Source organism: Lygodium microphyllum, chromosome 3, assembly GCF_053477565.2.
Source record: "Lygodium microphyllum isolate KBCC chromosome 3, Lygodium_microphyllum_v1.1.10, whole genome shotgun sequence".
Classification (NCBI taxonomy): Eukaryota; Viridiplantae; Streptophyta; class Polypodiopsida; order Schizaeales; family Lygodiaceae; genus Lygodium; species Lygodium microphyllum.
Genome location: NC_141137.1, coordinates 67,852,349 through 68,140,706, shown reverse-complemented (window position 1 = coordinate 68,140,706; position 288,358 = coordinate 67,852,349). Strand labels below are relative to the sequence as shown.

At 41.2% G+C, this 288,358-nt stretch overlaps 4 protein-coding genes across 7 annotated transcripts; 1 reads left to right on the top strand and 3 right to left on the bottom strand.

Annotated features, from left to right (window-relative positions):
* Positions 1-151,400: 151,400 nt before the first annotated feature.
* Positions 151,401-152,828, top strand: LOC148038458 (uncharacterized). Its single transcript, XM_087675425.1, has 2 exons — positions 151,401-151,887; positions 151,987-152,828. The coding sequence occupies exons 1-2, from the start codon at positions 151,588-151,590 to the stop codon at positions 152,392-152,394; spliced, it is 708 nt and encodes a 235-aa protein (XP_087531551.1). The 5' UTR covers positions 151,401-151,587; the 3' UTR covers positions 152,395-152,828.
* Positions 152,829-156,970: 4,142 nt separating this feature from the next.
* On the bottom strand, positions 156,971-285,619 carry ALF4 (aberrant root formation protein). 4 transcript variants are annotated; one of them, XM_087672299.1, is made up of 14 exons: positions 285,220-285,618; positions 284,985-285,134; positions 284,818-284,887; positions 284,578-284,744; positions 256,691-256,750; positions 256,459-256,603; positions 256,301-256,357; positions 255,929-256,203; positions 223,182-223,253; positions 181,845-181,925; positions 158,130-158,315; positions 157,977-158,028; positions 157,636-157,863; positions 156,971-157,477 (listed from the first exon to the last, which is right to left on the bottom strand). In XM_087672299.1, exons 1-13 carry the CDS (start codon positions 285,424-285,426, stop codon positions 157,643-157,645), a joined length of 1,743 nt encoding a protein of 580 aa, XP_087528425.1. In that variant the 5' UTR covers positions 285,427-285,618; the 3' UTR covers positions 156,971-157,477; positions 157,636-157,642. The 4 variants fall into 4 exon arrangements, with proteins under 4 accessions (XP_087528425.1, XP_087528444.1, XP_087528416.1 ...); XM_087672318.1 differs by having other exon boundaries at positions 156,973-157,500; positions 285,225-285,362; XM_087672290.1 differs by having other exon boundaries at positions 156,974-157,500; positions 285,220-285,617.
* On the bottom strand, positions 239,285-240,325 carry LOC148038457 (uncharacterized). The gene has a single exon (XM_087675566.1). The coding sequence runs from the start codon at positions 240,317-240,319 to the stop codon at positions 239,285-239,287; it is 1,035 nt and encodes a 344-aa protein (XP_087531692.1). The 5' UTR covers positions 240,320-240,325.
* LOC148038456 (uncharacterized) lies at positions 240,443-241,507 on the bottom strand. The gene is made up of 3 exons (XM_087675565.1): positions 241,335-241,507; positions 241,010-241,200; positions 240,443-240,461 (listed from the first exon to the last, which is right to left on the bottom strand). The coding sequence occupies exons 1-3, from the start codon at positions 241,500-241,502 to the stop codon at positions 240,443-240,445; spliced, it is 378 nt and encodes a 125-aa protein (XP_087531691.1). The 5' UTR covers positions 241,503-241,507.
* Positions 285,620-288,358: the final 2,739 nt, after the last annotated feature.

Below are 288,358 nucleotides of genomic sequence, written 5' to 3'. Positions count from 1 at the left end.
CGCGAAGGGCGTCTCAACCTGAGACAATGCACTCTTGCAATTTCCGACTGTGCTGCCTGCAGAGATCTGCTCCCAAAACAGAAAATGAAAGCACCACTGCTCCTCTTACCAGAACATCGTGAGCTTGGCTTGCTTTCTTGAGCTCCTGACCACGAACAAGGCTCTGATACCATGTCAAGATTGTGGGAGAGAAGGAAGGAGTCTCACTTGTAGCTTTCTTGCTTGCACAATGGGGGAATACACACAGAGGTGGAGGGTGAAAACAATTTTCCTCTTCTTAGTTGTGTAAGCCAAAAGAACTCTCATACAAAGAAATAGAAGAACCCTATATATGGGTCTCAAACCAAACTCAACTAACTAAGGTGGCATACTAACTGAGCCACGAACTAGAGTAGATAAGGATAGCTGTCATGTAGCTATTATTCATGGGCGGTGTACCAACCGTATCTATAACTGATAAGTCGGTGACATAAATGCACAACGGTCACCCTGGCATATCACGAGTAGAGCTCGATATCTCAACACTAAGGAGATCGAATACCTCTTCAAACTCCCTTGCTTTCTACATATCTACCTCAAGCATCAGTTCGGGATGAAACCCTTACTTCGATGCTCGATTTGAAGTGCGCAAGTGTTCAAGCTTGAATCCATTGGTCATGACAACGAAACCAAAATGTAGAGGTGAGCTCAAGCTCAACCGCTAAGACCCACAAACCACCTATTTTTTCAAGCATTTCAAGCAAGTACTAATGGCTACATCTCACATAGCTGATGCGCTATCTCTCTCTATGAGTGTAGTGAGCTTATCTCCATGCCTGATCGAGTGTTCTCCTCTTCTGAGTACTCCGGTAGCTCCATGATCCAAGTGCAAGCTTCAAACAAGCTTGATTCTCAAGCTCCACGCTCCAAGCTCCATTGCTGCGAGCAAGAGAAGAGAAGAGAAGAGAAGAGAAGAGTAGAAGAGAGAAGAAGATGGAGAGCTTCTTCACCACGGTCCCTCACCCTCACACACTCACTCCCTCTCTCAAAAGCACAAGCTCAAGCAAGCAAGCAAGAAGAAGAAGAAGAAGAAGAAGAAGAAGAAGAAGAGAGCTACTTTTGGTCACATAGAAGAATGAGCTTCTCATTCACTTTTCAACTTTATATGCAAAACCCTAAATCCCTTTTGGGTGGTCATCCCCTTATCCCCTTTTTTACATGGGTGGTCGTGGCCTAGGCTTCACCCTCTTAGTCCCTCACCCTCACCCTCACTCACTTGTGTCAACTCACCTCTTTCTCTCTCTCACACTACAAAAGCAAGAAGGCAAGAATCAAAAGTTAGCACACACAACCATAGAATTTTCCATTATTTTTCAACATTTTTATACACAAAAATAGGGTTAGGGTTTCCCTATGCCCTTGGGCACCTCGCCCGTTGAGTTCCTAGACTTCACTTGAAGAGTAATCTCCTTTTCGTCCATCTTCATCTAGAATTTTAAAGCTTACTTCTCTACCTGAATGATAAAATCTTTATACTCCTCATAGGTCTCTTCTAGCTTTTCTTGCAACTTGTGCTTTTCTTTGAGTCTCTCAAGATTTGCCTCTTTTTAGTTCCTCGCACATCTTCTCTAAGGCCTCTAGTCCACCCACTTTGTTGTGTCACTCTGGATGGTAATGAATGCTCTTAGTGGACTCAAATTGTTTGTTGCTTTTCTTTTTTTAGGTCAATGGTGGTTTCCTATGAAGATTGGTACTTTGCAAGCTCAAAAACCTAAGTCTGCACTACTCCATTTGCTTCATCTGAGCATGCATTTGTTGCATCTGTTTTTGTATATCAAGAAGAAGAGCCATAGTAGAATGCACTTCTTTTGCCTTTTTCTTGCCTCTCTTTGAGTTTTTTTCCCTCTTTCATCCAAGATGGTGCTTATCTATTTACACATCAAGGATTCAATGGACTCTCAAACAACCTTCATATGGTCTTCCTTCTCCTATCTTGAAAGCTGCTCTTTCTCAGCTTCCCACTTGTCAAGACAACTTTGATATTTTCTCTACTAGTACTCTGTCTTCTTTATCCTCATCCCCTCCTCTATGGCATTTCCATCTTTCTAGTTGGTCTTTTGATTCCTTGTCTTGCTCTTCCATGCTGGGTGGTGGGTGAGGTACTATATGGGCTCGTACAACAATGTCAAGATGAACAACTATGAGATGAGACAATGCACCACCATAATTTATGATGGTGTTCTTTGCCTCCATTTGATTTAGTTTTGAGGTTGTATCAATCTCGCTCATCCATCTTGTGGGCCTTGGTGAGAGACTCAATGATACTTCCAACCATAATGCGTTGAGGTCCTAATTCACAATATTATCTGCTATAATGTCTTCCATAAACTACTTGGGAATTGTGTGCTGCTTAGTTGTGGGATTGTTGTATGTGAAGAGGTGGTGGAGTACATGTGCTATGACTTTCAACTCCTCATCTTGTACACTAGGTAGGAGCATCTCCTTTTGAGTCACAACTTGATCCTTTCATTACTCCAATATTGCTACCAACTCCTGTGTCTTCATATATTTTCTTGGTTTTCTTTTTATGCTTAGATTATTTTCTACCACTTTTAGGATAAGTTTGATGATGAACTCTTGAGTCTCCTACTGGTCTTTGTTCTTTACATTAAATTTCATTTGTGAAGGCTTTATTTTCTAGGTAGTAGTAGTAGATTATGTCTTCACATGCTATGAAATGAATGGGGTTGCATGAGGCTATGACATGGATACTCAATTCACATTTTGCTATTAACTTTCGGAGTGACTAGTGATGTGCTATTAGACTGTCTAGATTGCTTCTACTTTGGAATTGGATGTATTTCACTTTGCACATACTCACTTTGATGCCAAAGTTGGCCAAGAATATGTTCTTGTCTTCATATCAGAGGGTCTTTAACAAGGACATGCTTGTTCTTGATTCTAGCCCTGCTCGAATTCTTGCAAAGCCAAAGAAGCATTCACGAGTTACTTCTCATAAAATCCCAAATCATGCCTTCATAATTATATGCCAATTAATGTTGCATCAATACTTTATGCCTGGCAGATCATTGCCCAATCAAAAGTTACAACTTACCCACATGTTACAACTTTCTAATAATAACTATTACTTATTTGGCAATCTTGTTGGTTGGTGTTGATAAGTTGCTTATCGACATGGTCATTGTTGAAACAGTCATTGGTCTTCCTCCCCCTGTAAAAGTGAAGCAAGCTTTCCATCTTGGAAAGAGGCGGTCAAGCATGTGTTGTAATATTTTTAATGTTTTTAATTGTTATCATGTTATTGTTATATACAATATAATGTGAGATTTTATCTATGTATATCAGGAGAAGGGTTCGAATCCACCAATCATAGAAGTCTCGATTATATTCTAGGTTGACTAGAGAGTCCAAGTTGGTAGGTTGGACAAGTAGCTCACAAAGGTATGATGTAAGGTCATCTAGGAGCAATGGCCCATTGCAACGGCTTGTGACATGGAGCTCTTCCTTAATCAGCATCTTGTCAATGAGCATATGGTGAAGCAACTCTTTTGGTGGAGTTAGCATATGAGACTGGATAATTGCATGGAGGGATGTGGCCTTGTAGTAGGTGGGTCATGCTTCAAGATACTGATGATATTTTAGTGCTTGGTGGTGGTGACAAATTTTCATCTGAGGGTCAGAGCTCCATGGAAAAGAGTATACCATTTGTTCAAAAAAGGAGTATAATTGATCAAGGATTGCTAGAATTTTGTAGAAGAGGTGTTCATTATCTTCTCACATAGGACACCACTGAGATGCAAGTAAAAGCATCTCAGGATCACCTAATCCTAAGTTGATAAGAGTGAAAAGTTTGGTAAAGATTCTGAACATTGAGTCTAGTTGTGTAAAGCAATCTACGATCAGCTTTTTAGTGACTATTGACAAGTCCTTGGCCAGTTTATAGAGTGAACGACATTGTTGCAATTTCTTGATGTTGGATGGTGGAAGAGGTCAAAACTAGCTTATTCTATATGGGGCAGATGCATAGATTTCAAGAAGGATATCCTTGATTGAAGGTAGTGGACAGTTTGGCAAGCTTAAATGAGAGGTAAGTTTTCGCAATGCCATGTATATTTGTGCCCACACACACACACACACACACACACACACACACACACACACACACACACACACACACACACACACACACACACACACACACACACACACACACACACACACACACACACACACACACACACACACACACACACACACACACACACACACACACACACACACACACACACACACACACACACACACACACACACACACACACACACACACACACACACACACACACACACACACACATGTCTCTAAGGTTTCTTGCTCCTTCCTCACTTCCCATTGTCCTCCCTCCCTATGGATGCACAGTGTGTGCGAGGCAGTGGGGCCTCTTAAAGAGAACAGATTGATGCATAGTGTATTAGTGGGCGGATTCACATAATGGATGAATGCATAGTGCAATGAACTTGTGGTGTGTGTCACACACATGCCTCACTAGTTACCCTCTCCTTACCTCACTCTCCTACGACCCTTCCTTCCAATAGCTTGGATATTGGTTTGAGAAGGAGAGAGGTCTCCAAATGCACCTGATTGCCTATGTGCTTTTTATGTGTACACATGTATCCAAAACAATTATGTATGTGTGGGTGTGTGTTGTAGTGGGTGCCACAATGGACTGAATCCTTTACATTGTGCAAGGTGTGTCATCACGTGTGTCTATGCAACTAGTATGCATAAGATATTCAATACGTTGTGTGTAATTGTTAACATCAGAATTGAAACACACAAGTGTGATATATGCATATCCACAAGCACCTACGTGTGGCAATGTTGAGACCCAAACTAGGCGACATTGGCTCTAAGGCTCTACCTAGGCCTCTATGCTCAACCAAAACATCCCATGACCTCGTGGTGGGTAGGAGCATATGCAGGATATACTCTCTCATCTAACTTACACATGTGTTTATACCATTCATAGTCCAATGGATCTCTTCCCAACTCCTCATAGGGGTTACCCAAACATAATGGTGCCTAGCACCTTGTTGCACATACACAGGGAGCACCCCTTCTGATTGCCACAACCCCACTACAGCTCTCCTACACCTTGGGGATTAGCCCCTAGATGTGCCGTCTGAACGTAAAGCACATACAACACATAGTCCCCTCTTTATAAAAATCATTCCAAGAGATGAAGTATAATCCTCACTGCATTAATCCCCAAAGAAACGAACATACTAACCCTACATTTTGGGACTTCTCATGCTCTCAATGTGGGTTAGCATTTATGAAACTAAGTACTATGCAACCCAAGAGATGATACTCGTTTGATGCCATGTATATGGGATGCAATGCAAAGATGAATGCCCATGAGTGCACAAACAATTTATTCAATCAAATCAATCATGTAGATATGCACAACCAATTCTTTTCATGATTTTCATACTACTGGTGTATTTAGTTTTGCTGTGCAGTATCTGAGCATACTCGTACTACTACTGAACCCCTTAACTTTTAAAATAAATGCATCCTATATGTAAAGTGTATTATAAAAATTAGATTTTAGCCTATATTTAGCACTCATGATCCCCTCCCCTCCCTACCATTTAATGTTACGCTTGCGATGTAGGTGTAGAGAATGTTTCAATGTACTGTTTTTATATAGAAAGTAATAAATACACACTCTAACATAGAAATAGGGCTAAACTAAGGCTAACCCTCATGCTTTAGTTGCCCTACCATACATCCACAGACACATTTATAAAATTTTGTACTTTTTTGGTGCATAAAATCTATTTTTCTTAAATTTTCTTGATTTATTTTAAATGACGACTCCATTTCTTTGATTTTTCTAAGTCAACAAATTAAGCCACACTCTAATCCATCTTGATATTCAAATTTACCCCACATGAACACAATTTGATTACTTGAAATGACAAAACACCATTTTCCTTTAAAAATACACTTTTTGGAATTTTGAAAATTAAGAACTCATGATTATGAGTACAAGGTTTGAATTTCATGATAGATGGCCTCAAACATGTTGCAACCAAGCATCAAACAAATTTTTGTTGCACATGAATGAGAATTGCATTATAAATTGTCAAAAAAGATTTGAATTTTCATTGAAAAAAGGGCTTAACACCTTTTCTTGGGTTTCAATAATTAATATTTGCATTTTCGGGTGTCCATCGAACCTAGCATTGATCCTCAAACCATGCTAGCAATCACCATCATTCCTTAGCACATCCACATGATCCTATTATGATGGTGGCTCCATTTTGCACGCATTCGTTTGAAAAATAGGTCCCCCCCTCCAATTAGTCAATTTTTTTGGGGAAGCCCATCCCCTCCCAAAAGGCCAAAGGCCATGTCTCTTTCAACCTCCAACTAATTTGACCCCCCAAGTGCCCGGTTACTCACAGCTTCCACGTTCGGTGACCAATTTGAAGCTCGTAAATTTTTGTGTGTCCATTCTTGAAGTCTTAAACCACCTAAAACTTGTCCTACTTTGATCCGGTACCCTGAAAATTTATGTAAAATCCGCAACCATTATGAAGTTCGGCTTTTAGAGTAATTTGAATTCTCGTCTTTCACGACTACTTAAAATTGTTGGATCTGCATCCTCCACTTCCGTCAAGCTTTGAACTCTGCCTTAAATTCTCATCATTTGGCACTTATTTGGTATTTTTCCAATATTTAAATTCCTCTCTCATTGTCGACCATGGGATAGGACGACTTAGTCCATTGAATCCACAAACTGATTTGCATATAATGAAACTATAAATAGCATCAAGCTACTTCAAAGAAGAAGACACAATAAATCACAAACACAACTCTCACCCTACTCTCTAACTAAATCAATGCATGAAAATCCACAAGGGATAGGTCAAGTATAACCTAATAGGGATCCAAAGCTAGTCGCTAACCAACTGCTCCAACACAGATAGGCTGAAAAGAATTATCAAAGGAGTCATCGCAAGTTGTGGTTTGAACTGCCTACCTACCCTAGGATAACTAGACTAGGACCTCCTACTAGGTGAGGATTCCTATAGCCTAATCTTTTATTTTTAGATATTTTTAATTCATCACTTTTTAATACTTGAGGACTTATTACTCGGGTGTATAAAAAGGAGGGAGCTGAATGTAGTAACCCAAGAAGAACATGGCATTGACCTCGACCTGTCTTACCCAAGAATCTACCAGGCTCTCGCAAGGCAATACTTAATCATTTTTCCTTCTGCTCACTTTTATTTTCACTCCAATCATCCTTATTTGTTTTGTCCGGCTAGACATCACCCCTAGAAAGATAAGGCATTGGGTCTGAATCGTCCCCAAAAACCTACCATGCCTTCGCAAGGCAATGATTATTTTATCTTTGATTTTTCTCTCGTTCCATTTCTTTTTCTTTTGTTCAAGGGGTGGAACCCCTTTTCACACACCTCCGTATACTATAGTCTTCAGATATATGCATTGTTTCTTCTGTTTCTTTTATTTGGTAGGCCTCTCTAGCTGCCTCCCAACTAACATAAACTTTGTAACATACCCGCCTTTATTACGTGATGAGTAACGTTTTAGTAGTCACCCAGAGTTTACCTTCTAGCAGTCTCCATCTGTACTCTAACCAAAATGATCGAATTTTGTCCAGCTCTATAACCTTAGGTCTACCCCGTAGGGGACGCATCCTGCCGTTACCCACAGAGGACTAACCTGAAGGTTCCTAATGGACCTAGCAATCACCTATCAGTCAACTAGCTCATATCTGGAGGTGTCCTTTGAGAGGCTTCTTGTACAGAGGGAGCGACTGCCATTACCCTTGGATCATGGAGTACAATACTTTTTTTCGAGTAGCAGACTAAGGATTTATGAAATCCCTCACGGTGCTCCAGCATAGCTACCGTACCTTTCCCCTAAGATAATTTATAGTTTAGGTTCTAAAACAAAAGCCTAGGTAAGTCAGTGAATCAACCCTTCTTAGAGTTTCTTCCTAGCACTTGTTTTTGGGGAAACCTCTCTGCTAACCAAGACCAACCTGCCATAGAACTAGGTTCATCAGAAATCCATCCACCCAATTACCTACCACATTACGTGAAACATATAAAAACAACTTCATCAATTAAAAATAATCCTTTTATGCACAGTTGTTCATTTGTGTAATTTACTCACGGACATACAATTAGAATAAAACAAATTCATCGATTATGTTCCATAATGTGTGTTCTCCTGCCCATAGAGGAGAAAAATTACAATTTCACATGCTGCCTCATCCCATGTGGAAGGAAAAACGTAAGCGGACACACAGAGCACCAGGGACTTAGAAAATAACAGGACTTTTGCCAGTAACAAGATATGAGAAAATAACTCTATATTATATGAGTAGATTGAGTACAAGGAAGCAAGGGCTAGCTTATAGACTTCTCTCTGAGTTTCTGCTCTAACTCTCTTCTTGTATCTATTCTTGTATATCTTCTCATATATATAATACAATGGAATGGATGGTCTTTATATAGGCTCTCGGGCTGAGAATTTTCCCACGCAGGGGTTTTCCCGCCTTTACAAGTAGTGGGATAGAAGCTTTTCTTGCTTTAAGGAGATAAGAAGGTATCTTGTATTGCATGATGAGTTGGATAGAATCTTTTCATCATAAAAGGTATAGAGAATATTATACAGTAAGTGGTTATGATGACTTTCTGGATAGGAGATCAGCAATAGTGTTTTGTGCTCCTGGGAGATATTCGAAAGTCACATCGAGGGCATCAAAGAAAAGTGACCACCTTAACAATCTTTTATTCCCTATCTCATTGGGTGCTTTTCTGGTGAGGTATCCCGGCACATGTTTTAGATCAGTGCGGATGGTAAAGGGAACAAATTCAATAAAGATTCTGAATGTCTTGATTGCTTTTATCATTGCTAGAATCTCTCTTTGGTAGGATGGGTAGTTTCTTTGAGTTGTGGAAAAGATTCCTGAGGCGTATCTGCATGGATGTAACTCTTTTGATTCTTCTTCATAGAGACAAGCACCCCAACCTGTATCAGAGGCATCTGTGTATAGAAACAATGGAAGACCTGTAGGCAATCTGAGAGGGGGAAGATTTTTTATTATCTTCTTAATATTTTGTACTGCAATTGTGTGTATTGGTTTCCATTTGAATTTATCTTTTCTGAGTAGAGGGTAGAGTTCTTGGGAATAATGGGCTATATTTGGAGTAGAGGAGCTGATCCAATTTAAACAGCCTAGGAATTGTTGAAGCTGTTTGATAGTGGTGAAAGTATCTGACATATCTGTGATTTTAGTCAACACATGCTCCTATAGTTCTATGCGGCCTTGGTTGATTTTTATACCAAGAAACTCTATAGATGTTTGAAACATCTCTGATTTTGTCGGTGAAAGTACTATTCCTACTTCTTCCACTACATTTGCAAATTGGGTGAGATGCTCTATGTGTTCCTGCACAGTGTCTGAAAATACAAGAATGTCATCAATATAGGTTAGGCAAAAATGATATTTGCCAAAAATGGAATCGGTCCATTCTTGAAACTTGGTAGGGGCTATCTTTATTCCAAAGGATAGCACTGTCCATTGGTAATGGCCTTGAGGAACGCAAAATGCTGTTTTGTACCTGTCTTCTTTCTTTATAGGTAATTTTCAAAAACTTGATTTTAGATCAAATCTAGTGAAAATATTGGCTTTTTTCAATCTTTTCAAAAGAAGATCCTTTAAAGGAATAGGATGGCCATGTCCTATGAGATATTTATTCAATGGCTTATAGTTGATCACCAATCTCTTTTTTCCCCTTTTTTGTTCTGAATGTTTATTGACGTAAAAGGCTTGACATGCCCATGGTGAATTTGTTTTTTCTATTAAGCCTTTTGTCAGTAGAGACTGGATTTCTTCCTTGCACAATTGTAAGTCTTCATCTTTCATACTTGAATGAACTGCTTTGGTAGGGATTGCATTAGACTGAATAGGTAAAGATATTGCAAACCTTTGTCTTTTCTCCTGGTAGATCATAGGGTCATCATGCATAAAGGATTTTATGTGTTCTTGTATCTGTGTTGTAGCTTTTTCCTGTTTCCTCAATTCTGTTTTAAGCCACTGAGATCTTGAGTTGTCTTTTTCCTTAGTATTTGCTTCAGCAAAACAGAGTAAACAATTCTTCCAATTTTTGTGAGTAGTGTCATGTCGGCTTGTTTACCCTTGTAGGTTACTATGAACTTTCTGGCCCAAAAGGTATATGGTACCAAATGTTGTAGAATGTTTGTACAAATAAAAAAGTCATACCTCATTTGTTTCATGAGCTAAATTTCTATCGGGACTTTGATTTTTTCGAGCTGTAGATAAGCCTGTGTCACATGAATAAGTGTGATTTTTTTGTTGTTTGATAATTCCACTATAATGGGTGTAGAAACCTTTATACAATTTTTAGGAAAAATTTCATAAGGGGCTATTGTTAATGAAGATCATGTATCCAATAATACCCACATAAAGAGAGAATTGTGGCATGCTTTTGACATGTACACATACTATAGGAATGGGTCCACCTGTATCCAAAGCATTGAGTTTGTGGATTCTGGTGTGAGATGACCTTACTTGGTTAACTAGTTGTATATTGTCTCCTAGGGTTGAAGATTGCAATTCTTGTAAGATTGCAGTAGTTCCTTGGGCTATCTCTTTCTGGCTTAGCAAGATTCTTTTGTGTAGTTTACAGAGTGAATGTAATACATGCTGCATTTGTAAAAAGGCATTAGTCATATCATATCCTGCTTGTTGCATACCTGGAGAACCTAAATTTAGTAGTTGTGATGCTGTCCTGGGATGGTGTAGAGTTTCCAGCTTATGTGGAGTGAAAAGATTTGCCTGACTTTTTGTTTCTGGGCTTAGAGTACCCTATTTTGGTAAGTCATATGGATTTGAGAAGAACTCTTGTCTTATCTTATTTTTTTGTTTCTTGTGTTTTGACAAGGAGGTGTTTGTATCTTCAGAGTCTTCTGGGCTTGATAAGCTGTCTTTGATTTTCTTTCCTTTCATTTTTGAAGAGGAGGCAAAAGCATTTCCCATGAATTTCCATTTGGAAGGAAAATGAGCCTTGTGAGCATTTATGGCTTGAAAATTGTTTGGATTTACTTCATCATCAGAATCATCAGAGATATCAGATGGAGTGTCTTGTAATGCATTTGAGAATTCGTCTGCTGAATTTGTTTTAGAGGATTCTTCAGAAGATGTGTCAGAAAAGTCTGCTTCTTCTTCTTCATCTGTTTCTATTTCTTCATAGCTGCTATCATAAGAATATTCTTCATCTGAATAGCTGTCATAAGAGTAACAACTTTCATAATCAGACTTCAAACACTCATGCAACTTTCAAGTGATGATTAATCTCGTAGCAATCGACCTTTGAAATTCACACAGTGAGCTCTTACCCTAGGGTATCTAGATTTTGGAGTCTCTAACCTCTTAGTTTAAGGTTTATAATGACATTCTTATAACCAAGTTTCTTGGCCTTAAGTCCATTTTTTCAACTTAGAGATATTTCCAGTTTTAAAATCTTCTATCAAAGCTTAGATTAAACTATATCCTTGACTAATTTTTTTGGGGTTTGTTCTTAATAAATCCTTCTTGAAAAATTCCTCATGATTTCTCTTGAGTTTTAGAATTTTGTAGTTTTCCTAACAGTTTCTAGCCTATAAGATGTTCTAATAATTTACCAAGTGAATACTCTAAGATTGTAGTTTTTCTTAAGAGACTTATCTTATTTCTATGGAATTTGGATAGGAATCTTTTTTTGAAAAACCAGTGGTATCGCGATTGGTAAAGGGTTGTTATCTGTGCCTGTGACTCCGTTAGTGACTCCCGTGCTCGCAACTCCAATTGTTGCTTCCACGTTAGTAGGGTCATTTGCAATTTTCACTTTTGAATTCTTTTTCTTCGGGACCATGACGAAAATATGATTCATAGAAGAAAAAGAACACGATAGTAATACCGATTGGCAAGGGTGTAAGACTCTCGATGATGATGATGGTTATTGTGTGATTCAATGATATAGGCCTCGCAGATGGTTCTTCTTTCCTTGTGGAGAGCAATACTTCTCTCTCTCTAGTAGATGACAATAGTAGAGATATGACTTCTAATCAGATTGATAGAATAGGATAGAGTTCTTCAGTGTCTTCTCTTCTCGGATTAGAGTAGAAAAGGATGAGAGACCTTCTGCGCATCCCCTTCCTTGGGTTGAATGGAATGATCTCTCTTCGTCTCACATAATAGAGTCTCCTCCTTCTCGATTAGTGTCTCGTCCTTGTCAAGATTGCACTTGTCCCCCTTCCTAGCCATCCCCAAGCCCTCAATTTATAGTTTTGCGCAAGGGGGGATAAAAGAGAGTACACTTGCTTTTTAGCATTTTTTGATGACATCATCGATGACAAATAGAGAACACTTTCTTTTAGCTCTTTTGATGACATCATTGATGAAGTCAGAGAGGGAGCTCCATTTTTGTAGCACAAAGATAAAAATTTACAAATATATGGGTGAGCACCATGTGGCATATCGTCAGGCAACCGTCACTCTAAGGCAGCAACTAAGGCAGCGACCAAGGCATAGACCTTGGTATCTTGGCCTTGGCATACTTGGCAACGAGCTATGAAGGCTTCGTTGGTGCCATTGGCTGCGCACGAGAAGCTCCCACTAGCTTGTAGGAAAGTCTTCTCGGGAGGTTACCCATCCTGATAGTGTCATCACCCAAGTGCATTTAACTACCAAGTGAATATCCACTGGGCTAGTTCTTTTGTTGTTCTATACTACAAACATAGTTTTAATAACCTAGTCTTGGGAGGGTCTCCTAAGTCTTTCTTCCATGAATTGGCATATAATACCTCATGAATAATAATAATAATTTTCATAATGAGAGTCAGTTTCATAATTAGAGCTAGTTTTAAGAAATGTGCAACATAAATCAATTTTCTTTGGAATGTATACGCACATTAAAATAACAAAGTAATGGGGACATTACAAACTCCTACAACCCATTACCTTGTAGACTAGCAGAACAAGGTCACTAGGAGTACCTTCTAAAAACAATTCATGACCATGTCTTTATAGGAGGTTGTTAACGCTATCTCGAGATGGAAGAAAAAGAAGTGAAATGTGAATGAAATGAAAGAAGTAGGATGGAGAACAAGCAGAGGCACAAGTGTGGCCTCTAAAATCTAGTTAAAGGCAAAAGTGCATTTTTAAGTGAAAGGCACCCTGAAACTTTCGTAAAAGAGTGCTAGGCTCCCTCCTGTGAAAATTGTAAAAGGGTAGACGGGCATAGGCTAAAGAAATATGCCAAGTAGAAGAGAATGGAAAAGAGGACCTTGTCACAATGGCCGGTCATGTAAAAAAGGGGATGGGTGCCCATGGGATTTTAGGGCATGTATATAAAGCTCAAAAAGTGAATGAGAGCTCATTCTTGTGTGTGGCCAAAAGTAGCTCTCCTCTTTTTCTTCTTCTTCTTGTTCTTTCTTGCTTAAGCTTGTGCTTGAGGGAGGGAGTGTGAGAGTGTGAGGGAGTGAGTGTGTGAGGGTGAGGGACCATGGTGGAGAAGCTCTCTATCTTCTCTTCTCTTCTCTTCTCTTCTCTTCTCTTCTCTTCTCTTGCTTGCGGTAATGGAGCTCGGAGCGTGGAGCTTGAGGATCGAGCTCGCTTGAATCTTACACTTGGATCATGGAGCTACCAAAGTGCTTAGGAGAGGAGGCAACTCGATCGGGCATGGAGGTAAGCTCACTACTCTCATAGAGAGAGATAGTGTGTTGGCTATGTGAGAGGTAGCCATTAGTGCTCGGCTTGAAACGCTTGAACAATAAGTGGTCTGTGGATCTTGGCGGTTGAGCGAGAGCTCCCATTACATTTTGGTTCCATTTTCGGGATCAACAGGTTCAAGCCTTGAGTTCTTGTGTGCTCCGAATTGAGCATCGAAGTAGGGTTTTCCCCAAACCGGTGCTTGAGGTAGATAGGTAGGAGCGAGGGAGTTTGAAGAGGTATTCGATCTCCTTATTAGCAAGTAAGTTTTTGGTTTTTTTAATTTGGAAAAGAATGTTGGAGTAGTGTAGATGTTTTCTTTGTGATTTGGATGCATTAGGGTAGGAAAAAACAGAGAAAATAAAGGAAAACAAGTATTAGGGTTTTTGCTATCATAACAGGGCAAGAGGGTTTGATTTGTTTGCCAATTTACATTTTGGAGTTTATTTTCCATTCTAGGTATATACAATTATTCTCCTCTGTCCATAGCTTTGATTTGGAGATGCATGCTATATGTCGTGACCTAAATTACATGATTTGATCGATTCATTGTTGTGTCTACCAAAAGCACACCGCGTTCGGCCCGCCTAAGTGACAACAATTCTATGTTGAGTCCTAGAATTGGCCCCGGCCACTTTGTCTTTGGCCTACTCGGTCTAGCCTATTTTGCCTTGCTCACTCGGGTGCATATCCACTCGGCCCACCTAGACTCAGCGCAGAGCCGAGCTGCACATTCAGACACACTAGGTACTCGACCCACCCAATTTAGCCTCGGCCACACAACCCATTCCATTTGGCCACTCGGCCCTCGGACACAACATCCACTTGGCCCTTGGACATTTGGCCCGTAAACCATTCTGATCGTTTGAACTCCATATTCGGGACCCACTTGTGTCATGTGTCCTTCGACCTGTCCCAATTTGGCCTAGTTACACTTGGCCCTCGACCATTTGGCCCGTTTGAGTCATGCACTCGGCCCCTACAATTCAGAATGTTGGGTTGAATCTGATTTTTCCCAAAATTTTTAAATTTTGGACCAGATCCACCTAGACCCTGGTCGTACAAACCTCCGAAGGCCATACAGACACTTGAAACACCTTTTTGGCACGAGTAATAGAAGAATCAGCAAGATGCAAATGTAGAGGTGATGCTAGTCGACTATTTAGGGACCCAGCCTGTTAGCAGCATCAAGCGAAGTCGTAAACCTACAAATGAATCTTGACTGAGCGGAAGGCACAACGAAAACCCTATAAATCGGCGAGGACGTCTAGAAATCGAACATACAAGCCTATCAAGCCAAACCCATAAACAAGAGTGTAAGAGCCACTTAGACACTTTGTTTTCTCACTCACTCTAACTTCCAGCACTCAAAACACACTTAAGAAAATCGAAAATCCTGATTGCGCACAGGGCACAGAAAAGAGTACATGCACACATACACAAAGTGAAGGTAAGTTGAGGAGGTTGGTTGTAATTAACAAAGGAACTCACTCAGACATTAAAAAAAACTTGAAAGAACCCACCAGTAAGAGAAGATCCCAAGATGTAGATGGGTGATCGAATCCCCCAAGTGTAGGACCCCCAAGCAAAGAACACAATTGAAAAGCCAGACGCAACAAACCGACACTATCAGGGAAGTGGATCTACCTGACCTCATCAACTTGATCGACAACTTGGCAAAACATGAAATCTTAAACATGGCAGAGGGCAGCTCAGATCATAAAAGCAATGAAGAAATTGACCTAGGAGACTATCTTGAGGTGATCCAACAATTAGTGAGCAAATATGATGCTCAAACATGGTTAGAACATCATGGCAGACCTACAGAGGATGCCATAGCGGACCTTGAGGATGAGAGGAAACTAGCACACGAAGCTCTGCAAGGCATAGTCCCTTACAATCAGGATCATCAAACTAGGAGCTTACACCAGAGCATGGAAATGCGAGAGATCCAGAGAGTGCTAGCCCTAGTAGGCAGAAATCGAATAGAGAATGAGAGAGTACTAGAAGGAGACCTCACGCTAGCAACATCACTACTGGCAGGGTTAGGAGTTAGCCAAGGCTCTAAGAACCAATAAAAAATTCCCGTAGTAGCAAAGCAGCTGGACAAATACCAGTCGTGACCCGTACAACTTCATAGAGAAGTTTGAGTAGGTCTGCGAGGCCAATGGCCTCACTGATCTCACTCAACACTCACAAGCTTTCAGTCTGTGATTAGGCAATAAGGGTAGGACTTGGTACACGAGTCTAGATGTTGTTGAGAGAGCCAATTTCAATGGCTTGAAAAATCTCTTCATTAAGAGATTCTCCAAACTAGGATACTTTGACAACCTGCTAGTGCGACTCATGAATGTCAAGTAGAGAGAGAAAGAGGACATCCGAGATTACATGACTCATGTGAGGAGCCTCTTCAAGAGAATCCCTATGGTGAGAGACCAACCAAAAGAGCGGTTTCCACAGTGTTCATTGATGGAATACAAAGTGAAGAGCTCTAGAAAGCGTTGGTAGGCAACTCGATTCTGTAGCGAGAGGCACTAGCAAGGGTCCTTGAAGAAGCTATTAGAGTGGATGACTAGCTCAAGGAGAGAAGCTCTAGGAGCTCAAATTGAGAAGAGTTCAGCATTAGGAATTCCAAGAGGGCTTCAATTGCCATTGAGTGAGAGATCAGAACCAAGTGCTCAGGATAAAGGGAAGGGCATTGATTCAGGACAAGAGCTAGTAGAGATGAAGATGGAAATAGCCAAATTGCATGAGATGATGAGACGACCAACATGCCCACACATCCAATGCATGTATTGTGGCAAAAACCACTTTCCAGCCAAGTGTTAGGACCCTAGGTCATAGCCTTGTACTAATTGCAGTAGGTTTGCGGCCATGATGCCATGCATTGTCGATTACGTTGGAGACTCCCATACTTGCAGCCTTATGGTCAACCCTACCTTGCGAATAGGCCACTAAACTTCTTTGGAAGGGGAGCCCCATTGGCCCTCCTAGCACCTAATGACACTAAGCTGGCCATCGCTAGGATGGAGATAAACTCTACAGGCATCCCTAGACCACTTGGACCCTACAAAACCCATCCACCAAGTGACACTCCAGTCCACTATATATGGAGGAGCCAAACAGCGAAGAGCATTATATACACCCTTACATATTGTACGACAAAGAAGGCAATGCAATCCTTATGGACTACTGACTAGTACCAGTGATGGTGTTAGGAAGAGGGAGAGGTGGAGACCTAGGGGGCAGACCCAAGATCCAATCATATGTTGGACTTGAGGTCACCTAGGACACGTTTCTTCGCGTTGCCTTGAGAGGGAGAAAGCTAATAGAGACAAGGCTGACCTAAGATGCATTGAGTGTGGAATCACTCATTTCTTTGTCAATTTCCCTAGACAAAAGCCATCCCCTAGTTCAAAAAATGAGCCATCCGTCCCATTGGGGTTGTTCGGTGTCAAGGAACTCAATGGGGAGGCCACATCTATCCCATTGCATGCCATGACCCATGCATTAAAAAAAAGCAAGATAATGCACCAGGTCCTAGAAATCTCGACGCAACCTCAATCAAAAAGAAGAGTCGGAGATGGAGGAAGAAGAGACCAAACACTAAGGTCACACTCAAAATCAAAAGTGCCATGACATTGCTTGCTGGAAAGAAAGTCACTGACATAGAGGCAAAAATGTCAACTCCAAAGATGACTGAAAAGGGAAGAGCTATGGTTGGGGAGTACCCCAACCCAAAGCACCAACTCGAAGCCATCAAGAAAGTGAAGGAGTGGGTGAAAGAAGCCCAAGAGTACCTAAAAGAGGCTGAGCCCATACTAGAAGACAAGATCGATGATCTTTCAAGCATAAGCACACCAGTCTCACCCCCATGACCAAAATCAAGGGATGTGATAGCACCATAAGTAGCACTACTTAGACAAAGACTAAATGCTATAGGCCAACAAATTAGTCAAGGCTAGTGGCCAAAAACTGCAGAGTTAGGAGAGAGGTAAGCAACTAGCAACCTCCTTAATGCATTGGTGACCACCCCTATAACTCTAAGCTTAGGAGACCTGCTTAGACAACATACAATGCTATGGAAAGAGCTGAAATAGTGGGTCAAAGAATCAAATGAGCAAGCTAACCAGGCTTGCATGAGCACAACATGAAAATGCAAATACCGGGCCTAATATTGCACTCCATGCTTACATGTCAATACTTTTTGGGAAGGCATAGAGATGCATACAATCCTGGTGGTCTTAGCTCTTAGAGATGTCACAAGAAAGGGAATCGTAGACACAGGAGTGGGAGTTAGTGTGCTAAGCCATGCAAAACTCCAAACTTGGGGTAACCCACCGGTCGAGACTGCTAGGTTCAATATCACACTGGCTAACGGAATGAAGGTGAAACCATTTGGCATGTTAAAGAATTGGCCAACGAAGATAGTAGGAGCCCAATTCTCTGTTGACTTTATAGTCATGAAGGGAGTAGACTACGGCATCCTACTAGGCCGACCTTGGATGCGCAATGCGAGAGTCATAGAAGCCTAGGGCAATGGTCTCATCTTCCTAAGCAATCAAACGGAGGCTATAAGAGTAGAGATGGACACCTGGAAGACTATGCCAGTTGACCTAGATGCCATCTCCACCATGATGCTGAAGGGTGACATCCAGTTTAGGAAATCCTATGGGCTCTTAACCAAGTATATCCGGTGTCTTAAGGAAGAGCGAGACTGGATACATGTTATTGTACCATCGACCTACCATTCTCAAATAGTGAGGAGTACGAACAAGCCATCAAGACAATTGGAAAGCCCAAGACACACCCTCAGTACCAGTCTGTGTGGTGGCTGGAAGCCTATGCGGAAGACCCAACCGTGCCACATTCCAAGTCCCAAACAATAGATGAGAGCTCTTTGAGATCCTAGGATATCTAAATGGCTGGCAATCCAGCAATAAATCTCAAGCCACTCCAAGATCTCTTGGATGAGCCTAAGTGGCGATGGTCCAAGGTGCATGATTTAAACTTGATGTACAATTGGGCCTTAGTCCCTGACCAACAAGAAGAGACATATTAGGACTTGAGAGATGATGAGCACTTGGACAAAGATAGCTCCGATGCGATGAATATGAAGATTGCTATTTCTTCAGTGATGAGAGCAAAGGGAAAATAGACACTATAGAATACGATATGGGGGACATGTAATCGAATAAATATGAGTTGACTCTAGACCATGCAAGAAGAACGCCTTTAGGATAGAGAGAGAGGTCATCCGCATGGATTGTGACTAAACATGGTTGGAGCACATAGGTATAATTGACTATGAGTGAGCAAGCCTAGCCCCCCAACCAAGTGCCACACAACGGTTGAAAATGGACTCGCCTTCCGAGATCTACGACCACTAGTAGAGACTCCCTCTTCTAGCAAAGACGAAGAGCTTGATTCTGAGTTGGAAGTCGGCTCAGATAGTGATCCTGAGATACCTCGACCTTCCAAGACTAGACACACCAAGGGGGACCTACCCATCCACCTAAGGCACCGAGAGTTAAGGGAGGAACAACAGAAGCTGCCCAAGGATACGCAGGTAAAATAGCAATGAAAATTGCAAGACCTACCAAAGAGATTCATGAAACTCAAAAAAGGAGATAGGGTAGTGATCTTACTGGGAGCCAAACGATGGGGGCAAGCAAGCAAACTAATCTAAGGATCTGCTAGGGTCAAGGAGGTCAATTTAGCCAAGGAAGGTGAGACCCTTCGACCTGTCTATATAGTCGATGAATTGACTAAGGAAGAGGAAGCAAGTCTCATTACTCTCTTATGAGAGTATATAGATGTCTTTGCTTGGTCCCTAGAAGAGCTCAAAGGGGTAGACCCGAGTGTAGTGACTTGCAACATACCCATGACACTTGATGCAACGTTGGTTAAGTAGCGAGACTGTATCCCATGAATCCAAGGCATGCCCATGCCATCAAGGAAGAAATTGATAAGCTAATGACAGCAGGATTCATCTATAAAATTGAGCACATGGACTGGGTTCACCCATAGTCATCATATTGAAGAAGAATGGAAAGATTAGAGTGTGCGTCAATTACAAGAAGGTAAATGCTACTAGGAAGAGAGATAACTAACTATCCATTGCAATCAGGTGCAAGTGTATCCTAATGATAGGCATAAGACTGCATTTGCCACTGAGTGGGGTGTCTTTTAATACATAGTCATGCCTTTTGAGTTGATGAATGCTCCAACTACCTTTCAATGACTTATGTGCACTATATTCAAAGATATGCTTAGGAAGAAGTTAGAGGTCTTCATGGATGACTTGTATGTTCACTCTACTTAGAGGTAACACTTAGACAAACTCCGAGCGGAATGATGTCGACTATATCATCTCTTGTTGAACCCCTTGAAGTGCCAATTTTGGTGGGTAAAGCACAGATGCATCCTAGGGCATGTAATGTTGAAGAATGACATTGCCATAGACTTCTTGAAGGTTAGGGTCATTGCTGATCTTCCAACCCAATTGATTACAAGGCCGTTCAGTGCTTTTTAGGCCATGCAGGGTATTGTCTATGTTTTGTGTTGAACTATGCATTGATTGCTAGACCTCTATACAAGCTGTTGATCATATTCAAATGGGCTGAGGAATGCCAACATGCATATGAGGAATTGAAAAAGGCTATGACCCCATTGCACCAATTCTATGAGCCCCAGATTGGACACTCACATTCCATGTGCACATTGACGCTTTGAAATTTGCCGTAGGAGTTGTGTTGTGCCAGTGTAGTGAACACAACCTAGATTACCTAGTGAGCTTTGCTAGCAGACAACTCTCTGAGACCAAAACAAATTACTCAATAATGAAGAGAGAGGGTTTGACCATGATATTTGCTATAAAGAAATTTCAGCATTATCTTTTGGATACGCCTTTTACCTTCTTTGTTGACCATCAAGCCTTGCTATATCTTGTTAATAAACCTTATGCTATAAGACACATCACTCGTCGATGGCTACTTCTACTTTTAAAATTTGACTTCTCCGTGGTGGTACGTAAAGGGAAGCAGCACTACATGACTGACCATATGTCTTGCATCCCCATAGGAAAAGCTACTAGACAAGGCATTATAGACGAACCACCAGACATGTATCTATTCGACTTATCCAGTGAAAGAGATTTGTTTAGAGCTGACATGATGCCATATTGGGCAGATGATGTAGTCCAAGTTCTTGAGCACGGACTACCTGAATGACTAATAGAAAAGGCCCGACTTAGTTGAATCATCCTAAAGATCCAACCCTATTAGTTGATAGCAGGCCAACTCTATAGGTTTGGGAAAGACAAGTTGCTATGCAGATGCATGTGTGAGTAGGAAATGCACGATGTACTCATAGAAGCACACGGTGGAATCGTAGGAGAAAACCTCAATTGGAGACATGATAGTCCGCAAGGTGTTGTAGTCCTAATTGTGGTGGTCCACTCTTTTTTGAGAGATGCAACATGATTTGTAAAGCATTGTGATGAGTGCCAATAGACTGAGGTACCTATTTGTAAGGATCACATGGAGCTAACCCCAATCATTGCATGACAACCCTTTGAGAAACGGGGGATTGACTTCATCAAACCCATTAGTCCCATGGCACAGTATTCACAAGCTAAGTACATCATTGTCACCACACCGATTATCTAACAAAATGGGAAGAAGCACGCGCTACGAGAAAAAATGATGCTAGGACCACTGCCAAGTTCTTATGGGAGAAAGTGATCTCATGATTTGACTGCCCCATCGAACTTGTTAATGACCAAGGCACACATTTCATCAACAAAGTGATAGCTCATCTCCTATCCACCTTCCTAATCATCCATTGGAAATCTTTGCCTTATTACCCTACGGCCAAGCTGAATCCACAAATAAAATCTTGGTGAACATCCTGACCAAGGTAGTCTCTGCTTCACGCAGTGACTGGGACAATAAGTTGATGGTGTCCTTGTGGGCCTACCGCATGGCTTATAAAATGGTTTTGGGCCAGAATAACTTTAGGTTGACCTATGGAACTGATGCAATTCTACCCTTGGAGTTCTTTGTTCCTAGCTTGAGGATAGCCCTTCAAGAGAGATGGAAAGGGAAGACGGCATGGACAGAATGCTTGGTTGAACTCAAACACTTATCAGAAACTCGGCTTATAGCCTCCATGCACTAATATGTGAAAAGGTAAGATGCAAAAGCTGGTTTGACAAGCATGCAATGAGACTTTGAACAGGGCGACTTAGTACTATTGTACTCAGTCAAGGGACATAAACAAAAAATGAAGTTTAGGGGGTTAGGTCCTTTTAGAGTTTGGGCCATCAACCTAACTAGCAATGTAGAACTTGAGACCCTAGAAGGTAAGGGCATAGGATTCTTCAATGGCAGCCACATAAAGAAGTAGCCTTCAATGCTAGTGTCCCTTGTCAATGTATGAGTAGCCACTATCACTGAGATAGGTGATGAGGATGAGAAAGCTATAGAACTAGCTTACCTAAGTATAATGGTCACTGCCAAGCACACATGCGAGAAAGCCATGGATGAAGAAATGGATGCCTTGGAAGCAAATGCTACATGGGAATTGGTACCTTTGCCTAAAGGTAAGAATGCAATTGGCTGTAAGTGGGTTTATAAGGTGAAGCACAATGCAGATGGTTCTATGAATAGATACAAGGCAAGATTAGTAGTCAAGGGGTATGCACAAACATATGGCATTGATTATGAAGAAACATTCAGTCCGGTTGCAAGGATGGCAATCGTAAGAGCAGTCATTGCTATGGTTGCATCAAAGGAATGGTCTTTACATCAGATGGATGTAAAGAATGCCTTCTTGCATGGTGATTTGCAAGAAGAGGTATATATGGAGCAGCCACCAGGTTATGTGCATGCTGTTCATCCTGAGTTTGTTTGCAGGTTGAAGAAAGCATTGTATGGCTTGAAGCAAGCACCTAGAGCATGGTCTGACAAGATAGGACAATATCTTGTCACTATTGGCTTTCGGATTTCCAAGGCAAATTTCTCACTTTATGTGAGAAAAACAGAGAAAGGTATTATGCTGCTTGTCATTTATGTTGATGATTTGATTATCACAGGTGATAGTGATGAAGATATCCTTCATGTGAAAATGCTATTGAAGCAAAAGTTTGAGATGAAGGATTTGGGAGAGCTGCGTTATTTCTTGGGCATTGAGGTGATTAGATCACCAAGTGGGATATGGCTCTTGTAGAGGCAGTATGGATTGGACATGCTGTCCAAATATGGGATGACAGGCTGTAAGCCTATTTCAGTTCCTTTGGAGTAGAATGTGAAGCTGAGCGCAGAAGCATGTGAGCTTCTGGAAGACCCTACTATGTACAGACGCATAGTAGGAAGTTTGATTTATATGATTATTACCAGGCCAGATTTGAGCTATGCTGTTGGATTGGTAAGTCAGTTTATGCAGGCTCCAAGGAAACCTCATTTAGATGCGGCTAGACGCATACTCAGGTATGTGAAGTCCACATTGGAGTATGGGCTACTTTATGAGACTGGGGTTCAGATACAGTTGCATGGATACACTGATGCTGATTGGGCTGGTAGTATTTCTGATAGACGATCTACCAGTGGATATGTGTTCTCTTTTGGGAGTGCTGCAGTCACTTGGAGCAGCAAGAAATAGCCTACAGTTGCCTTGTCGAGCACAGAGGCTGAGTACAGGGGTGCAGCAATGGCTGCATGTGAGGTAGCTTGGTTGCATAAGCTACTTTATGATATGCATCAGCCTACAGATGGGCCAGTTGTCATTTATTGTGACAACATGAGCAGTATACACTTAGAAAATAACCCAGTCTATCATGCTAGAACAAAGCACATTGAGGTGCATTATCACTATGTGCGGGAGAGGGTTTTACTAGGTCTTATTGATCTAGTTTATGTCAGCACAGAGGATCAGGTAGCTGACATATTTACGAAGGCATTGGGTGCAAAGAAGCTGCGCAAGTTCAGAGACCTGCTTGTGTGCAGGAATTGGGATTGAGCTCGAGGGGGACTGTTGAGATATCGAGCTCCACTCGTGATATGCTAGGGTGACCGTTGTGCATTTATGTCACCGACTCGTCAATTGTTGCAGATGCGGTTGGTACACCGCCCATGAATAATAGCTAGATGACAGCTATCCTTATCTACTCTAGTTCGTGGCTCAATTAGTATGCCACCTTAGTTAGTTGAGTTTGGTTTGAGACCCATACATAGGGTTCTTCTATTTCTATGTACTTGACTTCTTTTTGGCTTACACAACTAAGAAGAGAAAAACTGTTTTCAGCCTCCACCCTTGTGTGTATTCCCCCATTGTGCAAGCAAGAAAGCTACAAGTGAGACTCTTTCCTTCTCTCCCACAATCTTGACAACAGCTTGCTAACAACAACTCCCCTTTCTTGAGGAAATGGTACACTCTTCACCTTCAATGGGAGCTTGAAGGATGTCAAATCATGACAAATGCAGAGCAATGATGCACAATTAAATTATCGAAGTATGAACCAACTTATGTCACTCCAACCTTGTATAGGGTATTCGTGACTCACCAACCCATGGAAGAACACATGCAGGGACACCCCTACTTAGATCGCATCCCCATCGAGGAGGAACTGCACATTGCTAGTCGCATAGACTCTGGTGACTTCTTGGTAGATGTCCTTACTTACATCACCTAGGTAGGCATCCGACCTTTTGACATGGACCAATAGACTCGTAGGGAATATAATCCAAACTTCTATTCTTGGCTCATGCGAAAGTAAAACACTATGCCCATGAGATGCATGCCCTCTATCCTCTAACCTTCAATCCTAGAAAGGATCCTTCTCAATTTCGAGGAGGAGGGAGTAAAGGGGTAAGGGGAATCAAAATCAAATCAAACACATAAGGAAACATGAAAATGAAAAACATACCTTGAAAGCCTCAATCCACACCTAAGAATAGAAAAGAAAGGAAAACATTAACTAGCGATTGAGGAAAATGTCACAAAATTTTGAAATAAAGCTTGAAGGGAAAGTTTCTTTCTGTACTAAAAACGTTTCAATTTAGCAGGCATGAAGTCTTTTCTTCTAGTAAGTAACTGTTTTGGAAAGCACTAATGATAAACCATGGTTCAGGACATGAGCTGAAGATGTCACAGCAAGACCAAGCCCATTGTCTTCCCTTCATGGAAGAGGAAATAGCAAAGTATAGCCTTTCTCTTGAAAATCGGCGGGCCTACAACTAGCTCAAACTTAGGAGCATTCACAATATCAAAGAGCTGATGGCCAATGAGGAGGCTGTCAAGAGGGTTGTAGAATAGTGCAACCTCACCAAGTACATCAAAAAGTTTGGACCACACTAAGTGTGTGGAATTCTTAAGGACATACAACCCTTACAAGGAGTGTAGGATAGTAACTATGGGGAGTAGAGAAGGAACCAAACAAGTGCAGGTCCCGCTCAGTAAGACCTTGGTAGAGAAGGCATTGGGATTGGAACCAAAGGTGGAAAAGAGGCAAAAGAGAGATGTTTATGCCATGCTAAAGATGAAAAATGAGAACACCTTGACAAAATGTGGCATAAGCATCCAAAACATCCATGACTCCGAGGTCAGATTGCAGGCTAAGGTGATCCACTCTCTCTTTCCCGGCCAAAGGTACAACTCACTTATGCACAGGATTAGCATGGCTGTGTTGGAGAGCATGGCAGTCCACTCATCACTGGATGAGATGAATTGGAATGGCTATGTACGGAAAACCATTGACCAATCCACTAAAGCACTAGCCCTTGGAAGCAAACCAATGGGTGGAGAGTCCCGAATGTCAAAAGGAGCCGAGAGGAAGAAGCCTTCAGCCAAAGCCTCATTCATTGGGTATGAGGAATCTTAACTGCTCTGATCTAAGAAGCAATAAAGGAGCCATGGGATGGAGAGGAGGGAGTGAATGAAACACTTGGCATGGCACCTCCTCATCCATGAAAAATAACAATCGAGTGAGAGGACATTTAGTGAAGAGGAGGGAGAGCAAGAAGCTTTTTCCAGTGGAAGGAAATCAAAGAAGTCTAAGAAGAAGATGATGCAAGAAAAGCAGGAGGAAGAAAGGAAGAAAAAGGAGAAAGAAGATTTGCAGAAAACCAAGAAAGCAAGAGGCGAAGGAAAGGAAGAAGAAAGAGAGAGAAGAGTTTGAGAGGCTGGAAGCAGAATAAAAAAGAGCCAAGGAAGAGAGGAAGAGAAAGGTTGTTGAAAAGGAGGAGGAGTTGAGGAAGAAGGAAGAGGAAGACATCAAGTTGGCCAAACGCAGGTCAATGGAGCAACAAGGTGAACAATGCAAGATGGACACCTTGAGCCTAAGGAGAGATGAGTGCCCGAGCTCAAGCACACAAGTACTTGAAGGCACGTCAGCCGCAATGTAAGAGGGCAAGGACAAAGCCCCCATCCACCCCATTCTGCCCCTCCTGGTACCTACCCCCAAAACAACAACGCCCACCTAGGGCACCTTGGCCATGGTCGATGCCAATGATCTTATGGAATGGGTGCAATATTTTGTTAACAAGGAACTGGCTTAAGCAAAGAGCGTGGAAACCCCAACTGTAGGGAAAAAAAGACAAGTAGCAGCAGATGTCGAGAGTCAAGGAAGAACCCTAAGTAGCAAAAGGTGGGAACTTCCACAACTCCCATCCCCACAACTATGACGCCACCCACTAACTATGACGAGCATGTCGTGGAGCTACTCTCTCAGCTAGAGAAAGCTAAGGAGGAAAAGAGAATAGCGGTGGCTAAGTTGGAACCTGAGAAAGTGTCAGTGGCGGCCTTCCTACAAGAAAAAACCCAGCACGTGGTCACGTACCAAAAAGAAATTAGTGAGCTAAAAGCAAAGCTTAGTACCAAACAAGGAATAAAAGTAGAAAACTTGGAGAAAACAACTTGAAGGTAAGAACTAGGAGCTGGTTGGACTTCAACAAGAATATAAAATCTTAATAATGCAACATGAGGACCTGGAAGCTCAGCTGAAGAGAGTCCAACTAGGCATGAATAAGCTTGCTACAAGAGAAGCAAAAAGAGAGCAAGAACAAGAGGAGCATCACCGAGAGGTCGAAGACCTGGTAGTCAGGGTTTTCCTAGAGATAGATGAGTAGGAGAGGTTGGAGAGAGAAACCGAGCACTTGGAAAAGGAGAATGAGGTGAGTAGGAGAGGTTGGAGAGAGAAACCGAGCACTTGGAAAAGGAGAATGAGGTGAGTAGGAGAGGTTGGAGAGAGAAACCGAGCACTTGGAAAAGGAGAATGAGGTGATAACTCAGAAGTGGAAAGAATAGGAATCAGCAATAACTGCCTTAACATAGAAGCAGGGGAGAGCTTTGGGGAGATGATGAAGAGAGAAAAAGAGTGGGAAACCCACAATGAAAGGAGGGTGAAAACCTTGGCGTGGTGTCTGGCTCAAGTGGAGAAAGACACAATACTCGTCGTTGAAAGCAGAGTAGAGGCTGACCAAGTGGGCTTACAAACTTAGCAATGTGCCTTCTTGAATACCTCAATGAATGTCATGCATGAAGAGGAAGCAGAATCCATAGAATCCATAAAGAAGAAGCTAGGAATAAGCTGACCTAACCCCACAAGAAGTTGATGCACTTGGATTCACAGAAGGGGCACAACAAGAGCCAAGGTAGGAGAAGGAGGTAGAAATGAACTTTAAAATTGGACCGTAGGAGGAAGAGCTTATCCCACCGCCTCCTTCCCCACAACGAGATGAACAGTGATGACAAGCAGATACCTCCGCAGAAAGAAAGGCGGCACTGACAGAAAGGAGAAAACAAATGGTGGAGGAAACAAGAAGAAGATAGAAAGCTAGAGGAGTAATAGCACCACTGGTATCTATCCCTCCATGTAAAGACGAATCCCCAGCAAGTTTCCATGCTGATCTTATAATCTGGGAACGGCAAGAAACGGCTAGGAATCCCTTCGATTTTAATTTCCAATTTTCCACCAACCTGCGTAGAGTTTTGCCCATCAAGGTGGTGGAGGAGGTGATTAATATCAGAGGCAAGCGTGAGGAAAGTGGCTGAAGGAGAGAGAATACAACCCCACACTATGGGGCACTGAAGATGCTGAATTTTGGCAAAACAAAGTTTTTGAAGTGTCGAGGTCTGTGCCCGATTATGAATGCCAACCTACATGGAGAAGATGGATCTGTGGCATCAACATGGACACTTGGATGGCATTTTGCAACACTCACCCCTTCAAGTGGAACAACCCAATATTCATGTCATACTCTTGAAGGATAGGAGTGTATTTTGACCCCAATGTCCACGGTTGGTATGATTTCGCGGCTGATAATCTATAATCCGCTTTGTACTACATATGAAGATGCCCTTATTTTCACATCAGAAAATTTGTATGATACCATGGTCCACTTCATCAATAAATTCTCTTCGTGCCCTGACCTTGCCTTTATTACCACCTATAATTACCTTAGATTACTTAGGATACTCCTTAGGCAAGACCCCACTCCGTAGGAGTGCGGTCTCCTAGCCCTTCATTTTGATCCTAATGTTATAGATAGTTGCACAATGGCTTGACTAATGATGTAAGCTGCACTATTACCCTCATTTTGGTTAGCTTTTCTAGAGGATATGAATGATATTCACTTCACCCACTTCATCCATTCCTCTCCACCACCACCCTTCAAGTCCACCTAGACCTCAAGGGGTATCTCCAAGGCCGCCAATTCCTTAACAAATCTATTAAGCCTCCTTCTCCACCTCACTCTGATGACAAAGACTAGCTTCTCTCATGTGACTATGTAACTCAAAAAAAAAGGGGGAGAAAATAAATAAATAAATAAATAAAATGCAAGAATGTACAAAACAAAAAGAAAAACAAAGAGAATGGAAATGGAAAGAGAGAATCACACAAAGACATAGTGCGCTCTGCACATAGACCACAAACAGTGCACCTAGGGGTTCTCAAGTTAGGCGCATTTGGTGGCCTCGGTCGGCCGTCTCCGTGTCTAACCCCCTAGTCCCCTTTGATCCCCCACTACACATGCTCAGAGCACCTCAAGGAGGACAGGAGATACCTAGGGAGGTAACACTCGCCTCCTACAGTTAGACTTGTCTCCCTGAGCTGCAACCACCGCACCTCACTTCCGCAGGCACAAGGTCCTCAAGTGTGAGACATCACCCAGGCTAGTCAGATCGAGCTCTCCATTCCACCAGTACAAGCATGATGCACTACACGGTGAGGTAGACACTCCCCCTAGGTAGAGCATATATTCTCTTTTCGGGTACTCCTGGATGCTGCAACCACCAACATCAGAGGCCCCGCCATCCACTCATTCTCAACATATCCTCAGCCTCCAACAACACAACCATCGCCAAGCTCCTCAACCACTACCAATCAAAACAAGGCCCCATCATCCACTTAGGCAACCACCCTTCGAAGCACTAGACCCTCAATAACAAAGCCCTGCAAGTGCCATGAGACTAGCACTATCTAAGAGGGGGGTAAGGTTAACCCCAGCTCAAGATGGAAGCAAAAGAAGTGAAATGTGAATGAAATGGAAGACGTAGGATGGAGAACAAGCAAAGGTGCAAGGGAAGCCTCTAAAATCAAGTTAAAGGAAAAAGCTCATTTTTAAGTGAAAGGTACCCCAAAACTTTTGTAAAAGAGTGCCAAGATTCCTTCTCTACAAATTGTAAAAGGGTAGATAGCCATAGGCTAAAGAAATAGGCCAAGTAGAAGGGAATGGAAAAGAGGACCTTGCCATAATGGCTAGTCATGTAAAAAAGGGGATGGGTGCCCATGGGGTTTTAGGGCATGTATATAAAGTTCAAAAAGTGAATGAAAGCTCATTCTTGTGTGTGGCCAAAAGTAGCTCTCCTCTTCCTCTTCTTCTTCTTCTTGCTTGAGCTTGTGCTTGAGAGAGGAAGTGTGAGAGTGTGAGGGGGAGGAATCAAGGAGGTGAAGCTCTCCACCATCTCCTCTCTTCTTCTCTTCTCTTGTCTCGCGCACGGCTATGGAGAATGCAACTTGGAGGTGGAAGCTTGAGGATGCTTGAGCTTGCATCAAGAATCGTGGAGCTACTGGTGTGTTTGAGGGAGGAGGCAACTCATTCGAGCATTGAGATAAGCTCACTACACCCGGTAGGATTTAAGGCATGTCAGCTAGGTGAGAGATAGCCATAGGTGCTCGCTTGAAAATCTTGAACAAATAAGCGGTCCGTGGGTCTTGGTGGTTGAGCTTGAGCTCCCTCTACAGAGGCAGACTGCTTGGATCTCCCAAACACAACTAACCTAAACTTGGGGACTTCATGCCTTGCATGCTTGTTCCTAATAAAATAAAAATGCCCACATACAAATAACCATTCATCATAAAGGGAAAGAACTCATAAAAGAAGGATATCACTTGGACTTGGCCAGAAGAAGCATCGGCGTAGTAAGAGGCTCCCGGCAGGTACTCCATCAAATCTGTATGGTACAACACTAAAACAAGAAAACATTCAACATGCTTGCACCAAATAAATACATGGCTTAATGAAATAAACCAAAAACCACACCATTCAGCAACTTACTACTGCTGAAAACAAACCCTTGGTCCCCACATAACTCTATTGAAGCAAAAAACTAGACCAAGTATATGGACTGCTCAGGCCCTACCCTAAGTGCATCGAATTATTGGTCAATTCCCCTACATATATGCAAGGGGTATTTGATGAATATGACATTGAAAAATTCTATGTGTCCATGTTAAAATAGGAAGGTAATCAAGTGCTACCTGACTCATAACCCAAACTAGCCATTGATAGCCAAAATAGGGCATGTGAGTAAGAAGTCCCCATAGTAGTCTTGGGATAATATCTAAAGGTAATTGCAAGAGCCCCTCAGGACCACAATTGAAAAAAACATTTTCAAAAAAAGCATAATTGGCTAGGGAATCCACAACGTGATTCCACTGTGTCGAGGAATTAGCTTGTCTCAAAAAGTTGCAACATATCCAAGGCTACACAATGATACATCTGTAGAATGGGATCCCTCAACTATAGGTCCTATTTAATTGGTTGATCACTAGTTGTGAGTCATCTTTCACTAATAAACGGTGGATACTACCATGTCGGGAAACCCCATGATTAAGGCCTTGTATTCTGCCATATTATTAGTGAAAGAGTTCCCTAAATATACTCCCATTTTCATAACAATTATACGTTGAGGATCTTTAATGACCACCCCCACACTTGCATGTTTAGTGGGTCCTCAAGAAGCTCCGTCAAAATACAAAGTATAAACCCATTCTTCATTGATAGGCCATGCCATGCTGATCAACCTACTCAAACTTTTGATAGTTAAATTCAAGCCGAGAGAGAGGATGTATAATAGGTACAATCCCTCCTTCCTCATCAAACTCAATAGGGATGCTAACAAGAACCCTATGACAATGGTGGTAATAGACCTTAATATCCCAAGTAAAAGATCCTTGCCACTCAATGATATGATAACCTTTACTCCACCAAATCACTCAACCTTGGTGGTAACACTGCTCTAAATATATATGTTTAAGATAAGGAATGATTCTGCCCATCTAATTGTCTTGGTACCCACTACATGTTTAAGTTGAATCTTGAAGGACTTGCAAAGGCACCAAGTCTGACATTAGCCCTTACACATAATAAGGCTTCAACTTATTAAAGTTCAAAGGGGTCTGGTGGACTGCACTTGGGATGGTAGGCCATAAGGGTAAAGCAAAGGCCCAGGAGGAATTTCAGCGTGAAACAAGGGACTCCCGTACCTCAATGAACGATCCTAGCTCAGCCCAGGAGGATCGTGAAGACATGTTTGAAGAGGGTGTCCCCAAGATAGACCCTTTGTCTCTGCTCAACCAAACCTTATGCCAACATGAGACCCGTCATGCTGAACGACATCGAGAGATGGAGCAACGCCACAGGGAGATGGAAACCTGCCAAGATCACCATCATTCCGAGATGATGGCCAAGATGGACTTACTCATAGAGCGCATGGGTGCCCTCATCCCCGCCATTGCCCCCCCCTCCGATCGACCCAAGGAGTATGTCCCTCCCCGTGAGGCTAACCGCCCTCCCCCCTTGGAGACCGAGCGCAGCCCACAAGGTCTCGGTGGTACCCATGGCATCCCCCATAGCACTTATGAGAAGGGTGAGCCCTCCACTCGACATGATGATCCCCTCCTTCCCTCCCCTGTTACGAATCCTTCAAGCCCATCATTGGCACCCCAACTCCCCCATAACGGAAGCTACTTGCACACTCAAGGAAATGGCTCCAATGCAAATCTTGGGCAGCATGGAATGCACGGAGTGCATGGGCAGCATGCATATGGAAATGGGCAGCATGCACATGGCAATGGGCAGCATGCACATGGCAATGGGCAACATGCATATGGTAATGGGCAGCATGGACATTTTGGACAGCAAGGTCCTAATGGGCAATTTGGTCCTTATGTAATGCACGGGTAGCATGGCCCCCATGGGAATTTTGGACAGCAAGGCATGTATGGGCAGCATGTAGCACATGGCATTCATGGGCAGCTAGGCTCAAATGAGCTATGTGACAAGATTGTGTTTACTAAATTCAATGGGCAGTCCTCATCCCCAGCTGAACTAGAGGAATGGATCTCTAAATTGGAAGCCTATTTTCTCATCTACCCCCGTACCGATGAGGCAAAGATCATTTTTGCCTCCCTTCATTTAGAAGGTTTTGCCCACACATGGTGGAGATTTGTTCAAAGAGAAAATCAATAGTTTCGTGATTGGGAAGAGTTCAAGATGCATATGATCCAAGTTTTTGTCTCCCCAATGGAAAAAGAACGCTTGGCTAGGCAATGGTATCAGTTTGATCAGCAAAATCTCACCATGAGGGAGTACACCAATCAATTTATGAACCTATCCATGTATGTTGAGGCAGTCAATGATGAGGCCAAATTGCATAAATATATTTATGGGCTAGATGTGCATCTTTTAGTTGATGTAAAGGCTCAAAAGCCATCCACCCTGTTTGCAGCCATAGAATTGGCCGAACGCTATGGTCAAAAATACCGCCGCAATGAGGGCATGCAGCCCATTGCAGGACATCAAAGATACCCTATTAGGCAACCCCATATGCTAATAATTATTGTAGCAACAATGTAGGGAATGGCAGCCTCAAAATCCCTACTTACCCCACTTTTAATGCTGAAAGGAAATATGGCAGTTTTGGGACAGCACCACCCTCCAAAAGTGACCCAAAGTATGCTGAAAATAAGGCAAGGAATGGCCTCAGTCCTAATGGTCAAAAATTCATTCCTCCTGAAGTTGTCAAGGATAGAAAAGCCAAAGGCTTGTGCTTTAAATGCAGGCATAAGTATACGACTGATCATGCATCCAAATGCCCCTTTAAGAATGCCACTGTCAAGTTTAATAGCATGTACATGCTGGAAGATAGTGACAAGTTGGAAGAGGACATGCATGATAACTCTCCAATAATGACACTTGCTAAAAATGCTGAATATGAGGAGGATATTGATCGTGATCAGTTTTATGACTCACCGGATGGGTTCCCTTTTGACCCCGGTGGCTGCCCCATTGATGACATGCTTGGGAATGACCCTTGGCACCTCTCATTCACCACTATATCAGCCTGCTCGATCTCCATGGATGCATGGACCGGCTCTAGGAGCCCGAACACCCTACGAGTGCATGGTAACATTGATGGCAAGAGTGTATACATCCTCATAGATAGTGGCAGCATGCACAGTTTTGTGAATAAATCAACTCTTGGCCATTTGACATGTGTTCCCACTGAATTACAGCAACCTCTTCGGGTTCAAGTGGCCAATGAAAATGAGGAAGTGAGCTCCCATGTATGCACACAAGTGTCTCATGCTGGCTGAAAATTTCACAGCAAAGGTGGACTTAATTACCCTTGATATGGGCCCCGTGGATTGGGATGTGATTGGCTTCAGCAGTTGGGAAAAATCTCTATGGACTTCTCTCAGCTATATATGGAGTTTGTAATGCATGGGCAGCTTGTATACTTGGAGGGAATCAAAGAAAATGCAGATTTTCAGCTTATAACAGCAAGACAACTCAAAAAAGAATTCAAGAAATGCTCCCAAATCTTTGTCTTGCATTTGCATAAGGATAATGATGACCAACACACCTTGGGGAAGCAAAATGCAGCACTAAAAGCGCTTTTGGCTGAATATGAGGACCTATTTTAGCTCCCCACTACCCTTCCCCCTCAGAGATCGGTGGATCACTCGATTGACTTGGAGCCCCATGCCAAGCCCATCAATAAACCCCCATATCAATCTCTAAATGTGAGAGAGAGGAAGTAGCAAAGCAAGTCAAGGAGCTCACTGAGATGGGATTCATTGAGTCTAGCTCTTCCCCTTATGCCTCCCCGGTTCTATTGGTTAAGAAAAAGAACGGATCTTTCCGATTGTGCATTGACTACTATGATCTCAATAAGATCATCGTCAAAAATAGATACCCCATCCCTCGAATTGATGACTTGCTTGATGAACTCAAGGGAGCATGCTACTTCACCAAGATTGATTTGCAATCTGGTTACCACCAAATCAGAATGATGGTGGGTGATGAAGTCAAAACAGCCTTTTGGACTGACTGTGGCTTGTACCATTTCCTTGTCATGCCATTTGGGCTCACTAATGCACCCGCCACATTTCAGAGCTTAATGAACAAGATATTGCAACCATGGCTTTTCCAGTTTGTGTTGGTATTCTTTGATGATATACTCATTTACCGCAAGTCACTGCATGAGCATCTGAAGCATGTCAGGAAAATTTTTGATGTACTGAGAGAGCACTGGCTATTTGCCAAAGAAAGCAAGTGTGTCTTCATGCAAACAGAGGTTGAGTACTTAAGACACATCGTTAGTGAAAAAGGCATCCAAGCTGATCCTAAGAAAGTGCAATGTGTCCGAGAGTGGCCCACCCCCACTACCACTACCTCCTTGCGTGGTTTTCTTGGCCTCTCCTCTTTTTATCGGAGATTTATTCGCCATTATGCCACAATTGCAGCCCCGTTAACAGACAAGCTAAAAAAAGACTTGCTCACTTCAGCCCCCATCCTCGTATGCCCCGACTTTTCAAAGGATTTTACCATCCAGTGTGATGCTAGTGGATGGGGTATTGGTGCACTCTTGCTGCAGGAACACGGGGTAATAGCATTTGAGAGCCAAAAATTGGATGATAAAGAGAGAGAGTTGCATGTCTATGATTAGGAGATTTTGGCAGTCATTCATGCTATCAAAAAGTGGCATCACTACTTGTATGGTAGCAGGTTTAAGATGAAAAGTGACCACCATGTGCTCAAATACTTCTTGACTCAGCCCAACCTCACTCCCAAACAACATAGATGGGTGGCTACCTTACAAAACTATGACTTTGAGATTACCCACACCCGTGGCAAGGACAATGTAGTGGCTAATGTACTCTCTCGCATGTGGGCATGCAAGGTTTCATCCATCACTGAACTCCACCATGATTGGATTGAAGAGCTCCAAGAGGCATACTTGCTTGATGCTGAATTCAGCCCTCTTTTCCAGAAGTTACAGCAAGGTGTCATGGATGACAATTCCCAATATCAACTCCACAATGGCCTCATTTGGATCCATGGCCGTATTGTAATTCCCCATGCCACTCCCTTCACCCAAAGGATCCTTGAAGAGATGCATTCTTCACCGATTTCTGGCCACTTAGGGGTCTTCAAAACATATGATCGAGTTTCAAAAAGCTTCCATTGGAAAGGCCTATGGCGGGATGTTAAAGACTTTGTGTCTAGATGTGTGCCTTGTCAACAAAATAAAGATAGCACTCTTAAACCGGGTGGATTGTTGCAGCCTTTACCTATCCCCGAAGGAAAATGGACCCACATTACCATGGATTTCATCACTGGTTTACCTACAACCAAGAAGGGTTGGGATAGCATATATGTGGTAGTTGACCGACTCACTAAAGCAGCCCATTTCATCCCTACAAAATCCCAGTTTACAGCATCCCAAGTTGCCACTTAGTTTATGGAGCATGTTTTTAAGTTGCATGGCTTACCCCAAGTCATAGTACATGACCGGGACACCAAATTTATGAGTCAATTTTGGCAGACAATTTTCAGCTCCATGGGGACCAAATAGGCTCCTATCATCCCCAAATGGATGGGCAGACTGAGAGAGTCAATAAGTGACTTGAAACTTATTTGCAACATGTTTGTCATGATGTGCAGAATTCTTGGGATGTATGGCTGCACTTGGCTGAATTTTCTTACAACAACTCCACTCATTCAAGCATTGGAGTCTCTCCCTTCAAAGCATTGTATGGTTATGGGGTGCCCCTTCCTACCGTGATCTTCAATGAAAAGCTCAACCCCCTTGGAAAAGAAGAGTTGGACCGCATGCAAGCTCTACTTCAACAATGCAAGTTAAACCTCAAATGGGCTCAAGAGCACATGAAGCTCCATGCTGATGCAAAAAGAAGACCCCTTGACTTTCAAGAGGGCGAATTGGTACTCCTCAAGGTCCCCAAGTCCCGTTATGCCACACTAAAGGACAGTTCTTGCAACAAGTTGGCACACCGTTACTATGAGCCCTACAAGATCATTAAGAAGGTCGGGGACTTGGCTTACCGTCTCCAACTCCCTCCCACCACTAAGATCCATGATGTCTTCCATGTGAGCCAATTGAAACCTTTCATTGGCACTCCCAAAGACCATGTAGAGGGGCTACCACCCATAGATGAGGAGGGCCTTATTCGGTACATTCCTGAAGCGGTCATTGGGCAACGTGAAAAGCAACTCTGCACCTATTCCATACATGAATACCTGATCAAATGGCAAGGCCTACCAATAGAGGAAGCCTCTTGGCGCCCAGCATCTATATTAGATGAATTTCCACACCTCAAGGAGGCCGTATTGGCTGGAACTTAACCATGACACCTATTTGGACTGCAGTCTGCATCTGGACAGCCACATGTTTTGTACCAGATTTGGTCCTGGTCCATTTTTAGCCTCATCTTCCATACATGGGCTGAAAGCACACCTCAAGGGCTCCGTGCCAACACCTCACTTGCCCCGATCAGAGTTCCCTAGTGGAAGTTATGGCTGTTTTTCTCCAGCCATACCATATGGGACTGCACACTAGTAATACCTGGACAGCCCCTTATTTTGTACCAGTTTTGGTCCTGACCTGATTGCAGCCCCGCCCCACCCACATGGGCTGAAATTACATCTCATGGGCTCCATAACAACACCTCAACTGTCCCATTCCGAGTTTCCCAAACAAAGTTATGGCTGATTTCCTACAGTGCACCCTTACAGTCCATGACTACATCCCTTGTTTTTTAGGACAAAAACTTTATGAGACGGGATGGTTTGTAATGAATGAGGATCACGAGAGAATGGCATGGGAACATACCAGTCACACTAATGGTATATATGTTGAGATATCGAGCTCCACTCGTGATATGCTAGGGTGACCGTTGTGCATTTATGTCACCGACTTGTCAGTTGCAGATGCGGTTGGTATACCGCCCATGAATAATAGCTACATGATAGCTATCCTTATCTACTCTAGTTCGTGGCTCAGTTAGTACGCCACCTTAGTTAGTTGAGTTTGGTTTGAGACCCATATATAGGGTTCTTCTATTTCTTTGTACTAGAGTTCTTTTGGCTTACACAAAAAACTAAGAAGAGGAAAACTGTTTTTAGCCTCCACCCTTGTATGTATTCCCCCATTGTGCAAGCAAGAAAGCTACAAGTGAGACTCCTTCCTTCTCTCCCACAATCTTGACATGGTATCAGAGCCTTGTTCGTGGTAAGGAGCTCAAGAAAGCAAGCCAAGCTCGCGGTGTTCTGGTTGAGACGCCCTTCGTAGTGAAGCAAGAGGGCAGTATATGCTGCGGGTGAGGGCTTTAGCCCTCGGCGACCCTGTTTTTTTGATTTGAGGCCATTTTAGGGCCTGTTTTGGAGGCGGAAGTTTTCTGCACGCACTCAGGAAAAGGCCCAGTTTTATGCTGTGCGACCACTGTTCTACAGGTCGGTGAAAAGTTACTGTAGAAATTGCATTGTATGCTTGTGTGCACAGACATTGGGAGTTACAAAATCATCCTTGGTTCCTGTTTATGCAAAATCGTCACTAGGAAGTGACTGTGTGGTCAAATACCACTTTCGCCAGTTTTTCAGATTTGCCCTTGTGAGGGTGAAGCTGTGTTTTTTGCAGTGACAGAATTTTTTGCAGTGTTCTGTAATGGCGTCTGATTCTCTTTCACAGATTGTAACTGAAAAGCTTGACAAGAACAACTTCCAAGCATGGAAGTTTAGAATGTCGAATTTCCTTATGGGAAAAGGATATTGGGAATTTGTTGCAGGAAATGAAGAAGAACCAGTTCTTCCTGATGTTCCCAATCAACAGCAAATGCAGGCATTTAAAGCATGGCATGAGAGAGCCAGGAAAGTTATGTATTGGCTGTCTATCAACATTTCAGACTCTATGATTATGCATATTCAGGATGCAAATACGCCAAAGGAGGCATGGGATACTCTGTCAAAAATGTATAGCACAAATACGCAAGCCAGGAAAATGCAGCTCAAGCAAGAGTTGCACAATGTGCAAAGTATGAGCATCAATGACTACCATATGAAGGTGAAGAAGATTGCAGATGCACTTGCTTCCATTGGAACGCCAGTGAAAGATGATGATTTAGTTTCTGTGACCTTGAATGGTCTAAGAAAGGATTATGCACAGTTCCGAACATCCATTTCCGTCCGTGAAAGATTTCCTGATTTTAAGGAGTTGATTGCTCTTCTAATTTCTGAGGAGCAGAGAAATGGTGGTGCATCTTCTTCAGGAGGAACTTCAAAAGAAGTTGTCTTCTACTCAAATGTTGGAAGAGGTAGAGGCAGAGGTAGAGGAGGCCGATTTGGAGGCCGTGGTAGAAATCAAAATATGTAGCAAACTCAAGAAAACCAGTCCTATGGAGGAGGACGTGGTAACTCTAGAGGCAGGGGGAGCCAAAGAGGTCGTGGTGGATGGCAAAGAGGCCAAAATGCAAACAGCAATGTTGAATGCTACTACTGTGGTAAAATGGGTCATATGGCTAAAGACTGCTATAAAAAGCAGAATGACATCATGAATGGGAAATTGCAACAAGGGAATTATGCATCTTCTAGTAGACAGGGTGATGACAGAAATGAGCATTTGTTTATGGTGCAGCACATAAACAATTCTGTGACAAGTGCAGAAGAAAGCAACGATGTGTGGTATGTTGACTCAGGTGCATCAAACCACATGACAGGTCATGCAGAATGGATGGAGGATGCAAGGAAAATGGAAAAACAAGGATTTGTGGAGATTGGTGATGATACTGCACATCCTATTGTGCAGATTGGAAAAATTCATTTGTCTATGCAGGATGGAAAAAAGAAATACTTGTCCGATGTATTTCATGTCCCGAATATCACCAAGAATCTGGTTTCTGTTGGTCAAATGGTTGAGCAGGGCTTGCACGTCAGATTTAATCCTCATGGATGCTTTGTTGAGGATATGAAAAATAAAGGTCGCTTGATAGCAAAAGAAAAGAAGAAGGGCAGAATGTTTACGTTGGATGCAGACATGCTTGAATTGAGTGCAGCAATGTTTGCACATGGGACCGGTGTAGTTGCAGATATTGATATCTAGCATAAACGCATTGGTCATGTTAATGTACAGCGATTTAAATCAATGCAGGCCCAAAATATTGTTGCAGGATTGCCTAAATTCAAGGTTGCAGAAATGCATAAGGTATGTGAAGCCTGCCAATTTGGAAAACGGGCAAGGAAACCATTTCCTAGACATGTTCAAGAGAGTGAGAAGCCATTGGAATTAATCCACTCTGATGTGTGGACTACTAAAGCTGCATCTCTTGGAGGCTATCATTATTTTGCCACTTTTATTGATGACTATAGCAGAAAACTTTGGGTGTATTTTATGAAAAAGAAAAGTGAAGTTTTTGGGCATTTCAAAACTCTTAAAGCTATGGTTGAAAAAGAAACAGGCCTGCAAATAAAATGCCTAAGGTCTGATGGAGGGGGAGAGTACCTCTCAAATGAGTTTGCAAGGTTCTTGCAGGAGCATGGCATAAAGCAGCAATATTCATGCAGTCATACCCCACAACAAAATGGAATTGCAGAAAGGAAAAACAGGCATACTGGAGAGGTATCTCGTGCCATGCTCAATGAAAAAGACCTGCCAGATTTTTATTGGGCTGAGGCAGTTGCTACAGCAGTCTACATAATGAACAGGACTCCCACTATAGCAATACATGGGATGACTCCAGAGGAGAGGTATACTGGTAGGAAACCAGATATTTCTCATTAAAATTTTTTTGGTTGCATTGCCTATGTACATGTGCCAGATGAGTTGAGATCCAAGTTGGATCCAAAAGCTGAGAAGTGCATCTTTATTGGTTACTCTCTGTAGCAAAAAGGGTATAGATGCTATAATCCTTCTATTCGTAAGTTTACAGTGAGCAGAGATGTTGTTTTTGATGAGATGAGTAGCTGGTATAAACCAGTAAATGTGATTGATGATGTAGATGCACAAAATGGTAATGCTGCACAGAATTTACAGCAGCAGTCACAAAATATTAGTGGACCTGGAGCGTCCTCTAGCAATGGTTCACATTCTTCGCCATGGGCAGGCAGATTGAGATCAGGAGAATCTTCTCAAAGCAATGCAGATAGTGGTATGCAGGTATCACGAAAAGGAAAAGAGAAGGTTGATTAGCCCATGTTTGATGTGAATGCAGGTCACTCTTATGTGGATGGTGAATCCAGTGGCTCAGAACAGAGCATTGATGATGAGTTGGGTATTCCTTCTATTGTTACACCTGGAGTAAGGAAGACCAGGGATGTTTTGAGAGCACCTGGGAGTGAACCTACTTTGCGCAAGTCTACGAGAGCTAGGTATCCTGTGGATAGGCTGAAATATGATGGATTTACAGCCATTCACTATGCATATATGGTCAAAGTGATACAGGAACCTGAACCCACTTCTTTTGAGCAAGCCATGGGAAAAGAAAAATGGGAGAAAGCCATGGATGAAGAAATGGATGCCTTGGAAGTAAATGCTACATGGGAGTTGGTATCCTTGCCTAAAGGTAAACATGCAATTGGTTGTAAGTGGGTTTATAAGGTGAAACACAATGCAGATGGTTCTGTGAACAGATACAAGGCAAGATTAGTAGTCAAGGGGTATGCACAAACATATGGCATTGATTATGAAGAAACATTCAGTCCGGTTGCAAGGATGGAAACTGTAAGAGCAGTCATTACTATGGCTGCATCAAAGGGATGGTCTTTACATCAGATGGATGTAAAGAATGCCTTCTTGCATGGTGATTTGCAAGAAGAGGTCTATATGGAGCAGCCACCAGGTTATGTGCATGCTGTTCATCCTGAGTTTTTTTGCAGGTTGAAGAAAGCTTTGTATGGCTTGCAGCAAGCACCTAGAGCATGGTCTGACAAGATAGGATAGTATCTTGTCACTATTGGCTTTCAGATTTCCAAGGCAGATTTCTCACTTTATGTGAGAAAAACAGAGAAAGGTATTATGCTACTTGTCATTTATGTTGATGATTTGATTATGACAGGTGACAGTGATGAAGATATCCTTCATGTGAAAATGCTATTGAAGCAGAAGTTTGAGATGAAGGATTTGGAAGAGCTGCGTTATTTCTTGGGCATTGAGGTGATTAGATCACCAAGTGGGATACAGCTCTTGTAGAGGCAGTATGGATTGGACATGCTGTCCAAATATGGGATGACAGGCTGTAAGCCTATTTTAGTTCCTTTGGAGCAGAATGTGAAGTTGAGCACAGATGCAGGTGAGCTTCTGGAAGACCCTACTATGTACAGACGCATAGTAGAAAGCTTGATTTATATGACTATTACCAGGCTAGATTTGAGCTATGCTGTTGGATTGGTAAGTCAGTTTATGCAGGCTCCAAGGAAACCGCATTTGGATGCGGCTAGACGCATACTCAGGTATGTGAAGTCCACATTGCAGTATGGACTATTTTATGAGACTGGGGTTCAGATATAGTTGCATGGATACACTGATGCTGATTGGGCTGGTAGCATTTCTGATAGACGATCTACCAGTGGATATGTGGTCTCTTTTGGGAGTGCTGCAGTCACTTGGAGCAGCAAGAAACAGCCTACAGTTGCCTTATCCAGCACAGAGGCTGAGTACAGGGGCGCAGCAATGGCTACATGTGAGGTAGCTTGGTTGCATAAGCTACTTTATGATATGCATCAGCCTATAGATGGGCCAGTTGTCATTTATTGTGACAACATGAGTAGTATACACTTGGAAAATAACCCAGTCTATCATGCTAGAACAAAGCACATTGAGGTGCATTATCACTATGTGCGGGAGAGGGTTTTACTAGGTCTTATTGATCTAGTTTATGTCAGCACAGAGGATCAGGTACTTGATATATTTACGAAGGCATTGGGCGCAGAGAAGCTACACAAGTTCAGAGACCTACTTGGTGTGCAGGAATTGGGATTGAGCTCGAGGGGGAGTGTTGAGATATCGAGCTCCACTTGTGATATGCCAAGGTGACCGTTGTGCATTTTTGTCACCGACTTGTCAGTTGCAGATGCGGTTGGTACACCGCCCATGAATAATAGCTACATGATAGCTATCCTTATCTACTCTAGTTCGTGGCTCAGTTAGTACGCCACCTTAGTTAGTTGAGTTTGGTTTGAGACCCATATATAGGGTTCTTCTATTTCTTTGTACTAGAGTTCTTTTGGCTTACACAAAAAACTAAGAAGAGGAAAACTGTTTTCAGCCTCCACCCTTGTGTGTATTCCCCCATTGTGCAAGCAAGAAAGCTACAAGTGAGACTCCTTCCTTCTCTCCCACAATCTTGACAATATAAGGTGTAAGAGGGTATTTTGAGGCATCACAGAATTTATCAAGAAACTCTCTTTTCACCTTCTCAAGCTTCCATGGCTTCTTCTTCTTCTTCCTCTCTCCCTCTCTCTCTCTCTCTTCTTCTTGCATTTCTCTCTCCTCTCCCTCTTCTTCTGCAGTCCTTCTCTCTCTCCTTCCCCTTAGTTAGGACAGTTAGGTCTCTTTCATTACACAATGTAACTTCCTAACTTTACACAATATTCAAGGCATTAGAATGAATATCTTGGTATGCATATTCAATTATTTGAAGTGACATGCATAGAAAATCAAGAGAAACCATAAAACACTATATAAAAAATAATGGAAGTTGTGATTAGAAAGAAGTGGTAGAATATCCCTAGAGAGGATATGAAAAATAGAACATTTATTGAAGGATTATAGGAGATGGCTAGAGAACATGTGAGTTCAAATTGGCCAACCAATTTGGTTGCAGCAAAGATGGAAGCTCTATGGTGAGAAAAAGTATAATTGAAAAAATTGAGGAGAAAGGAGTTATATACTATCCTTGGATTAGTTTCCTAGGTATATCTTCATGAATGGCAACTAATGTGCCTTAAGTAAGAGCCCTCTAGCTCCACAAGTTGCATATATGGCTACTGTAGGCATAGTAGAATGATCAAAACCATACTTATCGTATATGGTGCCTTTGATTTATCCAACCCTCTCAATGGTTACCTCTCCAGTAAGGACAAGTTTAGACAAGATTGAAGTGGTTGAACTAATAACCAAGTCATTGAAGGATATGAGGAAAGAGATTTTAACTAAGGTAAGTCCTAATGTGAAAGGAGTTATAATGCTAGCCAAGCTAGAGGATCAACAATATCAAGTCAAGCCTCAAGTCAAAGGAATTCCACACCACCAAGATTTAACACTTGGTGTGGTAAATGCAATGCGTTTGGTCATTTAGCTTATATAGAATTCCCAAAATTGAGCAAGATAGTTTGTGATCAACCAAGACATTTGTTTTAGGTATTGCATAAAAAAAGATCAATGTTGGGTCAAGCAAACCCACCTATGATAGCAAGCATCCCAAATGCAACAAAATCTCTTGGTTAGGTCAAGAAAACCCACCTATGATAGCAACCAACCCAAATGCAAATAAATCATACCTATATGGATAGTCAATTTGTGACGTATTTGATAGAACTTCCTAATAGGCCACTTTGCCAAGAGATATGGCTACTCAATGTACACCTCCAATGTAGACAAATCAAGGGTCAAGAGGATATCAAGGCAATGAAAGGAGACCTTCACCCTATAGGAATGCCAATTTTAGAATGAAAACAATGCAAGAACAAGTGTAGTTTGTTGGAGATGCAAGAAACTTGAACATGTTGTTAGATTTTTTCCTAATAAGAAAAAAAGGAAGGATCATGTCCCTTTATGTACTGAATGCAATCATGGAGGCCATTATGAGAAAGACTGCTTAGGTAAGGGTATATCTTTGCAAGGGTAGAATAAGAGCAAAGGTATTAGTAATTCAACAATGAATCTATTAGAAATTGTGGAGGACATAGAAATAATAACACCTAAGAAAAACCATGTAATGTTAAATCTAAATGTAAGGATTAGAGTAATTACATGCTCAAAATCTAATCTAGCAATTATTTCAAAAAGTCAGAAAGGATAGGGCTTGAATGGACATAATGATGAGGAGGTTGGGATTCCAAAGTCAGAGAGGACCTTATCAAAACATTCAAAAGATAATGAATAGAAAAAGAGGTGATAGATTCACCACCTAGTTCAGAATATCATGCCATCTTGCCAATTCTTTTAAATTACTCAAGAAGTAAAGAAGTAGTGGCTTTGTTTCCTGAATGATTCAGCACATCAAAAGTGTCTAATGACAAAGATTCAAATAAAGGAAAATCTTTCAACATATGGGATGAATTGGAAGACATAATTGTCAATTAACTTGGGATGGTTGTAGAAATTACCCCTAGTTGTAGAAGAAAGTTGTATCACAAACTAGTATGTCGTAAAACAAGAAGGAACATAAGTACATCTGATTTGACCAATGACAAGAAATGCACTAGTAACAATAAAATTTTCTAGATCTAGAAGATCATTGATTTATTTTGAGATCCATGAGCTTCCATTCATATGATATTGGGGCCTCAAGTGGATAGGGGAACTATAGTGAATTTAATGGTGACCGAAGAGACAATGCTGAAATTAGGATTGAATGATAGAAGGGAAGTAACAAGAATCATGTTAGATTTAGCAAATTAGTGCAAAGTGGCACCTATAGCTATCCTACATGGAATCCCAATTCTGATAGTAGGACTTGATTTTACCATTAACTTCTTAGTAATGCAACCTATTCAATGAGCCATGTCATACACAATGGTTTGGGAAGGCCTAGCTATTGCAATCATGATAACTTTCCACTAGAAATTTATCAGCTACTCACTAAAGGGATCCACTTACTAGACTTTCTTTTGATACAAGAAGGTTATTACCCCCCCTGGGATCATTGTTATCCACAATTTGCTCCAAAACGATGGGGGATACTCCTTCCACCTCCAAATTTGAGCATCAAGGTCTAAATTCATTTGCAATGTAGTTGATTTCCTTGATGAGGGAGTCCAAGTTCTAGAAGAAAAAGTAAAATCAAGGTAAAATCAACCTTGAACTTGATTTTTATTTTCTTGGTGCACATGGAGATCACAACTTGGAATGCATGAGGAATTTTCTATCGTAGCAAGCAATATGTCATATGGCATATTTTGCAAGCAACATGCCATGCACAAGGAAATTTCTCTCATAGCAAGCAACATGCCACGTAGCATATTTTGCATGACAACAATCGATGGGATGTACTATGTGCTCTTGAGCATAAAAATCATGGTGAAGCAAGGAAAGTTGTGGAGTTCCATGGGGTTTTCTTGTTTTATGCTAGGGGTTTCCAATGTGTTACTCTAGCATACTGCATTATGAACACAAAACCCCCATATCCATTAATGTCTTCATAGATATCATATAGCATTTGATGTGCCATTGATCTCTTAACTTTAATTAATCTTCCTCATATTTACTAATATTCACTATGTCCTCCTTAATCTTCCCATACTTCTGCTCTCTCTATGCTCCACCAATGGTTTTAAATGTGAGATCAATGGATAGAGAAGAGAAAGAGGGGACAAATGATCAAATAATATATTGTTGCAATACCCAATTGTTGCTTTAACATCCTAAAGGCTTCAAAAATGATGATCTCCATTTTTTGCATATAAACTTGCCTCTTTCTTCAACTCCTCCTTCACATGACATCCCCAAAACAACTTCTTAAACATCCCTTTATTCAAACTTACACAATTTTCACTTGACCTAATTCCATTGGTGCCTTTGCACATCTTTCAATTGTTTTTCATTCCACCCACCAATGTTATTTTGCCCAAATTTCATGCATTCATGCCTAAATTCTACTGCAAATGCCACAACTCATTCCCAACTTTAAATTTCCACCATTTCCTATAAAATTCTCATCCCATCAACTTGTTAATGCTTACACCTTTCCATTTTCTAAAACTTCCTCTAAAAATATTTTGATCTCTATTCCCACTTCCAACTACTCATTGGCATAATGAAATATGATTTTTTCCTTATTATTAATTAAATTTTGTGAAAAATATTACTTTATATATAAATGGAATCATCCATTTGTTGGCATGAAAAATGGTGTCAAATTGACTCTAAATTAGCATTTATCAAGGTTGGGGCTCCAAAATTAGAGCTTGTGCAAACATTGTTCTAGATTCTACTTTATGTATTAGGGCTTCAATGAGGGTGATGAGATCAAGCACCGGAACAAAGGTTATGTTTTGATCACTTAAGGAAGATGGAATAGTGTGGCTCTTAGTACTCTAGCAACGAGGATAAGGTCACCTCATTTGGTCTGATAGGCTAGGTAGGCACTATAAGTTCTATGATCTTTGTTTTCTTGCACATATTGCTATATGGGTTCTCCTCTTGTGAGAAGGTTCTTGGTACTAGGTTTTCATGGTTTGGCTTTTCTCTAGGCTGATGTGTAAGTGTAAATTGCATGGGGCTAACTAACCTAGTTCTTTTGAGTTCCTCTAGGTTTTAGTGTCCAATCGTATGTTTATGTCATGCCTTGCCTAAGCTCTCCAAAATCTTCTTTCTCTTTTCTTGTTATTTGTACGGTCTCTCATGGTGTTCATTTAGGTGCTAGAGTGATGAAAACAAACAAGAGGGGAGGTGGAGCACTCAAGAGAACACACACACACACACACAACCAATGGAGACTTGAGAACACATAGAGATAAGACTGAAATCCTCTTCATTTTCTTTTTTCTTCTTTCACACAAAATAACTAGGTCTACAACATGATAAAAGACTAATATGAAAGTGCCACAACATATGTACATCGGTCACTTAAGTGTGAACATGATAGGAAGGAAGAGGTGGCACAACAAATGTGCCATAACCAAGGATGAATTATGTGGGTGTAGTCTAGCTATAGAATCATTGGTGTATCCTCATGTCAATCACCTAAAATTCAAGTGAATAATATCATGCCACATTACCAAGGCATGTAGTGGATGCCAACTCATGTAGAGCTTGACATCTCAACAATCCCCCTCAAGCTTAGCATGAGCTCATACACTCTAAGCATAGTCCTAAAGCATTAAAGATTTTTAGCTCCCAAGGCATTGGTAAAAATATCAGCATTTGATCCTTTGGTGCTGACATAAACCAAGTCAATATCACTTGCTAGAACCCACTCTTGAAAGAAATGATAATGGACCTCTACGTGTTTGGTCCGCACATGATAGACTAGGTTCCTAGACAATTGAATACTGCTAAGGTTTTCAAAATAGATGATAACCTTCTTATCCATGTGCATCCCTAAATCACCAAGTAGCTTGTGTAAGGAAGCTACCTCACATGCTGTAATTGCAGCATCTCTAGACTCTGCCTCTGTACTAGACAAGGCATCTGTCGACTATTTCTTACTACTCCAAATAACAACACCATTGTCAAAGGGGAACATAAAATCACTGGTAGATCTCCTATTTGAAATACTACTAGCTCAATCTACATCTATGTAACCATGCAAGTCTAATGATATACATGCACCATATAGAATCACACATAGTCTAAAGTAGACTTGACATAGTGTAATGTGCACTACACTGCATCCAAGTGTGGCTTTCATGGAAGTTGCATAAACTAACTCTCCAAACCAACTGTGTAGTTTAGGTCTAGCCTAGTAATCATCAAATAGATAAGGCTACCCACAATTTTTTGATACATAGTGACATCCTCAATCAAGTCACCCTCATGTGCACTAAGCTTAGCATTAAAATCCAAATGTATAGAGATAGGCTTGCAATAAGCCATACCATATTTCTTTAACATATCTAATACATACTATCTTTGTGACAACCATATACCCTTTGGAGTTGTGATAATATCTATACCAATAAAATAGCGTAGCTCTTAAATCCTTCATATCAAATTCAGCCTTGAGAAGACCCTTCACATTGTCAATCTCTATCGCAGTGTATCACCCACAATGATCAAATCATCCACATATATAGTAATGACTACAATACTTGCATCACTCTCATATATATAGAGTGAGTGATTAGCGTATGCTCTGTGAAATCCAATGCTGATAAGATATTCTACAATCCTATCATGATATGCTCTATGTGCTTACTTTAGCCCTTACAAGGCCTTACAAAGCCTACATACATAATCTGGATGATTCTCATTCACATAACCAAGTGGTTGCTCCACATAAACTTTCTCTTGCAACTCCCTTGACAAGAAGAAGGCATTCTTAACATCCATTTGATGCATGATCCAATCTTTTGATGCAACCACCACCACTGCTATCATAGCCCTTATAATGGCTATTTTAGCCACTAGAGCAAAGGTCTCCTCATAATCAATACGATGAGTGTGTGCATGCTCTTTGGCCAACCAGTCGTGCCTTATAGCACTCAATAGACACATTTGATCTATGCTTGACCGTGTAAACCCATTTGCAACCAATAGCTTTTTTGCCTTCAGGAAAGGATACTAACTCCCACATGTCATTATCCATAAGTGTAGCCATTTCTTCATCCATATCATGATCCCAATACTTATTTAATAAAAAACAACATCCATGTTAACTCTCAACACACGTGTAATAGGGTTGTAATATCTATATCCCTTTTTCTCAAGAGAATATCCAACAAAAACACAATTTTTTGCTTTGGGATCCAACTTACTACGCAAATCATTATGAATATGCACATAAGCTATACATCCAAATACCTTTCAATGCATGAGCCACCTTTGCAATATGCTTGTTTTTTGGCTTAGTAACTCCATTTTGTTGTGGAGTATATCTACACATATACTATCTCTATATACCATTTCTTTGCAAAATATCAAAAAACTCATTGGAGAGATATTCTACCCCTCCATCCAACTTTAGACATTTAATATGCAACCATGTCTCCTTAACTAAAGCCTTAAAGATTTTAAAGTGAGCGAACACCTCATTTTTTGCACACATGAAGTAAACCCATACTTTGCAAGTAGGATCAATACCTGCAACCACTCAAAGTTACAATCTTTGTAGGTCTCCATTCATCAGAATGTATCAGCTCAAGTGGCTTCTTGCATACATGCTTTTTATGTGAAAACATATACCTTGCTTGCTTTCCAAGTTTACATGCTTCACATACTTCATGCATCCCATCAACTCTAAACTTAGGCAATCCGTCCATAAATTGTTTTGACTTCATGTCTTTTAGCCACTACATATTCACATGACCAATTCTCTTATGCCAAATTTCAATATTAGCCACAATACTTGAGCCTTGTGCAAACATGGCTATATCCATTTCAAGCAAATTTACATCAAGAGTAAACAATTTGCTAGTACATTTCTCTTTTGCAATCAACCTACAATCAATTTTTAGATCTTCTACATAACAACCATTAGATGTGAATTGAACCTGCAATCTCTATTCTAACATATAACCAATAGAAAACACTTTTTTTTGTAATATTTGGTACATATAGCACATCAGCTAAGTACTTAGTTTTACCATCCTACATACTTTAGAAAAAAATTCAACACGAGTAATGGGATGAGATGTATCATCCCCTATCTCTACATAGCCTGGAGACTCTAGATTGTGCATCTCTCTAAACCACTCTCCATGAGAAGTCATGTAGCTAGAGGCACTTGAATCTACATACCATACATCATTCTTTAATGAACCATCAGTAGTCATAGTATTCATAAATTGTTGCACAACAAAAAGCTATTCATATTTGTCATCGTTGTGTTTGCTACTAGATGCATAGTTACCTTGCCTCTTTTTTTCATTTCTAATTTCAACCTTTTTTTTAAAGCAATCTTTAGAAATGTGGCCTTTTTTACCACAATGCTAGCATTCTTTGTTATCATCAAAATTATACAACCTATTAGAATCTACAACTTATCCTCTTTGACTCCCCCTTCCTCGGGACTGTTCTCCTCTATTTTGCTGTGTATCATAACCTTGACCATGATCACCACATTGGCCCCTGCCACCCATGACCTCTACCTTTGCTCAGACTTGTTCTTGCTTTGAGAAGAAGAGGAATCCAAGCCAAGGTTCTTCTCCTCCTCAAGGATCAGTATAGAAATCAAGTTTGCAAAAATAGGGATATCGTCCCTCGTATTTATAGATGACCTAATGCTCTTGTATTCATCTCTAAGTCCATCTAAGTATGCATGCACAATATCATCATCATCATCATCAACTACCACATTGATAGATCCAAGAGCTTCCACAATACTCTTGATTTTCACGACATAATCATTAATGGACAAGTTCTCTCTTTTCACTTGGTTTAGCTTTAACTTGAGTTGTAGCCTTCTGGCCTTTGTATTTACTTTGAACAATCTTTCCAAATTCTTCCATGCAATAGAGGGGGTTTCAGATTCCTACAAATAGCCCATTGTACTATTTGTAACACTATCAAACAACCAATACATGACTTTACTCTGTCTGCTCCTAATTTTTCTTAGCCTTTAATTGTTCTGCAGTAGCATTTTGTACAAGAATTTCAAGTGCTACTACCATGTCTCCTTCCACGTAGTTCCAAACACCTTTGCCCTTTAAGAAATTTGTCATCCTGAATTTCCATGTAGGATAATTATTCTTATCAAGCTTCTCGTTGACAATATGTTTGAAGCTATCAGACATTTTGAAAAAATAGAGAACCTTGCCAAAATTTGCAATCTATAATCTATATGCAAATATCTTTTGTGTTTGTAACCCAACAAACACCTGAAACCTTATAGATTCAAAATCTATAACATGTGCACTTGTAAATGGCAATAGACACAATCGAAACTCTAGTATACCCAAAAATTGATATTGGGACCACTTGCAGATCTAGAATGGAGGCTAAAATGACCTCAGATGCCAAAATTCATATTGTAAAAGGCCCTAAAGTGCTTATTTATAGTGTATATACCATTCTTCTTGCTCACAAAGTTTCATTGCAATCAGAGACTGTAGCCTACCAACCTCAAGAGCCTCCTATGGGTATAACCTAAGGTAAATCAAGCAAGGTTGTAATGTGCCTGTCTATATCGACTATCCATGCATGTTTTTTAGCGGTCCATTGAGAGATGAATCTAAGTGACGTTGCTCAACACTCCCATGGAATGTTACGGGGTTTGTCACCTTGAGTTTCTCAAGTGCACCTCGCAATGGAACATTCGCAGCCAAACCCACTATGATTGACCTGAAATGTAAGTCCCTAGTGGTCAAGGTCTCCTAACAAAATTTTAGCGTCGGGGTCTTGGTCATCCTACTTTTCGCAGAGATACCCAAGCCAAAGCAGATCCAAGCTGCACTTAGTTCAAAGATAATGGGAAACAAGAGAGATGCATCGCTCAACCTCTCTACCTGTAGGGCATAGTTCCATTCCAGCCCCCTAAAATGGTATGAATTGGGGTTCTAACCTAACAATTACTAAAGGTAGGTCATCGGTAAAACCTTGTGAGAAGCCTCCTAATTCTTTGGGAGGACCACCCTACCGTAGAATGGACCCCTGCCCACCTACTTTCCTTCATAGCTTTAGTTTTCTAATTAGGTTCTACCACAATTATGTATGACATTTAAAATTAGCTTCCTTAATTAAGCCTTTTAGGGAACAGGGTTTGTTCATGTAATTTACAGCACAGACCTGAAAATAGAGCAAACAATCCTTTTGACAAACAAGTTCAAACAAATTCCTTAACTTATCTTCAAGTTAATCTTTGTCTCCTGCCCATATAGGAGAAATTATATATCCCCTTTGCCCTGCATAAGTAACTGGTCCAAATTGCATGGCACCACAATTACCATCCTTTATCTGGAATAGGATCTTCCAACACCACAGGCGTTGGGCTCACAGCAGTCTTCAACTTTGTTCTGGACTAGGTAAGGGGTGTCCAGAGCTCCACTTGACCCATAAGCGGCCTAGGAGTGAGACACCATTTCCGTTGTTGGCCTTTTCACCAGTCGACCTTCGGCCCGTGAATCGAGTAGTACCCTCTCGGGTTGAAGCGCGGTGTGACCTTGGAGATGATCCACCCATGCAAAATATGATTTCCTTAATTAATCCAATTTAGAATCAAGTACAATCAAGGCAATTAGTCCTAATATCATTTTCCAAGAAGACATTCCTTTACCCTCATGGCAATTTATCATCACCGACCCCTGCCATGAATTTACCATCAATCAAAAGTACTTGGAATAATCATCCAAACGATAAACTAACAAGTAGTTGAATGTAGAAATATTTAGGACATTGCTTGATCAACCAACAAAACCAATTGTATTTTCAAAAAATGCAAGAATAGACGTGATAACATTTCTGTTGCATATTCACCCTCCCCCTTGGGATCTAAGAGCGATACTATGCAAAATTTTGCTTAACACTTCGGCTAAGGCATATGTTAAGGGTTCAAACACTATACACGACATAAATTCTATAGGTCAATTACATTGATCGATAACCCAACCTTCTCTCCAACAAGTACAAAAGTATTGGTTTTTACTTTGTCTTGGGGTTTCCCAATCCTTGAGCTCTCCACTTGCTTTTGAAGCTGAGAAGTATTGTTTTTACTTATCCTAACCCCAAATTGAATTAAGAAAATGGTAGTTATCCCACGAATCTCAAGGCATCTTAGTTTTAATTCTTATGACCATTGTTGTACTAAGTACGCACATTGTGAAGATCCCAATCTATCGAACATGAGCTATCAGCTCATGATATGAGCAAGAGCTTGGGCAAAGAACTTAGACTTTTGAGAATGGATTTCCTTTAGGCTAGACTACCTACCATGCAATCTATCAAGCATGCAAGCTACAACATACCTTTAGTGGGGTGAAAAACATTACTACTAATTTGCAAGAAGGGGAAATCAACAATACCTTGGAACCTTATATGCTGTTTATGCTATGCATGAATTTTATCGCATAGCATCTAGTCGCAGTTTTACTTCTCTTGATATAAGTACTTTGCAAACTCTATCTTTCAAATATTTGGGATGAACTTTATCCTTTCAGTTAAACTATTCTCGTGCGGCATAGTACGAGTCTAATGCATCTCATGTGGGAATCAAAGCAAGCACCCATCAATTTGGAAACACATTACTTACAATCGGTACCATAGTTGGATTGGAAGTGATGCCCTCGCTCGAAACTTTCATTGCAGGATTGTCATCCGCATGTGACCTTTGCTTCTAGGCATAACTCGCACAAGACTTTAGCACCTTTTACTCGATTAGTGGGGCCAATTGGAGAGAGAATTAAGCTTGCGGGTGGAGGATATTCTTGCAGGAAAAGGTATAGGTTCGCGGGCAAAGGGGAAAGAAAGAATGCATGTGGACACCCTCTAGGGAGGGCAAAGGGGGGAACCTACTAGAAGGCTCTCTCTCTCTCTCTCTCTCTCTCTCTCTCTCTCTCTCTCTCTCTCTCTCTCTCTCTCTCTCTCTCTCTCTCTCTCTCTCTCTCTCTCTCTCTCTCTCTCTCTCTTTCCCTGCAGTGATGCTCAACGTCGAGGCCTTCCTCTCCTCCTTCTTACGATGGGGGGGGGGGGGGTTATAGTGGAAGGGGTGGCGTATTATTGCGGGGGGCATGGGGAAGAGATGGAGTGGTGGTGGTCTCCCCCACCCACCACCCATCATGGAGGAGCCGTTGCGGATTGGTCGTGGTAGGATCGTGGCCTCCCTCCTTTTCAAAGTCCTTGTCTTCTTCCTCTTCGTCATCGTCACACCATCTCCTTCTTCCTCCTCAGCATTGCCTGATGCCTCCACGTGGATGACTTCTCTCCCCCGCCACCTGTTCGGCAATGACAGGGGGAGGGATTGAATAATTTTGAATTACTCTTTAAAAGGGGGGTTTTCCATATCCCACGGGGAAGGATATTACAAAGGTGGAAGAGCTTCTTACCCGTTGCTTGCTTCCATTCTCCTATGCCTTCACCTCATCCTTTAATTGAGCTCTACATAGCCATGGGACAGCTCTGATACCATGAAAACAAACAAGAGAGGAGGTAGGTGAAACACTCAAGATCACACACACATACACACACACACACACACATACACACAATCAATGGAGACTTGAGAACACTGAGAGATAGGGCTGAAATCTTCTTCTTCTTATTTCTTCTTCTTTCACACAAAAGAACTAAGTCTACAACATGATAAAAGACTAATATGAAAATGCCACAATGTATATACATGTGGTCAACACATTAGGAAGGAGGAGGTGGCACAATAAATGTGCCATTACCAAGGATGGACTACATGGGTGTAGTTCGGCTATAGAATCATTAGCATATCCTCATGCCAGTCATCTAACACACCAATGAGTAATATCATGCCATATCACCAATGTATGTAGTGGATGCTAGCTCATGTAGAGCTAGACATCTCAGCAGTGGTTGTATATGTCATGATATGATTTGCCAAGAGTGAAAGGATCAATGCCAAGCATAAAAACCAAGTGTATAAGTGCTTGTAAAGCTGCCAATGAAGAAGATATGCTATAGGAGATGAAAAACGTGAGCCACTACTAAAAAAGGGCATGTTCCATGTAACATGATGCTGCACCAATGGGGTGAGGGATATGGTGGGATGCTCCAAAACTTGCTCAAGAAGGTTCAAAGAGTGCCAAGAAGAATGCAATCGATAGGAAGCTCAAACGAAGTGGCTTTAACTACCAACAAAGATATGACTATTGTAGGTATTTGAATGAAAGCTGAGAGTGTGTTGAACCAAGCTCGAGCAGCTCACAAATAAGAAGGCTCTGATACCAGTTAAAGGGAGATGAGCCCCGAAGTGGTGGAAGCACAATGGGACCAAGAGCTATGGTGGAAGGACTAAGAGCAAAAGAGAGAGAGAAAGACTCCAAATATGGAAACTCCAACAATCACAAAGTGTGTCTTCCCTTTATTCAAATGTCACTAAAATAATAAATAATGAAGTGACAATGATGGGCTCCCGCACCTACAGTAGTAGTATGCAGGCGTGGATACTATCAATGTAGTAATACATGGGCAGCTAAGTAGAGGTGCCTTTATCCCCAACACTTTAGATATTCACTCTACAAGATATAGGCCTTATACCAACGCTAAAAGCAACGAAAATTTTAATAAAGAAATTTGCCCCCGTCGTCACAAAAAGCATCGTTATTGGCGACGCCAAAGAATAGTCGATATTGGCGTCGTTACCAGCGTCGCTATTTGCATCGGTATTAGCATTGCATTTACAACGCTAATACCGATGCAAATAACGACTCTGATAATGACACTTTGCGATGCTAATAATGATGCTAATAGCGACGTGTGCAGTAAATTTGTAATGCTAATAGTGACAATAACAGGAAAAAAACAAATTTTGTGGTAGGGCAGTAAGCTGCCCTGCCACATATAGCACTATGTGCTTTATTTGGGCCATACAAAATAGTTTCATAAATGTGTACAATGCTCGTGTAAATAAAGACAAAGTGTACTTAAATCATAACACTGATACATGAAATAAATACATGATTACATAATGAAAGGAACTGGTACCCCTCCAGTATGTTTTTCCAATGATCCAAGACGTTGTGTTGAAAAACTTGTTGGCACAACTCTCTCATTCGAGCCATCACCCTCCTCCCCTCATCATTCATGATGATGGCTCCTGACCTATCATCTACAAGGTAGGCATACCCCTCTGGAGTATGCCTAAGATAGGTCCTCTCCCACCTGCGACCACGCTCCTGGGCATATCCAGGAGACCTCTGCACATCTAGTGTACCAACCGGGGTAGTATCTATCGGAGTAGCACCCATAGGGGTGCCACCTGCGGACGACTGTGAGCAAAAGCCAGAGTGAATGGAGTAGACGTCCCCATAGGTGTGACAAATCCCAGAAGTGATGCAACTCCAACAGAACGACGAGACAGAGACACCATGTATGTGCCTCCACAACAACAACTTGAGCCAGGCTCTCTGGAACCGCCACGAGAGCGAGGAGTAGCACATGTATCCTAAGCCAACCGCAGGCTCACTACATCTGGATCTCTGCAGCATCCCCCTGAAGCACTCCCTCTATCTAACCTAGGTCTAGAGCATTGACCTTGTCTGCTCAAAATTGAAGCATCAGATCGAGTCAAAGTAGATCTAATAGAGCAGCCTGACGGTGTCCAAGAGAGCTCCTGGTCCACCATGTCTCTAAATCTTGTCATCTGATCTAGAGACATGCACATGAAGATCTCCTACAGCTCCTCATTGCTCATCCCTTAACTCATCCTGATGATCTAAGTATCCACAAAGGTCACCCGCACAGACAAAAAATGATGTTAGTATAATCAATTTAAATCATACAAAGCACGGTAATATAAATCTTTAAAAAATGATCTTACTTAAAATGCATATCTTATGTATCCTTATAAGCCATTCATCAACAAATTGAGTAGGTGGATGCTCCAAGTATGAAGTATCATATGCTTCCATGTCAATCTCCTGACACAACTCGAAATACATTGGAAGGTCGATAGACATGTCACCACAAAAGGATGAGTCTACCTTGTTCTCAAAGAATTCTTGGACTCCTGTATTTCCATCATTGTTACCCGATGCTGGCTCCTCTACATGCTCCAAGATTTCGGTGGCCTCCAACCATTGCAATATCGACCCCTCTATTTGCATATTGTCCTCATCTATGCTTGGAACATCGCTTTGATCATATACTCTCACAATTTGGGGAGCTGAAGGTATAACATACCACCATCGAGGTTGTCAGGGGTTTGGATAGAAGATTACCTGTTCACAATCATGTACAAGAGATATTTAACTATTGTGACATGTACCATGTCGTAATACAATTAAAAAACAAACAAGTTTATGCACATGTTCCCAATGGGCCGGCAACACAAAGGTGTCGTGCAAATCTGTCCATTTTTTAAAAAAATCTATTTAGAGAAATCCAAATGAACCTCGTAGAATTGTTGCTCCAGCTCCTTCAAGTACTACTGTGAACCACTGCACATCAAATTGTTGCTCCAGCTCCTTCAAGTACCACTTTGAACCACTGCATATCGAATAGTATCATGGAGAAGCTACGATAATCCACCATAACAATACTTTGCAAGTTTCCAAAATACTCCATCTCATCTATAATTGTGTTTGGATCCATTGCTCGTCGTCATTTCTCTTGCTTGAACCTTGCCATGATACCACAGTCTATTGTGGAGTGCATTTTGTCAATAAGATCCACGCAGAACTGTTGTCCACACGACCACACTGTACTATATATTTTGTACTGTACATTGAAACACTTAATTAGTTGTCACATATAAAATATAGATATGACAAACCCTAAACACGTCATCACCTTTGGACTACATCCCCTTGAGAATTTCCACTCCTCGGTTGAGACCTTCGCCCCTTTACGAGACATGCTGCGGTCAAAGCTCCATGCAACCATCGTGTTGACATAAACCGCGGCATCTCCTCCATGCCTTGGATATCAAATCGGCCGATGGCATGTACTACGTCAAAATTTAGATCGTGCTTTCTCTCGATCTTGCCTAGCTTTGCTGGTACCTAGCGAGCCACATCTCCATAGAGGCATGGTGCAACATACAAAAGTGATTCACTTTCTCCTCCATTGCAGCATCCATTATTTTTTCTACCCCATTTCCAACCACCACATCTCTGGTCAGTCTATCATTGTCCTTCAGCGACCATTGCATACTATTGTCTAGATCCACCGTTGGTAGCCATTGTGAAATATGCACTAGCGCCTCAGACACCAACCAACCTTCAGCCATGCTACCTTCTGACTGAGCTCATTGTCGTACAAAGCCTTTCATGGTTTTCATGAAGCACTCCAAGAAAAACATCCATCATGTATGGATAGGTCCAACAATCTCCACTTCATCTACAAGATGCACAAGAAGGTGGATTTGTATCGTGAGCATGCTAGTAGGTAGGTATTTCTCAAAGAGACAGACCGTCTCCACTGCTCCCCACCTCGCGGATTCAATAGAGGACATCTTAATCTCCTTTTATGAGATCCATTGCACTAAAGTCGACAACCTATAAATTACCCCGCGTATTCCTGGAGTAAGGCCTCGCGGATTCAATAGAGGACATCTTAATCTCCTTTTATGAGATCCATTGCACTAAAGTCGACAACCTATAAATTACCCCGCGTATTCCTGGAGTAAGGCATCCTCGATCGCGATCGGTAGTACAAACTGCCACAAATAAGAAAGCATTATGAACAACGACTATGCAGGTAACTTACAATCCATTTGTAGTACAAACTTGACATATCTTATGCCAATCATGGGATTTTAGCCCTGATAATTGGTCGTCTTTAGAAAACACAGACCTGAGAGAATGCATCATACCCATCGGAGTGTGGATAGACTTGACTATTTGCTTCACAATGCGCTCTTCTTTAGTGGATACAATTCAAGGAGCATGAGGTAGCTGCAAGTGACCATCAGCACTTGACTGCGACCAAAGCACCTCCATCTTGTCTACCTCCTTTAAATCCATTCGTGCCCCTATAGTGTCTCTCTTTCCTATGATGTGGTCCCATAGCCAACGGCCCACGTTCTTGAAAATATGCATGGGATCCAACAAGTGGTTGATCTGTAAGTGGGTCCAATATGGTAACTCGTAGAAAACTGAGAACCATCACATTCCATTTGGATATGACTCTGTGTGGACCATTTTCAGCTCGTACCAACTTTGGGCACTCATAGGTGTTGAAGGTAATCCAAGAAAACCTTTCTTAAGTTCATAACCCTCTGGCAAGAAAGCGGCGTGTCCTTGATATACCATCTTCTTCATGGTTCGTGACCTTGGGAGTCTAACTGTGGCCTGCACAATAGACATGCATGATAACTTGAAGTAACTAGACTTGTCCCAACACCTCTATCCAGTGAATACAAACTTGAACGAGCTATGATAGATATTACCAATGAGAATAGAAGCCTACTTACCTAAGTACTCTCTGAATCCCGAAAAGTCATGCATCATCCACATGAGAATGGCTTGAATATTGGCGGACCATCAACCATTGCACTTGCTCATATCTTGCATGGTGACCCCCTCCTCCCACAAAATCTTAAGCTCATCGACTAATGGATGTAGATACACGTCCATATTTTTGACTTTGTAGTGGCCGGGAACGAGTAAGCTAAGGATGAGATGTCATTTCTTCATAGAAATCCATGGAGGGATATTGTAGTTGACAAGGACTATAGGCCACACACTGTAAGAAGTTGAGCACAGACCAAATGGGTTCACGCCATTCATTGCAAGACCAAGTCGAAGATTCCTTGGCTCTCGGGCAAAGCCTAGGAAGGTAGATTCAATGTGGCTCATGCGGTTTATGCGGAGGATAAGGGAAAAGTGTTTAAGAGCTTTTTGAGGGATGGTTTGCCCTTCCAAGTCCTACCTATGAGAACCACACTTTGGATATGTCTCCATAGTCTTGTATTCTCCTCGAAACAATATGCAATCGTTGATACATGCATGGATGTTGTAGTCTATGCCAAGCTTTCGTAAAACATGTTGTGCATCATCACGAGATTCAGGTATGGTATTTGCAAGTGGTAATATATGATACTTCAATAACTTGAAAAAAATCATAAAACACCTTGAAAGAGCACAAATATTTTTAATGATAGTGCCAAAAAGAAATCAACGAAGCATACGTATAAGGTACTGATCAACTCGGTCACACTCACATCGCTCCACCCGTATTTTGCTTGCACACTTAGGAGTGTAAGCAGTGTCTTCAGACAAGATACATGGCACCCATCATATAATGGTATGGATACTTCCTCTCTAAGTAGATCAGAAGTCTTGACATCCATGGGAATCAATGCATTGATCATTGCCTCCATCTCAGGCTCCAAGATTGTAGGTAAGTCTCGAAGGCTATCTATCTCCTCTAGTATTGGCGGTATAGATTGAATAGTACCTTCCAAGTGGTGGATTGGCTTAGGCACTCTATCCATCGCATGCCCACGAACTCTTCTAATTGGCTGCAAAGGGTGCACTCCTCCTTGGGATAAGACGTCACCTCCCTGGATAGAAAATTTACCAACCATACCCAATATTTTTGTATATGGTATGCAATTAGCTTGTGAGTACAATGCATGATTGTTTTTCTTACCATTTGCTCAAAATCCAAGATCACCTAATCAATGATCTCATATTGAAACTCATCAAAGCGTCGTACGTGTTCTATAGACAATTGACGTTTTCGTCTATTTGCCAGCTTACATTGAGAGCAAGGACATGCGACACGCTGATTAAGATATGCCTCATGATCTTGAACATCACGACCTTCATCATTTTCCATTTTGTCTATGTTACGATAAACAATTTGTTTTTGTTATCTTTTTTTTTCTTTCTTAAATTGTTTGAGAAGGGATTTCTTCTCTTGTAACTTAGCAAAAATTAACGTATGTAAAGTCTCCACCCACCTACCCACAAATTAACGTATGTCGGAGTGTTTCCCATCTCGTGGTATTGCACCGGACCTCGCCACCACTCTCTCTTTGTTTTTTATCCATTCATTATCTCCTCTCCTTCCATCTCTCTCTCTTTTTCTCTTTCTTTATTATGATGTATGTTTATTCCCTCTCTCTCGTTCCTTCTTTCTTTTTCGCTTCCTCCCCCTCTCTCATTTCCTTTAACAAAACATATCTCTCTCTCTACCACTACTACTACTACTACTACTACTACTACTACTACTACTACTACTACTACTACTACTACTACTACTACTACTACTACTACTACTACTACTACTACTACTACTACTACTACTACTACTACTACTACTACTACTACTACTACTACTACTACTACTACTACTACTACTACTACTACTACTACTACTACTACTACTACTACTACTACTACTACTACTACTACTATTACTACTACTAAGAAAAGAAGAAAAAACTACTACTACTACCATTACAACAACAACAACAACAAAAAACAAAAAAACCAGTACTACTACTACAACCATGACTATGATGATTACGACTACGTCTACGACCACGACCATGACCACGACCACGACTACCACTACCACTACCACTACCACTACCACTATAATAAATAAGAAAAGAAGAAGAAGAAAAAAAAAAACAACAACAACAACAATTACTACTACTACTACTACAAAAAAAAAGAAAACTAAACAACAATAAACAAGAAAAGAAAAAAAACCACTACTACTACAACAACAACAAACAAGAAAACTATTATTACTACTAGTAGTACTACTACTACAATCACGACTACAACGACTACAACCACGACTACGATTACCACAACAACAACAAACTAGAAGAGAATAAATTAAACAACTACTACTACTACCACTACCACTACTACGACTACTACAACAATAACAAACAAGAAAATAAGAAATTAAACAACAACTACCGCTACCACTACTATGACAACCACAAAAATAACAAACAAGAAAATAAGAAATTAATCTCCAACTACCGCTACCACTACCGCTACCGCTACCACTACCGCTACCGCTACCGCTACCACTACCGCTACCACTACCGCTACCACGACTACCACAACAATTAATCTCCAACTACCGCTACCGCTACCACGACTACCACAACAATTAATCTCCAACTACCGCTACCGCTACCACGACTACCACAACAATAATAAATAATAAAAAAAGAAAAGAAAAAATAAAACAATAACAATAATAATAACCTCTCCCTCCTCTCTCTCCCTCCCTCTCCCTCTCCCTCTCTTTCTCTCTTTCCCTATTATGTTTAATAATTTCTCCCTCTCTCTCTCTCGTTCCTTTCTTCCTTTTCTCTCTTTCTCTCCCTTCCTCACCCTCACCCTCTCTTTTCCTATTATATTTAATGTTTTTTCCCTCTCTCTCTCATTCCTTCTTTTCTTTTCTCTCTTCCTCTCCCTCTCTCATTTCCTTTTCTCTCTTCCTCTTCCTCTTCCTCTCTCATTTTCTCTCCCTCCCTCTCCCTCTCCCTCTCTTTCTCTCTTTCCCTATTATGTTTAATATTTTCTCCCTCTCTCTCTCTTTCCTTCTTTCCTTTTCTCTCTTCCTCTCCCTTTCTCATTTCCTCTCCCTCTCTCAATACACATGAATTTTAACAAAAACAAGTAAAAGAAAAAGAGAAAACACAAAAACAAATCAAGAAGGAACAATGCACTCACCGTAAAGGCTCAAGGATGGATTCGGCAGCTCCTCTTCACGATGTCGGCTCCTCTTTGCCCTCCGTACACTTCCTCCTCTTCTTCACAAACGACGGCGGTGGTGGTGAGAAGCTTTCCTTCTCCCTCTTTCTCTCTTTCTCTTCCTCTCCCTCTCAAATGCAAGATGGAGTTCGCTCTCCCTTTTGCTCTCCCTTTCGATCTCTCTTTCGTGTACTCGCGCAAAATAACGCGCTCGGGTTTTGGCCCGCGTTTTTTTCGTCTGAGCAACATCGCTATTAGCGTCGCATTTGTGGCACTAATAGCAACACAAATAGCGACACTGCTATTTTGCGTCGAAAAGCGCCGTCGCTATACCTCCATATCCTTGTGGTGATTTAACAAAACTTGAATGTTGCACTTCAATGCATAATCATTCATTTTTTCATGAAAGAAAACTTGGCATTTTAGCATTCATTACACATTGATTCTTTATATGGACCATTCTATACGTTATACAACATTTCTCCATATAAACACCCCCTAAATGGGCACTTTAACACAGAAATGGATGTAGATTGAGGCTAAGTCTCATATCCTATAGCCAATTATACATCCAAATATATTCTACTATTTTTTAAAATTTAAAAAATATATATTTTTTAAATTTTTCTTAATTATTTCTATTACAGATACTCATTATTTTATATGTTTTGATCACACAGCAACAAAGACTAACCATGGCAATCAATGTACACTATTTCATCCACATATAACATTTCTCTCTACCATTTTTATCAATTATTATCAAAGATACTTCATTTTACATGTTTTTTCATCTCTTAGATAATTAATTTCTCACTAATGTGATATCAACTTATGATTTTTCTTTATGAGAGCACTTGAACACATCACATACTACTCATATCAAATTTCATGGCATATGCACATCATTTTTATGATTAGATATAGAAAAGAACTAAATTTCCTTAAAAGACAGGACTTATCGAGATTTTTTGCTTTTTATACATACAACTAGCAAATTGGTCCAAATTTAGGCTCTAATTAGTGCTAGTCACCACATCTCAGCATGAGCATCATCTCATCTTCATTCGTTTCAAGAAGTCAGACATCCATATTTCATCTCGATCTTCTCTTGATCATTCCCAAAAGAATAGCCCACAAGAGAGAGAGAGGGAGGAGGGAGACTAGAAATGTAGATTTCTACTTGGGCCACCATTTGCAAAGCTAGAGGTGGTGATAGAAAGCAAGAAAATTCGGAAGAATCATGGTGTCATTAGATAGCATGGGTACATTGAAGCTCTCCTCACCATCTCTGTCCTCTTCTTTCCCATCTTGGCATCATGGTCCCCTCCTCCATCCTTCTTTTTTTTCATAAAAAACAATGCTCCCCCACTTCAGGTGAAAATTTGGGGAGGGAAGCCCTTTTGGGTCATATCCCTTCTCCACTTACCCAAAACCTTTTCATATTTTGCATTCTTCTTGGCCTCCTGCTTGGGTACCCGCAACTTCCCATCCGACCTCCAAATTGAGTTCTAAAATTTTTTGTTCGCCTGTCTGGAACTCTTGCTCATCTTGGCACTTGCCATGTTTGGTCTTGCTACTCAAAAAAATTTAGAAAATTTTGGAACCGCTACGAAGTTTGTCTTTGGATGCAACTTTAAAACCTGTCTTTCATTGGTGCTTAAAATAACTGGATTTGTCTCTCCCACTTCTAGTGGCCTTGCCTTTCCGCTTTAAAATGGTGAAATTTGGCATACTTTTGCCTCTTGATCTAACTTAAAATCCTGCTCTCAAGTTGTCTGGGTGACCTCATTCATGACCTCAATGTGGGTTCACCTAACATTCTCTCACTATAGTAAATGAGTTTAGTTTGCCTTCTTTTTCCACATAGACAGAGGAGCATTCCTATGAGATTAGTTGAGGAGTCTATTTGCAATACCCTCCCTAGCTCAAAACTAGGTTCATAAAAGATACTGAAAATATACAAAAGATAGGCTAGGTGGTACTCTCTCCCAGATAAAGAAAGGATTACATTTATTACATTGTCCAAGATTACTCAATGTGAATACATCTTGTACAATGTCTAGGATTATACAACATAAGTACAACTAGTAGAATGTCTAGGGTTACTTAACATGAATACAACTAGTACATTGTCTAGGATTACAAGTTATGGAGGAGTTACCAAATAAACAAGAGCTAAGCATTAAAAGTTTAATCAATAACAATTGGATTTGAGTAGGATCCGCTTGGAAAGTCTTCGACAAAAACTCCAGCACCGTACAAGCTCCAATTGTTGAGCTAGAGTTCTAATTCTTTTTGTCTTCTCCATTTTTTTGTGATCTCCCTTGTTCATCTTTTAATCGTGCCTCTTATCTTCTTCTTTTGAATGTATCCTATGTTGGTGGATTCCATAGAGCATGGCATTTTGAATAACTAAGAACAAGCTTGAAAAAGGATTCAAAATGACCTTCAATAGATTTTAGATAATCTAGAGATGAGAGAGAAGAGTAATAGTAAGCTTTGTGAAGTCCTGGCTATGACTGCCATAGTAGATCCTCTAAGTATTTTTCTTAGTGTGAGCTAAAAAGGAAAAATTTTACTGAGCCCTCCTAGATGGAGTTAGGCTACTATGAGGCCTATAAAATACCTATGAAAGCTTGCCCCATCATCAAAGCCCAACAGGGGGACTATTTGTCGGTTGTTTTAGGATTAGCAAAAACTATGCCAGATTTGGGTGTAAAAGCAATGCCATGTAGTCAGATAGCATGCAATGTGGTGGTCTAAAGTGCTAGTGTGAGGTGTCCGCTAGTCCCAATCCACAGCACACCTTTTAGTAGTCCATCAGTAGGTTTTTCCATAAATGATGCCGTCCGGTGCTCCCTTGGAACATCACGGGATTGTCACTTAGGCCCTACCGAGTCTACTTCGCAACGGGAGAGTTCTGGCCAAACCCACTAGGATCGACCTGAAGACTTGGGTTCCTAAAATCGGATGGGTCTCCTAGCAGCCAACTAGCGTCAGTAATTTCGAGTTCCACTTTTTAGAGGATTACTCAATCTAAAGCGGACGTGCCATTGCACTTGGTTCAAAGAGAATGGGAGACGGAGGGGAGTGTGGTACGTCAACCCTCCTACCCATAAGGCAAAATCCCATTCCGGTCCCCTAAAACAATACAAGTCGGTTCTACCTAATGACTACTTGGTCAATTTATCGTCTTCATATTTCTATATCCGATGTAGAAAAGCTCCCAGCTAACCGGGACCACCCTACCATTGGACGGACCCGTCGGGGGTTACGCCCACCCGCTTTCCTCTGATGATGAGTCATCTTTAGTTTTTTAATTACCTACAACACATTTATTGGAACATATACAACCAGCTTCCTTAATTAGTCCGTTTAGTCACACGTTCCTTCACATAATTTATCTCACTAACACGCATACAATTTGAACAGTAAAACAAACCTCTTTATTATATTGGAAGTCTTATTACAATTTCCATCATTCCGTCCCAGCGGAAGATACACAGAATTCCATAAGGACATTCTGTCCACCAAGATTCCGCCCTCATAACTAGTATTTAGGGTTCTAGGATCCCATCCTGGGTCACGAAGGGGCTCGTCAGATTCTTGGAACAATGCAGGATTTACAGCCGAGCCCCCTCTAGCACCTACAATTCCTACTGCCTGAGACTATCCCTATTGACAGACCTTTCGCCTACGGAGCCGGTCCAAGCCTCTCGTAGCGATAATCATGACCCCCTTGGAGTAGGGTCTCGCTGCTAGCTTGGGGGTAGCCTAGCGCGATCCTTCCTTTTATTCTGTTGGCAATAATTTCAATCAAAATCTAGATTCTAGCAAACACAAACAGTCCTTTCAAATATGTATCCAATAGTGCAATGACAATCATCCCAACATGTAAATCACAGTTTCACATAGCCAAGGTAGACCTTATCCTAAGGTAACCTTTCATTCTAATGAGGATTCTTCTCCCCATAAAGAAGTGTTGAGTACACCTCTTAAAACATGTTAAGCAGGGCATGAGTTTTCCATTTGGATTCACTTATCTAACATAAGCAAAATCTCTTAAGGAAATATATTGTGTCAATAAACTCAACGAGATGATTTTTAGGATTCCTAAATAGATAACTAGTTTCTATAACCTTCACTAATCAATTCTTAACCTTGTCGCATTTGATCATAACTATATTGAATGTGCATAAAGACATATATACAATAACCTTTGGCAATCAATTCTATCATGATTCTATGCCTTAGTATCCCAACTATTCTAGCTAGAAATCATAGTGATAAATCGTTTTATGCTTGAACTAATATGTCTTTCTAGATGAGTTATCAGTTTAATGTGTAAGCGAAGAATATGAAAGCTAATATCCTATGTAATTTATCTTATATTGTAAAATTGATAATCTAGTAATGAATAACTTGGTTTGGCGGCATGACGACATTAGGAACTTCATATTTACTCGCGCTCGCATTAGCCACACCCGATGTTCCAATTGTGGTGGCAATTCCCGCAACCTCGGGCACTCCCGTATTATTGGCAATACCTGTTGCTTGACCGGTTACGTTGATTTCCATGGTTTTTCCACTTCGTCGCTTTGGAGCCATCGTCCACGAGGAGTTTGAGAGATAGGGAAGGTGGGATAGATTTTAGATGAGAGAGGGTAGAGAATAAGGCTTAGTTAAAGATCGAGACAAGGGATTTGAGCTAACTCTCTTCCTCTTTCTCTCTCTCTCTCTCTCTCTCTCTCTCTCTCTCTCTCTCTCTCTAGCTTCTCGCAGCCTCTTGAAGGAGTATTCTTCCTTCTCTCTTCTTCTCTCTCGCAGCCTCTCGGGGTCTCCTTATGTCCCTTATGCCTCTCCCATGCCTCATATTTATAGTGAATTGGGGAAGAGGGCTTGTGGTTGAGAAGTGGAGCTCTTTGTGGAGGGGGATCTTGGAAAGATCAGTGATCTGATGCTCAGATCATAAATCTGATGGTTCCATTGGCTCCGAAAGGGGGGTAAAACCCCAAGACACTTGATTAGAAAGCTCTCAGTTCACTCCTTCTTCTTTTCTGTGTTCGAAGTGCTGTCTACTGCCTGTAATATGCGATCGCGGCGCGCGCGATTTCGCCAGTCACTTTTCTTTATTTTTCTTCTTATAAAATCTTCAAACTAACTAACACATCACTTGTTTTTTTCTTTTAAATGACATCTAGTTCTAGAAATCTCCATATCTCTTTTTTTATAAAAAAAATTAAGATAATCTCTAAAATATCTAAAATATTCTAGTCTTGTCCAAAAGTCTAATATTTTTAGACCATCCAAACTATACACATTATCCTAGTGATTAATATAACTCATAAGTTTCGTTCACGTTGTAATTTACGTGAAGGATGGCCACGGTCCTTGCCAATTCGAAAAAAATATCGAATTTACGACTCTTGATTTTTCTAAATAAAATATTTTAAATTAAATAAAAATTATTAATAATTAATGTTAGTTAGTTTTTACCTTAGTCTTTAGTTAGTAATCTTACTAACTTATTAATTAACTAACTAACTTTTGAACTAACCAACTAACTTTTATTGTGTGGAAATATTACAGCTAGGCAAGTGCACCCTGAGCTAATTTACACTTTCTTAGTTTGGAGCTCCAACTGATTAGATATGATTCTCAAGATATGGGCCCTCCAAGTTCTCACTCTAGAAATGATGAAGAGAAAGAAAAGACTATAAATGATGATAATGAGCTATTTTGACCTACCAAATAAACTTAGGCTTGATGTAGGATGCAAGTGGGTTTATTGGAGTGTGCAACTAAGCATACCTAGATGCATGAATCCTATCCTAATGGATAGCACCTCAAGTAGTAAATGAGATGATCATGACCTACATTAATGAGGACTTGCCTAAGGATAGTTCTTGCTTTGATACCATGTTAAAAAAAACACGGTGTCCCCACTACTCAGATCTCACATGCCAGCTATGGAGGATGATACCTATAGGTGCTCATGATGTGTGGATTAGAGAGAAAATGAGTGTGTAGAGTAGAAGAGAAAATGACACAAGCTAGATGCAACAAAGAATGATCTTCATTAGATCCAGAGTCTCAGTGATTGTTTCATACAAAGAGAAAAAGTCTCTTATATATAGACTAATACAAGTTGGCTTGGAGACCTCATTGATGACCTCAAAGTGGGTTCACCTAACATTCTCTCACTATAGTAAATGAGTTCAATTCATCTCATTTCTCCACTTAGATAGGGAAGCATTTCTATGAGCGAGTTCAAGAGTCTATTTCTAACATATAGATAATCAATTCATTGTGATTTTGTATATAAATAAATTTTTACTTAAAAAAGATCCACGTACACCATAAGAGCAATACTCCTAGAATACTTTTAAAAAATGTAAAATTTTTAATGTGGAAAAGGGAATGAGCTATGAATCTTGACACAGGTCATGTGCTGAAACTATAAGTTATGGTCAAAATTGTTCACTTGTTTGAACTAGAATCAACTATATATACTCTCAAGTTTATTAAGTGAATGTAGAACAAAATAGGTGACAACAAGTGATACGTGTGAGTCTAAAGAAGACATAAAGAAGTAGCAAAGCAAAAAAATCTTGAAAAGAGCTCAAGAACACAAAAGAAGGATGAAGACACAAGGATGCATAAGAGCTTTAACTAACATCACATGGGCATGCAAGTAGATGGTCAACATTAAGAAGTTGATTTTTTCAAGTAGAGTCTAGCTTGACATCCACCTCAAAATCAACAACATGAAAAGGATGTGAGAATCCCTTCTCCAAAAAATCCAAGCCTCATCAATGCATATGGTTCTTCCATAACAACACTTGCTATAGTGACAAGGTTCATGCTTCAATCATTTTGGCTTAGTATTCACTTTGTGAGTACTGAAATGTAGTAACAATGCAAAAAGCCAACATCATTCTTGTCTTTAGTCTTGTGATCTCTAATATTCTCCTATCACTTTTGTAAGGTTGAAAGTCTCATTGTATGGAACTTTTATATTTTGGTTTATTTGAAAAAAAACGAATGAAAAAGAAGTAAATATGCACACATTATCACTACACCATACTTAGGGTTCCTCAAGTTAGGAATGCCTAGTAGCCTTGATTAGCCCGGCCCGTACACTTCTTCTCCATTTCCCCAGACTTTCTCAAGGCACCTCAAGGTCACACGATACCTAGGGAGCTCAACTTGTAAACCTATCTTCCTAAGTCACTTACATGTCCTCTCTCTACTTCTCATTCACCTCTATGCCATCACATCAATAATGCGCACAATGTAGAAAGACACACGAGAAATAAACCAATATCTCCATTTGCCACAAGTAATTATATCCACTGGAGTGTTGAGATATCGAGCTCCACTTGTGATACGCCACGGTGACCGTTGTGTATTTATGTCACCGACTTGTCAGTTGCTGATGCAGTTGGTACACCGCCCATGAATAATAGCTACATGATAGCTATCCTTATCTACTCTAGTTCGTGGCTCAGTTAGTATGCCACCTTAGTTAATTGAGTTTGGTTTGAGACCCATATATAGGGTTATTCTATTTCTTTGTATGAGACTTCTTTTTGGCTTACACAACTAAGAAGAGGAAAACTGTTTTCAGCCTCCACCCTTGTGTGTATTCCCCCATTGTGCAAGCAAGAAAGCTACAAGTGAGACTCTTTCCTTCTCTCCCACAATCTTGACATGGTATCAGAGCCTTGTTCGTGGTAAGGAGCTCAAGAAAGCAAGCCAAGCTCGCGGTGTTCTGGTAAGAGGAGCAGTGTTGCTTTCATTTTCTGTTTTGGGAGCAGATCTCTGCATGTAGCATAGCCGGAAATTGCAAGAGTGCATTGTCTCAGGTTGAGACACCCTTCGCGGTGAAGCAAGAGGGCAGTATATGCTGCGGGAAAGGGCTCTAAGCCCTTGGCGACCCTGTTTTTTTGATTTGAGGCCATTTCGGGGCCTGTTTTGGAGGCGGAAATTTTCTGCACGCACTCAGGAGAAGGCCCAGTTTTATGCTGTGCAGCCAATGTTCTACAAGTCGGTGAAAAGTTACTGTAGAAATTGCATCGTATGCCTGTGCGCAGAGACATTGGGAGTTACAGAATCATCCTTCTTGCTTGTTGATGCAAAATCGTCACTAGGAAGTGACTGTGTGGTTAAATACCACTTTCGTCAGTTTTGCAGATTTGCCCTTGTGAGGCTGAAGCTGTGTTCTCTGCAGTGACAGAATTTTTTGCAGTATTCTATAATGGCGTCTGATTCTCTTTCACAGATTGTAACTGAAAAGCTTGACAAGAACAACTTCCAAGCATGGAAGTTTAGAATGACGAATTTTCTTATTGGAAAAGGATATTGGGAATTTGTTGCAAGAAATGAAGAAGAACCAGTTCTTCCTGATGTTCCCAATCAACAGCAAATGCAGGCATTCAAAGCATGGCATGAAAGAGCCAGGAAAGTTATGTTCTGGCTGTCTATCAGTATTTCAGACTCTATGATTGTGCATATTCAGGATGCAAGTACGCCAAAGGAGGCATGGGATACTTTGTCAAAAATGTATAGCACAAATACGCAAGCCATGAAAATGCAGCTCAAGCAAGAGTTGCATAATGTGCAAAGAGAAAGTATGAGTATCAATGACTACCACATGAAGGTGAAGAAGATTGCAGATGCACTTTCTTCCATTGGGTCGCCAATGGAAGATGATGATTTAGTTTCCGTGACCTTGAATGGTCTAGGAAAGGATTATGCACAGTTCCGAACATCCATTTCCGTCCGTGAAAGATTTCCTGATTTTGAGGAGTTGATTGCTCTTTTAATTTCTGAGGAGCAGAGAAATGGTGGTGCATCCTCTTCAGGAGGAACTTCAAAAGAAGCTGTCTTCTACTCAAATGTTGGAAGAGGTAGAGGCAGAGGTAGAGGAGGCCCATTTGGAGGCCGTGGTAGAAATCAGAATATGCAGCAAACTCAAGAAAACCAGTCCTATGGAGGAGCACGTGGTAACTCTAGAGGCAGGGGGAGCCAAAGAGGTCGTGGTGGATGGCAAAGAGGCCAAAATGCAAACAGTAATGTTGAATGCTACTACTGTGGTAAAATGGGTCATATGGCTAAAGACTGCTATAAAAAGCAAAATAACATCATGAATGGAAAACTGCAACAAGGGAATTATGTATCTTCTAGTAGACAGGGTGATGACAGAAATGAGCCTTTGTTTATGATGCAGCACATGAACAATTCTGTGACAAGTGCAGAAGAAAGCAATGATGTATGGTATGTTGACTCAGGTGCATCAAACCACATGATAGGTCATGCAGAATGGATGGAGGATGCAAGGAAAATGGAAAAACCAGGATTTGTGGAGACTGGTGATGATACTGCACATCCTATTGTGCAGATTGGAAAATTTCCTTTGTCTATGCAGGATGGGAAAAAGAAATACATGTCTGATGTATTTCATGTCCCGAATATCACCAAGAATCTGGTTTCTGTCGGTCAAATGGTTGAGCAGGGCTTGTAGGTCAGATTTAATCCTCATGGATGCTTTGTTGAGGATATGAAAAATAAAGGTCGCTTGATAGCAAAAGGAAAGAAGAAGGGCAGAATGTTTACGTTGGATGCAGACATGTCTGAATTGAGTGCAGCAATGTTTGCACATGGGACCGGTGTAGTTGCAGATATTGATATCTGGCATAAACGCATTGGTCATGTTAATGTACAGCGACTTAAATCAATGCAGGCCCAAAATATTGTTGCAGGATTGCCTAAATTCAAGGTTGCAGAAATGCATAAGGTATGTGAAGCCTATCAGTTTGGAAAACAAGCAAGGAAACCATTTCCTAGACATGTTCAAGACAGTAAGAAGCCATTGAAATTAATCCACTCTGATGTGTGGACTACTAAAGCTGCATCTCTTGGAGGCTGTCATTATTTTGTCACTTTTATTGATGACTATAGCAGAAAAATTTGGGTGTATTTTATGAAAAAGAAAAGTGAAGTTTTTGGGCATTTCAAAACTCTTAAAGCTATGGTTGAAAAAGAAACAGACCTGCAAATAAAATGCCTAAGGTCAGATGGAGGGGGAGAGTACCTCTCAAATGAGTTTGCAAGGTTCTTGCAAGAGCATGGCATAAAGCAGCAATATTCATGCAGTCATACCCCACAACAAAATGGAATTGCAGAAAGGAAAAACAGGCATATTGGAGAGGCATCTCGTGCCATGCTTAATGAAAAAGACCTGCTAGATTTTTATTGGGCTGAAGCAGTTGCTATAGCAGTCTACATAATGAACAGGACTCCCACTGCAGCAATACATGGGATGACTCCAGAGGAGAGGTATACTGGTAGGAAACCAGATATTTCTCATTTGAAATTTTTTGGTTGCATTGCCTATGTACATGTGCCAGATGAGTTGAGATCCAAGTTGGATCCAAAAGCTGAGAAGTGCATCTTTATTGGTTACTCTCTGCAGCAAAAAGGATATAGATGCTATAACCCTTCTACTCGTAAGTTTACAGTGAGCAGAGATGTTGTTTTTGATGAGATGAGTAGCTGGTATAAACCAATAAATGTGATTGATGATGTAGATGCACAAAACGGTAATGCTGCACAGAATTCACAGCAGCAGTCACAAAATATTAGTGGACCTGGAGCGTCCTCTAGCAGTGGTTCACATTCTTCGCCATGGACAGGCAGATTGAGATCAGGAGAATCTTCTCAAAGCAATACAGATAGTGGTATTCAGGTATCACGAAAAGGAAAAGAGAAGGTAGATCAGCCCATGTTTGATGTGAATGCAGGTCACTCTTATGTGGATGGTGAATCCAGTGGCTCAGAACAGAGCATTGATGATGAGTTGGATATTCCTTCTATTGTTACACCTGGAGTAAGAAAGACCAAGAATGTTTTGAGAGCACCCGGGAGTGAACCTACTTTGCGCAGGTCTACCAGAGCTAGGTATCCTGTGGATAGGCTGAAATATGATGGATTTACAGCCATTCACTATGCATATATGGTCAAAGTGATACAGGAACCAGAACCCACTTCTTTTGAGCAAGCCATGGGAAAAGAAAAATGGGAGAAAGCCATGGATGAAGAAATGGATGTCTTGGAAGAAAATGCTACATGAGAATTGGTACCTTTGCCTAAAGGTAAGAATGCAATTGGCTGTAAGTGGGTTTATAAGGTGAAGCACAATGCAGATGGTTCTGTGAATAGATACAAGGCAAGATTAGTAGTCAAGGGGTATGCACAAACATATGGCATTGATTATGAAGAGACATTCAGTCCGGTTGCAAGGATGGCAACCGTAAGAGCAGTCATTGCTATGGCTGCATCAAAGGAATGGTCTTTACATCAGATGGATGTAAAGAATGCCTTCTTGCATGGTGATTTGCAAGAAGAGGTATATATGGAGCAGCCATCAGGTTATGTGCATGCTGTTCATCCTGAGTTTTTTTGCAAGTTGAAGAAAGCATTGTATGGCTTGAAGCAAGCACCTAGAGCATGGTCTGACAAGATAGGACAGTATCTTGTCACTATTGGCTTTCAGATTTCCAAGGCAGATTTCTCACTTTATGTGAGAAAAACAGAGAAATGTATTATTCTACTTGTCATTTATGTTGATGATTTGATTATGACAGGTGACAGTGATGAAGATATCCTTCATGTGAAAATGCTATTGAAGCAAAAGTTTGAGATGAAGGATTTGGGAGAGCTGCGTTATTTCCTGGGCATTGAGGTGATTAGATCACCAAGTGGGATACAACTCTTGCAGAGGCAGTATGGATTGGACATGCTGTCTAAATATGGGATGACAGGCTGTAAGCCTATTTCAGTTCCTTTGGTGCAGAATGTCAAGATTGTGGGAGAGAAGTAAGGAGTCTCACTTGAAGCTTTCTTGCTTGCACAATGGGGGAATACACACAAGGGTGGAGGCTGAAAAACAGTTTTCCTCTTCTTAGTTGTGTAAGCCAAAAGAACTCTATTACAAAGAAATAGAAGAACCCTATATATGGGTCTCAAACCAAACTCAACTAACTAAGGTGGCATACTAACTGAGCCACGAACTAGAGTAGATAAGGATAGCTATCATGTAGCTATTATTCATGGGCGGTGTATCAACCGCGTCTGCAACTGACAAGTCAGTGACATAAATACACAACGGTCACCCTAGCGTATCACGAGTGGAGCTCGATATCTCAACACTCCCCCTCGATCTCAATCCCAATTCCTGCACACCAAGCAGGTCTCTGAACTTGCGCAGCTTCTCTGCACCCAATGCCTTCGTGAATATGTCAGCTACCTGATCCTCTGTGCTGACATAAACTAGATCAATAAGACCTAGTAAAACCCTCTCTCGCACATAGTGATAATGCACCTCAATGTGCTTTGTTCTAGCATTATAGACTGGGTTATTTGCCAAGTGTATACTACTCATGTTGTCACAATAAATGACAACTGGCCCATCTGTAGACTGATGCATATCATAAAGTAGCTTATGCAACCAAGCTACCTCACATGCAGCCATTGTTGCACCCCTGTACTCAGCCTCTGTGCTCGACAAGGCAACTGTAGGCTGTTTCTTGCTGCTCCAAGTGACTGCAGCACTCCTAAAAGAGAACACATATCCACTGGTAGATCGTCTATCAGAAATACTACCAGCCCAATCAGCATCAGTGTATCCATGCAACTGTATCTGAACCCCAGTCTCATAAAATAGTCCATACTGCAATGTGGACTTCACATACCTGAGTATGCGTCTAGCCGCATCCAAATGTGGTTTCCTTGGAGCCTGCATAAACTGACTTACCAATCCAACAGCATAGCTCAAATCTGGCCTGGTAATAGTCATATAAATCAAACTTCCTACTATGCTCTGTACATAGTAGGGTCTTCCAGAAGCTCACCTGCATCTGTGCTCAGCTTCACATTCTGCTCCAAAGGAACAGAAATAGGCTTACAGCCTGTCATCCCATATTTGGACAGCATGTCCAATCCATACTGCCTCTGCAAGAGCTGTATCCCACTTGATGATCTAATCACCTCAATGCCCAAGAAATAACGCAGCTCTCCCAAATCCTTCATCTCAAACTTCTGCTTCAATAGCATTTTCACATGAAGGATATCTTCATCACTATCACCTGTCATAATCAAATCATCAACATAAATGACAAGTAGCATAATACCTTTCTCTGTTTTTCTCACATAAAGTGAGAAATCTGCCTTGGAAATCTAAAAGCCAATAGTGACAAGATACTGTCCTATCTTGTCAGACCATGCTCTAGGTGCTTGCTTCAAGCCATACAAGGCTTTCTTCAACCTACAAACAAAATCAGGATGAACAGCATGCACATAACCTGGTGGCTGCTCCATATAGACCTCTTCTTGCAAATCACCATGCAAGAAGGCATTCTTTACATCCATCTGATGTAAAGACCATCCCTTTGATGCAGCCATAGCAATGACTGCTCTTACGGTTGCCATCCTTGCAACCGGACTGAATGTTTCTTTATAGTCAATGCCATATGTTTGTGCATACCCCTTGACTACTAATCTTGCCTTGTATCTATTCACAGAACCATCTGCATTGTGCTTCACCTTATAAACCCACTTACAGCCAATTGCATTTTTACCTTTAGGCAAAGGTACCAATTCCCATGTAGCATTTGCTTCCAAGGCATCCATTTCTTCATCCATGGCTTTCTCCCATTTTTCTTTTCCCATGGCTTGCTCAAAAGAAGTTGGTTCTGGTTCCTGTATCACCTTGACCATATATGCATAGTGAATGGCTGTAAATCCATCATATTTCAGCCTATCCACAGGATACCTAACTCTAGTAGACCTGCGCAAAGTGGGTTCACTCCCAGGTGCTCTCAAAACATCCCTGGTCTTCCTTACTCCAGGTGTAACAATAGAAGGAATACCCAACTCATCATCAATGCTCTGTTCTGAGCCACTGGATTCACCATCCACATAAGAGTGACCTGCATTCACATCAAACATGGGCTAATCTACCTTCTCTTTTCCTTTTCGTGATACCTGCATACCACTATTTGCGCTGCCTTCAGAAGATTCTCCTGATCTCAATCTGCCTGTCCATGGCGAAGAATGTGAACCACTACTAGAGGACGCTCCAGGTCCACTAATATTTTGTGACTACTGCTGTGAATTCTGTGCAGCATTACCATTTTGTGCATCTACATCATCAATCACATTTACTGGTTTATACCAGCTACTCATCTCATCAAAAACAACATCTCTGCTCACTGTAAACTTACGAGTAGAAGGGTTATAGCATCTATACCCTTTTTGCTGCAGAGAGTAACCAATAAAGATGCACTTCTCAGCTTTTGGATCCAACTTGGATCTCAACTCATCTGGCACATGTACATAGGCAATGCAACCAAAAAATTTCAAATGAGAAATATCTGGTTTCCTACCAGTATACCTCTCCTCTGGAGTCATTCCATGTATTGCTGCAGTGGGAGTCCTGTTCATTATGTAGACTGCTGTAGCAACTGCTTCAGCCCAATAAAAATCTGGCAGGTCTTTTTCATTAAGCATGGCACGAGATACCTCTCCAATATGCCTGTTTTTTCTTTCTGCAATTCCATTTTGCTGTGGGGTATGACTGCATGAATATTGCTGCTTTATGCCATGCTCCTGCAGGAACCTTGCAAACTCATTTGAGAGGTACTCTCCCCCTCCATCTGACCTTAGGAATTTTACTTGCAGGCCTGTTTCTTTTTCAACCATAGCTTTAAGAGTTTTAAAATGCCCAAAAACTTCACTTTTCTTTTTCATAAAATACACCCAAACTTTTCTGCTATAGTCATCAATAAAACTGACAAAATAATGACAGCCTCCAAGAGATGCAGCTTTAGTAGTCCACACATCAGAGTGGATTAATTCCAATGGCTTCTTACTCTCTTGAACATGTCTAGGAAATGGTTTCCTTGCCTGTTTTCCAAACTGACAGGCTTCACATACCTTATGCATTTCTGCAACCTTGAATTTAGGCAATCCTGCAACAATGTTTTGGGCCTGCATTGATTTAAGTCGCTGTACATTAACATGACCAATGCGTTTATGCCAGATATCAATATCTGCAACTACACCGGTCCCATGTGCAAACATTGCTGCACTCAATTCAGACATGTCTGCATCCAACGTAAACATTCTGCCCTTCTTCTTTCCTTTTGCTATCAAGCGACCTTTATTTTTCATATCCTCAACAAAGCATCCATGAGGATTAAATCTGACCTACAAGCCCTGCTCAACCATTTGACCGACAGAAACCAGATTCTTGGTGATATTCGGGACATGAAATACATCGGACAGGTATTTCTTTTTCCCATCCTGCATAGACAAGGGAATTTTTCCAATATGCACAATAGGATGTGCAGTATCATCACCAGTCTCCATAAATCCTGGTTTTCCCATTTTCCTTACATCCTCCATCCATTCTGCATGACCTGTCATGTGGTTTGATGCACCTGAGTCAACATACCATACATCATTGCTTTCTTCTGCACTTGTCACAGAATTGTTCATGTGCTGCACCATGAACAAACGCTCATTTCTGTCATCACCCTGTCTGTTAGAAGATGCATAATTCCCTTGTTGCAGTTTTCCATTCATGATGTCATTCTGCTTTTTATAGCAGTCTTTAGCCATATGACCCATTTTACCACAATAGTAGCATTCAACATTACTGTTTGCATTTTGGCCTCTTTGCCATCCACCACGACCTCTTTGGCTCCCCCTGCCTCTAGAGTTACCACGTCCTCCTCCATAGGACTGGTTTTCTTGAGTTTGCTGCATATTCTGATTTCTACCACAGCCTCCAAATCGGCCTCCTCTACCTCTGCCTCTACCTCTTCCAGGATTTGAGTAGAAGACAGCTTCTTTTGAAGTTCCTCCTGAAGAAGATGCACCACCATTTCTCTGCTCCTCAGAAATTAGAAGAGCAATCAACTCCTCAAAATCAGGAAATCTTTCACGGACGGAAATGGATGTCCGAAACTGCGCATAATCCTTTCCTAGACCATTCAAGGTCATAGAAACTAAATCATCATCTTCCACTGGCGACCCAATGGAAGCAAGTGCATCTGCAATCTTCTTCACCTTCATGTGGTAGTTATTGATGCTCATATTTTCTCTTTGCACATTATGCAACTCTTGCTTGAGCTGCATTTTCCTGGCTTGAGTATTTGTGCTATACATTTTTGACAAAGTATCCCATGCCTCCTTTGGCGTACTTGCATCCTGAATATGCACAATCATAGAGTCTGAAATACTGATAGACAGCCAATACATAACTTTCCTGGCTCTCTCATGCCATGCTTTAAATGCCTGCATTTGCTGTTGATTGGGAACATCAGGAAGAACTGGTTCTTCTTCATTTCCTGCAACAAATTCCCAATATCCTTTTCCCATAAGGAAATTCGTCATTCTAAACTTCCATGCTTGGAAGTTGTTCTTGTCAAGCTTTTCAGTGACAATCTGTGAGAGAGAATCAGACGCCATTATAGAACACTGCAAAAAGTTCTGTCACTGCAAAGAACACAGCTTCAGTCTCACAAGGGCTAATCTACAAAACTGACGAAAGTGGTATTTGACCACACAGTCACTTCCTAGTGACGATTTTGCATCAACAGGCAACAGGGATGATTCTGTAACTCCCAATGTCTCTGCACACAAGCATACGATGCAATCTCTGTGGTAACTTTTCACCGACCTGTAGAACAGTGGTCGCACAGTATAAAACAGGGCCTTTTCCTGAGTGCGTGCAGAAAACTTCTGCCTTCAAAACAGGCCCCGAAATGGCCTCAAATCAAAAAAACAGGGTCGCCAAGAGCTAAAGCTCTTGCCCGCAGCATATACTGCCCTCTTGCTACACCGCGAAGGGCGTCTCAACCTGAGACAATGCACTCTTGCAATTTCCAGCTGTGCTACCTGTAGAGATCTGCTCCCAAAACAGAAAATGAAAGCAACACTGCTCCTCTTACCAGACCACCGCGAGCTTGGCTTGCTTCCTTGAGCTCCTTACCACGAACAAGGCTCTGATACCATGTCAAGATTGTGGGAGAGAAGGAAGGAGTCTCACTTGAATCTTTCTTGCTTGCACAATGGGGGAATACACACAAGGGTGGAGGCTGAAAAACAGTTTTCCTCTTCTTAGTTGTGTAAGCCAAAAGAACTCTATTACAAAGAAATAGAAGAACCCTATATATGGGTCTCAAACCAAACTCAACTAACTAAGGTGGCATACTAACTGAGCCACGAACTAGAGTAGATAAGGATAGCTATCATGTAGCTATTATTCATGGGCGGTGTACCAACCGCGTCTGCAACTGACAAGTCGGTGACATAAATACACAACGGTCACCCTGGCGTATCACGAGTGGAGCTCGATATCTCAACACAGAATGTGAAGCCGAGTGCAGATGCAGGTGAGCTTCTGGAAGACCCTACTATGTACAGATGCATAGTAGGAAGCTTGATTTATATGACTATTACCAGGCCAGATTTGAGCTATGCTGTTGGATTGGTAAGTCAGTTTATGCAGGCTCCAAGGAAACCGCATTTGGATGCGGCTAGACGCATACTCAGGTATGTGAAGTCCACATTGCAGTATGGACTATTTTATGAGACTGGGGTTCAGATACAGTTGCATGGATACACTGATGCTGATTGGGATGGTAGCATTTCTGATAGACGATCTACCAGTGGATATGTGTTCTCTTTTGGGAGTGCTGCAATCACTTGGAGCAGCAAGAAACAGCCTACAATTGCCTTGTCGAGCACAGAGGCTGAGTACAGGGGTGCAGCAATGGTTGCATGTGAGGTAGCTTGGTTGCATAAGCTACTTTATGATATGCATTAGTCTACAGATGGGCCAGTTGTCATTTATTGTGACAACATGAGTAGTATACAGTTGGCAAATAACCCAGTCTATCATGCTAGAACAAAGCACATTGAGGTGCATTATCACTATGTGCGGGAGAGGGTTTTACTAGGTCTTATTGATCTAGTTTATGTCAGCACAGAGGATCAGGTAGCTGACATATTCACGAAGGCATTGGGCGCAGAGAAGCTGCGCAAGTTCAGAGACCTGCTTGGTGTGCAGGAATTGGGATTGAGCTCGAGGGGGAGTGTTGAGATATCGAGCTCCACTCGTGATACGCCAGGGTGACCGTTGTGTATTTATGTCACCGACTTGTCAGTTGCAGATACGGTTGGTACACCGCCCATGAATAATAGCTACATGATAGCTATCCTTATCTACTCTAGTTCGTGGCTCAGTTAGTATGCCACCTTAGTTAGTTGAGTTTGGTTTGAGACCCATATATAGGGTTCTTCTATTTCTTTGTATGAGACTTCTTTTTTGCTTACACAACTAAGAAGAGGAAAACTGTTTTCAGCCTCCACCCTTGTGTGTATTCCCCCATTGTGCAAGCAAGAAAGCTACAAGTGAGACTCCTTCCTTCTCTCCCATAATCTTGACATGGAGTCCCTATCCTTCAAAATTACTTTGTGTAGCATGGATACAATTCCTTATCCAACCTACTAATCTTGTTCAAGTAGTGCTTCCTTCAACATAAAAAATTCATATGGTCTACTACCAAGGTTCCTTGCTTCATAAACAAACATAACTATGAAGAAATAGTGGAGTTGTCTTCTAACTAAGCAATACATAAGCACACATATGCACTCACACAGTAATTACACAACCTATTTTGGGACCTCAAGTATGGGACAACCAATCATATATCTTACACATGAAAATGAAGACTAGCACTTTCCCTTAGGAAGAGAATGCACAAGAGGTTTTCCATTGTTGGGAGTTGAAGGCCCCTCATGTCTAGCCACCTATATTTACTTGTACTTACCACCTACACACTTGTACACTAGAAGTGCTAGTCGCCCTTCACTGTCACTTTGTTTTTTATTCTTACTATGACAACTTTTAAGAAAAGAAACGTCACATATTGTGATTGTTGGAGTTGTCACACACTGGTCTCTCTCTTGTTTGCTTGAACCTCCATAGCTCTTGCTTCCACTCATGCTTCAACTTTTGCTCCACCTTTCAATTGGTATTAGAGTGGGCTTTTGAGGAGGTTCATCACTCTTTGTTTCAACTCGATAAGAAGAGCTTGCATGGAGCTTTTGTAGCAGCCAGTGACTCATACTCCCAAGGTATGCATTGACCTTCTTCATTCATCAGATTTCTTCAGTGTGTTCTTCACTTGTCAAGGAGCTTCCCCAGGACCATGTGAGCCTCTCCAAGTGGATATTTATCTTAGCCACATTAGCTAGTGAGCAGCAATAGGCTATGTGAATTGTGCCTAATCTATTGCCCTCTTTCTTGGCATGGATAATCACTTGGGCTCTTGGTGGCCACTTGGAAAATATCTTGGCATTGTTATCTAGCATCAGAGACATGGTTTAGAGTATATTTAGAGTGGCATCGATAAGCCATTGACCTATTGTTTGAAACAATTTGTTGTATACTATGGTGGATAGCACCTATTGGACTCCATAGTGTTCATGTGATTCTTATGGGGTTATTTTGTGATGCCCAAATAATGTATTGACACTTTGGGAAGGCATTTGGAGTGATTTGATCTTGTTTAGCTCTACCATTGAAGGATTCTTTATTGTAGCAAATTTTGGACAACAAGCATTCACTATGTAGGTCTATGTATTACATCCCTATAAGTGCTTTGGGGATTCTACATGTGTATTGATTCTTGGCATTGATGCATATGCCTAGGTATAATTATGATGAGCTTAGAGCTTTGTATTTGAGTTCAGCAAAATGCATTTTTTCAATGGCTTATTAATATAGTGATTCTTCACTTGTAGGTTGAAGGTCTATTGCCAATTTATGCTCCTAGATGTATTGATCCATGTCTTTGGGCACCCAAATTCTTTATGCTTGATGTATTGAGCTTTGTTGTGTTCTTGGGATTTTGGAAATCACTTCTAGTGGAGCCATTTGTATTTACATTGCAAAAATTAGTTCTTTGAGTCAGTGGAAGACTCTTTATGCTCTTCAAATTTATGTTATATTGTTTATTACAAGGACTCATGACTGTGGACTGATTTGCTTTTGAGCTTGAATATCTTGTACCTATCATTCTCAGTGGGTTGTCAGTGTTGGTGGATACATGCTTGATATGGATTGTTGTATGCATCTACGTATTTGACACCTTATATGACTTAACAGTTCTTGGTACTTCTTTATTGCACTACTAGTTATATTTTATATATCTCAATTAGTACATGGATATTCCTAGTTGTGGGAGCTTATTTTGTTGGTCATTTGCCAACATATGAATGGCCAATTACAATAGTTTTATGGACAAAAATGCTATTTTCACGCAATTAAAAGTCAATTGGTTAGTTATTTTATTTAATTAAAAATATAAAAAGAGAGAGTCATAACTCGATTTTTTTTTTGAATTAACAAGAATTGTAGCCACCCATCATGAAAGTTACAACGTGAACGAGAGTTATGAGCCATATCAGTCATTAGTGTCAATGTGTATAGTATGGATGGTTCAAAAATATTAGATTTTGGACAAGACTAGCATATTTTTGATATTGTGGATATTATTTATTGTAAATATCCTAAAAAGGTATGGAAATTTCTAGAATAGGATGTCATGTAAAAAAAGAAAGTGATTTTTTAAAGCCAATTTTGGAAATTTAATGAAAAAAAGAAAGGATTGGCGAAATCATGTGTGTCTTCGCGATCGCAGTTTACAAGCAGAAAATAGCACTTCAAACAGAGAGAAGAGAAAGGAGTGATCTGGAAGATTTCTAATCAAGTGTCTTGGAGTTTTACCCCCCTTTCGGAGCAAATGAAACTATCAGATTTGTGATTTGAGCATCAAATTGCTAATTTTTACAAGATCCCCTCCATAAAGAACTCTTCTTCTCAGCCACAACCCTTCTTCTCTTGTTTAGCTATAAATATGAGGCATGGGGAGTAGTTTAGAGAAGCACAAGGAGACCTTGAGAGGCTGTGAGAGAGAGAGGTAGAAGGATACCCCTCCAAGAGGCTAGGACGAGAAGGAGCTTGAGAGAGAGAGAGACAGGAGTTACCTAGAGAGGCTGCAAGGGAGAGAGTTAGCTCAATTCCCCATGTCTCGGTCTTCAACTGTCATCTTCTCTTATGCTCTCCTATCTTGAATTCATTCCTCCTTCTTTATCTCTCGAATCCACTTGCAAAGGATGGCTCCAAAGCAATGAGGTGGAATGACCACCGAAACCACCGCAATCGAGAACGGGTATTGCCACAGATATAGAAGTGCTCGAGGTTGCCGGAGTTTCCACTACCAATGGAACATCGAGTGTGGTAAATGCAAGTGAGAGAAAGACAAAATTCCCAATGTCATCATGCCAAACCAAGTTATTCAGTACTAGACTATTATTTCACCACATAAAATAATAAGGTTTATACCGAATTTCTACAAAAAATAAATGTTAGCCTTTGCATCAAACGGTACAAGAGTACTTGTTAGATTGCACAGACATCATCTGTATAAGAATTAATTATGTAAAATATTATCTCTATATTTTACACTTAACGAATTGATAGTTTCATCTAGAAAGCATACTAGTACATGCATAAATAATTAATCACTATGATTTGTAGTTACATTAAGTGAGATTCTAAATCATGGAATCATGATGGAAAGAGTTACAAGAGGTTATTGTCAAACGTGACAAGGCTAAGTGTCACTTAAAAAGTGAAACTCTATTTAAAGGATCTATAAGTCATCTCATTAAGTTATTGGCACAATATATTTCTTTAAGGAATTTCGCTTATATTGGGTAAGAAAGCCCAAATGGGAAATTCATGTGTGGCTTACCATGTTGTAAGAGATGTACTTAACACTTCTTTATGGGAAGGAGAATCCTCATTAGAATGTAAGGTTACCTTAGGATAAGGTCTACCTTGGCTATGAAAGCTATGAATTGCACGATGGTGTGATTGTCATTGCATCATTTGATATACATTTGAAAGGACAATTTGTATTTGCTAGAATCTAGATCTCTAATTGAAAATATTAACAAGCAAGATAAAAGGAAGGATTGTGCTAGGCTACTCCCAAGCTATCTATGAGACTCTACTCCAAGGGGGTCATGGTTATAGCTTTGTGAGGCTTAGATCAGCTCCGTTAGTGAAAGGTCTATCTGTAGGGATAGTCTCGGGCAGTAGGAAATATGGGTGGCAAGGGGGGCTCTGGTTGTATATCCTGCATTGTTCCTAGAATCTTACGAGCCCCTTTGTTACCTAGGATAGGATCCTGGAACCCTAAAAACTAGTTACATGGGTGGAATCTTGGTGGGCAGAATACCCTCATGGAATTATGTGTACCTTCCGCAGGGTCGAAAAGATGGAAATTGTAATAAGCTTCTAATATAATAAAGAAGTTTGTTTTATTCAAGGATTGTTTGAATTGTATGCGTGTCCATGAGATAAATTACGTAAAGGAACATGTAATTTAGCGGGTTAATTAAGGAAGCTGGTTGTATATGTTCCAATAAATGTGTTGTAGGTAATTAAAAAACTAAAGATGATTCCATCATCAAAGAAAAGCGGGTGGACATGACCTCCATGGGTCCGTCCAATGGTAGAGTGGTCCCGGTTAGCTAGGAGCTTTTCTAAATCGGTAATAGAAATAGGAAGACAATAAATTGACCAACTAGTCATTAGGTAGAATTGACTTGCATTGTTTTAGGGGGTCGGAATCGGATTTTGCCTTATGGGCAGGAGGGTTGACATACTACACTCCCCTTTGTCTCCCATTCTCTTTGAAGCAAGTGCAATGGAAAGTTCGCTTCAGATCAAGTGATCTTGTAGAAGTCGAAAACTCGAAATTACTGACACTAACTAGCTGTTTGGAGACCCGTCTAATTTTAAGAACACAAAAATTCAGGTCGATCCTAGTGGGTTTGACTGAAACACTTTCGTCGCGATGTAGACTCAGTGGGGTCTAAGTGACAATCCATGTTATGTTCCCAGGGAGCGTCGGGCGCGGCATCATTTGGAAAACCTACCGAATGGACTACATAAAGGTGCACCTTGGAATGAGCTTGGCAGACACCTCACAGTTGGTATTAGAGCCCACATTAGTATATGATACGACGTAAGCTTAATAAATAATTTGAGTATCAAACTCTAATATTAATGCTATATAAATTTTGTAAAATTTAACTTGGGAATTACAGAAAACTTCCCAGAATTTCACACCCACAATAATTTGCAATGAAGCCCAAGAGAAAAGGAGTATTTTGAAGCAAGTCAAACCTTTGAAATTTGACAGGAAAGGTGATAATGTAGAAGCTGATGCTGAAATTTAGATTGAATCTATGGAAGATTATTTTATTATTGTTGGAACTGTCCCAGTCAACCAAACCATGATATCTAAGCTAAAATTAATTGGTGAAGCTTGACTCTGTGGTGGAAGCAATGGTGTCAAGATCAAGGTGTTTCTAAAAATATCATTACTTGAGATTTGTTGAAAGAAGCTGTAAGAGAAAGGTATTTACCTCCATCTTATCGCGTTGAGAAGATGAATGAGTTCTTTAATTTGAAGCAAATGGGACTAACCTTGGAGGCGTATTACTCCAAGTTTGTTTCTCTTCTTAAATATGCACCCCCCATGGATATTGTTCAACAAGTGTCCAAGTTCTGTAATGGGCTAAATTCTTCTCTAAACACTCGTTTGGAATCAATGCACCCAATAGAACTCCAAGATGCTTTGATTTGAGTTGTTCCTATTGTGCGGGAAGTATAATTAAAGCCTAATAATAATGAGTTCTGGAGCTACAATAATTAGAACAAAGAAGGATTCAAAGGTCAAGCAAGAAGAACCCAAGGCCAATTTTACCAAGGTCAGAAGAAAAAGGAAAAATCTAATGCAGTTGGAAATTTTATTCCTACCCAGGGAAACAAGGATGGTATTAGGTGCTTTCACTGTAATGAGCCAGGACATTTCAGGAGAGAGTGTCCAAAGATTGGTGGAAACCATCACCAAGGCCAATTTCGAGGTCAAGGGAGAGCTACCCAAGGCCATGGTCAAGTAGCTATGGCAAGAGGAAGAACATCAAATATTATCCTAAAATAGATTAATAGGGAGGAAGACCCTACTATTGAAGAAGATATTGAAAGAGCATCTATTCATGCTGCATTCCATAGGGGAAAGGTCCAAATTGTCAATATTCAGTAATACATATACCAGTTAGTCATCAAGGTAAATCATTTAAAGTTTTGATTGACTGTGGAAGTACACACTCATTTATTTCACCCAAGTGTGCTAAGAAGTTAGGAATAGGTACAATAAATGCATCAAAACTGCTTGTGGAATTAGCAAATGGAAAGGAAGTACTTTCTACACATCAAGCTGCCAAAGTAGAGTTTAATCTAGGAGAAAAACTTTCAAGTATGAGGTTCAGACTAATGAACTTAGGAGCTTACAAATGTTTACTGGGAATGAATTGTCTAATTCCCAATGATGGTCATATCCATTGTGGAAAAGTTCAAGTCACATTTCAGGATTTGAACGGTGAAATAGGAACTACACAAGGTGAAACAAGGAAACCTAAAGTTCAATTAGCAAAAGCTTCTCGAATTGTGAAAGGCTTGAAGAAAGGATTACTTGTTTGTTTGATCAAGGTGAATAAGGTAAATCAAGATGGTCAAACAAAAGAAGAACCATCCAGGTTAAAAGAGTACGCCAACATATTTCTTGAAGAGCTAATTGGGTTACCTCCGAAAAGAGAAGTTGATCATGAGATCAAACTTGTTCTATGAGCTGCTCTAGTTGCAAACAGACCTTACAAAATGTCTATTCCTGAAGCCATTGAACTAAAAGAGAAAATCAAACAACTACTAGAACAAGGTATATACAGCCAAGTAGTTCACCATGGGGAGCCCCAGTATTATTCCAAAAGAAAGATGCAACATTCGTTGTTGATCCAATTGTTGCTGTTGTAACTGCTCTGCTACTACTGAAAAGATAACTGCATCTGTTGATTCTGCATCATAATGGCTCAAGAAAGAGTTTTCAATAAATTCTTCATCTCATCATTGAAAAGGAAGAAGCACTCGATGATGAAGTGAGTGGAGTATTTGAAGAGTCTCCCATCTCGACAATCGGTTCACCCAATGTCGCACGAAATTCACCTGGGAGTTTGTGAAGTCGCTCACCACAGGGATGCTTTGCGAGATGGAAGTAAATTATGATGAAAAGCACTCAATTCAAGGTAAAAATGGAGAAAAATAATCACAATACATCATTTCAGCTTAGATGAGCATGTTCACATTAAAGTATGAAGAGTTAAGATGTGTGCAAATATATTTTGTCAGCATAGCTTCACAATTCACGTAGAAGATAAGATGATGTTATTATTCTTCACTATCCAATATTTTGTATAAATGTGTTTAATAATCTTTGACCAATTCTTATTCACAAATATATATATATATATATATATATATATATATATATATATATATATATATATATATATAATATTTTGGATAAAACAAAAGACAAGATTAGAGGCTAACTAGGGGTTGATTAGGGTCTATCATGATTGAAATCAAGTGAAAGAGTCGAGATCCAATTGGGTAAAAAAGAATACAAATATAATGAATCAAAGGGGTATAATTGTGTGATTTGAATATTAATCCAAGTTAAAATGATCATACATTTTTGTTTTTAGAACGGAGGTGTAGGACGTACCAATAGAAAGAGAGATATTCACTTTCAATTGGAGGATGAATATGCACCATTTCTCAAACGAATTGTGGAAAGGGATGATGCAATAAGAAATAAGATGCAACAAGAAAGAAATATGGAAAAAAAATATGGATCTTTGGGTTGATGGGTGCATTTATCCACCTGATCTACTAACTCAAAGGCCACCACAATTTAATGGGCTTACATCATTTGTAAAGTTTGTTTGTGAAGGTAGTGAAGGATTGTATGGATACACATATAGACTTGTGACACAAGGATGAGAAAGGGTTATCAAGCCTTAACAAATATGCAGACAATATTACAAGGATGTGTGCAGTTTTTAATGGAAAAAGATAGATTGTTGGCTGAGAAGGATAGGGAGAATCAGAGTCTACAACAAGCAATGTCTATTAGATGCTATGCATGCTACACAAGTACAGAATATTGAGTTACAATCTAAAATTATGGAGTTGGAGAAGGAGAACAGAAACTTAAAGAGAAAGCTCATAAAAACTATGGAGATTGGGCCCACTTTAAAAACCAAAGAAGCATGTCAATGTATCCGATTAGTTAAACCAATTCACCAATTAACCAAAGGAAGTGGACAATATCATAGACAGATATATGCTCAATCTCCTACAATTAAAAATATGTTTCCTCATGCTGTAGATAATGATGCTATTGCTAAAGTTCTTAGCAAGGATATGGTAAAAAATGCATTGAAAAATTGTAAATTTAGGGATATTGTGGATGGTCTCACAAAGTGAACGTCTTAGATATGTAAGCAACTTGTTTACTGCTATAGATGCTCAGGGATTATGTGACAAGGTGGGACTGAGTTTTAAGTCATACAGTATGCTTTATCAACAATTGGATATAGGTTTTAAGTAGGTCTTCAAAACTAAGCGAGTAGTGCAGAAGGCTCGAAAACAACTAAATGAGAAAATTTTAGAATTGATTGGTGAGCCTACACATCTAGGACCTTAAACTTGATGAGAGTGAGATTATCAAGGGGCAAAAACTTGAGCATGTGAGTATAACACTTATGAATTAAGCATTGGATCTTGACATTAATGAAAACCATCCTTTATACTTTAATGTACAATTAGAAAATGAAATATGGTAGCTTGCAGCATTTAAAGTACCAAAGGAGGATCATGAAGTACTTAAAAGCTTTTTAAAACCTCATAATATACCCAATGTTATTCAATAGCAAAATAATGGAGCAACTTTACATGTTGAAGGATTTGGGGACTATCAAGTTGAATGGCATCTTGCAGGTGATTTAAAAACAATGAAGTGTATGTTTGATTTATCGAATGCAATAAATGTAAAATTTCTATGCACATATTGTATGCAAACTAGGAAGAAAGGCAAAGATGGAAAGAAAGAATGGCTTGCCAAGACATGACAACAAGGTGCTCCAACATATGATCAGAAAGTCATGGGAAATGGAGTGCTAGTCCCAATGGATCCAAATTGGGGCCCTATTTTGGAAATATCATTGACAAGGGTTCACTTTTGCACATTGCATTGTTTGGTTAGAATGATTGAAAAGCTAGTATATGAATCTATATGCTTCACATACAAGATGCAACCTATGTGTCAAAAGTTGATGCTACATGCACAAAGGTAGAACAATTCCTCTTTAAAGTTGGATTGCATGGGGGCCAAGTAGAAATAAAAAAGAATGAGAAAAAATCAGGCAAGAGTGGAAATATCCCTTGCAAACCATGCTTTGGTGGACCCAAGGCTAGGAAGTTTGTATCTCCACCTTGAGAGATGAGGAAGGCAATATACTTGTGAAACAACCTGAGAGTATGAAGCATGGAAAAAGTTAGACCTCATTGTTTCATATTGGAGCAATGGGGGAAGAACAAGGATTGCAAAGACGGAAGTGTGGATACACCTAGATAGATTAGCAGCTCTGTTACAAAAGTTGAGGTTTAGGGATGATGATGCCAATACATTTAAAGAGACAGTGGAGGCATGGAATTCAAACAACATAACACACTACATGGTAAGTATTTTCACCATTACAAAAATATATCATCATTGCAAATTAGTTTGTGTTTCTAATCTCTCTTTCTTATACAGCATATACTTGAGCTACATGGTCCATACTTTGCAGATATCAAGGGACTTTAGCAGTATGGTCAACTCAAGGCATGCAATGATCTCACTAGCAAGCTCATTGTGCTTTTCAAAAGGCAACTGATCATGGAGGTGGCCTCAATGATTCCAATTATGTAAGGCAATTATTCCAATGGTGGTATAGGATATTAGAGATACGATATGAGGAAAAAAAGAAGAAGTCCAAAACCTCTCAAGAAGAATCTATAAGTAGGGCAATATATGAAGTGAGAAAAGAAAGATATGAAAATAGCACAGCTAGACACCACCATGCAGAATGGTTGGCAACCTAAGAGGGAGATGGCAAGAAATGGAGACCTAGATAAAGAGTACAATTTTTATGCATATAGAGTCAAAGAGAGAGTACATGTACTAAGGATATGACTCATCAATACTCCTATCTTAAACATGAGATGTCTTTAACACTCCTATATTAAGCTTTAGATAGTTTGTCTATTTGAATTTGGCTAAAAGAGCATTTTGTAAATTTTGTTTTAAATTTTAAAGGTTCGAGCTATGTTTTTCAAAGTTTTGATATTGATTGCTCTATCTTTTGGGTCTATTAATATTAAACCACACTTCTTGGAAAAAGGAACAATGTAGCAATGCATATCTTAGAGTGAAGTTTAAGGTTATCTCTACTTGAGTCCTTTATTTGACTATAGGTACAAGACATTGTTAGAAATTTCAAAAAATTGAATTTAAATTATGAAAAGTTGATTTTGAAATCCTTAAACAAAGATTTGAAAATTCTAAACCTTGGAAGAGTCACTAGCCTAGAGAGAGAGGGAATGAGGGTGGGGGGTGCAGGAGACAAAGAGAGGGAGAGGGAGGGATGGGGTCGAGAGATTGACAAACATACATACAGAGAGAAAAAAGTTCATTTATACTACAGTAAGTTTGAAAGTTCATTTATACTAAAGTTATTTTAAAGTTTGTTTATACTACAGTAAGTTTAAAAGTTTTGTATTTAAGTCAAGTCTCTCCTTTCAATTTTTTCCCATTACTCTTCACTCTACCCTCCACTTTTCTATCTTGCATCATCACAACCATGGCATGTTCCAAGCTTCCTATTAAGAAAGTGCATGCAAGAGCAAGAGCTCAACACTCTTCTAAATCTAGTGAGCATGCTGTGAGTGATAATAGCCCCCTTGTGGCCGACAATGGTGGCCCTACTATAGCTTCTAATAGTGGTGGTGCTACTGTGACCAACAATGGTGGCCCTAGTGTGGTCGATAATGATGGCCTGCCTATTGAGAATAATGGTCCACCATTGTCTAGAAATGGTGGTTCTAGTTGCTCCAGCTCCCACTACTACTCCAGCTAGTAATACACATCCTCCAATACATAAGAATTGAAGATGGAGACCAGGTACAACAGCTCTATGTGAGATAAGGAAATTCCAAAAGATTGCTAACTTAATTATTCCTAAGGCACCATTCTCTAGGTTGGTGCGAGAAATACTACAAGATTTATAGTCATCAGGGCATCATCACAAGTTCTTTTCAAGGAACCACACAAGGAATGCGAGGTGATGGTCAAACCAAGCCTTAGTTGCTCTCCAAGAGGCAGTTGAAAGCTACTTTATTGATCTCATGAGTGATGGTCAACTTCTAGCCATTCATGCCCAACATATCACTCCTAAGCCCATAGATTTGATTCTTGTTAGTAGGATTCGCAATAATAAGGATGCATTTAATCTTAATGTCAACAACATGATTTGAGAAGCTACCTTGTAAATGGATCTATGTTTAGCTCAGGTCTGGTTGTAGATTTTATGGAGCTTAGTTTTTGGTTATCCTTCCAATAGACCTTCCAATATTTAATGGCAGTGGCCTTCATAACAAAGCTGAATTTTGCCTAGCTCTAGTTGTACTTGGTGCGATGTACTATCTATCATGTATTTTGTGGTTTTGAATGCTATATCTAATATCTGATATTCTATTTTACCCATGACTTTCATTGTGTGAATTTTTAAGTTTCCAATTTTGCAAGTAGTTTCATTGAGGATAAATTTTATGTGCAATCACGCACACATCGATGCACAGTTGTACTTAGGCTGATTCACTATATCTTTACTGTAATTTATGGTTTGTCAATACTATATCTGATATATCATATTTTATTTTGCCCATTATTTATATTTTGTGAATTTTTAAGTTTCCAATGTCGCATGTAGTTTGGTCGAGAATACATTTAATATGCAAGTACACACACTCAGTGAATATTTTTTTGTTCTCATTGAAGTATAATCCAGTTAATGCATTTTTCAAAAAAATATTCAATTGTCAATTTTATAAATCAAAATCTGGTGAAACTTCACCCATATGTCGGGCATCATAAGAACTCATGAAACTAAAAAATTGGCCCCATTAGAAGTCTCTGGGACACCTGGGCAGAGACTCACATATGGAGCTCTAATTTCCTAGATTTAGGGCCCCACACGCAAGTCTCCGGTCAGGTATCCCAAATGCTTCTAATGGGGCCAAATTTTTTGGGGTGGTTGATGTGTCCTAGAAGAGTCCACATGTAAAATTTCAAGACAATCTGATCACTGGTAATATTTTTTCTGAAATCTAGATACATTAATTCAAGTTTATGGATTTTCAAAAAATTTGGTTATAAGTTTAAAGTTTCACCTCATTTTACCCGTTTGAGTTTGTGTGTTTCAAGTTCCCACTCCCGGAAGACATGGCATGCACCAAGCAAGTGGCTTGAAGATTCCCCCCAAGAACTCCCATGTAGAGGCAACCTCCTCCTGCTCCACCACCACACCATCGCAAGCGTCCATGGAAGCCACACACAATGGCCCTCTGAGAGATCCACCATTATCAAAAGACCACGTATCTCTTGATACCAAAGGCTACATTCCAAAAGGTGGTGTGTGAGACAATGTAGAACATACTAATTAGAAATAGCAGGAGGCACTTCCCAGATAGTTCAAGTGTGGATGACCTAATTGGTGGACTGCCCAGGCTTTCCTTGCACTATAGGAAGCTATTGAAACCTTCCTAATTGATTTTTTCAGAGACTCAGTCTATGCAGCAATGCATGCAAGGAGGGTCACCATCACTAATAGGGATCTACAAATATTGAGATTCTTTCGGTGCAATGGAGGGACAATCCTGGTAGAGAGCAGCAACAATAGGGGTCTATATCTATGGAAGCTAGATTCTGAAACAATTTTGTAAAACCCTACTTATATTGGATCCTCTGTAAATTGTTATGAATATGAATATAATTTTTTTATGCATCTTATTTTTATTTAGTCACTTGTTATTTATTTTATTTATTTATTTAAGTTACCCTTCTGTGTCTTTGGATAAATAAATGTCATGAAAGAATTCGATAAAGCACTGTGTATTAAATTTAAATAATGAATCATGTTGCATATAAATTTGATAAATAAGTATTAAATTTAAATATAAATAATAATAAATGACAAATCACAAACTACATTGCACACAAATCTAACAACATCAATTTTTATTAATACAAGAGAAGATTACAAACTGTGTTACATTGCAAAAGAGACATAATAAGGTAATAAGTACATCTAATCTGTCCTAAGCTTCTTGCAACTAGGCTCCCCATGGTTAGGGTTGCTCTTTATCATAGGTAGTAATACATTTTGCCCTAGAAGTTCTTGCCTAATGACACTAGAGGCTTTAACTCCAGCAAACCATACCATGGGCTACCATAGAGAAAAGTGGGCAAAACCTAGTACTTGTGAACAAGTATAGTAGCTTTGAACATCGAAGCAACATTACTTTCGCCAAGCTGCAGTTGGTCGGGATGGTCTTGAAGGGGCCTTTATCAATGCCCTCATCTTTAGGAAGTTCTTAGTGAAAGCAGGAGAATATGTCTTATGAAATACTACTATGTCACTGACAAGTTGGCCAATGCACTCTTTCAATGGGGAATCATGTATCCTTCCTTTGGCCACCAGATCAGCCACCTTGCCTAGATGAAAAATCATCTATATAGAAAATGTCATGTGTCACATAAGTTCAGTATCAGACTCACTATTCATGGAGTATTAAATATATATACTTCAGTTTTGTGTGCAACTTAACCCATAGGGCCTCGAGAGCATAAGGACCCACATCATCAAATTAGATTCAGGTCCCCCAAACACGCGAGCCTATAGATAGGGCTCCTGTAGGGGTCTGTCGATCCCAGTCAAATTTGATGATGTGGGTCCTTATGCCCTGGAGGCCCTATGGGTGAAGTTACGTTGAAAACTGAAAACGTTACCTTCTCTGTGTCATCTATCTGTCACTATAATGGAGCATCTAGGTCTGCTCCTACAATTGGGCCACCCTCATCTCTCTCTTGGAAAGGTATCATGTAGTCGGGTCGAGGACCAAAAAGGATTTCCTATAAGTGATAAAAATCTTGGTTGAAGATGTCATACTTTGGCACCACATCCTTAATTTTCTTTTGGATGCTCACAATGGCAAAGATGTCATCAACACTCATGGCATCATATCGAGCTACCTCATCCACATATGGTGGTGCATCCTGTATATTGAAATCTATAAAATCATCTGGTGCATCACACACCATGATAAAATATAGTTATTCTTCTCTTATCTCCAAAATCTCCAACACATCTTGCATGAATAGGTATTCAACCCCCTCGATGGTGACAGCATGGAGAAAAGCAAGGGGTGGCTCAACAGCATCTCAGGGCAAGGAGGTGGGTGTATAATAACTAAGCTCTATGCTACCTCCTCACTTAGATCTAGAGCAATTTCCTCATTCTCCCTCTCGAAATATTGTAGTTGTGGTGGCTAAGAGGGTGCGTTGATATCTTCCTCACTGTCCTCTTGCACAATAGTGCACAAAATATAGATGGCAAAGGCTACATCACGCTTGATGAGATCCATCATGATGTGGTCTTGGGATGAGGTGGGTACAGCTCTAGCGCACAAAACATAGATGGCAAATGCTACATCACGCTTAATGATATCCATCATGATGTGGTCCTAGGATGAGGTGGATACAGCTCTAGCATAGAGTTGTTGCCCCATATGCACCAAAGCTCAATTTATTACCTTTGCATGGCTCGATCCGGAACATAGACTATACAAAAAATCTATTGGAATCCACCTAAGAGTAGAGTTTGAGATGGAGCAAGTGAGAGGGTTCACCACATCACAAAATAATGTCAATATGCTAGAGCTAAGATCTACCATGGAAAGTGAGCTCTCTAGATTCAAGGTCATGCAAAACCTCGGGTAAATCTGGTCTTCTATAGGTGCATAGCATGTGGAGCTAATCCATGCGGCGAAGGCAGGAGTAGTAGCCATGGCACAAAGAAAGAGAGAATGAAGGAGAGCACAAGTATAGAGAATTAGAGAATGAAAGTGAAAATGAGTTTGGAGATCTAAATTTTATGTATCAAGGGTTTTAAATAAAGATTCTTACAAAAAATTTAATCCTAAAGTTTCAAATTAAAACCCTAACCATAGATGCTTTATTTCAATAATTGAAAGCCACCATCAAAATTACTCAAATAGACAAATGCTTCATTACACTTCATTATATCCTCAAATATGTTTAAATCGTTGAGTATGTTCAAGTCTAACTAGAGAAAATATTGGATTTTTTAAAGAATTTTTTCTAAAATCCCTTCAAACACAACAACTAGAAATCTAAATACTTTCAACACTTATTTTCATTCATTCCAACAACAGAGCGAGTGCTCAAAAAATGAGTAGAAGAGATGAGTTGCAATATATCATTATGCAAAGACAATATTCCAAAGGCTATAGAACTCTAGTCTACAATTTAATTGTGATTTGAACCAGCACAATTGACTAATTACAACATATATACTCACATGCTTGGATCATAGTAAACCAATTTTGTCAAAATTAAAAGTACATAAAAGATTTTTAAAAAGTTTGTATTTTCTCTTTATAAGAATTTTTACAAGGATTCCCCTATCTTAAGGATATGTAGAGAAGCACATTGCTTACATGTCAGGGGTTGTTCACCACGAGTCATGACCTTTCTATTATCTAGCTTGAAATACAAGTTGCACATGGGCTCATTGGACATTAATTGGATTTATTATCTCAAAAAAGAAATGGGCCAATGAATCTCTACATTGATTACAAAAGGATTATGACCATTCCACAAGATAACCACATCTATGAGAGCTGTATGTGTCTCATCTCGGGTATCTTGATCCAAGCTGATCCACTCCCTTTGCAAAAGCTTCCATCTTCTATATCGAAAGCGAATGCATAGAGTTTGTCTAGCAATGACATACCTATAATTAAAACCAAAAATATGGTAGGTAAAAGTGACTAACACAACAATTCATCTAAGCAATACCTATGTCAATTAAATCAAGGCATACAATTCAGTAAAAAAGATTTACTTGAATGTAAGATATGATTAGTTGAACTTGCACTTGATCGTCTCATCAAAATGTGTTCTTTTGACCTACTATGACTCACCCAATAGTTGACTTATCCATTTCTCAGATGGACACTTGGATTGATAAGTAATCTTCGTTTTCTTCATAACCTCACATGAACCAAACAAATATGCAAAACAATGAAAATGGAATAAATCAACTAAGATGCACATCTTTGAGCATGTGGTAAGTTTCATAGCACTATTGATGTCAAATTTTTTCTTCGACTTACATACTCCTGACAACTCCAAGCTACCAATCAACCATTCACAAACTAGATAATGGCAACAAAGGGAAATGCTGCAATCTCTAACTTTCTATTACATACAATGAATTATAAAAAAAGATATTTTGAGTTGCAAGTTGACTTGCAGAGTTATTATCATAGATCAAATGACCTATATCTTCATGCCAAACATGTATCTTGCCACTCAAACATTCCACATTCTGCCATTCATGCAAAGTCAATGGATATAGAGCTATCAGTTAAACACATTTGAATTAGAACACTGCAAAGATTAAACAAAACAACTCTGATGCAAAAGAATAAACAATGATAAAATTTAGAAACTTACTATTTTGTTTATATTTTGCAATGTAGTTCTTGTCATGCACACATATTTGTTTATGCTGTTGGATCAACACTACTGTTATTGTACTTATCCCATTAAACACTTTTTTGAAATCTAAGACTCTACCTTTCCAATGTTTGCTGGGGTCAACAACATCCTTATGCTTGACCTTGAAACTTCATCGAGTACTTGGATACATCAAAATCCAATCCAACTCATAATATTTATCATCACAAATCCAGTTACTGCTACCATCTTTCGTGTTGAAGACCTCCATTGCAAGTATGTTACTGATTTTTTCCTTCGTGAAGACATCTATATTAACCAAATAAAAAAGTTACCTATCAGTAATTTTTTATGTGCTTTTATTATTACATGTAAGTGAATTTTTCCATATATAAAATCATTAGTATAATAATATTTTCATGCATAAGCATCCCTTTGTCATTTCACATATACAATTCTAATGTTATGCAATGTTATGAGACTGCAGCACTGATGCTATCTCATGCTATTCCATGGTTTTAGAGCCTAAATAAAATTATCCTAACGAGATCAAAAACTGAGAAAGTCTTTTCTTATTTATAGCATTTTAATTGTGAACTTCTAAATATAAAATTTATTTACGTTGCAAACTTAATGTTCAAATCTATACTAGATATATCTTCCCATCGATCCTAATTAGATGTCAACAATAATAATTCATAAAAAATACTTACAGTTGAAAAAAAAATTACATTTAATCACTGTAGAGAGAAATGCGCTTGAGAAACTTTGTCGCCCCTCAATCCTCAAGCTATTCCGATTTCTAGACAATAAGTGTATCTCGCTGAGATGGAGGCCTAGGATACAATAGCAAAAGGTGATTTAACTTAAAATATGCATAATTTGCAAATGTTTTCTCCAAATGCAATGGTATTTAACCATGAACCATTTTAAAAAAGGTCAATGCACCTGTAATTCTTTTCGCAAAGAAGCCTAGAGATATTGAACAAGAAGTTGAGTTATTACAAGATAATTGTTCGTTCACTGTGAGATTCCTGGAGTATAAAAACAAAACAAATCTCATGTCAAAGCATGCATATAACTTACATAGGCTTTGTCCAAATGAGTTGAAATTTAACCATGGAGCAACATAAAAAAATAGCAATATACATGTGGCTCTCTTTGTAGGATGTTGAAGAAGTTGAATTTTTAGAAAATCATTGTTCTTCAATGTGGGAGATTCTTAGAGTACAAAAGCAAATGAAAGCTTAGTTTGCATATAACTTGCATAGATTTTGTCCAAACGAGATGAAACTTAACTATTGAGCAATAAAAGAACAAGACAACATACATGTAACCTTGTTAGTAGAGAAACCCAAAGATGTTAAAGAAGAAGTTTATTTAAAAGATCATTGTTCTTGACTGTGAGAGACTCCTAGAGTACCAAAACAAAAGAAAGTTCATGTTAGATCACGCGCACATAACTTACACATGTTTTTTTCAAACAAGATAAAACTTTATCATAGAACATCCATGGAAGAGAATAATATACCTATAAATTTTTGTTAAGAAAATCTCAAGGCTTTTGTAGAATAAGCTCTGCTCTCATAAAACATGAGAAACTCACTCTGTGTTTGTGTAGAGGCAATGAAATTTCACAGGGCTACAGACACGATAAGCAATAATGAGGCTATAAAATGTCATCAATCAGGAAAGAAGAAGCGGGGAAAGAGAAATTATAAATTTGAGTTCCGCCTAAGGAAGAGGGGGAAATGATAAATTTGAGTTCCGCCTAAGGAAGAGGGGGAAAGTGAAAAGGGGAGAAAAGCAAAATTCAAGTCACTAACCTTTAGAAAGTGACAGCCTTATATTCACCACATTTTCCCTTATTTTATTCTTGAGAGAAGCTTTGGGCCAAGATAAAGATTTATGCTACATGAATTTGGAATCCCAGTTCTCTCATTGGTTAGTCCTATTTTTTTTTAATTCACTCCTTAAGGGGAAAAAAAGAGAGTCCATATTTCTCCTAATGTATTCTAGGAGTACCCTCCTGTCCACCACAAAATTTGGAAGAAATTTAAGAAGGTGATGTTACAACTAGGATTTTATAGCCATGTCACCTTTAAGCAAGTAATATTAGGTGACAAAGGCACTAAGACAGAGTAGGCTTGGCTTTTATGGTGGCTAGCTATTTAAGCCATGATCTGTGGACAAGTCTGGTCCACCAAGAATAATCTAATTCATGGATCCCCCAAGTTTGGAAAGAATGATATTGAGTATGTTTATTTGCAATTTTTTTAAAATGTATCTCTCTCATCCTTTTGCTCTCTCATGCTCTCCCTATCCTTAGATCTTCTCATGCTAGTATAGTCTCTTGTGATAAGGATTATCTCCTCCTACCAAACTATTACCTTAAGATTCCCAATAGGTGGATGCAAATGATTCATCAATTTTTACTATTTTATATAGCATTTTTATGGGAGCTTAGTAGGTGTCTAGTACTATAATTAGGGAAATTTTGAGTCTCAAAAACACCCTCTAAGAGAGTTTGGAACTCAAGAAATGGGGGCATCATAAAATTTTTGCAAATGAACTCCAAACTTGTTAGAGATTGCATTTTTAGAACCTACTCTTCAAGAGCTTTCTAGTATAAATGGGTTGATAAGGTTTGGAAGTGAAACAATTGAATTACATAAAAGATTTCCTTTTGCCTAGGGAATATTACTATAGTGGAATCTTCTAAGAGCAAATAGGAATCTTTAAAGAATCTATCCTTCTCCAACCTTGAAACCCCACCATCAGAAAGCTTGTGAAGAGTATGTTCTAAAAATTCAATCTCTAATAAGTTTGTTAATTTGTAAAAATTTTACCATGCAGAATATTTTGGTCAACCTCCTTTGAGGGCATTTTCAAGACTCAAAATTTTCCTAATGTGGCCTTGTATCTAAATAAGATCTCACTCAACATGTAATTTTTTTCTCTCTCGATCTTTTTTAAGCTCTAAGTAATAGGATTGGCATACCTCCATTTGCTAAGAAAAAAAGGATATATAGTTGACATGTGTCACATGTGATTATTCCGTTACTAAGTGGTGTTGTACTTTTAGGGGTGGACAAGTTGAGTAGATAGGCAACACTCTAAAGGGAGCTTCAAGCTCAACCCCCGAGACCTACGGATCGCTTATTGGTCAAGTGTTTCAAGCCGAGCTGCCATGGCTACCTCTCACGTAGCCGATGCACCCTCCCTACCTATGGGGTGCAATGAGCTTACCTTGATGCCCGATCGAGTACCCTCCTCTCCCATGCACATCAGTAGCTCCATGATCCTTGAGGCAAGCTCAAGAAACCTCAATTCCTCCCCAACAAGCTCCATCCTCCATATCGCGTGAGACAACCTCAATCCCTCCTTGACAAGCTCCATCCTCCATAGTTGCATGAGACAACCTCAATCCCTCCCCAACAAGCTCCATCCTCCATAGTCGTGTGAGACAAGAGAAGAGTAGAGAAGAGAAGAAGATGAAGAGAGGAGATGGGGAGCTTCTTCTCATCGATCCCTCACTCTCGCACACTCACTCCCTCACTCCTCACACTCACTCACTCCCTCTCTCAAGCACAAGCAAAAAGGCAAGAAGAAGAGAAGAAGAAGAAGAAGCTTTTTTCCACACACAAGAATGAGCTTCTCATTCACTTTTCAACTTTATATACATGCCCTACTTCCCACGGGTGGTCAACCTCAATTTTTACATGGCCGGCCATGGGCTAGGCCCTTTTTCTCCATTCATTCTCTTCCTAGCTGGTCCTACCACCCTAGCTCACAATTTGCATAGGAGGGAGCCTAGCACTCTTTTACAAGGATTTGAGAGCGCCTTCGCATTTAAAGGTGCGCTTTCTTGCTTTTAACTCCTCAAGACTTCGAGACTTTTGGCAGTTGTATCCCTGCTTTTGTATTTTTTTCGAACTTATTATTCTTATGGGTGCCTTCTCCATGCCTACCCTATGCCTTTTCCTCCTTCTCAGATTTTTCTATTTTTTCCGCTTTTTACTGTTGCTGGTGTTGCTGTAAACACACTCCCTACCCAAGAAACCAATGCGCACTAATATGAAATGAGAAATAAATCTGTTTTCATTAAAAGATCCAATTGAATCTTTTCTTGCTTGCCACATGAGCTATATTTTGTCAAATGGGCAACATTTGTATCTTAAAACCATAAGGGCACATGTCAATCTACAAATCTAAGTGCAAGAAATCGTGTAAAATGAATAAATTGGTGGGTGAGTACTCAATGTATGAGTACCCTTGGTAAATAACCAATAGCCAATAGCACTTCATACTAACCAATGCTACACCTACTCTCTCTCTCTCTCTCTCTCTCTCTCTCTCTCTCTCTCTCTCTCTCTCTCTCTCATATCCCAACCCATCCCCCCCAACCCCAATCTAACTCAAGCTTCAACCCCAACCCCTCCTTTACCTCAATAACCTCATTGGAAGAAGTCACAGTTGAGAACAAGTTTTACATGTGCTTATTAAAAGGTAGAGCCTGAGTGGAAGCAAGCAAAGCAAGAGCTATGGAAAATGGAGCAAGTGAGCAAGAGAGAGAGACGTCATATGTGGAAATACCAATAGTCGCAACGTGTGATCATTCTTATTCAAATGTCATTAAAAGAATAAAGAATGAATTGATAGTGATAGACGCCCACCACTTGCAGCATACAAGTATATGGATATAGTTAGTATAATAAATAGACATGTAGTTAGGCACTAGCACCTTTATCCCCAACAACCTCCCACTTAAAGGCAAATGTCTCCCTAGTGAGAAGAAACAAGAAAAAAGTGAAAAAGTACAAATGTACATAAAGTACAATAGGATGACGAATAGACGTCATGTCATCCTACACCCATCATCTTCTTAGGAAGGCAAAACATTCTGTTGATAGATTTTAGTGAGTAGATCTACAAGATTCTCGTCAATTGAAAGATCTTGATAAGCTCAACAAACTTGTCCTCTACCATCTTCTTAATGAAGTAATAACACACCTCAATGTGCTTTTGTCTTTGCATGGAATATTAGATTCTTGGCGAAATGAATGGTACTCATAGAATTTGAATGCAGTGTAGAGACTACATCAGTAATACTAAGGTTTGTGACCAAATAGCCTAAACAAAGAGCCTCCTTGCAAGCCTCAATTATTGCGCAATATACTATGCCTCTATAGTGGAAAGAGCCATGCATTTTTGCATCTTGGATATCCAAGAAACAACACCTCTAGAAAAGGTGAAGACATAGCCAAAAGTGGACTTCCTAATTTTTGCATGTCTTACATAATCAGAGTCAGTGTACTCCACAACTCCCATCTCCTTGCATATGCACATATATGTAGTGCCCTTTTATCGCATGATACCCTTCACAACATCCCAATTTCACCTACTAGGTGTAACCATAATCATGCCACAACTCCCACTGCAAATGCTATGTTAGGATGAGTGGCTATCATGGCATACATCAAACTACCCACCACTGCACATGCATAAGGGATATTGGCTATCTCAGTCTCTTCAACTCATCAACCAATGGACAATTGACCAGACTAAACTTCACATGAGAAGGTAAAGGATAGCCAATAGGCTTAACATCCTCCATATGAAACTACTAAATGACCTTCTAGATATACTCCCTTTTGTGACAAGTAAAGGATCCCCTTAGAGTGATGTGCATGATGCATATCCCAAGAATATGTGAGGGGTAATCACCATATCATCCACATAGAGTACTAAAACCATAAGGCTACAATCACGAGCCTTCTTCCTGTATAAACACGGATCCATATCACTACAAGTATATCCTTGTGAGTGCATGAAGGTATCAAACTTGTGGTATAATTCCCTAACTACTTACTTAAGGCCATATAGGCTCTTTCTCAACTTGTATACTCGGTGCTCCCTACCCTTTTCCTCAAAGCCCTTAGGTTGTTGCATATAAATCTCATCATGGAAGTCCCCATGTAAGAAATTTTTCTTGACATCCATCTGATATAGGTTTTGATTGAATTTTGCAACCAAATCCAAAACCAAGCATAAGGGGTTTATCTTGATGACAAGAGACAAGACTTCATCAGAGTCTTCACCATGCTTCTTCTTAAAATTCTTAGCAATCAATCTAGCCTTATAGGCTCTAGCTTGGGACATATAGGGATACTCTTCAACTTGTATATTCACTCACATGGCAAAGCATGTTTTTCACTAGGCAAATAAACCAAATCCCATGTATGATTTTTCAGTAGTGAGTTATATTTTGAAGGCATGGTCTTCTAACAAGAGTGATTATCACCTCTACGCATGGCCTTATCATAGCTCCTCTTGAAATATCACCCTTGCGTACCTCAACGACCTGGTTAGGTTTCTTATGCATTTTCTCCTCATGGAAAACAATATCATGGCTATATAGATGACCTTCTAAGCCTATGGATCCCACAGGTAATAGACCGTCTCACTTACATCCCCATAACCAAGAAAGATGCATATTATAGACTTAGGATCTAGCTTGTTGCACTTGTCCTTAGGAACATGGCAAAAAATATTGCAACCAAAGACATGCAAATAAGTATATGATGAAGGTTTTCTAGACTATACCTCCTCTACAACCTGATAGTCAAGAGAAGTACATGGGGATTGATTAATCAAATGCACAATAGTAGTAACTACCTCTGCCCAAAAGTACTGTAGTAAGCTTGCTTGGTTGAGCATACTACAAACTTGCTTCTAGATCATCCTATTCATGCACTCAACCTCCATACCATTCTGGGGTGGGATACAAGGGATGGTCAACTAACACTTAATACCCCTCTCATTGCAAAAGTGCTCAAAGGGTTTAGATACATACTTGTCCCCATAGTCAGATCATAGGAATTTCAACCTATACCCAAACTAGTTCTCAACAAAAGCAAGTCAATGCTCAAATGTAGCTAAGAAATTTGATTTTTGCTTTATGGGGTATGCATAGACCTTATGTGAGTAATCATCAATGAAAGTAATGAAGCAACTTGTGCCACCTAAAGACTTGCATGGCATAGGCCCATAAACATCATAATGAACAAGAGTTAGAGGCTCACCCATGTGCGTAATGTCAAACTTCTTATGTGAACTACAAGTCTATCTACCATTGTTTACTGCAACATCAGCAACAGTAAAAAGTGGGAAAATAGAAAAATCTAAGAAGCACGAAAAGGCATAGGGTAGGCATGGAGAAGGCGCTCAGAAGAATAATAAGTCCAAAAAAAATCCAAAAGCAGGGGAACAACCACCAACAATCCAAGGCGCACGAAGTCTGGAGGAGTTAAAAGCAAGAAAGCACACCTTTAAATGTGAAGGCGGTCTCAAATCCTTGTAAAAGAGCACCAAGCTCCCTCCTGCGCAAATTGTGAACTTAGAAGGGTAGTAGGACCAGCTAGGAAGAGAAAGAATGGAGAAAAAGTGCCTACGCCATGGCTGGCCATGTAAAAATTGAGGTTGACCGCCCGTGGGAAGTAGGGCATGTATATAAAGTTGAAAAGTGAATGAGAAGCTCATTCTTGTGTGTGGCAAAAAGCTTCTTCTTCTTCTTCTTCTTCTTCTTCTTCTTCTCTTCTTCTTGGCTTCTTGGCATAGCTGGGTGCCACAGAGCCACGTTAATAGGACCCTGAAGTCCCCAAAGAGTTTGAAGACGACAGGATTGAGGGCAAGTCGCTACCCAAGTTGATTGGATTGATCGACAACCTAGTGGAGCGAGAGGCTGCAGAGATGTTAGGAGCAGACGCCGACCGAGAGGATAACCAGCTGGACTTGGGCAAATTCCCACTCGAATTCCAGCGTATGGTTGATCAATACGACCAGCTAACAAGGACCGTGATCCACGACAGACCGATCGAGGAAGTAGTTATGAGCCTTGAGGAAGAGAGGAAGGAAGCTAGCAAAGCATTGCAGAGCATCACGGCATATAATCTCGAGGAAAGGACGAGGAAATTGCGGCAAGACTTAGAGGTGCATGAGACATGACACGTTAGCTGGTAAGGCCATGATAGGGCCGAACGCAAAGAGGGAGAGGGAGTTAGAGACAAACATGACACTGAGTGAGCTTGTCACCAAGCGGCTCATAGACAACACAGCTGCAGAACAGAGTGCAACTACACTAGCCACCTCTTTACTCACAAGCTTAGGAGTCATGCAGGGGGCGAGGAGCCACAACAAGATCCCTGCAGTGGCCAAGCAGCTGGACAGCAACGACCCCTATAGCTTTGTGGAGCAGTTCGAGCAGGTTTGCAAAGCCAACGGTCTCACAGACCTCCCCCAATGCTCACAAGCTTTTGGGCTTTGCTTGGGTGATAAGGGAAGGACATGGTACACCAGTCTAGACGCAACAGAGTGAATAGATTTCAATCGCATGAATGATCTCTTTATCAAGAGATTTTCAAAGACAGCATATTCGGACAACCTCATGGTCCAACTGATGAATGTCATTTAGAAGGACAAAGAGGACATTAGAGACTGCATCACTCATGTACGTAGTTTATTTATTAAGAGAATCCCTACCAAAGAACGACCAAATGAGAGAGCGGTATCACCGTTTTTATAAACGAGATCCGCAACGAGGAACTTTACAAGGCACTGACAAGCAACTTGAGCTTGTAGAGAGATGTGCTAGCTAGGGTTTTCAATGAGGCAATAAGGGTAGATGACCAACTTAGGGAGAGAAGAGCTAGAAGCTCGAATCGAGATGGCTCTAGCCAAAGAACCACAGAGAAAGCCACAACTTGTAGTGAGAGATCAGCCTTTGACATGCAGGATAAGGGCAAGAGCACGGCACAAGACCAAGAGCTAGCCGAAGTCAAGATGGAGCTAGCACGGTTCCAGGAGCTGGTAAAGAGACCAGGCTAGATCGCATGTCTAGTGTGTGCACTGTGGAGGCAACCACATCCCTACTAGTGCCAGGATCCAAGATCTAGGTCTTGTGCAATTTGTGGAAGGTTTGGCCATGATGCAATGCATTGTTGATTGCCAAGAAGGTTTCCTTATGCACAGCAATACAACTCATCATACTACGGGAATAGGCTGCCTAACTTCTTCAAAAGAGGAGCCCCATTGGCCCTTCCAACACCTAATGATGCAAAGCCGACCGTTCGTAGATTAGAGATCAATCCCAGTGGCATACCCAGACCACCTGGACCCTTCATGATACATCCACCGAGTGACGCTCCCATCCACTACATGGACGAGCCCAATGGCGAGGAGTCCTATGTGAACCCTTACATCTCGTATGATGAAGAGAGTAATCCGGTCCTCATGGACTATCGACCAATGCCGGTGATGGCGTTAGGAAGGGGATGAGGTAGAGGTTTTTCAAGGCCAACCCAAGATCCAGTCGCATGCTGGACTTGTGGTCAACCTAGTCACATATCAACACGATGCCCAAAAAAAGATCAGCTATTAGGGAGAGAGCTGACCTTAGGTGTGCCGATGCAGCATCACCCATCTCTTTAGGGAATGCCCTAGACAAAAGCCATCCTCAAGCTCAGGAAATGTACCATTGGTACCTTTGGGTCTGTTTGGCATTGAGACATTTGATTGTGAGGATACACCCATCCCGTTGCATGTCATGACACGTGCACAAATGTGGTAGGCTGGCATATCACTGCATGGGCCTAGCAACCTAGACGCTATCTCAATAGGGAAGAAGAGTCGTAGGTAGAGAAAGAAGAAAACCGACGCTAAGATCACTCTCAAGGCTGACGGAGAGATGATGCTCGTGGCAAGAAGGTAACTGATGCTGAGGCTAAGACCACCACTCCGAAAATAGCTGAGAAAGGGAGTGCCAAGGTAGCGGAGTACCCCCGCCCAAAGAGCCAATTAGAAGCAATTGAAAAGGTCAAGGAATGGGTAAAGGAAGCCCAAGAGAACCTGAAGGATGCCAAGGCCATCATAGAATACGGAACTGAAGATTTCTCTAGTGTGAGCACCCCAGTCTCACCCTCTTGACCAAGGTCAAGAGATGCACCTATGCCACGAGAAACACCACCCAGGAGAAGCTTAGGAGCCACGGGCCAACAAAACACCCAAAGCCAATGGCCTGGAGGTGTGGGAATGGAAGAAAAGAAAATTATGAGTAACCTCCTTACAACATTAGTAACCACCCCAATAACTCTAAGCCTAGGAGACTTGGTTGGAACTAAAGCACTGGGTGGAGGAGCCAACGGAGCAGATTGCTGCTGACTTGCATGAGCACGATGCAATCACATAGATACCTAGCTTGATGCTACACTCAGTGGCTAAATCTCTCCATGTAAATGCTTTTTGGGAGGGCATCGAGATGCACACGGTGCTACCTATCATGGCCCTAGGAGACATGACACGAAAAGGAATCGTAGATATGGGCACAGGGGTTGGTGTCTTGAGCAACACAGTCTTGCAGGCCTGGGGTAACCCTCTTGTCAAGACTGCTAGGCTCAATGTCACACTAGCAAATGGAATGAAGGTAAGGCCGTTCGAAGTTTTAAAGAATTGGCCAGTAAAGATTACAGGTGTCCAATTCTCTGTACACTTCATTGTTATGAAGGGAGTGGACTATGACATCCTGCTAGGCCGACCCTGGATGAGGAATGCACGAGTCATCGAGGACTAGGGAAACAGTCTAATCTTCTTAGGGAATTGGAAGGAAGCAGTAAGGGTGGAGATGGATACCTGGAAGACAACACCTGTTGATCTAGATGCCATCCCAGCCACATTGAGGGGTGACACGCAACCAACCACATCGTATGGGCCGCTGACCAAGTATATCCCCTGCCCTGAGGATGAGCAAGATTGGATGTAAGTCCTTACAACCATCGATCTCCCATTCTCAGACGATGAGGAGGAGTATAAACAAGCCGCACAAGCCATGTGCACGCCAGATGAGGAACACTCAATACCACTCTTCATGATGACAAGGAGTGCGTGTGGTCAGCCCAAACCTATCACTTTCCATGTCCCAAATAACAAACTAGAACTCCAGGAAATCCTAGACTATTTGAGAGGCAGATTGGGGGGTAATCCTTCTGCTAATCTCATGTCCCTCAAAGATCTCTTGGGTGAGCACAAGTGGAAGTGGACCAAAGTTCATGACCTAAACTTACTGCACAATTGGACTCTAGTCACCGACGAGAAAGAGGCTAGAAAGGAGGACCCAAAAGACGACGAGCAGCCAGGGAGTGATAGATTTGATAATGAATATGAGGATTGTTCCTCCATCTGTGAGGAGAGCAAGGAGGAAATGGGTACCGTGGAGTACGATACTGATGAAAGGGTGATGGAGTAGATAAGAGCAAACTCCAGGCCCCAAGAAAGGAATGCATATGAGATCAAGAGAGGATCTATGAGATTGGATTGTGATCGCTCTTGGTTGGAACGCATAGGGGCAGTGGATTATGAGCATGCTAGAATTGCCCAACCACCAGTGGTACTTGTGTTTAGGAAAGATGCACCTACTAAACTACGACCATCCGAGGAGGCTCCTTCCTCCAGTGAGGCTGTGAGTTCAACTCGGAGTCTGAAGCCAGCACAGAGAGCGACCCTAAAATACCCATGCCATCCAAAACCAAACGCACCAAGGGGGACTTGCCGGTCCACCTAAGGTGCAATCGGCTAAAGGAGGAAAGAAAGAAACAAACAAAAGAGCCAGACGCACAATGATAGAAGAAACCGCAAGACCTACCCAAGCACTTCACTAAGTTTAAGAAGGGTGACAGAGTGGTGGTCCTACTAGGGGCAAAGAGGCAGGGCTAGACCAGCGAGCCTATCGAGGGACCCGCCAAAGTCAAGGAAGTCAACCTAGCAGGGGAAGGTGAGAAGCCTCAACATGTATTCATAGCATACAACCTGACCAAGGATGAGGAGGTTGACCTTGTTGCTCTCCTACGAGAGTACGTGGACGTGTTTGCCTGGTTTCTGGATGTACTTAAGGGGGTCGACCCCAGGGTTGTGACCCACAACATCCCTATGGTCCCTGACACTGTTCCGATAAAACAACGCCCTTACCCCATGAATCCAAAGCATGCCCATGCAATAAAAGAGAAGATTGATAAACTCATGAGAGCAGGATTCATCTACGAAATAGAGCACACATAGTGATCGTTATGAAGAAAAACGGAAAGTTCGAAGTGTGCGTCAACTACAAGAAAGTCAATGCCACTACGAAAAGACATAAGTACACATTGCCATACACTGAGCACATGCTTGAGAGGGTGGCAGTAAAGAAGCCTACAGTTTCCTGGACAGCTTCTCAGGTTACAATCAAGTGCAAGTACACCCCGATGATAGGCACAAGACTTCCTTCGCTACAGAGTGGGGGGTATTCACCTACATCGTTATGCCCTTTGGGCTAATGAACGCACCCGCAACCTTCCAATGCGTGATGTGCTTAGACATGAGCTAAAGGTGTTTGTGGACGATCTATGCGTACACTCTAGCTGGGCTGAACACTTAGAGAAATTGCGGGAAATCTTTGAGTAGTGTGGACTTTATAATCTCTCATTGAACCTCCTGAAGTGCCAATTTTGGGTGAAAATGCATCCTAGGGCATGTGGTGTCCAAGAATAGCATATTGGCGCTTTGTACTGAATTATGCACTATTTGCAAGACCATTGTACAAGTTGCTAATTGGTGTTCAAGTGGATGGAAGAATGCCAACGTGCTTACGAAGAATTGAAAAAGGTTCTTACCACTGCACCCATCTTACGAGCCCCAAATTGGACAAGAACGTTCCATGTGCATATAGATGCATCTAAGTTTGCCATTGGAGCTGTTCTGTGCCAACTTGGCGAACACAACTTGGATTACCCAGTGAGCTTTGCTAGCAGGTAGCTCACTGACACAGAGATGAACTATTCCACTATGGAAAGGGATGGGCTGGCCATGGTGTTTTCCATTAAGAAATTTAGACATTATCTTTTGGCCACACCCTTCACCTTTCTTGTTGACCATCAAGCATTGCTCTATCTAGTGAATAAACCTTGCCCTATAGGATGCATTGCACGATGGTTATTGCTTCTTCTAGAGTTTGACTTCTCTGTGGTTGTATGCAAGGGGAAACAACATTACATGGCAGATCACATGTCCCGCATACCCAGAGTTGAAGCCGCTAGACAAGGAATAATAGATGACCTTCCAGACACGCATCTCTTTGGCCTGTCCATTGACAAGGAATTATTCAAGGCTAATTTAATGCCATACTGGGCAGACGATGTCATCCACGTGCTCGAACACGGTCTACCCGAGAGACCTATCGAGAAGGCCAAGTTTAGGAGGCTTATTGTGAAGATCCAACCCTATCAGCTGATTGCTGGCCAACTCTATAGGTTGGGGCAAGATGGGTTGCAATGTAGATGTGTGTGCGAACATAAGATGCATGACATGTTGAGAGAGGCATAGGTCAGAATCGCTGGGGGCATTTCAGTGGAGACATGATAGCCTGCAAGGTGCTGCAGTCTCAACTGTGCTGGCCCACGCTATTCCGTGTGACGTAGCTAGATTTGTTAAGCACTGTGATGAGTGCCAAAGGACCAAGGTCCCCGCGCAGAAGGACAAAATGGAATTGACCCCTGTAATAGCACGACAACCTTTTGAGAAATGGGGCATTGACTTCATCGGACCCATTAGTCCTATGGCCCAATATTCACAGGCTCGATATATCATCGTAGCGACTGACTATTTGACAAAATGGGCTGAAGCCAGAGCCACAAGGAAAAATGACGTCAGGACCACAACGAAGTTCTTATGGAAGCAAGTCATCTCAAGATTTGGTTGCCCTATTAAGATAGTGAGTGACCAGGTCACCCACTTAATCAATGAGGTGATTGCCCACCTGCTCTCAACCTTCTTGATCATCCATAGGAAGTATTCACCGTACTATCCCCAAGCCAATGGCCAAGCAGAATCAACAACTAAGATTTTGGTCAACATGCGTGCAAAGGTGGTTTCCACTTCTCGGAGCGATTGGGATAACAAGCTCATGGCAGCTTTATGGGCCTATCAAACAGCCTATAAAATGGCTGTGGGACAAACGCCCTTCAAGCTGGCATACGAAACCGAGGCTATCTTGCCTTTAGAATTTTTTATTCCTAGCTTGAGGATAGCGGTGCAGGAGCATTGGGAAGGGAAAGAGGCTTGGACTAATCGTCTTATCGAGTTGGAACGCCTCACTAAAACTAGACTCATTGCCACCCACACTCTAATTTGTGAAAAGGCACGAAGAAAGATGTGGTTTGACAAGCATGTCAAACAACATGATTTTGACCAGAGCGACCTTGTGGTGTTATTGTACTCTATGAAGGGACATAAGTAGAAAATGAAGTTCCGAGGGTTAGGACCTTTTAGAGTGCGTGCCATCAGTAGGACGGGAAACGTCAAACTTGAAACACTGGAAGGCGAGGGCATAGGCTTTTTCAATGGCAGTCGCATGAAGAAGTACTACCCTCTGACACATCCTTTACATGAGCCCCCTATGATACAGGCCCATGTCAATGTCTATGTCGCAAACCATCACCGAGATAGAGGATGATGAGGAAGTTGTTGCTCCAGCTTATTTACGAATCACGGCCACAGCCCAAAAGACACATTATTTTGATGCTTTGATCGATGAGGGAGCTGACATCAATATCCTAACCCATGCTCATTGGACCCTCATTGGTCAACCCCAGTTGCAGCCAATTAACGCTAAACTTAGCCCATTTGGGGGTGAATCCTATGCACTCCTTGGGAAGTGCAAAGTCGTTGTCTCTATTGAGTTTGAAAGTTTGCCAATCATCTTCTATGTGTTGCCCAACATGAAGGAGGCACGCAAGGCATCGCTGCTAGGGTGCACTTTCAAAAAACAAACCCATTGTTACATCAATTACGACCTACAGTGTATCCACCTTGCCATAGGAAATGTGCGCGTCGTGACAAATTTCAGCAAGGGAAGTGCGGGTCCCTCCAAGACTGCCACTCCACCAATAGAGAAGACCATGCCTAAGGCTAAGGAGGGGGGTCGTGATGTGTCACACCCCACTCAGCTCACAAAACACCACCCCACCAAACCCAATCCTAAGGTTAAGCAACCTACATTTCAATGGGTACCTAAACATCAAGGCAAGCCTTCCCACAATAGGCAAACATGACCCCGCAGACCTAGGAACTCTCATGCAAAACCTAGAAAGCAGCCTAGGTGCCAAAGCCGTAAACACACAATAAGCAAACATGGCCCCGTAGACCTAGGAACTCTCATGCAAAGCCTAGAAAGCAACCTAGGCGCCAAAGCCGTAAACGCACCCTTAAACCGTGATGGGTCCCCATAACCCTATTACATGCTCAGGGATACTATGAGGGCAACAGCTGGATCTGGATGCCCAAGACATCAGTCCTTAAGAACAAACCCCTTACACAGCTTGTGGCCACACCTGCTTCAAGCAGCGTGTTCACTAAACAACCAGGCATACCTAAGACCCAAGCTGTCAAATCTATAACACCCACAAAGGCCGAAGCCCCAAAACATAAGCCCATCTATTGGCCAAAGACGCAACCCACTGGCTCTAAACCAACCACTACTGATGCCAAAGAAAAGTCTCTAGAGACTCTACCAATCAGTCCCGTGCAGCCTAAACTGACTATGTCTCTCAAGATCTCACATCAACTTACACAGTAGCTAGATGTCTGCTGGTCGCTTTGCACCAATCCAAGAGCTTAAAGAGCTCCTGAGTCTAGCAAACTCATGTCTTTTCCAAGTGCGCTTTGCTCTGCACCAATCCAAGAGCTTGAAGACCTCTTCATTCTTAAAGAGATGGTATGTCTTATACCTCCAATGGGAGCGAAAAGGTTGCCAAATTATGACAAATGCCAAGTAGAGACATGCAATCAAGGCTGCGGAATATGACCCCACGTACGTAGCTCCTACTTCTTTTAGGGTTATGGCCATCTTGTGTAACAAACTGTTTGACAACCATTTATTGGCCCATCCTTACATCAACCAAGTCCTTACAGATAAAGAGCTACAGGTTGCTAGCCACCACAAATCTGGCAATGTGCTCCACGATGTCCTAATGTACATCATGTAAGCATCCATTAGGTCGCATGAACTTGACCGTCATGCCCAATCGGAATATAACCCAAATTTATATCAATGGCTATTGTCAAATTAAACACACCACACTGTGCTTTAATTCCCTTGCCTCATCCTATTCAATCCTAGGAAGGATCTTCATCTTCCCACGAGGGGGAGGGGGTAAGGTGATCAGGAAAACATAACACAAAGGAAAAACATAATGAAGAGTGAACTACGCATAAAAACTTAAGAGCAAAGCGCACTTGGAAAATTCATGTATTTTCTTTCAAGTGTGTTATTTCTCAAATTTCACGTTCTCGTGCAGCTTTTCTAATTGTTCAATTCTTTTATAATGCCATAATTCAGGCTTGCCTACCCCATCAACACTAATTATGAGTATCGTTGCATGGTAGGTACCCACAATGGCATGACAGGAAAAAGGCGGTAAGCTTCTGTTCATGGAAGAAGAACAAGCCAAGTACCGGATAGGTGTGGAGACACGAGGATTTAATCAGTTCACCTTCAAGCACACTCTAAACCTAGATGAAGCCATCCTAGAGGAGCCAACAGTAAAGCAACTGGTGGACAAGTGTGCTCTCCAGAAGTATGTGGAGAAAGTGGGACAAGCAGTGGATCACAGCGCTTGCACAGAGTTCTTGAGGAGTTTTGATGCTCATAGGAACTGTGGCACAATCACAGTAAGAAGAGGGGATGTTGCCCACCACGTGGAGTTACCGCTTAACGCGGAAGTGGTGGAAAAGGCCCTTGGCTTGGCCCCCAAGGCAGTGAAGCATCATAGGAGAGACGTATATGCCATGCTGGGGATGAACAAGAGTGAGGTGCGCATAGTGGATGGAGTAAGCTTGGTAGACATCCCAAACCCGGAAGTAAAGATGCAAGCAAAGATGGTCCACGCCCTCTTCTCGGGAGAGCGGTACAATGCTTTGATGAACAGGATCAGTGTCCCGGTGTTGGAAAGCATAGAGGCAGGGTCCCCTAAAGAAGTGGATTGAAATGGGTTTGTCATAAAGACCATCGAGATAGCAGCAAAGGCCCTTGCTTCGGGTGCAGCAGCGGCTGGAGGAGAGTCCCCAGCCTCTACAGCGAGATCAGCCTACAAGAAGTCCTCTGCCAAGGCTTCTACCATCAGATACGGTGGTGTACTGATGGCCGTTATTCATGAGGCCACCAAGGAAGCAGGTGGAATTGAAGAGATAGTCGCACTCTCCCAGCCACTGCACCATGAGGAAGACAGATCCAGCAAACGCACCATGAGTGACAGAGAAGTGCCTAAAGCACCATCCACTCAAGCCGAAGCTAGGGCACAAGGAAAGGCGAAGACTGCCAAGATCCAAAAATAGAGGAAGAAAAAGATAAGTAAAGAAGAGAAAACTGAGTTGAAAAGAGTACAAGAGGAGTCTAAGAGAATGGAGGAGGAATGAAGGAGAAAAGAAGAGGAAGAATTTGAAAGAATCAGAGAAGAGTCAAGAAGAACTGAGGAGGAGAGGAAGAGGAGAGCAGAAGATGAAGTTGCAGAAATGAGGAGGAAGGAAGCTACGGACTTGGCAGAGGCAACTCACAAGTCCGTGTAGAAGAGACCCAGGGAGGGGGAGAGATAAGCCCACTGAGCCTGCATCATGAGGCTGGAGTTAGTGGGAGTGTAGAAACAGCCCCGGTGGTTGTAGGAAAGGGCAATGCCCCACTGTAACCCCCTCCCCTCTTCCCTTTTGCCACTCCCAGCTGAAACCACACCCACACAACACACGAGTTGGTGCCAGCTGTGGACATGGCTCAATTAATGGCAATGATATAGCTCCTAGCTAACAGAGTGGTGGAGATTTCCCCCAAAACAGGAACAAAGAGGCCAACCGCAGGCAGATGCAGAATCATGGCGAGACCCTAAGCAGCAGAAGCTGAAAGCATTGACCACTACGGCCCCTCTTACAGTGCCACTACTAGCAGACTACGACGCATACGTGGCTGAACTCCTCACTCAGTTGAGCCAGGTCAGAGAGGAGAAGAAAGCGGCCTTGGCAGAGTTGGACGTTGAAAAGGAAGCTTCGGCAGCTTTGAGGCTCAATGCATCCAAGCAAGCTGTAGCTCATCAAAAAGAGCTTAAGGCCCTAAAAGAGTAATTGGATGCCAAGACCAAGGAAGCTCAAGAAAGTGAGGATCACTTGTGGTTGGAGGAGGAAGAACATGATGCACTAGCCCTTCTAAACAGTCAGAAAATGTTAATTCAGCAATATAATGAGCTAATGGAAAGGACCGCTCGCTTGGAGACGCACTGGTAGGAAGAAAGCCAGGAGTCGGAAGAGCAACGACAAGAGTTAGGATGCCCTGGTGTTCTAACTATGGTATGAAATAGAGGAGCAAGGAAGACTAGAAAGAGAGATCCAAGTCCTAGAGCAAGAAAGGCAGGATGCCATAGGAAGAAGCACACATGAGCTGAAAGATGAGTTGGAAAACACAAAAAGTGATGTGGAAGCCCTCATGGCTATGGCAATCACAAAAACAAGAGTGCACTTTGCAGAGTTAGAAAGCCGTAAAAAATTTCAGGAAGAGCTGTCAAAGAGATTCACAGAGGTAGAACTACAATTTACCATTGCAGAACAAGGAAGGAAAATAGCCAAAGAGCAATTGAACCACTGCAATAAGGAGAAGATGCAGATGCTAGACTTAGTGAATGAGCAGCAACATGTGGTAATGATGTTGTCTCGAGAAATGGAGGGGAGGAAAAAGATGGAAGAAAAGGCACAACAATGGGAGTAGCATGACTTCGAAAGAGTGCATGGACTAACAGAACACCTGGCGGCGAGTGAATGCGAAAGAATATTCATGAAATCAAGAGCAGATGCTACAGAAGTGTGCTCAGACACTCAAAGACAAGACTTCTTGAGCATGGTTCTGAATGTCACCCAAGTTGAAGGCGAGGACTCAATGGAAAGGATGAAGAGAAAGTTGGAATTGATATTCATGCACACCCTTCCAACTGGCAGAGCATTACTGTGGCACAACAACACAGTTACCTGCGGTAAGGCCGCCCTTTCTGTTACTGAGCTTAGGGAACTAGGGTTTGAAGGACAAGTGCACTAGCCACCACCCTGAAGACCAACCAAAGGCAGAGCAAGCCATGGAAGAGGGGCCGGACTTTGAGTAGGAATTTGAGGAAGAACAACACAGAGAGCCCAGCCCGCCCCTGCCTGAATTGCCACCGAAAGAGCTAGAAGGGGCACAAATTCCTCAACACGTAATAGCAACCCGAAGAAGAAGGCAAGAGCTTGCGGAGCAAGCCTAGAGGAGAGCAAGAGTATGGCCATAGCAACTCCCTGAAGAGCCTATGCCGATGTGCGAGGATCCCCATCCCGTTGACTAGTCTCAGGAGTTGGCTATATGGCGACAACGGGAGTTCTAGACACGACCCTTTGAGCTTTCATTTTCCTACCCAGGAGCTTTGGATTATGTCCTACCCCTGGAGACAGTGGGAAAAATTGATAGAATGGCCAATGACCTCGCCAACAAATGGATAGAGGAGAGAAACATTGCAGTTACCAGATGGAGGTAGGAACTAGCAGATTATTGGCAGGAAAAAGTGAACAAGGTTCCCAAGACCATCCAAGGCTACGAGGCGCAATCGAAGTGGAGGAGGAGGATTTGGGATACCAACTTTGATGCCTAGGCTGCTTTCTGAAACTCATTATCTGAAGAGCGAAATGACCCTATCTACATGCCCTATCCCCGCAGACATGGAGTCGACCATGATAGGATCCTACATGGGGCCCTTGACTTCCCAATAATCTACAATGTCAATGCACTGACTCCCGAGGGATGCTTGGTTTTTAGACTGGAGGATATCCTTCCATCCATCAACCGCTTCCTCAGGATTTCTCCTCATGTCTAGACCTGGCATTTATAATAACCTATAATTACCTTAGGCTCATTAAGTTCTTGCTTAAGCAAAAGCCTACAGCTGAGGAAGCCCACCTTCCCCCGCTCTTTTTTGATATCAACTTAGGCATTGATAGTCGCGCCATGGCTAGACTCATGATGAAGGCGACCTTACTCTCCTCTTTCTACACGCAAATCCTAGAGGGCATGAGCGATACCCACTTCACGAGGTATAACCATTCCTTTTTGTCATCAACACCTCTGAAGGTAACAGCTAGCATCAAAGAATATCTACAAAGCCGCACATTTTTGACTAAGTGCCTGAGTCCACCTCGTGGACCCTCCAAGGATGATAGGAATACAACATAAGAACTCTTTTTGTATTCCAGTCGCGTAGTCATGATCAATACATCATGCACACAATAAAAAGGGTACCATGAATGAAAAGAAGAGGGCACTAGAGGACCAACAGGCGCAAGAAGAGAAAAACAGAGGGTTGAGCTCCCCATGAAACATCTTGAGTGCCACATTCATTGCACCTAGGGTTCCCCCCCTAGCCCCTTCCCCACCTCATGCTTAGGGAACATCAAGGGCAGGACTACCAGACCTATCACCCTAAGCTCTGCACCGCACACATGACAATGCATGAACCGGGTCCTCTAGTGTGGGACAACTCCGTAGGCTTGCCCAAGGTTCAGTTCGACCCAACTCCCAGTTCCACCACCACGTGCAGTGCACGCACCACGGAGAGGTAGACACACCCCTTAGGAAGTGCACAACTTTGCCTTGCAATTTAAGTTCGGGCCATATCAAGGAGAAAGCACATCAACCAATGGATCCGCCCCAACACCGTTTCTAATTTCAAAGGCATCTCGGTGTCCAGACAAAGCAGACCTTCATCAAGACACCTTTCCGGGGGAACCCCATTCAACACCATTTTCAATTTCAAGGATGAATCCCTCCAACACCATCCTCGACAAGGGCATCTACACAAACTCAAGAGGCCACGTGGCCACCAACACTACCATCTTCCAAGCCACCACACATCAATGCCATGGGACTGGCACTTGGCTAGGAGGGGGGTAATGTTTACTGCAACACCAACAACAGTAAAAAGCGGGAAAATGGAAAAATCTAAGAAGCAGGAAAAGGCATAGGGCAAGCATGGAGAAGGCACCTAGAAGAATGATAAGACCGAGAAAAATCCAAAAGCAAGGGAACAACTGCCAAAAGTCCAAGGCGTAGCCACTGAAACTTGGAGAAGTTATAAGCAAGAAAGCGCACCTTTAAATGAGAAGGCACTCTCAAATCATTGTAAAAGAGTGCCAGGCTCCCTCATGTGCAAATTGTGAACTTAGAAGCGTGGTAGGACCACAGCTAGGAAGAGAAAGAATGGAGAAAAAGTGCCTAGGCCATGGCCGGCCATGTCAAAATTGAGGTTGACCGCCCGTGGGAGGTAGGGCATGCATATAAAGTTGAAAAGTGAATGAGAAGCTCATTCTTATGTGTGGCAAAATGCTTCTTCTTCTTCTTCTCTTCTTCTTGCCTTCTTGCTTATGCTTGAGAGAGGGAGTGAGTGAGTGTGAGGGAGTGAGGGAGTGAGTGTGCAAGAGTGAGAATCGAGGAGAAGAAGCTCCCCATCTCCTCTCTTCATCTCCTTCTCTTCTCTGCTCTTCTCTTGTCTCGCGCAACTATGGAGGATGGAGCTTATTGGGGAGGGATTGAGGTTGCTTGAGCTTGGCTCAAGGATCGTGGACCTACCAGCGTGCACGGGAGAGGAGGGTACTCGATCAGGCATCAAGGTAAGCTCACTACACCCCATAGGTAGGGAGGGTGTGTCGGCTATGTGAGAGGTAGCCATGGCCGCTCGGCTTGAAACACTTGACCAATAAGCACTCCGTAGGTCTTGGGGGTTGATTTTGAAGCTCCCTTCAACCATAAAGACAATGATCACATAAATCAAAATGCTTATAGAGAAGGGGTGAAAGATACTACAAATGGGTAAGAATTTTCATTCCCTTTAATATCATGTGCCCAAGGCAAGGATACCATAACAATACATGTGGTACTCTAATAATTGCCAAAGCATGGTTGATGGACCCAAATACAAGTAAGGGGTAAATAGTGCTAGACTTGGCACTACATGCCAAGACAAGATTTCCATGGATATGCTTCCATGAGAAACCATCAAAAGAGATAGCTTAGCGGCCTACATCATCCAACTATCTAGTTGAAAGTAAGCTTTTATTCAGAGCCAAAATATGGTGCACATCATGCAAAGTAAACATATTGCACTTGAAGAAAACTATAGTTGGATATATCCAATACCAACAATATCCAATGCCAAGTCATTACCCAATCTAATAGATCCTATCATGATATGATAGGAGTGGAACCACTCTCTATGAGGGTGATATGGAATAAAACCCCCTTGAATCAAGCCACCAACAATGAGTATAAGTAGATGAGGCATCAGTCAACTATGAAACAGTAAAAAAAGAAGTTGCACGTAGTCATGATCAGAATCAACCCTTGTAGCATGACATTAATCTCTTTAATCTTAGCACTAGACTTACTATGGAAAATTTTGTGATCATCATTATTTTCTTGCACTTTATCCTTTCCCTTTTCTTTTGCTTGTCATCATACTTTTTATGGAACTATGGCTGAATATGACCCTACTTCTCATAATAGTAACAAGTTAATGCAGACTTACGATGGAACTTACTCCAAGTCTATCCATGTGACTAAGAACAAAACTTTTAAGAGTCTCTCCCATGGTGGTCATTACCATTCCTACCATTATTGCTTCTAATTGTTAGAGCATGAGAGGTGCGAGAAGCATCTATATTCTTTTTGTTAACCTCTTCATTCAAGAGACCACTCTCTACATCTTGCAATTTCAGCCCATTACTAGACATATTTACATACATAGCATTACAAAATGTGTCCCATGACTCAGGCAATGTAACCAGTAAGAACAAGGGAGGAAGATATTGAAAGCTATGCAAGCTCAATTCATCATACCTCATCCAAACCCTTGACATGAGAGTTGGGTCCTTATTTGTAATTAATGTGTGCTTCTTTGTAAATAAGTTGAGTTACAAGCTAACTCTAGTTAGTGTGCATGGTCACTTCAAACCTAGCTTAGTTGTACCTTGATTTTCAGTGTGTGATGAATAATGAAGAAAAGAAGAGAGTATACTTCTCTCTGAGATGTTTCCCATTTGTTTGTCTCTCTCTCAACTTAAACATGGTATCAAAGCCATGAAACCCTGAGTGCTTGTGAGCTTGGATTGAAGAAGCAATTAAGGATGAGAATTGGTGCAAGGCTATGGATGATGAATAGGATTTATTGAAAAATAGAACTTGGGATTTAGTTGAGTTACCTAAGGGAAAAATGCATATTGGATGCAAGTGGGTCTATAAGTTAAAATAGAAGCTTAATGGCTCACTAGAGAGGTACAAAGGCAAATTGGTAGTGAAAGGATATACCCAGCAATTTGGGCTAGAATATGAGGAAAACTTTAGTCCAATTGCTAACATGGAAAATGTACGAATTGTTATTGCATTTGTTGCATCAAAAGTCTAGAATCTTCATCATATGGATGTTAAAAAATCATTCTTGAACGGTGATTTGAAAGAAGAGGTTTATATGCATTAGCCAGAGGGCTATGTGCATCCCGACTATCCGTCATATATGTGCACATTGAAGAAATCATTGTATGGCTTGAATCAAGCCCCATAGGCATGGAATGCAAGGATTAGTTCTTACTTGTTGCAAATACTTGGATTTCAAATGGGAAAAGCTTATCACAATTTATTTACTAAGAAAACAGAGACACAATATGTGATTTTGGTGATCTATGTAGATGATTTGGTGATCATAGGTGATGACATGCATGGCATTGATGACATAAAAGCCATGTTTCAAAAAGAATTTCAGATCATATGCTTAGGAGAGCTGAACTTTTTCTTATGATTGAATTTATGCATACATCTTATGGGATCTGGATGCTACAAAAATAGTATGCACAAAATATGTTGGAGAAGTATGGCATGCTAGAATGCAAACCCATGGACAACCACAGGATCATAATTTAAAGGTGGATGCTATTGATATAGGAAATGTGATAGAGAACGTGACTATGTATAGATAGATGGTTGGGAGTCTAATCTATCTTACTATCACTAGACCAACAAACTTGAGTTATGAAGTTGGGTTTATTAGCTAGTTTATGCATTAGCCAAGGAAACCTCACTTAGATGCTATGATAAGGATCTTGAGATATGTGAAGGGTAAATTTCCTTATGGGCTATTCTATGAGCATGGTAAGCTTGTTGAGTTTACAAGTTATAGTGATATAGATTGGGCTAGCCATGTGTATGATAGAAGATCAACCAGTGGATATGCATTTGGTCTTAGAAGTAGCATGGTCAACTAGAGTAGTAAGAAACAACCTATTGTGGCTCTCTCAAGTATACAAAAGCAAAATACAGGGATAAAACATTAGCTACATGTGAGGATGCTTGGCTAGTTAAGTTGATGGATGACTTGGAAATTTATGTGGATAAACCAATCAAGTTGTATTGTGATAACATGAGCAGTGTGCTCCTAGCAAGCAATCTAGTTCATCATACCAGGTCAAAGCACATAGAGGTACATTACCATTTCATCTAGGAAACGGTGTTTGGAGGTAGGATAGACCTCATTCATGTGAAGACTAAAGAACAAGTAGCATACATATTCATCAAATCACTTGGTAAAGATAAGTTCACTCATTTTAGATCGTTGCTTGGTACAAGAAGTAACTTGAGCTTGAGGGAGAGCATTGATAGCTATACAAGCTCAGTCTATCATATCTTATCCGAAACCCTGACATGACAATTGGGTCCTTATCTGTCACTAGTGTGTGCTTCGTAAATAAGTTGGGTTATAGGCTAGCTCTAGTTAGTGTGCACACGATCACTTTAGACCTAGTTTAGTTGTACCTTAATTTTCAATGTGTGATGAATAATGAAGAAAAGAAAAGAGTATACTGCTCTCTAAGCTTTTTCCCCTTCATCAGTCTCTCTCTCAACTTGAACAAAAGATTGTTCTCAAATTCAATTCCTTATGAATAAAAGTGGCTGAAAATAGAATGAAACTCATTTAAGTGGGCGGATATGGAGGTTCTCTCCTTCATACGAAGGTCCATGAGTTGCTTCAACCAATACACTTGGGAGATAGGCTCTACTTATCATAGATATTTCAATGCTTATCCCATAATTACGAAGTAGAATAGTGATATCAGAGACAACATTATAGTAGATGTGCTTAGAGAGTGACAAAATGATTGTAGATTTACATAGCTCATCTAGTTCAGTCCAATCATCTACATCAAAGCATTCATGCTTTATATCTCTATATCTCAATGGCTTATAGTAGATGTGCTTAGAGAGTGACAAAATGATTGTAGATTTACATAGCTCATCTAGTTCAGTCCAATCATCTACATCAAAGCATTCGAGCTTCATATCCCTATATCTCAATGGCTTAATTTGTAATTTTTGTACTAGGACCTACCAAGTTTGTGCCTTCCAATAGCTATAATTTGTGCCATTTAACTTCTCAATGTTAAAGATAGCACTACCATGCAACCACTAGCCATAATGTAAGAGATAAAAGCACAATCCAAGACAAATAATTTGCTATAAATTATAGCAAAATACCCCCAAAATCACAACCAAATAAAGGGCTAACTAAGAAAAATTTCCAAAAGGATGAGTTGTCCACTAGTAGCTGTAATTAAGTAACTGCCAAATCCAAGTGATTTCCCTCAGATAGAATGCATAAAACTAAAATGACAGGTTGTTGTAACAAATTATAGCAATATGCCAATAACCAACTGTGAGCAACCAAGAAAGAAAGACCAAGAATAACCAATAGTGAAAGCTATCACAACTATAGTGTGTTTGTCAAGACCTAAAACAGGCCTGACATTGGCTCTAAGGCACTATCCAGGCCTCTACTGCATGCCCAAACCACCCCTCATGGCCTTGTGGTGGCCAATAGCATCTAAGGGGTATACTACCCTAATCTCTAATGCAAAACTTCACGTTTGTATGGATTGCAATCTAATGGATAACCCTTCCCACACTCCTTAGAGGGAGTCCCTATACATATCAATGTAATACACTATGTAAGCACAAGCAAAGGGAGCACCCCTCTCAATTGATCAGTGGCCCCACTACGACCCTTCTACACCTTGAGGATCGGTCCCAAGATGCACCGTAAACACATAAAGCATGTACGAAACATTCCCCACTCTTTTAATCAATTGATACAAGAGATAATAAATAGTCCTCACTGAATACTCACCAAGGAACGAACCACTAACCCTACATCTTAGGGTATCTCACCTTCTCAACATAGGTCAATTACTATGTATCCAGGATGATTCTATCTGTTGCATGCAATACAATTGTGTATGATTTATAGTGCTCAAACATTTTCCTTATTGACAACCAGCATTGTGAAGGTGAAAAAATATTTCTTTTCATGCCTTAATTCTAACCAAGATTGTTTTGTTGCTTACTTAGGGCAGCTAGCATCATCGAGCATGCTCGTACTATTGGACCGTCTTAATTTTAAACCACACGTGTCCTATATGCTATGCATCAGAAAGACATCAGAATTCAATGTATTTTAAGCACTTAACATCCCGCTTCTTCCTACTGCTTAAGATTGTACATTCAGAGGTAGGTTTAGAGAGTAATTTTTTATACAGTTTTCCTCAATAAAAGCAATAAGTGTCCACTTTAACATAGAGATAGTGTTGAATTGAGGCTAAACCTCATGCGTCGATCTTATCATACATTCACAAACATAAATATTATTTTCTTCTATTTTTCAGATGTAAAAACCTATTTTTTTTCTTATTTTTTGTTATTTATTTATTGATAATTAATTATATTTTTTATTCGCTAATTTATATTGATTGATCTTACTAAGAATTATTCTTCTATCATATTCCATCCCATACGAACACCATATGCACAACAAAATCCCAAAACCGCATGATTTTCCTTAAAATCGCAATGTTACAAATTTTACATGTTTACAAAGAAATTATTAGACAACTAATATTTCTTGATTCCTTTAATATTTCTAATAGATTAGAGCATTGGCAAATAAATGCAACCATTTCCAACCAAAATTTGTCATTTTAAAAAAAATCTACCACTTACTCATAGAATCGTGCCTTATGTTGTACATATCTCGTGATTGGAGGCTCATTGACGCTTTCCAACAACCATTGATGATCCTTCCAACCTTGATCTATGCTCCAACATCAACCCATGATCAAAATCTCTCATCTCAGCCGCCTCCTTCTCTCATAAAATCAAGCATGGAAACACATAACAAGAGGAGAGAGAGGAGAGAGAAGGATTGAAAATTAGTATTTTCATTACTTGCATGAAAATATGCATGTCCATAGTCAAATTGAAGCCCTTGAGTAGATTAGAGATGCGCAATCAATTCTTGATGATCCCCAGCAACCAAGAGACATGAAATTGACAAATTTTAGGGCACAAAAAAATTTGTGTCCCCTCCCTGCCCACGATTCAGTTTTTAAGTTGTTTCCTTTTAATTAAGGCTATTAAGGCTTAACCTTTAAAATATTCAGTTCAAGTTTTCATGTTCATACACTACAACTGAAGTGAATTTTTGCATTTTGGAGGGGCAAACGGACTCTGATTCGCAATCCCCGATTGGATGCGGCTGGCTCCGTGACATCAAAATCTATAAACCTAGTCTCCATCATGCTCTTTCTGGCTCCTGAATCACATAACTGCTTTATAATGCAAAACTTGCAGATATTAAATGGATGGTCAAATGACCTCTGATCGACGAACCAAGCGTTGCATTCCTAACAACATCGAACTCTATCTAGAAAAGCTCCAATTCATCGATCCACCACCGTTTCATTTTGCATGAAAAATTGGTATTTCATGCCTTGCATGCACTTTTCCCACTTCAAAAATGGGTCCCAAAATCCAACTCTCATTGGCGACCATGGAATAGGATGACTCAAGCTGTCGAATGCCACGAACTGATCTGCACAAACAACAATTATAAAAAGCATCAAGCTGTCACAAAACAAAATACTCAACAAAGCACAACAATAGCTCTCACCCTACCCCCCTAACAAAATCAAGACATGAAGATCACACAGGATAGGCCTAGTATAATCTAATAGAAATCCAAAGCAAGTCACTAACCAGCTGCTCCAACATAGACTGGCTAAAAATAAGTATCAAAGAAGTCGTCCTAGGTGGTGGCTTGAACTACCTATCTAATCTTAGAACAACTAGACCAGGAACTCCTACTAGAGGCAAGGACTCCTATAGCATGGTTATCATATATTTTCTTTTAACATTTTTTTATTTTTCAAAGCTTTCCATACTAGGATGTGTAAAAGAAGGGAACTAAGCATAGTGACCCATGGAGAACAGCGCATCGGCCTTAAAACCTGACTCGACACCCAAGAACCTACCAAGCTCTCGCAAGGTGACACTTCAATCTTTTTCTTTTCTACTCACTTCTGTTTTCACTCTGACCTTCCTTAGTATTTCTTTTCCAGCAAAATACCATCCTTAGGAAGACAAGTCATCGCCGCCGCCCCCCCCCCCCCCCTTGAGTCTGTGACTTGTCCCCACAAACCTACCAAGCCTTCGATGCAAGGTGATAATCAACTGCTCTTAAGATTTTTCTTTCTTGTTTTTTTTCTATGTTAGGGGTTAGAATCCTTTTTTACACACCTTTGTATTTTTATATTTTAAATAGATTCAAAATTTTCTCTTCTTTTTATTTTGGTAGGCTTCTCTAACTGCCTCATACTAGTAGGACTCCTAGAACAGTTGCCTAGCAAGCTAACAGTACAGGGTCACTAAGACTGCCTTCTAAAACACATCTTTTAATGTCAGGAAATGTCTTTCTAAGAGGTAGAAAACTACTCGAACCTCTGCTAGATATACCTAACCTAACCTTAGGACTTCATGTCTTGTGATTGACAGTCCCCAACAAAAGAAAAAGTCCCCACAAGTACATAAACACATATAGCACAAAGAGAAAGTTCTTGTAAAGGAATAACATCACCTGGACTTGGCCACAAGAAGCTTCTCTGCAGCAACAAGAGGCTCTCTCCAGGTCTTGCTAAATCTGTATAACATGGCACTAAAACAAAACCATTAACCGCACCTGCACTAAACAGACACATGGCCCTCTTGGCCTAACAAAATGTGACAGTGCACTATAGAATGACTAGCTCTCTTGGCCTAACACGATAATGCAAAAAATGACCATTCATCAGTATACTACAAAAACAAACCCTCGGTCCTGACATAACTCCATTAGTAAAGCATAAAACTGACCAAGGATAAGGGCTCCGTAGGCAGGCCCTATATTAAATGCATCAGGTTATTGGCTACCCCCTACATAAATAGCAAGGGGTATCCAATGAATATGATGATAAATGATACTATGTGTCCATGATAGAATAGGAAGGTGCTCAATTGCTACGTGACTCTAACCCAAACTAGCCATCAGCAGAGCAGCAAATAGAACGTGTTAGCAAGAAGACCCCAAAGTAGTCCCGAGCTAATGGTAGAAGGTAATTGTAAGAGCTCTTCCAAACCACAATTGAAAAAGACATCTTGAACAAAAGCGTAATTGGCTAGGAAATCTGCAAAGCGATTCCATTGTTAATGAACTAGCTAACAAGTCACCATCTCAAAAATATGCAACATATCCAAGGCTGCACGATGGTACATTCATAGGATGGGATCTCACATACAATAGGTCCCATTCAATATACTGATCACTAACTACGAGCCACCTTTTACCAATAACCAACAAATACCATCACATCAAGCTACATTCAACCCCATAATCAAGGTCTTGTATTCTACCGTATTATTAGTAAAAGAGCGTCCTAAATATACTCCTATTTTCATAATAACCCTGCATCGTGGATCTTTAATTACCACACCAACACTCACATCCTTAGTAGGCCCGCTAGAAGCTTCGTCAAAATACAAAGTATAGACCCAATCTTCACTAGTAAGCCATGCCATACTGGTCAACTCACTTGTACTTATGATAATCAAAGTCGAGTCGAGAGAGAGAATATATAACAGGTACAATCCCTCCTTCCTTGCTAGACTCAATAGGAATGCTCGTAAGAATCCTTTCATAATGGTAGTAATAGACCTTAATATCCCACGTGAAAGATCTATCTTACCACTCAATAACCTAATAACATTTACTCCGCCAGATCACTCGACCTTGGTGGTAACGCTACTCAAAGTATGGATGCTCAAGATAAGCAATGATTCTTCCTATCCAATCATCTTGGTACCTATTGCAAGTTAAAGTTGAATCATGAAGGGCTTACACATAGTCTAACGTCAGCACTTATACGTAGTAAGGCTTCACCTTATTAAAGTTAACTTTATTTTTAAACTCTCCCTTGCAAGTCTACTAAAAGAGTTGAAGAGCCATTCTTTCTTGTCCATACAATTTTATACAATCCATCTCATTTGGCTTCTAATTTACCAGAAAATAGCTCACGAGATGAGCATCATAGTACAACACCCAACTGACCTTTCACAAATTTATATTTCTTAGCCCGAAGGTCATGAAGCATTTTCATTCTCTTCTTTCCTACCTTTTGAAGTATGTTAACCCTCAAACGAACAAGGTGGAAAAGCCTAAAAATCTAAAGCACAAGACAAGGCCAAGGCAAAAGTGAAATAGAAGATCAAGGCGTGCCAAGAAGAATCTGGAAACACAAGAAGTGCAGAAAAGTCCTAAATCAAGGAAAAAGGTACACAAGAAAAAGCGTGAGTCTATATTTTTGTAAAAAAATGCAATGCACACCGTGATTTTTTTTAAGAGTGCCGAGCTCTCACCCATGCAATTTGTAAAGGTGGATGGGTGGTAGGAAGGAAGCTAGGAAGATAGAAGGACAATGGGACAAAGGGCCTAGGCAACGACTGGCCATGTAAAAAAGGGAATAAGGGGATGACTACCCAAAAGGGATTTAGGGTTTTGTATATAAAGTTGAAAAGTGAATGAGAAGCTCATTCTTGTGTGTGGCCAAAAGTGGCTCTCCTCTTCTCCCTCTTGTTCTTGTTCTTGCTTGCTTGAGCTTGTGCTTGAGAGGAGGAGTGTGAGAGTGTGAGGAAGTGAGTGTGTGAGGGTGAGGGACTAGGGAGGAGAAGCTCTCCATCTTCTCCTCTCTTCTTCTCTTTTCTTGTCTTCTCTTGTCTTGCTCGTGGCAATGGAGCTTGGAGCGTGGAGCTTGAGGATGGAGCTTTCTTGAAGCTTGAACTTGGATCGTGGAGCTATTGGATTGCTCGGCAGAGGAGGTAAATCGATAGGGCATGGAGGTAAGGTCACTACACCCGTAGAGATGGATGGTGCGTTGGCTATGTGAGAGGTAGCCATTAGTGCTTGTCTTGGAATGCTTGAAGCAATAAGCGGTCCGTGGGCCTTGGTGGTTGAGCGAGAGCTCCTACATTTTGGTTCCGTTGTCGGGACCAACAGATTCAAGCCTTGAGCGCACTTCGAATCGAGCATCGAAGTAGGGTTTTTCCCGAATTGGTGATTGAGGTAGATAGGTAGGAAGCGAGGGAGTTTGAAGAGATATTTGATCTCCTTAGCAAGTAGGTTTTTGGTTTTTAGACTTGGAAAAGTATGTTGGAGTAGTGTAGGTATTTCCCTTGTGATTTTTTCTTACATTTAGGTAGGATAGGAGCAAAACATTGGAGCATGCAGTAGGGTTTTCTGTTGTTGTATAATAGGCTGAAATAGGGAAAAAAAGGGCAAAAAATAAAACTTTAGGTTAAATATTGGTGAGGGGAGCAAGATTAAGGTGAGTACAGGTCTAGGCAGGGTCATAAGGGGCCAGGAGTGGCAAGGAATACCACAATTTGCATTGCAAGGTTTCAAGAGAGCTGGAGAGAGGGAGAGAGAGCTTCATTGCATGGACCTGCTTCGATCTGGCCATCGAGGAGTTCTTTGCCCACCACAAGTAATTCCACACCTTCCCCTACATGAGTAGCTTGAATTAGAGATGCTCGACCAGTAGGAAGGCCTTGATCCCTTAGCATGACGAATTCTGTGGAGTCTAGCGAAAAATGCATCATGCTCGGCCCATCTATGTGATGACAATTCTGGGCCGAGTCCAAGAATCAGCCCTCAGCCTGCCATCCTATATTCGGCCCTCGACTCAGACACCCACCGCTTGGCCCATTCGAATTGATAACTTAGGCAAACTTAATATTTGGCCCAACTTGGCACTCGACCCTCGGCCTCGGCCCTCAGACTGGCCGAATTCACCCTTTGAACTGCTTGCATTCGGCCCACCTAACTCCACCCTCGGCCCTCAGACGAGAGTTGAATCAGGCATTCCTCCCTTGCAATTTGGACTTGCTGGGTCAAATTTTTAACTTGTAGACCTTGACCAAGAGACCACATAAAGCCGAAAGCACATCATAGATCTATCATTGGGCTGAAATTTAGAGCAAGTAGTTCAAAATTTGGCTTTAAACGGTCCTTCAAATTGCGTATGGTATTTAGCATAATGGCCATGCGGGCCGAGGGAGACTACCCCTCCTCTCTCGGACCCCCGCAGAGGGGGCTCTGCCCCCTCCGCACCTCCCCCAAGTAGGTTGGAGAGAAAATGCATGCCGTGACATGTCCTTCAAATTATATCCTAGTGTAGTTATGGCTCTACACAAGCATGGATTCACACTTGCAAAAGACCAACCAAAATCCCATACCCGAACAAAGACAAACAGAGACCCTAGAACCTCAATGGGCCAATCTAGCCAACAAGGGAAAAAAGTCCACACCGCAAAAGCACATATGTGTTGCATTCGGATTGCATCTAGTCAAAACGGAAAGCAACAACATCAAGCTACAACTGCGATGATGACTAGATATGACAGTCCTGACGACAGATGCACCTTGAATCCAAGACATCAGAGGAGAATCCACATCTAGTCATGCAGTTGGGGACTCAAGGGCATTTGTTAGAAGAAGGCTTAAAATTATAAGTCAAGACCCGGAAGATGAAGACATAGTACCGCCTGCTTATCTTAGGGTCAAACTCGCTACGAAAAGAGAGCACATTGTCGATGCTTTCATTGATAAAGGAGCTGATTTTAATATCTTGACCTATGACGCATAGACCCTACTAGACCAACCAGAGCTCACATCGACTAGTGCAACTCTTAGTTCTTATGGGCACTCACAAGCACTTATAGGGAAGTGCAAAATCCTTATAACTATTGAAATGAAAAGCTTGCATATCCTCTTCCATGTTCCTCCAAATAGTGCTAATTGCGGAAAAGAAAACCTCCTAGGAAGACCCTTCAAAAGGGAGACAAAGTGTGAGGCTGATTATGTAGCACAGATGATACACTTGACACTATTGGGTGTGAGGATAGTCACAACCTTTAGCAAGGGTGACCTCATTGAACCTCAATGGAAAGGCAAGGAAGGTGCTGACATAACATGCAAGCCTACTAATGAGAGCAATGACTTGTTGAAAGAGTTGATACAAGCGCATGTTGAACAGAGAGAACCAATAAGCGAGGCCATGCTTGAAACAAGATCGTGTCAAAAGCAAAAAAGAAAAGGAGGAAATCTAGATGAAAATCCAAGTCTTCACTCAACAAGGTTGGAGTGACTGAGCCCCTCACAAAAATCAAGAAACCAAATGGGACTGTTCAAAGCGTAGATCCTTAGCCTAGCATGCTTAACAACCAAATATCATATGTACTCGTCGAGTATGCACAAAAGCCACTAGTTCCCAAGGATCCTGCTCGATCTGCACAGGTGAATGTGTAAAGGGCAACAAAAGACACGGCCACTTCTGATCTGCTTAAGGACTTGACACTGCAGCCTACCAATAGTGGTTAGTCCGCTAAACTAGCTGTTACTACTTCCAATCAGGAATCACATCAGTGATAGCCTTTGATTGTGATGATGCCCCTTGCAGAACGTGTCCTTAGCCATTCACGAGCGGAAGAGGTGTTGCAACCAACATCCTTGATATCTCCAACACTATTGAAGCACCTAAAGCCTAGGCTTCATGAGAAACCTCTCGAAGGTGTGGCCAAGGAGATAGTGCATCTGACCAATCAACCTAGCAAGGCTACTCAACAGGTTACAGCTAAGTCCCATGAGAGCACACCAGAGAAAGAGAGTGCTAAGGCCCAACCAAGCACATCGATGGGGCTGACCTAGTTCAGGGTCCTAATTCTTTGAGAAAGACAACTTCATTGCCCATGAACAAGAGGAGAATACAATGAACACAATGGCAGTTTACAAGTGGTTGTGGACGCTAAGAACATTGAGACCAAGAGCTCGGAAGAACTTGGGAATAAAGCATCGAGTCCACCCATTAAGAAACCCATTGCCATCTCCCCTAACAGCGCTCTGTGTATTCTGCTAAGTCAAAGCAACCATCACCATCAGTGGCGGTTCCTCACACCACTCAATCCACCGATAATAGAACTTGCATTGACCAATCAAGAGTGGATACAACACTATCACAATAGGGTGACAAATCTATATCAGTCGCATCCAAGGAGAACCATGACACAATAACAACAAATCCTCAAGAGAAACATGGAAACCCCGAGGACATAAGCAATCCTAGAGTTGACCAATCTTGCTCATCTAGGCCAAAGTCTCCCATCCATGCTAAAGCCTAGGGGAACTCCTAGAACCTTGCATGAGATAGCAACCGAGCAAGCCCTCATTGAACATAGAAGTGTCGCAGAATGCTTAATTTAGTTGGATGCTAAGCTCAAAGTGTTCACACGTGTCTACGTCTTGGCAAACATGGGCACATTTCCTAGGGAGCAGCTTGAAGAATACTTGCCATTTCCCCTATCCTGGGGAAGACCAAGAACATCTTGATGAGCACTATGACAGGCTCCTTCATGAGCGCATGCGACTCATCTCTAATGAGGAAGCCAACAAACTACGCTTAACTGTGACATTCAATTATGTGCTCTACCAACCAAATATTTTAGAGATAGAGCAACCAAAGTGAAAATCAAAGGGTCGAAGTCAATTTGAAAAATGTTGGTTTGAAAACCGTGTTACAGGGCTGAATTGGGAGCCCAGATTATGACAATCTCAGAGGAGTGATTGGCCAAATGGAGGTCTCAAAGAGATCCAACCTATGTGGCACCAACTTCCTTTTAAGTTCTGACTGCCATGGGGGTATGGACTTAGCCAAAACTAGCCAAGAAAACTCTCTAATTGATAAGATTCTCACTGAGGAGGAGCTACATGTTGCGAGTAGGCTCGGACAAGGTACCATGCTACTCAATGTTGCAAAATATCTATTATTATTGAGTAAGCTGCCACGAGTATTGAATGCTTATGCCACACTCCATTATAATTCTGAGTTCTACAATTGGTTTTTTATCCTCACGAAATGACATGGATTCATAAATGTGTACATAAATAAACAATGACTTTTGTGACCATGTATAGATAATACCAACACACACAAGCAATGTTAGTCAAGCGCAGGGAGAAAATTTTGGGTTTGACAGGTTGAGCTCCTCAGGTCCTCCTCTCATCACACATCTAGAAGTTGTGTGACCATTCCCACCTCCACATGGAAGGCATGCAGCCCTCATTGCCACCATGGGAAGCCCTGACCAACACCTTTGAGGGTGTAGACGAGGTGTCGTCCCTTTCTACAAGATTTTCCCTCATTTTTTATCTATCCTTCTAGGGACAAGCCTTGCTCCATTCCATCACAACCAGTCCATGCAACTTGGCGTGAGCAAAGATCTACTATTGGCTCGAATACGCCCCACAGTCTAGGCAGAACGAACATCATCACGGGGGCCATCCCTCTACAACAAACATGACATACCTCATCGCACCCCTCGTCATATGCGCTTGATAATCCATTATTTAATTCCTTTCATGCGAATAATTCTATCTTTCCTTAGGGCCTAACCCTTGGTTCACATTTTGCAGATTCCCCCACAATAGCCGTCATGGAGCACATAGTTAAGCTGGCCTGCAAGGAAGCTCTCCGCTGTCAGAGGGAGCATAAGGCACTAGCACCTCCACCAGAACACTATGTGCCTACTCTAAAGAGGTACACGCCGAAATGAGGCCCCAAGAGACACTGCCCAGGATGCAGGCCAAAAACTCCCCAAGTCAAGAGGGCGAAGGCTCAAGGGAGCACCCGCGGTGTAGCGATACCGACCGTGTAGGCCCTCACTAGATGCTCGGTCACACTAGGTGCTCGAAAGAGGAGAAGGTAGCTAGAAACAAGAGGGAGTTTGATGAATTATTTAAAAGCATTCTTGAAACAGTTGTGGCCCAAGGATTACACCATTTGGGTCCCAACCGATATCTTCCATGCCCGGCGTGATGGGAGCCCCTCACCGGCACGGCCCCAATCACCCAACCACCCGAACTCACCCTGCCTCATACAAATAGAATAGCCCCTATGTTGTATAAGCTGCTTAACAAAGTCCGGAGTAGAGAGAGGGGCTATAGTCTTCAGAGCCCTCAAGCGAGAGAGAGAGAGAGAGAGAGAGAGAGAGAGAGAGAGAGAGAGAGAGAGAGAGAGAGAGAGAGAGAGAGAGAGAGAGAGAGAGAGAGAGAGAGAGAGAGAGTTGAAAGGCCGCAATCTTGGGAGAGAGAGAGAGAGAGAGAGAGTTGACTTTCGAGAGTGACGAGCCCTCAAACTAGAACTTAGGGTTTTTGGGTGGGTGATGAGCTTAGAACTTTAGAAGTTGTATATGAGCCTTGTGTTGTATATGCCTATTGGCACACCAAGTTGTAACTACAATTAATCATTGTTTTAAATAAAGAGAACAGAAGGTGTGCCCCCCCAACCCACTGTCTAGGGTAAACCTAGACCTAAACCTTGGCTTAAGTAGAGGCCAATCTTAGTTCTTCTATAAAGAAACTCAATCCTAACTCATTGATCCTCAATACACTATTTAATAATGCTACATTTAATTTACTCTTTATAATTTTCTTCTTTTATCAATGTTAAACTTTTGCAAACTATTGAGCGTTCAAGTGTATATTGCTAGCCGAATTTGAGCACACTACTAACATGAGCAAACATAAACAAAAAGTAAAACATTCAACTCAAGCAACACCAAAAAATAAATATAGCCAAACAAAGCGATGTTGATGGTGATGTCTCACCACTTTGACGAACAATGGATGGATATTTAAGTAGTTTAAAGTGTCACTTGTACATTCGATGCAACTAAACTACTGAACCAAGCATCATGACTCAATTCCTTATCCATCTGTCATAACATTGTTATCAAGACCCATAAAAATAGCATCATAGAACAGGATCCTAGAAATTCATCACTCCTAAATGTTAGTTGGTAGTCAAATGCATGTAGCATGCTAGTGAACAACCACATTTATGCTAGGTAATAGTGAACTCAATCCGAATGTGGTTGTCCGAGGGCCGAGTGGCCGAGTAGGCCGAGGGCCAAGTCAGGTGGGCGAGGGGCCGAATATCAGGTTGGTCCGAATGGTTCACTCGGACGGGCCGAGTGAAAGGCGTCCGAGTGTAGTTGGCCGAGGGCCGAATATCAGGTTGGTCCGAATGGTTCACTTGAACGGGCCGAGTGAAAGGCGTTCGAGTGTAGTTGGCCGAGTGAAAGGCGTCCAAGTGTAGTTGGCCGAGGATCGAATGGTCCGAGGGCCGAATGACCGAGTGGTCTGAGTGGTTGGCATCAGAGTGATAGTGAGCCGAGTCAAGTGAGCCGAGGGTTGATTCTGGGACTTGGCCCAGAATCACTGTCACTCAGATGGTAGGGCGAACACGGTGCGATTTTGGCCGCCACAACAATAAATCACTCGAATCACACGATTTAGGTCACAGCCTATCGCCCGCACCTCCAGATCAAACCTATGGGTGGAGAGGAAGAATTGTATATACTTGGAATAGCAAATAAAGTCCAAAATGCAAATCGCAAGCAAATCAAACCCTCTTGCCCTGTTATGACAGCAGAAACAATGATGCTTATTTTTCTTCTTTTTCTTTGTTTTTTCCTACCCTAATGCATCCAAATCATAAAGCAAATACCTACACTACTCCAACATTCTTTTCCAAATCCAAAACACCAAAACCTACTTGCTAAGGAGATCTAATACCTCTTCAAACTCCCTCGCTTCCTACCTATCTACTTCAAGCACCGGTTCGGGGAAAACCCTACTTCGATGCTTGATTCGAAGTGTGTAAGCACTCAAGGCTTGAATCCGTTGGTCTCGGAAATGGAACCAAAATATGGGATCTTTCGCTCAACCGCCAAGACCCACATATCACTTATTGTTTCAAGCATTCCAAGCCGAGCACTAATGGCTCCTCTCACATAGCCAACGCGCCATCCATATCTATGGGTGTAGTGAGCTTACCTCCATGCTGATCAAGTTACCTTCTCTCCCACGCACTTCTATAGCTCCACGATCCAAGTTCAAGCTTCAAGCAAGCTCCATCCTCAAGCTCCAAGCTCCAAGCTCCATTGACACGAGCAAGACAAGAGAAGAGAAGAGAAGAGAAGAAGAGAGGAGAAGATGGAGAGCTTCTCCTCCTCGGTCCCTCACCCTCACACACTCACTCCCTCACACTCTAACACTCCCTCTCTCAAGCACAAGCTCAAGCAAGCAAAAAGAAGAAGAAGAAGAAGAGGAGGAGGAGAGCCACCTTTGGCCACACACAAGAATGAGCTTCTCATTCACTTTTCAACTTTATATACAAAACCCTAAATCCCTTTTGGGCGGTCATCCCCTCATCCCATTTTTTACGGCCGTGGCCTAGGCCATTTTTCCCATTGTCCTTCTATCTTCTTAGCTTTCTTCCTACCGCCCATCTACTTTACAAATTGCAGGGTGAGAGCCCAACGTTCTTTAAATTAAACCATGATGCGCTTGTGCTCTTTTGCAAAAGTATTGACTTGCGCTTTTTCTTGTGTGCCTTTTTCCTTTATTTAGGACTTTCCTGCACTTCTTGTGCTTCCATATTTTTCTTGGCGCGCCTTCGTATTCAGTTTTACTTTTGCCTTGGCCTTTGTCTTCTACTTTAGATTTTCCAGCTTTTCCACCTTGTTCGTTTGAGGATTAACAGCCACTCTATGCATTATATGAGCCATGCCTTACCTCACCCAGCATCAAGACGTGCATCATAGTCTGTGAGGATAATGGATTTGTCTATCAAGTCATGTGTGGGATGTCACTCACATTAGCCAGAAGATTTTATGAGTATGATCTAACTAGGTACATGCATATGGCATCCTAGTCATAGTTGTTATAAACACTAGTACAAGGAAAGCAAACAACCATAGCACCATCACTTTGAAGATAAAACCCAAACATTGGCTTCCTAGTTACCAACCTGGTCCATGAACAGCAAAAATCTAGTGATCGCTCGGCCCTTGAAAAGCAATCTTGTAATCAAAGCCAAGAAAGAGTAAATTGAGAAGATTGCATTCGCATAAACTAGAAACTTGCATAGGCAATGGTTTTTTTAAAAGAGAAAATGAGAACTGCAGTCTGCAGGTGAGCCTCTTCACGAGCAAGCATGCCACAGTCTCGAGGGCGGGGAGAGAGAGAGAGAGAGAGAGAGAGAGAGAAAGAGAGAGAAAGAGAGGGGGGGACTTGGGAGCCCAGGCCGCGATCACGGTCTTCAGAGAGAGAGAGATGAAAGGTGAGAAGGATCGAAGCTTGCACGCGAGCTATGGCAGGAGAGCAAGAGCAAGAAAGAGAGAGACAAGAAATGGGAACTCCAACAGTCACAATGTGTAACCGGGCCTTCCTTTATTCAAACTGTCACTAAAAGAATAAAGAATAAAGTGACGTGACGGGTGCCCACCACCTACAGTGTGCAGTGGCGGGTACTGTTAGTGTAGTAATACACAGGGCGGCACGGCGGAGGCGCCTTTACCCCCAACAACCTCCCACTTAAAGGTGAATCTGCCCTAGTGAGAGAGAAAAGAAAAAAGAAAAGACAGTACAAATGTACATAGGTACAAGGAATGAGGAAATGCAACATCTCATCCAATGCCCATCAATCTCCTGAGGAAGGCAAAGCGCTCAGTAGTGAGGCTTTTCGTGAGCAGATCTGCAAGATTCTCGTCAGTGGAGATCTTGACAAGGTCAACAGACTTGTCCTCCACAACACCACGTATAAAGTGATATCTCACCTCAATGTGTTTTGTCTTCGCATGGAAGACCGGATTCTTAGCCAACTGAATGGCACTCATAGAATCCGAATGCAGTGTAGGTATAGCATCAATCCCAAGGTCAGCAACTAGACGGCCTAGCCATATGGCCTCCTTGCAAGCCTCAGTGGCTGCAACATACTCGGCCTCAGTGGTAGACAAAGCCGTACACTTCTGAACCCTAGACATCCAAGAGACAGTCCCTCCAGCATAGGTGAATACATAGCCAGAAGTGGACTTCCTACTATCTGCATGTCCTGCATAATCGGAGTCAGTGTACCCCATGACCCCTGTATCCTGGCTGCCATAGCAAATACACATATCTGCTGTGCCCTTTAGGTACCTCATGATACCCTTCACGGCATCCCAATGTCTGCTGCCAGGTGTAGCCATATAGCGTGCCACAACACCAACTGCATGCGCAATATCTGGACGAGTGGCTATCATGGCATACATCAAACTGCCCACGGCTGAAGCATAAGGGATCTTGACCATCTCGGCCCTCTGCTCATCTGTCTGCGGACAAACGACCTGTGATACCTTCACATAAGAAGGTAATGGACAGCCAATAGGCTTTACGTCCTGCATGCGGAAGCGCTCAAGGACTTTATGAATGTACTCCCGCTGTGAGAGATACAAAAGCCCCTGATACCTATCGCGCTTAATGCGCATCCCAAGTATATGTGAGGCCTGTCCCAAATCCTTCATCTCAAAGCTCTTCTTCAGCTGAGATTTAAGAGCATCTAGCTCATCATGAGCTTTCCCTGCTATCAGCATATCATCAACATAGAGTACCAAGATAAGCAAACTGCCATCATGGGCTTTCTTCGTGTAATGACATGGATCCATAGCACTCCTGCTATAGCCATGTGACTGCATAAAGGCATCAAACTTATGATACCATTCCCTAGGTGCCTACTTCAAGCCATACAAGCTCTTCTTCAACTTGCACACTAGGTGCTCCCTGCCAGGTTCTGCAAAGCCCTTAGGCTGATCCATATAGATCTCATCATGCAAGTCCCCATGTAGAAAAGCCGTCTTGACATCCATCTGATATAGATCTAAGTCAAGCTGTGCAACCAAAGCCAAGACCAAGCACAGGGTGGTCATCTTAACCACAGGAGAGAAGACCTCATCAAAGTCCACACCATGTTCCTGCTTAAAACCCTTTGCTACCAATCTAGCCTTGTATGCCGGCTTGGGGTGTCCAGGGGTACTTTTCAGCTTGTACACCCACTTGCATGGCAAAGCCTTCTTGCCCTTAGGCAAGGCAACCAAATCCCAAGTCTCATTCTTATGCAGGGAGTCTATCTCAGACTGCATAGCCCTCTCCCAGGAGTGACTGTCACCCCTGCACATAGCCTCATCATAATTGAAAGGCTCTCCTGCATCTGTAACCAAAACATAATGCATAGAGGGCTGAAATCTGTCAGGTGGACGTCTGTCTCTAGCAGACCGTCTCACCGCAGGCTCTACTGCCTGTCTAACTGCCTGTCCAACACCCTGGCCCTGTGGAAGAACTGCTGCAGGCTGTACTACTGGCTGTACTGGAGCTCTAGGCTCCTCCTGAAAGATCACTCTGCGGATCTCAACCACCTTCTCAGGCTGCCTGTGCATCTTGTCTTCATGGAAGATGACATCATGGCGGCGTACTATTTTCCGCGCCTGCAGATCCCATAGGCGATAGCCCATCTCTCCTGACTCACCATAGCCAAGGAATATGCATTTAATGCTCTTTGGATCCAATTTGCTCCTCTTATCCTTGGGCACATGGCAGAATGCCTCACATCCAAAGACACGGAGATGCGCATAAGAGGGTGGCTTACCAGCCCAAACTTCCTCTACAACCTGGAAATCCAATCCACTGGAAGGCGATCGGTTTATGACATGCACTGCCGTACTAACTGCCTCAGCCCAAAAACTCTAGGGTAGGCCTGCATGGCTAAGCATAGAGCGCACACGCTCCTGTAGTCCTATTCATGCGCTCAGCCAAACCATTCTGGGGTGGGGTGTAAGGGGCGGTCAACTGACGCTTAATACCCCTGTCATCACAAAACTGCTCAAAAGCATGTGAGACATATTCTCCCCCATTGTCAGTCCTAAGTCATTTCAGCCTATACCCAGTCTGGTTCTTAACAAGAGCAAGCCAACGCTGAAAGACTGCCAAGACATCGGACTTTTGCTTTATGGGATAAGCCCACACTTTCCTAGAAAAATCATCAATGAAGGTAACAAAGTACTTCGCGCCACCCATAGACATGCAAGGCATAGGCCCACAAACATCGGAATGCACCAATGCCAAGGGCTTACTCATGCGTGGCCTACCCGATTTCTTATGCGTAGACCTATTCTGCTTACCATAAAGACAATGATCACACGAGTCAAAACGTGCATAGTCCAAAGGCGGAAGATAGTGCAAACCAGATAACATTTTCATTCCTTTCAAAGACATATGCCCCAAACGGGCATGCCAAAGTGATACATGTGGGATAGAGCCCACTGCCAAAACATGGTCTACAGAAGACCCAGATACAACAAGAGGATAGAGGCTGCCAGCCTTGGAGCCTCTAGCAAGCACAAGTCTGCCTTTGGTAATCTTCCAGGCAGAATCCCCAAAACAGACATGAAACCCTGCATCATCCAACTGTCCTGCAGACATAAGACTGTGCGTAAGCGCAGGTACATGACGTACATCCCTGAGCAAAAAGGAACTGCCAGTGGAAAACTGCAACTGAATATCTCCACAGCCCACAATATCAAGAGACCTGTCATCTCCAAGTCTGATTGATCCAGATACAGTACGGTAAGAGTGAAACCACTCACGGTAAGGCGTCACATGGAAGGACGCACCTGAATCCAATAACCAGCACTGTGCATACATACTAGGTGTCTCAGTCAAGTGTGAAGCATCAAAGGAACTAGCTGCAAGTATAAACTCATCACCACCATCGGACTCCTCAGTCTGCGTGACATTAATTTCCTCAATCTTGACGCTGGACTTCGCAGGTACTATGCTGCGATCAGAGGACTTCTCCTGCACTTTATCTTTCCCCTTATCCTTGCGCTTCTCATTGCGCAACTCATGACACTGTGGTCTAATATGGCCCTTTTTCCCACAATGATGACAAGTGACATTTGCATTGCGCCCACGCGACTTACTACGCGACTTGCCATGAGATTTAGACCGACCCTTCTGCGAGTCACGACCACGGTTATTACCACGATCATTCCTGTCATTCCTGCCTCTAACTGTCAAAGCATGACTACCACGAGAGGCATCCAAGTTTTTGCGATTCACCTCTTCCTGAAGAAGAGCACTCTCAACATCTGCCAATTTTAGAGTAGCACTAGAGGCACAAAGAGCAATACGGAAAACATCCCATGACTCATTCAGAGTCCCAAGCAAGAAAAGAGGAGTTACTTCCTCTCCAAAGGTGATATCCTGCGAAGTCAGGTTCTTCAGTATAGCATGGAACTGGCTCAAGTGAGCAGACATAGTCGCATTATCCTTCATGCGCAGATCCATAAGCTGCTTCAACCAGTACATCTAACTCGTCGGACTTTTCTTATCATAAAGATTCTTGATCTTATTCCATATATCCCATGCACTCTGTGCTTCCTCAAATACATTATAATGTACATGTTCAGTGAGAGACAATACAATCGTGGACTTGCATAGCTCATCAAGTTCAAGCTAGTCGTCATTGTCCATAGTTTCAGGCTGCTCCCCACTCAACCGAAGTGGCTTAATCTGAGATTTCTGCACCAAGACCTGCCAAATTTGACTCTTCCAGTAAGAGTAGTTGGTACCATCCAACTTTGTAATGTTAAATATGGCATTATCAGTCGAAGAGGATGCCATAATGCAGGTTGGAAATGCCCAAACAATCCAAAACTGCTTGATGTTTTACTGCAGAAACTGCCCAAAAATGACCAAAACGGGGTCCAAAGGGCGAGCAAAGTGTGCCAAAAGTTGCTGCCCACTTAGTACTAGGTGCGGTACACCAAATCAGGATATTTCAACATGAAAAGTACACCTCAGTCCACCAATAACTGCTTGCTGTAATAAATTGCAGGTATGCAGTCTAGAGAGCAAATTGTCCCAAAATAGGATCCAATGTCAAGCAAACAATGCTAGGTCCAAAGCCGGCATGAAACGGACATAAGCAAGGCCAATGACAGTGAAAAGAACATGAGCTCAACACTGAAGCATGTCAAAATAACATCTGCCAGTGAAAGGCACACCCCCAGACACTCTAGGCAAAGTGTTCATGTAACTGCCAAAACCTGACACAAATAGGTGTTTGCTCAAAGAGAAAGATCCAAATATGAGACTCAGCTCATAAGCATCCTGTGAACCAAGAGTACATCAATGCATATTCATAAAGATCGGAGTATGATCCCAAAGTCTCAATGCGTATGTAGCTGCTCAAGACATAAAATGCTCCAAATACATGTAAGTGCTCCAATAGCATGCAACTGTCAAAGGTCAAGCAAGCATGTAAAATGCTCCCACTGGCACAAAAGGCATACAAAGCGAGCTCAGAAGCTCAAACACCCAAGAGAAAGCACCAGTGATAAGTGACCCTGTCAATGCATCAAGCGCATCCAAGAGAGCATGACATACATGAAGCACCGGTCGTATTAACCATGAAGCAATACATAAGCCCAAATAAGCTCTCGGTCAACTCAATGACATCCGAATAGCAACCAAGATCAGTGATCAAGTGAGCCGGGAATGCTCAAATACATCCAAATCCAAGCTCCAAATGTCAGTATGGCATACACGAACCAAATAGCATATGTCACGAACCAAAGCATGTAATGCAAAAGCCTAACTGTCAAGCACAGACATGAGGCATAGGCGGTCCACGAGCATGCCAAGTCGGTCCAAATGCCAATGAGAAGACGAAGCTAATGCGAAGCTCAAAATCATCCCATAATCTCATACATATGCTCCAAAGCCGTCCCCAAATGTCAGAGACATCATGCCAAAGCTCAAAGCATACATCCGGTATTGATAGGTAAGTGCCAAAGCATGTAAAGTACCTTCAACCCACTGTTATTCCAGCATGTATTTACTGTTCTAAACAGTAGATTTCAGCCCCGAATTCAAGCCAAAATCATGGTCAAACCAAATGCATACATCCCCAATACATCCGGGTAGGAAGTAGACTGCATACGGGCATCAAATAAGGTAACCGGAGTAGAGTATAAGCATCAAATGCCAATGCCAAGTGTGGCTGCCCTATTTCCAGCACTGTATAACAGTAAATAACAGTCCCAAATCAGCCAATATTTCAGGCCAAAATCATGGCATAATCAAGGCACTAGGCATCATGTAGACCGCATACGAGCATCAAATAGCACAACCGGAATGGAGTATAAGCAACAAATGCTAATGCCAATGGTGCTGCCCTGTTTTCAGCCTGTTATGACAGTTTATGACAGTCCCAAATCTGAAGAGATCAGCCCCGAATGATCAAGACCAATGCCCAAAGCTTGAATGACATCAAACATGAAGTCTATAGCCCTCTTGATCAAGGTAGAGAGCAAGAAGCAATGGCCAAGTGTGGAGCTGAAGTAGATGAGTGCTCACAGCCTGGAAAAAAATGATGCAATCTGCCCTGTTGGTGCTGAACTTGCTGCTGCTCCACATGGGCTGAAAAGGGGGTAATGGGGGGCTCAAGAAGGGCCTATCAAAGGCCTATGACAAGCCTCTTTGAGCCTTGATAGGTGTAAGGCACAATATGAGGGGAATAAGCTTCAAGGGTTTGAAGCCATGGCTGCCCTTGCTATTTGCAACCTGTAGACTGAAATAAAACCCTGAAAGAATGATCAAATACCTCAGTATCAATGCCTTGAAGGTGCCTCAATAGGCTGGGGAGATCGGATATGGCTGCCAGGATGGAGATCCAATGCATGAAGCGAGTCGATGCGAAGGTCGGGAAGCACCGAGTCGAGCTCGAGCAAGAGAATGCCAAGCTCTGATACCAGTTGAAAGGTGAGAAGGATCGAAGCTTGCACGCAAGCTATGGCGGGAGAGCAAGAGCAAGAAAGAGAGAGACAAGAAATGGGAACTCCAACAGTCACAATGTGTGACCGGGCCTCCCTTTATTCAAACTGTCACTAAAAGAATAAAGAATAAAGTGACGCGACGGGCGCCCGCCACCTGCAGTGTGCAGTGGCGGGTACTGTCAGTGTAGTAATACACGGGGCGGCACGACGGAGGCGCCTTTATCCCCAACAAGAGATATATATATATATATATATATATATATAGAGAGAGAGAGAGGGGGGGAGAGGGGGGGACTTGGGAGTCTAGGCCGCGATCACGGTCTTCAGAGCCCAAAGGCCGCAAGCGGCAGTCTCTAGGGCTGAGTGAGGAGAAAGAGGAACCATAGTCTTTCCTAGGCTCTAGGCAACAGCCTCCACGGGGGATTCACTAGTAGTAATAAGGAGAGTCACCTGCATGCAAGAAATATATGAAAATGCCCCTTATCTACCCTTATTTATGGGGCCTTACCTTATAAAATGTACATTCCTTCCCTTAAATAACCCCCCTCCCTTACACTCACGTGATACCATATGGTAAACCCTAGTGGACCCCCGGGGCAGCCTCTAGGGCTGAGCAAGGAGAGAGAGGCAGTCTACAGACCGCAGAAAGAGGCGTCAACCTCCAGGGCCGAGGGAGGAGAGAGAGGGGTTGTAGTCTTCAGAGCTCTCAAGCGAGAGAGAGAGAGACTTGAGAGGCCGTAGTCTTGAGAGAGAGAGAGACACAGAGACAGAGACAGAGAGAGATTGAGTCGACTTTCGAGAGTGCTCGAGGGGTTTACCTTATATATATTCTCTATATAACGTGCGTTCATGGCCTATTTATAAATATCCTAATCTGTGAATTTTTCTTGAATAAAACACAACCCTTTTCTATTCAATTTGTAAGTAACCCCTTTATATGACACCCTTCTGTATGTAAAAAAAGTATAAAAATGGTGTTAAAAAAACCCCTTATTTTGAACTCACGTTATATATACATATATTCATGAGTGACCCCGCCCAAGCGAGAGTGACGAGCCCTCAAACTAGTTTAAAGGGTTTTTGGGTGGGTGGTGAGGTTAGAACTTTAGAAGTTCGTCGCCCTAGTTGAGACTTGGGAGTGATGAGCTTAGAAGTTAGAGAAACTTAGCCTTTAGGATTTGAATTTCGGGTCTGGGAATTTAAAGATTTTTGGAAGGTGGGTATCAAGAGTCGATCTTCAAGGCTCGGATTTATTATTTTGGAAGGTGGGTGTACCGTGTCATGACTCATTAACTACAACTACCATTGACTGTTTGCATATTAAATGAATATCAATAAAGATTTTCAATTTTTCAACCTTCAATATTAAAATTAAAATTCAAAATTATTCTTAGATTTTAAAATTTTATTTGAAGGGTTTCTTCGGAATGCACCCTTCTTTTGAAAAGTACAATTTTTTTAAACATTTCTATCTGAAGGTTGATTCCATTTGTCAACTTTGTCACCAGCAATGCTTGGTGTAAGTTGCCGAGGAGATCGTGGGCAAGGCTACTACCCAGGGCGCAGCGTCAATTAGCTGCTACAATCAGAAAAGAGAATGAGGAGCTTTGCGAGCTGCAGGTTTGCCAGCTATGGCTATCTCTGAGGGTGGTAGCAATGCCTGTTATAAGGGACGAGGAAGGATCTCCTGGATTTCGCCGATCTGAGTGTGGGATCGACTCTAGTTTGTGCAAGCCAAGGCAGCTATGCTACATGCCCAAGTCAAGGCTCGGCAGAGTCGACCTCGATAAGATGCATCTGGCTAGGGTTGGAGTAGTAGGAAGAACTTCTGGCCATGTCGGTCCAAGAGGTCTCAGAGGATTAATGGGATGAAGCTACTCGTCACTTTTCTGTAGCCTTGTCCAATAATCACTCCCAACTCCCGACGCTGTTTGATAGGATGATCAGGATCTGGATGGAGATGCCCAGTCCAACGCACCAACCAGGTCTGTCTCAGGTTCCCCATGTTCCATCCCTTCCTCCAACTACTGGCGGTGGGTCGGCTTTTGCTCCTACCGAGGCCGACTCGTAAGGCTTGGCGGCTCCGTCTCAGGAAGCTAGCTTACCCTTCGACCTGGCGGATCGTATTAAGCTGCCCTTCCGAGTTCTACTTTGATGGCGCCCACTAAGGATCTCCATATCTTGTGGGAGTATAAGGCGAAGGGGGAGAAGCCGGTCAAGGAGGAAGTAGCCATTCTCAGTGATGATGAAGCCAACCAGCCAACACTCAAAATCTGAATGTGGTCTTTGGACCGCAGTCAGGAGGGAGCATTGCCAAGCGTTGGAGGCTCTTCCTTAACCTAATCTGTCTGACCCCAACTGCCCCAGGCTCCCAACGATGCCAAGCTCGTCAAGCCGATGCTACATCGGATAAGGTGATGAGCAACGGTTGCAAGTCTCTTCTCTCCAAGCTGTCAAACAAAATAGGCCACCAACACTTTGTCGAGATCAACCTCGGCACCTCAGGATATTACCATTTGAACTGGACGTGCAAGTGAAATAGATTCAGTAAGAATGTCCCCTGGCAAAGTGTCAGTCAGGCAGAGCTTTGTTGTAGAATCAACTGGACCATCTAGTCTAGTCTAGCAAGTCGAAGCACATCACTACATGGCATATTGTTCATGATGTGCAGAGTCGGCTCCAAGGAGTGGTGTGGGAGGCACTATCTTAGCTCTTCTATAAAGAAACTCAATCCTAACTCATTGATCCTCAACACACTATTTAATAATGCTACATTTTCTTCACTCTTTACAATTTTCTTCTTTTATCAATGTTACAATTTTGCGAACTATCGAGGGTTCAAGTGTATATTGTTAGCCTAATTTGAGCACACTACTAACATGAGCAAACATAAACAAAAAGTAAAACATTCAACTCAAGCAACACCAAAAAATAAATATAGCCAAATAAAGCAATGTTGATGGTGATGGCTCACCACTTTGCCAAACAATGGATGGATATTTAAGTAGTTTAAAGTCTCACTTGTACATTCGATGCAACTAAACTGAACCAAGCATCGTGACTCAATTCCTTATCCATCTGCCACAACATTGTTATCAAGACCCATAAAAATAGCATCATAGAACAAGATCCTAGAAATTCATCACTCCTAAATGTTAGTTGGTAGTCAAATGCATGTAGCATGCTAGTGAACATCCACATTTATGCTAGGTAATAGTCTCTTGTATACAAGTTAATAGTCGCATGTATACTGAAGGATAATTGTTTGTCTGACAGATTAGTTTAACAAGTATCACATTACAAAAGAAAATAAACTGGAGTTACCAATTTGGTTCTAGTATGGGGTGGGAGCATCCATTAAACAAATTCATTTTAATGAGAACAAGGTCTAAAAGTGAGAAATGTTCATATCAACAAGAACAAGCTACAAACGTGAGAAAGGCTCATTAGGTGGGCCAAAGGTATGCTCACATCAATTGCCTCATAGGTTTCTAAAGTGATACAATACAAATTTCTCTTGTCTTGGATACACTCCATGGGTATCTTAATACATTGCATGAGATGTGATAATACATGGAATGGGGGCATGTTTGTAAGGATTTTAAACAAATACATATCTACTTGCTTGTAACATTACATATATCATTAATAGCATACTTTCCTTTAGAAATATCATGATACATGCATGCATGTAATCATCTTCAATATGCTCCTTCTCTGCATTACATTTTTTGAGATAAACCTAGAAAACTTCTCTATGTTGGTTGCAGCATATGGTTGTACTACAAATATGTCATCAATTTGTAATTGATTGCTCTCAATATATCATGATATCCCTCATATGACACTACATTGTATGTCTCTCTTATTCGAAAGGGATTCATAATCATCCATGGCTACAAGGTATGGTAATCCTAACAAGGAACATATGCATTGTTAAACACCTATTCAACCAACCATGAATGCATGCATCACAGAAGCAAGCCAACTCTCTAGTGACAAATCTAAGAGAATCATGTGGGTTCTGAGTATGCAAAGAATGTGTGTCTTATGAATGGGTATTGCTTCAATTGAGTTCACTAGCATAATCAATGCACTATTCTTTAAATATAAGTATTATCCTCTTGTTGGTTGTTTCACAATGGCCAATATATTGTGCACATTGGTCACTAATGCTACTTACATTTCCTACTCTCTAAGCAAATGATCTCATAATCCTAGCAGTACATGGTATTGTAGAAATCTATTAAATATTTCTCACCTTAGTTTCATTTTCGTACCTTTGATGCTATTAATGATTAATACCTTAATGAGTATATCAAACATGCTTCATTACTTTTTTGTTTTTAATTCATCAATCTCCTCCATATGAGCCTAGCCCTTGCACTTGCATTTCTCATACCCTCTATTCTTAGGCTAGGTATATTATGATTGATATTGATTACCTGACCAAATGGGTTGAGGCTAAGGCCATGTGAAAAGTCCATGCCAGAACAACATCAAAATCCATATGGGAGTTCGCAATCTGATGGTTTAGTTTCCCCATTCACATTATGAGTGATCAAAGCACACACTTCATTAATGAGATGATCTCATACGTGTTATCCACATTCATGGTCATACATCAAAAATTCCCCCCATACTACGCACAAGAAAATGGTCAAGCTAAAGCTACTAACAAAATCTTGATTAATGTCTTAACCAAAACTGTCTCCACTTCTTAAAAACAATTGAGACAACAAATTGATGGCAGCACTATGGGCTTATTGCTTGCAATTAACACACACACACACACAAACACACACACACACACAAAATGGCTACTTATTGAGAGATGAGAAAATGAGAGCATGAATGGAAGAGAGTGTCGTAAGTTTTTATGTCAACTACAAATAGACATAGATTGCTCCTCGAATATATGAGAAAGATAGATAGATAGATAGACAAACACACACACACACACACTGTGTGTGTGTGTGTGTGTGTGTGCGTGTGCATGTGCGTGTGCGTGTACGTGTGCGTGTGTGACAATGCACAGAGTGTGTGTGTGTGTGTGTGTGTGTGTGTGTGTGTGTGTGTGTGTGTGTGTGTGTGTGTGTGTGTGTGTGTGTGTGTGTGTGTGTGTGTGTGTGTGTGTGTGTGTGTGTGTGTGTGTGTGTGTGTGCATGTGCGTGTGCGTGTGCGTGTGCGTGTGCGTGTACATGTGCGCGTGTGACACGCATGTGCATGTGTGTGTGTGTGTGTGTGTGTGTGTGTGTGTGTGTGTGTGTGTGTGTGTGTGTGTGTGTGTGTGTGTGTGTGTGTGTGTGTGTGTGTGTGTGTGTGTGTGTGTGTGTGTGTGTGTGTGTGTGTGTGTGTGTGTGTGTGTGTGTGTGTGTGTGTGTGTGTGTGTGTGTGTGTGTGTGTGTGTGATACAAACCTAAGAGCAAGAATGAAATCCCGAGTTTCGAGATTGCACAGTTTGCTCCTCACACACACACATGAGTAAGAGACATGGGAGGAATGATCACATTTGCAATAGTTTTTAACTAAGATTTTCTTTATAGAACGGAAACACAAATAAATTATGCTTTCAAAAGGAATTTTAAACCAAATGAAGAAAATATAATTAATATATATTGCCTAGCAATGTCCATGGAGATGCTATTTGGTAAATGTTCATTTGATGATACCCTAATGTATGGTTTATATATTTTAGTTAATAGACCCTAAAGTGTAAGTTAGCTTGGTGTAAAAGCTTCCTAAACAAGAAGCAACCAAAAATTGATCATATGAAGTTTCAACATGCAATTTAACCAAAATATGAATGGATATTATTGAAATAGTGAAAATATATTATTGCATTAGCTACTTTGATGTAATGACTTCATATGAACCAATGGCTAACTAAGCAAATAAATGATTGTATGCCCTAACACAATGGAAATCAAGATCAAAGTCGTTGCTCAAGTGAATGCAACCTCTATCACTCAACATTGAATGATCCACAAAACCAAAGTATACAAAAGTTTGGATATATGCTATGGATGATTTCTTTGCACTGTGACAACCTCTATGCATAGCCAATACATAATGACCTAGTTTTATCTATCAAGTTTGGCAAAAGTTTGGAAACTCTACTATTGAAGTAAAAACTCAACTTAAGCTTATCATATCACTTGAGTTGGGTCAAAGTAGCAATCATGAGAAACACTTTTATATCACCCATTAAATGAATGCAACTGGAAAAGGACTCAAAACTCAATTTGTAGGGTTCTTTTTTACCTCAATTCCTTAGACTCTACAAAGTTTCTTTAGTGTTGATCCTCTTTATTTGGATATAGGAGTCTTAATTGCAAATTAAGAGGACATGCAATTGCAATTTCTTTATGATCTTGACTAGATTCATCTCATTTAGAAGTCCATACTTGACTTGAAATTTTGGGATAGAAAAATTTTATATCCTTGCCTAAGTAAAGAAGATAATAAGGCTACTCGACCTTGTCATGGCACCTACCATGTGTGACAATTACTTTGCTTGGAAAGTTCTCTAGAATGATGGTCATAGCCTTAAGAATAGAACTATTCTTTAAAGGTGCCCAACCTGAAATCGTCAACACTTTTGTCATGTTAATATGAGAGTCTTCGTGTGTTTACATGTGAGATATGTTCATGCATAGTGAAATAAGAAATCAAAGTGTAAATGCAAATAATTGTATCTCAACTCACATTAGATTTGAAAGCATAACAACATTAACATAAATCTAGTCTTCTTTCATTATTATCAAAATATCAACATTCTTCAATAGTTAATTTAGCACTAAAGTATTAAATTATATGAAAGGTGTACGTATAGGCACATCAAATGCATTCATATACGTTGTATGTGCCTAGGCAACCAAAAAAAAAAGGAAGTTTAGGTGTAGGTTTCTTAGTAGTTCAACCAATAATGTCCAATTAGGTCTTTAGTTGTTTCAAGGTACTAGTGTCCTTTGTGGAGTTTCAATTGTGCCAATATTAGGATTGAATATTCAATGGTAGCCCACACATTATTTCTTACAATTCACGTTTATTTCACTTGCCTGCAAAATGCACTTTGGTTTATTAAATCTTCCAAAAATGTACTTTACTAACAAGGTCGAGTATACATTAAATAAGATACACTTGAATTATTATTTATCAAAAACTAATCGTTGATGTGGAAGGAATTGTGTTTTTTTCAAATGAAGGCTTTAAGTTCTGAAGAAAAATGTTAAGGACATTAAATGTACAAAAAATGTTAGTTTTACACACGTGCACATGCACACACACCCACACACGCATGCGCGAGAACGACGGACCGAAAAATTGCCCCAAAAGCTTAAGGTAAATGCTTTCCATCTTCTAGCCTGGTAAAAATGTTGTGTGTGTAACATGCTAGGCAACCGAGAAGCCCAAAACACTAGATAGATGACTTACATAGGATGATTTTAACTCTTCATTAATAGCAATGGAGATTCCAAATTCACCTGGATATAACAAGAGACTCTTAAAAAAGTATGAAATTATATAAATAGATTTGGAAGGTAAGGGAGACGTTGACCTTTACAAATGGGTGGAAAAAGTCTCAATCATGATCTTAATAATAATAAATTATTATTAGTACACCATGGTCATGGAATTATCAAGGTCAAGGTAAGCTACCGCAACCCCTTGCACATCGTCTCTCTCTCTCTCTCTCTCTCTCTCTCTCTCTCTCTCTCTCTCTTTTGCAGAGCTACCGATATTTCCTTGTGTGTCATGTCCTCCTCCTGCATAATCAGAGAGCCTCTCTAGTGACGATAGCTTATATCCCCGCTTCTTCGACTTTCATCTTGCTCCATCATTATGTATCGTGGTCGTTGTCTTATCCCCGCTTATAACCTAAATTTCATATCCCCCCTCCCACATTCGATGGCCTCAGCTGATCACCATCGGTCAGTAATGATTGCCTGCTTGCCTCCTTGTTTCATATTTCTGTTCATGATTGTCAACTTGCCGGCAACAGTTCATGCGCTTCTCTCAACAAACTCCGTTATATCGTCACTAGCAGGCCAGCATTCCGCGCCGCCCATCTTCCTCCTATCAAGAGAATCTGATCAAAGGCACATTAAGCTCACCTATGGCAGCCCTGCAGAAATTGCCCGGGTATGATGCATACAATTCGACATCATTATCGTCAAATTAGTCATCAATGTCAAGTATATTGTGTGGTGTTCCTAATGGGTTGTTACTGTGTTGCATCAGAATGTGGACCCACAATTCATCAGTGAATATGATGATGATCAGAATCATGATACTCGAGAAAATCACGATCATAACCTGGAACCCATCTATGCGTGCTGGAGTACCATGAGGTCCCGGAAAATGCTTATGACGCCCACTGGTCATCATGAGAAGCACCCACATCACAGCTTCTTAATGTGCAGGCCAATCACAGGATTGAGAGATGATGTAATGGCTTTGCAAGAGAGGAACTATATTGTTAATTATGGGTCACCTCAATTATTCATCACACATCAGCATGACAATCGTGATTACCAGCTGATCAAGCGCTTCTACCTCTCCCACCCGCACTTCTTCCTGCATGCTGCCATCATATGCTTCGCAGTGGGCGTGGTGGCTGCGGCTTCATCCTTCTTCTTACCCGATTGATTGATGGTGCTAGGAGACCTGAGGAATATGTGCTTGGAGGCCATATCTGACCATCTATTTGAGCTCCTTGGTGATGTTTTGCAAAAGCTGCCAAGAGGCCTGAGGATGTGTCTTAGGGATCCTTTGTTCAAACATCATTGTAGCAAGAAATTAGCATACCAAATAGCTCCTTTCAACATTCACAAAGCTCAAAACAATGGAAGTATAACAAGTGTTGGTGTGAAAAAAAGAACACTTGAAAACTAGGACAAACTAGATTAGGATTAGAGCTCTTCTTGTGTGTAGCTCCCTTGACAACCACTTGGCTGCCTCATGTCATTCTTTATTCTTTTTACAGAGGGCTCTATTTCCAGCTTCCACATAATATACATGTAGACATTCCCCAAATTCATTTTACTAACATAACACTAATTGGAACCATCTCTCTTAAAAGACCTTGCATGTAAAGGGTTATCGAGTTTTCTTGAGATCACATATTCTTAATGGAATAATATCTTTCTCCTTTTAAGTTTCAATGGCAATCAATCATCTTAATATGTGGTGTTGGCTTGATGCATCATTATTTTCCTCTTTGCTTTGTATCAAATCACGTAGCAAGGTGATTGTGATGAGTGTGTTTTAGTCACCTATGTAATCCTTCTAAAGAGAGAAGAGACAAGGCATTAAGAAGTAACTCTTCACTCACATCATAGTCTCGAACTCACTTAGCCATGAACTATGGTGAACAATGCTTGATTTTTTGTCCATTAGGCAACATTCTTATTTTCATTCTTGGGGAAAGCCGAGTCTTGCCATCATGATTAAATTTTGGTCAATAGATGTAAATGCATGCAACATATGGTGTGTCACAATAAAGTTGGTGTCACTTATAAGGTTTGGATGGAGCTATAACTACTCATTTCCCAAAAGTGTTGGTTCATGCTTGATTGCTTTCTCATGACCTTAGCTTAATTCTAGTAATTTCATTCAACCCTCTACATCTATACTCTCTAGAATCAAGTACATTTTATTTTAAACTAGCAATCATATCCTGTGAATACTCATCAACTACAAATTCTTCTAGTAATTCAAAAGCCCACAGGCATTCCGCATTATTGATAGTAACAACCTCATAGGGCATTAGAGACTTCCCAAAGTCCCAAGTCTAGACCTCTCACGGATCCAAATTTGGTAGGTCCTCAAGACAAGCTTATTAGATATCTCTTTCAAGGTATGTATGTGAAACAGTGCAACCAAAACCAGATACATTTAATGGGGTGGATAGGAAAGGCCAAACAAACAAGGTGAGAATGCTAGCCAAACAAGCTATAAGAAGCTGAGAGAGATAAAAGGGCTAGTGGAAGGGAGAATATTGAAGCAAACATGTGGACTCAAGCCTTGTTGGGCAAATCTAGGTGTGTGTGGTGTAATCTTTGGGCAAAGAAGGCTGTGAACAGAAAGAGGGGCGCATGATCTACACTCATGCACGCGAGTTACTCATCAACCCACACCCACCAACCACCACTACAGTCTGCAGCACAGCCCCATCGGCATGTTCATAGTCATTGCCTGACAAGGGACTAAACAATGTCATTCTTTGGTCCTGGACGCTGTCACAGTCAAAAGCTACCGGATGGTCGGTCGGTTCATGAGAATGGAATGGATTCCCATCCTTTTTGCTCTATCCACTCGCCATTCTTCTTCTTGCCCACATTCCAAATACCACTCTAGGCTGCCAATCAATAATTACTCATTCAGAGCAGGATCAAACCCCAACCCATGAAATGTTGTGCATCCTTACCTCTATTTTCATCTTCCTCAAATATGTTGTCCCTATCATCCTCTCAACTCCCCACTATGGCCAATCTTAACTATCCCCACAGCGCCTTCATCTTGGTTATGATTGGCCTTCCAATGAACCTTCCACAATCCTTTTAAGACAAATATGTGTATGCTATCCTAATGCTAGGGTAGATTTGTAAGGTGCAGTGTCGTTTTCAAAGTGTAATGTGCCATCTTCATCCCAAGGGACAAGATAATTACATGTAGAGCGACTCCGCTACCAAATGAAGGGGGCCATATGGATGTAATTTGTCTCTACAAGCATCTTCCAAGCTAATAACATGTATGATCCTAACCTCTAACCTACAACACTTCACATTGTAGCTCATCTTAGAACAAACAAGTTCTTCAACCTAACAATTTGTGCACTCAAGAATTGGATGCCCTGCAAGCCACCTATAAATAGTTGTGGCTCACATTGCATGAAAGAGACTCCTCTTGAGTATGGCAAACAATAAGGAAAAGTGTTCTAGTAGTAGGTCCTTTAACCTTCTACAACTCCAACCATTTAGCTGTCACAAGGATTTTCTTGTTAAATGTTCCAAATACTATCTTTAAATTCACAAACAAGCATACTCTTTTCTTTTCTTTTTTGAGGCAAACATGTGCATCTTCTCATCATGATATTTCTCCAAAGCAAGTGTATGGCTTGCTAGATCTTTATCTAACTTCTATTCATGATATTCAACCTGTAAGTTCCTAAATGATTTTTAATTTCATTAAACTCCAAGTTAAGAAAAGACAAAAGAAGAAAGGAACAACATATATTAATATCTACTTGAGACCTAGTGTGTCAGCGGTAATGAAGAAAAGCATTATTAGCATCCATTAAGACTTATTTTAAACATATAGGACTAGTACCATAGGTCATTAGATATCTAAATGCAATTCACTTCAATGTGCTAAGAGCACAAAACTAACTTACAAACTACATGAAAAAACTACATTATAACCAAAATATTCAAAAGCTAATAAATGAAACCCTCTTCTTAAGGGACTCCTAAAACTTTGAGATGGGCGTTGTTGCACGATGTACCACCCACTTGCTTGCCTTTTAGGCCACCGTCATCTTAGTGCTCTTATGGCTTCTCCTTGAGCTCTTTCGGTGCGAGTTCATCTACAACCCACAACTTAGTGCCCAAGTTTGTTACCTTGTCTCAAATTTTTTATTTTACTTCACCAAAACAAGGGTGACTTGATACTTCCCTTGCTTATGTATCTCCCCATGGCTCTAGGACACACAATAAGCTATACTACTTGAAGACATCACTATTTTTGTCAAGGTGATACATTTTAGTGTATTCCACTCAACACTCAATATCTGCAAGCTCCTCTTCAATTTCTTCATGCCATCCTATAGGAAGGCCTCCAAATCAGATATGCATCTCAATTTGATTTTGGATCTCATGTTCCTTAATGAAGTACAACATGGAGTCCCATGTCACCAAAAAAGATGCATGTTTCCCAATGTGCTCTTGCACCACCTTGACTACATTCTCAACTACGACTTCTTGTGGCCAATTCAAGCATATTCACTTGAGCCACATCATTGCTAGTGGTTTTTCAAGTATTAAAATGGCTAGTGGTTTTTTAAGTATTAAAATGCTAGTGGGCAATCTCTTGTTGAAGGCAACGATGTTTAAATTCAACCTAGTCTCACTCAAAGGTCAAACTTCATACCATTGATTTCAAGGTGTCCCCTACCCATTCTATTGTTCTATTGTTGATGATCTCAAGGATGCATTCAAGTACCTAGAAGGAGAGGTAGCAAGAAAGATGTGTTCAAGCATGCATTCAAAACACCAACCATTATAAGTTCTAGAGAAAATTTGGTACTATGATGCAAATATATTTTTTGAAGCATTGAATACAGATCTTGGTAATCTACTTGTGTGTGTGAAACATGTCACTAGAAACAAAAGAAATAACTACTTCCTCAACAAGATTCTCTTTCATTGAATAGATCACCACATATACAACATTGTGATTTCACTTTCTTAGTATAAGCCACAAATGTGGTGGGCATGCTTTTTCTCTGTAAATTGCAAGATGCCAAATCCAATGGAACCCTTCATGACATTTAAATACAATCAACTTATAAAGTTATATTTAGTTTTAAGGCCATCAAAAGCATGTTTTCTTGTTTGGTATTTTACAAACATCAACCATTAAGTGATCATGAAGCATGTTTAAACTTTCCCATACTTTGAAACATGTGCATACCGACCATGCACGCACACGCACAAAATCATGAGTCTAACATAAAAAAGCAAAGACCTCTCTCCATCCTATTTTTACCCCTTTCTTTTATTGAGATAAGACACTTAAAGCATCTATACACATGCCACCTCCCCTCCAAAAATTAGCTGAGAGCAAGACCCACACGGGCATTGCTCCTATGTGCAAATAGGATAGCTCATAAGTGCAAATATCCTTGTTCAATCATCTTATCCAAGCACGCAAGCATTAAACGAGTGGCAGTAATATATATTATGGTGCTACCAGGACATCTTCACCTTACAAATTTCACATAAACAAGAAAAAGAAAAAGCAAGCTAGCAATAATATATTAGTATAAACCTCCATCATATAACTGAAATATGATTATTCTAATTACGCTTCCATAATCATGTAAATTTCCATCTGCTTGAAAAACAGCACTTCCATAGTCCTGTAAAAACAGTTTGCATAGGAAAAACAAATCTTCTCAAATCTATGTCAACACCGCAGATAATTGCAGTTGTGTTGGCTGAATTGCTTGAAGTAGATTTGACACTCATACACCAAACAATAAAATCATGAGCAGCAGTTTTTTACAAGGCAAAGGCAAATTATCCCATGCACACATCAGATGGATTATATTAGTACATTTTTGCAGGGCAGCTTTGAATCTAAAACATGCTACGGCATCCATAGCATTGCAATACATACACGCTCAATGGTGCAGATTGTTATCAACTCAAAAACAATGTGCTCTTGCACCAAGTTGTCATACTTCCAAATCAAGTACAGGATGGTCTAATTAGATTTTGTATTGATGCTGTTTAATCAAAAGATGATAAGTAGAAACCATTTGCATAAAACAGCTGAAGGCTGTATACAACAGGCAAACTCAGTTTTCACAGGATCTATGAAATAATGTTGCGATCAAGCTCAATGTTCTGTCTAATTCTTTCCTTCGCTTCATAGAGTTTCTATTTTCGAACAGCAATAAAACATTTGGGGGAGAAGTCATATCTCAGGCTTTCACCTACATTGCACCCTGCTGCCAAAAGTGAACCACCCCTGAGAAAATGAAATATTTGCAATCAGGATTGCAAGTTGTCGCTCAACGATACAGCTTGGGTTGTGCTTTCAATCAAGTGGGAAACAATGTATGCAACTCAGAAGCAGTGCAAAGTGTCCAAGTCATGGTGTTACCTGTAGTTCACAATGCTCCCTCCACAAGTTCAATGCAACGGTACAAAACTCCCGCCAAGTTGGTCAAAGCAAGCAATATACATGCATTAATATCATCATTGCCTCCATTATCATGTTGTGTTGTACTGCTTTGCGAAGCTTCCACTATACCACGAAGGGGTAAAAACCACAAATTGTATGCTTTCTGTAGATTATTTTTGGATAGCACACCTGTGTAATTTGTCTTACCTATAGACATCCACGAACATTGTAACATCTTTAAGTGTCCAACAGGCCCTATTTTGCTTCAAATACTAATACACAGCTTTGCAGAAGTGCAAGGCGGTCATGTGTTAGCTTACCACTTGATTCTTTGATCAAGATAAACCTGTAGAAATTCAGGACTGATAAGACCTGTATTTAAAGCATTCACCACTATCATAAGCATATGACTATTTGAATTTTCATATCGGAACATAAAAACATCCCCCCTCCCCCAAAAAAAAAAGAATTACTGCATCAATTTGTTCTGGAAGATGAGGAGGTCCTCCGAAAGGCGGTCGCAGAACATATTCCACAAGATCAAGCACTCCCTCCTTTGCAAAAGGTGACTCGGGTTTTTGTTCAGCTTCTATCCCACATTTCCGCAAATCTATTCCCTTCCCAACTTCCTCCTTGACAAGGTAGAACAAAAGAGAGACCTGGAATAAAGCAATGGCAATTTCAAGCTTATACATGTTATGTATGCATATTAGATGCAAGACAGCCCAGAACATTTTAAAAGTAGGTTGAACATCTTCCTCGGTTTCTTCAGACTTTCCTTCCAGCAATTAGTTGTCAGAGAGATCAATCCATAAAAGTCCTTCCAGCAATTAGTTTAGGCTAGATGTTGTAGCGGTGTCAGTGTAGCCATAGACCTAATATAGGCTAAGCATAGGTGTAGCTAAGTGTAGGTATAGTTGTAGGTCCACACATAGGTGTAGGGGAGGTGGCTTGTTTGCTGTGTAAGTTGATCCACTTCTTTTGTTTTTGTTTTTACTTTTTCATGGGTTTTTTCTCCCCGCGCGCATGTGTGTGCACGTGCGCGCGTGAGTTATCCCCATGGCCATTGACATTGTACCAATACTCTCTCAACCTTGTCAGCAAGTTTGGCGAACAGGCGAGATGACATCCAATTGGAAGATTGCAATGCTTCAATTGTTATCGAAGGTTCCTTCTCCTCAAGCTCTACAACAGAGGGGACCCATTTCTATTATGGGATCATTGTATAATATCTTCTCCAAGATCATCGCTAATAGGTTTCAAAAAAAATTTCCAAAGTTGATTCGTCCACCACAATATGGTTCCATTAAGGGACAGAATATTATACATGATATTTTGAATTTTCGATTGGAGATGGATTATACCAAAGCTTCTAGTCAGGAGGTTATTATGATTCAATTGACTATTGAAAAAGCTTTTGATCATGTCAATTGGTCCTTTCTTTGAGTCTTGACAGTTAATGTCTTCCTGGGTTTTGGCCCTCAAATGAAATTTTTTACTGATGCAATCAGCTCTATTGGAGTGGCAGGCATAGTGTTTCTAGTAGGGGGATAATTGAAGAGATTACTCTCACTTAGTCTTGTTGTCAACCCCTTAGTCCTTTGATATTTGTATTGGTGACTCATTTGATGCTCTCTCTACTAGATAAGTTGGCAGCAGCTGATGGTGAAATCATTGGTTTGGCTCTTCCTAGTGGGGCTAAGCTTTTGGGACAATCTCTTCAGATCATTTGCTCATTTTTTCTTAAGGTCAAGAGTATAAATTGGATAGAGCAATGGCTATTTGGGGACTGTTTGTTTGGGCCTTGAGCCTCAACATCAATCCATAAAAGTCCATTCTCATCAACTGTATAGAGAGAGACTGTATGTCTTGGGTTGGGAGGGAGGGATCATTAGACATTTGGGTTATCCCATTGGAGTGGATGTGGCCCTTCGTGCGTTGCTCGATTAAATGTCTTTGCACATCATAGTATGAGGGAGTTTAAGAAACAAGGAAAACAAAAACCCAAAAAAAAAAAAGGGGTTCTGCCATATTTGGAAACGAGGGCAAGAGTTTTGGATTTTCGCATCCATACATAATGCATATAACTTGTCTTCATCTTATCTCCATTTTAGCATCCAAGCCTTCATGTCACATGAACTTGTCTTCATTTTGTCTCCTAGACAAAAGAATTGTGACAAGTTGAGGATTTCAAGCCTTTGTGTCACTAGTTGGTAGCTAGAGGTTGCTAGCAAAAGTTAAGAGCTAGTGCTACCTTCTTTGATATGCAAATCTTTGAGATTGCTTCCATCCTCTCATTGTAAATGGCTTTAATGAAGAGAACTAGGCATGCAAGCACATGCAATAAAGGTGTTTTTTGAAGACTAGAATTGAAGGTTGAGAACTAAAACGCATTGCTTATCGACCAAAAACCAAAACAAAGGTGGGCAAAGTTCAAGGCCTCTCACCCTAAACAAAAGCTTTATTTCACAAGCCCAAAGAAAGAACAAGATCGATCTCAAAACATGTTTCGAAGTTTTATAGAGTCCTGGAAATGTTTCAAAAATGGTATTATTGATCCAAAGCACTGTTTTGGATACTACGTTGCACATTCATGACAAGTTATGTATTGGAAATCTCAGGGCTGGCGTCTACATGTATGACTCAAAGTTACACAAACGGTGATAATAAGTATAATCTCCTATTTCTTGCCTTTACTTCCTTGTGGGACACAAAAGTCATTGCAAGAATTGGTGCAGCCTATCGGTTTTATGCTATGGAAAAAGTAAGGAAACCATTTGGGTAAGGTATAGATCCATTGGCAACATGTTACCACGCCATAATGTTTGGGTAGTGCTGTCTTATTGGATGTCAAGATTCATATAACAGCTTCCAAGTGGCCCTACCACAATACTTATGTCAACAACATCATCCTTGGGCACATATTGCTATGGCTTTTATTGAAGAAATTGGCATCCAACATGGTCATACTAGAATCCAAACCTCCTAGTGGCATGTTTTGAATTTGAATGAAGTATTCAAAATGCCACTATCTTTTCTTTTTTCACACTTGATTGCTTCTTGGCAAAGGGATCATTCCCTTCACTACTTGGCATCGTAGAAAGAAGGCTGACTCATTGCATGAGCACATGGAACATGGTAAGTTTAATAGAATGGCACAACTAGGCTTGAAGACTATACGAGATGTCATTCATGGTCAATCTCGGATTAATTGCTTCTTGGCAAAGAGATCCTTCACTTTACTACTTGGCATCTTAGAAAGAGGACTAACTCATTATATGAGCACATGGAACATGATAAGTATGGTCAATCTTGGATTAATTGCTTCTTGGCAAATAGATCCTTCACTTTACTACTTGGCATCCTAGAAAGAGGACTGACTCATTATATGAGCACATGAAACGTGATAAGTTTAATAGAATGGCACGACTGGATTTAACGACTATACGAGATGTTATCCGTGGTCAATCTTGGATTAATTCTTTATGCTCTATCTATCAATATTTTCAGGTTTTCGAGATTCCAAGTTGATGTCACAGAAACCTGAAAATCTTATTGATAACATTTGATTAAGATATTAATCAAATATGCAAGGTTGTTTAGCACATGTGATGGACATGGCGGCTATTTCATGGTAACATGCCAAGAACCCTAAGGATGCAGTGGGTGTCAAAGACAAAAGTTGTAATAAGTTATTCATGATAGGTACTAAGTGGTACCCGGAGTCAAATTTTGGCCTAGACAAATTTATTGGCCACTAATTTCAGTGGTGACATTAGAGACTGTGCATTAATTAATTAATTAATGCTGGTCTAAGGGCTAATAATTGCTTAAGAATACTTAGAAGGTCTAGCCAATTTAATTATTGATTGGCGAAATTAATTTTTTCAGCAATAGATTAATTATTGAATTAATTTTTAAAATTAACATATTCTAAAAAATAATTTAATAAGTTGGATAATGCTTGAAAATGGGATTAGAAAGCTGCCACTTGCCAAAACTTACCCATGCAAGTGGAAAAAACGTTTTTAGGGGCTGGTGGAGTCTATTCCAATCATTGTGAGAGAGAAAGAGGTTGTTAGAGAGCAAGGAGAGGTTGCTGATGTGATTTGCAATCTTTTACGTGCCCACATATTCTCTTGAAATGATCCTGCAATGATCAACCAATCAAGCTTATCATAAGATGGTTGAGAATAAGAGATGGATAATTGAGAAGGTAAATAAAGTTTGGTCTACTCATGATAGTAGAGCTAAGTGGTGTGCTCAATTGCTTAAATTGTGGGGATCGAACCTTCCTTACCAAAAAAAATTATTTATATGGAGGCTTGGTATCAAGAATCTCCTCACAAGGGATATGCTATGCAATCTTTAAGTGTTAGAGGTTTATTCATTCCCTGGACAAGCATTGTCAAGCTACTATTGTACAATCAAAAATCTTAGGCACAATTTCACATTTCCTTTTTATCAAGTTAGATAGTTCTATGCAGTCCACGAGTGATTACCCACTTCACAAGGTAGTTGAGTAGGCTCAACAAGTTGCATAGGTTGCCATGTCACAACTGGCATTATTGCGCAACATTTTTTGTATCGTTATATTCATCATTTGCTGTTTGGCAGCAATCGCCCAGTTTAAAACTGGGTGACCTCATTATTTTATGGATTTTTTGCATGCCTATTTATAGGCAGCCTACTTTGGTCACTCCATTTGTCAGTTTTTAGGTGGAGAGAGATCTGCTCGTGAAGATACTTCAACAACTTGTTTGTACACTTGCCTTCTTCATTTAAGCATTCATCTACTACATATTTATGTGTTCTACTGTCTCGTTTCTCTCTCCCTCTGCTCTCATGTTCCTTTCCTTTCAATCTTGTCCATATGCTTTTGCATTCGCTATTATGGGAGTATTAGACTGTGCTTGAGAGACTAGACTAGACGCAAGATTTGTTACAAGAATTCTGATTACAAGAAAATCCCACATAGGGACACAAGGCAAAATGATAACTTAACAAGATGCGAAAAATCTCACAACCCAAGACCGGAAGTATAGACAACAAGACTAGGCAGGATATGAAGGATCCCACAACTCTGGACCGTAGGTATGGATACAAGATATCAAAATTACAAGATCCCCCTCAACAGGGATGAACAAGATACAAGATAGTACTAGACAAGATCTCGCGCTACGAGATTACAAGGCGACAAGACAACAAGAGACAAGATAAGACTAGATACCATGACTAGACAAGAACTAAAACTGGAACTCAAAGTTACTTGGAGATCTCGACTCCTTGAGCTCCCAAGGCTCGCAATGGCAAGACTGAGGAGCTCTATAGCCAACCCCTCCTTTTACAAGTATTGGAGGGCGGCTAAAGATCTTCTAGAATGTTCCATGATGACATGATCGATGATGCAAGCAATGACATGGCACATCTTCTAGAAGGTTCTATGATGACATCATCGATGATACAAGCAATGACATGGCATAACTTCTAAAAGATTCTATGATGGCATGGCAAGGGTAGCTTCGTATGGTTGACTCGAGAATATTCTGTTAATGGTGTGTTCGCATGGGTTGTGGATTCATATGATATGAGTAAGAATTAATCTAGCAGTAGCTGCATCTGTGATGGTCTTGGTGGTAGGGATGAAATGTGTCATTTTTGTCAACGGAAAGATCTGTTATGAAATCCATGAACAGAGAAGAGCAGGGTCACACTAGAATGGGCAAGGATTGCAAGAGGCCATGTGGTTTGTGATGAGGCACCTTTGATTTTATATATTCCTTAACTTCTTTCCACATTTGGGGTCACCAAAAGTCTCTTGAAATAAGCTCTAAGGTCTTATTAACTCCAAAGTGTCCAATTGCTAGGGTGTCATGGCGTTGAAGTAGTATCTAGAGTCTCGGCTTTCCTAGAGGGATGTAAAGTAAATCCTTATAGTATAACAATCCATTAGTTTCCTGGAACTCACAAACTTCATTTCCTTTTCCCTCTTGACTTTTTCGCTTTACATTGTTGGCTAAATCATCATGCGGCAAGGCTTCATGGATTAACAGGATCAAGGTAGGGTCATCTTAGTGACAACTGGAGATGGCTGCTAGCTGGAGGTGCTCTGGCTTAAGTAGCATTGCTCGTTGTTGATCAAAGCTTCTTCTCTCTTCTTAGGTGCTAGATAGAATCTTCTTGATAAAGAATCTCATTGTCATTGTTGGCATCCTGGATGATAGGTGATGACAAAGACAAACCTAGATACGAAGTTACTCTAGCGGGATTGTCTTCGATTGAGGATACAAGTTGTCATAAAGTATTCTAGATTTTTGTGATCTGTGTAGACAATAACTTTATGGGCTCCACCCTCTAGATGATGATGCCAAGTATCAAAGGCATCTACAATGGCAAGAAGTTCTTTGTCATGGATCTCATAGTTTATCTCTGGAGGGGAGAACTTCCTTAAGTGGAATGCCACTAGATGCATATGACCATCATCTCCATGCTGAAACAAGATGGCTCCTAAGACATAATCAAATGCATCGTTCTCCAAGAAAAATGGCTTGGTAGGATCTAGGTGGACTAGGATTGGGGCAGTGGTGAAAGCGGTCTCCAAGGTTTGGAAGGCCTAGAACTTTGAGTTTCCTGTCAATCTGGTGAGTGGCGTGACTATCTGTGAGTAATCCTTGATAAATATCATGTAGAAGTTGGCAAAGCCAAGGAAACATTGGATATCGCGAACACATGTGGATGTCTATCAATCAAGAATAGTCTCGATCTTCTTGGGATCCATGAAGATTCCTCTCTAGGAGACATTGTACCCCAAGAATTCCACTTTTATCTTATGGAAAAAACACTTCTCAATTTTTGCGTATAGTCCTTTTTCTCTAAGCATTTTCAAAACTAATTTTACATGGTGCTCAAGCTCCTTTTGATCTTTTGATAATATCAAGATATCATCCAAGTATATAACTACAAAATCATCTAAATGCTCTCGAAAAATATCATTCATCGTATGTTGAAATACTATAGGAGCATTGGTGAGACGAATGGCATAACAATATACTCGAAGTGACCATGTCTTGTGTGGAAAGCTGTTTTCCATTGATCTCCTTCTTTGATCCATACAAGATTGTAAGCCCCTCATAGATTAATCTTTGTGAAGATCTTGGCTTTTCCAAGGCATTCCAAGACCTTTGGTATCAATGGCAAAGGGTATCGATTCTTTGACTATTATCTTGTTGAGTCCTCGATAATCCACACACATTCGAAGTGACCTATCTTTCTTCTTTACAAACAAAATTGGGGCTCTAGCAGGAGACTGAGTGCCTAATGAACCCCTTGGCTAAGTTCTCATCAATGTTCTTGCATACATCAACTAGCCTGTAGATGGGTCCGAAAGGTGGTTGAGCCCCCTCATGGAGTTCTATAGCACAATCATATGGTCTATGTTCGGGCAAGAAATTTGCATTCTTTTTTTCAAAGACATCTTGGAATTCTTGATACTAGCTTAGTAGCTTGACTGACTCATCCTTACCAGATTCTTAAGCTAGGTATATAATATATCATGTAGATCTATTTCTACCTTCTTGTGTGCATAAAGGCTTTGCTCCTAGATATACCAACTTTCCTTGATTTTCACGACGTATAATCTTTTGCTTACCCCAATCAATTTTTGGGTTGTTTCTTTAGCCAAGGCATCCCAAGGATAATTGGATTTGTGGGATTGGATATGACATTAAAGTATACATGAGATTTGTAATTGCCAAGAGTTACCATGAGTGGTTGGGTTTCCTTGGTAATATCTCCAAATGCTAGAAGTCTTCCATCCACAACTTCAGCTGGTGCAGGATTGGTCTTTTGGAGTACTGAAATTTGGTACCTATTCACAAAGCCATCATCAATGAAACATGCGAAGGCCCCGCAGTCGACCAAGGTCTTGAGAGAAAGGGTCTTTCTCGACAGGATCATCTCATCTATGACAAGGAAAGTTTCCATGGGTGTGTTTGGGATCAAGAGACCCTTTCTTATATCAAGGTCCGATTGTACAGTCTCATTTACAACTGGGCATCCTCGTTTTTCTACTCTCGAGGATGGTTACAATAACTCTTTGGGTTCTTGCCCTCTTATTTAAAAAAATTAGGACAATATGTCCAAGGTTTCCACAATATAGACATAGATGATTCTCTCTTCGAGTTTGCTTTTCTACTAGGGTCAAGGGCTGGAATTTGATATTATCTATTTGCATCATATCCGGCTTGCTTTCTTCTCTAATTGGGGTTGGGTTCCATTGGCAAGGCCTTAATTCTTCTCGCTTTTCTTGCTTCCTCTCGAACAATCTAATATCACACTGGATGGCTTGCATGATATAATCATTAAGCGTTTTTGTCTCAGCCATAGTGAGCATGAGGTCTGTGATGTCATCTCGAAGACCCCATCTGAAATACCGTGGACTAGTCTATCCACACTCCAAATCCTCACAGAACAACCACCCAAGGAACAAGGAACAATAGGAAAACCCCTATCCCTATAGAAAAAGGGAAGTAGATTGCCATGGAGGAGCCTGCTAGGCCTTAAGAGCAAGGAAGATATTTCACCAAAACCCTTGGTTTTAGATTTCTTTGACTTCTCTGTTGGCACTAGCTCTACGGATCCTAAGTAGCAAATGATGGTCAAGCATTGTCAAGTGCTAGAATAATTAAATGTCGAGGCCGAGGAGCATATTCAAGTGTTGCAGCAAGCTAAACCATGAGGCAAAAACTAACCTTCTTTGGCAGTACATCCCAGAGGAATAGTGGGACAAAGTAACCTAGTACATGAAGAAGGTAGGTATCCCCCGTCCTTGTCAGGATTCAATTGACCCCCATCCTCCATTGAAATGTCGTTGGAGCGCTTTCTCTAGCCCAAATCCAGAGTCAAGGAGGAACCGCACCCAGATGAGGGAGAAGAATCCCCAAATCCTGATGATCCAAGCAAGGATCAAGGAGGCAAAGATCCTAATTCCCATCATCCACTCTCTAAAGACCCCTCTACTCTCACACCCTTGACATCATAAAGTTGGCTAATATTAACCATCTCTAAGCCCACTTCACCAAAACCGAAGCTCTCTCCCTCAAACGATGGCATTGTATCCATGCTCTTGTGAGTGCCGAATCTATGCATAAACTAGAACTTGAAAGATTGCAGGCCCACCTTGCTAGAATTGTTGAGGGTAAAGGTGCCTCTGCCTAGCCGCCTGTGTATTACTACACTGACAGTTGGTACCTTGTCGTATCTTCCGAAGTTTTGTTTTTGTTACTCAATTAATGTCTACATCTCCAAATGTGGAAGTGAGCTTGCAAAGAAATGTCTATGAAGTACTCGCATATTCTTTTCCAAGATTGGAGCAAACCGTAATAAAGCTTGACCACAAAGCAAAGTCCCAATGAATTTCACCTTGGCAGCATCATCTGGATACCTATCTGGTTGCATGTGAATATAGAGCTTTACTTGTTGCAGGAATCCCTTGAACTTCGAACGGTCACCATTGAACATCTCTGGCATGTTGATCTTGGGTTCTCTTGTTGGGGTTGAAAAACAAAATCTCGTACTACAAGATTACAAGGTGACAAGACAACAAGAGACAAGATAAGACTAGATACCATGACTAGACAAGAACTGGAACTGGAACTCAAAGTTACTTGGAGGTCTCGACTCCTTGAGCTCCCAAGACTAGCATTGGCAAGACTAAGGAGCTCCATAGTGAGGCCCTCCTTTTATAGGCATTGGAGGGCGCCTAAAGATCTTGTAGAATGTTCCATGATGACATCATCGATGATAAAGGTGATGACATGCCAGATGTTCTAGAAGGTTCTATGGTGACATCATCGAGATGATGCAAGCAATGACATGGCATATCTTCTAGAAGATTCTATGATGACATAACAAGCATAGATTCGCATGGTTGGCTCAAGGATATTCTATTAAGGATACGTTCACATGGGGTGTGGATTCATACGGCATGTGTAAGAATTAATCCGTATACTTGATCATCGCGTGTCCATGACATTCACTACACTCTGACATGGTATCATAGCGATGTTGAGGGGCTGATTGTTCGTGGGAAAACCTGAACGGAAGATTTCAGCACGACAAAAGTTGTGTTTTCAGCATTCAAAGGCTAAGGTGCACAAGAGAAGCACTGGAAAGAAGCGACGTTGCTGTTTTTTTCAGGTTTTTGTTTTTCATGGAGAAGTAGGGACGTAATTTTCGGCCTTTTGGAGCAGATTTTGAGTTTTCATCGCCTCCAACGCTTGAAACACGTTTGGGAGGAGCGGTGGAAGCCATAGCAAGCACCTTTGTGGAGTCAAAGAGGGCTGCCCTTCTTTTTTGCAGGCTATTCAAGTGACAATGTCTTCTAAGATTGGCGTAGAGTTTCTGGCTATTATAGACCATAAGGTCCCCTTATTACCAGCTCTTTCTTCAGATTAGAAGCTCAATGGAAAGAATTTCCATATTTGGTGGGTAATGATGCTTGCCATCCTAGAGTCCTATGATTTGACAAAGCTCGTAATGACTGACGCCATAGACCGGCCTATAATTCGTGATCCCTCCAAGCTTTTTGTTGATGAGAAGGCTGAGTTGCTCAAGGTATAGGCACATTGGGATAAATTGAATGCCCACATCCATTCTTTCCTCTTTCTCCCTTGCATTCTAGCCCTTATTCCCATACCGAGCACTTGACAGGGGCTCATGGCACGCTAACCGTAAATATAGATAGGAGTAGGTAACTACTATCCCATACAAATTGAACAAAAGACATTGGAGCCATACCATTCCAATGTAACCATAAATGATGGCCTACATTCAAATTCATAGCTGGAGATGGCTCATGTCGACTATTTCTTGCTAAGCCAATAGATGCATGAATCACCAAGCATGAAAACAATTTCAACTCCTAGGCATTCTAATGTCAAAACAACCAGCCCAGTCACTATCTATGAATACATCCAAGCAAGTAGAAGTGCCTTGACAATAGAAAGGCCTCATGACTAAGTGCCATTGAGATACCAAAAGACATGTTTGGCTGCTTGCCAACATGTAGTGGTAGGGTTGTGCATGATCCATGCTAATTGAGAAACCCCAAATTGAGTATCTCATCGTATCAATAAGCAACCAATAGCTTGCAAATAAAGAGAGGTGTCAAATGGACATCATGCATCCTCAAGTGTAAACCCATGGTTTGTCTCAACTAATGTGGAGAAATACTCACAATCTTACATTTTGGGAGCGATCCAATGGACTTGGATTGTCTCAAGACAATGCCACGCTCAACTATAATAAGTTGTATGCCAAGATAGTAATGCATGTGGCCTAGATCAGTAACATTAAATGAGTGCAACAACTCAACCTTTAAAGTTGCAATATGCAACTCATTGGGCCCAATCAATAGCATATTATCCACATAAAGAATGAAAATAAATAAATCATCCCCATCTTTACTTACATAGAGCATGCTCTTATAAGCATGTATTTTCTCATACCATGCTTGAGGTCCCTGCTTCAACCTATACACTGCCTTACGCAAACACTGCACCTTGCCTTAGACCGTTTCTAAACAATGGCATACCCTTTAGTAGCAAGCCTTGCCTTGTAGCAATGCAACTACCAAAACTACATTCTGGCTCTCATGTTCAATGAATCATTTGATCTACCGTGCAAGAGCATTCTAGCTTTTCTATTCAGTGCTAGTTTCAAAAGGAGAAAAATGAAAAGTCCAAGGTTCATCCCATGTGCCCTCACTATGGGAAGATGGTCCATCTAGAGGAGAAATGCTCGAAGAAATACCCCACCTTTACTTGGGGCAAGAATGGAGCGCAAGAATCCTAAGCTACACCTCCCAACATCAAAGTCAATATATATCCATCTCTATGGAGGTCTAAGATTTGATTCTATTTCAACAGGCCAATCAAAAGGGTATGTTAGAGGGATTATCGAATTCCCCTATAAAGATTCCATCTTTATGCCTTAGTTGTCTAAGGGAAAAACAACATGAGGAACTTATGCACAAAGCATCCACTCATAGGATATCTACTCCTTTGGAGAATGTCCATACAAACTCATGCGCCCTATATGCATGGCATCTTTGAGCAAGGCCAAATATCTCATGCTTCTAATTGATGATTCCTCAAGTTTTTTTTTTTGGGACTCTTTCTTCGAGCTTAAATCAAAGGCTATTTTTTATTTTGACAAAATCAAGAACTTTGTGGAAACCCAATCCAAATTCTGAGTTCAAGGAGTTCAATCTAACCTTGGAGGAAAGTTTGCCACTCATGAGTTTGATAGGTTTTATGGGCAGCATGGAATTCATATGGAGTTTTCCAACACCAAGACACCATTCGAGAATAGTGTAGTGGAGTGACAAAATAGAACGTGTTAAATATGGCTCAGTCTATGCTTGAGCACCAAGGGTTATCCCATACCCTTTGGGCCAAAGTAGTTTTGAAAATGATTCACATTCACAATATATCCCCAACTATCGCATTACAAGATAGGCATCCGTATGAGGCTTTTTTTTTTGTGACAAAAGCCCTCTGCTACACATTTCCGCATCATTGGGTGTGATGCCTATATACATGTCAATAAGAACAAGAGAGCAAAGTTAGATACCACATCCAAGCGGCATCTCTTTGTTGGATATAATCACATCACCAAGGGCTATCGACTCTATAACCCTCATTCTAGCAAGGTGGTGATGACAAGTTGTTATGTTCATGGTTGTCTATGTATGTCATACGAACATACAATCCACACAGTACTATATTGTACTAGTTCAATGGTTCCATACAAAAAAACTATGACCCATTGGGCACCACATCTCACACGATCCTATGTGTGAATTCCAGGTCTGCCTACATGTTCTTGCGCATGTCCACTTGCATGGCACTTTTTGCCAACCATAGCAGCAAAGAAATGCGTTTCTTTGCTTTCGAAACTTAGGAAACGTTTTGTAAAGTACGAAACGTTTCTTTGCATAAAAAATGCGGGGAGGGGAGCCCCGGAAAAACAACATGAGTTAGTCTGGAAAAAAAACAAAAGTTAGTGTTAGTCTATGGTTGATGGAAAAAAAAAGTTAAAATCAAAAGAAACATACCTTTCGTCACTCATGACTTGTCTCATGCGCAGTTTGTCACGACTCACCCCTCCAATCTCACTCATCTATCCCGATTAAACCCCGCTGACCGTCAATAGTCCCACCCCACCTCCTCTGTCAGTCCGCTTGTGCGCTTGTTCGCCCCGTCAACTGTCCACTCCTGCCCCGCTAACCATCAACAGTCCCAACTCCCACGCCAGCTCCTCCGCTTGTTCGCTTTTGCACCTACCGGCTTTTGCCCTGCCAATAGTCCTACGCAAAAGACAGAATTGCAAGGGACCAAATGAGATTAGCCCCAACTCCTTCAAGGTGGAAATTCGCTTAGAAGAATTGGTGCATCCCACACATGAGGATGATGAGGTATGGACCTTACTTGCAACAGAGAGAGCACGGCTTCGGCATCAAACAAGATCTAGGGCCAGGGGTGCTGATGCATCAATTTCAACTGAAGGTTCCAATAGGATGGTAGCAATTAGTGCTCGAGCTAATGTCATAAATGACATAGAGGATGATTGGAGTGTGAGTGACGAGGATGATCATGGGGATGATGATGGTGGCGATGGTGATGATGATGAGTCTAAGTAGTGACTCATGAGTCATAACTCATAACTCATGAGGGTTCATGATTTTGGATTAGACTCTAGAGTCTTACCTTTTTGGGATTTTCACTTAGTCAGTGTAATGTCCATGGACCATTATTGTTTGGACAATTCATTATATGACTCTAGTTTCATTTATGATTATCTATGATGTATCATGATTCATTTTGGATTTTGACATTTTGACATTTTGTAACTTGTTTTGAAATGAGAATCATGATATTGCCGCTTCACCCATTTTACATTGCTATTTGCACATGGGCTATGTAAAATGTCTTCCAATTTTCTTTATGTGATATGTATGAATCAATGATCATGATGTTTAAGGCATAGTTGTCAAGTACGAAAAGTACGGTACGGTACGGTACGTATGATAAAATACAGTACTAAATGGTACCTTAAGATTTTATAAGGTACGGTACGATATTAGTACGAAAAAAATAACTTCATTATTTTGAACTATAGATGATAGAACAGATGTTTAATAGCAATGCTATTGGAGTATATAAGATGAATACTTGAGGATAACATGCCAAAACCTCTATAGCATATGCCGCATGCGCAACATGCGCTACAACGTTCAAGTACATACATAGGAATGGATACATCATACATGAATGATCATACAAATAAGAAGCATGTATACTTGAGAAAGAGAAGGTTGAGAGAGAGAGAGAGAGAGAGAGATGAAATCAAATGAGATTTTTTATTAACGTCTACAAGAGGCCAAAATGACCTGTGAGACCAACAGTTACCAAACAAACCCCCAAAGGTTTTGGTAAAAGATTTATGAATTTTGTAATGGTTTTGTTTGGCATTGCTAAGGCTAAAGTAGCTACCGATGGTACATTCACTAATTCGTGTACTCTCAAAAGGTACATTAGGCCAAGCTATCCTCTGGCCTAGTTTTATTAGCAATGTGTACTAATGCTTTGGGTTGGGTGGTGCAAAATGAGCTGTGAACAAAGGTAAAATCAATAGGATTAAGCTACTTGATGATTCTCAAATGGTGCTGAATTTATTTATTGATGACACTAACATATTGTGAAAAATGATAGGCCATCAATTAGGAACATTTGGAACTGCTTGAATACCTTATGTATGGCCTTTGGCTCTAGGATAAATCATAACAGAACATGTATGAGGAGTAATGAGTCTAATCAAGCTTCCACCCCCTTTCTTGGTTGATCAATCAAGGCTAAAAAAGCTTGTTTTTTTGTACGAATTCGTACGGTACAGTTCGTACCGTACCATATAGTATGAACCAATTCATACTACATATGAGTGCAACTATGGTTTAAGGTTTGATTATAGTATAGCTTATTCAAAGATTAATCTTTGACAATAGTCAACAATGGATTATGGATCGTGGATGTGTAACGTGTTATTCTGAATTGACTATATTGTTTCATGTTTTATCACTTTTGCTAAATTCACTTGTTTTTGTTTAAGAGAAAGTTCCATGGAGGTTTAAAACATCTTTCCCTAGTTTAAAACTATAAAAAAACCCTTTATAAAAAAATCTTATGTTTCTTATTTTACCCCTTCTCGAAAGAAACTTATGAAACACGTTTCTAACGTTTTGTTTCTAAACATTTCAGACGTTTCTGGCAGCTATGTTGTCAACTCACTTGCCTAGGATACCACTTGCTCCAATCCTTTTCCAATTGGGCACACTCCCCATCCCTCCAAGATTCCACATGCAGCTAGCTTCAGTCTTCACACTATCCATTCAACTTCACACATTTGAGCCTTGGATCCCAATCCTCTTAAGCTCTTGGATTCCTCTCTTCTCCCACACTATCAAAGGTGCTCTTTCCCTCCATTGTTCCACACCAAATTAGCAAGCATTCAGCCTTTTGATCTCTCCCTCTCCTAAGCATCAATTTGCGGTCAAGCTCTCCCTCTCCACACCCCAAACCCCCCCTCCCTCTTCAAGCATCAATCTATCAAGCCGCTTCTACCCCCTCTCTCCACAAACATATATTGGTGGGTTCCTTTACGTGTAATCGCAATTTTCTTCCCCAAGCCTCCCCCTCTCTCTCAAGCCTCTCACCCTCTCTCTCCCAAGTTCCCCTTCCCCTCCCCCCTTGCTGAACCCTCTCCTTCTCTCTCTCAAGCCTCTCTCTCACTCTCATCTCGGCAACTTTCAAGCATCCATCGGCATCATGACACGCAACAAGCATGAAGTCTTCAATCTGCATCCCATCCATCGACATCATGACACGCAACAAGCATGAAGTCTTCAATTTGCATCCCATCCATGTGGTAAAGGACACAAAGAAGACAAACTCATTGGACATGCAAGTCCAACTCCCACCATGTGGTGAAGAACATAACCCTTGGATTTTTAATTTGTACTTCAATTGATATACTCAAAGCTCAATATTATAATACAAAACTAAATGTTTTCTATCATATATTGGACACTTTTTCTTTGGATGGGTGTGACAAGCTTCTCTCTCTTTGCATTCTTTATATATATGTTCTGAACTTACTATACATTAAACTTATTTGAGACGTCGCCTGTCAATGTAGCATATTATACAAGATGTATTCTCGCAAGAAGATATCCTCCTTTGAGGTGGCACACCTTATATTTATCAATTTTCCTACATTCTTGCTTGTTATGGAGATGGAGGAGCAAGATTGTCCTACCATTGGGCAGCCCGGGCAAGTATTACAAGAAGCGCTACCCAAGTGGTATGACCTAACTTCTTCAACATCTTTTGAAGACAAAAGGGCCAAGTCACTCCATGCAAGAAGATCCCTCAAAACATCGCAAGCAAGATTCTTGCGAAGATGAGACGGGAATCTATTAGAGGATAAATGTGTGCATCGGGACAAAAACCTATGGCTACTCATAATGAAGCCTCGAACGTAGGCTTATCTTCGATCGATGTCTCCATCATTGGTGGTGTTGACTCCACATCCACATCCACCTTCAACAAAAAACAAAGAGTGGAGGCTCATACTACACCTGAGAGGTAATCCACTCTCCCACAAGCCCTCGGTCATGTGCATGGATCAATTGCCTTTCTTAGAGAAAGTATACACCTTGCAGAGATTGAGATTGCACACGCACCATCCTGAAGTGCAATCTCGCATTTGATATCATAAAGCAAGAGCAATGAAAAAAGATGGTAAAAGCCATTGCCAATGTGGATCCATGCGAAGAACGGACAAATGTCACCTAGCATGATATGCAAATGAAGAACGTTCATGAAAAGGACATGATTAATAGAGCCTTCAATCCTCTTTGAGCTGCATAGACGAAGTATGGTTACCCTCATTCTCACCAACACATGGAATGACAGTAGGAAGGAAAGCCATGGGCATGACAGATCAACATACTCATGTCTTGTCTGCTTGGCACATACTTCTTGCAGGTCATAGACATCGACAATAGGGAAAGGAAAACCATGGGCATATTCATCTACCATCACATTCGACAAGTAATCATTGAGGTGTGCATTGTCGTTTTGAAGTTGTTACTTTCTTAATCTTTTAAGTTTTGTATTATTAAATGATCATGGATGAACCAAGTGCGAGAATACTTTCTACAATCTATTGGCAATAATTTTAGAGAAGATTTTATACAAGGAACCCATAACAGGAATTCCACCCATGAGGCCTCCCTCCCTCCCCACACACCTCCCTCTCTCTCTCTCTCCCCCCCCCCTCTCTCTCTCTCTCTCTCTCTCTCTCTCTCTCTCTCTCTCTCTCGCATTTGACAATCAATACCTCATTTTACATATGGAGAGGAGATAATAGAGTTGATCCAAAGATATGTTTACTTGGCGATTACATTTTTAAGGCTGAGATTCACTTTGAGGAGAGTAGCAAAGGATAGATTGACACGAGACTATGCAGCTGTAGAGTCAATGGAGAGCCTGTACACACGTATATAGTTTCATGAGCCTCAAACAAAGCTCTAGCTCTCCAATATTTTGGTCACACCACTACTTCTGTATGGAGCCCCTATATGGGGATTGACCCTCTACCACACAAGGAAAGCCACACAGGATCAACCACTGCCCAAGGGGGAGGAGATATGTGAGAGTTGGGAGCAAATGGAGAGACCCCTAGTATTAATGATTTCACCAATGATTCGAAGTAAGCCCTCTGTACCACATGGGATTATCAGACAAAGATGGGAGCACTACCCATAGTGACAGAGGCTCTCTTCCAAAAAATGACTTTCCTACATAGGCTCAAGACCTTGCCTCCCAGCTCAAGAATTGTCTAGATAGCTAGCATTACAAGAGGATACTGAGTGCTGGTATTCTCGGAGAGAGGCATGGTTACAACTACATGGATTACACATGGATCATCTCCCACCACTACGATACATCTTGGTTTAAACTTTACCCTCACTTGGAGCTCAACTGAGAGGAGCTAAACCGCATCATCAGGATGGACACTATTCACATACACATAGCCAAAATATAGGTAACACCTACTCGCGATCTACAGACGAAGATGGCTTTCTACCGGAAGCATCTCCTACACATATCCCTCAATTACTTTGTTGTCCACCTAGAATATATGGATTTACACCTCTCTCATAATGTACGATGTCCCATTGGACAGCTCCGTACATCCTCACACCAGCTCTAGATCGAGACAAGTAGATACGGTGCAAACTCCCCCCCCCCCAGAGGACTAGATTTCCCAACTTTATCAGCTCAAGCTAGTGATTGAGGAGCACTACTCATGGAGATATCCAATGTATTATGAGATTCGAGGGTGCTTCCATTGCCTATTTAGAGAGGGATTTGAGCCACTATCCAAGGTGATGGATTTTCCATATGAGAGATGTGTCAAGCTCTTCGTCCCGCAGCTATGCTGCAACAAAAAGCACCTCTTATGGGCCCACCAATAGAGATACGGAGCCATACATAAGCACACACTCACGAAGTACTATGTAGCATTGACTACTTCCTCCACTACAGAGTCCTCATCATCGGTCTGGCGGCCCCACTATAGATAACTACCCTAGACACCGCCACAAAGAGATACAAAGCCTGTCGCCCATGTCCAGCTAATCCACACTCTAGCAGGAGGCATCATCTGTGCAAATACAAAGAATACTACACTATCATCAAGGAACTCTACCTCACCGCTTCAATCTCTCTATGCTAGATAGACCCATGAGAGATATCTTGGGATGAGAGTACCTCTCCTGAGCCATTCCACATTGTGCTTAGATATCATTTTGTACTCATCAAATATGTATTTTTCACTATTTATTTTCCATTCATAGCATTAGATGACAACTATTTTGGGACTCCGAAAATTCCTTGACTTTTCAAATGTAACATTTTGGTGTCATAAGCTGATTTGGCCTTTTTGTAAATGTTAATATAGCTTTCATTCTTTCTCCCACTCCTGCTCTCTACACCCACCCTACCCCTATCCCGCCCTCGCCCTTTGCCATGTTCTGTCCTCACCCTCTGCCCCTACCCCATCCTCGCCCCCTGTCCCACCCTCTACCCCTATCCCGATCCCAATATTCCCCACCCAAAAAATTGAGCTTGTTTTTTTTTAGTATGGAAGATAGCCCATGTGCTCTAGTTTCCCTCAACAAGCCTTGAATTATAATCTTATGAGAGAACACGAATGACAATTGTTTATGTTCAAATAGATTCTCTTGAATCCTAGATGTGGATCAATCAAAATGAAGAGTGATTGTAAAATGCTAGCAAATCATCTACTATCCTTCTCATCATGTCCAAACCATTCCCTGTAATGTGCCCCATGTAGTCCATGAAGCCCTTTTCCAACTCCTCATTATTGTATTGCTCCTCATTATGCCAAAGAACATGCAATACATGTGCAATAGCAAGGATTGGTTTATCAAATTAATCCCATCATGAATTTCACACGGTACATATTTAATCAGCCCTCGAGAGTGATAAATAATGCATCATAAATAAAAGCACAATGAGTCATTAACAATTATCCATACGTAAATACTAAAAGTTAAACAATAGCTAGATGATAAATTAAAATAATTCATGATCGCATATCACACACAAGATAACTTACTTGTCTTGCGGCAAGAAACCATTGCAAAGTAAGGCCTAACCAATGTTATCCATATACTCATATAAAATACGTAAATACTAAAAGTTAAGCAATAGCTAGATGATAAATTAAAACAATTCATGAACACGTGTCACGCACAATATAACTTGCTTGTCTTGTAGCAGCAAGTTGTTACAAAGCAAGGCCTCACCAATGTTATCCATGTACTCATATAGAAGATCTAAAGTGCTCCCTCTAATTCAATGATGCACAAGACAATGTAGATAAGAGTACGAGTCTTTACCAATGCCTCTACCTTAAGCCACCAACTCTCATTCAAGACACTATGTCTAAATGCAAGAGGCTTTGGGGACTCTAGCTCCATCTAAGCTACTCTTCGCATGCAATGGTCCATATCAAATTCAGACATACCTATACCAGCCTATAGGTGATACACAAAACAATGTAGATCAAAGTCAGTCTTTATCAATGCCTCTACCTCAAGTCACCGACTCTCATTCAAGACACTATGTCTAAATGCAAGAGCCTTTGGAGACTCTCTCTAACTCCATGTGAGCCACACTTCATATGCAATGGTCCATATCAAATTTGGACGAACCCATATAAGCCTCTCTAACACAATAAACATGTAGGCAAATCTTCTAGCAGAGGGCTTCAATAGCTCAAGTGTGTTATTGACTCGAAATATGTTAGCGAAATGGACTCTTCTTAACAAATCTTACCACATTTCTTATTCTCTTGAAGACATCATTCATTAAATATATTTGACTAACATCTTTAATAACATGAAGCACATAAAGTCCATGCAACTTTTAAAAACTCATCCTTAGGTATATATCCCATGGACACACAGTTGCTTCCATTATTTGTCACCACTTGTACCACATTTTGAACCCCTATGTCCATGATAACCTCTCATATTTGCTACCAAATGAAAGCTCATGTGATGATTATATAGTAGAGGTATTGATGGCCTTCATCATAGTACCCAGAAACAGCGTTTCAGGGCTGCCGAAACGGAATAGCCGTTTTGACCGAAACGGAAACGGCAGACCGGCGTTTCAACATCCTGCGGTTCATTTCGGGGCACTCCAGCTCCCGCCCCCGCCTCCTCCTCTTCTTCTTCTTCCTTTTCTTCTTCTCCCTCTTCCTCCTCTTCTTCTTATTATTATTATTCTTCTTCTTCTTCTTCTTCACATTACCTCAAAGCTAATCATGGCGCCAGATCCATATTGGAGGCACATCACTCCAATAAAGAGATCCGAGGGCTCCAACGGATCAATGAAGTGGCGGTGGAACTATTGTGGATTGGAGAAATCGGGGCGCATAACAAGCATGAAAGACTACATGGCCTGCATTTCCAACAAAGATATCGAGCCTTATTGTCCAAACTATAGTTGCCAGGTGTTCATTGATGTTGATACTTATTACTCAGTAGTTACTAGAGTCTAGAGACTAATACACAATGCTCAGTGCTCACTAGACTTTGGAGTTTTGACAGACTATTCACATAACGTAGTTACATGTATCATTGTATCTCGATTTCACTTATTATGCATCTTGATTCTTGTTCCATTGTTCTTGATGTCAATCTCCACTGTTCTTGATGTCAATCATCACTGCCCTTTAGATCATAGATCATTCATAAGTCATAATTCATTTTGTTGCCGTAAGTTTTGACAATTGAGTCTTAATTGTGTTAAGCTGTCTTAAGTTTCAACCGTTGAGTCTTGACTCTTCAATCTTCACTCATGAGTCGTGACATGTGTAATGAATCATGATTGCAATCATATGACATGGACTCAAAAGTTTTGTATAAAATTTGGGTATATATTATTATAGGCACTGATATACTTACATACCCACATAATAATGTATTTATTTTAGTGTACAATCTGAAACGCCGTTTTCCCATTTCCAAAATTTAGCCAAAACTCTAGCTTTTCCCGTTTTCATTTCCCTCGTTTCCGAAACTCCCATGTACTATGGCCTTCATGAACATGGTGCCTTTGCAAGAAGACACCAAAATAATATACACCTTTCTTCTACAAATATCCAACTATCCATCACATAAGACCTTTCTTCTACATATATCTAATTATCCATCACATAAGACCATGATTCATATTTCATCCATGTCTCCGTCAAGGGCTCCAATTGAGCCTCTACGGATGTCTTTTCCCTTCTAAACTCTCATATCTGTAAGGCGTCTTTGGAGGGATCCTTCTACTCGCAACCTATGCAGCTCATTGCCTTGAAAGTGTTCTTTCATTGTTGTATGCTAGCCATATTGAAAGGAATCGCACACTGAATAAATAAGTATCTGAGCTTTCTAGTTGCCTATGCAATCATATAACATTCTTATTTGTTAAGGATTTTTTGAATTCATATACATTGAATATATTAGAATGGCATGTTAAGGTAAGGCATGTATTTAGGTAAGTGAACAATTAAAAATGGAGAATGATAAATTGAGCTCATTTCATAAGAAAGGTTGAGCCTATTGTACGTTACTCTATATCTATGTTTATGGGTTGAAAATTTATTTATATTTAGTAATCATGTACATTAGAGCTTTTAGAAGTCACGCTTGCCACATGTGTCAAATTCAAAGACTAAGTATGTCTACATATACTATCACACATATAGCAAATCCTTGTTAGACAAGCATACTAAGTGGTCCTTCATATGGGTTACGCTACCCGATTTCTCCAATCCACAATACTTGTATCACCACTTCTCTAATCTACCGAAGTCCTCATATCCTGCAATTGGAGTAACATGGCTCTAATATGAATCCAACATTGTGGCTTCAAACTCAGAAGGTGTGACTTGTGACTTGTGAGAAGTTACTAATTAAAAGTTAGCAAAAAGGAAAAGGATGGAAGTTGGAAGGTTTAAGGTTAAAGGAAGAAGCAAAATGAAAAGAAAAGGAGTATTAAGAAGGAAAGAAGAATGGAAAAGAAAAGAGGAGGAGAAGGAGAATGGAAGGAAGGAGGGAAGGAAGGAAGGAAGGAAAGAAGGAAGAACAAGAAGAAAGGCAAGAGGAAAAAAGAAAAAGAAGAAGAAAGGAGGAGGAGGAGAGCAAGAAAGAGAAGGTGACGAGCAAGAGACACAAAGTGCGCAAAGAAGACGAAGAGGAAAAAAGGTAAAAACTATCTAGATATTCCCCCACAGGACAGAGTGCCCAAAACACCGTTTCAGCAGTCTTGTTTCAAGCTCCAAAACAATCGGTCCATTTCGGACTACCCGAAACATCGATTCAAGGTGCTAGACCACTATCGGAGCTTGGTTAGGTCTCTCATATGACTTATCCATAAATCCCCTGACATCTCTGATATGGTAGCCTTATTGTCTTTTTTCATGAAAACCCTCAAGGCTCACTAGCAAACCACTCTTTACATGATGTGGTACCTACAAGGACCCCTTCTTAGAAGACTTTATATTGAAAGTATGCTACTCTCATTTGGATAAAGTGACTTAGATTGGACTGACAACATCGACACTCAAAGATCTACTACCAGATATGCTCTTCCTCTCTCTTCGATCCAGTGCTATTCTGTGAAAGAATGCTACCCCCGTTGGATAAAGTGACTTAGATTGGATTGACGGCATCGACACTCAAAGATCAAAGATCAACTACCAGATATGCTCTCTCTCTCTCTCTCTCTTTTTTTTTTCGTAAAAACTCTCTCTCTCTCTCTCTCTCTCTCTCTCTCTCTCTCTCTCTCTCTCTCTCTCTCTCTCTCAGATCCAGTGCTATTTCGTGGAGCAAATAAGAAGTAACTTATCGTGGCTGAGTTCCTAGCCTTACACTATACTGCCAGGAAGGCAATATGGCTTTACTGCATGCTTGCAAACACTGGACTATACTGAGAGCAAGGCAAGATGAAAACATGCTTGAATAACCATACCAGGATAGTTGTTTTAGGAAAGAGCTAGTAAAATGTCTAGTTAATTGATGACGCTCTTTATCTGCAAACTCTAAAGGTCCAGGCAGCAGCCACACTAAATTTTGATGCTATCCAGGATAACAGAAACCTTGGAATGTACCTCACAGCATCGCATACATACTGATCAGATCAGTATGTACGTACTGAACCTACCTTGCCCTAGAATGTGAAATCTATCATTGAAAAAAACTTGTTTGTTCTTATACGTTAACAACAAGGTTCAGTTTCAGAGTCCCGAATGCAATGGCAGCATCCTCAGCTGCAGCAAACCACATACAGCCATTTGGGCCACAGCATTGACCCATAAATATCCTTTTTTCTCAAAACTAAATCAGTCAATATTAAATTACTAAAACTACTCAGAAACAATTATGAGGGTCTTTCAACCCAAATGTTTTGCATATTTACAAGTACAGTCTCAAACCTACTTTTTTCTTGCTTTTGTGCACAAACACTAGCATTACCCACCATAGATGAATGACCACAGTTCATAATCAGTGTTTTGAAGGTGTCATAACGCTCCAATGGTGAAAGAACCTCTGTCAATATCTGCATATGTCCACAACCACAACCTTAATTATTTGTTCACCAGAAAAATCAAAGCAAAGTCATTTTCCTTCAAAGAAAAGAGAAACCTATTACACCAAATGACTTGTTTCTTTTAACGGGATGCCCAATAGATCCTTTCTTTGGCCAAGCCTTCACCACAGGAGTCTTACCTCTTGCAGGAGCTGAAACAAGTTCAAGGGGAGTTGGCAGCAATGAGACAAGAAATTACCAATTGGCAATAAGGAGGAACACATTAAAGAACTGCAAGAACAGCTGCAAGGCATGATGAATGAAGAGCACAAATCAAGGAAGAGCCCATAACGGAGTCATTACAAGCAGAATTGGCCAACCAAATACAAAAAGTGAATTGATACAATTCAAAACATTTTTGTGAGAGGTTATGTCAGTAATGATTGATGGTCTCCCCCCGGCATGGGATCAAAAGAATCTTGCTCTAGAGCTTGAACAAGATTTCGTTCTAGAAACATATGTTTTATTAGCAGAGTTAAGCAAGGTTGTCTCTTTCGTAGATTTGGGAAAGCCCATTAGCATTATCCAAAAAAGTACACATGCAAAAGTTGATTACATGGATATGACAGAGAAGGTAGCTATGATGAAGCAGACTAAGTCCTTACAAGGGACAAAGATATGGATACCAGACGAATCAACCCCACTCCAGCTCAAATATCGACCAACAGAATTAGCCAAAGTCAGAGAGGCATGAAGAAATGGTAAATGGGCAATGTATCGAGGAGGAATAGTAGTCATGAGGAAGTTCCACACCTTATTTCCCCATAAATAAATGTATCCTCTAGTGGAATTTAGCTGCCCTCTATATTTGTAATAGAAATCAACGTTGTAATCAAAAGCTCTTATGAGTCATAAGATGTTAGAGTTTATTCCATTTTCATAATCCCTTTATTATTTTATTTAAATGTGCTTTCATGGCACTAATACCCAAAGTGGAATGTAATGAATCATTTGATCTATCCTATAGGTCAATTTTGGCCTCCAAAGGACGTTAATAGAGCTTTCTTTCTTTCCCAACGTGTATGAGGCTAGTGGTGCTCACTCCCTCATCCCAAAGTGTTGATCATGTTAGAGGTAGAGTCATCCCCTGGACAGGCTGTGTTAGGGTGTATCTCTTTACAGGTCTGTCGGACAGATCTGTCAGGTGCCACATCATCAGTTCCGGGCAGGCAGACACGTCAGCAGCGTGACGCTGGTACAATCGGACAGCAGTTTTTGCACAGTCAAACAATTTTCTGATTATTTTATTCAGTCGACCTGGTGCTGGGCGTTTTTGTGTTTCTTGGCTATATATAGCCAATTGGTGGCACATTCTCTCATTCATTCTGATCTTGAGAGCTGTTGGCTGAGACTGACTGCGCTCGGGCTGACAAAGATTGAGGTCTTCAAGACGGAGACACACACATATTTTCTCTGCCCCCATGTATATTCTTCACTCCTATATAGCATACTACACTGCAGATTTTCTGCGTTGCACTGTCTCCTTTTCTCTCTCCCTCTTTTATCTGTGTTCACTCTCTCCCAGTCTTTGTCCTACGCTTCCGCATTGCTGCACTCTGACATGGTATCAGAGCGGTGAAGACGGACTGACTGAGTGCTGAACCTATCTGAAGAGGAGATTTCAGCGTGACACAAGGCCGCGTTTTCAGGATTCGAGGGCGAGTGGGAGGGCTGCGCATCGGATCAAGGCTAAAGCAAGCATGGGTGTGCAAGAAAGGAGTCCAACTGGTGAATTTGCTGCAGGTTTATACTGTTTGAAGGGGAGGAAGGCTGCGTTTTAGGTCTTCCATTGCAGATTTTACATTTTCATTGCCTCCGGCGGGTGAAGAAGGTTCGGGCAGCAAAGGAAACAGCCCTAACAACCTACGTTTACATAGTCAAAGAGGGACTGATTTTGTGTTTGTGCAAGCATTGCAGGTGAACATGTCTACAGAGACTGATTTGAAGTTCCAGGCGATCATGGACAAGAAGGTGCCTATCCTACCAGCTCTTCCATTAGATCAAAAGCTTGATGGTGATAATTACCGCATTTGGCGCGTGATGATGTTGGCCATACTGGAGTCTTATGATTTGGTGGAGCTTGTGATGGAGGAGATCACTCGATCCTCGGTGACAGATAAGTCCAAACTCTCTTCCAGTGCTCATGCGGAGTTGACCAAAGCTCAATCTCATTAGGACAAACTGAATGCCAGGTTCGTTCTTTTCTTTTTCTGTCTTGCACTACAGCTATGATAGCTCACATCGAGCACTTGACGGTGGCTCGAGAGATATGGTTGGAGCTCGACCAAATGTACGACTAGATGACCATGATGAAGAGGGCTTCTTTGGAGGTGCGAATTCGGACCTTGTCCATGAATAAGTCTTCTTCGCTTCGAAAACACATCAACAAGCTTTGGCAGCTTCAGATGAAGGTCAAAATGTGGGGAAGCCTATTTCCTCCAAAGACATGGCAATCACTTTACTGTCCCAATTGTTACCGCCACGATTCGGTACCTTTTATTCCGCTCTTATTGTATCAGGGCGGAAATCAACTCTTCGGTGGGAAGAGTTGATTCCTATCGTCTTGGACCAAGAGGAACAATTGAAGGGACAGAATGCTTCCAAATCGGAGGCTTTGGTTGGTCAAGCTTCTCAAAAGAAGGGGAAGGACCAAAAAAAGAAGGAGGACAACAAATCCAAGAAGGACAAGGAGAAGGAATCGACTTGCCATATTTGTGGTAAGACCGGTCAATGGAAGAAGGATTGCCCCGACAAAGACAAGAAGGACACCAAGAAGAAGGACACGAAGGATTCTGGAGCGCTGGCTGCACCCTCATCAGCTGCTTTTCTACACTTAGAAGTCATTGAGAACTCTACACCCAAGACTTCTAATGCTGCCATGATAACTCCCCATGCTTGAGAGTGGATCGTGGGCAGTGGTACCTACCGACACATGACTCCTCCCATTGGTGTTACCCATTTGCAACCTTTGTGTGGGCAGATTCTCATTGGAGACAGCTCTACTGTGTCTATTGCTACGCAGGGTGAGATGCAGCTTATTCCCTATGGATGTGGTGGTACCCACACTTTAGAGGTGTTGCATGTGCCAGGCTTGGGGTATCACTTACTTTCGGTCCATAAGATTTGTGCTCTTGGCCTCTTGGTGGAGTTTAACAGTGATACTGTTCGAGTCCTTGATTGTGGATCGAGGAAGGTTCTCTCTGCAAGGTACGAGGAGAATGGCATCTACAAATTGAAGTCTTCTATAGCTCTTACCTCTCTTTTTCTTGCCTCTCAGACACAATCCAAGCTATGGCATGCTCGGTTTGGCCATCTAAACGAAGAGTACCTTCGAAAGGCGTCGCGAGGATCATTTGTCCAATGTTCGCCGAACATAGAGGTGAGCCATCAGCCATGTGTCTCCTGCATTCGTGGAAAACTGCATCAGGATGCGATTCCCAACAAAGCTTCGAGGTGGTCTACTTCACCTATGGAGCTTGTCTCTACGGATCTTTGTGGCCCGATGAGGACCGAGTCCCTAAAGGGGAGCTTGTACTTCCTGTTGATCATAGATGACTACAGCAGGATGACATGGGCCTATTTCTTGACACTGAAGTCACAGACTTTCTCTCACTTCAAGTATTGGCTTCTTTTTTAGGAGACCTGATCTAGCCGGCGAGACTGACGACCTTGCATTCAGACAAGGGAGGTGAATTTATGTCGAATGAGTTTGCTTGTTTTTGTGCGGATAGGGGCATTCACCAGGAGTTTTCTAATACCAACATTTCTCAAGAGAATGGTATTTTGGAGCGGAAGAACTGAAGTGTGATCAAGATGGCACACACCATAATGGAGCACCGACAGACGCCTCAGTTTTTATGGACCGAGGCAGTGGCTACCGCAGTTCACATCCTTGATTGATCTCCCATTTCAACCGTAGACAGGATAACACCTTTTGAGGCTTACTTTGGGACTAAGCTTGATGTATCTTATTTCAAGATCTTTGGGTATGACGCCTATGCGCACATCCCGAAGACACAGCATGACAAGTTCAAGGCGGCTTCGCGACAACAGGTTTTTGTTGGCTACAGCTCCCAGTCCCAAGGTTATCGTCTGTTTGATCCCGTCAAGCGGGATATCTACACGAGCCGAGATGTGCCATTCATGGAAGTTCCGACCACTGGGGGGGGTGAGGAGCACCCTGTCCTTGGAGATTCAAGGGAGAGTTGGGCTCCCGAAACAATTCCTTTGGAACCGAAGCCTCTTGATGGAGATTTTTCTTCTAATTCACAGTCTTCCCTTCCACCGGCCACCCCCGAGGAGCTTCCGCAGGTGGATGTACCTGAGTCTTCAACAAATGGAGAGCGACGGGGAGAGGTTCGCCCTCCTCCTCGTTGGGCCCGTGACACACTCCGAGATTCAGGGATCGAGGGGGTCCCTGAGGAGTGGGAACCGCAGGATGGACCGCGGAGATCACAGAGGAATCAGGCACATTCTACATTGTTTGCTCTAACTATTGTTTGATGACCCGTGTTATGCAAGATCGTGAGCCCACTTCAATGACGGCGGCTTTGCAGTCTGACCATTGGTGGAAGGCTATGGAAGCCGAGTTGGAGGCTATTGAGAGAAATAGCACTTGGTCTCTTGTGCCTCGTCTCTCTCGCAAGAAGGTGATTAGCGTCAAGTGGGTCTTCAAGACCAAGTACCTTAGCGATGGTTCTTTGGACAAGTACAAGGCTCGCCTTGTTGCTAAAGGTTTTGCTCAGTGCCTAGGCATTGATTTCCATGATACCTTTTCCCCCTCTGCTCGTATGGCGACTATTCGAGCTGTTCTTGCCTTGGCCGGCCATAGGAGATGGCCTGTCTATCAATTGGATGTGAAGTCGGCCTTTCTCAATGGTGATTTGCAGGAGGAGATCTATGTTGAACAGCCTCCTGGCTTTGGGTCCTCAGATGGGAAAGTCTACAGGTTGAAGAAGGCCTTGTATGGCCTCAAGCAGGCTCCGCATGCATGGAACAAGAAGATAAACTCGTTTCTTCAGTCGAAGTTGGGATATGGACGCTCCAAGGCTGATCCGCAGCTTTATGTACACACTTCCGCGGTTGGTCGTGTGTTATTTGTGTTGTATGTTGATGATTTGATTCTAGCAAGGGATCATGCACAGAAGGTCCGAGAGACCAAGACAGCTTTACATCAAACATTCGAGATGACGGATTTGGTGCTTCTTCATTTCTTCTTGGGTCATGAGATTTATCTGTCTCAGAGGGGGATTTTCATCTCTCAACAGCAATACATTCAGGAGCTCTTGGTGACTTTTAAGATGGAGACTTGTCAGACCATTTCTACTCCTATGGATCCGAACTGGAAGGTCACTTCACACTCAGATTCTCCCTTGACGGATGCTTCCCGCTACCGTCAGTTGATTGGATTCTTGATTTGGCTTCTCAACACTCGTGTTGATCTTTGTTTTGCTGTGGGTCTTTTGGCAGGGTTCATGAGTAAACCCAAACGGGTGCATTGGCAAGCTACTCTCAAGATTCTTCGGTATTTGAGGGGGACCTTTGACTTAGGGATTTCTTATCCAACAGGCCTAGATGCTTCAAATCTTATTCTTGCACGTTGGAGCGACTTGGATTGGACTGGTGATGTGGACCACCAACGGACTACTACAGGTTACTGTTTTACCTTGGGTATAGGTGTTATCTCTTGGAGTAGCAGGAAGCAGCCCACGGTAGCCCTTTCTTCTACTGAGGCAGAGTAGTGGGCTGCGTCTTCCACCACATGTGAGGTTGTGTGGCTTCGAAAATTGTTGGAGGAGCTTAGCTGCCCCCAACCTCGTCCTACGTATCTGCAGTGTGACAATGAGAGTTGCATTGCCTTGGTACGAATCCTATATTTCATGCCCGGATGAAGCACATTGAGATCCAATATCACTTCATTCTGGAGAAGCTTCTGGATGGGACCATTGATGTGGAGTACAACAAGAAGACGGAGGATAATCTTGCAGATTTGTTTACGAAGGCGCTTCCCCGGGCTTTACTTCGTCAGCATTCCAAATCCCTCACCCTGATGCCTTGTCCAGGATCTGAGAGGGGGTGTTAGAGGTAGAGTCATCCCCTGGACAGGCTGTGTTAGGGTGTATCTCTTTACAGATCTGTCGGACAGATCTGTCAGGTGCCACATCATCAGTTCGGGGCAGGCAGACACGTCAGCCGTGTACAGCAGTGTACGGCAGGATCCCACATGGCGCTGGTACAGTCGGACAGCAGTTTTTGCACAGTCAGACAGTTTTCTGATTATTTTATTCAGCCGACCTGGTGCTGGGCATTTTTGTGTTTCTTTGCTATATATAGCCAGTTGGTGGCACACTCTCATTCGTTCTGATCTTGAGATCTGTTGGCTGAGACTGACTTCGCTCGGGCTGACGGAGATCGAGGTCTTCAAGACGGAGAGACACACAGATATTTCCTCTACCCCCGTGTATATTTCTACACTCCTATACAGCATACTACACTGTAGATTTTCTGTGTTAACTGTCTCCTTTTCTCTCTTCTCTTTTCTCTATGTTCACTCTCTCTCGGTCTTTGTCCTATGCTTCCGCATCACTGCACTTTGACAGATTAGTGCTCATAGCGTGTTGATAGCTCAGCCCTCACCCACAAACCAAGTCCCTCTCGCACCCTAGCTAGTCCTGTACAAATTTTCTTGCTATGAATGGATTGTTTTGCCCCCAAGATGAGCCCTTCTGACTTCTCTTGTGTCTTCAAGTGCACTTACGCTCTCATGTGCTTCTGTGTGCTCTTGTGCATGGGACGTACAAGGTGAGCCCAATGCGGCCCTACATTGAGGCTCCAAGTGGAGATTGCACAAGTTGCGACACGTTGACCTTCGTCAAATGTGTTTCAAGGGGTGGGCAAGACGTATTGTGACACATTCCGACAAATGGAGCATTGCACTTTGGTATCTCTCTCTCAACACATTGTATTGTGCATCTAGGTGGACCCCTCCAACATGGTGCAAGTTATTACCAACAATGCATCCAATTGTCAACACATGGGCCACTTGCTCAGGGGTGAGTTTCCCACCATGGTATCAACTCCATCTGCAAGCCATTGTCTTGACTTGCTCATAAGGGACATCAGGAAGTTTAGATGAGTGAAGAAGGCAGTACAAAAAGTTATGTCCATCGTCACCTTCTTCATAGTAAAGGTGAAAGTGCTTGCAATGTACTACAAGCATAGCTCCCTCGGGCTGAAGAAGCCTTCTCCAACCTAGCTTGCTTTCATGTGGCTCCTTTTGGAGTGTCTCTAGGACATATGGTGTACCCTTTGCCAGAAGATGATGTCTATTCTAGCAAAGAGTGGGATGAGCATGACATAGTGAATGCCAAAGCTAGGTGACTCCCTTTTATAGAGTGTTGCATATAACCAATTGCAAGGGGTCCACTATGGGCCTTCTTATCCACTTCTTTACAACAGCATTGGTGGAGGTGTGGGTTTGCACAACAATTACAAAGTCACGGTATACACACCTATTGACATAGTATAGAGGAGATGAAGATAGATTCATAAGTCCATTCACAATTTTGCAACCTTCGTGTATCCACCCTTCAAGTCAGCTGAAACTAGCCTTCTTTCTCAGATAGGGTGGTAGATAACCTGATTTAACACCAATTACAACAAGAAAATAGATTCGCAAATCAGAAATGACACTTTACCACAAAGGCAAAGGAAACCTGCTGCTCGTCCTATCTCACTACGTGATCAACTATTGCCTGTGCCTCGGAGCTAATCTGGCAACCCTAGAATATTGTCACCTCATTGTTAGCTGCCTCCTAATGGTTGATCTCTTCCTCTCTAGCAACTCTCCACTTTGCTCTATCTCCTGAATGGCTACCACCACACTTAGCCAGCCCCAAACAACCTTCTCTCGTCTTGCATGAGCAACATGGCCAAGTGGCTGCCTTTTAAAAATCGATTTCCAGCATTCTTTAACTGATCTTCAGAATTAGATTTTTGAAAATTAATTAATTGTCCATTTGACAACCCTACCCAATACCCTAGAATATTGTCACCTCATTGTTGGCTGCCTCCTAATGGTTGTGATCTCTTCCTCTCTAGCAACTCTCCACTTTGCTCTATCTCCTGAATGGCTACCACCACACTTAGCCAGCCCCAAACAACCTTCTCTCATCTTGCATGAGCAACATGGCCAAGTGGCTGCCTTTTAAAAATCGATTTCCAGCATTCTTTAACTGATCTTCAGAATTAGATCTTTGAAAATTAATTAATTGTCCATTTGACAACCCTACCCAATAATTGACTAGTGCCCATCCACATTTAATGTTTTAACCTCCATGGAACTTTCAGTTGTCCCAAACATTAATTGGCCTAGGACTAGCATTAATTAATTAAGTAATGTTTTGTCCCAATGGCACAACTACTAGACATTTTAATGGCCATACTTGTCTAGCATAAATTATACAACTTTTGCCAATGTCACCCACTACATACTTACGGTTTTTAGACTATCATTGTGACTTCACTAACTTGCATTTCACATATGCACCTCAAACATGCACAACTTAATAATACCAAAGCTAAACATTAAATGATACATGTCCTCGTGACATCAGCCACCATCATGATTGACACAAAGCTTCAATTAGATCCACATTGTGTCCGTAGATTGTGAAACCTCTATTTTGGTGGCCTAATTTTGGCTATGTACTTGAGACTCTTTAGCCCTTGGCCATGAGAGTCCTTGCCCAAGATTGCTCTTTAGATGCATGTGACAAAATTGAAGTGCCTATTCTCTAATACACATGAAGATTTGCAATCAACTTAGCATACAACACTTAGAGCAACTGGTTTATTGCACACTAATTTACACATGATACAAGCAATGCTCACTAGGGGTAGTCCCAAGAAGATAAATATCACACCATAAAAGTCCAAACTTAAGCTCACTTCTAAGTTTCCAACTTCATGCTTTACAAACTTCACCTTTATCCACACCTTCGAGTTGACGGATGACACTCTTCGCAGTATGAATCAAGAGGTCAATGAGAAGGAAAAGATGATCTTTGCAGAGCTCTCATGCTCATAGACAAGGAGTTTGTTCAGATTGGTGTCATTCGGTGCCCTTCAACATCAATAAGAGGTGTCATACAAACATATGTGAGATAGGGCTCCAATAGCTCCAATCCCATACCTAACAATGACACCCATTGCCTAGAGAGCCATCATTTGATTATGGTAACCTCATCACTGAGAATGAGTCTAAGAGTATCTCACCATCTACTTCCCACGAGTGATCTCCACACTCTCTTGATGAGCACTTTGATATGGATGACACTAATAATATTGAAGATGATAAGAGCTACTCCTAGGCATCTCTTCCCCTCCAACCTATACTTTTCTTTTTTAACGATGTATGATATATTCACTCCACTTGTAGCACATCTTGCGCATAAAGCATATGTCTTAAAGATTTTGGCTTCTTACTGTTATGTATTAAAAGCATTAAATTCAGAATCCAATCTAAGGGCTTAATGATTGTACTAAAATGAACTCTAATTCTGGTACCCCTAGCTCTTGGCATGGTGACCATTAAACCAGCAGTGAAGGATTTGACTTGGGGCATGCAATGGACAAGTGTGCACACTATGTGGTACAAGGATAGGGTAAAAAGAACTAGGTGCAATGTAAAATTTTCCTTGAATTAAGAGTTTGCACCTTAGAATTGAGTTGCATTGAAAGTTTCACCCAATGAATAGCTCACTTAGAGCACTTCTGTTATTAAACAAGCCGTGAGCTAAAGTTCGGTCCAATTAGCAACTCTCTTATGATTCATGATCCATTCATTATTTATCCCATGATCAAAAACGTGATCAGATTAAGAAGCAATCGGTTATTCATTTGGAAACTTGATCTTGGCTATTGTAGGGCTCTCTTTCTCTCTCATTTTGGAGCAACACAAGTTTGGAGAGCTATAGCAACAAAAGGAGACCCATGCTTGCTGATTTTTCGCAATGAACAACAAGAGGAGAATGTTTTGCAGCCATCCCAAAATGCTGGACAGCCGAGAATCAATCTCTTTCTTCTTTTTTCTCCCTCACGCCTGTGCAAGCTCTGTTTTACAGCAAATCAAAATTACAGTTTGCTATTTGAAACATATCAATAGCTAGGTTTTGCAAAAATCAATCATTTTGGGTAAAAGCCCCAATTTCTCCCTTGTTTTAGGTCGACAAATCATTGAAGATTCAAGGAGACATCAAAGAAAATGTATTCGGACCTGCAGGTCTGATTTTCCAGCCATTGAAAACATTGAACTCGGCATCCAATCTTAGGGCAAATGCATACTAAGGCCTTGTTTGACGAATCAGATCGGTTTGGGACTGAGATTTGTGTGAATTCCTCATTGATTGCAATGTGGCAAGAATGGGGGACCGTCCATGCATTTTTCAACATCATCTTGGTCAACATTGGAGTGATTCTAGCTCTATATGCTTAAAGATACACTAGTTTGAGTATGTAATTGAGACAGATTCAAGCCTGTTGGTCAAGGTTGGTGAGAGCAACTGAGGATATAGCAATTGGAGCGAATCTAGCCATTGAAAAGCCATGCATCTGAAAAATCATTAGCAAAGAGGATGCTGATCTGTGACAACCATGTTCATTGCACGGGTAGGTCTCAAGTGGTTCATGTAAAGGCTCTTCTTCAATATCAGAGAAATACCATAAGAGGCACTCACATTGAGGTCCAATCTGGTGTCCTCTACTTTGCAAGAGCTATCTAGCTCTCAATTCTTTGTGTCATTTATTTTCTTTGCAGAATTGAATAGTGTATGTGCAATAAGTTAATGTTCATTGCCCTATAGATCATTCCTAAGGGGATGAACCCTATTTGTCTCAAGGTGCACAAACAAGTTTTGGCTTGCTGTAATTCATTGTACAGCAATGAATTTCTAGAAATTCAGCAAAGATGTCTCACAGGGAACAAGATGCAAGTGATGACAACTCAATGTCCTCTACTAAGGAGCTATCATTCCATAGTGAAGATTCAATTGAAGGATATGTTGATGTTGAACAACAACATACTAATGCAACTAATACTTCACAAGTGAATGTATCTTCTTCTAGTGAAACTTCTGAGTCACCAAAGGAAGATGAGACAGATGCAATGCTTCAAGTGCAATCAATGAACGCAGTGAACATATTGGCACAAGTTGCTCAACACCCAAAATATTTTGAGGTAATGCTTGGACCTCAAAAGTCCAAGCATAAGAAGAGGCATTCACATTCTAGACATGCTAGGAGAGCACATGCGCAACACTCTCAATCTATGCCATTTAATTGGTAGCAGCCCAATGCACATAGGGATCCAATTAAATAGTCTATACATGGGCATGATGCTAGTGTGCATGCACAACGGAAATAATTTTCAGCATGCATTTGGACAGCCCACTATGTAGCAACCATCTACATATCCAAGTTATTTCCAAGGTCGTTCATTGTTCCAAGCCATGGATGGCAATGCATCACGTGGTCCTAGTGTGCAAGGAGCTTATGTTGTTAGTTTACAGCCTCATTTGCAGCAAGTACAGGGTAATGTTTTTAATGGTGCACAACCAGCAATGCAACATGGCATGTATGTAAATATTGGTATACAGCTAGGGTTGCAAACAGGCTTGCATTGTCTGGACATGTGGAAGACCTTGCAAGGCAATATAGAATGCAAAGTGTAGGGGATGGTCCTAGTAACCCAGGAATGGGTGTGGCTGATACAAATGCAACAGTGGTACCTCTTGGCCTCCATATTTGTAGCCACCAATTTGTGACAATTTGACACCTAGGAAAAAGGCTAAAGATTATAAGGTTTAAAAAGGTAAAGTTTCCCATCATTATCTAGTGAAGTCTAAAAACTATGCACCATTGGATGCGTAATGAATTTCACAGATTCACATTGGTTGTTGCAACTTTACCTTGAGACATTTCAATTGGAGCCAACCTTAGTTGCAGCTCCATCAAACTCAGCTAAGCAAAATTCTAGGACATTGCATGATGCACAAGAGAGGGGTAGCACTTTCACTCCTGGTTAAATACTTAGAGATATCTAGTGGTTGCTTGGTGTACTTTATGTACACTTAAGGTATTATATGCTAACAATATATTTGCTTAGAGACCTACAATGATTAGTTGGTAAATCTCTCATTGTGGCAGCTTGGTGTGAGCTTTGAGGATGATTCACAAATCATATAAGAGTGAGTGAATCTCTCAAAGCATATGCTATGTTGCATTTGACAGCTGAGTGGGATGGATTCTTTGAAATGTATAGTCATCTTTGGTATTAAAAGAAGTTGCACTTTACAATTGCAGAGCATTGATGTATTGATGCTACTGAGAAAGCAATTAAGACTTTCTTTCGCCAACTTTGAGACGAGATGGATGCTTTTGTAAAGAATTTACATTGCATGAATGAAGCTATTGCACCCTTTGTCTTAGTAGACAATGAGCTTTGAGACTTACTATGATCAATGTGGCAAACACATGTGCTTCTACAACTCTACTTCATTATTCGCTAGTACAATGAGTACTACTTTTATAGCCATGGATATATACAATTGTGATTGGTTGTTTACTAGTGCAGTGACTACCATCTTGTACAATTGTTCATTTCTAGTACATGGAGTAAGAGTAGTGTACTCTAGCATTTGAAAACACGCTTGGACAACTGTACATTGAGAATAATGCAGTAACAAGAATATGCTTGGTTACTTGGAAACATGTATTGGTCATTTGATATGTCATAATGGATCTTAACTTTGTGCAATTGCAATCGCTCGCTATGTTTTAAGAGGAGTGAATGTCACTAGAATGTGGAATGGGCTTAAATGATTTAAGTAAAATGAACTCTAATTATGGTACCTCTAACTCTTGACACGATGACCATTACACCAGTAGCAAGACACGAGGCATGCAATGAATGAGTGTGCAAGCTATGTGATACAAGGAAACCGCAAAAGAAACAAGGTGTATTGTAAAACTTTCATCGAAAGTTTTGCCTAGTGAGCAGCTCACTTAGGGCACTTAAGTTATTTACCAAGCCCTAAGTAAAGTTTGGTCCAATATACAACTCATTATGATCAATGATCAAGTCATTGATTAGCCCTTAATCAACAATGTCATTTGATTAGGGAGCAGCCGGTTATTCATTTGGAAACTTGATTTTGTCTATTTGGGACTCTCTTTCTCTCTCATTTTGGAGCAACCCAAGTTTGAAGAGCCATAGCAACAAAAGCAAAAGCATACTTGTGTTGGGCAAAAAATGCATATTCTTAACTTTATTAGCTCCAAGTTACAACCCCAAAACTCAAAATTATCAAAGTTTATTAAAAAGAAATGTGATCCCAGAGAGTGCATGTGTCCCATAAGCCAAACCCTAATTTGGGAGGACCCATCCACCAATAAATAGACAAGCTACCCGTCACTCAGCCTTTCATCTCGTCGTTGCAATTCCGTACAACCACGGAGAAGTCGAATTCTAAAAGCACAAGGAGCCATCGAGCTATGTGTCCTATAGCATAGGGTTTGTTCACTAGATACAGCAAGGCTTGATGATCCACGAAGAAAGTAAAAGGCCTAGCCAAAAGATAATGCCGAAACTTCTTTACAGCAAATACCATGGCTAAGCCTTCTCTCTGACTGACCACATGTCACACATTCCCAAGCGAGAGGTTGCTAGACAACGCATTGCCGATGAATTGCCAGACGCCCAACCATCTGCTCAACCTTTCCAGCAAAAGAGATTTATTCAAGGCTGATCTAACACCATACTGGGCAGATGACATCGTCCAAGTACTAGTGCATGGACTACCTGAGTGGTGTCCACACCCCGTTTGCACAGGATATCTCAATTTGGGCTGCTACCCCATGTTGTTCATCATCAGGCATCTATAATCCAGCCTCGTGCTGCTGTTGGGAATTATTCCTAGCTTGTTGCATGACCAAACCTACTACGTCTTGCTGATTCCACCATTACCTACACTGTCATGTGTCACCCAGATGTGTGTTTTGCTGTTCTAACCTGTCACCAAGCTAACACATCATAGTCACATGGAATGGGAAATGGGAATGGGAAACAGAAAACAGCAAGTCCCATGAATTGTCATTCCATATGACTATATAGTCACATGCAATAGGCACAAAATAGGAACTAGGAATGGGGAATGGGAATAAGGGATCAAAAATGGTCATTACATGTGACTATTTGTCACATCATCATCTCATCAGTGTTTTGCTGATTCTACCCCCAACTACTTCATCAAATGCTGATCTAGCCTCTTCTAAGCTGCATTTGTTGCTGCCTAACATCTCCAAAGGCTGTTTACTGCATTTCAGGATCCATCAGAGTACGACACTCCCTCCTCATACTCTATCCCTCGATCCTTGAGACATGAGTTTGAGGGTCAATATTTCACCTTTCTAAAGTGTGTTTGCTGCATTGAGCATCGTATATATTCAGCATTCATTATTCATTCATTATCTTCTTCAGTGTTCACTTTCTCTAAGATACCCTATCCCTAACTATGTTGTTTATCAATATGTGCTTTGTCGTACTATTGTGTTTGTTATCTATAGATGAGTATTTCTTCACATGTTATTAGAGATAGGTACTCAAAGAAGAAACCTAGGCTTTTGATTGATGAGCTCGTCATCAAAAACAAGTTCACAGAGGGAGGATGACTTCCAACACAAATACACTGCTTTAGTCTCCAAAGCCTTTCATGAAGAGAATCAAGCAGGAGTGGTCTTCATAGCTTAATCCGCAAAGGAGGAGAGACATCGGACTACCATGGAGTCCAAAGACCGTATGAGATTAAGGGAGTCAAGTACGATCTAGTTCTTATGCATCGGGCTCAATAGCTACTAGAAGGTAAACCTTTGTTATTATCCCCTTTGGATTCGCTACAGATGTCTACTGACTTTGCAAGATCGGTGAATACTCCACATGAAAAAACACATTCCATTGGAGAAACTAGCACGGAGTACAAGCCTTAATTCTCTACCTCTCCATTCACTTGAGTGCCAAGCATGCCTATTTATAGTTTAGCTTTTCAAGTTCCTACTTCTTTGCAAAATTTTGGTAATACTCAAGAGGATGAAGGAATACTACAATCAATTCACAGAAATTTAAGTCCCGAAGAGGACCAACTTCTGTATGTAAACAAGAAGATGCACATATAAGAAAAAAATCATAAACCTGTCTGTAAGTCTTCCTTCTACTTTTCCTTCAAGTTTTGCTTCTCAAGGCTACCCTAACTATATGTCTTTATCAATTTGTGTGTTTGTCGCACGATTGTGTTGTGTTTTTTGTGGTAGAGTATTTATTTACATGATATCAAAGCTAGGTACTCATTGAAGAAACCTAGGCCCTTGATCGAAGAGCTCATCTCAGAAGTAGAAACTATAAAAAGGAAGATGACATCAAACACTTCTACACCTACTCAATCCCCAAAGTCAATGCCAATAATTAAGCAAGAGTGGCATCCACTACCAACTATGCAAAGTTCTGACACAATCAAAGATCATTCTGACTACATTGGAGACATTCTTTATTATTCTATCATAGATAAGAAGCTGTAACTGATTATGGCTCACTGAGCCAAGAAGTCTGAAGAGCTTAAAGAATAAGCCTTTCAATAAAAGCTACTTGAAGAAGGTAGGATAAGCCTTTCAATAAAAGCTACTTGAAGAAGGTATGATTGATTCTTTCTCGCCACATGTTCCGCATAAATCTCATTATGTTGTAGGGCTGTCGAGAATTCCAATAGGGATGGGTCCCCCCTCTTGGAGAAAGAGATCCAAAGTATGTTTCTTACTATTAGCCTATCTTTTCTACTTTGGTGTAAAGTACACAAGTTTCTACTTTTGTCCCTTGTTTGTCTTTTACTTCATCTCCTTTGCAACATTTTGATAAAGATCAAGATGAAGGTAGAGTCCCATATATTGATCATGGTAAACATCATTGAAGATCCACTCATGTATATTAATATAAGAAGCATTGACTATAAGAAAAAGATTGATAACTCTTCTCACTTTCCTTTTCTAATATTTGATTCTCAAAGTTTAAATGAGTACGGTGTTTTTTCTTCCATGCATTCCACATCTTTATTATCATTCCAATTTCCATCTATTACTTAAAATCAATTTAATGCATCATCTCATCATCATTCATATCATACTTTCAAAAAACCCACCCATCCCACTTCTTCCGTTGCATTATTACCTTTCACAGCATTCATCTTTCCATATTAAACACCTTGCCATTGCACACACTACAGCGAAGTGTTCTTCAAATATAGGCACAACCTTCGAGACCTCTACACCTTTTGTTCCATGACAATTTGCCTCCATGGCAATTCCTAGTGAGCCAATTGGTTATGCTATTGTACCTCATCAAACAATACAGCAAGATGTCCAGTCCCTTTTATGGTGAGCTTGGGTTGCATCATGTCTCATGTGCAAGTTGGATCCTATGGGGATGAAACACCTATGCATACTTTATAGTTACATGTGGATCCTCTCCAACTTTTTCTATCTACCCACCCTATCTCTCTCCTTATCCTTATTACTCTCCTTACCCTCATAGACATCTCATAGTTCTTCATCCTTGTCCACCAAGCATAATTTTACTGACAAGACTCGTTTTAATGGGTCTATTTATACTACTTGATCAAATCTGATTAGGCATATTCTCAACTCACAAAACTTGTGGGATCTTGTCTAGGGGTTGAAATCCGGACCAAACCCATGATGTGCTCCACTTGAGATTGTCCCCTCATGGAAGGCTAAAAATCCCTCTACTATTGTCAAGTTGATGCAAGGTCTTTTACTTGAGCTACAACACTTTGACCTAGCATCAAAGTAGTGAGGTTGTCCCCTCATGGAAGGCCAAAAATGCCTCTACTATTGTCAAGTTGATGCAAGGTCTTTTACTTGAATTCCATTCACATCTACAACATTTTGACCTAGCATTAGAGTAGTGGAAACACTTGACTAACTGCTATGTGGCTCAAATAGAACCCATCATATAAATCTCAATTATGAGCTTTAAATTTTCAAAATCAATATTCCGGATGACTTTAAGGTCAGGCTAGTTGAATATCAAGGACTTCTCATTGAATTCTCTACTATAAGGGCCCTTAAGTTCCCTAATAACCAAGTCACATTGTTTCTAAACAATCTACCTAGAAAATACTTCCATTTCGTGCAATAGGTGATCTCACAACCTATCATACCTATGTTCTATGAATTGAGTGTCAACTATTGGGTTACACTCCACTTCCTTGTTCGATCAATTTCATAGTGCTTCCTCCACAAAGAGGGCTCTTATTGTCTCCTCTCAAAGGGGGCAGCAAGAACAAGGCAAAAAAAATCAAAATCAAAATCAATAACAAAATCAAACTCCAAATCAAAACCAAGCTAGCGAGACGCAAGAAAACTCGCTCATCCTTAAAACCTCGTTGATAGCATGTACCAAAAAAAACCGGTATTGCTAGCATTGTCTGAAGGCAATCCATTTTGACAATGAGTGTCAATCAAAGGCTAAAGACATACAAACAAAACAAAAGACAGATCCCCACCCCTCAGTCAAGTAACCCCAGCAAGCGAGGCGAGGTGGTGGTAGCCAAAATCAAGGACAAAGACAAGGCCAAACCCACACTACCACTGGTCAACCATCACAACCAATATCATTCTCAACTCCAAATTTCATGTTTGATTGGTTGTTGGAGATGAGGCTAACCTTGTCTCCATGGAGACATCAAAGGCTTCAAGCTTAGTCCACATTTGCAAGTTACCTCCCTGATCAGGCGACCGCAAAGACCTACTCTACTCAACCAAGCATTTCTCCTATTTAGACCGCGTATAGTAGAGCCACACATCACATAATTCCCATCCAGAACATTTTCATATCCCAAGCCCATTGCAGTCAATAATGTCTGGTGTGGACAAAACTCCTCAGTCAAGATCTTGAAAATAAACAAGAGGGAAGAGAGGTGAAGAAACCAAGAGGACACACACAAAAGCAATGAAGACTTGAGCACACACACACTGAGGGCTGAAATCTTCTTCTTATTTTTCTTCTTCTTCTTCCCACACAAAAAAACAAAGTCTACAACATAATAAATGACTAATATGAAAGTACCACAATGTACGTACACGCGGTCACACTATGTAAACTAGCTAAGAAAAGAAAAGGTAGCACAACGAATGTGCCATAACCAAGGGTGTGACTACGTGGGTGCAATCCAACTCTAGAAACACTAGCGTATCCTCGTGTCAATCACCTAAAATGCCAATGAGTAATAACTATCATATCATAAGGCAAATAGTGCATGCTAGCTCAAGTGGAGCACTACATCTCGACACTCCGTCTCAAGCTCAGCATGAGCTTGTGAACTCCAAGCATAGCCCTAAAGCGTTGGAGCTTCTTAGCTCCCAAGGCCTTGGTGAAAATGTCAGCAACTTGATCCGTTGTGCTGACATAGACCAAGTCAACATTACTTGCTAGAACCCGCTGTCGAATAAAATAGCAGTGGACCTCTATATGATTGGTCTGCACACAATACACTGAGTTCCTGGCCAATTGAATGCTACTAAGGTTATCACAGTAGATGATAACTTTCTTGTCCACCTACATCCCGAAAACAAACTATCGATTGTTTCTGTTGGGTTTCACTCGCGCCTATGCTCACAAAGGAGTGTCAGTGATCTCAGTAGGACACTGGGGCACTTTTTACTCTTCGTATGAGAGGTTTTTTTCCCCAGATTTATTCTCTTTATTTTAAGTGCCTATTTTACATATTTTTTAGCACTTATCGTGTTGCACACACTTCGAGTTTGAAAACCCTCTTACAACTCTAAGGTTTAAGGGTTGTACCTTGTACTTTCATCTTACACTTTCAGTCTATTGCATTGGGTGTCATGCTTCCACTCTCCACAAAATCTACTCCACTCTCAACTGAGTTTCAGCCTTCCATCCACTCCAACTCTCACATTTGGTATCAGAGTTGAGTACACCTCAGTCCCTTCTCAGACTACAACTCAGCTCAGTCCCTGTGGAACTGCCCTTCAACTGGAATAGTCAACTCCCACCAGCCAACAACCTGCAACTTTAGACAGTGCCAACACCAACGACTACAGCTCTGCCTTGCGCCAACTACTCTGCCAGTAGCGCCGCTACCTCTAACCTGAGCCACCTGCCTACAACCATCGCCACCCATCTGGCATGTGTCCAACACCACCCCTACACCTATGAAATCCGCCTTTGCCGCCTCTGCCCTGCACCGCACCCGCCTGCGCCCCGCCTCTGCCCTGCGCCACCTGTCTCCTCCAACCCATCTATGGCCAACGCCACCCTGTGTCCGATTACCGCCCGCCTACACTCCTATGCCCAACGCTGCCCCTGCAACCTCAACACCTAGTCCGCCACCGTCCACCACTTGCTCAGGCCGCCCACCACCAGCTCGACTAGTTCATGTGCCAGTGCAAAAAAATTTCAAGTAAAAATTATTTTTTTATTCCACATTCATATCTAGGAAGGGGCTTTTGCCCAAGCAAGCACGAGCAGTCTCAATACGTGTCAAGGACAATTTAAATAGAAATTTATTGACAAATAAGTTAAGAATTTTGAGGCTTTTGGGTTTTGTGAAGACATTAGTACATGCAAAGCAGTTTTAGTCTGAAATAGACTATTTTTTAGCATTTTGGAGCAAGAAATTTTGGGTCTTTTGCTTCTACAGTGTTACTGAGCATTGAATGCACCTTGGACTGCGTGCATTAAAGACAGTTTTGATAGAGTGTACTTCAATTTGCTAATTGCAGTAAGTTATTTACTATAATTTCTAGAAATTTTGAGATTTCCAAGTTGGTCCAACTAGAACATTGCTCTTTTGCTCTTTTTGGTATTTTTTATCATGGCAAATCAAGGAGATGATGTATTTACCTATGTATCCAAGGAAGACAGGTTGGATGGTAACAACTATTCACTCTGGTCCTTCATAATGAAGAATGTACTGATTGCGAAGAATCTTTGGGACTATATCAACGGTGAAGAAGTTAGGCCCAAAGTTGTAGCTCCTACTACTCCTTCTCCAAGAGGACGTGGACAACGGGCAACTCAGCTTGTTCAGCCTACTCCACTTCAACCACTTCTTCGAAGATCAGCAGCACAAAAGGCATGGGATACACGGGATACAAAAGCTTTGTCACTCATTGCATTGGCAGTTCAATGGTCTATTATCCCTCACATTCAATCTGCAGCTTCTTCACGAGAAGCTGGAGCAAATGTTTGCTAGTAAGAATGAGACCCGCATGATTCTATGCAGAATCACCTAAATAAAATTCAGAACTTGCATGAGCAACTTATGAATATTGATGAGTATTACTCAGATGCACAGTTGATATCTAGTAAATTGAATTCATTGCCGCCCTTGTACTTCGCCTTTCATACAGCCTTGAACCTCACCATGAGGATTGCCCCACACCCAATTACTTTCCTTCAGTTGGTCAGTTTGCTCTTAGAGATGGAGCAGACAAAAAGAAACAGTGGTGTGGATGCTGTAGCCTCTGAGCAAGCTTTTATGGAACGACAGAAGGGCAAGGGCAACCAAGCGAAGAATGCTCCGTAGAGCTCTAGAACTTCAGGCACTTCATAGGGTAATAAGAAACAAGGGGATATACAAGCCAAGAAGCACAAATGTCATTATTGCAAGAAGCTTGGCCACTACATCACTGAGTGTAGAAAGCACATAGCCAAGGAGAAGAAAAAGGAGTCAGGGATGTCTGTGTCTGATGCTCCTTCCACTGCTACTAAATCAGCATCCTTTGTTGCAGACATGGACTATTATTTTTATACATACAGTTAGAACTCTTCTTGGGTTGATAGAGCATTTAGCTCTGCTGAGGATGCAGGCACATGGTTTTTTGACTATGGTGCTTCTAGACACATCACATCTTGCAAAGATTTGTTTGCTTCTATTGGTGCAGCCCCAGTTGGCAAGTCTGTACAGTATGCCAACAATGCATCATACCTTGTTAGAGGTATTGGGGAGATTGTGATCACATCCATTGATGGCTCTATTCTCCGCCTACAGGATACTTTGTTTGTGCCACGTATAAAGAAGAATTTGTTATTTATTTCTTCTTTGGCAATATGTGGTTTGCAAGTCACCTTTGATGATGACAGACGCATGGTGCAAGATAAGGAACACGTGACTTTGGTTTTGACTGGCACTCTATATCATGGGTTATATGAGTTGGATGCTCTTTCAATTGATCAGTTCGCATATTTAGCGTCCACTCTTACTCCTACTATGTTACAAGTAGGGTTATGGCATGCTCACATGGGACATGTAAACTATGGTAGCTTGATGCTTTTACAGCGTGCATAGATGCTTTATGGATTACCTCTCTTGGAGAGACCTCCCGAGCACTTATACAAGGGATGTATTTTGGGAAAAATGCATCGGTTTTCGTTTCCCCGTAATGTTGCCTTAAGAGCCACAGCCAAGTTACAATTAGTGCACTCAAATGTATGTGGCCCCATGCAAACAAAATCATTGGGTGGATGTTACTACTTTGTGACTTTTATTGATGACTTTACTCGCTTCTCCTAGGTCTATTCTTTAGTGAAAAAGTCAGAAGTGTATTATGCATTTTGGCTTTTGTAGCACTTGTTGAGAATCAATCTAGCTGCAGGGTAAAGACTCTCTGTTTGGACCAAGGAGGGGAATACATGTCCTCTATGCTAACTTCTTTTTTGAATCAAAAGGGCATTGTTTATCACTTCACTACTGCTTATACTCCACAGCAGAATGGGGTTGCAGAGAGGAAGAATCGGTCACTCATGGAGATGACCAGATGTATGCTAAAAGCAAAGAGTTTGCCACAAATTTTGGATGGAAGCCGTTATGTGTGCATGCCATGTTTTAAATAGATGTCCCATCAAAGTATTAAACAATATCACACCTTTTGAGGCTCGGAACAACCAAAAACCTTCTGTTGGGCACTTTCATACTTTTGGGTATCTTGCATATGCACACATTCCCAAGGTACTTAGAAAAAAGTTGGATGACAAGGTTGTCAAATGCATTTTTGCGGGGCACAGTAGTGAGAGCAAAGGATATAGATTATATGACCTTGACTCTAAAAAGGTATTTGTCAATAGGGATGTACTTTTCGATGAAAACTCAGAATTATCCCTTGCTAGTTTTGACACATATTAGGTTGCCAGTGATGTATTTGAAGGGCGACTCAAGAAACCATCATCATCTTCATTCTTCTCTCTTTCATTGTTCATTGAGTACACACAAAGTATCTCCCAAAAATGATAGATATCTTTTGGCCTTCAAGTCACTTCACACCATAGCTTCTACTTTATTTATGCATACATAGGATATAGACTTAGCCTATGTCTATTTCTCAACATTCCTCCTCAAGCTCACTTGCAAATACAATACCCCAAGTGCACTTCTGAAAGTACTCAAACTTATCTTTACCTAATGCTTTGGTAAAGATATCAATGACTTGGTTGTTGATTTTGACATATACCAAGTCTATCTCTCCATCCATAACCTTCTCTTCGATAAAATGGTACAACACTTCAATATGCTTCATCCTTGTATAGTAGATTAGATTCTTTACCGACATAATGCTGCACAATACCATGGAGTTTGTTATGGCAACAAATACAGTTGATGATGAGGAGCCTAAATGTTTTGAGGATGCACAACATAATGTGCATTGGATGGCAGCAACGCAAGCTAAGTTTGATTCCATCGTTAAGAATCAAACATGGAATTTAGTGTCTTTGCCTATTGGGAAGAAAGCCATTGAAACAAAATGGGTCTACAAGCTGAAAAGAAATGCAGATGGATCCATTGACAAATATAAAGCCAAGCTTGTAGCCAAGGGTTGTGCACAGAAGCAAGGCATTGAGTATGAGGAGACATTTGCTCCTACCTCCCACATGACTACCATCAAGTCTATGGTTGCTTTGGCTGCCCATTATGGATGGACTCTGCATGAGTTAGATATAAAGACTGCATTTTTTCATGGGAAACTTCATGAAGTATATATACAGCAGCCCATTGGTTTTGCAGTTGAGTGATCCGAACACTTGGTTTGTAAGCTAAAAAAGGCTTTATATGGCTTGAAACAAGCTCCTAGAGCTTGATACGCAAAGATTGATGCATTTTTACTTAGTCAAGGATTCGTAAACAGCTCATCAGAGTCTACTCTTTACGTATGTAAAGAAGGGGGATCCATGTTGATCATTTGTCTATATTTGATGACCTTTTGCTTATAGGGACACATGTTGATCAGATTTCAACATTTAAACAAAATTTACAGCAAACTTTTGAGATGTCAGACTTGGGGTCTTTGTTCTATTACTTGGGCATTCAATTCATTCATGATGCTAGAGATATCGGTTTATCACAATCAAGATACATTGGTAAACTTTTTGAGAGGTTTGGCTTACAAGATTGCAAGCCAATCTGTACACCAATGGAACCTGGACTGAAGTTGTCGTTGCATGATGACAGTGATTTGTTTGATATATACACATATGCTCCAGCGGTTGGATGCCTTATCTACCTACGCAACTTAAGGCCAAACATACAGTTTGCAATTTCAGCCCTAAGCAGATATGTGCATCAGCCATGCATGTCACATTGGCAAGCTGTCAAGCGTGTTTTCTGTTACTTGCAGGGTACTAGATCACTTGGATTGCTTTATGCCAAGGGGGGACCACTGCACTTACATGTTACAGTGGTTCTAATTGGGCTCGTGATTATGATTCTCATCACTTCACTAGTGGCAATTGTTTCTTTCTTGGCTCATCTTGCATATCTTGGCTTAGCAAGAAACAATCCACTGTTGCCACATCGTCATGTGAAGTTGAATACAAGGCAGCTTTCACTGCCACAATTGAATGTGTATGGCTTGGATGCTTGCTAGCTTATCTGGATGTATCTGACGGAGCCTACTCATTTGTTCATTGACAGTCAAAGTGCCATTGTAGTGGCACGGAACCCATTGTTTCATGCACGCATGAAACACATTGAGATTCATTATCACTTTGTCAGAGAGAGGCTACATGTCGGAGATATCAACCTTGTCTATTGCCCTACCACCAATAATGTGGCAAACATCTTCACCAAAGCTTTTCCTCATGACAAATTTAAAGCATTTCGCAATGCTTTAAATTTGATCTCCTTTGGTGGTAGATAACCCTTGTATTTTGACCACTCTCCACTCCAGGGGGGTTTGTTGGGTTTCACTCATGCCTACGCTCACAGAGAAGTGTCGATGATCTCAGTAGGACACTAGGGCACTTTTTACTCTCCGTACGAGAGGTTTTTTTCCTCAGATTTATTCTCTTTATTTCATGTGCCTATATTACACATTTTCGAGCACTTATCGTGTTGCACACACTTCGGGCGTGAACACCCTTTTACAACCCTAAGGTTTAAGGGTTGTACCTTTTACTTTCATCTTACACTTTCAATCTATTGCATTGGGTGTCATGCTTCCACTCTCCACACTGTCTAAACCACTCTCAGCTGAGATCCACTCCAACTCTCACAGTTTTTTACTGCTCCAAGCAATAGCATGATTGTCAAAGAAAAACATAAAACCACTAGTAAACCTCCTACTTAAAATAGTACCAACCCAATCTGTATCTATATAACCATGTAAGTCCAATGGTACATCTACACTACAGCATAAAATATAATCCAATGTGAACTTAGCATAGAAAAATGTGCACCGCACTCCATCCAAATGTGGCTTCCGTGGAAACTTACAAAACACGTTTCAAACATTTTGTTTCAAAATGTTTTGCAATTTGGCATGCTTCATATACTTTATGCATCCCATGAACTCTAAACTTAGATAAACCATCCACAATCTATTTTGATTGCATGTCTTTCAACCGCTTTACATTCACATGACCAATTCTTTTATGTTGAATTTCAATATCAGCCACAACACTTGAACCTTATGTAAACATGGCAGTATCCATTTCATGTAGACTTACATCAAGAGTAAACAATCTGCCAACATTTTTCCTTTTTGCAATCAACCTACAATCATTTTTATGAATGTTCCACATAACAACCATCAAATGTGAATTGAATCTAAAATCCTTATTCTACCATCTAACCAAAAGAAACCAATTTTTTTGTAATATGTGATACATGCAACACATCAACCAAGTACTTAGTTTTATCATCCTGCATACTCAAAGGAACATTTCCAACATGGGTAATGGGGTGAGCTGTATCATCCCCTGTCTCCACATAACCTAGATACTCTAGACTACGCATCTCTCTAAACTACTCTCCATGAGAAGCCATGTGGTTAAAGGCACCTAAGTCTACATACCATATATCATCCTTTGATGAACCATCAAGAGTCATAATATTTATTAAGTGTTGTATAACAAATAACTATTCACTTTTGTCATCATTGGTTCTACTAGTGGATATATAATTGTCTTACTGTTTTTTTCCATTTCCAATTTCAGCTTTCTTTTTTAAGCAGTTTTTAGAAATGTGGCCTTTCTGACCACAATGGCAACAATCCTTACTATCACCAAAATTCATTTGCCTCTTAGAATCTGCAACTTGACCTCTTTGACTCCCTGTTCCTCGGGACTATCCTCGTCTATTTTGCTATGCATCATAACTTTGACCACAATTATCACCTTGGCCTCTACCACGACCTCTACCTCTGCTAGTAAGTAAAACACTTGTTTAAACTTTGACCACGGCCACCACCTTGGCCTCTACCACCACCTCTTCCTCTACTAGCAAAGTAAAACACATGTTCAAAATTGTTCTAGCTTTGAGAAGAAGAGAAATCCAAGCCAAGGTTCTCCACCTCAAGCATCAGTATAGAAATCAAGTCTACAAAATCAAGAATATCATCCCTCATATTCATAGATGACGTGAAGCTCTTATATTCATCTCCAAGTCCATCTATGCACATACACAACATCATCATCATCAACTACCACACTAATAGATCCAAGAGCTTCCACAATACTCTTGATTATCAAGGCATAATCATTAATGGACACGTTCTAGCATTTGTGTTTACTTCAAACAACCTTGTCAGATTCTTCCATGCAATAGTAGGGATATCAGATTCTTGCTAATAGCCTATCATGCTATCTATGACACTAAGAGACAGCCAATACATCACTTTACTCTATGTTTGCTCCCAATCTTTCCTAGCCTTTACCTATTCTACAATAGCATTTTGCGCAAGAACTTCAAGTGCAATTGCTATGTTCCCTTTAATGTAACTCCAAACAACTTTGCCCTTCAAGAAATTTATTATCCTGAACTTCAATGTAAGATAATTTTTCTTATCAAGCTTCTCACTAACAATCTCGTTGAAGTTGTCAAACATTTTGACAAAACAAATCACTTACAAAAAACTACAATCTGCAAGTGAGTTGATACTAAGTGCACCACAGCTTAACACGCAGTCTTTTTCACTGACTGCACAACAATAACCGCAATCTGCAATCTGTATATAGATGTCTTCTATATCTGCAACCTAGCAAACACCAAAAACATTACAGATTTGAAATCTATAACCTATATACCTATAAATGACTGACACAAGTGAAACTACAGTACACCCAAAAACTATTGTCGAGATCACTTAGAGGTCTAGAACAAAGGCCAAAATGACCTCATATGCCAAAAAAATACATCATTATTCCTACTCACTGAGTTTCACTACACTCAAAGAGTGCAACCCTGCCAACCTCAAGAGCCTCATAAGGCTATAACCCACAGCAACTTATCTATTGCTTACTTGTTTGCTTTCGTGCTTCAAGGCATTCACGTCAATCTTCAAACAAGCTTCCGTAACCGTAGGACAACTCTAATACCATAAAAATAAACAAGAGAGGGAAGAAAGATGAAGAAACCAAGAGCACACATGCAAAAGTAATGGAGACTTGAGCACACAGAGAGATAGGGCTAAACTCTTCTTCCTCTTCCCACACAAAAAAACAAAGTCTACAATAAGATAAAATACCAATATGAAAGTACCACAACATATGTACGCATGGCCACTAAGTGTGAACCTGCTAAGGAAAGAAAAGGTGGCACAATAAATGAGCCATAACCTAAGGTGTGACTACGTGGGTGCAGTCCAACTATAGAATCACTGGCGTATTCTCATGTCAGTCACCTAAAATACCAATGAGTAATAACTGCCACATCATCAAGGTGCATAGTGGATGCTAGCTTATGTAGAGCTCCATATCTCAACACATCCATGGTCTAGGTCACATCAAATTTGATACTAACAAGGGCTGAAATCTTGCTTCGCTAAGAAATCTATATTATGTCCCCTGACTTGGAATAAACTTATTGTCCATTGAGCAACTTTCCTGCTTGGGGTGAGCAGTTCTCTTTAGAGTGACCACAATCGAGGTCATAGACCCTCAAACTAGTTTAGTGATTGCTCGCGGCAAGGCACATCCTAGTAGCCTCTACATGATGACCAAGTTTCTTTTCTAAGCCGTTAGACAAGGACTCAGAGTTCCACCACTCCCAAGATTTAGCCGACACATGAAAGCCTATGAATAAAGAGCGCCTTTAAACTATCGCTAAAGATACCTTGGGTATGACTCACTCTATGAGTTGTTACGCTGCCAGATGGTTCAAAGCCTTCCATGCCTAAAACTATCCAATGATGACTATCCAAGTTGTCTGGTAGGAAAGCAACATTGCACTCCATTTCCTTAGCAAACCATACATAGAGCTAAGGCACCTCTTAGACTGATCCACGTTGATCTTGGTAGGCCAAAATCCAGTACCACCCTTAATGGCACACTGTACTTCTTTTTAATGGTGAATGATTTCTCTAAATACATGTGGATATATTTCCTAAAGCATAAATTTGATGCATTTATCTACTTCTCTTCATAGATGTTGCTTGAACATAATCAGACTAGTCGTCAAGTAGAATGTACAAGGAGTGATTCTGGTGTAGACTTTATCCCCCACGAGTTAACTAAGTTTCTACAAGAGCACGGCATCTTCAATCAACTCACCTCTACCAAATCCCCCTCTCAAAATGGAATCCTAGAGCATAGGAACTAGACTACGATGAACATGGTACGCTATATAATGTTCGCAACAGAGCTTCCTAAGCACCTTCAAGTCAAGGTTGTAAACACTTCAGTATACATCCTCAACCAAAGCCCCCGACTGCGGCAATTCCTTAGAGAACTTTCTTTGTGGCATTTTTGGCAGCCTGTCATCTCCCACTTCATAGTCTTGGAGTGTTGTGCTTATATGTACACTCCTAATGATAAAATAGAAAAGCTAACTCCCCGAGTTGATTTCCTGATTTTTGTAAGCTAGTCTTCTGAGACGAAAGCCTATCGTTTGTTTAATCCTCAGACAAACAAGGTGATTGTCCGAAGAGAGGTTTTTTATGAGAAGAATATTGTACATAGCACTACATCGTCCTGTGAGCCAATCCTTCCTTCCACATCGAAGATAGTGCCATCTAAATCCAAGTCTACTACTGCTTCTAGCCCACCTGCAAAAGTCTTCAACACTTAAGCCTCCTTCGTGAGATGCATGTTGAGCTAAAATATGCATTACTTGCTGATTAACCTCTTAAACAGCCCCAAAACACACTAAAAATGCTCTTTTAGAGTAGAACCCTAAAAGGAGGAGCGGTTCGAGAGAGTTTAGTGTAAAACCTAAAACGGGGAGCGGTTCAAGAAAGTTTAGTGGAAACCCTCATTTTTGGGGCGCCCTTCCACATCTATAAATAGACAAGCTGCCCCCATTCAGCTATCATCCTTGTTTTGCAGGTTACACCAGCCCACACACCCTTTGCTGCTGTTGGCGCCCAGTTTCCAGCCTGCAGCCCGCCTCCATCTGCTGTCCAGCCATCATCGACTGCAGCCACATCATCTTCAGCCTGTCCATTGCTGTAGGCGACAGCTCTCAGCTGCTGGGGACTGCTCCAAACTGTCCCAGACTACTGTTCAACCTGCTGTCCATCATCTCCAGGGTCAGCCAGCCTGCATTTTCAGCATTGCAGGCCCTAACACTCTCAGACACTGTTTCAGCCTGTGCACAGTTTCTAGTCCCCGATCGGTGGTACACTGCCGCATTTACCGGTTTCCAGCCTCCAAACTGCTGCATTTTGGTGACCAGCCTGCTGCCATTCACTATTCAGCACTCCTACACTCCGACTGGTGGTCACAGATTTGGGATCCGTCTTCGGTGGACGTCACACTCTAACATTGCTTTGCCCTTGAGCACACTGTACACTCTCACATTCATTTACAACATTCATTCACTTCAATGTTGTGTTCTCTCTCTCCCTTCTTCTGTTTGTGTTTGAGTTTTTGTGTTTGAGTTTTGAGTTTTGCGTTTAGGGTTTGAGATTTGAGTTTTGCATTTAGGGTTTGAGTTTTGCCCTATGTGTCTGTGTCTGTGTCTGTGTCTTTGTGTTTCTGTCGTGGCCGTACACTCTGTGTGTCCTCAGTGCAAACCCTAGCAATCTTCTTAACATGGTATCAGAGCCGGTGCTCTTGTAAAGAGTATCCTACAGATATTGTTGAGAACTAGTCTTTGTGCAAGGCACACAATATGACTCGTAACCGAATCACAATGTCCCAGACACCTTCTTCTCCAATTCCTATGATGTCTTATTAAGCTTCTCCATCATTGGAGGCCCGGAGACGGCATTATGGACTCGGTGAGGAGGACGACACTCCACCTTCACCAGATTTCACTAACATGACAGAGGACTTTGAGTACTATCACAACAAGTACGGTGATGTTTACACCCCTCCTACCAGTTTTGCTACCACATTCGGACCGGTTGGTGAGGTTGGCCACCTCTCTGATCATGGAGGACATACGGCATTCACAACGTCTGGCGATCCATCTTCATCATCTCTGCCAAGTCCAATGTAAGGTTTGTATAATTCTTTTGTGTTACATGAATCAAAACCCTCGCCTGTTTCTTCTTTTGAGGTATAGGATCCGGATGGCTTTGCGTATGTAAACTTCAATAGAGGGGGCTCACAAAGCAGAAGAAATTCAGGTACATCTACAGCTTCTATTTCATTTGAGCATATTACACACACTTCTCACTTCCCTCCCATCCCACCCTCTTCTATATCACACCTTGATCATCTCTCATCATCTTTCCAAAATCTTGGATTATACTCCACATCTGCATCACACACCCTAGGGGTTGGATCTACCATCTCTGCTCCTAGCACCTTTTCCTTCACCCCATTCTCTAACTCTTTGCACCATGGTACTTCGTTAGGGGGAATGCCACCCTTTAACACAGTGCCTCTCACCTTTCAGCAAATTAGCACACCCATCACTCCTGGGTCGACTGTGATGGGCATCCCCCTCACTATCCCCAGCTTCACATCTCCCATGATCACTCATACGCAAGGGTTTCCATCCTCAGCTTATGGTGCGTCTTCACACTCTCCTTGGGTTACACCTACCCAAGGATTCCCATCTTCTATTCCCCGTGTTCCCATCCCACCTCCTTGGGTTCCCCATGTGGCTACCATGCCCATGCCTAGTCAGCCCATCCCTACCTATGGATCCACCTTACACACTACCCGCATGCCTAGTGGGCACTCTGAGGCCCATTCCCAAGTGTACTCCACTCCCCCATCCTACCCCCACTACACTTTTTCACACTATCCATCTCCAAGCACTACCACTCATGTTGCAACAGCAAAGAATGCCTTCACCGATAAGACATTTTAACGAGTCAAATTTCACTACTTGGTCGAATTTCATGCAACAAGTGCTTGAGTCTCAGGGTCTTTGGGACCTCGTCATTGGTCTAGAGCCTATGCCGGACCCTCGACTAGCTCACTCTGATTACATCCGTCAATGGAGAGTCCGCAATGCTACAGCCAATGTTGAGATGATAAAAGGATTGCTTACTGAGTTTCACTTTTAGTTGCAGCACTTCCCGCTCGCGTCAGAGCGTTGGAGTCGCCTTCTCGACCGCTATGCGGCTCGTGATCATACTCGGCGCATCAATCTCAACTTTGAGCTTCAAGAGTTCTCTCTTAAGGAAGGGGATGATCTAAAAGTCAAGCTGGCTGACTATAGGCGGTTACTTGCCGAGTTTGCCACTACTGGCTCTTCAAAGTCAGATGACGATCAAGTTAAATTCTTCTTGAATAAGTTGCCCGCAAAATACTTCAATTTCATTCAACACGTCATCTCCCAACCTCGATTGCCAACCTTCTACGAGTTTGAGTGCCAATTCTTGCGTTATGCAAGGCTGCATGATCAAGTCCACAAGAAATCCTCATCACAGCCTTATTCAAAGCAGAGGGGGTTGGTTGCTTCTTCTTCGGGAGGGAAAACCACCAATGGCAAGAACTCGCTAGATGCAAAGGCAAGCCAATCAAAGGATGACTCCCCTTCCTCCGATGGAACCAAAAAATCAAGACCTATCTGGCAGCAACTCCCTAAGAAAAACCAGTTTTACACACACTGCCAGAGAAAAAGGCCATGTGGACGAGGAGTGTCGCTCCAAGGCCCAAGGTCTTCCACCCAAAAAGCCTCAGCAAACCGCTGCGACATCACAGTCCAGTGGGGCTACGCCTTCCACTGCTGCCCCATCTACTCCTCCAGCCCCCACAATGACTGCTGGACATGTGGCACCCGGACAGTCTCAGCGGCCATCCTTCTCTACTCTTGAAGGATTGGTTGATTAGTCTGCAAGTTCCGATCCCGTTGCACTTCATGCATCTATCTCACCTTCCTCCCCACCTCGTCAGGTGTTCCCTTGGCAGAGCCCTGCTACTGGACGTACGCAATGGTGGCCACCTTCTTAGACTAGCATGTCTCTAGGTCCTTTCGAATACCCTAGGTCAGTCTAGCATTCAATTTTCGCACTCTTAGAGTCGGGCCCATAGGATTTTTGTCTCTACATTTTTAAGTCTTCCGCTGCATTTACTCACACACGCATACACATTTGCATCTTTGCACTTGTTCCTTCAGTTAGCTTTTCATTTTTGTTTTGTTTTGTTTTTTAAGCATCTCACTACTGACCTCTATGATTGCGGACTTTGATCTCCTTTGCAAGTTTTGTTTTCAGTGTAGGGCTAACATGCAGGTTTGCCCAGTCCTACCTGGGCTGGAGACTTGGGATGTGCGCCGTTCCTTCATGGTTTCATCATCCTTGGAGTTTTTCTCTTCTATCAGCATGGAGGCTTCCCCTCCCGAGGCGGATCGTGCAGCATCTCTCTTGATGCTATCATGGCGGTGACTTCTACCTGGCTCTTCCAGCTGGGATGCTTCCTCCTCCTCTTCATTCCTTATGGTTCTCGACACCACACGAAGACCGACATTAGGCTCCTCTTCCTTCTTCGACATCTACATCCAGGTTGAGAGGGGGTTCCTACCCTTCTTGGTATTCTACAAGCTCCAGCACTTTGTCTTCGACATCGACTTCTCCCCCATGTTGTACCTTACCCTTTGCATTGCATGATTTTATCATCTTTGTATTAGGGCGCTTGGACAAGTGAACAATTTTCCCATGAGGGACACTGTCCAAGTGGCACTTGCTGCAAGCACCACGTTCCCGATCCACACCTCATTCGTGAAGGATATCATAGCCAGAGCTGTCCGCCATTGTCTTCTACCATCACACACCTGCTTCTTAACCCTACTACCCAGATTTCCACTATTTCCAGCCATCTCTCTAATGTTGGTCAACCAAGCAACTGTTATCTATACCAATTTCCTGCATTTACCACTGCATGCTTCCATAAAATTTGTGTTTGAACCAAATGTGCTTCTGCCTGCAACTAGCAACCACTTGGATTGTTGCATTTTGCTCATATTGTTGTCGTCCATCCTATTTCCGATCTCCAAGAGCTATGTTTTGCTGATCTTGATCATCACCAACTACCATGTCATCATCTTCCTACTGCATTTGTGATTTTCAGCCTACCTTCTACCCCTCTGTCATCCCGCATCTTACTACTGCATTTGCTACTACCAGACACATTTAGAGGCTGCCTTGCTCCGTTTGAGAATCCATCTGAGTACGATACTCTCTCCAGCTCATACTCTTTGCTGCGATCCTTCAGACAAAGGAGTTCGGGCCCCTAAGGGTTAATATTCTTCAATGCATAGTGTGTTTGTTGCATTAAGCGTTGTATTCTATTCACTATTCATTGATCATCTTTCATTGTTTCCATTGTCTCTAGATTACCATAACCCTAACTGTATTTCTTTATTGACCTCTGTGTTTGGCGTATAATTTACCTACTACCTCATTTGTGTCTATCTTTACGGCAAATTACATAGCGCATTCTAAGCCAAAGAGTTAACAGAAGGCTCTATAGCAGTGCAAGTTTTTGACAAAAACATGGCATAGATTACGAGGAGACCTTCACACCCATAGCATGGTTGACATCATTATGCCCGTTAGTTGCAATAGCTACTCCGCACGGTTGACCAATTTATCAAATGGACATCAAGAGCACCTTTCTCAACATTTATCAAGAGGAGAAAGTTCATGTAAAGCAACCTCCTAGTGAAGTGTAAGAATAAGGTATTTCATTTGTGGAAAGCTATTTATAGGCTAAAGCAAGCACCATGATCATGGTTTCATAGGATGGACGAGTTTCTTTGAACTCATGGTTTCCATTTTACCCATTTGACCTTGAATTGCATGTCTCATCTACTTTAGAGGTAGTCAACTATATCTTAATATACATTGTTTTGTCAATATTTCAATGCACCTAAAATATCTTATCCGATTACTTGTTTGAGTGTGTTGAGATATATTTGTGTACCTATTCTTATGAACTAACTTATGGTCATGGTTTGGATTTGGAAAGTTATACCAATTCGAACTGAGCAAGAGATCTCGACATCTAGCATTCCCATAGCAACTATATCTACTCTTTGGAAATCGCTTCCATTTCATGGTCCAATTGTAAACAGGAGATGGCAACTACTTCCACCGTTGAGAAAGAGTATTAGGCACTCTTCAATGGCACCACAAAGACCGTATACTTGAGGAGCTTGTTCATGGCACTTCATTTCCCATGTGCAATACCAACTACCTTTTTTTGCCACAACCAAAGTACCATTGCACTATCTAGTAACCCCATCATCAATCCACGAACAAGGCATATTGAAGTCCACTACCACTTCACCAAAATGTGCCCCCCCCCCCCCCCCGCCAAAAAAAAACCCCACTCCACCCAAGTCCCCCCCCCCCCCCCCCGACATGGCAACCCCCTTGAAAAAACCCTGCTCCATCCATCCCATCCCACCTCACCTCAAAAAACCCTGCTCAACCCACCCCACCCCACCTCACCCCCCCACGACACGGCACACCCTCACCCCCTCCCCCCCCGCCTCTCAAAAAACCCCGCACCCCACCTCACCCCACCCCACCCCACCTCGCCCCTCCACGACATGGCACACCCCCGAGCATGTTCAGCTAGCCATCATCCGCCTAGCGTTTGTACCATCATTGAATAATTTTGTAGATATCTTGACCAAGCTAGTCAACATACTAATTCTCCAGGACTTCCTACCATGGATCAGGATAAGTACTCCCTCCCCTTCTACTTCAAATTGATGGAGAGGAAATTTCCTCTAGCTTTCCCTTCAACATTGAGAGGAAGAAACCTTCTACTCTTGGTGGTGAGAGAATTTTGAGTGCAGACTGCTTCATGGGCATTCTTATTGTATGAGCATTTACATCATCACAATGACTATGATTGTAAAAAGACACTTGGGTAAGTGGATAATTCCCCTATGAGGGCACTATCCAAGTGGCACCATTACCTTCTACTGTTGGTGGTAAGATAATTTTTAATTAAAGATTGCTTCATGGGCATTCTTATTGTTATGTATTATTGTATGAGCATCTGCATCATCAAAATGACTATGATTGTAAAAGGACACTTGGATAAGTGGGCAATTCCCCTATGAGGACACTATCCAAGTGGCATTGTTACATAGCATTACCCCATGCATTGGCACTATCCAAGTGGCACCACGGCATAGCATTACCCCATACATACAATTTGCATTATCCCATGCATTGGCACTCTATTCTTGTAAACATGTATCGATACGCATTTCTCCATTTTCAATCAAAGAGTGTTCGGCTCTAGATCCACCATTTTTTAATTTCGCAATCTACAACTCACATGGCACTCTTGTAGGGCAATCTTCTTACTTGCTTTTCCTACCATGTACCTCCCATACTTTCCTTCTTCATCAACACCTACAAGTGGTCAAGATAGCTTGCCCACTTTATGATGTGTTGGATCTAACCATCCGTTTTATTCTACCCTAGGATGATAGATTGCTAAATAGGATGAAAACACTTTTTAAAAAAAAGAAGAAAAGAACAAGTTCAACGTGGTTCCATTTGCCTTTGCAGGTCTTGATAGGCTACTAGGCAACCAACAAGCATCCTTTATCCGATGCCTTGGTCTCTCTAGGATGATTACTTAGACTCCCTTGGTAAGATAACCATCGTCTCTACAGTCTTGGTAGATCATTGGGTAGCCAATGAGCATCCTTTGTCCAATGCCTTAGCTGCTTGGAATGGGACGCCTTAGGGTCAAAGAAAAATTGGGCTTGACTTATCTTGACAATCTCTTCCTAGCCCCATTTTTAAACCTAAGAAGGGTTGTCAAGGTAAAAATACATTCTAAACTTAATGACCTCTTAATTACAACCCCAAAACTCAAAATTATTAAACTTTAAAGATACACGATCCTAGAGAGTCTCTATATCCCATAAGCCAAACCCTAATATGAGAGGACCCATCCATCTATAAATAGATAGGCTCCCCACCACTCACGACCTTAATCTCATTTTCTCAATTTGCAAGTATATTTTCTCTACTATCCACACCTAGTTCACGAAAGATATCTCAATTTGCATTATTGCCTGCAGTTGTCCACCATCAAGCACCTACTGTCCCACTCCTTGCTTCTGTTAGTGATCGTTCCCAGCCTGCTGAACAACCAAAAACTGTTGTGTTTGCTGCTGACATCAAATCCTGCTCAATGCCAACCTCAATTTTGTAGTCACCACCTGCTGTAAAACCAGCTGTCTTTTGTTGATTCAGCCATCACCTACATTGCCATTTGTCACCTAGATCTGTGTTTTGTTGTTCCAACTTGACACCTAGATGCATATCATCATCTAATCAGCATTTTGCTGATTCTACCCCCAACTACTCCATCAACAGACAGCATCTTTAGAGCTGAGTTTGTTGCTACCTAACATCTCCGGAGGCTCTCTGCTATGTTTCGAGATTCATTAGAGTACGCTACCCTCTCCTCATACTCTCTACCTCGGTCCTTGAGAGACCAAAGTTCAAGGGTCAATATTTCACCTTTGCACAGTGTGTTTGCTCCACTGAGCATCATATATGTTTTGCATTCAATATCTTCTTTAGTGTTTATTGTCTCTAATGTACCTAACCCTAATTATGTTCTTTATCAGCGTGTGCTTTGTCATACAATTGTGTTTGTTATCTGTAGATGAGTATTTCCTTATAGCTTGCTGATTGTTCATGATGAACAACAAGAGGAGAGTGTTTTGCAACCATCCCGAGGTGTTGGACATCCGGGAATCAATCTCTTTCTTCTCCTTTCTCTTGAGCTGTGCAAGCTCTATTTTACAACAGATCAGAATTAGGGTTTGCTGTATACAGCAGATTGATGGCTAGGGTTTGCAAAACTAAGTAATTTTGGGTGTGGAATTGCTTGCTAAAATCATTCCAACCAAAACCCCCAATTTCCTGCTTGGTTTTGGGTCACCAAATAATTCAGGACAGAGATCAAGGGAAATGTATTCAGACATGCAATTCTGATTTTCCAGCCACTAAAAGCATTAAATTCAACATCCAATCTCAAGGCAAGCACATGCTAAAGATTAGGGTTTATGGACAACAAGTTAAGAGGTCTGAATAACTTCAATTTGACATTGAATTGAAGGTGCATTGGTTAGGGCAAAGCTCTAAGATTGTTGGACAATCAAGGGTGAGGCATCATTCGATGAATCAAATCGGTCTAGGACTCAGATTTGTGTGAATTCCTCAGTTGATTGCAGTGTGGCAATAGTGAGAGATATGGATGCATTTTTCAATATCATCTTAACATGGTGTGATTTGCAACTGTGTATGCTTAAAGATAGTAGATACAATAGTTTGAGTGTGTAATTGAGACAAATTCAAGCTCATTGGTCAATGTTGGTGGAAGCAACTAAGGATATAGCAATTGGACTGAATCTAGCCCATTGAAAAGCCATGTACTCTAGGAATCATTAGCAAAGAGGGTGTGATCTATGACAAGCATGTTGATCACACAAGTGGCCCTCAAGTGGTTTGTGTAAAGGCTGCTCTTCAATATGAAAGAAATACCATAAAGGGTGCTTGTGTTGAGGATCAATCTGATGTTTGCAAGAGTACTCTAGCTCTCAGGTTCTTTGTGTCATCTATTTTCATTGCTAAATCAAATAGTGTACATGCTGTAAGTTTATGTTCACTACTGTATAAATCAAATCTACAAGCCAGTTTCATTACAAGTCTAAATTACTTTAATTTAACAATGACTTGAAGGTGCATCGATTAGGGCAAACCTTGAGGAATGTTGGACAATTAGCTCTGAGGCCTCATTTGTCAAACCAAATGGGACTGAGATCCATGAGATATCCTTATTGATTGCAATGGGGCAATAGTTAGAGACCATGGATGCATTTGTCAATGTCATGTTGATTGACGTTGGAGAGATTGCAGCTTTGTATGCTTAAACACACACTCGTTTGACTGTGTAATTGGGAGAGATTCAAAGCTCATTGGTCAAGGTTGGTGAGAGCAACTGAGGGCATAGCAATTGAAGCAAATCTAGTCCATTGAAGAGCCACGCATACAAGCAATCATTGGCAATAAGAGTGCTAGTTGATCAAACACATGCCACAAGTGGTTTTATCTTCAATATCAAAGAAATACCATAATGGACACTCACCTTGAGGGCCAATCTTGTGTCGTCTACTATGCACGAGCACTCTAGCTCTCAAGTTCTTTGTGTCGTTTGATTCCTTTGCTGAATTTAATTGTGTGTGGATGTTTAAGTTTACGTTCACTTCCCTATAAATCAAATCTACAAGCTGGTCTCATGGTTCCCAACTAAAGATGCAACAATTGTCTTGTTTACGGCTTGACCAAATGATTGGAGCTGAGCCCAAGGAGAACACGTAGCCATCATGGTAACACAACATATCCGGATCTCTGGCCCAATCAAGACCAGCCAAGGACATCATAGCGAACCTCCAAGAAGAGCGGAGACTAGCAAAGAAAGCACTGCAAGGCATGGCCGCTTATAATCAAGGCTATGTCAGCTTGAATGCAGGCTCGATGAGAGATGGACATGAAAATGGCAATTTTCACTTGCACAAACTGCATGCAAAAATCCACTCTAACTTAGTGATATTAATATATCCTTGGACTGCCAAAACTTTCAAGCCACTTGACGAAACATTAAATTTAAGTGGCTGCCCAAACTTTGGCACAAACCTCAAATTCAATGTTTGATTAATTAAAATATAACTTCCCTCTACCACATCACCAACTACAATGCAACATCATCATGTCAGAATATGATTGTGTTTACAGTCAAATGATTCACCTTGGAATGCTCTTTCCAACCATGCAATTTCTCTCGCCGAATTTCCATCTAGCAAAAACGTCTGTAGTTTCACTAATGTCATCAACACCATCCACTTCCAACCTTTGTCAATTAAGCATTCCAAGGTCATGCCCATGTCTTGCACTATATGTCCATCAAGTCACCATGTCCAAAGTTGAGTACTGATATGAAGACTAAATTCACATGCCCATGTGACAATTAGGAGTAGGGAGAGACAAAACGAGGCAACTAAATATTCCATCTTCATGGAAAAATGTTGTTAGATCCAACTAGAAAAAACTCTTAGGTAGGATTTAATTCCTTCATTTTTTTTGAAAGTGAAATCATGAATAGATTTTCATGATGTAGTATACTATAGCCTACACACAAATTCCAAGCTTTGCATAAATGCATATAGGCTATATCTACAGCTTGTAGGCTTGGCCTAAATCAATTTGGAATGAGTGAGTTTGCATAAATGCATATAGGCTATATCTACAGCTTGTAGGCTTGGCATAAATCATTAAGAGAAAGTAGATTAGGCTAAGCCTACATGGGTGAGTTTGTGTCAACTATCCAAGTAGATGCCACGGGTTCTATAGAAGAAATATAAATATGTACTCCTCACAACAACATATTCATCCCCCTATCCAGATTGGGAAAGGTCACTAAGACGTAGTTTCAAAATCTCAATGTTGAATTCTCCCCCAAACCAACAACGATATAGGGAAGAGGTTGTTCTAACCCGTAGATACTTTTGAAATATGAAAGGGACCGTCATAGAGAGTCCATTAACAAGGATGTAAAATAGTAAAGCATAAGCTACTCGTAATATTTTCCATGTTGTTTTGAGGGGATGGGAGAAGACGAGTACTAGGTGCAAAGCCAACAAGTGGTGATAAGGGTCAAGATATAGCATGTATGATAGATGCACCAAAGAAGTTGCCTCTAGACCATGAACACACACGAACAACCATACTTTTGTATGGGACCCTCCTCTCCCTCACACAAGAGAACAAATTGAATTTCAAAGGAAGGGCCAATCCCCCTCTCTCCCTCCTTTATGTAGGTTTTTTTGTTCTCAAAAGACGTGTGGTTGATAAGGCTTTTAGCTTTTCCATAGAGTGTGTTTTTTAAAAAGCCTAAGGTTGTTTAAACGTTGTAGCTTTCTATAAAATGTAACAAAACGTTTCTCTTTACCCTTCATTTTCTGAAACGACGGCTGTTGCCTTTGCCTGTGCATGATGTTCCATCTCCTTTCCCCAAACCCATGTGACCAAAAACGTCCCGAAGATGATCAAATCCTTTCATAGCATCTGGCAAGGCAAGCGACCCTCCTCGAAGTTTTCTAAGAATTGGTGACCCAAATGTCCTAAGCGTCACACACAAAGTGGGATCAGCTCCCCTACAGAATCACAGTACACTTGCTTAGTTGGCACAATGGTGGACAACCATCCAATTTGGTAGAGGAAGGTCCTATGATGTTGCTAGTAACCTATAGGGTCAATATCACTCACATGTGAGAAGCCCAAGCATCTGCACTTCCAAATGCTTCAATATAACAGGGACAACTATGTGTGGGTGGCAATAGCAAAAGAGGGGGATGTTACACCTTCAGGCAGTTATGACGTATGCAACATGAGAGGGAACAACAATGGCCTACCCATGAATGGAGTCAAGGGGAGAGGTAATTTAAAGTGGACACTTGGGGATTGAAGAAACTTAGAATTCGGGGACAACCATGTGGTAGTACCCATATCCAAGAAGAGAGGATTGCTCCGACATTGAACAAACTCCGCAAGAGTTTGACATTCAACCTGAGAGAGATACACCCGCATTCATGAAACAAACTGATGTATTCCAGGATGCAGCCACTGCCTCCCATGAAGAATGAGCTGTGAAAACAAAGGATGCTTGAGAAGAGCAATTCAACCTGCAGAAAAGAGAGTCAGAGCAGCAGGGATATAGGAAGCAGGTCCATGGAGTATATGAAAAGAATCAGAGGCAAGCACAAAACCAGCAACAAGGTCAGAGAGGGAGAGTACCAAGCAGAGAAGCAGCAGCAACTCACAGCAAACTTATGATAGCTCTTAGCTTTACAAGGCCTGCCATAAGCCTACATAGCTCGATATAACACCAGGTTCAGAAATAGTGATATTGAAAGGGCAAAGAAGTAACCTTACCATGGTTTTGTCACATGCATATACCAAAGAGCAACATAAATTTAAAACTAGCTTAATCAACTCATGACAGCTCAACATTTTACGGGTCAAAGAACATCTGATATCCCATAGAATGACCGAAATGAGACTGCTTAAATGCCTTTTTTCAAGAAAAGTAAATTCTATTAAACACCTCAGAAAAACGTTGGTTAGATAAAAATACAATGCATGCTTTAAAATGGACATCACCATTGAGACTAGTGAAATGCTGTAACATAAGAAATCAAGGCTAACCTTGACAAAGCAGTTGTATGCTTGCTGGCGTGCACTTGCATTCGGACAATAAATTATGATATTTTGAAGCACCTACCCAAGAAGAAGGCCCACCAAATGTTCAGATATTGTACTTGCAATCAATTCATTTTGTGTGCCAGAAAAGTCAGCTTTATGATATATTATCAAGGCATGGCATTTTTCCTCATTACAAACCTACTTTACCTGTGACACATGGTTTTTCAATTGACCTAGATGGCAGAGACAAAAAGATTCCAAAACACAACAAGGCTTTCAAAGAACACAGGAGATCTTTCAACTGAGTAACATGTACCATTGAGTGACCAATATTACTATATTAGGTAAGCCATCCATAAATCTGGTTGCACGGGTATTGTATTTGAGTGTGCCTGCATTTCTATGAGGGTGGTATAATTCAGCCTGGCCCACCTACACACTTCATTAATGGCTGGATGACCTAATTCTTATTGTATTTTATTTCAGCCTATTTAAAGGCCACCTCTCCACCATCTCATTATCGTCTTTTTTCTTCCGTTGCTTCACATTCATCTAACAAAGTGCAACCAACAAGAAGTGCCCTTGGCAATGCGTCATCTTCCACAAGCACACTAATGGTGACCAATGCTATAAGTGCAACAATACCTGATCCAATCTGATAGACCAATGTGCGGAGGCCCTCACTTACCTTAAGATACTCCAATGCATGCACCACAAAGAGTATCTCACAAAAGTAACTCAACACCGATGTAGCTAGAGCATCCATAGCATTAAGAGTAGCGAAATATTGTCTCTATAGAAAATGTTCTCCATACCTTGAACATCTCAAAGTTTGCACTTGAAAGAAAACTAAAGAAATCTACATGCACAAGCCAAGGGATCAATGTAAACTTTCGATGAAGGTAGTGACTCTTAAGAAGAGAATCAATCAAGATCAACAATAAATGTGTCATGGGCCGTTGCCAAGCTGATCACTCATTCCCACAATGAAAAATGAAATTGACAAGCTTAAGAATGCAACAAATGTTATGTAACCAACCTCCAAAAAAGAGTGTGCCTTTTTCCAAAGATTAACAACCTTAGAACTTGTGTCTTGATTTACAAGGGTGAATCCTTAAAGGTCAAGAGGTCAATGCAACAGTTACATGGACTCAATCTAGAAAACGCAAGTTCATGAGATTGGAAACATGAATGTTGTGAGCATTAGTTATGCACAACCCTGAAAAAACACAAATCCAAAAGGCAAAACAAATGAACATGTCACGGGGATGTGAAATTTTGAGATGCTATAACCTTGCCGATAACATTTGATTTAGATATTAATCAAATGTTCAAGGTTGTTTGGCACATATGATGCACATGGCAGTTATTTCATGGTAATAGGCCAAGGACCCCGAGAATGCAGTGGGTGCCAAAGGCAAAAGTTGTAATAAGTTATGTCTGACAAGTAGGAGGTGGTACTTCAACCAATGCAAAACTCAAAATGAAATGATATCCCCTCACTTTAACGTGTGAGCATTCATTTGTGTCATGCACAATCTCCTTAGACATCCAGATGAGCGCTACTAGGCTTTATTCAGCTTGCAAACCTTGTGCTCTTGGCCTTGCACAACAAAGCTTGGAAGTTGTGCAACATATACATCCTCTTCAAAATCTCCACTCCAAAATGATGTCTTTGTATCCAATAGATGTACATCCCAACTGAAATGTGCAGCCATAACAATCATGCCTCTAATGATGGTCACCCTCAATGTAGGAGCAAATGCCTCCTCATAGTCAATGCCCTTTTTATGAGCATATCCCTTCCCAACCAACCTTGCCTTGTATCTATCAATAGACCCATCGGATTTCCTTTTCAACTTGTAAACCCAATGTGTGCCAATGGCCTTTTTACCAGATGGCAAGTAAACAAGACTCCAAGTGTTGTTCTACTAAACAAAGCACATCTCATCACTCATAGCTTGCACCCAATGCACATCCTATTGTGCATCCTCAACACATGTAGGCTCATCTTCATGCAAAAGAGTACTAGCAAAAGCATATGCTAGTTCATCATTAATAAAATGGCCTGCATCAACAAAATGTGCCCCTCCTACATTTCTAGCATTGGAACGTGTACATTGAGGCAAAGGAGCATCCATATGATGAGTCTATAACAGCCATCTTGGGACAATTTTGGTTGTATGTATAGCAGGCCTTTCTTGCACAACTGCATCATCCATTGTCCGAGGAGAAACTAGATTAGTTAAAGTCTGATTTTAGGCAAGGGGGGCAGGTTCAGCATGCTGTAATGCATTTGTTTCTACATTTACGATAGGTACGGATCCCAATGTAAGTGGCAAAAGAACCTTAAAGACATCACCATTCTCATAGGTGGCTAGCATTTCAAACTCATCATGGGAATAGGCTGCATTTTCAGTAAAAATGGCATCTCTGCTGTCGAAAACCTTTCGAGTGCGAGGATCATATAAACAATAGCCTTTGCTCTCTGAACTATATCCAACAAAAATACACGCAAGTGCCTTATCATCTAGCCTCCCACAAAGCTCTTTAGGCCCCTTCAAACTTGTTTCTACTTTCAATTTTGAAACCAAGTGTTTGAAGGGTATAGATACATCCGATTTGGCCTTCAAACCAAACACCAAAGTGTACCTAGAGTAGTCATCAATAAATGTAACAAAATGCAAATGACCGCCGAGTGCTCTCGTTCGCATAGGACCACAAATGTCAAAGTGTATGACCTGCATCTTCCGTACAACATGCAATGCACTATCCTTCTTAAACGCAAACTCATGAATTTTGCCAAAAATGCAACCCTCACAAGCATAAGGAGATGGAGTATCCAAAATAGGCAAAGCATCAACCATCTGACATCTCTTAAGAGTCATGAGACTATCAAAACTCATATAACCATAACGATCATGCCTAAGCTCTAGATTCTACATATCTTCTATACGAGGAATCTGGGCAACAACAAGGGCGGTTTGTTGTCCTCCAACCCCTCTTTGAGGTGCCTAAGGTATAAACCCTCCTCGTCTAGCTAAATCACCAATCACAAAATCCCAGAGACCCTTGGCAACAAGCAAATTGCGCACCATGAAACTCCACGAGGAGTAGTCGATGCCATCCAATTTATCCTCCTGAATAAGGACACCCAAAATGTTGCTATAGTCATTGTGACCTTGCTAAGCCATTGCTGCAATAAAGTGCACAAACTGCAATCAAACACTTCCAAGCTGAAGTGCAAAACGTACTCACTGAGTGCTGAGATCTAGACACGGGATAGATTATGAAATCACAAAACTGTGCAAAATTGTCTCAATGCAAAATCTGCCTCTAAATGCCTCAAAAAGTGTGCCAAAACTGTTCAAAACAGCAGGAAACTGCTGTACCTTGAAAATCATGCCCTAAAGTCAATTTCAACAATTTAATGTTGTAAAACCCCAAATTTATAGAAATTTTTTTGCTAAATCAAATCCAAACAGCAATTGAATGATGTTGTTGCACCTGTTTGCTTCCTTAGGATGCATGCCAAGCAAAATCCCCAAATTTCATTGACAAAATTTTGAGAAATAGAACAGATTTTATACTTACAACCTTAGAATTCAGTATATTGTCACCTCAAGATGCATACAGACAGCAACCAGCAACTAGAATTCACATCAAGATGTGTGCCGGACCCAAAAATCATAAAAGCCCAAAATTTCTTGCACCAATGTCGAAGAACAAAGGCAATTTCAGTGGAGACTTACACAATGAACATTGGAAAAGCCGGCAAAAAGCCTCCAAATTTTTTGGCACAGAGTGTGAGAAATTGAAAATTTCTTTTCCTACTAGAGATAAGACGAGCAAGTTGGATCAGAATTTGCAACAATTTTGAAAACCCCCCACTTCAAAAATTAAGATTTCTACATTTTTTTAATCAAATCTACAGAAAATGGTAGGCAAAGCTAAGAAAATGGCGAGCAAGGCTGACTTGGGAATATTACGAGTAAGTCTGAGAGAAGCCGTGTGTGCACTATTGTGTACAAGACTACGTATAAGACTGTGTCCAAGCTGAAAAAAATAATAGCTCCTCTTCCAAAATAAGTGCTTCTCTTCCAAAACAGCAACTCCTCTTCCTTTGTCAATGAGTCGACTTTGCGCAGGTGGCACTAGCTGAGCAGCAGTGAGACCAAACCCACGTGTCTAACTCCAATACCAACTATTGGAAATGAAAAAAGAGAGAAAAAGAGTGAACACAAGATAGTGAGCAAGAGTGGGTAGCAATTCCACACTCAAAAGATGCAAGTGCTAGAATGATAGAATGAAAGTACAATAAATCTTAAGTAAGTTAGACCTATCCCACTCAACTAGAGTTAATTTAACTTTAAAGTCTAGTGTCACTACTTTTAAACTCCTAGACACACTATACTTTGATACTTTAATAAGTGTCCACACCACACAAATTACATTGCACTACCCATAATTTATTGATTCCAACATCAAATGTCCATGTTAGATCCTGGCATGTTGTTTTTTATGGTTGCACATCTGCCAACTGTTGCTAGTGATTTGTTGGAAACGGAGGAAGAGAGAGAGAGAGAGAGAGTGAACACAAGATAATGAGCAAGAGTGGACTATGGACAGCACTTCCACAATCAAAAGGTACAAGTGCTAGAATGATAGGATGAAAGTACAATAGGTCTTAAATAAGTTAGACCTATCCTTAACTCAACTAGAGGCAATCTAACTCTGGAACTAACACTAGAAATGGTGACACAACTTATTAATATAGTTGTGTACACACTTCAAACCAGCTAACTGAAACATTGGGCATTGCCCATAGAATTGCCAAATAAAAACACCCCCCTGTAATGCCAATGTGGTAGAAGTACCAGAAGCTTAATCACCAAAGAGTAGCAAGTTCAAGGACTTTCAAAAAGCCTCAAAACTTCTCGCAAGGAAAAGTTTTGGTAAAAATGTTTACAACATTCTCTTGTGTAGGGACATACATCAAACCAATCTCTCCTACATAGAATTTCTCATTGACATAATGGTCATATACCTCAATGTGTTTCGTACGAGCATGAAACACAAGATTCCGTACCACTACAATAGCACTCTAACTGTCAAAAAGAATGGATATAGGATCCTCCAACGAAATCCGAAGATCAACCAACAATCTACACAGCCATACACATTCCACTATTGTGGTGAAGGTTGCCCTGTACTCAACCTCACAAGACGAGGTAGTCACTGTAGATTGTTTCTTGCTTAGCCATGAAATGCATAAGCAGCCCAAAAAGAAACAGTGTCCACTAGTAGACTGCCTGATGTTTGCATCACCAACCCAATCTAAATCACTATAAGCCTGTAGATGTAAGTCTCCCTCCCAAGAAATAATAAGGCATGTGATTGAGTACCTTGAAAATATCTAAAGATCCAATTAACAACTTACCAATGTATGGTCCGTGGGCTATGCATATACCTGCTTACCTAAGATACTGCACACTGAATGTCAGGGCATGTGTTGCAAAGATAAATAAGACAGCCAACAGCTCGGTTGTAAATTGCAACATCAAACACCTCTTCACCATCATGCATAGACAGCTTTAAGCCTAGCTCCATAGAAGTGCACATAGGTTTGTAATCTTGCAAATTAAACCTATGTAACAACTTATCCACATACTGTGACTATGACATGATGATACCATGCTGATTTTGAATGAACTGAATCCCCAAATAATAATGTAAACAACCCATATTTGACATAGCAAATGCATATTTAAAATCTGCAATTTTTTCCTCCGTAAATCCACTGAGCAACATGTCATCCACAAAAAGAATGATAATCGGCAAGTCCTCCCTTTCATTCTTAATGTATAGAGTGGGAGCAATCTGACTATTTTTTAAGCCTTTATTGGCCAAATATGCATCAATTTTTTAGTATCATGCACGAGGAGCCTGTTTAAGACCATAAAGAGCTTTATGCATATGCATACCATGTGCTTTTTTTCCTTTCATCACAAACCTTGGAGGTTGTGAGTCGTGACACATAAACATCCTCATGCAAATCCCCATTTAAGAATGCTACGTTAATGTCCAACTCGTACTTTCCAGCCATAATGTTGGGATCTAAAGGTCCTTTATTCACCTCCGTGTATTTTACACGTGTATTGTTATGTTGTACATGTGAATGCACCCTTACGGGCCCTAAGTATAAATACATTTTATTCTTTGTGTACCAACACATTTGTTGGTACACCCAAATCTGTTCGTCACTCTCACTCTCACTCACCTGTTCACTTTCTCTGCTGCAAATCTTCATGCTTCTGCTACCCGCGCGCTCCAACAACTGGTATCAGAGCTGAGGTTCAGGTGCTCGCGCTCCTCGAAGTCCGCGTGAGACATCACCAACTCTTCGCTTGCAAGAAATCAGTAAGTCCTCACTCATACAGGTCAGGTCGTCACTGTTTCCAGGCACGTGTATGTGCTGGACAGTCAAGCGACAGTGTTGCAGGTCACGTTTTGTGCAGCGACAGCCTGATAGACAAGCGACAGGTCGTTTTCAACCAGGCAGGCAGTCACGAACAGGTCATGAGCAGCCAGGCGCAGGCTGCACAGGTCAACGCAGGCCACGAAACTGCAGCGACAGGCTGCGTGGCACCAGGCGCAGGCTGCACAGGTCACGCGATGCAGTTTTCGTCACGTTTTTGAGCAGGCGACAGCTCACACAAAGCTGCCACAGGCAGCGCATGTCAACGGCTGCAGTTCGACACGTTTTTTCTTCCATAAATTTTTAAAATTTTTCTAAGGTTTACTGCAAGCAACCCCTTTGCCACTGACGGGAGTTCGCGCGCGCAAGCACAGTTCTCAGATTTGGTAAAATTTGAACCTGGAAATTTGGGGCTTTTCCCAGAATTGATGTTGTTTATGCTTGACAGTGACATCTGTGTCAGAAATTGCAGACATTGTGCGCATTGACCTCAATTAATTTGGGGATTTTTCAAATTTGTTGGAATTTTGCTCATCCGAATAAAATTTCTTGGCATTGGACCAAGAAAAATTGGGGCTTTTCATGTATTGATGTAATTTTGCTCAGCTGAGTCAGTTGGGCTGACATTTGCGCACATTTGGACCTGGAAATTTGGAATTTTGTGCAGAATTTGATAAATTTCTGCATTATTTGCCTGTGCAGTGGCTGGTTTATGTCAAAACAGCAGAGGATTATTGCTGGTTATGCAAGAACACTAGTGTATTTGCTGATTTAGCTTGTGCTCTTGCAATTCAGTGCTTTTACACTTGTACTTGTGAAAAATGGCTGCAATTTCTTCCAGTTCTGACATTAAAAGTTTGATGGAAATCAAGCAATTTGATGGTCAAGGCTTTGATCTTTGGAAAGATCATATGCACGGCATACTGTTCCTAAAGGATTGTGAGGATGCTTTGCAAATGGATAAACCCGCACAAATGTCTGAGGCGGATTGGGCCAAAGTCAATAAAAGGGCTGTGGCTTATATAAAGATGGGTGTCACTGATGACATTTTGACAGACATTAAGGGTTTAGACACTGGTCATGCAATATGGGAGAAGTTGAAGACTGCTTATGAGATCACCACACCTGTTAATCAAGTGCATTTAATGCGCAAGTTGGTGAATATGCGGCTGGATGAGTCCAAGCCTACAGCTGAGCACTTCAGTGCATTTACTGGCATTTTAAATCAGCTCAAGGATGCAAGTTTGGATTTTGATGATAAGTTGAGGGCGATCTTTTTTATCATGACATTGCCTGACTCTTGGGAGACTTTGGTTGTTTCTCTCAGTAATAACCCCAATCTCACATATGATCGTGTGAGGGGTTCGATCTTGAATGAAGAAATTAGACATAAGTCTAGTGGAGAAGGCAGCAACTCAGCTTATAATGTTAGAGGCAGGGCTGAAAAGAAAAATGCAAATGCTGGACAGAGAAGCAGGAGCAAGAGCAAAGGAAAAGAAAAGAGTGATGTTACATGCTATCAGTGTGGTCGGAAGGGCCACAAGAAGCCTGATTGCAGGTATTACAAGAAGGAACAAGAGAGAAAGAAGAATGCAGGAGACAAAAAGAAAAAGAGAAAAAGACAGATGCATCTGAGGCAGGTAAAGGTAAGGAAAAGGCCAATGTGGCCTCTAGTGTTGTCATAGAGGAGCTCTCAGATGCAGAGGCTGATGTATTATGTGCAGTGGATTATGATACCCTTGTATGTCACATGCAAGATATGCAGATCACCAAGGCTGATGTGATTGATGCACTTTTGTCAGTTGATGATTGTGTCACTCAGACTTGGATTGTAGACTCTGGTGCCTCTTTCCATGTGACTCCATGCTTGGAGTGTTTTGCTACTTTTGATGCAGGCTGTTATGGCAAGGTTTACCTTGGAAATAATCATGCTTGCAGCATTGATGGGATTGGCACCATACACTTGTCTTTGGATAATGGGCAAGAACTTGTGTTGAAAGATGTCAGATATGTGCCTGGCATCAAGAAGAGTTTACTATCTGTTGGACAGCTTGACTTGCATGGTTACACCACACTGTTTGGTGGTGGTTTGTGGAAATTAAAAAGGGGTTCCATGCTGATTGCTAAAGGAACCAAGAAGGGCACTTTGTATTGTCTGCACTGTAAAGCCTTGAATGGCAAATTTCTTGCAGTTGCTGAAATTGGCTATCATTTGGAATTATGGCATAAGAGATTAGGCCATATGAGCCAAGACCTAGGTCTTGATGTTCTTACCTCTTTGAAGAGGGTTGATGGAAAAGGCTCTAAACTTGATTTTTGTAATAACTGTCAGTTTGGAAAGCAAATGAAAAATTCCTTTTACTCTGGTGTCTCCCGTAAGTCAAATGTATTGGACTTGGTGCATTCTGATGTATATAGCATGCCTTTGAAATCGTTGGGTGGTGCTGCATACTTTGCCTCTTTTATTGATGATTGTTCCAAGAAGATTTGGGTTTATTTGTTGAAAAAGAAAAGTGAAGTGTTTGCTGTTTTTAAAACTTTTCATGCATTCGTGACCACTCAGACAGGTAGAAAGTTGAAATGCTTGAGAACTGATAATGGGGGTGAATTCACGTCTAATGAATTTAAGTCCTTTTGTGACTTCCATGGGATCAAGAGAGAGCTTACAGCCCCTTACAGCCCTTCTTCAAATGGTGTGGCTGAAAGATACAATAGGACTCTATGTGGGAGAGTGCGGTGCATGCTGTCCACTGCTAATCTCCCTCATGAATTTTGGGGAGAGGCACTTAAAACCGTGGTTCACATTTGCAACTGCTCTCCAAACAGGTCTCTAAATAATGGCATTCCTGAGGAGGTTTAGTCTGGCAAACCGGCCTCATATGACCATTTACGAATATTTGGCTGTGACGCTTTTGTGCATGTTAGAAATGAGCTGAGGAATAAACTTGACCCGAAATCCACCAAAGGCATTTTCATGGGCTATGGTGATGAGGGTGAATTTGGCTATAGAGTGTGGCTACCTCAGTCCAAGAAAATTGTTCGCAGCCCTAATGTTGTGTTTAATGAGGCAAAGTTGCTGAAAAGTACTTTAGCCTCTGATGAAGACATGAAAAAGGTCAAATTTCAGAATTCGCAGCCACCTATCACTTCAAATGATGAGCCTCATGGTGCTGTACCACAGGCTGAAACTGATGATCAGCCGGTTATCTTTGAGCCAGATGATGATGGACAGCAAATAGAAGCACAAGGAGGTCATGGACAGCAAGATAGACTTGCTGATTATGAAAATGCAGGTGCTGGAAATGAAAATGAAGGTGCTGTACAGCATGAACAGCATGCTGAAAATGGCTTACAACAGCCAATAAATGCTGAAAATAACATGCCTCCAAATGTAGATCCGATTCCTGAGAATGTAGATCATTGGGTATGCAGGTCTACACGCCTAAGAAGGCAGCCACATAGGTATGACCCCTCTTTGCATTATGTGATGCTTACTGATGAGGGTGAGCCTCTGACATAAATTCAGCAATAAGTGGGAGCTAGCTATGCAGGAAGAGATTAAATCTCTGTATGCTAATGATACTTGGGATCTTGTGTCATTGCCCAAAGGAAGAAAGCCTCTTCCAAACAAATGGGTTTACAAAGTAAAGACAGTTGATGGGAAACCCAAGTACAAGGCAAGATTGGTTGCCAAAGGGTATGCACAGAAGGAAGGGATTGACTTCCGGGAGGTCTTCTCACCTGTCGTGAACATGACCACACTACGTGTGCTTTTTGCTCTCACTGTTGTATTGGATTTAGAGCTCTACCAAATGGATGTGAAAACAGCTTTTCTGCATGGTGACATTGATGAGGAGATCTACATGAAACAGCCTGAGGGTTTTGTAGTTCCTGGAAAGGAGCAGTTGGTGTGTAAACTAAAACGCAGCTTATATGGGCTGAAATAAGCACCACGGCAGTGGTACAAAAAGTTTGACACCTTTATGCTCTCTCATGGGTTTACGCGCAGCCATGCAGATCATTGTTTGTATATGAAAAAGAATACAGATGGCAGCCCTATCATACTTGTTTTGTATGTGGATGATATGTTGCTAGCTGGGAAGAGAAAGACTAGCTTGGATGGTCTCAAAGATCAGCTGAAATCAGCTTTTTCCATGAAAGATTTGGGGAATGCAGAGCATATATTGGGCATGAGGATTCATAGGGATAGAACGCAAAAATTGCTGTTCTTATCTCAAGAAAAGTACATTGAAAAGGTACTGGACAGATTTAACATGGCTGAAGCTAAGCCTCTCGGAGTACCCTTACCTCCATACCTTAAGCTTAGTAAAGCCAACAGCCCAAAAGATGACATGGAAGCCAATGCTATGAAGGGAGTCCCTTATGCATCAGCTTGTGGCTCTCTTATCTATGCTATGGTGGCTACTCGTCCAGACATTGCTCATGCAGTGGGAGTTGTCAGCAGGTTTATGTCAAATCCTGGCAAACCACATTGGGAGGCTGTCAAGAGTATTCTTAGATATCTGAAGGGTACACAAAGAAAGTGTATTTGCTATGGGCAGGGTGCACTTAATTTGCGGGGTTATTGTGATGCAGACATGGCAGGTGACTTAGACACTCGCAGGTCCACTAGCGGGTATGTCTTTACAGTTGTTGGAGGGGCCGTCTCTTGGTGCTCCAGGTTGCAGAACATCGTCGCACTGAGTACTACTGAAGCTGAATACATATCAGCTACTGAAGCTTCTAAGGAAGCTATATGGTTGAGCAGACTCGGAGAGGATCTCGGCATGTCTATGAGTACTCCAGTGTTGGGATGTGATAGCCAGAGTGCTGTGTATCTGGCTAAAAATGCCATGTATCATTCACACACAAAGCATATTGATGTGCAATATCACTTTATCAGACAGATTCTGGAGGATGGTCTAATCACATTGACCAAGATCAAAACACAGGACAACCCTGCAGATGTTCTCACTAAAAGTCTAGACAAGGCTCAGCATAAGCATTGCATACGACTAGTGGGAGTTGGTTAAAGGTTCACTCCGGACCTTTAAGTGGAAGGTTGTTGGGATGTAAAGGTCCTTTATTCACCTCCGTGTATTTTACACGTGTATTGTTATGTTGTACATGTGAATGCACCCATAATGTTGGGATGTAAAGGTCCTTTATTCACCTCCGTGTATTTTACACGTGTATTGTTATGTTGTACATGTGAATGCACCCTTACGGACCCTAAGTATAAATACATTTTATTCTTTGTGTACCAACACATTTGTTGGTACACCCAAATCTGTTTGTCACTCTCACTCTCACTCACCTGTTCACTTTCTCTACTGCAAATCTTCACGCTTCCGCTACCCGCGCACTCCAACACATAATGTGCGATTAGTGCCAATGGCCTTCTTGCCAAGTGGTGGATCCACGGGATCCCATGTAGAGTTAGTGGCAATGGAGTCTAACTCCTCTTGCAAGGCCTACAATAATGTACATCATGTTGAGCTTTGTCCAAGTAGACTCATCATCATCCAACAATGAGCTCATAAACACATACTCATTGTAATCATCTCCTTCTGTTATATCAACCAAATGTACCCCCCTGCATCATATGTTGCATGCTTGGCAGCCCTTCTAGTGTGCTGAGGTAATAGGGCATCTATTTGACTCTCTAGGATAGTTTGTAACAACCATCTTGGGGCTGTTTTTGCTGCACTTACAGCAGCCCTTTCATGCTGAACTGCTGCCTCCCCTACATGTGGCAAACTCTTATCAATACCCTGCTATTCGAGAGCATATGAAGCAGCAACAGCTGCTGTAAGAGGTCTGTCCTGCCATTTACAATAGGCACAGACTCCAAAGAAAGTGGTAAAAGGCCTTCAAAAACATTACCAATGTCATGTGTGGCTGGCATTTGAAACCGGTCATGTGAAAATGTTGCATTTTCAGCAAATATAGCATCCCTACTGACAGACACCTTCTTGGTGCGTGTGTCATACATGCAATAGCCTTTGCTTTATGAACTGTAGCCAATAAAAATGCATTTTATAGCCTTATCATCAAGCTTCCCACGAAGCTCTTTTGGAGCATGCGCATAGGCTATGCAACCAAACACCCAAAAGTACTCAACTTTGGGTTTCTTGCCATGCCAAGCTTCAAACGGTGCGATCGTCTTCAAAGCTTTTGTAGGTGCAGGATTCAATACATGATTGGCACACTAAGTCCTCCGAACCAAAATTTATGTAACAGCCCCTTGCTTTTTAACATACAGCAAGTCCTTTCCATGAGAGTGCAATTCTTCCTTTCAGCAACTCCATTTTGTTGAGGAGCCATTCTAACAATCGCTTGATGCGTAATGTCACGATCCAACAAATATTTCTCAAATGCACGAGACATGTACTCTCCCCCTCTATTTGTGCGAACTGTCTACACTTTCAAACCAACAATCTCAAGCTTTGCCGCAAGATGTTTAAAGTGTATAAATACATCAAACTTATCCTTCAACCTATACACCCATGTATGCCTGGAGTAATCATCAATAAATATAACAAAATAAAGGTGACCTCCCAGTGCATGTGTCCTCATGGGAATACAAACATCAAAGTAAATAAGCTGCATTTTTTGAACAACACGCACTGCACCATCCTTTTTGAAAGCACACCTACGCATCTTGCCCAAAAAACACCTCTCGTATGCATGAGGAGTTGGAGTCTCCACTTAAGGCAATGCATCTACCATATGACACCTTTGAAGGGTCATCAAACTCCCAAAGCTCATATTTCCATAACGGACATGCCAAAGCTCCACATTCTACATAGCGGATCTAAGACTAGTAACTACTAGAGCATCATGAGACTGTCGATCATAAGTGTCTAACAAGAATAAACCCTTGTACAGGGTGCCAGACAACTTGAGTGCATTGCAACAAGAGGCCCTCCAACTCCACACAAGTAAAGGACAGCTCGCGCAAATCTTGTATATGAGTAAGATGATCCATCATACTATCACCCTCATCCATGTTTACGTTTTCCGACTCTCTACAAAGATAGGAGATCCTATCCTCATTGCGGACAACAAACATACGCTCAAGTATATCCCATGCTGATTTTGAGGTCTTGCATAACCGAATATGTGGAATAATGGCCCTCTTTACTGACAATGCTATCAAGGAAAGTGTGTGAGCATCCTTCAAATCCCATTTTCTTTGATCCACTGTAGGAGAGGGAGGAGGGGCAACACCACCACCACCAAGGACCTGTCCTCGAGCGTGATGCTGAGATGTTTGAGGTGCGTGACCTCCTGGTCACTGCAAGTCACCTGAAACATAGTCCCATAAGTCCTTCGCAACAAGAAGGTTGCGATCCATAAAGCTCCATAGTGGGTAGTTGGAGCCATCAAGCTTGTCTTCTTAAGTGAGGACACCAAGGATGCTACTCTAATCATTGTTACCCTATCGTGCCATGCTGTCAAGAATGAGTAAAAATTTGTAGCCAAATACTTGGATGCTGATTTATAGTGCATGTACTATTGAGAGTACCAAAAATCCCTCAAGATTATCAAATAAGTACCAATTTGTCATACAAATGCCAAAGTGTGCACAATGTCACCTGAATCAACACTCAACCACAAAAATAACAACACACTAAGGTATATTGCTCAATACACCTACCTCGTAATGCATGCCAACAAAATTAAAAATTCCAACAATTTAATATTGATTCCCATCAAAACATTCGAATTTTCCCAAAATAATTGATTTCCTACCTTGAAATGCGTATAGGGCAAAAGCCCCAACTTTCTTCCTAGAATTTCAAAGAAATTAAAGAATTTTTTATATGCTAGAATGATAGAATGCAAGTACAATATGTCTTAAGTAAGTTAGACTTATCCCTAACTCAACTAGAGTTAACTTAACTCTAAAACTAACTCTAGAAGTGGTGACACAACTTATTAATGTAGTTGTGTTCACTCTTCAAACTAACTAACTGAAACATTGGGCAGTGCCCATAGAATTGGCAACTTCTAACATGATTTTCCCCGACTGCTGCGATCAGTTTTCAGCATCCGCAGCATCTGTCTACTGCAAATCGTCAAGTTTCCAGCCAGTACCGCCTGCATTTTCAGATCTGCTGTCTGCATTTTATTTTCTGCATTATTTTGTACATCATCTGCTATATTTAATGCTCCTTTCTATGATTTGTTGTACACATGCTGCATTTTGTGCATTTAATGCTTCTTCCAGCTGGGCGACAGCATTTTGAGGCTTCTAGCAATGATAAACTTCATGGCCCTGACTATCTCAAATATAGTGTGGTTATGAAAGCACGGTTTGTGCAAAAGCAATTATGGTATGTCTTTTTGGGAGCTATTGAGCAGCCCCAACCTCCCACTCTTCCAAATGATTACGACCTTGTCAACCATGAGGAAGCTATGCTTACATGGGATTATGATGATGCATTTGTAAAAAGATTCTATCGATAGTGACCTCCTGCAGAACAACTTCAACAATGTGGGAGAAGCTTCAGATGTTGTACGAGGCTCCATTGACTATGTGTGCAGTGACTCTCTATGGAAAGCTCCAACAAATGAAGTTTGAGCCTAAAGATATTGTTCAATCTTTATTGCTTTGTGTTACACATGTACAAGACCAGCTTCGGCACATGCAATTTGCACTTCCACAGGATCACCTTGTGGGGACTATGCTCTATAAGCCCCCTCCAGAGTTTGATGGAGTAGCCAATGTTTTGCGGACCCAAACATCATCGCCGCCAATCTACTTCACACATATGTCCTCAATGTTGCTAAAGCATGAGATGTCATTGCGATTATAAGAAAGGCTTTCATCTCATTAAGATGGTCACAATGAGGCATTTGCAACTTTAGAGAGGGGTGATAGGAAAAAAAAGCATAGAAACATGAAACGGGGAACGGGAACGGGGAACGGGAACGGGGACGGGAACGCCAAACCTAGGGAACGGGGACGTGGGAACAGGAACGGCATTTAAAAAATCAAAATTCATGAAAAAAAATTAATATTTCACTGATAATCCATGTGGACTCTGGGAGTCTGGAGTGTTAAAACTTAAAACCAAGGTATATAATCCACAAGGACAAATCATTTTAAGTTTTAAGTTTTAACTTTAAGATATCATGCATTATTCTAAAACTACTCATTAGAAATTGAATTGCAACTTACAAGGCTCAAGAGGTAAGCTATTCAATTATAAATAATAAAATCCATAATACATATGCCAAAAATCATAAATGATAAAACAATGAACAATGAACTAAACTTAAAAGTCTAAGCTAAAAGAACATGCCTATGGTACCATTGCCAAAAAACTTAAAAGATTACAAATATGAAATTGAAGTCTAATCTTTGAAAGAACATGCTCATTGCCCCAGAAAAGACTGCAAATATAAAGTCTAATCTCTAGACTAAAGTAAAATGCGGCATGCCGCATGCCAAAATAGCCCAAAGGGCAACTACAAGACTGCAAGACTCAAGTACAAGTATAATATCGACATGGCACAACTGTCAACAACCCGAGTGTCACAGTGTCATCAATGATCATAATATCATATATAATGTAAATGTGTCATATATCATGAGACTCGTGATAAGTAAGCTAAATCAAAGATCATGAAAGGGCTCTGAGGCTGCTCTAGCCACTCCTGAAGTGCCAGCCTCATCATCATGTGTACCATGAATTGCTGCATCTCCCTCAACATCAGCATGTGTCTCCTCTTCTTGCGGCATCTCCCACTCTGTGAATGGATCAGGCTTTGTTGTCATACTGTTACATAACATCCTCAAATTAGCACTAACGAATACTAGATCGTTTGTCCTCTCCACACCAAGACGGTTCCTCTTCTTTGAAGCAATGTGAGCGTAGGTACTCCACAATTGCTCCAAACAAGAGGAGCTAACTGACTGACTCAAAATACGGATGGCTAGTTGCTGCAACTCAGGACCATCCGAACCATAGTCCTCCCACCACAAAGCTGCCCCAATCTTACAGCGATCCTCCTGTGCATCCCCACAACCAAAAGAACCCCGAAAGGTCCTATAACATGAAAGCTGATCTCTGATCATTCGTCTAGTGCCATGATCAGGCACTAGACGAGACAATATAAGTCTCCATGAATCCATAACCTCACTGTCATTCTCTTGACCCTTGCCCTGGAACTCAGGATCCACAACAAATACAGCTGCATGCATGGGTGAGCTATAGGAGTTCCACCTCGTCACAACTAAATTGTGTATTTCCTCATATGCCTCATCATTTGGTACCAACTCCTGCAACTTTTCATTCAACCTGTCCATAGCCTCATATACCTTGCCAATGCAAGGTTGCATAGCATCCATAACCCTCAATAAATGTACAATGGGTGATACCATAGCATCTATCAGCTTTACATCATCCCAAAAAGTGGAGTTATTTGCTTTCTCCAAGCATAAGATACCTATAGGAGTAACTGCCAATGTTGATGAGGTAAACTCATCACTAAGAAATAACTGCCTCAAGGCACCACTGCATTCTCTTAACCTGCCTAGCATCAAGAAGTTAAAGGCAAATCTGGTATCAGAGTATTTTAAAAGTGTCTTCTTCGACCGCAAAGAAAAGTGATGGCGAAGAAATTGGTGATTCAAAACAAAGCTAACCATTTGAGCACAGGTGCAATCCATGACAGGTTACCAATATCCTTTAGTAGGTTGTTCAAGCAATGAGCCATACAATATGAAACTGTGATATGTGGATAATATCCCTGAATAATAGCACCTGCTGCCCTATTTGCAGGCTCTCCATCTGCAACAAATCCCACAACATGCTCTGGGCCAATAAGCTCAACACCTGTAACCCACTCTGCTGCAAGTACATCTGCTGACTTTCCTATCCCCGATGCATCATGTGAAGATATAAAATACATTTCCCCACGAGAATAAGCAACCATACCATGAATGGACCGCTTGCGTGTATCACTCCAACCATCAGCAATCAAGGAAACTCCATTTTTAGCCCACATGCTCTTTCTAGTCACTGTTGCTTGCTCAACAAGGCGCTTTTCCTTGTCGAGCAAAGTGATGCGTAAGGTCTCTGATGATGGAGGTACATACGAAGGGCCATACTCACCAATCTTCTTGCACATCAATTTAAAATACTCTGACCTGGCTGCACGAAACTGAATGTGGTCATGATAAAAAAAGCGTGCCAATGATGTATCCACCTCTTCCTTCTTCTTGGGATCCCAACTAGCATCAAGTGTGCTTTGTCTACGTGCAACATGTGGCGTTGTCGATGCCATGGCCGATGAAATGCCTGTAGTAGGTGTGGAGGTAGCACTTCCTGATACAGACCCTGCTCTAGATACATCTGATGGGAATGGTGTCACAAAAGTTGCAGGGTCAACTGCAACACGTCGTGGTCTAGATGCAAGATAAGCTTGTTGACCTGCTACACGGTCACGAAGCTCCCTTTGCTTCTCCAAGGTCACATTTGGACAAAACTGCACCTCTGAATTTGGCTCATATAGGAGATGAGCTCGGACCTGATTATGCATAAATATTAAAATTTAAAATGGAACAAGTGGCAATTGGTAATCCATATTCTAATATTTAAGTAACTTTGAAAAATTAAAATCAATAAAAATTTGAAATACAAATGCTCGGCTCAATGGATTACCTTGTTTGCTCCACTAGTTCGCTTGTATGGGCAAAGCTTGCAAGTCCATGGTCGAGATCCTCCACCACTCAAAGGGCGGTCAGCATTTACTTCTTTCCACCATGACCAATCATCAGACCTTCTTCCTCGACCACCAACCCGACGAGCGGGACGGGAAGATGAAGCCATTTATGATTTCAGGCTGAAAATTGAAGGCCTTAGGTTCAAGAGTCGAGAGAAGGAAAATTTGAAGGCTGAAAATTGATTATTGAAGGCTCGAGAGAAGGGAGAAGGCTCAAGAGTCAAGACTCACTCAAGAGTCGAGAGAGAAGGGAAAGGGAGAGAAGGAAGAAGAAGAAGAAGGTTCATGGAAGAAGGAAGAAGAGAAGGGAGAAGTGAAGAGAAGGTAGAAGGAAGAAGAGAAGGTAGAAGGAAGAAGAGAAGGAAGAGAAGAAAGAACAAGAAGAGAAAGAAAAAGAAGGAAGAGAAGGAAGAGGTTGAAGGTGGGAGGAGAAAGAAGAGAAAGAAGAAGAAGGAAGAGAGGGAAGAGAAGGAAGAAGGTGGCTGGGCCTAGGGGTAGGAGAACTGGGCCAGGCTGAGGCGGGAGCAGGAGAAATGGGCCAGGCGGGTGCAGGTGGGAGCAGGCGGGAGCAGGCGGGACGCAGGCGGGAGCAGACGGAATGCAGGCAGAACGAAACAGAACAGCGCGAAGACGAATACAGGGCGCGGGCGAAAACTGGGCGCAGGCACTTGCCACGTGGCGTTCCCTGACACGTTTCAGACAGGGAACGCAGCAGGGAACGCGTTCCCTGTCTGAAACGGGACAGGGAACGTTCCATTTTTTGGAAACGCGGTCCGAGCCGGAAACATGCCGGGGACGGCGATTCTGCGTGCCGGGGGGCCGTTCCGGCCGTCTCCTGTCACTATGAAAAAAAGTCAAAGGCCTAATGCTATCACTATGGTATGAAGGGGCATTTGCACGACAACTGTAAGGAGCTAGCGGCTTTGCAAAACAGGGAGAAGAAGAAGACGCAAGATATGGACTCTTTCAACGAGTCATCCGCATCCTCCTCTAACTCCGACTTAGATCCTTCGGCCCAAGGCACGGAAGGGGGTCATCTTCTTTGGAGAAAGGCAAGGAATTGGCTACCCCTCCCTTTGCTCGTTTCTAGTGTAGATGATACGGTCATCCCTTACGACTCTCCAATGTCAAAGAAGGAGAGGAAGAGGGTGATGAGGTGGGGCTGACAAGCCTCATCTATAAAGGTATACAAGTGCAAAGAATCCAAAGAGGGGATTCCCTTCCGCATCGACTAAAGTCTGGCAAGTTTTGAAATCCTAGAACTAGGATTGCCATCCAAGTTCATGATGGGTTGTTTTATGATACAACACAAGATTGACCAAGCTCATATGAGGGGACACTTTGGTGGTTTGATGGTCAAATATGTTAAGAGATATTCTTAACAAGATAGTTACATCTACTACTACGAGGCATTAGTGAAATAGAAAGCTACTACGATTCTTCTCTATTTTCAGAAGCTAGTACGATCAACATCATTTGGTTCTCTTCGAGGCACATTGGTGGTGGACTAGCCACTCATTGCTTGGATATCCATAGTTCTATTCTAACAGTCATTGTTGTATGATAAGTCCTTATCATTAGATCATTGTACTGTATCAAATCACCTATGATCTAAGAGAGGGTGTTACCAAATTAGTCAACCCATGAGTGACATGAGATTATTTAGGTATTCTTTTGGTGCTTATTTTTATTGTTTCTAACATTACTTTATGCTCAACCAACATTTTATGATTATTTTACCGCTAGCCAAACTGATCCAAATTTACATATATTTTTGTCCATTTATTTGTGAGCTCCCTCCTCAATCATTTATCACTTGCAATCATCCAAAGCAATTCATGATGGAGAGAGAAAGTAAGCACCAATGACTCACTATTGTTTGATATGTTTGTTGAAGAGTTGTTTTTCCCACTTCATCCTTGAGGTTATTGCTCAAACCACCAATCGTACATAAGAGTCACGAGTGTGATAACATTGGACATCCGAAGGGCGCTAGTAGCAATGATCATTGTTATGAACTAACGTAGTGCATATACACTAAGGACACTTCAAGGTTAGCGCAACCAAACCCTAGTTACAAGACTCAAGGTAAAAGCAACCTTCCTTGAAGACCCTGGTAATAAGCTAATACTGAAATGCATAATTTGCTACTTAATCTTGGACAATGAACATTCTTTTGGCCCCAAAACTAGCACCTCTCACGGTATTTCTTTATCTTTTATTGCGATTGGATGGAGTACATTGAGATTCTTCAATCTCCTCTGCTGATCCAAGTCTCTCTTCAAACTAATTTGCCCCTTGGTTTGCTCAAGAATTGGTCTTCAATTGTGCTCCTCGGATGATAAATTCAATCCCAAATGTATACTGGCTGAATGGCTGCTTGAATCTCCTAAAATCCTCGATTCCAATGACTGAAATTCAAGTCTCTAGCCTTCATCCTTTGAGCATGCTTCCCAACCCTAACCTTTGTTACAACTTAGAATTTACAGCAAAATTTGATCAAAATCTCCATCTCCGATGACTGAATCTGTCGAAAATTGCTAAGAAAGAATGAGAATAGACTCACAGATGAGAGAGAATGCTAAGGAGAGAGATTATTCTGAATTTCATTGTGGAATGAGGTGAAATCTGTTGCTGCCCTATCTACATAGCCCGAGAAGTTATCACCTACAACCTCGGATTGTCTAAAAGCAACCATTTGTGCCCCAACAGCTATCGCCTACTCCTCCTAAGGGTATGGATGTTGTCTCCTGTAACTATAGTGCTCATGGAGGCTGCCGAAATCCCCCTAATCAGCTGGCAACCTATTTCTCCAATATGTACCCCTAAATCTCCACATAGAATGGACTCTCTCTCTCCTTCTCAATCTCCCACCAACCTCTCTCACTTGCATGGGCAAGTGTTGCCAAGTGGTAGCTTTCCAAATCCAATTTCCAACTTTATTAGATTAATTTTCAAAATAATAAGTTTAAAAGTTAATTTAACGAATACTTATGGCTCAAAATTTACAATTAAAGTGGTTAGGCCAAATTATCATCCAAGTAAGCTTGAGCACTCATTAGCCTCGGAGCTAGAATTAATTAATTAATTAATATCAATCCCCTAGTATCACCACTAACACTTACAGCTAATTAAATGTTCTAGGCCAAATTTTGACACCAAGTACCACCTAGAACCTATTAGGTATAACTTATTATAACTTTTGGCTCTAGCAATGACAGATATCTCGAGGTCCAAGGTCCCACATTGTGAAATAACTAACTCGCACATCACATGTGCAAGTCACATTTACACATTTGATTCTCTCGTAATCAAATGCTAAGCCATCTAAATTTCACATCCTCATAATAGATCTCCCCCTTGAAATCGTTGCAATCATCTTTGACTGCACTCAAATGTGCCAAAGCAAAAACATATTACATTGGAATTGCCCAAAAAGGCATCATAATCAAAACAACATTGTCCATTGTTGCTTGACCATGCTACTACCCAAACAATTGCTGAAAATTTCCAGCTAGTATAACTATAACATGAGACTCACAGAGAATCCAAAACTTCTACCCAAAACCCATAGAATGCATCTCTCATTAGCATATCTCAACAAGTCTAACCAAACAACCATAGCAAAGCTGAAACTGAGCATAAACCATGGCTGAGCTTTCATGGCATTCATAGAACACACTACTATCCATAAAACTAGCTGAAACCCATAGAATGCATCTCTCATTAGCATATCTCAACACGTCTGACCAAACAACCATAGCAAACCGGAAACAGAGCATAAACCATGGCAGAGTTTTCAATGGCATTCATAGAACACATACTATCCACAAAACCAGCTGAATACCACTAACAACTAATGATCATTCACCAAAAACCAACAACCATAATCAATCTCTAATGATCATACTGTTGGGTGGTGTAAAGGCACTTTCGCCACTCCCGTGTATATATTTACTTGTACATGTGAACACACCCTTGCGGGTACAAGTGTACCGTACCCTGAGTATAAATACATTCTTTTATTCTTTGTGTGTACTACACTAGTACACACCCATCTCTCGAGTATCCACTCTCTCTGCATACTCTCTACTGATGAATACACCTCCTTTGACGCGCATACTACCTGAGTACTTCTGCTCGCGCCCTTCAAACTGGTATTAGAGCATCAGCAAGAGTGTGCACACTACTTGAGAACCGTGTGGGTCAGTCTTTGCATGTGCGCGTGAGCAGACAGGCAAGTCGTCACTTTTGTGTGCAGGCGACAGGCAGTCAAGACCAATCGCTAGTCTGTTTGACCAGCAGCAAACAGATGCAGGTCATGTTCTAGCAGACAGTGTGACATTAAAAGTGATATTTAATGTCACATTAAGGTCATAAGTGTGGAATGTGACATTAAAAGGAATATTTAATGTTACATTAAGGTAAATTTAGGGGAACATGCACGAGAAAGACCGTCCGGGCTCTTGGGCGCCCGAACGGGGTTAAGGGGAGCCTAGAGGTTAAGGGAGTCCAGAAATAGTAGGACTCCAGCAAGTTGACGACTGGCAAAAGGGATAAGCTTGAGGGCCAGCACTTATCTAGGCGTGGCTGGGAGGTGAAGAACACTCGTGCTTCCATCAGTCTCAAGAAATCTGTTCCCGTAATCTAACAGACAGCAACTAGCGTGAAGCGCAAGTCATGTTTTCTGCATACGACAGGCAGGAATGGCCAGTCAACGAGGTGAACAGGCCAGCAACAACCAGCAGGCGACGTCTGAAGGTCAACAGCAACACGTTCGTCAATTCTTTATTCGTTAGTTTTTTTATTTTATTATTTTCTGCAGTCCGCCCCCTACTCATTGACAAGGTTTCACGCGCGTAAGCACAGGGCTCAAATTTGTGCAGATTTATACCAGAAAACTTTGGCCTTTCAGCAAACTTGATACTATTTATGTGGAACAGTAACATCTGACCCAGAAATTGTAGACATTGTGTGCATTTGCTTCAAAATTTTGGGGCTTTTCTTATACAAGTGAAATTTTCCTCAGCTGAGCCAATTTCACTGTAATTTGTGCACATTTTGGACCCCAAAATTTGGGAGTTTTGCAGAATTTATGAAATTTCTGCAACATTTCCCAGTATTCGACACTCAAGATGATGTATTAATGCAATTGGAGCAGATTTATTGCAAAGATTTTGGGGCTTTTCGCATCAGTGATGCATCTTGAGTCAATTTGTGCTTTGACAGTGAAATTACAGAAAATTAATTGCTAAGTGGGAGAAATTTGGACTTGGGATGTAGTATTGTTGAATGCTCATTGTGCAATGAAACAATGGTACATACAGCACTTGGGTTATTGCATTTGGGTGTTACGGTGATGTATTATTGAAGTGGGAGTTGTCATTTATACATATGCATCAAATTTGATTCATGTACATGCTGTAATCAGCTCTTGGAACTAAAATTGCAGCAAAATATCTACTTCTTGGACACCTTTGGAAGTATAAGTGTGTGTGCTTGCTGTTATATTCAGCGACCTGGCTATTGGCTGAAAGTATTCAGCATTTTATTGCAATTTCTTATTGCTGAAGATAGCTGGTAGTGCATCTACATCTGACACAAAGAATCTTTTTGGGATTTGTGAATTTGATGGCAATGGCTTTGATCTTTGGAAAGATCGTATGTAGGGTATACTTTTTCTGAAGGATTGTGATGATACTTTGGCAAAACATAAGCCTCTTGTGTTATCAGATAAGGATTGGGCTAAAATGAATAAGAAAGCCATTACTTACATCAAAATGGAAGTCACAAATGATATCTTGGTTGATATCAAGGGACTCACCATTGCATATACAGTTTGGGAGAAACTAAAGGCTACATATGAGAATACAACTTCTATCAATCAGGTCCATCTCATGCGAAAGTTAGTCAAGCTTGATGAGTCTAAGCTCGCCTCAAGCATTTAAATGCTTTTACTGGTATTTTGAGTCAGTTACAAGATGCAGGCTTGCTGGCTGTTGATCCTAAGCTGAGGGCTATCTTCTTGCTCATGACCTTGCCAGATTCATGGAAAGCATTGGTTATGTCATTGAGCAACAACCCCAACTTGACATTTGATGGTGTGCATAATTCTATTCTCAATGAGGAGATTAGACATGAGGCAAGTGGGAAAAACACTGGATCAGTCTACAATGTAAGAAAACAATTGAAAAGAGATCAAATACTACAAATAAGAACAAAAATCGCAGCAAAAGCAAGAAAAAACAACAAGATGTTACTTACTATTAATGTGGACACAAAGGGCATAAAAAGCCCGATTGCATGTACTACAAAAAGAAGCAAGAACGCAAGAAGCAAGCTAATGCAAAAGGCAAAAAGAATGAGAAGGATGGCAGCTCTACCCCTAAAGAAACAGAAAAGGCAAATGTAGTATCTAATGTTGTTATTGAGGAGATAGAAGAAGATAAAGATGTTGATTTGCTAGTTGCATATTTAGATCCACATGCTATGAGAGTGGAAGACATGTATATCACTAAAAGGGATGTGATAGATACCTTGTTGTCTACTCATGATGGTTTATCATAAACATGGATTGTTAACAGTGGTGCTTCATTTCATGTAACTCCATCTTTGGAGTGTTTTTCTTCTTATGCAAAAGGCAACCTTGGGAAAGTTTCCTAGGAAATAACCATGCATGTGATATCGCAGGAGTAGGTACCATACACTTGGCTCTTGAAAATGATCAAGAATCGATTCTTCATAATGTTAGGTTGTACTTAAGAAGAGCTTGCTTTCTGTTGGGCGGTTAGACAACAAGGGTTACTTCACTACCTTTGGTGGTGGAATGTAGAAGATATAGAAAGGATCTATGCTAGTCACTAGAGACAGTAAAAAGGGAACTCTTTATTATCTTCACTACAAGGCACTTCCTGGAAAGTTTATTGCAATTGCAGAAGTGCAGTCACACATGGAGTTATGGCATAAGCGTCTTGGACACATGAGCCAAAAGGGTTTACATGTACCTTCTTCACTTGGAAGAGTCGATATGAAAAACTCAAAGCTTGACTTTTGTGATGATTGTGTTTTTGGGAAAACATATAAAGAGTTCATACTCTCATGGAGCCTCTAGGAAGGCATGTATTTTGGATTTAGTCCATTCTGATATATGTACCACGTCAATAAAAACTCATAGTGGTTTCCGTTATTTTGTGTCTTTTATTGATGAACATTCCAAAAAGCTATGGATTTACTTGCTTAAGCAAAAAAACGAGGCATTGGACGCCTTTAAAAGGTTTTATGCATTTGTTAGTACTCAAGTTTAAAACTAAAATGCATAAGAATAGACAATGGAGGAGAGTATGTATCTACAGAATTCAATAAGTTTTGCGATGTCAATGGGAATAAATAGGAGCTGTAAGCTCCTGATAGTCCGTCATCTAATGGTGTGGCTGAGCGAATGAATCGCACTTTATATGAGAAGATTTGGTGCATGCTGTCCACAGCTAATCTTCCACAATCATTTTGGAAAGAGACACTTAAAACCGCGCTGCATATTTGCAACCGATCTCCACATCATATACTTGAAAGTGGCATCCCTAAAGAGGTTTGGTCTGGCAAACCTGCTTCATATGACCACTTAAGGGTCTTTGGCTGCAAATGCTATGTACATATACCTGTCAATAGTAAAACCAAACTTGACATGAAATCCCACTGAGGCAACTTCATGGATTATGGAGATGAAGGTGAAATGGGATATAGAGTTTGGGTTCCAAGCATGAAAAATGTGCTACGCAGCCGAGATGTGGTATTTAATGAGTCAAATCTGCTGAAAAATGCCACATCTAGTGATTTGGATTTTAAAAAAAGTGAAATTTCAGCATGATCAACCACTCAAGCAGCCATCAATCTCACTGAAAATTCAGCTCCATTTAATGCTAGTTATGATAATCACTGTATCATCATTGAGCCAAATGACAATGGGTAAAAAAGGGATGCTGAAAATCAGCTTGGGCAACAAAATCAGCATGCTGAAAATGAATTATAGCTGCCTGAAAATGTATTACAACAACCTGAATATGCAATTCAACAACCAAATAATAAGTTAATTGACATTCCTTTGGATATGGATCCATTGCCTGATAACACAAATCATTGGGTGAAAAGATCTACACGTGTCAGGAGACCTATATAAAGGTTTGATCCCTTTTTGGATTGCATTTTACTCACAAGTGAGAGTGAGCCTCTCATATATAAAGAGGCATTATCATGTGAGTTAAAGACAAATGGGAGCTAGCTATGCAAGAAGAAATATAATCATTGTATTAGAATGATACTTGGGATTTGGTTCCATTGTCCACAAATAGGAAAGCTATTCCTAACAAATGGGTCTATAAAATCAAGTGTGTGTATGGCAAACCCAAATACAAAGCCAGACTTGTGGCTAAGGGTTATACACAGAGAGAGGATTGACTTTCAAGAAGTCTTTTTACCTGTTGTCAAAATGACTACTCTTCGAGTATTGTTTGGTATCATAGCATCTCTGGATCTTGAACTTGATCAAATGGATATTAGAACTGCATTCCTGCATGGTGATTTAGAAGAAGAGCAATACATGAAACAACCAGAGGGCTTTGTTATGCCAAGAAAGGAGCATTTGGTGTATAGGCTTAAGAGAATCTTGTATGGTTTAAAACAAGCTCCTAGACAATGCTATAAAAATTTTAATGCCTTCATACTCTCACATGGGTTTAAAATAAACAATGCAAATCACCACTTATATATAAAGAAGGCTGATGATGGAAACCTTATGTAATACTTGTGCTTTATGTGGATGATATGCTTATTCTGGTAAGCATAAAAGCCACGTTAATGCACTGAAAAGACAGCTGAATTCAGCCTTTTCCATGAGGGACTTGGGTGCAGCTGAACACATTTTGGGCATGCGTGTAACGAGAGATAGAGAGCAACAGCTCTTATTTTTCTCACAAGAAAAGTACATCAACAAAGTACTTGATCGTTTTTCTATGACAAACACTAAGCCACTTGGTCTTCCTTTACCACCATGCCTTAAGCTTAGCAAAGCACGCAACTCTATGAAGGGTGTTCCTTATGCTTTAGCTTATGGGTCACTCGTGTATGCTATGGTTGCCACTAGACTTAACATTGCTCACACAGTGGGAGTTATAAGCAAGTTTATGTCAAATCTTGGTAAAGCACATTGGAGAGCAATGAAATGCATCTTCCGGTACCTTAAGGCGCACAAAGAAACTGTATTTGCTATGAAAAGGGTACGTTAGATCTCCAAGGATATTTATGATGCAAACATGGCAAGTGACTTGGATACTTACAAGTCTACTAGCGGATACATATTTACCTTGACTAGTGGGGCAGTTTCTTGGTGCTCTAGATTGCAAAAGATAGCAGCACTTTCTACCACTGAGGCTGAATATATTTCAGCCACTGAAGCTTCGAAAGAAGTTGTTTGGCTTGGTCGTTTGGTCAAGGATTTTGGGCTGCCCACCAAAACACCTGTACTTGAATGTGATATTGGGTATAAAGGCCCTTTCACTACTCCCATGTATATATTTATCTATACATGTGAATATATCCTTGCGAGTGTAAGTGAACACACCCTTGCAGGTGTAAGTGTACCATACCCTAAGTATAAATACATTTTTTAATTCTTTGTGTGTACTACACTAGTACACACCCATCCCTCGTGTCTCCACTCTCTTTGCACACTCTCTACTGCTAAATGCATCTCCTTTGACGCACATACTACTTGAGTGCTTCCGCTCGTGCCCTTAACATACACTGATGCAAATGTATAGTTTCAAGCTACAATGAAAACCATACAAATCTCCATGCCAAACTACAATGACTAGTACATTGAAAAATCACCTCATAGCAAACATACTGTCAACACAGTATCTTGGATACATGCTACATACACCCAAGATCCACTATACACGAGAGTTGTCCGTTACTAGGTGGAAGTGCTAGCTCCCCCTTAAGCATCACGCAATACATAGCATCTCGATGTGTAACTTATGCTTAAATACATAGCATCTCAAGAGATCAAGCACTGTGAAATTTGCCTCTTCTAACTGACCATCTGTTTGCATATGAAAGGACGAACAAAATTTCACCACGCTATTCATGTTTTCAAATAGTCACTTCCAAAACAAATTGGTCATTCAAGGATCTTGATCACTAATGATCAACTCTAGCATGCCATGATACTTAAAAACACATGCTACAAAAATAAGTGTCCCATATGATAAATCTTTATCTTCTTTCTCATCCGAATAAAATGGTCCTCCTTATTGAACCTACAAATAACAATTTATATCCCATTATTCCCCATAGGTGTCCTAGGAAGCTCAAAGATAAAGTCCATAATAATGCTCTACCAAGACCTATCGAAATAGACAAGGACTACAATACACCTAGCATCTTTTGCCTATCATATTTCACTTTGTGACATACAATGCATATCGAAACAAACTGCTCAATATACTGTCTCAAAGAATGCCAATTAAAAAAATGCTCCAATGTCTTAAATGTAGTATCAATACCTCTCTACCCTGTGTAAAAAGAAGCATGACTCTCAATTGTCACCTTAGGCTTCAACTGCTTTGTGACACACAACCGCCCATACATCATCAAAAAACCATATCTAAGCACAAAGTGCTCATGCCTGTGGCCATTGCAAAGATGATCATATACATTCGCAAAATCGGATTCAAAAGTATACTAATCATTCATAGCATCCAACTCAATGTGATATATCATAGTAAAAGCTGAAATCTAAGGCCTATGTGATAATGCATCAGTCACCATATTCTTCTTCCTATCTATATGCACAATCTAGAAGTTAAACATACATAAGAAGTTGGCCCATCTCATGTGCTTATCAAACAACTTAATCAGAGTCAAAAAGTAGTGCAATGTCTTATGCTCCATCTGCATTGTGAAATCAACCCCTAAAACATAGTATTTCCATGTTGAAAGTGCATGAAATACAGCAAGCAACTCTTTCTCATAAACCTGCAAATTTCCCTTTGCACCATGGAAAACACAGCTCTCATATAGCACAACTTGGCCATCCTGCATTAAAACAACCTCTAGCTATTCCCATATGCATCACACAGAACAACAATGACTTCCTTAAATTAGACAACACAAACATAAGATTTGAAGTCATCTTTTTTTTTCTTCTTAAATGTTGAAATTTAAAAGGTACACCCTTCTTCTGCAAAGTATGCAGTGGAGATGCAATTTCAACAAAGTTATGCACATACTTACTATAATGGAAACATAGACACAAGAAATTGTGAATCTCATGCACATTCTTCAAAGGCCATAAGTGTATTGCCTCAACCTTTATAAGATTCATAAGAATGCCATCAACCAATATAGTATGTCCCAAAACATGAATCTCATGCAAAAAAAGCTCACTCTTCTTGCTATTTATAACCAATTTGTGCCTACGTAACTCGTTGAAAACAATGTACAAATGCTGCCTATATTTTGCCTCATTCTTTGATTAGATAATCATACTATCAAAGAAAGAGCCTACACGTCCTTTGTGTGGTTCTGAAGATGTGATCCATCATCTAGTTAAATGTGACAAGAGTATTCATAAGTCCAAAAGGCAAGACAAGAAACTCATACAATCCAAAAGGTATCTTGAAACTTGTCTTATGAACATCCTCTTGTCCAATGCAAATCTAATGATACTCACTTTTTAAATCGATACAACCAAATATGGCTACCCTTGCAATCTATCCATAATGTCATCCATCCAGGGATAAGATCTATGCCATGATCTTTCGACATTTCAAGCACTAGCTATCGCGGAAGTGATTGAGAAAAATAATCAACATACACTTTCAAAAGCGATCTATGATCCTTTTCTTAGACATGTTCTCAACGTTTTTAATATCAACCTTATACTTGGAAAAACCAAGTATGTTGAAAATGTGATTTTTATTACTTTAAAAATAGTATCAATCGATATAAGAAAAATTTTCCTTTCAATTTTATATCCAAAGTATAGGCCTTGCCCTTATGCTAAATAGTAATCACTTTAGCATGTGAATGAATCACTACATGCACACAATGATACCAAGGTATACCAAAGACACCACAACCCTCAAGCAGTGCAATGAAAAATTTTTCGCTATCCACATATCCTAAATGTGCAAGCAAACCTTCCCAATGAGCAATGTGACAAGCTCTACATGGCCCTTATATGCCATATACCAACTTTTCCCATGGGTCCGACCTCATCCTCTCTAATGACTAAACAAGCTGCCATATCCGAGGAGACAAAGTTACCTCATGCTCATTATCAAAGAAGATTAATACATTCTGATCTCTAATTTTTACCCTTTGCTCCGCACAACTTAGTAGCATCATCATTCGATTGATCCCTAACAACATTCGGCACCAAACCAACAGACATTTTGAACTTCTTTCCCTTGGGATCTCCCTGATTTTCTAATTTTCCAACTTACTATCTAATAGAATAGTCCTTAGCTATGTGACTCTCCTTTTCACAAACACATCATTTAACTACAACCCTTATTTTGACCTCTTTTAGATATGTTGTTTTTTTTAACCCTTAATAATTTCAACCCTCTCCTTGCTATTTTGACCTCTTTTAGATATGTTGTTTTTTTTTAACCCTTAATAATTTCTTATTCGATTTTTCATCCGTGACTTAGAAACCTGAATCTTTCCCATGCAACAACACATCAATCCTACTAGCTATTTCTATAAGCTGAGATATGCTAGACACAGTGGACTTAATGCAAAAATCCCCAATTCCTTTAAGCAGCCTACATAAACCCTTTTCCACATGCTCATAACGAGAAACTGGATAATAAAAAGTTATTGGTTCTTACTAAATTTGATTATTTCTATTCTTGACAATACTCAATCCAAAAAGGAAGGCCATAGAAAAAGAAATTATCAAGATATTTGTCACACAAACTTCCAAGTATTCTACTACTAGTCACATCTCATGCAAAGAAAAGTTAATTTTCCCTCTTTCTATTCTCATCTTGTAAAGAAATCAATTGTTCTTATTGTATAGTAAGTGATGCATGTACATCTTTTCATAATCTTGTGAGAAAACTACTTCTCACTCTCTAGTTGATTGTAATTGAGTTCTTCCCTAAAGGACTTGGATCGAATAGAAATAAATTCCTTGTTTTTTTTCATTTAAAAGAGGCAAAGAGGAGAGAGGGAACAATGTTTTATTATCATCTTCAACCCTCAATCTTGTCTCCATTACTTCTACATTTCCATGGCTGAAAATTACCATATTCAACTTTAAATATTTGTTCTCTTCATTTCTTGAGATATTAAGTCTTCAAAACAAATGAATATTATAATTATTAAAGATATTACATTATTCGAGGCATTTACAATGACATTCTCTCTCTTTGTCATTTCATGTGTTTTGATGGAGGAGGCAGCTCTTTCTAGAGTGTAGATTTCAATGAATTACACTTTCAGTAAGTTTTTAGCATGTTCACACTGGTTGTTCCAGTTATCCAACTCAGTCCGTTTGTTTTTTCAATGGCTGGAGACTGTTCACGTTGCCATCAATGGGGTGACCAATTTCTACATGGCCTTTAGCATTTCCTCTGTTTATTTTTTGCCAATTGCTGGTTCACCAGCATTTTAGCCCCCATCATGATAAAATTGGGCAGATTTGGAGGTTTCTGCCTATTTATAGCAGCCTCATTCAGTGGCAGCACACATCATTTTGCAGGTTTCAGCACTCTCTAACTTCCAATGGCATTCGTCCATCATTTGGTGCTTCACGCCATCATCAACATAATCCAGTGCCCTTATTGATGCTTTGGGCTGCATACAGACTAATCAGTCCATCATTTGGTGCTTCACACCATCATCAACATAATCTAGTGCCCTCACTGATGCTTTGGGCTGCATCCAGCCTGATCAGTCCACATTGTATTCGGCATTCTTTTGGAGTTCAGTGCAGATTTCTTCTTCCATTCTCTTCTTTCTTTGCAGTCTCTCTCTTCCCTTCTCTCTCTGTGTTCATGTTCTTCTTCCACTGCGCACTTTCTTAAGGCCCACCCCCTTACAGAGGATAACCTGCTACTTCCAAATGCTTTACAAAAATCTTTGTGCCTTCTAGCTTCCACCATTTGGTATGATAGGAATAACAAGTTTATGGGATCAATTGAGGTCTTCTAACTTTATATGGCTTGTCCTCTTGTACACTAAAGCCAGTTATGCATGTCTCTCCTGTTACATAGACAGTATGAGTTAGGTACACGCCTCATCATTTTGTCCTCATCCTTAGCATTCCAACAAACAGAATTTTCGCATGGAAGCATACTATTATACTAACAAATGAAAGACAAAAAACTGGCAATCAAGAAGCTAACTCGGTCCTCAAGTCAAGCAAATGATGAGAAGAACAAGACAACACTCCAGATTGAAGCACTAGCAGGTGTTATCGTGTAGTCACATAACAAACAACACATTAGAATGAAACTCTTTGCACCTGTAGCATGCTCATAAGCTTTGGAGTCTCACTGCACTCTGTCTCAGATACCTCGCTAGCATGTTTGACAGGTGATGACCATAAGCCAAGCAAAGTATCTAACAGAGACACACCATGTTTTACTAGCTTCCATGAGCTTTCTTGAGGGTTCAGGAGAATCCTACAATTACACAGAATTTCTACAAGCACACATCTTGAACAGCTTAATCTGAGGCGTAATGACTCATGTATCTTGTGTTTGTCAGCTGCTTCGCCCATGCAAAGTTTCCAAGAAACTGCTCTGGCACAGACAGAAAAACAGCATTAGTTTAGGTCAAAAATCATGCTGCTATTTATTTCCGTAAAAGATAGGTGTTATTAAAAAAGCCAGACCTGCAAATAGGGCTCCTTTTCGGATTTCAACCATACTGAAGTCCTCGCAACAACATTCTAAAACATATCGAGAGTCATTTCATATGCTCACCCAGTACAAGTCACTTTGCCTTATGCATGGTTTGATGTTATATACTACCTACTTACTTGATACACACCTCTGTTCATCAAATCAATGTCGTCTTGAAGAAATCTTCCAGTAAGCAGATCTGTGTAACTGAAACCACAGTAGGGCAGTAGGTCAACAACTTGCCTCACAGCACTCTTCCATCCTTCTATGTGTTCATGATTGGCAGCCCTTGCCTGGCAGGTAATGTTTAATATGTAAGCCTTATATAGCAAAGTCAATTCTTAGTAGAAAAAGAGTGCAGAAACATGTCAAGGTCCAACCAATAGCAGAAAAACAAAAGCGCCCAGAGTTTGGCTCATCCTTTCCTTCTGTTCCTCAACCTGCAATGTTACAACACACAGGCAACTTAGACACACTGACGTGAACTGCTACCTGTCTCAATGCCCAGTCTTTTGCATCTCTGACGAAAATAAGCAATCAACCCAGTGTTCAAAAAGATCAAAGATTAACAACTCAAACCAGATCAAATGGGCAGAGTGTTATCAAACAAGAACATGATTGTGCAACAAATGCCATAACACTTTTTCCCCTGAAATTATCTGACTGTGGCCCTTTCTGGGAACAACCATAGTTCTGCGGGAAAATCTAAGCACATATTTACTTTATAAAAAATGCTGCTGTATGGCAAATAAAAGACAGATGGTGGACATCCCATCAGGCACACATGATCCACTTACATGCACATCAGGTGCTGGCAAACTGAAGAGACACACTTGCATTCAGGTGCAATGTATGTGTGGGGTATCATCCAATTATGTGACTAACTGAAAACAGTAGGGCAGAAGCATTACTTTTAAATCATACTTCAAGAAACTCGCCTAAAAATAAAAAAGGGAGGTTCAAGGGACGAGGTTGTTGCTGTATACGCAAAGTTTGCTTGCTGTTTTCCTCTTCCTTTCATTATTCTCTCATCCTGTCAACGAGGACATGAAATTTGTGAAATGCTTTAATCTTGCTAGTAACATTTGATTCATTTAATAATCAAATGTGTAAGGTTGTAAGGCATGTGTAAGGATGTAAGGCATGTGCAAGGTTGTAAGGCACGTGTGATGCACATGGTAGTTATTTCATGGTAGTAAGCCAAGGATCCCGAGGATGTAGTGGATGCGTGTCAAAGGCAAAAGTCGTGACAAGTTATGCCATTTGGGCTTTGGTTGTCAATTGGTGTCAATTTTAACCCTAGGACAATTAATTGAGCATAAGTGTCAATGGTGACACTAGGGACTAGCATTAATTAATTAATTCATGCCAATCTAAGGGCCAATTGAGTTTTGGGACCACTCAAGGTTGCAAATGGCCTAGCCAATTTAAATTGGATGGGCATATTTCATTTTGGGCAAGGTTAGAAGGGCTGAAATTAATTAATTTTGAATGGCTAGAAATTGCTGGAAAATGGGATTAGAAAATTGCTACTTGGCAAAAATACCCATGCAAGTTGGAAAAAAGTTTTTGGGGCTGGTGGAGAGCCATTCAATGCATTCAGCCTGTGGGAGAGAGAAAGGGGCGGCTGCTGGTTCGGTTTTCAGCCATTGCAAGACCTTCTCAGGCAGAAAACAGCATATTTTTTAGTTTCTTAGGATACCTACAAGAAATGATGGGATAAGAACTATCATTTGCAAGTTTAGTAAACATGCCCATTTCATTGCAATGAGAAAGAAGATAAAGGCTGATCATATGACACGATTATTTTTGCAGCACATTTTTCATGGTATGCTAGAGTTGATCGTTAGTGATTGAAATCCTTGGATGACTAGCTTATTTTTTTGGAAAGGATTATTTGAGAATATGGATCCAACGCTGAAATTTCCATCATCCTTCCATCCCCAAACAGATGGTCAGTCCAAAGAGGCCAATTCCTCAATGTTGGATCTTTTGAGGTGCTATGTATCAAACCATAAGATATAGTGGGAGCAATATTTGCCATCGGTTGAGTTTGCATACAACAATACGGTGCATAGTTCCACTAGCAAAGCTCCATTTGAGGTGGTTAAGGGTGGCAAGAAGGTACCACCTATCTTGCACAATACGGATGAAATCTTTGAGGTAGATCGCTATGTCAAAAACTTGGATGCAACCTATGCAAAGATGAAATATGCACTACAAAGATCACAAGAAAAGCAAAAGAAAACAGCTGATCACCATAGTCGTGCTTTGCAGTTTGTAGAGGGCGGTTATATATTGCTCCATTTTAAAAAGGTAAGATTGAAAAAGATGAAAGGAAGAGAGAGGTTGTATCCAAAGTTGAGTATGAGATACTATGGGCCCTTCCAAGTGTTAGAGAAGATTAGCGATATAACATATTGGTTAAAGTTACCTCCACATTGACGTACACAATGCCTTTCATATCAATTTGTTAAGGCCTTTTTGTGGTGATATGTCAGAGGATGTATTTGCTGAAATTCAACCTAAAATTGAGAAGCTAGATGAGATCATGGTACCCAAGCAAATTTTAGCGCACAAGGAAAGAAAAGTCAAAGGTAAAGTTTCCATGAGATACTTGGTGAAGTTTTAGAACTATTCACCAATGGATGCTCAATGGATGAAAGAGGATGACTTAGCAAGTCATTCTTAGTTATTATAGCTTTACCTAGATGCCTTTTACTTAGAGCCGACTTTAATTGGGGCTCGGTCAAGTTCAACAGTAGCAAGGGTCTAGCGTAGTGCCTAGTGCTCAAGGGAAAGGTAACACTTCTCAACTCCACCAATTATGGACAGCTCTCATATGTAGTGAATCTCGGATGTATTCAGCATACATCCAAGGTATTGTGTTGTTAGTACGTCTATCATGAGGTCACTACTCAATGTATTAGTCATTGTGAGATGTATGCAAATGAGTATGAGTTTCACCCGCGCACTGAAACTATACATTTGCATCAGTTTGATATGCGTTTTTGCATCAGTTTGGGATCAAATTCTAATCAATTTCAGCTTAGTTTTTATCAATTAGAGATCAGATTATGGTCACTTTTGGATCGTTTTTGCATCAGCTTCTCATCAGTTTTCGCACTCAATTTGTGATCAGCTTGGGATCACATTTGAAGCAATTGACCAGTTTTCTGATCAATTTATAATCAGATTATGCTCAGTTTTCCATGGTTTACAGCTGATTCCATGGACAGCAACATGTTAGTGAATGCCATTGACAATTTCAGACATGGTCTATGCTGAGTTTATGCTTTACTATGGCTGTGAAGCCAGAACAGTTGAGAAACAAGAGTTGTGGATGTATCCAATGGGTTTCTAACAATAGTTCTAAAGACTATTTTTCATATTTATGTCATGTTTATGCTGGCTGGAAATTTTCAGCAAGTTTTGGGACATATGGCATGGTTAGACAAAAGTGGCCAATGTTGTGACTATGATGCCTTATGGAAATTCCAATGTGGTATACTTTTACTTCGGCACAACGCGTTACAATCGAGGACGATTGCAAGGACTTCAAAAGGAGGTCTATCATAGGGAAATGAAACTTGTGAGATGCTTTAATCTTGTTGGTAGCATTTGATTAATTTAATAATCAAATGTACAAGGTTGTAAGGCATGGCAAGGTTATAAGGCGCATATGATGCACCTGGCAGTTATTTCATGGTAACACGCCAAGGCCCCCTAGGATGCAATGGGTGTCAAAGGCAAAAGTTGTGACGAGTTATGCCAGCTAGGCTTTGGTTGTCAATTGGTGTCAGTTTTGACCCTAGGACAATTAATTGGCCATTAAGTATCAATGGTGACACTAGGGACTAACATTAATTGATTAGCTAATGCCAATCTAAGGGTCACTTGAGGTTCGGGACCACTCTAGGTCGCATATGGCCTAGCCAATTTAATTATGGATAGGCAGATTTAATTTTGGCTAGGGTAAAAAGTACTAAATTAATTTAATGGCTGAAAATTGCTGGAAAATGGGATTAGAAGACTACTACTTGGCAGAAATACCCATGCAAGTTGGAAAAACGTTTTTTTTTGGACTGGTGGACAACCATTCAATGCATTCAGCCTATGGGAGAGAGGGAGGGGCAGCTAGGCGACAACCTTAACAGGCGGCTATGAAGAAGACAATGAAGATCAGAGGAAAGCAGTTCGATGAAAAAAAGAGCACGAGCGATCCGTTTCACCTCCCAGCCTTGCCTAGTTCATTGTTGGCCACCCTCATCGTGATCCGATTGTCAGCCGTCAAACCTTGGTGAGTCCTACTATTCTTGGACTCTCTTTGGTTCTAGGCTCCCCTAAACCCCGTTCAGGCGCCCAAGACCCCGGACGATCATCCTCGTGCATGTTTCCCTTAATTTACCTTATAATGTAACATTTCCTTCCCCTTAAGAATCGGTTTCGTCCTCGAAAACGATACTTGGAAGGTCTAACTGTAAATTGGAAAACCTTTTCTTTAAAGTACTTACTCGCTCCCATGTTGAGATTTCTATTGAACAATCTTTCCACTTAACCAAACATTCTTGATAAATAGTATTCCTTGTTCGTCTATTACGAACATTTAATATTCTTTCTGGTTCATGTGGATTAGATTGGTCATTTAATAGCTCCTCAATGTTATCATTTAAGATTAGATTATCCAAATCACCCAGCTTCTTCCTTAATTTACTTACATGAAAAACTGGATGTATTTTACTACCAGCAGGTAGTTGGAGCTTGTAAGCCAGTTCTCCCACCTTTTTAAGTATTATGAAAGGACCACAATACCTCGGTGAAAGCTTTGGACATTGTCCCTTTTTCCTAGTTTTAGTTTGTTCAAGCACCTTAAGATAGACCAATTCTCCTTCTTTAAAGGAGATGTCTCTTCGGTGAGGATCTGCATATGCTCTAGCTCGATTTTGAGCTTTTTTAATATTTTCTTGAGCAAATTTTAACATATTATTCATTTCCTCCAAAAAATCCTTAGCTGCCTGAACCTTTTCCAGGAGCTCTGGGCTGAAACCCATACATTAACATAAATGGACTATATCCAGTGGAAGAGTGCTTGGCACTATTATATGCAAACTTTGCTATCGGTAGATACTCTTCCCAATTAGTTTGCCTTTTACTTACATATGCCCTAAGCATATCTTCAAGGATTTGGTTAACCCTTTCAATTTGCCCATCAGTTTGCGGGTGATCCGCCGTACTCATGCTAAGTTTAGTATCCAATTTCCTAAATACCGCACGCCAAAATTGACTATCAAATTTTCTATCCCGATCAGAAACTATATTTGCCGGAAGGCCATACAATCGGTATATGTTCTCTACAAACAATCTAGCCAATTCTGGTGTTTTAACATCAATTGAAGTTGGAATGAACCTAGCCATTTTGGTTAACCTATCCACAATCACCCACACAGAGTCATGCCCCCTCTGTGTTCTGGGTAAAGCAACAATAAAATCCATGGAGATACTCTCCCATTTTCCCGAAGGAATCTTTGGTGGATGGAGAAGTCCTCCCATTTTCAATCTTTCAGCTTTATTAACCTGGCATTTATTACATTTGACCACATAGTCAAGGACGTCCTTATTCATTCCACGCCAATAGAACTGCCTTTTAATAAGACTATAAGTCTTATTAACTCCTGGATGTCCCGCGCTAGGGGTATCATGACACTCAAAGAGTATCTGGCGCCTTATTCGTATCTTTCGGGACACATACCCTACCCTTGTAGAGTAAATAACCATTATCAATGATAAAATTCTTCCACTTGAATCCGGTTTGAGCAACCCCTAATGCTCCATTTCCTTGTTGAACATCCTTAGATATTCCTTCCTCAGTAGAAGCACTTTCATTTGAATCTCCATTTTTTATTGCTTCCCATACGTTGGAATATGCCGGATCAACCTGGCATTTCTCTTTTAAAGATTCAAGCAAAAGATTCAAGCAAGTTGAAAGTGAACTGAGTAAAACTCAATTCATTAATGATGGGCATTCTGCTGAGTGCATCAGCTACTATATTATACTTTCCTTTTCTATATCTTATCTCATAGTCGAACTCTTGGAGGAGTTCGGCCCATCTAGCTTTACGCCCGTGTAAATCCGGTTGATCATTAAGCCACTTAATGCTTTCATGATCCGATAAAATCAAAAGTTTAGCACCGTACAAATAGTGCCTCCATTTCTTCATTGCATGTACTATTGCATATAGCTCCCTCTCATAAACAGAATAATTCTGTTTTGCACGGTCTAATTTCTTGCTTTCAAAAGCAACTGGCCGACCTTCTTGTAATAAGACCGCGCCTATCGCCTTATCACTGGCATCAACTTCAACCACAAATGGTTTATTGGGATCCACAATTAATAGTACTGGAGCTGTAGCAATAGCTACCTTAAGTTTTTGAAAACTTTCATTTTGGTATGTTCCCCAATTAAAACTTTTTCCTTTCCCTTTAAGTTGGTCTGTCATTGGAACAGCTATTTTGGCATAATCTCGAATGAATCTACGATAAAATCCAAATAAACCTAGGAAGATCTGCAGCTCTTCCAGGTTCCTTAGAGATGGCCATTCAATAATTGCCCTTACTTTTTCTGGATCCATGTTGATTCCCTCTTTCGAGATAATATGCCCTAAATATTTGACCTCTTGTGCAAAGAATTCACATTTAGTTTTCTTCGTATAAAGGGAATGTGTTCTTAACAGTTGAAATACTAATTGTAAGTGTTTCAAATGTTCTTCTTTTGATTTACTAAAGATCAAGATATCATCCAAGAAGACTACTACAAAATGTCCTAGATAGGGCCGTAAAACACTATTCATCAGCTTCATAAAGGTGACTGGTGCATTAGTAAGACCAAAAGGCATCACCAAAAAATCATAATGCCCGTATCTAGTACGAAATGCTGTCTTGGGAACATCTTGTGCCTTAATTCTTACTTGGTGATAGCCTGATCTTAAATCTATCTTTGTGAAGAATTTTGCCCCTTATAATTCATCGAAAAGATCTTCCATTCTAGGCATAGGAAAATTATTCTTCACCGTTATTTTATTAAGTGCTCTATAGTCAACACAAAGTCGCATAGAACCATCTTTTTTCTTTACTAATAAAATTGGTGACGCCCAAGGTGAATTATTGGGTTGTATAAACCCTTTATCAAGGTAATCCTTAATTTGTCTTTCAACTTCTTGATGTTGTGTTTCACTTAATTTATACGGTGGTTTAGAAATAGGGTGTATCCTTATTTGTGTCAATTGGGTGATTTATATCACCTCTATCTGGTGGAAGGCCACTAGGTAAATCAGAAGGAAACACATCTTTAAATTCATCTAACAAACTACTTAATTCATTATTTGCATTCAACTCACAAACATAAGAAAATTGTTGCTTTGTATTACAGAAAGTAAAAGTGTTTTGTACAGAAAGAGACCATAACATATATACCTCACAAGCTTCCTTCTTTATCAGCTTCTGAACCTCAGTGGAACACAACAAAGGATTATCAGATATTTCATGTTCACCTTGAATGGCAAAAGTCTTACCATCCCTTTCAAATTCCAGTGTATTATGATCGTAACTACGTTTTAAAGATAGTTCCAATCCCCATAGCCACTCCCTCCCTAGAGCAATATCAGCTCTTTCCATGTTCATAATTTGAAAATCAAGTTTATCTTTATATCCTTGAATCTTAATTTCCAAATTGGATACCATTGTATCCCATATTTTATTATCTTGACCTTGCATCATACGAACAACATATTGATGCCCACTCTTTTGTTGGGGAAGTTTCAATTTTTTAACAAGTGCATAATTTATAAAATTATATGTAGCAAAGTCATCAATCATGACTCTAACTCTCTTTCCAGCTATCAATCCATACACTCTAACCAAATCATGTGGCCCAAAGGTAGGCTGCCACATAGAAGTTGACATGCAACACTTGTGTTGTACATCCATGTGCAAGACCTCTAAAGATTTATACCTTTCATGCCACTTTAATTCTAAGGTCTACACTACATGGATTTGTTTTTCTTTTCTCTTGCCCTTGTCCTTATCCTTTCCTTTGTCTTCCCCCTTTTTCTTTTGAGGGCAATTCCAAGCAACATGGTTAGGGGATAGGCAATTGAAACACAATTTCTCTTTTTTGGCCTTATCAAAGTCGTCTGGACTTAACTTTGGCCTTAAATATTGTTTCTTTTTAAAAGGTTGTTTTTTACCCTTTAAAAATGGCATTTTTCTTTTAAATTTGCCCACAAATTTTGAGGTTTTCAATTCCTTAGACTTGGGCTCCGTATAAGTGAGACTAGTGAGTGTACCTGGACGCATACTATCTTCATTAATTAATGCAAATTTAATTGCCTCTTCCAACGTCTTAGGTGAACTCCTTTTTACTTCTTTTTTACAGGCTTTATCTAGTCCCCTAATGAATCCTCTTGTCTTTTGAAATTCATCTATTCCTTCCAATTTGAGGATTATCTCACAATATTCCTCCAGATATGTTAGCAGGGGTCTTCCCTTTTGTTTGACATAATCCCAATCTTCCCAATTTCTTTCCATTTCATTTTCAGAAAGGAATTCTTTCAAAAAGACGGATTCAAATTGAGCCCAAGTTTCAGGTATTTTATTTGCATCCTTTAAAGTTCGCCACCATTTATATGCTTTGGGCCCCAAAGTTAAACTAGCCTCCAGTGCTTGGAGATGTGGTGGAGTATTTTTAAGTTTATGTAAATCTTCCCATTTTTGGAGGAAATTAAAGATTGTATCCTTATTTCTATCTTTTTCCTCCCCGTGAAATTGAGGGGGTTTCATATCTTTTAGAACTGGATTATCCCTCAACTTGTGATGGGGTTCCTTAGGATCTCGCATAGTCACATCTAAATCTTTCGATGAAGATGGGACATCTGAGGTTTCTATCTTATTTTTATCTCTTTCTAACAATAAAGTTAATTGAGATTTTATTTCAGTGAGTGTTTGAGTTAAAAATTCCATTTGAACCCCCTGAGCTTGCACACGAGCAATAAGATCATCAAATTGTTCTCGTGTAGCAAAAAATTCCTCCCACTGTTCTTCTTGCATCTCTGATTCATGGGGATCTACCATAGGGTGGTCCCCAGAACTAGAACCTTCCATTACTCCCTCTTTCCCTTTTTCTGTCATTAATACACTGGAATTGGAAAGCAAAAATAAGAAATTTGCATACAAAGTAAAGTACTTCCCTGGTTTTAATGGCAGGCAACTGTTGCTGGTTTTATAAATAAACCCGAAGAGTAAGGAACAAATTTTACCTTCTCGGACTAAAGCAGTGAACCAGTCATGCTGGAAATGAAGTTCTGTGGTAGAAACGGAAGAATCATGGGAACAACCGGTATATCTTCTATGTATAAAAAAAAACGGGTCTGATTGACTTCAGTCAGTCGATCGCGATCTGACTCCTGACTTCAGTCGTGTACCATCTGACGTTTTTCCGTCCGTCTCACAGCAGTCGCCTCACGCACAACAGTCGCCTCACACTTTTCGTCACGGTTACTTACAGCCGTCACCTCACGCTTTTCATCACGGCTGCAACGTGTTACACTTTCGTAACGTGTCACGATCAACATTTACAACTTCGTATGATAACCTTTAACGACTGACTGACGGACTGACGGACGACGGGCGACTGACAGACGACTCGCTCTGATACCAATGTTAGGCGACGACCTTAACAGGCGGCTATGAAGAAGACGATGAAGATCAGAGGAAAGCAGTTCGATGAAAAAAAGAGCACGAGCGATCCGTTTCACCTCCCAGCCTTGCCTAGTTCATTGCTGGCCACCCTCATCGTGATCCGATTGCCAACCGTCAAACCTTGGTGAGTCCTACTATTGTTGGACTCTCTTTGGTTCTAGGCTCCCCTAAACCCCGTTCAGGCGCCCAAGACCCCGGACGGTCATCCTCATGCATGTTTCCCTTAATTTACCTTATAATGTAACACAGCTATTGGTTTGGTTTTTAGCCATTGGAGGACCTTTAGGATAGAAAACAGCATGAGAAGACTGAACAAGGATAGGCGACTACAGATTTGAAGCTTCCGGGTGCAAGCGACAGCAACCAATGGGCTAGAAACAGCATTAAATGCTCCTCTTAGTAGCATGCGACAGCACGTGGGGCTGATCAAAGTAGGCAACAGCCAATTTCAAGGTCTTCCCACAAAGAAAATCAAGGATTTCTCTCTCTCCAACACGCTCTCACCTTCTCCAACCCATTCTCAAGTTATCTCGGCATTTCTCAACCATTTGGAGAATATCACAACCAAATTTGGTGGACAGCAAGAGAATTTCTACCATAAACCCTAAATTTCTGCAAAAATTAAGGTTTAGAAACCACCTTGGGATAGTGCCATCAATCAAGGGCATCATACACTTAAATCACCTCCTACAATTCAAGAAATTGACAAGGATTTCAAATGCCAACTCATCCATTGTAAATTCGGGTAACATTTGACAATGAGGGAGTAGACCAACTTCAAACTTTCTTTTCTTCTCTTCATCGTTGATCTCTATGAAAGGAGTAACCTTGAGAAGAGTAGACCATGGGCCTTGTTATTAGCAATCAGCTCCCATGCCACGTCAGCAATGCCACGTGGCAGTAAACAAACTGTCCGCCGACTGCAGTCGGCTAGGCCTACCTGTTTTGGCATTTTTACAAGGCATTCTTTTCAGCCTTTTAAAGGCTGAGTTTCCAACAATTTTGATCACTTGTATCTGATGACAAATTTCAGTCTGCTCGTGACGGAGACAACACTCGGGCTGATGGAGATCGAGGTCCTCAAGGCGGTGACATACGCAGATATTCTCTTTGCACCCATGTATAATTCTGCATTCTTATACAACATTCTTCACTGCAAATTTTCTGCATTTCACTGTCTCTTTCTCTCTCTCTCTTCTCTCTCCATTCACTCTTTGTCATGGTCATTCACTGCCGCATTGCTTCACTCTGACATGGTATCAGAGCATTGAAGGACCAACCTAGGGTGGACCTATCTGAAGAGAAATTTTCAGCGCAACACAAGGTTGCGTTTTCAGTGTTCAAGTGCGAGCAGGTGGGTTGCGCATCAGAACAAGGCTGAGGCGAGCGTGGGCATGCAAGAAAAGAGAAGATTTGCCGAAGTTGCTGCTATTTTTCTACTGTTAGAGAAGGAAGAAGGCTATGTTTTAGGCCTTCAAGTGCAAATTTTACCTTTTCATTGCCTTTGGCAGCTGAAGAAGGTTCGGGACACGGAGACAAAAGCCCTAGCAAGCTGCGTTTTCACAGTCAGAGGGGGTTTCTTTTGTGTTTGTGCAGGCATTGCAGATGAAGATGTCTGCAAAGACTGACGTGGAGTTCCACGCGATCATGCCTTGTCTTACCGGCTCTTCCATCAGATCAAAAGCTCGATGGTGACAATTACCGCATATAGCATGTAATAACATTGGCCATTTTGGAGTCTTATGATTTGGCGGAGCTTGTGATGAAGGAGATCAACCGGCCCTCGGTGAGAGATGAGTCCAAACTCTTTTCCAATGCTCGTGCGGAGTTAACCAAAGCGCAGTCTCATTGGGACAAACTGATTGCCAAGATTCGTTCTTTTATTTTTCTGTCTTGCACTACAGCTGTGATAGTTCACATCGAGCACTTGACGGTGGCTCAAGAGATATGGCTAAAGCTCGACCAAATGTACAACTAGATGACCCTGATGAAGAGGGTTTCTTTGGAGATGCAAATGTGGATCTTGTCCGTGAATAGGTCTTCGCTTCGGGAACACATCAACAAGCTTCAGCAGCTTCAGATGTAGGTTCAAAACGCGAGGAAGCCTATTTCCTCCAAAGACATGGCGATCACTTTACTGTCCCAATTGCCATCACGATTCGGTACCTTTTATTCCGCTCCTATTGCATCAGGGCGGGAGTCAACTCTTCGGTGGGAAGAGTTGGTTCCTATGGTCTTGGACCAAGAGGAACAATTGAATGGACAGAATGCTTCCAAATCGGAGGCTTTGGTTGGTCAAGCTTCTCAGAAGAAGGGGAAGGACCAAAAGAAAAAGGAGGACAACAAATCCAAGGACAAGGAGAAGGAATCAACTTGCCATATTTGTGGTAAGACTGGTCACTAGAAGAAGGATTGCCCCGACAAAGACAAGAAGGACACCAAGAAGAAGGACACGAATGATTCTAGAACGGTGGCTGCACCCTCATCAACTGCTTTTCTACACTTAGCAATCATTGAAGACTCTACACCGAAGACTTCTGATACTGCGATAACAGCTCCCCAGGCTTGAGAGTGGATCGTGAACAGTGATGCCTCATGGCACATGACTCCTTCGATAGTAGGTGTTGCCCATTTGCGACCCTCGCGTGGGCAGATTCTCATAGGAGATAGCTCTTCTGTGTCTATTATTGCTCGGGATGAGATGCAATTAATTCCAGATAGACGTGGTGGTACCCACATATCCGAGGTGTTGTATATACCAAGTTTAGGGTAGCATTTACTTTCGGTAAATAAGATTTGTTCTCTTGGTCTCTTGGTGGAGTTTGACAGTGATGTTTATGTTCTTGATCGTGGATCAAGGAAGGCTCTCTCTTCAAGGTATGAGGAGAATGGCATCTACAAATTGAAGTCTTCTTTTGCTCTTACCTCTCTTCTGCTTACCTCTCAGACACAGTCCAAGCTACAGCATGCTCGGTTTGGCCACCTGAACTATGAGTATCTTCGGAAGGCGTTGCGAGGCTCGCTTGTTCGAGGTTTGCCGAACATAGTGGTGAGCTAGCAACCATGTGTCTCTTGCATTCCTGGGAAACAGTATAGGGATGTGATTCCCAACAAAGCTTCGAGGTGGTCTACTTGACCTATGAAGCTTGTATCTGTTAGAATTTGTCGATTCTATGGGCAACACCCAATGTAATTTGTGTGGTGTGGACACTTAGTAAAGTATCAATGTAAGGTGTGTACACCTAGTGTCTTAGAAACTTAAAGTAGTGACATTAGGCTCTAGAGTAAAATAAACCTAACTCTAGTTAGTTGGTGGAAGGCTGATTAGGTCAACCCTTGACCTAAACATAAGTTGTACTTTCACTCTATCTTTCATTCTAGCAAGTACACTCTTCTCTTTTTGCTTCAGCTCACTCTCTTGCTGTCATTGTCTCTCCTCTCTCTCTCCATAGCTGGCTGCCATTTTCCAACATTTGGTATCAGAGCAACTCATACGCACGGATTTTGTTCAACCACCGTCAACCGGTGCCATCCCGCCCAAGGTCCTACTGCTACCAGCTTGGCTCTCAGCTCAAGGAAGAGTTTTCAGTTTCTATAAGGTGCTTCTGAAGTGGAGAAGGAGTTGTAGCTGAGCCGTCTCTTGTCTACTCCAAATCGGTCCATCTTCTCCAAATCTGTCTAGTTCAGCCATCAGCTCCAAATCTGTCCATTTGCTACAAATCTATCCAGCTCAATCATCTGCTTTAGATCTGCTGTTTTCAGCTTGCGCGCAGCCTTGCACCCAGTCCAACGCACAGTCCCACATGCAGTCTTGCACGCAACCCGAGGAGCTGCTGTTTTGGAAGAGCTGCTGCTGTTTTCAGCTCTACCCGCCATTTTCTCAGTACTGCCCACCAATTTCTGCAAACCCTAAAAAGTGCAGAAACCCTAATTTTCAAATTTGGGGTTTTCTCGAAATTTCTGGAATTTTCAATCTATTTCAGCCATCTCTTCTCGAATCTCAACTTGTGCTACCCAAAACTTTGGGGCTTTTGCTAATTTTTGCTCGCGGGGTTCGAATTGACAACCAATTCTCAATTTCTTGGACATTCCCATCAAAAATTTGGAGCTTTTGCCTGATTGGAGGCCCTTTGCGCAAATTGTTACCAAACTCATAGACATTGCGCAATTTCTTCCACATTGGCTCAAGAAAATTTGGGGCTTTTCAGTTTTTTGGATCCAGCACGCATCACAAGGCAGATTTCAGCTGCTCCACTGCTGACACGCATCCTGGGTAACATTTCTGCAGAGATTCCAACTGTAAGGTACAAATTTCTTCAATTTCTTTGAAATTTTAAAAAGAAATTTGGGGCTTTTGCCCAATGCGCACTCCAAGGCAAGCAACAAGCAATACAACAGCATTGAATTGCTGTTATAGCCAGTTTGGGCAAAGAATTTTGGGAAAATTCAATAAATTTTGGTAAGAATCAACATTAAGTTGTTGTATTTTGTACTTTTGTGGGCACACATTTCGAAGCAGGTGTGGTACAGCAGTATAGTGCTGTAATTTACTGGCTGAGTGCTAATTTGGGTGGCATTGTGCACACTTTGGCATTTGTGTGACAGTTTGGTACTTGTTTCTTAATCTCATGGGGGATTTTGGTACTCTGAGGAGTATACTCTATACTTCAGCATTGAAGTATTTGGCTGCAGATTTTCGTCTATCATTGACAGCGTAGCATGTCAGGGGAATAATGATCGGAGCAACATCCTCAGTGTCCTCACTCAGGAGGACAAACTTGATGGCTCAAACTACCCACTGTGGAGTTTTATGGTCCGTAACCTTCTTGTGGCGAAGAACTTGTGGAACTATGTTACACGTGATTTGCAGTGACCATGAGGTATTGCACCTTAGACACCTCAGCGTAACGCTCAAGGACAGGTTGTTGGTGCTACTAATGGTGGTATTGGTGCTGCTACTGCTGCTGCCCCTCCTCTCCCTCCTACTAAGGATCTGAGAAAATGGGACTCAAAAGATGCACAGGCACTTTCTTTAATTGCCTTGTCAGTGAAAAGGGCAATTATTCCACACATTCGATCTTGTAAGACCTCAAAATCAGCATGGGATGTACTTGAGCGTATGTTTGCAGCACGCAATGAGGCCAAGATATCCTATCTCCGCAGAGAGTTGGCCAATATGACCATGGATGAAGGTGATAGCATGACAGAGCACCTTACTCACATATAGGATTTACGTGAGCAGCTACTCAATGTTGATGAGGTCATTCAGGATGCTGAAATTGGTTAGCATCACACTGAACTCTCTTCCAAAGTCATATCTTGGTTTTCACACCTCTTTGATGTTGTCTTTGGGAGGGGGCAACAGCCCCTTACATTTGTGGAGTTGAAAGGCCTCTTGCTGCAAGAGGAACAGACTCGAAAGAATGTAGCATTGCATTCAGGTGATGTGGCTATGCTTTCTAAGTCCAAAGGCAAAGGAAAAGTCAAGCAAAATGTAAAAAATCAGCAAAAGGGTGATGTTGGACAGCCATCAAATAAGGTTGTCCAAGATACAAAAAATACTAAAAAGAAGGGGAAATGTCATTATTCCAAGAAGCCTGGTCACTATATCGATGAATGTAGAAAGAGATTGGCCAAAGAGAAGAAAAAGAACTCCGGTTTGGCTGTCCAAGAAACATCAGCCAGCAAATCTACTAGTGATGATACTTCAGCCAACTTTGTAGAGGAGGACTATGCATTTCTCACATGTAGTTATGATTTTTCAATGGCTGATTCAACATTTAATGCTGCTGAAACGCAGCAAACATGGTATTTTGACAGTGGGGCATCAAAGCAAATCAATTCCAAGAAGTGTTTGTTTACCTCTTTGCATTCAGCCCCTGTTGGAAAATGTGTTACATATGCGAATAGTAGCAATTATGATGTATGTGGCATTGGGACAATCACTATTACTGCTGTAGATGGTTGTGATTTCATGCTTCTAGATGTCTTGTTTTTACCTGGCATTTACAAAGAACTTGTTGTCTATCTCTGCTTTTAAGCATGGCTTTCAAGTCATCTTTGAGGATGAAAAATGCATTGTTACAGACAGAGAGATGGATTATGCACTTCGGCTGTCTGGCACCTTGCATAAGGGTCTATTTTTGTTGGATACATATGATAGACAATCTCATGATGCTTTAGCGCTCACTACTCTTTCGCCCGCTATGCAAAATGCGGAGCTATGGCATGCCCGCTATGGACACATAAGCTTTGGGGGTTTAATGACCCTTCAGAGGTGTCATATGGTAGATGCACTGCCTCCAGTGGAGACTCCACCTCCTCATGCATGTGAGGGATGTATTTTGGGCAAGATGCATAGATTTGCCTTTAAAAAGGATGGTGCAGTGCGTACTGTCCGAAAAATGCAGCTTATTCACTCTGATGTTTATGGTCCCATGAGGACAGGTGCACTTGGAGGTCATCAATACTTTGTTACATTTATTGATGACTACTCTCGACATACATGGGTGTATGGGCTAAAGGCAAAATCCAATGTGTTCATGTATTTCAAACATCTTGTTGCAAAGCTTAAATCTGAAACTGACTTAAAAATGCAAGCACTTCGCACAGATAGAGGGGGGGAGTACATGTCTCGTGCTTTTGAGACATATTTGCTTGATCATGCCATTACTCATCAAGCCACTATTAGAATGACTCCTCAGCAAAATGGTGTTGTTGAAAGAAAGAATCGGACTCTTATGGAGATGACTCGTTGTATGCTAAAAAGCAAGGGGCTACCTCATAAATTTTGGCTAGAAGGCCTTCAGTGTGCAAATCATGTGTTGAATCATACACCCACTAAGGCACTGAAGACGATCACACCGTTCGAAGCTTGGCATGGCAAGAAACCCAAAGTAGACTACTTTCGGGTGTTTGGTTGTATAGCCTATGCACATGTTCCGAAAGAGCTTCGTGGGAAGCTTGATGACAAGGCTGTAAAATGCATATTTATTGGCTACAGTTCAGAGAGCAAGGGCTATCGCTTGTATGACCCACGCACAAAGAAAGTCTTTGTCAATACGGATGTCCTATTTGCTGAAAATGCTGCATTTTCACATGATCAGTTTCAAATGCCAGCCACCCATAACATTGGTGATGTCTTTGAGGGTCTTTTGCCACTTACTTTGGAGTCTATGCTTGCTGTAAACGGCAGGACAGACTTCATACAGCAAGCTGTTGCTGCACCATATGCTCCCAAACAGCAGGGTATCAATGATGGTTTGCCACATGCAGTGGAAGAAGTAGTATAGCATGAAAGGGCTGCTGTAAATGCAGTCAAAATAGTCCCAAGATGGCTGTTACAGACTCTCCAGGAGAGTAAAATGGATGCTCCTATACCTCAATGCACTAGAAGGGCTGCCAGAAATGCAGCAAATGATACAAGGGGGGCACATTTGATTGATTTTACCGAAGTAGATGATTGTGATGAGCATGTGTTTATGAGCTCACTATTGGATGATGATGAGCCTACTTCCTTGGACGAAACTCAGAAAGATGTACATTGGATGCAGGCCATGCAAGATGAGTTAGACTCTATTGCCACTAACTCTACATGGGATCTTGTGGATTTACCACTTCGCAAGAAGGCCATTAGCACAAAATGGGTTTTTAAACTCAAACGCAAGGCTAATGGTACAATTGATAGGTACAAAGCACGATTGGTAGCAAAAGGCTATACACAGAAGAAGGGCATAGATTATGAAGAAACTTTTGCTCCTACATCCCATATGAGTACGGTGAGATGTGTGATTGCTATGGCTGCAAATTATGGTTGGAAAGTACATCAATTGGATATTAAGACAGTGTTCTTAAATGGGGATTTGCATGAGGATATTTATGTGTCACAATCTTCAAGCTTTGTGATTAAAGGGAAAGAGCACATGGTATGCAAGCTGCATAAAGCTATTTATGGTCTCAAACAAGCTCCTTGTGCATGGTACTCCGAAATTAATGCTTATTTCACTAGCAAAGGGTTCAAAAATAGTCCAACTGCTCCCACTCTATACATTAAGAATGAGGGGGGGAACTTGCTAATTATCATTCTTTATGTAGATGACATGCTGCGCACTAGACCTATAGAAGGAAAATTTGCAGATTTTAAGGCTGAATTAAAACATGCATTTGCTATATCAAATATGGGCTGCCTACACTATTATTTGGGGATTCAATTCACCCAAAGTCAGCATGGTATCATCATGTCACAGTCACAATATGTGGATAAGCTGTTACATAGGTTTAATATGCAAGATTACAAACCTATATGCACTCCTATGGAGCCAAGCTTAAAGCTGTTTATGCATGATGGTGAAGATATGTTTGATGTTGCAATTTACAGCCATGCTGTTGGCTGTCTTATTTATCTTTGCAACACACGCCTGACATTCAGTATGCAATATCTCAAGTGAGCAAGTATATGCATAGCCCACGAACCATACATTGGCAAGCTATTAAGTGGATCTTCAAATATTTGCAGGGTACTCAATCACATGCATTATTATTTATTGGGAGAGAGACTTGCACTTAGAAGCTTACAATGATTCAGATTGGACTGGTGATGCAGACACTAGGCAATCCACTAGTGGACATTGTTTCTTTCTACGCCGTTCATGCATTTCATGGCTAAGCAAGAAACAGCCTACAGTGGCTACCTCGTCTTGTGAGGCTGAGTACAGAGCAACCTTCACGACAACAGTGGAATGTGTATGGTTGCGCAAATTGTTGGCTGATCTACATTTACCATTTGAGGGTCCTACACCCATTCTTTCTGATAGTCAGAGTGCTATTGCAGTAGCACGAAATCTTGTATTGCATGCTCGCACGAAACACATGTCATAGAGGTGCATTACCATTATGTCACAGAGAAATGCTATGCACAAGAGAGATCAGCTTAATGTATGTACCCACACAAAAAAATGTTGCAAACATTTTCACCAAGGCACTACCATGCGAGAAGTTTGAGGCTTTTCAAAAGTCCTTAAACTTGTTACCCTTTGGTGATTGATCGTTCTTGTACTTCATCACATTGGCACTGCAAGGGGGTGCTAGAATTTGCCGATTCTATGGGCAATGCACAATGTAATTTGTGTGGTGTGGACACTAATAAAAGTGTCAATGTAAGGTGTATACACCTACTGTCTTAGAAACTTAAAGTAGTGACACTAGGCTCTAGAGTAAAATAAACCTAACTCTAGTTAGTTGGTAGAAGCCTGATTAGGTCAACCCTTGACCTAAACATAAGTTGTACTTTCACTCTATCTTTCATTCTGGCAAGTACACTCTTCTCTTTTTGCTTCGGTTCACTCTCTTGCTGTCATTGTCTCTCCTCTCTCTCTCCATAGCTAACTGCCATTTTCCAACAGTATCTACGGATCTTTATGGCCCGATGAGGAATGAGTCCCTAAAGGGGAGCTTGTACTTCATGTTGATCATAGATGACTACAACAAGATAACATGGGCCTACTTCTTGACGCTGAAATCGAAGGCTTTCTCCCACTTCAAGGATTGGCTTCTCTTCGAGGAGAACAACTCAAGCCAGAGATTGAAGACCTTGCCATCAGACAAAGGTGGTGAATTTGTTTCTAATGAGTTTGCTCATTTTTGTGCAAATAGGGGCATTCATCAGGAGTTTGCTAATACCAACACTCCTCAAGATAATGGCGTTTTGGAGCGGAAGAACCGAAGTGTGATTGAGATGGCGCACACCATGATGGAGCACCGACAAACACCTCAATTTCTATGGGCCGAGGCAGTGGCTACGGCAGTCCACATATTAAATCGATCTCCCTTTGACAAGATGACACCTTTTGAGGTTTACTTTGGGACTAAACCTGATGTCTCTTATTTGAGGATCTTTGGGTATGACGCTCGTGTGCACATCCTGAAGACGCAACGTGGCAAGTTTGAGGCAACTTCCTGAAGACAGATATTTATTGGCTACAGCTCCCGGTCCCAAGGTTATCGCTTGTATGATCCCGTGAAGCGGGATGTCTACACAAGCCAAGATGTGAAGTTCATGGAAGTTCCAGCCACAAAGGGGGGTGAGGAGCACCCCGTTCTTGGAGATCCAAGGGAGAGTTAGGCTCCCGCGACAGTTCCTGTGGAGCCAGAGCCTCTTGATGGAGATTCTTCTTCAAATTCCAAGTCTCCTCTTCCACCAGCCACCCCAGTGGAGATCCAACTGGTGGATGTACCCGATTCTTCAGTGGATGGAGAGCGTCGAGGAGAGATCCGGCCTCCTCCTCATTGGGCCCATGACACTCTCCGAGATCAAGGGATCGAGGGGATCCTTGAGGGGTGGGAACCGTTGGATGGACCACGGAGGTCATGGAGGCACCAGGCCCATACTACAGAGCTTGTTTGCTCTAACTACTGTTTGATGTCCCGTGTTATGCAGGATAGAGAGCCTACATCAGTAAAGGAGGCTTTACAATCTGATCATTGCCGAAAGGTGATGGAAGCTGAGTTGGAGGCTATTGAGCGGAATGCACTTGGTTACTTGTGCCTCGTCCCTCTCGTACGAAGGTGAGAGGTGTCAAATGGGTCTTCAAGACCAAGCACCATAGTGATGGCTCCTTGGACAAGCATAAGGCTCACCTTGTTGATAAAGGTTTTGCACAACGCCCAGGTGTTGACTTCCATGATACTTTTGCCCCTACAGCTCGCATGGTGACTATTCGAGCTGTTCTTGCCTTGGATGGCCATAGGAGATGGCCTGTTTATCAGTTGGATGTGAAGTCGGCCTTCTTGAATGGTGATTTGAAGGAGGAGATCTATGTAGAGCAACCTCTAGGATTTAGTTCTTCAGATGGGCAGGTTTACAGGTTAAAGAAGGCCTTTTTGTATGGCCTCAAGCAGGCTCCACGTACTTGGAACGAGAAGATTGACTCATTTCTCCAGGCTCAGTTGGGATATCGGCGTTCTAGGGCCGACCCGCAACTTTATGTGCACACTTTCAAGGGAGGTCGTGTGTTGTTTGTTTTGAATATTGATGACTTGATTATTGCAGATGCTCATACCCAAAAGGTCGAAGAGACGAAGGCAGCCCCACACTAGAAGTTCGAGATGATGGATTTAGGACTTCTCCATTTCTTTTTGGGCCACAAGATTTATCAGTCTCAGAGGGGGATTTTCATCTCTCAATAGAGATATGTACAAGAGCTCTTGGTGACTTTTGAGATGGAGGATTGCCGGTCCATTTCTACTCCTATGGATCCGAACTGGAAGGCCACTTCACACGCAGATTCTCCTTGGGCGGATGCTACTCACTACTGTCAACTGATTGGCTCATTGATTTGGCTCCTCAACACATAGGTTGATCTATGTTTTGTTGTAGGCCTCTTGGATGGGTTCATGAGTGCACCTCAGTAGCTCCATTGGCAAGCTACTCAAAGGATCCTACAATATCTGAGAGGGATCTCCGACTTAGGGATTCATTATCCAATAGGTATATGTGCTACTGATCTTGTTCTTGCAGGTTGGAGTGATTCACATTGGGCTAGCGATGTGAATCAAAGGTGGTCTACTACAGGTTATTGTTTTACCTTGGGTGCTAGTGCTATCTCTTGGAGTAGTAAGAAGCAGCCCACGGTAGCCCTATCTTCGACTGAGGCAGAGTATAGAGCTACGTCTTCTACCACATGTGAGACTGTGTGGCTTCGGCAGTTGTTGGAGGGACCTAGTCACAGGTCTTGAAGATGAGCCTAAGCTACCGGAAGATAGACCTCCAACACAGGATCAGTTGAAGGCACACAGGACTTGGTTGAAAAAGGCCAGCAAGGTCTTGCATTGGTTGTCTCTATGTGTGTCAGACACAAAGGCTATGCAAATTGCAAATTGTACTTCCCCAAAAGCTGCTTGGGACTTATTGATGAAGAATTATGGGCATGTTACTCATGCAAGAAAGACACAACTGAAGCAAAAGTTCAGCCACATATCCAGGAGCTTGGATGTCCCTAGACTCGTCCTACTATCTTGCGGTGCGACAGTGAGAGTTGCATTGACTTGGCACGGAATCCCGTATTCCATGCCCGAACAAGCACATCAAGATCTAGTATCACTTCATCAAAGAGAAGCTTCTAGATGCGACCACTGATGTGAGTACTGTAAGACTAAAGATAATCTTGCAGATTTGTTTTCGAAGGCACTTCCCCAAGCTTTGCTTTATCGACATTCCAGATCCCTACATCTGCTGCCTTGTCCAGGATCTGAGAGGGGGTGTTAGCAGTCAGCTCCCCTGCCATGTCTGCATTACCACATGGCAACAATCCGACCTGCCTATTTTGGCATTTTTACGAGGCATTCTTTTCAGCCTTTCAAAGACTGAGTTTCCAGCAGTTTTGATCACTTGTATTTGACAAATTTTAGTCTGTTGGTGACGGAGATAGCACTCGAGCTGGCAGAGATTGAGGTCCTCAAGGCGGTGACATACGCAGATATTCTCTCTGCACCCATTCTGCATTCTTATATATCATTCTTCACTACAGATTTTTTGTGTTTCACTGCCTCTCTCTCTCTCTCTCTCCGTTCACTCTTTGTCATGGTCATTCGCTTCCGCATTGCTTCACTTTGACACTTGTGGCTTCTTAATTTACTAAGATGAATCCCAAAAGAACGCTACCCACTTTACTAAAGGAGAGTCAAAAGCTATCTCAAGCAACTTGGACTCCTCCTAAGGAAGTTGTATCATAATCTACTACTTCAAATGTAGTCAAGGATCCACCACGTACTACTATCACCCTAAGAACCACTAGAAAGCCGCTGCTACTTCAAATACCGCAAGGGGTGCTAGTTTTGGGGCCAACAAGATGTCCAATATCCAAGGTTCTTAAGGTAAAGTGTACATTTCAATTTATGTTCAATTATTCATTGTTGTAATTAAGTGCTTGATCATCTTTTACCACCCTCTCTGAGAAGGAAGGCTGGTTTCATATCTTGTACTCTAAAATTAGCTTCTCATTTCCCTCTTCCTTTCACCATTCTCTCATCCAACATCGACCTGAGTTAACTCTCTTGATCACATTAGACAATTATCCAAGCTCTAGGCTTGCTATCTAGACTCAATCTACAAGTGTATGTGGAGTGTTTTGTAAAGTTTTCCAAGTGGTTGCAGTTTTTGATAAACTGACCCTTGGGCTCTTTGCTTGTATATACAAGTCATACACTATATCACAACACATGGGTACCTTGGGAGAAATTGAATGTAGTTCTCCCTTTCGTCCACCATCATCAATAGTGGCTATTTGTTCGAGAAATAGCTGCACTTGTACATGGTACCAACTTGTTCATACAATATGGCCGGCACCATACATATCCATACAAATTCATACAAAACAACAGGCCATACTTTTCTTGACCATTGGGCGCTCAATTATTGTTTTTTGGCCATTGTAATGACTACTTTCTTACCCTTTTATACCCATTTGGTTGGCTGTTTTGCATGCAAGCGCTCACTCTCTTCACCCGAGCCTCTCCTTTTATCTCTTTTTTCCCATAAAGAGTAGTTATATTAATTACTGTAAAAGTACAAGAGTCACAAATGAGCTAAAAGGATGGCAAAGTAACAAGAGGAAACTACCATATGCCATGAGACCAAATCCTCCCAAAGGAAGGAGCCTTGCATGCTACACCATATCAAGCTACCGGTAAAGAAGGTGTTTCAATTGAGCAATGTCACTTTGAATAAGGATGGCAAAGTAACAAGAGAAAACTACCATATGCCATGAGACCAAATCCTCCCAAAGGAAGGAGCCTTGCATACTACACCATATCAAGCTGCTGGTAAAGAAGGTGTTTCAATTGAGCAATGTCACTTTGAATACCTGAATGGGAGTCAAAAATAAAGGTAGTTTGAGTGACCCGGTTATGCCAACATCCCCACAAACACAAAAAGTGAAACACTGTTTTCATATCTGGCCGAACAGGATTTGAGAATTTTGGCTTGCCAAACACCCAATCACAAGGATGCAATGCAAGTCCACCACTCGTCCACCAAAAATCTAACAAAGAGACCAAAATCTTCCTTGCCACTAGACAAGAAAGGAACCTATGGAGAGAAGACTCCACACTTGTAGTACAAAAGAAGCAACAACCATTAGATGTATTTCTAGAGAGGGCTAAAGCAAGAGGCAAGCACCAATCAGCATTCTCCAAAGAAAGACCTTGCATTTGAATGGAGTTTTCTTGATCCATCCCTCCACAATAGTCGATGTCCACCATGTCTTGCTTTTGCAAAGGCTCAAACAAAGTTACACTTGGCTACCAACCAATGATAGTCCCAAATAAGCAACCGATAAATATGATTAACTAAAGCACGCTCCAAATGCAGCCGCTCCATAAGTCTCCAATCTTGCCACCCACAAATTATCCTGAGAAAGTTCAAGACAAGCTGTCGATCACGCAAAGCTAAGAAAAGCATGTCCCATAAGTCACAGTATCCTTGAGGGATGCCAAAAATCCGTCGAGTTGTGCAAAAGGGCATCAATACACATCATCCTAGCAATATCACGTCAACAACAGAAAATAAACCAAGTCATGCCATCTAATTAAACATGGTTCAAGCATCTTGTTTTCCTTCCCATGAAACTATCTTTGAAACCACAAGCAATTCAGCCTACATAGAATTGGCATGCAATCTATCTTCTGTTAGATGCCAACCCAATTTCTAAAGCGCTATTTTCCATGAGCAAACCAAAAGAGTCAACAAAATCGAAGATGGTTACTAATGGGCTGATCAACATTGAGCACATGCCACCATGAGCCATGTATTTTAATCTTTCCATGCACAATACCTCTATCTTCAAGGACAAACAAGCAATAAACCCAATTTCTAAAGCGCTATTTTCCATGAGCAAACCAAAAGAGTCAACAAAATCAAAGATGGTTACTAATGGGCTGATCAACATTGAGCACATGCCACCATGAGCCATGTATTTTAATCTTTCCATGCACAATACCTCTATCTTCAAGGACAAATAAGCAATAAAGACCCAAGGCTGATAACCAAAGCATATGGCTTGAAACAATGACCAACAAAGAGCCAACACATGAGTTTCCACGCTCCATCTCCCATTCTTTTGGGAGTACAAATATGGCCCCATAAAACAAAGAAATGCCAACATGCAAAGAGTTATTTTTCCAAAGTATAAAGTGGATGGCTAGAGTAATGTCCGTCAAGCTAGTCCTTGACCAAGGCAATAGGGGCAAGTAGTAAGTAGGCATAGGTAGCATAATTGCCTATGCCACTTTAAGGAGCACATAGGAAGGCCAAGCTTACAAGTTCCAGTAAGTACACTTAGTTTCTACCCTAGCAAAGATCCATTCCAACAATTGCTTAGGCAAAATATCCACATCCAAAGGGTAACCCAAGTGACTTTGATATTCCCTTGGGGACCAACTCACCCTACCACCCTTAGGCTTGCAAACCACATTCAATGCAGCTGATAAGGGATGATTTAGAAGTATTAATGCGCAGACTTGACACCTAACCAAACAAGTCCCATATGTCTAATGCTTTACAGAGGTTATCCCAACCAACTTTCAAAATCATAAAAGTATCATTAGCCAATGCTTCGCCAACAAACTCCTAATTCGAAGCAAGCGACAAGCCCATCAACTCCCCATTAGCAACCAAATTCAATAGCGTTGTTAAAAGAGGATGCATAGCAAGAATAAAAAACAAGGGACTCAGAGGGCAACCCTATCTAATCGATTGGGCAAGAGTAAATGGTTCAGTAACACTGCCATTCGGCATGACTTTAGAGCATACATACCTACTAATGATATATATCAAATGAGACATGGGAACCAAAACCCATTATCTACATAAGCTCAATAAGAAAAGACCATTCCAAATAATCATTTATATCTAACTATATGCGAACCACCTCCTAACTTGTATATTGTGCACAATCAATACCCATTTGCGCATTCAAAATGTTGTGCAAAATGTTTCTTCCCTCAATAAATCCACACTGACACAAATGCACAGTACCAAGAAGATGCTCATGGAAACAATTAGCTAGCACCTTGGAGAAAATCTTATACATGCCACCCTATACATGCCATCCGTCAATGAGACTGATCTCTAATGTTTGAGCATTGAGGGCAAGTAAACTTTTGGGATCAACTTAATAAGGCCCTCTTTCCATGAACCAAGCATAATTCCATACACCCAAACCTCCTAACACATGATGTCAAAGGTGCCGCCAAGCAAGTAGCATAGGTCTCAAAGAACTCATTTGTGAGACCATCCCATACAGGACTTTCATCCTTGGGTAAAGGCAACAAACCACCCATTACCTCATCCTCATGTATATCAACCTCCAAGGCAATTGTTATATCAGGAGAAAGATGATGATGAGTAAGCTCGTTGAACATAGAACAAGCATGAGCAATGCAATCTCAATGGGGCTGCTGCAACCCAAGAAGATCCATAAAAATTTATCAGCACATATGCTCAATAATCTCAGGATCTGTAACCATCTGATTATTATGAGAATATGTTGCATGTGTCCCCTGTAGGCAATCTAATTGGGAGCGTTATCTTCCTCAAATTGAGTTTACTTATGACAATGCTAAGCATTTAGCTACTAGTTACAGCCTGTTTATGCTTGTGTAGGGTTATAAGCCGAAACCATTGATTGCTACAATCATAAAGAGCCTAGGATCCCGCCATGTTTTATACTAACCAACATCATACTCTTCAAGGGCTCTAGAAGGGCATGTGGATTTACCTTAGAGCCCCAAAGGATTCCGATTCAATGACTAGCGGCAAATGCTCTAAGTTGTCTTCAAGATATTGTGGTCCTTTCTAGATTACCAAGAAGATAAGTAGCATATCCTATCACCTAGAATTACCTTTGAAAATCCAAGTTTACCCTGTGTTCCACGGGAGTCATTTGAAAAAACTACTAGAATAAGGTAAACTGACTTTTTCAATTCAAAAAGTCCCGCGGCTTGAGAATATTACTTGTTATATTCCACTCAAGCCTGAATAAGTTCTTGACCTTAGAACTAAACAAACCTATCGAGCTATTTATCCTGAGTATTTAGTCAAGTAGAAAAACCACCCAAAGGCAAAGGCTACTTGGGAGTCGATACAGTCATTGAAGAGTCATTTTCCTCACTTTGTCCCTAAGGATATTGCTGAGGACAACAATTATTCATAAGGAAAGCATCACATCCTGGACATCCAAATGGGCATTGGTAGCATTAGTCACACTGATCATGGAGTGACTTAGTGCAAATACACTAAGGGCACTTCAAGGTTAGGGCAGTCAAGTCCTATTTATAGGACTCCAGACCCTATGGTACACCATACACATTAATTGTGTGATCACCACTCTTGGACTCTTCTCCTACTAGCTAACACATCCATACACCGAGATGTGTAGGCTAGTGGTATGGACACCAAACCTTAGAATGTGGTCGTGACTCTGAGTGCTACTAGCTCCTATGGCTAGGAGATGAGTCTAATGTCTAGTTCCTTTTACTGTGGATACAACTCATGTCGTATCTCGCGTGCAAGTTGAATCCTAGGGGGACGTTTCAAGAATGATAAAAAATAAATGAGAGTAAGTGTGGAGCGGAGATGAAAGGATCCTCATGCGTGCTTAAGTGAGAGTTTTATGTGTGTGCATGCAAGGGTATATTGGAGCTACTATACCTCAAGGAAACATCCACATTTGTCCGCACGCAAGGAGGGGGGTTGTGTGTGGGTGGGGGGAATGATGGGGGAGGGGGAAAATTCAAAATTTGAAAGGAAAAAGAAAGGTCCATTATGCATCCAAGTAAAATCCCTCTTTTTTAGGAAAATCCCCTCCATATGCCATCATGTGAATAGTGTTTTATGTCCCAAGAGCCATCCCATCCATTAATTTTGACTTTATGTATCACATACCCAAAAACCACATGACTTGTCCCAATTGATTAGGGCATTGAGTACTGCTGATCTGATTTCATCTACTAATTGGTTAGAGTCATAGAAACACCTAGCATGGAGTCTAAAACCACAACAAGACTATCAAGATACAAGACCAAAGTGGAGCATGGAAAACCAAGTAAGAACCCTGTCCAAAGTTTAGAGTTTGTGGAAACATTTAGAATGATTGATTGATCCATATGTGGAGATTTTAATACAAAATAACACCTTTAAGACTGCTGTACATGAGACTGCTGCAAGTGATCTTAAATTCTATAGTCTAGAGTCTGAAGTTTGAAACTGCACTCAGTATCTAGGTGGGTTACGTAAAGCATGCACACACACCCCAACTCTCAAATAATATCCAAACAAATTCTTAACCCACAAAGGTATCACTTCTTTCTAGCACAAACCAAGTGCTCAATGATCTGAAAATTTGGAGAATTGTCTATAGACGTTTTCATTTGTATGTGTTTGGTTCTTTTCATATACTTTTATGAATGTTTAAATTATGTTTCTTGCAGAATCAAGAAGAGTGTTGAGCACATTAAGTACCTGTTCATGTGTGTTGATTTCGTATAATGTCATTACTAAACAAGTCAACTTGTCAAAAACTGGCCATACATGCAAATCAGCTTCCATGGCAACCTTAGCAACTCTCAACAGGCCTGACATGGACTCTTGAAAAAACCCAACCCTCCGTTTTCTGATGCGAGTGAAAACTGCAACAGCATGAAATCAAATCAAAAAATTACTGAATAGCTATGGCAACAGAGAATGCCGTGCCGGGCTTACTTTTGCCTAAGCCCTCCAAAATATAAGGGCACACGTCTAGAGTTGCCGGTTCTGAAAACATCTGCAAAGCCTGAATCAAACAAGCAGTGGGGATTAGCAAAGGATTTCCACTTGAAGAGATAGAAGGGAAGTGATAGCCGGAATACAAATCATATTCCAAATCATACCTCCATATAGACAACGAACATGTCTCGGGGACTACAAAAGTCTATCAAAGTTTTCATGATAGACACCGACATGTCCCGGCATGCTTCTGATATCGGCAAATACCTGAGTAAAATGCAGGGCAACTCGAGGCCGACTGAGTCTAACAGCTCCTGTGTTCACTAAAGAGAAGGGATCAAAATGTGCGTTTAAACTTAACAGGAAACCCCACGCGGATCGATGCTTGAAGGAGACCACCTGACCAGCCTCAGAGGAAGGATCGAGCAAGGACTTGGCTTCGGCAAGCACGCCCTCACAGCGGCTCACGACCGTTGTCATGGCTTCCTTTTCACGATCATTGCCATCGTCCTCTATCCGTGTGGCTGCTGCCTCGTCATCGCGGTCACTCTGGTGTCGCGGTAACGCACCTGAGAGCCGCGCCAGCAATTCCTCGCTCCCCGCCATATCCGATCAAATTGTACGCGTTTGGCGCCCTGGTCTGATTGAAAATCTGTAAGCTCTACTTTCGCCCTGGCACATGAGGTGTACTGAAGTGTTAGCTTCGCATCTCTAGCATCTCAAGCGAATAGTGGTTTGCAAATAAATTCCTCTTAAAGCCTACGATGATACGAGGTTGTTGCGTGCTTTTGTGCCCCGTGCATTGGAAGCTGGCCTCGTTAGAGAATGTGCTAAGCAAAACCATAATATTCAAAGACCAACTTGCAACAATTGACCACACTTCCTAAATTTGAATATTTTATGTACATAAAAACAAACCCCTTGAGAGGATGCCATAGCCTTTAGTGCAAAGACTAGGCCAAAAGAAGTGGGTGGAAGACCCAAAAGATAAGGGAGGATGCATCCTCATGTTGAAATCCAAAGACATGGTTAAGAGAGAATATTACCTTGCAAAATGTATGGCTATCAAGGGGAGGAATATATATCTTAATGAGGACCTCACACCCACTCAATTAGAGTATAAGAAAGCCACCATGCCAGTATACAAAGATGATTTTTGCATAGCAATAGCCACAATGATGCTGTGCAACCCATGAGATGCTCAGGATGTCAATGTGGAACTACAATGGAGCATTCATTGGATGTTGAATAATTTTAGAATAACATTTGAAATATAGACACAGGCACATATACAAAAATGCATAAATGCAAAGAAACCCAACTACCAAACGTACAAGCTATAGATGGGAAAGCGAATTCCACCCGCAAGCTGGGAGGCTAAGGAGATAGTAGGAGCTCTGAAGGTGTGGGCATACTTTTCTGAGAGGAACTGCATAGTGTTTTGCATGTGATACACATGAATGAAGATGCATGATACATGCAAAGCTAGGATATACAACAAAGAGACCTTGTGGCATTCTTCATTGTAGTATGATACTTTCTTATTGGAAACTCAAGTTATGCTCAACGAGATGGGTCATGATTTGATGCACTATATGAAGGCATCATGAGATATGATATTTTGAGAGATGTAGCCGCTAGGGAACTTCAACACACAAACTAACAAAGTGACTTTTACATGCATGAGAATGCCATGTTTAGATAGATTGGCATAAATAAGGTGGCCTTGCACTAGATGGCCCTTGATAAGGAAGTGGGTACTTATGGGACACACGTGCTAGCTTTGGGGTGTACACATTGATTAGCCATTTTCAATGGTCTCTCATGTTGGTCGAGATGATATGCTTGTATCTAGAACCATAAGCGAGGGGCAAGTACAATGGACTACCTAATAGGATTGTAATCACTGATGCTATATATCAAGAGCTTTGAGATATTTAAGAGACCAATTGGCATAAAAGTGGATCGTGCAATTTTTGGATTTTACAATCTCTTGCAGGCACATGAGAGATACAACACCATGTCTCCCCAAGCATCATAGATACCACTTTACAGAGGATACTTCACACATATATGGTGGCTCTCTATATGATAGATCGCAAAGTTTATACTTGAGTAGACCACTGGAGGAATACATAAAAATTTGGGTAGAGTCCTTGCATATTTCAATCACATGCACATTTCAACATACCTTGTCCCCATCCAAACCCCCATGCTCCACTACTCCTCAAAATGGCTATGATGAGTGCAAGCCTGGATCTCACATTCATCTATATCAAGAGACTATTTTAGGCACTTGAATACATTGTCTAGCAAGGATACTCATTGTACACCTTGCGGAGAAGAAGAAGCAGGACTAAATAGTAAAATTTGAGACAAATATATACAAGCTATTCTTGGGATATAATAGCAAAAGAGCATAGAGGATGTCCATTCGAGTCAACTTCCTTGATAGATTACATCAGCGAATGCTTGACTTGATTATCAAAGATAGATATATGATGTGCCATGACAAATATCCATGTAGCCCCACAAGCCAACATAGTGATCCTTCATCACTAGGAAGATGGTCAAAGATGGGATCTACAGACTACATGGTCTAATAGTAGAGCATTTCTCTATTACTTGTGACACATAAGCACCCATATCAACATGTATGTTCAATAGAGTAGTGTGTGAAAGACCCCCTGAGAGTTGATCCAACCATGCTATAGTTCCACTCTTTACCCTTTAGTCCCTAGTAACTACAAGATTATCATGACTAGTCACATACTTGCTAGCATATACAACTCAATATTGGAACACTCGCTCCCTTTAAGAGTGAAGATGGAGTTTTACTAGAGCCACTTCATGCACCTCTATGAGAATGGATTTATTATCAAATCATAGTAGATGGACACACACCTCTCCCATGGCATGTGGATTGCTATTTGGACAGATTCACACATCCTTTCACCCATAAGCTGAGGAAAAAGGTAGACAGATGGATAGAGGTCTCAACAGAGGTCAAGATTTGTTAGCGCTCTAGTCGAGAACTCTAGATGAAATACTACATATGTAGATGTACAATGTAATATGGCATGTGGGGGAGGTATCACAACCTCTTTTGTGAAGTCTTTGAATGTATTTTTCGTGTTATAGAATAGAAGAATAAAAGATCTCTATGGCTCTATATCTTGGAGATTTAGAGGCATCACACAACACTATTATGAGATAGAAGACCAACCAACTAAAGAGTACTAATAGATTTTTTCCATAGATCAAATCATACATGCACCATTAGTTCAACAAAGATAGAGTCACTCCACTATATTGCATATATCCCACATTATGAAGTCACATTGGACAAGGCTATTGCACTTTTTTGGACAAAATGACCTCAACCACCAAGGCCTAAACTAAGGGGTCCACACCACAAGTAGATTAGAGTCATTTTGTGAGGTATAAGAGAGACTTGCTCCTAGAGGCACATCAATAGAGTAGCTTTGGACCACATTATTTTTTATACTAGTCTAGACTAGGCTGCTAGTTTTTACTA

Bases quoted from the DNA above. Each gene is read 5' to 3' on its own strand.
- LOC148038458 (XM_087675425.1), top strand. From the start codon at position 151,588: ATGTATCGTGGTCGTTGTCTTATCCCCGCTTATAACCTAAATTTCATA. The intron at 151,888-151,986 runs GTATGATGCATA...GTGTTGCATCAG, and splicing joins GCCCTGCAGAAATTGCCCGG to AATGTGGACCCACAATTCAT.
- LOC148038457 (XM_087675566.1), bottom strand. From the start codon at position 240,319: ATGGTTAGCTTTGTTTTGAATCACCAATTTCTTCGCCATCACTTTTCT.
- LOC148038456 (XM_087675565.1), bottom strand. From the start codon at position 241,502: ATGGCTTCATCTTCCCGTCCCGCTCGTCGGGTTGGTGGTCGAGGAAGA. The intron at 241,201-241,334 runs GTAATCCATTGA...ATGCATAATCAG, and splicing joins GAACTAGTGGAGCAAACAAG to GTCCGAGCTCATCTCCTATA.
- ALF4 (XM_087672299.1), bottom strand. From the start codon at position 285,426: ATGGCGGGGAGCGAGGAATTGCTGGCGCGGCTCTCAGGTGCGTTACCG. The intron at 285,135-285,219 runs GTGGTCTCCTTC...TAGTGAACACAG, and splicing joins CTTCCTCTGAGGCTGGTCAG to GAGCTGTTAGACTCAGTCGG. The intron at 256,204-256,300 runs GTCTGGCTTTTT...GTGCCAGAGCAG, and splicing joins AAAAGGAGCCCTATTTGCAG to TTTCTTGGAAACTTTGCATG.